Source organism: Aquarana catesbeiana, linkage group LG04 (assembly GCF_042186555.1).
Source record: "Aquarana catesbeiana isolate 2022-GZ linkage group LG04, ASM4218655v1, whole genome shotgun sequence".
In the NCBI taxonomy this organism is placed as follows: Eukaryota; Metazoa; Chordata; class Amphibia; order Anura; family Ranidae; genus Aquarana; species Aquarana catesbeiana.
Window position 1 is genome coordinate 273,733,667 of NC_133327.1, and position 288,358 is coordinate 274,022,024.

General features: G+C 44.0%; 4 protein-coding genes across 10 annotated transcripts; 2 read left to right on the forward strand and 2 right to left on the reverse strand.

Moving 5' to 3' along the window:
- Nucleotides 1-29,694: 29,694 nt before the first annotated feature.
- Nucleotides 29,695-153,490, forward strand: VWA5B2 (von Willebrand factor A domain containing 5B2). 7 transcript variants are annotated; one of them, XM_073626584.1, is made up of 23 exons: nucleotides 29,697-30,512; nucleotides 30,948-31,032; nucleotides 45,479-45,650; nucleotides 47,612-47,770; nucleotides 70,738-70,969; nucleotides 71,901-72,094; nucleotides 72,226-72,357; nucleotides 79,916-80,040; nucleotides 80,138-80,311; nucleotides 86,209-86,319; nucleotides 91,878-92,080; nucleotides 93,018-93,132; nucleotides 125,257-125,442; nucleotides 125,531-125,732; nucleotides 128,420-128,733; nucleotides 128,885-129,083; nucleotides 131,866-132,198; nucleotides 133,305-133,439; nucleotides 133,524-133,622; nucleotides 139,247-139,321; nucleotides 151,620-151,677; nucleotides 151,756-151,876; nucleotides 151,966-153,490. In XM_073626584.1, the coding sequence occupies exons 3-23, from the start codon at nucleotides 45,512-45,514 to the stop codon at nucleotides 152,572-152,574; spliced, it is 3,915 nt and encodes a 1,304-aa protein (XP_073482685.1). In that variant the 5' UTR covers nucleotides 29,697-30,512; nucleotides 30,948-31,032; nucleotides 45,479-45,511; the 3' UTR covers nucleotides 152,575-153,490. The 7 variants fall into 7 exon arrangements, with proteins under 7 accessions (XP_073482689.1, XP_073482685.1, XP_073482682.1 ...); XM_073626581.1 differs by having other exon boundaries at nucleotides 30,954-31,032; XM_073626586.1 differs by having other exon boundaries at nucleotides 29,698-30,512; nucleotides 30,954-31,032; nucleotides 70,738-70,957.
- ALG3 (ALG3 alpha-1,3- mannosyltransferase) lies at nucleotides 152,727-191,466 on the reverse strand. Its single transcript, XM_073626589.1, has 9 exons — nucleotides 191,089-191,466; nucleotides 190,919-191,018; nucleotides 172,759-172,906; nucleotides 170,669-170,829; nucleotides 169,288-169,408; nucleotides 157,159-157,364; nucleotides 156,997-157,073; nucleotides 153,142-153,286; nucleotides 152,727-153,058 (listed from the first exon to the last, which is right to left on the reverse strand). Exons 1-9 carry the CDS (start codon nucleotides 191,291-191,293, stop codon nucleotides 152,872-152,874), a joined length of 1,350 nt encoding a protein of 449 aa, XP_073482690.1. The 5' UTR covers nucleotides 191,294-191,466; the 3' UTR covers nucleotides 152,727-152,871.
- On the forward strand, nucleotides 191,338-211,185 carry EEF1AKMT4 (EEF1A lysine methyltransferase 4). The gene is made up of 3 exons (XM_073626590.1): nucleotides 191,338-191,657; nucleotides 197,069-197,352; nucleotides 210,291-211,185. Exons 1-3 carry the CDS (start codon nucleotides 191,507-191,509, stop codon nucleotides 210,576-210,578), a joined length of 723 nt encoding a protein of 240 aa, XP_073482691.1. The 5' UTR covers nucleotides 191,338-191,506; the 3' UTR covers nucleotides 210,579-211,185.
- Nucleotides 211,186-274,445: 63,260 nt separating this feature from the next.
- On the reverse strand, nucleotides 274,446-284,234 carry CAMK2N2 (calcium/calmodulin dependent protein kinase II inhibitor 2). Its single transcript, XM_073626591.1, has 2 exons — nucleotides 283,642-284,234; nucleotides 274,446-277,574 (listed from the first exon to the last, which is right to left on the reverse strand). The coding sequence occupies exons 1-2, from the start codon at nucleotides 283,808-283,810 to the stop codon at nucleotides 277,504-277,506; spliced, it is 240 nt and encodes a 79-aa protein (XP_073482692.1). The 5' UTR covers nucleotides 283,811-284,234; the 3' UTR covers nucleotides 274,446-277,503.
- Between the last annotated feature and the right edge of the window lie 4,124 nt (nucleotides 284,235-288,358).

Below are 288,358 nucleotides of genomic sequence, written 5' to 3' on the forward strand. Positions count from 1 at the left end.
CACGTAGGAAGAGTGTCTGGTTTTTGAACCCCTTCTCCTGCTGGAGGCGTTTTTGTTTTTTGTTTTCTAAATTTTAACGGGTTCCTTTTATCGACTGACACTTCTATAAAGATTAGGCAGCTTATTGCCTTAACGCTCACTGGTGCTATTCTTCCGAGCACAAAAGAACAGGGCTTTTTTATCGTACATCATGGGACACAGAGCCTTTAAGTAATAACTTAATGGGTTATAGGCCACCTTCAGGTGATGGACACTGGCACACCCTAAACAGGAAGTTGCCTCCCTATATAACCTCCTAACAGGAGTAACTCAGTTTTTTCGCCAGTGTCTAAGGTGTTGGTCACGAGTGATGATGTGCTCTGAAAGAGCTCCAAGCTGGAGGGATTTAAACAGCCTCAATAGACCGGATCCATCCAAAGTGCCATTAACGCCAAGCTGGATAGTATCCGGGCCTCGCTTAAGAATGAGGTTTTGCCTGTAACGCCTCTCCTTGAGGGCTGGACCCCAGAACCCAGGACTTTTTGGTCATGCTACATTACCTAAAGTTTACCTGAGGGGTGCTATACAGGTCCAAGGCCGTGGACCCCCTATATTAGGGACCCAGTCCTTGAAGGTTTGCTAATGCAGCCCGCCGTGATGGGTGACGTTTGGATCTGTCTGTTACAGCAGTATCCTGCAGGAAGGAAAAGGTAAGGGAAGAACCCTAGGAACTGTAAAAAGTCCACTTATGCTTTTTTCTTACATTACATAAAGTAATAATGTTGTCATGCCTAAAGTCTCCACTAGAGGGAGTAAATTCATACCTTAGTACGTTGCTTCTCAGTAGCTCAGAAATCCAGCCAAATAGCACGTGTGTGTGTCTCATAAGCCAAGGGGGCATCCTCATTCTGAACATTTCCCCCTAGGGGAGGGAGGTGCAACTGAAACTTGTACCCCCCCCCCCCCCCCCATCAGGGGGAGAGGTGGCGGCGGCAGCGGCTTTTTTATTAGAAATGTTTCTATTCCCCACAGAAGTTTTTTTGAACTTCCCGCCGCCCAGCCCTCCCTTGCCTCTCCTCTCACTCAAAGAGCGTATCAGCCGTCTGCGCGTGCGTGGACTAAGGGCTAATTAAAAAAAAAAAAAACAGGGAGGATGTTGATTGACGGAGGGGGTGTGGCTAGGGTGCGGTGCCGTGTGCAGGACGTGAGTTCACGAGGCACACGGCGCAAGCGCTGGGGACACAGACAGGTGCTCTCTCTCACAGCTCAACGGCTGCAGCGAACACACAGGACACAGAACGCTGGGGGCACGTAAGGGATGCATGGCATTTCCAGTACAGGAAACAACAAATTATAAGTGTGGTTAATCCTTACCTGGTTCTTTCTTATCAGGGAGCAGGATGAGTGTGTGATTACACCAATCTCTCCACTGCTCTGATAAACAACTAAAGCTGAACTTTATTGGCATTTTCTTTTGCTAAATTATTTTGCTCAGAGTGTGCAAGTAACTACATTGTCTTGTTTGCATTGTCTTGTTTAAAGTGCGACTGTTTTTTGTGCTTAGCCCTATGACTCCCAAAAAGACACCCTAAAGGTACCAAAAGTTTCAGTCGTGTGTCCACACTGTCATCCTCGCCTGAGTTACCAGATATGGCAAGCCAGGGTGAGTCATTGGGACCAATTGGTGGTGCAACTGCTTCTCACATTTCAGCCCCTGTATACGTGACTGAAAATGCATTTTCTTCCACCCTGCAGGGCTTAAAAGGAAGATTAGCGACTTTAATTGCATCCGCTATCCAAAAGGATAGGAAGCGTGTTAGATCCCCCTCCCCCATCTTAGACCCCTTATCAAGGGAACAGTGGGTAGAGGATGAGGTGTTACCCTCAGGAGATCAGGAAGAAAGGCAAACCTATTACTCCCATGCGGAGGATACAACGGTAGATTAACCTTTTCAGCCTCGCAATCTGAGAGATTGTTGGTATAATCTCTTACAGAGATGGTTCCTGCCTCTTTTCAAGCTACCTCTAGCAGAGTCAGCTGATAGTTTTGTTTCTTCTTAGGTTCCTTAAAACCTTCACAGCCTTTTTATGAGTTTCCTGTACACGCATTATTACTAAAGCTTATTTATACTGAATAGGATCACCCAGATAAACATCACTCTATCCCATGGAGGAGAAATTCACCAAAAGCTGGAAGCTACCAGCAGATGACGCTGTGATTTCCAGTGTGAATAATAGCCTAACTTGTCTAGTAGACAATGCACAAATACTTAAAGATCCAACTGATATAAGATTGGAATTTCTGTTAAAATCCTCTTTTTCTTTGGCAGGTGCGGTTACTCAGCCTGCAGTTGCAGCAATAGGCATCTGTCAGTCCCTAAGGGACCAGTTTAGACAGGCCCTTAAAGAAGTCCCTGCACACAGGCCCGAGATTTGGCTGAACTACCAAGGGCGCTATGTTTTGTCATAGACGCCATGAAAGACTCTATTCACCAGGCATCCCGCCTTGCGCCTGTGCGCATGCGTAGGACCCTGTGGAAAAAAAAGAGAAAAAAAAATATTTTTTTTGGTCAGCCGAAGCACCTTGCAAAAGCTTCTGATTAGTTTCCCTTTTCATAGGGGATCGTCTATTTGGGGAGGATTTGGTCAAATACATCCAAATGATTTCTAGTGGGAAAGGTACTCTTTTGCCCAAAAGAAAGTATAAACGTCCTTCGTTTAAATGGACTCTTTTCCCTGCGCCAGGGGCATCCGCCTCTAGGCAGTGGCGACGGCTTCCACCATCAGACTCTAGAGGAATGCCTCAGGATCAGGCCCAGGCACAGAAAATTCAGCCCCTGTATACATGACTGAAAATGCGTTTTCCTCCGCCCTGCAGGGCCTAGAAGGAAAATTAGCGACTTTAATCGCATCCGCTATCCAAAAGGATAGGAAGCGTGTTAGATCCCCCTCCCCCACCTTAGACCTCTTATCAAGGTAACAGTGGGTAGAGGATGAGGGGTTACCCTCAGGTGATCATGAAGAAAGGCAAACCGATTGCTCTGCGGAGGAAACAACGGTAGACTTTTTCAGCCTCGCAATCTGAGAGAGATGGTTCGGGCCTCTTCAAGCTACCTCTAGCAGAGTCAGCTGATAATTCTGTTTCCTCTTTAGGTTCCTTAAAACCTTCACAGCCTTTTCATGCTTTTCCTGTACATGCACAGATCCACACAGAAAAGCAAGGTTTGGGGTTTTACTCAACAGACCCATTCTAGAGCTAAAGAATCTAAATCAGTTCCTGAAGATCCGCTCCTTTCGATGGAGTCGATCAGGTCAGTAGTTTCTATCCTACAAAGAGGAGAACGTCTGGTGTCTATCGACATCAGGGATGCATATCTGCATGTCCATATATTTCCCGCTCACCAAAGATTTCTGCGGTTCGAAGTAGAACAACAGCATTCAGTTTGTAGCTTTACACTTCTGGCCAGCTACAGCACCCAGGCAGCGTCGAAATATTGCTAATAGGTGGCTTGTTTAGAGCAAAGTGTACGCATTACAACCAGTTACCTTGAAAGTCTGGGTTGGGTTCTCAACCTAGAGAAGTCTTCCTTAAAACCGCTAAAAAAGCTGGAGTATTTGGGTCTGATCATAGATACAGCCCAGAAAAAGGTGTCCTTGCCTCAGGCAGAAATCAACTCCATAAGAGAGTTGGTGCGGATGGTCAGGTCGAAAGGAGATCCCTCTATTCGCCTTTGCATGAGGTTGTTAGGAAAGATGGTGGCTTCATTCGAAGCAGTTCCCTATGTCCAGTTCCATTCAAAACTGTTGCAAAACAGTATTCTATCTGCTTGGAACAAAACGATCCAAGCTTTAGACTTGCCAATGCTGTCCCCAAGGGTGTCCCAAATCCTCAATTGGTGGTTACTAACCCAGAATCTGCTGAAGGGAAAATCCTTCAGATCAGTTATCTGGAAAGTGGTAACCACAGACGCCAGCCTTTCAGGCTGGGGAGCAGTACTAGAGAAGACAACTGTCCGGGGACAGTGATCAAGAACTGAAAGAGCCTTGCCCATCAATGTCCTAGAGATTTGGGCAGTGCATCTGGCTCTGAAGGCCTGGTCTTCCCGGTTACGGGATTGTCCTGTCAGGATCCAATCCGACAATGCCACAGCGGTGGCCTATATCAATCACCAAGGGGGCGCCAAGAGTCTTGCAGCGCAGAAAGAGGTAAACCATATTCTAACTTGGGCAGAAAATCTGTGCCTATCAGGATTCTTCATTCCAGGAAGAATTGACAGGCGGACTATTTGAGTCGCCAGCAGTTATTCCCAGGGGAATGGTTCTTCACCCCGACATTTTTCGGGCTATTTGTCAAAGATAGGAACTTCGAACGTAGATCTACTAGCATCAAGATTCAACATGAAGTTAGTCAACTTTGTGTCCAGGACAAGGGATGCATTTGCATGCGGAACATATGCGTTTGTGACCCCATGGGATCAGTTCTCACTGATCTATGCATTTCCCCCTATTCAGTTGCTGCCTCGTCAAGCTGGAAAGAAAGTCGGTAATTCTGGTAGCACCATCATGGCCCAGAAGGTCATGGTATGCAGAAATCCTAAAGATGGCAGTGGAGGATCCATGGTCCCTTCCACTTCAGCCAGACCTGCTTTCACATGGGCCGATATTCCATCCTACCTTACGAAAGCTAAATTTAACGGCTTGGCTATTGAAACCCACGTTCTGAAGAAACATGGGCTTTCTGGATCAGTTATCTCTACTTTAATTAATGTAAGGAAGCCAGCTTCCAGAACTATATATTGTAGAGTCTGGAGGGCTTATGTTTTCTGGTGTGAATCCTCGGAGATATATCATAGGCAGTCCGGGGTTTTATACAAGGGGTGATGCGGTTTAATCCGCCTGTTAGATCACCTTTGAACCTGAACTTAGTTTTGTCAGTGTTACAAAAACAGCCATTTGAACCGATACAGCATATTCCCTTAGTCCTTCTGAGTAGGAAGCTGGTGTTCTTGGTTGCTATATCCTCAGCAAGGAGGGTTTTGAAGTTTGCGGCTCTTTCTTGTAAAGAGCCATACTTGATTATTCATGAGGACAGAGTGGTGTTATGCCCTTGTCCAGATTTTTTGCCAAAAGTGGTCTCAGGTTTTCACCTGACCCAAGATATTGTCCTATCATCGTTTTTTCCAAAACCATGTTCCAGGAAAGAAAAGTCACTACATTGCCTTGATGTGGTGAGAGAAGTGAAAGTCTATCTAAAGACAACTGCTCAGATTCGGATGACTGATGTCCTTATTATTTTGCCAGAGGGTCCTAAGAAAGGACAGGCAGCGTCAAAATCCACTGTCGCTAAGTGGATTCGATAAGTTATAATTCAGACTTATGATTTAAGGGATAAGATTCCCCTTTTTCAAGTCAAAGCACACTCTACCAGGTCGGTTAGTGCTTCTTGAGCAGTGCGTCACAAGGCCTCTATGGCCAGATCTGCAAGGCCGCAACTTGGTCTGCAGTCCTTACATTCACCAGATTTTATCAAGTGGATGTAAAAAAGGGCACGAGGATATCGCCTTTGGGCGCAGTGTGCTGCAGGCAGCAGTATAGGTCCTTAAGTCTGTTGGCGCCCTACGGGTTGTGTCTCCCTCCCATCAAATAGCTGGGATGTCCCATTAAGTTATTACTTAAGGCTCTGTGTCCCATGATGTATGATAAAGAAAATAGGATTTTTATTACAGCTTATCTGTAAAATCCTTTTCTGGAGTACATCATGGGACACAGAGGTCTCACCCCTCTTTTCTGAGGTACATGTATACGTATATTGCTTTGCTACAAAAACTGAGTTACTCCTGCTGGGAGGAGGGGTTATATAGGGAGGCAACTTCCTGTTTAGGGTGTGCCAGTGTCCATCACCTGAAGGTGGCCATTAACCCATTAATTTATTACTTAAGGCTCTGTGTCCCATGATGTACTCCAAGAAAAGGATTTTACAGGTAAGCTGTAAAATCCTTTTCTTGGAGTACATCATGGGACGCAGAGCCTTAAGTAATAACTATTATTCATAGAAAATGTCTTTCCCTATTCTTGATCAAGCCTATTTGGGCCTTATATAATGATTGGCCCAATTCCCTCTTGAAATTGTTGATGCCTTGTACCTTGTGGAAGGGGATTTTATTTAGAAATGGACTGTTCCCGCTGTGGACCCAGCCATTCTTTCACTACATAATCAATCCACCGCTCTGTTAGGGCATTCCCTTTTTAAGGATTCAGTTGATAGGTGTTTGGAGACTCTTTTGAAGTCCTCCTTAGCTTCGACAGGTCCTGAACTACAACTGGCTATTGCTACACTCTCAGTTGCCCAGACTTGGGCAAACTGGACTGGAGAAATATTGCTGCAAGATTACAGCTCTTGCCCTCAGCACTGCTGTTGTGTGTAGATGCCATGCAGAATGTGATTCATCAGATCTTCAAAATGTCCTTAATTTCTGAATTCATTTCAGAATTTTATGGCTTAAAGCTTGGTCGGCAGACCACTCTCATGAAAGATTCCTTTTGTGCATGCCCTTTCGAAGGCAAAGGCCCCCTTTTGGATAATCCCTTGAGGAATACATTGAGGTAGCTACTGAGGGAAAGGGGGTTCCTACCTTTCTATCTACAATCGAGCTTCCCTATTGAATGGGATTCCTCTACCATAAGGATACAATCTGCTTGTACTCACTTATGGGACAGTCTTAGATGTTTTCATATGCCCAATGATTACACCTTTGTGGATCAATTCCCAGGTTCAGCAGGATTTTAAGTGTCTAAAGCCTACCATAGACGGTTTAAATCTCAGTCAGTTCAGCAGGAACCAGTCAAGATTGGAACCATGTATGGGCAGACTGAATGTACCCAAGTTGATCACGATCAACTTGGGTACAACCAGTCTTTCGGATTTTACATGTGCTTATTGCTAGGGGCTATTATAGTTGACAGCAGTAATCACTGTGTTCTCCCGGCAGGGACGGCTCCCCCACTGGGAGAACACAATGGCTCCATGGGGAGGATTCCCCCCTCAACACTGACAACCTGTGGCGGAAATCGCTCCATTTAATCAGCCAGGAATCCAAGAGCCACTTTTGTGCATCTTCTGCATACCTTTAGCTATCTGGCATTCTTCCCATGCAATGGAATACATGATGTATGGTCCGTGTTTCCAATTTTGGCTTGTTGCAGCATAGGGGGAGCATACATCCCACATCTTGGAAGTGTCCTGCTATGCTTCTTGTGGCCTTTTGTCACTTTGCTGTGCCTGTGTGTTCTTTATGGTTGCCCAAAAAGTGAATCTGTCCAGCAACAAAAACTCTTACAAGGCAGATCCAGATCTTTGTTTTAGGTGGCAAAGATCTTGTCGCCACCACAGCAACCTTATACTGCTGCCCCCAGGAAACATTATTCATTTTTGCCCACACTGTCTGTACTTCATGACTTGAATATTGAGAGGAGAAGATAAAAAAGAGGAGATTTAATCAGGTTGTCATTCTATTTTGTCCAGAAACCTTTTCATAAACCAGATGTACCAGATTCTGGTATATATTTATAGAATTTGCTGGTGGAGGCACAGCATACCATTGTGTTTTATACAAACTGGCTTGAAGTAAGACTTAAAGTGAACCTATTAGTATAGAAATATGAGAACTGCCATTATTGATTTGGTATTAAAAAGGTGAGGCTCCAGGTCATCCTGATGCAAAACCTAACTTTTTCTTTAGACAAATAAACAAACCATCATCTTTTGAAATACAACCTAAAGGGGCCCTGCCATGACAAAAATCTGCGGACAGCTATAGACGATGCTAATAATCTGGCTATCGTGCTGATTTAATGGTTTCACAGCTTTCTGAGTCACTGATCTAGAAGACATATACAGAAAGTGAAGTCAGAACTGATCTGCAGATTTATTTATCATCCCTGGTTTAGAAAATTTTGAAGACAGTGTTTCAACACGATAGCCAGGAAGCTAGCATTTTCAGGTCAGCAGTGGCTGCCCACCTATCCCATCATAAGTATTCAAAATACACAACTTGCTTTTACCGAAATTAATGTGTTTAAGACTTCACAGAAAGTTGCTTTTGCCTGTGTCAGCTTGCAATGTCTATGGACACTCATATGTAAACTATTTTTAAGAAATGAGCAATACGTAAGACAGTATGCAGAACACTTGCCAATTTGAAAAACTGCAGTATTAAAGTATGTGTAAACACGAGGAGTGAAGTCACTTATGCAGGGTGTATCCAGACAATTGAATCATTTCCTATAAGGAGGGTGGTGAAGAAAGAATTTGTACTAAAGCAGATAAAAAGTGCTTCAAGTGAGTTTGCCACTGTGTTAAATAGAATGATAGCCACCCTGTAAGGCCTCATTCACACAAGTGTACCAATCCGTACATTCATTAGAAGGGCCGTCTTCAACAACCCAGGATACACAGATGTTTCATACAGGGGCCTGTAGGCAGCCTGCTGCAATCAATGACAGGCTGCCAGAACATGCGCACATACAGTGTCCTGGAGTGCACATCTGCTCTGCTCCATGTATTGGACCTACATTGATTTGTGCTCTGGGATGCGTGTGAAGGTCCATGCAGCTGGTGGCCTGCACAGAACACCTTGTGCATCCCAGGCGGCTGAACACAACCCTTCTGCATGAGTGTACAGATCTGTGCGCCTATGTGAATGAGGCCTAACAGAAGAGGTTGTGTACTTCCCTGTCTGTGGGGTTGGTGAGTGAATTCCTTTTCCTGCAGAGCTTCAGGTACCGCCACTATCCGACACTTCTGATAGTGTTACTCCCGTCTCTCTGACAGCTATAGGTGCTGGCTGTCAGAATATAATAGCCGACAGGGGAGATTTGTCCATCTGCACTGTTTGGATGGAGGAATCTGCTAGCTTTCTTTTTCATTCAGCCTACAGGCTTAATGAAATAAATCCATGGCCAACTTTAGACCCAGCATTTAGTACAAAACATTGATCCTGGGTCCATACATACAGAATAAAAAAAGATCTGACTAACTGACACTGACATCACCAGTGACCATAAATACAGTGCTAATCCTATATATATATACTGTCACTGTACTAATGACACTGGCTGGGAAGGGGTTAAATGTGTGTTGCTTTTTACTAATAATTTCCTTGTTTCTTATCCCTGGTTTGCAGGGATAAGAAACAGGGAGATTGTTCCCGCTGTACAAAGCCCTGTGTTGATTGTCAGCACAGAGCTCCGGGCTGTGATTAGACGCAGCCGATCAGCATGTTGGCCATGTTGACACACTCCCACTGTGTATAATCACAGCGGTTATCATCAGCAAGGGGGCCCTAAACCTGAAACAGTCAGTGACATACCAGTAAGTCGCTTTGCCTGTACGGGCTGCTTGTCCGCAGTATATTTTGGGTGGGCGGTCCACAAGTGATTAAATAAAAAGGAAAAAAACAAAGAATTATGTAGCACCCTGCTCCTGATGGGCAGGTACTATCTATGTAAATTTAAGTTTGTCTGAAGCTGTAGTTTAGCTCAGACTAATTATTGTAAATTCGGTGGTTTCTGTACCAGTTCAGCTGGGTTGTGTCAGTTTCCACTTGGCCATGGGTGTCGCTGTAGCCACCGGTAAGTGTTGGAAATGCAACAGGCTGGATGCATTGGGTACCCCTTTTACTCAGAAACAATCTGGTGAGAGTGGTTCACTCGCCTTGCATTCTGGGTAAGGGTACTTAAGGTACAGGTGCCAATTTGTCAGGGTTCGTTGTTCCCAACCTGAAGGCTCTCCTGGCCCAAGGTGTGCCGTGGCAGCTCTGCTGTCTCGGGGCCGGCTGGCCCGAGGCTTTGCTATTGAAGAAGTAGGCCCAGGAGTTCTGGGGCCTATTGATCCAGAGGGTGGTCCTGTGCTGTCTTGCCTGCAGCGAGAAGCCGATCGATTGAAGGAAACCAGGGGCGGACTTCCAAGGAGGTGACCGAGCAAAGTATGCTGGTATCTCAGGAGGAGCCTGGAAACTCAATTGAAGGATGCAACCCGGGTCACCTACTTCACAGTATCGCCAGATCGGCTGAAAGAAACTGGTACTGTGCAGTTATGCTTTAATCTTGCAAAAGTTTGGTTACACCATCCTGTGGCAGAGGATTGTGTAATGACAGCAACATGATTTTTCAAGTCTGTGGCAGAGACTATGACCGAGCATCACATCGCCTGCTAGGTCAGTGAGAGAGGCCTATCCAGTGATTGCTATATCCAGTTGTGGAAACTGTTTGTCCTCTGGATTGAAGAAATACCCTGATGCGCAATACCAGGTACCTTAATCTCCCTATAACCCTCCATCCTTATATCTGACTTTGTTAAATAAAAGAATTGGAGAAAAAGAAACTGAGTGTTTGGTGTAGACATCATTGAACATTCTTCTAATGGCACCCCTGTGACGGTTGCGGTGGAACGGTGAGGTAACGGTAAGCCCAATTTAAACCAGCAGCTCATTCGGGGGTCAGTTCTACAATTATATCCAGCAAGTTTAACAAAAGATATATTACTGTGCCATAGGTGTGCACAGCCTATTGTATTAGGGTGTGCACCCAAAAGCTCAAACACATATGCGTGTGTGTGTGTGCGCATGTATATATATATATATATATATACTGATGGTGTTAGTAGTTTTTATTATTTTTTTACAATTTTATTTTTTTAAGAGCCCTATTAGAGGACTTTGGTGAAATATTAGGGATCTAAACAGGGGGAATCTGCACCACACAGGGTGATTAGGGTGTGCCCAAGCATGTACTCTGCAATGTCTATATGTAAATGGTGTAAAAACTCAAAACCACAAAGTACACTGTGGGGTTGATTTACTAAAGCTGGAAAGTGCCAAACCTGGTTCAGCTGTGCATGGTAGCCAATCGGCTTTTAACTCCAGCTTGTTCAGTTAAACGTTGACAAATAAAACCTGGTATCGCCAATACTAGTAAATCAACTCCTGTGTTGCAAAAAAGGAACAGCAGGCTATCTGTAGAAAAGAGGACTGGGTCAGGTCTCTGGTTGATAAGAGGAATCAAGGGAGATTCGTACGCAAGGAGATGGGGGGCAGGAGGAGAAAAGTGGGCGATTCCTGTGATTTCAGGGCACGTTGACAAGACTGTTTAATTTCGCAGAGAGAAAGGGTTTCAGTTTGGAGAAGTGTGTTCCTGGTGTCAGTAATGTCACCCTGGATTATGTAGGCCTCTCATTATTACATGCATCAGGACATTTAGTTCTGCTACTTCTGTACAAGGCCAGTCCAGTGTGCAAGGACCAGTGAAGAGAGCTGGTAAATAACAAAGTCCTTTCATCCATCCTGTAACCTGAGTCTGTCACTAGGCAGCAGGTGCCTCTGTCATAAACAGGAAACTTTCACAGTAATTAGAGCAGATGTAGCTGGGAGCGGAGGGGGACACTCACCTGTAACATGGAGACTAAATCACTTTTATCTCTTCTCTAATCTCTACCACACTGCCTTTATTTAGATTGCCGCAAAGCAAGCGAGTGCAATACAACTGACCAAAACAATTAGAAACCTTTGAGCTATTTTGCTTCTGATATTTAAGAAGAAAAGGTTACACCAGCCTTTTTCAACATTTTACCATAGAACATCATTTTTGGGTCTTAGTACATGTGCATAATCAGTAAAATTTAACTATAGTAAAAGAGTGTAGCGCTACCCCTGCAGGAGCCGCTCGGTAATTTGGGTTCTATCTTCTGCATCTCACCTCCTAGAACAGTTATGGCGAACCTTGGCACCCCAGATGTTTTGGAACTACATTTCCCATAATGCTCCACTACACTGCAGAGTGCTGGAGCATAATGGGAAATGTAGTTCCAAAACATCTGGGGTGCCAAGGTTTGCCATCACTGTCCTAGAACAATCTCAGCCCCTCTGACATACCTGGTTGAATGAAAGTAACTGCCAGCAGTTACAAGAACCCGGATATATACTCACCGGCCACTTTATTAGGTACAGCTGTTCAATTGCTTGGTAACACAAATTGCTAATCGGCCAATGACATGGCAGCAACTCATTGTATTTAGGCATCTAGACGTGGCGAAGACGACTTGCTGAAGTTCAAACCACAGTCACCAGATCTCAATTCAATAGAGCACCTTTGGGATGTGGTGGAACAGGAGATTTGCATCATGGATGTGCAGTTGACAAATCTGCAGCAACTGTGTGATGCTGTCATGTAAATATGGACCCAAATCTCTGAGGAATGTTTCCAACACCTGGTTGGATCTATGCCACCAAGAATTAAGGCAGTTCTGAAGGCAAAAGGGGTCCAACCCGGTACTAGCAAGGTGTACCTAATAAAGTGGCCGGTGAGTGTAGATACCTTTAATTTGGCTGTGAATTAGCAGGAAATAGACACAATGCTGTTTAATGATAAATAATCTCAATGTACTGGTATGGGTTAGAATAAATGGTGGTTTGAGCATAAATGAACACACAGAGGGTAGGGTTCTGACACATTCTGCTACACCGTATAATTATTATGCTATGGTAACTTAGAATACAATTGTGTACCATCAGACTGGATTGGATTCATGAATCAAAAATGAATCAAAATCAGCAATAAACAATGCATACAAGCATTAACTGCAATGTGAATAATAATACTATAGTTAGTCTAGAGTGCACTCTAGGAGAATGACTAGGATATGGTGCAGTATCCCCTGAGACGTACTTTTTATCCTTTATTTTTCTGTTTAATTTATTCAGTTAATTCAATACTTTTCTTTCTTTCCTCCCTTTTTTTTCTTCTTTTTTTTACACTTCACATTTGATTTCATACACTTGTTTCACACACATGCTTTCACAGCCAATGATACTCATAGAAACTTTTGTCCTGCTCATATCTCCCACCAAAAACTCAGAAATTTGTTTCAGCACTGTCAGGGATCACATTTGAATAAATTCTGGATAGCTGACCGAGGTTGCATAATACAGCACAATAATTGGATGAAATAGTATCTTAATTATCATTTCAGTATAGGTGATAAGAACATTTTAACAGACATTAATGGGTTTCTAATGATTTTTACATTGCCTTTATGGTAGTTTTAATCTTGTCTATAGTAGCCCTTTATAATAACTCAGGACAGGTGCCTTTGGTACAGATACATGCATACAATTGTATGAAAATATGGCAACTAGTATGCAGGATCTTGCTGGCAGAAAGATCAATGCATAAAGAAAAATGTTCTGGATACATATAACATTTGAACAAGATGCATAGAGCATAAGTGGGTCTGTCGCTAGGATGCAGGTTCTCAAGGAGGCCACCTAGTCCCCAGTTGCTAGGTTGCAGGCCCCTGTTACCACTTAGTGTGCTTCTGTTACTAGGATGCAGGTGGCTCTTATAATCTAATAGAGTAAATTTGTGCTGTACCCATGTAACCACTAGCACAAATATCTACATGTGTACAGCATAAAATATGGTCAATATTGAGATGCAGATTGTTCAGAAGTTTATGCAGGTGCAGATTTTTGGGCTTGTGTACACAGGTGCCCGAAGCCATATAATATAATGTAAATTGCAGTCATATTTCCCTGCTCAGGAGGCACAACTGCAGTGTACAGCCACCCATAGTTATGAATATGTCATGCTTGCATAAATACACGCACGTGCTAAAATTCCTGAACACTTGTGTGTCCTAGGAGTTATGCCTGTGTTTGTGCTAGCACAGCATATACCTGTGTCCTGCTAGTGTACAGTCACCCATTACTATAAGCAGCTGTACACTGCAGCTGTGTCCCCTGACCATAGAAATATGCCTGCAATTTACATTGTAAAGCCTCATGCCCATTTCTGTTTTTTTTTTTTAATGAATCTGAACACAGTGCAAGTTTACTGACCTTTATGCAGTTCAGTGCATGGGCCTATAGGGCACTAGGATCTGTACACCCGTGCAGAGGGCCATGTTTATCCATACTGAAGAGAAAGGTGGTCTATGCAGTCAGCTTGTTAAAATCAATGACAGGTTGACGCTGCACAGATCATCACACACATCCCCATGGGATTGATGCACAGTTTTAGAAAATATTCATACAGGTGTACTGCTCAGTACAGGCCATGTTTATGCACCTGAAAACAGGCCCAGACTGGGACAAAAAATAGGCCCGGGCATATTACACTGAGGAGCCTTTTTTTTTTTTTTTTGTTTATACCAAATTACAATTAATCGCAACTACCGGTTTACTGTGCACTTAAAGCTGTAATTCATAATTCCTCCTGCAAGGCAATGTTATAATGTGCTAGTATGCATTGCATACTAGCACATTATGTGAAACTTACTTCAAAATAAAGCCTTCCAGTGGTGCGCTGTCACCGCTGGCAGGGCTTCTTTCTGGGTGGGCGGGCCACAGTCCTTTGCTTGGACAAGCTGCAATTACATCACTCCCAAGCAGGTGCGCGGGAACTGCTATTCACAGCACAGTGACATCACCGGCAGCTTCACAAGTAAATATCTTCTAAACAGTGCATGTTTAGGAGATATTTACTGTACCTATATGTAAGCCATACTTAAATAATATAACATGGGACTAAGAAGAAAAAGTAAAGTAATTGGTTGCCAGAGGTTACAGCATATCATTACCGCTCACGAACTGGTTGCTAGAGATTATAGCACATCATTTCTGCTTGCTGCTTGGTTGCTAGAGTTTACTGCACATCATTACTGCTCACCGATTGGTTGCTAGAGGTTACTGCACATCCTTACTTCTCACTGATTGGTTGCTAGGGGTTATTGCACATGATTACTGCTCACTGATTGGTTGCTAAAGGTTACATAGTAGGTGAGGTTGAAAAAAAAGACACAAGTCCATCAAGTCCAACCTATGTGTGTGATTATTGGTCAGTATTACATTGTATATCCCTGTATGTTGCGGTCGTTCAGGTGCTTATCTAATAGATTTTTGAAACTATCGATGCCCCCCGCTGAAATCATCGCCTGTGGAAGGGAATTCCACATCCTTGCTGCTCTTACAGTAAAGAACCCTCTACGCAGTTTAAGGTTAAACCTCTTTTGTTCTAATTTCAGTGAGTGGCCATGTGTCTTATTAAACTCCCTTCCGCGAAAACGTTTTATCCCTATTGTGGGGTCACCAGTATGGTATTTGTAAATTTAAATCATATCCCCTCTCAAGCATCTCTTCTCCAGAGAGAATAAGTTCAGTGCTCGCAACCTTTCTTCATAACTAATATCCTCCAGACCCTTTATTAGTTTTGTTGCCCTTCTTTGTACTCGCTCCATTTCCAGTACATCCTTCCTGAGGACTGGTGCCCAGAACTGGACAGCATATTCTAGGTGCGGCTGGACCAGAGTGTTGTAGAGCGGGTGAATTATTGTTTTATCTCTGGAGTTGATCCCCTTTATAATGCATGCCAATATTGTTTGCTTTGTTAGCAGCAGCTTGGCATTGCATGCTATTGCTGAGCCTATCATCTACTAGTACCCCCAGGTCCTTTTCCATCCTAGATTCCCCCAGAGGTTCTCCCCCTAGTGAGTAGATTGCATTCACATTTTTGCCACACAAATGCATTATTTTACATTAAACCTCAATTGCCATGTAGTCGCCCGCCCCATTCATTTGTTCAGATCTTCTTGCAAGGTTTCCACATTCTGCTGAGAAGTTATTGCCCTGCTTAGCGTCGTCCGCAAATACAGAGATTGAGCTGTTTACCCCATCCTCCGGGTCGTTTATGCACAAATTAAACAGGATTGGTCCCAGCACAGAACCCTGGGGGACCCCACTACCCACCCCTGACCATTCCGAGTATTCCCCATTTATCACCACCCTCTGAACTCACCCTTGTAGCCAGTTTTCAATCCACGTACTCACCCTATGGTCCATGCCAATGGACCTTACTTTGTACAGGAAACGTTTATGGGGAACTGTGTCAAATGCCTTTGCAAAGTCCAGATACACCATGTCTACAGGCCTTAATTTATCTAGATGGCAGCTCACCTCCTCATAGAAGGCTAATAGATTGGTTTGGCAAGAAAGATTCTTCATGAATCCATGCTGATTACTGCTAATGATACCGTTTTCATTACTAAAATCTTGTATGTAGTCCCTTATCATCCCCTCCAAGAGCTTGCATACTATTGATATTAGGCTGGTCTGTAATTCCCAGGGATGTATTTTGGCCCCTGTTTTAAATATTGGTGCTACATCGGCTTTTCTCTAATCAGCTGATAATCATTCCGGTCAGTAGACTGTCAGTAAAAATTAGGAACAATGGTCTGACAATTACTTGACTTGGCTATGTGTCTTTTGTGTTCTGTCTTAGCCACCCTAATTGCACCCTTACATATCTTGTTGCATTCTTTGTAAAGTCTGAATGCTGATCCCTTAGCTTTGTATTTTTTGAAGGCCTTCTCCTTTGCTTTTATATGCATTTTTACATTAGAGTTAAGCCATCCAGGACTTTTGTTCGCTCTTTTAAATTTATTTCCCAATGGGATGTACGGACTAATGCCCTTATTTAACCGCTAGCCGTCCAGCCGCCACAGTTATACTGCGGCAGGTTGGCACAGCTGCGCAAATCGCCGTAGCTGTGTGTCGCTTCTTTTAGACGTCATAGCAGCCCGCCGCATGTCCCTGGAGCCAATGTGCGTTGCCGGCGGGCGCTATGACGGCCGGGCACCCGCGATCGCTCGTGACAGAGCAAGAACCGGGATCTGTGTGTGTAAACACAATTCTTGGTTCTCTCAGGGGAGAGGAGACATATTGTGTGTTCATACTATGTATGAACACTGATCTCTCTCCTCCCCTAGTCAGTCCCATCCCCCCTACAGTTAGAACACACCTAGGGAACACAGTTAACCCCTTTATCTCCCCCTAGTGTTAACCCCTTCCCTGCAAGTGACATTTATACAGTAATCAATTGCTATTTTTAGCTCTGATCGCTATATAAATGTCAATTGTCCCAAAATAGTGTCAAAAGTGTCCGATCTGTCCGCTGCAATGTCGCAGTCCTGAAAATAAATAAATAAATCGCAGATCGCTGCCATTACTAGTAAAAAAAAAAAAAAAAAAAAAAGTAATAATAAAAATTACAGAAATCTATCCCCTATTTTGTAGACTCTATAACTTTTTCGCAAACCAATCAATATACGCCTTTTTGTTTTTTTACCAAAAATATGTAGAACAATACATATCGTCCTAAACTGAGGAAAAAAAAAGTGTTTTTTTTTTACTAGGGATATTTATTATAGCAAAAACGACAAAATATTGTTTTTTTTTTTTTTTCAAAATTTTCGCTTTTTTTTTTTTGTTTATAGTGCAAAAAATGAAAAACCGCAGAGGTGATCAAATCCACCAAAAGAAAGCTCTATTTGTGGGTAAAAAAGGACATACATTTTGTTTGGGTACAATATCGCACGACCGCGCAATTGTCAGTTAAAGCAATGCAGTGCCGTATCGCAAAAAATTGTGATAGGGGGTCCATCTTCCCCTCCTCCCTCAGGCTAGGGGGCCTATAGAATACTCCCAGTATTTTCCCTTAGCTTCATCTGTGCTTCTGCACATTATTAGGTTACTACACATTATTATTGCTCACCCATCTTTTAGCTCCATAACCCCAACCAACTCTCCATTGCCCTGCCCATCACCCCCCTGTACTCTTCATAGCCCCACCTACAACCCCTCCTGTACTCTTCATAGCCCCACCCACAATGCCCTTCTCTACTCTCAATAGCCCTGCTCACAAATTTCTCTCTCCATAGCCCCACCCCCAAATGCTATTCACCTCTCCATAGCCCCTCCCACAAAGCCCCCTCTGCTCTCCATTACTCCATCCCCAAATGTCACTTTGCTCTCCATAGGGATACCACTCAAAGCCATCTAATTCCAATAGCCCTGCCTACAGCTCCCCCTCCGATCATCAGATTCTCTCTAGCCACTCTCTGTGCCCGGTGGAGCCCAATAGATGAGGCTTGCAATGCAGGCATTCCCCGCAACTCCCTCGCCCCATACAAGCCACTGTCACTGATAGGTCGCTGACAGGGTTAGGAACAGTCATAGGCAGTAGGGAGAAGGACCTACCTGGTCCTGGCCAGCCAAGCTCACTGTTAGCGGGCCCTCAGTGCTGCTGGCTGCCGCTCCCAAACCGATCTCAGCTCCTACCCCACAGCCTTATGAGTTTACAAGCTGCATGACATGGGGTGGGGTCAGAGCGTCAGTGTAGCCCCTGGCACCACCGGCTCCTTGCTCGCTGGGCAATAATACAGCACACAACGTTGCCTGTCTTCCGTGCACCCGGCCACTCTGCAGTGCCGGTGGGGCCCTGATTGTTAGCAGATGCGGCCCGGCAGCCCTGGCCCACCGGGCAAATGCCTGGTGTGCCCTATGGCCAGTCTGGGCCTGCCTGAAAAGCACAGGTGGTCCTTGCAGCCAGCCATGTTCAAATCAATGACAGGCAAAGGGACCTTCATTCATTTTCACCCTTATCCCTGGGTGTACATCCATGTGAGACCGATGCATGGCTAAGGTTGCAGGTTGCATGTGAAGAAGGCTGTACAGACTGCTGTCAAAGCAATCATGGATTTTAACAGGCTGGCTGCATGCATCTCTGCATAAATGTGGCCCTCTGCATGGATGAACGAGCCAATGGAAAACAGATCCATAAAAAAAAAGTTTACTGATCAAAATGCCACATTTTTGCACACAAAAGGACAAAATGCATATTTTCTGCACAGGCAGAGCTAGCAGAAGATCCTGCGTAAAATATGTGCCTAAAATACTCATGTTTAGACACATATACACATACAATTCTTCTAATGACTTTACATGTGTATGGTAGGTAGGTATACGTACATTTAGGCCTTATTCACACGGCTGTAAAAAAACCCATATACAAGTGAGTTTTAATTATGGATCTGAATGCAGTTGCATTGTTTTCAGTGGAGCCATTGACACAGGCGCATAAACATGAGCTGCTTTCAGATCCATAACACAGGATACAAAAATCAGCCTCTAATGCCCTGTGCACATGGTCAGACATTGATCGGACATTCCGACAACAAAATCCATGGATTTTTTCCGACAGATGTTGGCTCAAACTTGTCTTGCATACACACAAAGTTGTCGGAAAAAGCCGATCGTTCTAAACGCGGTGACGTAAAACACGTACGTCGGGACTATAAACGGGGCAGTAGCCAATAGCTTTCGTCTCTTAATTTATTCTGAGCATGCGTGGCACTTTGTGCGTCGGATTTGTGTACACACGATCGGAATTTCCGACAACGGATTTTGTTGTCAGAGAATTTTATAACAAGCTCTCAAACTTTGTGTGTTGGAAATTCCGATGGGAAATGTGTGATGGAGCCCACACACGGTCGGAATTTCCGACAACAAGGTCCTATCACGCATTTTCTGTTGGAAAATCCGACCGTGTGTACAGGGCATTAGAATGTGGGCTTTATGCACCTATAAGTATAATCGCATGTAAATGCATTTAAGTGTGTAAATTAAAGCTGAACTCCGGGCACATTTTTACCATGCAGTGGGCTGCGCCTGCACTGTGTGGGTTAAAGTGGAACTTTAGTCAGGAAATTAAGTCCTGCTAGATCACTTCAGGCTGGCCCCTTTTGCAGGTATAGCTACACTATATTGTCAGAAGTATTGGGACACCTACCTTTACACGTACATGAACTTTAATGGCACCCCAGTCTTAGTCCGTAGGGTTCAATATTGAGTTGCCCAAAAGTGAAAACAAATCAGCGCAATAAAATGTCACAAAAATTGAAAGCTGCTGAACACCAAGGGTCAAAATTTCAAATCCCGGAGGTAAAGTCATAGAACAGGTAGTGCAGCGCTAAAATAAGTCCAAAATAAAAACAAAAAATATATATATATAATGAAATAGTAATGAAAGAAACAATCCGTGCAGTCTTCCATGATGAACTACAAGTAAAAATATGCAGATGACTTTGTGGGAAAAACCTCCACCAGAGTAGAAGATGGCCGCTCACCTCACTAAATGGACCCTTTGATTATAGAGGGTCTCATACACCTTCCCACTTGGGGTATCAAAATGATGAAATCAGCACATATATCCTAGACAATCTCCTCTTGGATGGATGGAGTAGTCAGCACTGTCCACTCCAGAGTCACATATAGTAAGGAAATAAAAGGCAATACATAGTGCTCTCCGCATAGATAAAATTTAATGAAAATAAAAACTCACAAGAGTAGCACTTAGACCAAGTGCTGGGCGATACAGCATGTAAATATACAATCAGCGATAGCTGCGGGTGACGTCACATCCGTCTGTGCGCGTTACGTCCCATGTGGGCAGGACTTTGTCAGCAGATCCATTTTTATTTTGGACTTATTTTAGCGCTGCACTACCTGTTCTATGTTAGTATTGAGTTGGCCCACTCTTTGCAGCTATAACAGCTTCAACTCTTCTGGGAAGGCTGTCCACAATGTTTAGGACTGTGTCTATAGGAATATTTGACCATTCTTCTAGAAGCACATTTGTGAGGTCAGGCACTGATGTTGGACAAGAAGACCTGGCTCGCATTCTCCGCTCTAATTTATCCCAAAGGTGCTTTATGGTGTTGTCCACATCAGTGCCTGACCTCACAAATGCGCTTCTGGAAGAATGGTCAAACATTCCCATAGACACACTCCTAAACCTTTAAAATTCAGTAATACACCGTCTCACCCTGCTTTGCACATACTAATTTGCTCTCTATATTTAGACACTGCCGGATTTGTACAAGCCAATCTGCTGGCAGCCCTAAACAATTAAAGTAGAACTATAGGCAAAACTTTTTTTTTTCCATTTTGGATAGAATAAGGGAGGCCATCTGTGTCCCATAATGGAGATTTACCTTCACTTCCTGTCCCATAGCCAAACAGAAAGTGAGAGGAAATCCCTGAAAATTAAGGGAATCCCTTTGGAACCCCCAGGTCACCAGAACTAGAGTCCCCATTGGAAGATGTCCCCTCTATAACTTTTCTGGGGACAACCCAGACTTTAGGATTTTCTTTTACTCCCACTTTCAATGATAATAGTAAACAGGAAAAATAGAGAGGGTAAATCTCCTTAACAGGGACACAGACAGCAATAAAAACTGACAAGCCTTCTAATCCCTCTCCACTCTATCCAAAAATGTTTTGCCTTTAGTTATACTGTAAAGCTGTAGCAAACTCTTTGAGAATAAAAAAAAACTATCATAATGTGCCAGTATACAGACGGGAGGCTTGGCCGCTGCACAGAGCTCTGAAGGAATGGCATAGGTATGCCGTTCCTTCAGAGCACATTCATCAGTGACGTCACAGGCTGCTGCTCTCTAGAATATCTCTTAAACTGTGCATGTTTAGGAGATATTCATTTTACCTACAGGTAAGCTTTATTTTAAGCTTACCTGTAGGTAAAAGTAAATAACAAGAGTTTACTACCACTTTAAGCCCTCCTATCCTTTAAAGCCAAGGAAGAAGGTTCTGTTTGATCTGCAACTGCCATGGTGCTGCATATGTGATTAGTTATGACACCAGCCATATGATGGTTTGACAGTTTGGTTGAGGACATACGCAAATGTGACTTTAGGATTTACTGCACTTCAGGGGCCCTGGGCTTCAGCAAAATGGCAGCCTCCAGCAAGAAGGAACAGGAGCAATGCTGGGGTCAATTTACATCACACACTAATTTTGGTAGCATAATTATTAATGTGGAATGTATGTTCCTTGCTAAAGAATATTTTTTATCAAGTTGTTATGGATAAAGTTCTTCTTTAACTGCTTTGCTTTGGTCTGGGGATTTGGAGAGCCGAGATATATTCACCTAAGCCTCTGACCCTCCTAGCTCATAACTGGTCCCTGCGGCCACCACCAACCCCCCCCATGGCCTAGCGGTCTTGTGCAGTGGGCTGTTCCTGACATCCTCACACCCATAGACCAGACTCTGGATGTGAAGATGTCAGGAACATTCCACAGCTGGATGTGGGGGAGTGCCGTTATCCTGAGGAACGAAGGATCGGGTGAGTAGACTCTGTGTTCGCCCCTAGACAAAAGCAGTTAACCCATGCAATGCGACAGCCCCACTGCATGGGAAAAAATTAAATTTGCCTGGAGTTGGGCTATAAGTATTAGCAAAGGGAAAAGTATCCTAAAAACAAATGACGTATGCCTATGCGTCTTTACGTGTTTAAATGCATCTATATGCAAGACCTTTGGTCTCCGTGGCTGTACTCTTTGCTGGTTCTCATCCTACCTATCCCACCGCTCCTTCAGTATCGCAACTCAACTTCCTCCTCTCCTCTTCCTTTCTCCATCAGGGTCCCCCAAGATTCTGTTCTTGGACCTCTCCTTTTTTCAATGTACACCACCTCCCTGGGTCAGTTGATTGCCTCCCATGGCTTGCAATATCATCTCTACACTGATAACACCCAAATCTATCTCTCTACACCCTAGGTCTCTCCATCTGTCTCCTCACGCATCACAAACTTACTAGCAGACATACAGTATCAGTCTGGATGTCACATCACTTCCTCAACTCAACCTATCCAAAACCGAGCTCATGATACTTCCTCCCCCAGGTGCCACTTCCTCTGATTTCTCTGTCAATATCAACGGCTCAACTATCAACTTGTAATGTAATTTTACACATACAACTTGGTGTAATCCTGGACTCTGAACTAAACTTTTGGCCTCACATCCTATCGCTATCCAAAATTTGCCACCTCAACCTCCGTAACATCTCCAAGATATGCCCCTTCCTAACCAATGTCACCACAAAGCAAGACCACTCCCTAGTCATTTCCCGCCTTGACTACTGCAACTCCCTCCTCATTGGCTTACCTCTAAATAGGCTATCCCCACTTCATTACATCATGAATGCTGCTGCCAGGCTCATCCACCTCACAAACCGCTCAGCGTCTGCTATACCCCTCTGCCAATCCCTCCACTGGCTGCCACTCAACCAACAAACTAAATTCAAGATACCAACAATAACTTCCAAAGCCATCCACAACCTGGCCCCCAGCTACATCACTAACCTAGTCTTAAAATACCAACCTAATCGCTCTCTTCACTCTTTCCAAGACCTCCTGCTCTCTAACTCCCTTGTCACCTCATCCGATATTCGCCTTCAGGACTTCTCCAGAGCCTCTCCCATCCTCTGGATTGCTCTATCCCAATCTGTCTGACTTTCTCCTACTTTGTCCACTTTCAGACGATCCCTGAAAACTCATCTCTTCAGAGAAGCCTATCTGGCCCCCACCTAACAACTGTACATTTATTTTCTCCATTGGCACATCCCCCACAGTTATTACCTCTTGTATCTCTTGACCTTCCCTCGTAGCCTCCCTGACGGTAATCCCGAGTGTGGCTCGGGGTTAAATTTCAGTCCCATTAGCGGTAACCCCGAGCCACACTCGGGATTACATTGCAGGATCCTGGTGCGGCTTTACTTACCTTGTCCCCAGGATCCTGCGATGTCCCCCGCTGTGTCCGTGGGCAGTGTCTCCTCCGAAGCCTTTCTGTGCCAGGCTCCGTTCCCTGCGAGCGGCGCGACGCACGGGGGCGGAGCCTGGCGGAAAATTCAAAAAATTGTAAAAATCATAACACATACAGTACTGTAATATTACAGTACTGTATGAAATTATTTCACATCCCTTTTGTCCCCAGTGCTTTGGCCCATGCCCTGCATGCAGTTTTATATGATATATACTGTTCTTTCTGCCTGGAAACTGGAGATTGTCCATAGCAACCAAAAAGTGTCTTTTTATTTCAAAAGTGGCTTTAGATCAGCTAGAAAATAGCGATAGTAAATTAGAACACTTGCAGAATTGAGCGATAGTGAATCGTGGGGAAATTTATTTTATTATTATTATATATATATTTTTTTTAATTATTTATATTTATTTATTATATTATAATTTATGTTTTTGTGTTTCAAACTTCATCATACCCGGGATATCTACTAGACTCTTGTTTGGACAGATTTAAGTGTGTTATTGTTAAGAATTACAGGCCTACAATATAAAACGCCAAATTTCCATGCAAAATAATTGTACCGCTTTCAGCACCTAAAATCCGAAATAATCATACCGCCAGGGAGGTTAAATTGTAAGCTCTGATTCCTACTGTATTAAAGTGTATTGTATTTGTACTGTCTACCCTCATGTTGTAAAGCGCTACATAAACTGTTGGCACTATATAAATCCTGTAAAATAATAATAAATTACAATTTTACTGATCATTACGCAGGAACTTTTTTCCTAGAAAACACCATCAGAAACATTTTTATAGCCTTGTGAATGAAGCCTAATGCTGGCCATACACGGTTAGAAAATTGTTAAAAAAACGATCAGGTTTCTAAAGATTTGTCGAACACGCATGTGATAACCATATCACTGTATCTATATATGTCGCCTAATTATCGTCATCTTATTGATCGATAACAACATAAGCCAAGGTTCACACTGAGCTGCGGGAATGAAGCCATGCGAGTTCAGCTGATTTCACTCCCACGTCAGTCCCGATTTCTGCGGCGATTTCACAGACATCTGTGCGGGTTTCTGCACAGATGTCAATGGAAATCACAAAAAGTAGTACAGAAACGACTTTTTGAAATTGATGCAGCGTTGCACCAATTAGGATTATGCAATTGCCGCCGATTTGACATGTCAAATCGCACCAGTGTGAACCAAGGCTCAATGGCACATCTCTTGAAGATCGATTACACGATCCAGGGATACATTTTAACATGGGCATGCGCTGCAGTTTTTTTCAAACGTTTTTTGATCATTTCTACTACTGTTTAGAAAATTGATTGTTTAGGCTAAAAAAAAAAAAAAAAAAAAAAAAAAAAAACATGGTGGTTCGTTTTTTTGCCATAAAACTTTGCGTTTCGATAACTGAAATTAGCCCACTGACGTGTCGAACGATTGAGCGTACCAAACGCTTTTTCCAACAATTTTCTAACCGTGAATGGGCAGCTTTACACACATACATGAGTAAAATTTGCACATCTGCACCCGTTTCCTAACTTTTTGTATGCTGCTAAACGCAGCGCACATTTTCGTTTGTAGATGCAGCTGTGTGTATGGCCCCATTGATTCTCAAAGTGTTGCGTTTAGATGTGTACAAAAGTATACGCATCTAAACACAGCGTTTTAGATGTCGGTATGAAGGAGCCAATGTTTTACCTTTATGTTACACTAAGCAGGGGCGTATCTACAGCGAGACAAACAAACTGTTTGCCTTGGGTGGCATTTTTTCAGGGGGGCGACGCCTCCCCCAGGCAGAAGAACAGAGGCGGCTCTTTAACCGCTTCCCGTGCTTTTGGCGGTTTACTGAAATGATGCCTGCAGTAGCATCATCCCAGTACCATTTCTTAGAGCCAGTGGTTAGCACTCTTGAAAACCTATCGGAGCGGCTTGTTAGCCGCTTGTTTGCTATTACAAGCAACGGGAGGGGACGCCACCTCCCTGCAGCTCTCTCAAGCTCTCCCGTCCCACCAGGAGACCCAAACGACCAGCCAGCGCTTCCACCAGCTGTCTTGACAACCAAGCAAAGCCAGGATCACCTTTCATCGGCTTTTTGTAACAGTCAGCCCAGGTTCACACTGCTCCGACATGAAAGTTGTGCGACTTCTGATCTGACTTTGCCCTGCATCTTCAGTCCGACTTTCATCTATGGCAGTGAAGTTGTATCAAAGTCGGACCAAAGCGGTTCAAGAAACTTTTTCTAAAGTCGGAGTGACTTGTGTCAGATCAGCTAAGACAGCTCTCATAGGGAAACATTTAATTTGACATGCCAAGCGACTTGGAGTCTCACAAGCTGGATCCCATGTCGCACCAGTGTACACCGGGCCTAAACCAGAAGCGACGACATGACATCACTTCTAGTTTACTTGGAAATCATCGGTGCCAGTTTTTAAAAATTGAAAGCATTCAAAATCTTGGTCTTTTGAACGCTTTTAAGTGCAGAGGAGGGATTTGGGGTCTTAAGGACCCCAGATACCTCCATAAAGAGTACCTGTCACATGCCTATTGCTGTCACAAGCATGTTTACATTCCTTGTGATAGCAATAAAAGTGATCAGCAAAAAAAAAATTAAAGCAACAGTGCAAAAATAAAAAAATAAAATGAATAATAACAAAAAAAAAAAGATAAAAAAAATAAGTAAAAGTGCCTCCGTCCTCCAGTGCAAAAAACGCACATGCCAGTCCTGCAGGCACGCACGCAGACCACACATGTGAGGTATCACCGCGAACATCAGATCATGGGCAGTAATTGTATATATGGCACTTGGACGAATCATGTCGCACTGTGAACGACTGCATCTTCCCCGTGAGACCCTGAGACAAGAATGGTATCCTGCAGCTGGGGTGGGACAAATTTTAATGGGGGGGGTGGGATGTTAGGTGTTGATGTAGATGGGATGTTAGGTGTTGATGTAGACGGTATGTTGGGTGTTGCTGTAGATGGGATGTTAGGTGTTGCATAGTTGCCAACATTGTAAAAAAAATGTATAGGGATACTTTGTCTGTGGGCGGAGTCTTATTATAATTAGGGGTGGGGCATGCATTTTAAGGTGTGGTGTAGAGGGGGAAGAAAAATGCAGCGTGGTTTCAACTGAATAGTGGGCATGGCTTAAATGGGGTGTGGATCAAAGGGGGTGTGGTCCGAGTCTGAGATGAATGAGGGATGGAGAGAGATAGAAAGAAATAGGGAGGGAGGGAAGGAGAGAGAAGGAAGGAAAGAAAGAGGGATGGAGGGACAGCAGGCCCAGATCCTGCGCCACAATAGAAATATGTGTATTATATAAAGTTTAACAATCGGCAGATAAAGATACTTCAAACACCTTTTATTATGGCTTCAATTATCCCGGCATCATGGTTGTTATGGTGTGTGGATGATTTAAGCGCATTATTATTACATTGTAATATAAAATGAAATATTTTACATTATGGTGAGTTGAACTCAGTTGGAACCCTGAGTGTCCCCTGCTACCAGATGCCATCAGGTGTCCCCAGTGGAGTTCCTCCTTCCATCAGGCATTCCCAGCAGAGTTCCTCCTTACATCAGGTGTCCCCAGCGGAGTTCCTCCTTTCATCAGGCATTCCCAGCAGAGTCCCTCCTTACATCAGGTGTCCCCAGCGGAGTGCCTCCTTACATCAGGTGTCCCCAGTACAGTACCTCTTTTATATTAGGTGTCTCCAGCAGAGTGCCTCTTACATCAGGTGTCCCTAGCGGAGTGCCTCTTACATCAGGTGTCCCTAGCGGAGTGCCTCTTACATCAGGTGTCCCCAGCGGAGTGTCTCTTAAATCAGTGTCCCCAGCGGAGTGCCTCTTAAATCAGTGCCCCCAGCGGAGTGTTGGCTGCAGGCTAGCTACATCTCCTCTCGTTCCTCGTGTTCAGTGGAGAGGGGACGGGCCAATCCGTGCAGCTAACCCCGGCTGGAGAATTGTGAAGAGAGAAGCCGATTCATTTGCTGCACGGATCGGCTTCTCCCCTCTCCACCGAACACGAGGAATGAGAGGAGATGTAGCTGAACACAAGGGGAAGCTCTCACTGTGGCCATTTTGTTGGAGCCAGGAGCCAGAACTGCTGCAGATCCAAACATTACCGTTTTTCCATGGACAAAAGTCAAAATCCCGAATCGGGACAGCCTCCGATCAGGACGAGGGTCCCAAAATCGGGATTGTCCCGGGAAACTCGGGACTGTTGGCAACTATGTTGTTGCTATAGATGGGATGTTAGGTGTTGATGTGGATGGGATGTTAGGTGTTGATATGGATGGGATGGTAGGTGTTGATATGGATGGGATGGTAGGTGTTGATATGGATGGGATGGTAGGTGTTGATATGGATGGGATGGTAGGTGTTGCTGTAGATGGGATGGTAGGTGTTGATGTGGATGGGATGGTAGGTGTTGATGTGGATGGGATGGTAGGTGTTGCTGTAGATGGGATGTTAGGTATTGATGTGGATGGGATGTTAGGTATTGATGTGGATGGGATGTTAGGTGTTGATGTAGACGGGATGTTAGGTGTTGATGTAGACGGGATGTTAGGTGTTGCATAGTTGCCAATATTGTAAAAAAAAGTGCAGGGATACTTTTTTGTCTGTGGGCGGAGTCTTATAATTAGGGGCGGGGCATGCATTTTAAGGCGTAGCGTAGGGGGGGGGGAAGAAAAATGTGGCGTGGTTTCAACTGAATAGTGGGCGTGGCTTAAATGGGGTGTGGCTCAAAGAGGGTGTGGTCCGAGTTTGAGATGAATGTGGGATGGAGGGAGATAGAAAGAAATAGGGAGGGAGGGAAGGAGAGAGAAGGAAGGAAAGAAAGAGGGATGGAGGGACAGCAGGCCCAGATCCTACGCCACAATAGAAATATGTGTATTACATAAAGTTTAACAATCAGTAGATAAAGATACTCCAAACACCTTTTATTATGGCTTCAATTATCCCGGCACCATGGTTGTTATGGTGTGATTTAAGCGCATTATTATTACATTGTAATATAAAATGAAATATTTTACATTATGGTGAGTTGAACTCAGTTAGAGCCCTGAGCCCCTGCCACCAGATACCATCAGGTGTCCCCAGTGGAGTCCCTCTTTCCATCAGGCATTCCCAGCAGAGTTCCTCCTTACATCAGATGTCCCCAGCAGAGTTCCTCCTTTCATCAGGCATTCCCAGCAGAGTCCCTCCTTTCATCAGGCATTCCCAGCAGAGTCCCTCCTTACATCAGGTGTCCCCAGCAGAGTGCCTCCTTACATCAGGTGTCCCCAGTACAGTACCTCTTACATCAGGTGTCCCCAGCAGAGTACCTCTTATATTAGATGTCCCCAGCAGAGTGCCTCTTACATCAGGTGTCCCTAGCGGAGTGCCTCTTACATCAGGTGTCCCTAGCGGAGGGCCTCTTACATCAGGTGTCCCCAGCGGAGCGTCTCTTACATCAGGTGTCCCCAGCGGAGCGTCTCTTACATCAGGTGTCCCCAGCGGGGTGCCTCTTACATCAGGTGTCCCCAGCGGAGTGCCTCTTAAATCAGTGCCCCTAGCGGAGTGCCTCTTAAATCAGTGCCCCCAGCGGAGTGTTGGCTGCAGTCTAGCTACATCTCCTCTCGCTCCTTGTGTTCAGTGGAGAGGGGACGGGCCAATCCATGCAGCTAACCCCGGCTGGAGAATTGTGAAGAGAGAAGCCGATTCATTTGCTGCACGGATCGGCTCCTCCCCTCTGCACCGAACAAGAGGAACGAGAGGAGATGTAGCTAAACACAAGGGAAAGCTCTCACTGTGGCCATTTTGTTGGAGCCAGGAGCCAGACCTGCTGCAGATCCAAATATTACCGTTTTTCCATGGACAAAAGTCAAAATCCCGAATCGGGACGGCCTCCGATCAGGGAGAGGGTCCCAAAATCGGGATTGTCCCGGGAAACTCGGGACTGTTGGCAACTATGGTGTTGCTGTAGATGGGATGTTAGGTGTTGATATGGATGGGATGTTAGGTGTTGCTGTAGATGGGATGGTAGGCGTTGCTGTGGATGGGAATGGGATGGTAGGTGTTGCTGTGGATGGGAGGTTAGGTGTTGCTGTGGATGGGAGGTTAGGTGTTGCTGTGGATGGGAGGTTAGGTGTTGCTGTGGATGGGAGGTTAGGTGTTGCTGTGGATGGGATGGTAGGCGTTGATGTGGATGGGAATGGGATGGTAGGTGTTGCTGTAGATGGGATGTTAGGTGTTGCTGTGGATGGGAGGTTAGGTGTTGCTGTGGATGGGAGGTTAGGTGTTGCTGTGGATGGGAGGTTAGGTGTTGCTGTGGATGGGAGGTTAGGTGTTGCTGTGGATGGGAGGTTAGGTGTTGCTGTAGATGGGATGGTAGGCGTTGATGTGGATGGGAATGGGATTGTAGGTGTTGCTGTAGATGGGAGGTTAGGTGTTGCTGTGGATGGGAGGTTAGGTGTTGCTGTGGATGGGAGGTTAGGTGTTGCTGTGGATGGGAGGTTAGGTGTTGCTGTGGATGGGAGGTTAGGTGTTGCTGTGGATGGGATGGTAGGCGTTGATGTGGATGTGGATGGGAATGGGATGGTAGGTGTTGCTGTAGATGGGATGTTAGGTGTTGCTGTGGATGGGAGGTTAGGTGTTGCTGTGGATGGGAGGTTAGGTGTTGCTGTGGATGGGAGGTTAGGTGTTGCTGTGGATGGGAGGTTAGGTGTTGCTGTGGATGGGATGTAAGGTGTAGGATGCATGTACTGGGAGGCGCCTTGCTGCTCTGAGACTACAATGCAGATTTAAAGGGAAGCTGACACGAAGGCTGGACTGATCCATTCTCCATGCAGTCCAGAGCCAGGAAGGGAGGGGGGAGGAAGGAGGTGGTACCGGCACCCACAGCACCCCGAGGGCAGACAGAAGTAGACAGGCAGCAGAAGACAGAGACCTGCAGATCGGAGAACAGGGGCCGCACCCTTCCTTCCATCACACCGATTCTCTCTGCAGTCCTGGCACTGGCCCAGACCCGGCACCGCGGAGATCGGAGGTGTGTGCGCCTGTCTGCATCCCATAGACCCGTGCTGTGTGTCTTCTATCATCTGCAGGCTGATTGTACAGAGGGGGGGTCAGGGGTCACAGTCAGAGTCCATGTCAGGACAGGGAGGCCCCCCCCAGATCACATCTCCTGATTCTTGCACTCCACTACTGATCTGCTGCTTCTATTTCTCCTGTCTGGTCTGTAGAGTTGCCTGCTGATTGGGGCAGATTATAGTGCAGGTGGGAAGTGTCAGTGTATTGAGTCAGTGCAGATACAATGGGGAGATCAGTGTCATCTGATCATAGAGGAGGTACTGCTGTGCTACTTTGGGAATAACTTTGTTTTGTTTTTGTTTTTTTGCATTTTATTATATTTTTTGATCAGGTGCCATGTTTAGAAGTTGTACTACTGTTGATTGTAACAATCTCTTGTTTTGCTTCTGAGCATTAGAGAGGTTCATTGGCTCAGGATCCTGCACTGACATTGGAAGCGTTCCCTATACAGGCGGCCATCCCTGACTTCTGATTTGGTATGTAATATTTTTTATATAGGAAAGCATCCAGGTTTTTTATTTTATTTGTGTGTGTGTGTGTGTGTGTGTGTGTGTGTGATGGTGGCCATACACATGATGATTTGATCAAACAATTATTCTCAGTATTAGATAATATCAGATCTATGAATTATCACAAATCGTCAGTCGATTTAGATTAAAACCAGCTGATTTTATCAAAATTGTTCTGATGAGTCTGGATGGATCATAGTAATGTTGATAATTCGAAATGATCATTAAGGATATGGCACATTCAGTCATATTTCTGATCAGACAATAAATTGATCATATAGTCACATTATAAAATTGTTCTGTGTATAGCCACATGAGGGGAATTTACGAAGACTGGAGCAGCTGTCAATAGCAACCAATCCGCTTCTATCTTTAACTTTCAAAACCTAAAGCGGTAGTAAACCATAAAGAAAGAAAAAAAAAAAAAAAAATCTCCCTGCAAATGAAAGTGTTACTAAACCCACAACAGTAAAATCCGTGTGCATATGCAGTAAAGCATGCTTGTAATACTCACTGTGGAACCTAAGGGGTTAATCATTTGCATTGTATATAAAGGCTGTTTGATTCTTTGATCCTCCTCTTCTTCCACTGTCTCCAAAAAAATAACCTGATATTTACAGAGCCAGGGGGCAGGCTGCACATGCTCAGTTTAGTGTGTATTGCTAGAGTGTGTTTTTTTTTTTTTTTTTTTTTTCTTCTTGGGAGGGTGCATGTGATCAGCACAGGGCCAATCAGCACTGTCCAGACAGAGGGTCAGGGGAGAATGAAAACTCCTCCTACAAGCTTTACTAGGAACTGATAGAAGTCACAAGACTGCTATATACTGCTGATGAAAAGGTATTTAACAGTTTATATATACTAAAATAATTGCATATCCATGTCCTGTGCGAGATCAGATATAGTGAATGCAGGTGCTGGGTTTAGTAACACTTTAATGTCATAATGTGCTAGTATGCTTGCCATACTAGCACATTATGAAAGACTTACCTGAAAACTAAGCCCTCCAGCGGCGCACTGTCACCGATGACAGGCTTCCATGTTCACCTGGTCTTCCTTCTGGGTTTTTAGGGCAGCTGCTGTTTGGCTGAGCTGTGATTACATCACTCCAGCGGCACGACTCTTTTTGTGGACAGCACGCCGTCCATTAAGAGCGCAGTGCACATGTGCCGGTGACATTACCAGAGCCGCTAAAGTAAATATCTCCTAAACGGTGCATATTTAGGAGAGATTTACTGTACCCACAGGTTAGCCTTATTATAGACGTACCTGTGGGTATAAATTTAAAGCAAAAGCATTTACTACATTTTTAACTGAAGATAGAAGCTGATTGGTTGCCAGGGACAGTTGCTCCATATTCTGTCTGCTTGATTTATGGTAAATGTCTGTTCTATTGGTGTTCTCAGCTTACCCAACAAATGCTTCCTCCCAACACGTTAACCCATCAGAGTTGTGCGCAAGAGAGCTAATGCAATTTTAATGCTCCATAGATCTTTCTTGGCTGGATTCCCCTTGCTAATATCAAAGTTGTGTTTGTTCCCTGAAGCTGTGGATTGGCACATCTGGTTGTTGTTCTGCCGGTTACTGTCTTGTTAATCTGGCGCTCCCATTCATCACCACCTGATCGCATTTGTTAATTTTTCCTGAACAGTTTAAAGGAAACCTGCCAGCAGAGAACTATGGTGGGTGCCATTGCCAAGGTAATCTGGGGGTTAGAGATCATACAAAGTCTGACAATTACTAGCCTTTTACCTGGCTGACATCACATATTCCCTGCAATTCAGAGACACCCACTACAATTCTGTCTGCTGTTCATACAACACATAATACTTTGTGACAGATTCAAGTAACTGTTGGTAAGGTGTGTATGAATCTGTTGCACAATTGCTTCAAATAGAACTTTTTGACTCAGACACAATATACTCCAAAATGTAAAGGGTTCTTATTTATCTCCACTTTTCGTATCACCAGTATGTTTGTACCTCTTAACAGCTTTAAAGGGTAATCTCACCTTTACAGAAAAATCTGTAAGGTGAACTTGCACAGGACCCCCTCCTCACCCCCCCCCCCCCCCCCCCCCCCCAGTCTCGATGACCTGGAGTGTGGCGATCACCCACACTCGCACATCAGGTCACTGCCTCACTGGGCTTAGAAATCCCCTTGGCTTAATCTCCGAAACGTACCTCGTCAGGAGGTACGTTTAGGAGCATTCTAATTGGTCGGCGCGGTGACAGGACGACTACACGGGTTCTGATTGGTCGGCGCTGACCAATCAGAACCTGCATAGCCGTCCTGTCCCCACAGGCGAAGAGAAGAGAAAGCTGCTGGGATTTCAAATCCCCGGACCGGTATAGCGGCGGCACGAGCTGTCAGTGCGGAGGGATCGCCGGACTCCAGGTTAGCAGGGCGGGGGGCGATTGGGGAAGGGGGACCAGTGTAAGTTGACCTTACAGATTTTCTGTAAAGGTGAACTTGCACTTTAAAGTGGCTGTAAACCCAAAAATGACACAAATCCTCCATAAGTTGTGTCTGTCTGCAGTCTTCTTTCCTCTACATCTATTCAAAGGGCTGAATTTATAAAGCTTGTCTGAGCTGTCAGAAAAAAGAGGCAGAGAGCTGAAATTACACTCTGCAGAGATCTATGAGGAGAGTTCTGAAAGCTGATTGGAGGGAAAGGACACCCCCCCCTCACACAGCACATAGGAACAGAGCTGAGACTGTCAATCGGCTGGAGGTTTCTCCCCTATCAACTTTTTTCTCTTGGTATCAGAAGTGATTCTTGCTAATAGCAGAGCAACGAGGCAGCAGATAGAAATGACACTTAGTGCTTTTATTTAAGACAAGTACACACTATAGAGGGATATGCTTTGTTCACATTTCCTGTCTGAGGTTTACAACCCCTTTTTAAGCTTTTGCCTTGACCACTTATATGGTCATTGCCTGCAAAAGAAACCCAGTCTATTTTGTGTGTTTTCTTTTTTTTTTTTTTTTTTTCTAGAACAATTTAAAGCACATTTTCACATTGCTAAGTGGAAAGGAAGAAAGGGAGCATTATTATTAAGGATGAGCTCAGGCGTGTTCGCAACCCGCACGTGCAGAGCCCGCCAGGAAGTTGGCACTGCACAGTGCTAATCGCAGGCAGTGAGACATTTCTCGAACTCTGCAGCTGCGGATCAGGAAATGTCTCACTGCCTGTGATTAGCGCTGTGCAGTGCCGACTTCCTGGCGGGCTCTGTACGTGCTGGTTGCGAAAACGCCTGAGCTCATCCTTAATTATATGGGGTTGGCGCCTTACTTTTTTTTTTTTTTTTTTTATTGCTTGATCTAAAATAATTCTGTGACTTGCATGGAGGAAACAGTTGCCAGTAGAAAACATACAAATATTTCAAGAGTTAACATGGATGCTTACAAGAGACCTTTCCAGCTGCTTGGAGAAAGCCTCTCAATACTTATCCCTCACTCTGCATCTCTTCTGTTCCACCAAAGTAACATTCTTTCTGATGTTTGTTACTGAATGCCTATTAATGTTTAGAATGCTACAGTAGCCTAGGTGTTCTGTGTAGTATACTTTTCTTACACACATGTGAGTGTCCAGATGAATGATTAATCCTCTGGCAAACATAGACGCTTATCCTGGCAATCCTAAATGACCCAGCAGCTAGGTAACCAGAAAGTGGACCAGCTAACTGCAGCCTGGTAATAGACAGCTTAGGTTCTGGGTAAACACAGATGGCCTATGGAGTGCACTGTACATTTACTTTATAGTACCAACCTTCAACATCCATTTCTTATCTATGATGGAGTGCAAAAATGTGTAAGGTGTAAGAAGACCTCCTAACATGCGCACACAAAAAATCTTTAAGTAGTCATATGAGTTACTGGCCACTCTGCAGCCTTTACTTTGACCATGCTGTACAGGAGCTGAAGCTTTGCCTGAATTTTACATGTTCTCTCCCCCTGTTCTCCCTAGTTTACAAAGCATAGAAATCACTGTAGAAGCATACAAAGATGCTGCAGACATTCATACCTGTACTGACTCCCAGGGGCCTCCCTAGAGCATTTGGCACCCGGGGCGGATCGCACCCCCCCTCCCAGGCGGGCAGGCGGCGCACCACACGTCGACGTGTAGTGCCTCTGCGCACTACGGCCCACAACTTGGAAGAATCCTAATTTCTCTGCTCCCCCCAGGCAGCCAGGCCCCTCCTCATCCGCTGCAAAAATAGCGCCCACTGACCCGAGGATTGTTAACGGGCCACTGGCTCCAGATAGAAATGCATGTAACTGGCAGTGGCACACTTACTATGTGCTACTACCAACGGCGTCACTAGGGTTGGTGTCACCTGGTGCAGTAAAACACGGTGTCGCCCCCCCCCCCCCCCCAAAAAAAATAGGATTTTTATACAGCTTACCTGTAAAATCCTTTTCTTGGAGTACATCACGGGACACAGAGCCATATTAGTTACTATGTGGGTTATAGGCCACCTTCAGGTGATGAACACTGGCACACCCTAAGACAAGAAGTCCATTCCCTATATAACCTCTCCCACTACTGGGAGTACCTCAGTTTTTGTAGCAAAGCAATATATGTGTATTAGAAGAGGGGAGGGACCTCTCTGTCCCATGATGTACTCCAAGCACACTACGCTCAAAGGCAATATCCTCACGCCTTTTTACATCCACCTGATAGAATCTGGTAAATGTATGGACTGAAGACCAAGTTGCGGTCTTGCAGATTTGAGCCATGGAGGCTTGGTGATGCACTGCCCATGAAGCACTAACAGACCTATGGAGTGCGCTTTGATTTGAGCGGGTGGAATCTTCCACTTCAAACCATAAGCTTGAGCAATTACTTGCCGAATCCATTTAGAAATAGTAGATTTCGATGCTGCCTGTCCTCTTTTAGGACCTTCAGGCAACACTAACAAAACATCCGTTTTTCAAATCTGAGCAGTCGCCTTCAAGTAGACTTTGACTGCTCTCATCACATCCAAAGAATGTAGTGATTTCTCTTCCATAGAACAGGGTTCTGGAAAGAATGAAGGCAGAATAATATCCTGGTTTAAAGGAACACCTGACACTACCTTCGGTAGAAAATTAGGATGAGGACGCAATACTACCTTATCCTTGTGAATAATTAAATATGGCTCTTTACAAGAGCAGCCAACTCTGATACCCTTCTTGCAGAAGATATGGCTACTAGAAAAATTTGTTTCCTTGTCAAAAGGACCAAGGGAATATGCCGTATCGACTCAAAAGGCTGTTTCTGCAACGCCGACAGAACTAAATTCAAGTTCCACAGGTTCAGGGGTGACCTAACCGGAGGATTAAGCCGGGTTGCCCCCTGAATAAAACCACGAACCAAAAAATGCAAAGCAAGTGATTGTTGAAACAATATCGATAAGGCCGAGACCTGGCCTTTGATAGTACTCAAGGCCAGCTTCATCTCTAACCCCATATGCAGAAAGTCAAGGATTCTACCTATGACATACTTCCTGGGGTGCCAACCCCTGGATTCACACCAGGAGACATATGCCTTCCAGACTCTATAATATATGACTCTGGAGGCTGGTTTCCTTGCATTAATCAAGGTAGATACCACAGAACCTGATAGCCTACGCTTCTTCAGAATGTGGGTCTCCATACCCAAACCGTTAAATTTAGCATTTGTAAGGTAGGATGGAAAACCGGACCTTGCGAGAGAAGGTCTGGATGTGGTGGTAGGGTCCATGGTTCCCCTACCGCCATTCTTATGATCTCTGCATACCAGGATCTTCTGGGCCATGCTGGGGCCACATGAATCACCGACTTCCCTTCCTGCTTGACCCTGCGAAGAAATTGCGGAAGCAGCAGAATAGGAGGGAATGCATAAATCGGTGAGAACTAATTCCACGGGAACACCAAGGCATCTGTTCCGCATTCTAGTGGATCCCTTGTTCTTGTTGTCGATCTTTTTGTTGAACCTGGACGCAAACAGATCTACGTCTGGGATCCCACATCTCTGGCATATTGCCAGGAAGACATCGGTGAAGGGCCAATTCTCCTGGGAACAACTGTTGGCGACTCAAGTAGTCCGCCTACAAATTTTCTATTCCTGGAATGAAGACTGCCGATAGGCAAGGTACATTGTTTTCGCCCAAAGTAAGATATGATTCGCCTCTCTCTGGGCCGCACGACTTCTCGTGCCCCCTTGGTGATTGATATAGGCCACTGCTGTGGCATTGTTGGATTGGATCCTGACAGGCCAATTCCGTAACCTGATCATCCAGGCCCTCAGGGCCAAGGGTGCTGCCCAAATCTCTAGAATGTTGATGGTCAAGGTCATTTCTAATCTGGACCATTTCCCTTGCCTCTTCCAGGACTGCTCCCCAACCTGAAAGGCTGGCATCTGTTGTTACCACCTTCCAGGTAACTGGTAGGAAGGATTTTCCCTTCTGCTGATTATTGGTTATTAACCACCAACTGAGGCTATGGCGCACCCTTGGAGGCAGACGCATTGGGAAATCTAGCGCTTGGACCTTCTTGTTCCAAGCCGATAGGATACTGTTTTGCAGCAGCCTTGAATGAAACTCAGCATAAGGAACGGCCTTGAATGAAGCCACCATCTTTCCCAACAACCTCATGTAAAGTCCAATTGAAGGATTCTTCTTTGCCTTGATCACCTGAATCGGTTCCTTTTATGGTGCTGATCTTTGCCTGCGGCAAGAATACCTTTTTCTGACTGTATCTATGATCAGACCCAAGTATTCTAATCTACTTGATGGTTTTAAGGAGGATTTCTCTAGGTTGAGAATCCAACCTAGGCATTCCAGGTAGTTGACTGTGGTGATCATACTTTGGTCTAAGCAGGCTACCGACTGGTCTATCAAGAGTAGATAGTCTAGGTATGCTATAATCATTATACCTTGGGCCCCTAATCTGGCTAGAGAAGGGGCCAGGAGCTTTGTAAACACTTGAGGTGCAGTAGCTAGACCGAAAGGCAGCACTACAAACAGAAAATTAAGATTTTCTACCTTGAAGCGTAGATATTTCTGGTGAGCGGGGAAAATCTGCACATGGAGGTATGCATCCTTGGCGCCAGAAGTTCTCCCCCTTGTAGGATGGAGATTACTGATCGGATTGACTCCATGCGGAAAGAGCAGATATTCAGGAACTGGTTTAGATCTTTGAGATCCAGAATGGGTTTGACATCTCCATTTGGTTTTGGCACCGTGAAAAGGTTTGAATAAAACCCGAATCCCTGCTCTTGCATGGGGACCACCGATATCACTTTTTGAGACAAGATGGTCCAGTGCTTGAAAGAGAGACTTCTTTTTCTCTGGATCCTTGGGAACTTTGATCTGAGAAAACGAGGAGACGGGGACTCTCGGAACTCTAGCTTGTACCCTAGAGCTATTGAAGATGTCACCCATTTGTCTCGACACTCTTCCTACCAGATCCTTGAGAACTGCAGAAGTCTTCCCCCCCACTTGAGCGAGCGGGGGCGCCCCTTCATAAGGAGGCTTTAGTATTTTGTTTTGTGGGTTTCCTCCCCCAGGATCTCTTTTGTCCCTGGGGTTGACCCTGAGGTTTACCTCTTGAACCTGACGGCGGAGGCCGTCATGACTGCCTGAAGGCTGAAGCCCCTGGCACTGGAGAAGGAGCTTGTTTAAATGAAACATGTTTACTCCTCTTCCTAACTGGCAAAAGAGTACTTTTTTTCCACCAGAAATTCTTTGAATGTATTTATCCAAATCATCCCCAAACAGCCGTTCACCGTGAAAAGGAAAACCTAGCCAGGAGCTTTTTGCATGGCACCTCGGCTGACCAAAGTTTCAACCATAAGATTATACCCATATGTACCAGCCCAAGCGTAAGGCGCAAGGCATGAAGAATAGAATCTCTCATGGCGTCTATTGTAAAACAACTACCGCTGGTAGTTCCGCTAAATCCTGGGCCTGCTGATCAGGAATTACCTTGAGCACCTGTTTAAACTGGTCCCTCAAGGATTGACAAACAACAATTGCTGCCAGCGCAGGCTGAGTTACTGAACCTGCCAGAGAAAAAGTGTTTTTTAATAGGAATTCCAACTTTTTGTCCGTTGGATCCCTAAGCATTTGAGCATTGTCTACCAGACAAGTCAAACTTTTAGTTACAGAGGATATAGCAGTATCAATTGCTGGTATCCCCCACTTTTTAGTGAATTTCTCCTCCATAGGATAAAGTGTTTTAAAACTTTTTAGGAGGAAAAAAATGCTTATTTGGGTGATCCCACTCAGAATACATAAGCTTTTCCAGCAATGAATGGACAGGAAAGGCATGCACAGTTTGAGGAGGCTTTAGCGAACCCAAACAAGAAGTGAGCTTATCAACCGACTCAGTTAAGTGTAGCAAAAATGTGGAACAGACCATCTCGATAAGATTGTGAAGCTGATCCTTCCGCATTTAACTGCTCACAAGAGGAGTTATCAGCCTCTTCATGGTCCCCTGAGAGAAATTCATCTTCCCCCGCCCCGAGATCCTCAGTTTGAGGGTCCTGGGTAATGGAAGGGGACCTGTCGTGTTTTGTCCCACACTGGGATGCGATTAAAGCCGCTAACCTATCTTCCAAACCTGTCATGGCTGGAGGAAAAAACCTCTTCAGTAATATAGAAAGGGGATGCAGTGTTGGAAAAAGCAACATTAGATGGCCCTGATGGCTCACTCTGACCAGCCACCTCAGATCTCTCAGGGTAGGATGTCATTGTAGAGAGGAGTTTAGGCTTTTTAGAGCTTGAAGGAGTCCCTCTTGAGCCTTGAGCTTTTTTTGTGGCATTTCTACCTCCCCTTCTGACCATAGCCCGATGCACAAATGCAGAGGTACTACCAGAAGAAATCGCACCCACTGCTTGAGCAAATAGTCCAGCAACTGCCGCTGCTATTAGTTCTCAGGCTAGTGCTTTAGTAAATGTGCCAAGGGAATGCCTGTGTCACCACTTACATGCCCACTTTTTGCTCTTGTGTCCCTCCGATAGTTGCAGACAGCAAAATTGAGCTTTTTAAAAGTTATCCCGCGCTGGACGTTGCCGCACGCCAATGCCGCGCTAAGCCACGCCCCCTCCTTATGTGTGTGTGTGTGAGGGTGGCGGCAGCGAGGAGGCTGTGACAAACCGCCATGCAGGCGGTGGAAAATGGAGCGTCATCCTCCGATCGTTTGTGGCTTCCCCCTCTATCCAGAGAGAGGGGGAGAGCTTCTGTACAGGTGGGGGGTGTTTTTAGGAAAAAAATACCCCCCCCCCCCCAACACCTTGCCAGAGGGAAGACTACAGCTTCTGCTGATTACAGAATGATCTGAGGAAAGCATGAAAGGTACGTGCTCTATACACCTCCCAGTGGTGACTTTTAGGCATGACAACATTTACTTTTTAACCGATTCATATCCGCGCTATTGCCAAATGACGGCAACAGCGCAGATCTACATTGCCAGGACGACATCTATTGACGTCGTCCCGTGCACGAGCGGCCTGCGCGCCCCCCGCAGGGCGCGCGGCGCGCCCGGTGATCACCAAGTCTGAGACTCGCCTGATCACAGATCAGAGTAAGGGGTCGGTCCCGACCCCTTACCACATGATCAGCTGTCAGCCAATGACAGCTGATCATTTGATGTAAACAGAGCCGGTAATCGGCTATTTTTTCTCCTCGCGCTGGCAGCGTGAGGAGGAAAAAAAAGCCAATCACCGGCGGCCGTGAAAGGGACATCAGTCCTGATCATGGCGATCATCTGCCCCCTGCCAGTGACACCTAAGAAAAGGGAGCAGTGCCCACCAGCGTCACCCATCAGTGCCACCCATCAGTGCCACCCATCAGCATCCACAGTGCCACCCATCAGCGCCCACATCAGTGCCACCTATCAGTACCCATTAGTGTCACCTACCAGTGCCCATCAGTGCCCCCATCAGTGATCAGTGGTACCTATCGGTGCCACCCATCAGTGCCCATCAGTGCTGCCTTATCTGTGCCTATCAGTGCCGCCTTAACTGTACCTATCAGTGCCCACCAGTGCCGCCTCATCAGCGCATGTCAATGAAGGAGAAAAATTTTATAACAAACTATGAAACATGATTTTTTTTTTTCAAAATTTTCCATTTTTTTTGTTTGTTTAGCAAAAAATAAAAATCCCAGCTGTGATCAAATACCACCAAAAGAAAGCTCTATTTGTGGGAAAAAAATGATAAAAATTTCATTTGGGTACAGTTTTGTATGACCGCGCAATTGTCATTCAAAGTGCGACAGCGCTGAAAATTGGTCTGGGCAGGAGGGGGGTTTAAGTGCCCAGTAAGCAAGTGGTTAAAGGAGACAATTCATAAGAGAATTTAAAATTCCTTAGAAATTTCCACTTACCTTTTCCGCTGCAGGGATTCTGTGGTAAAACCAACAGACCCAATCTTCACCCCTCACGGTGGGCTCTGTTAAAAAAAACCTTCAGAAACCGGGGCCCCTTTTTATCAGGGAATCCACACTCCTGGACCCGTAAAGCACCCTGCCAGGAAAACTTTATGGCTGAAAAAAACAAAACACTGGATCCCGGGGTCCAGCTCTCTAAAAAGAGAAGCGTTATGGGCTAAACCTCGTTTCTTCTGCCACAAGGCCCGGGTACCATTCAATTCAGCCTGAAAAGACACTTTGAATGGATCCGGTTGCATAGCTAGCCCCAGTAAGGAATATTCCAGTGGAGCTCAGCACAGCACATCTTTACTCGTGACCAACACCTAAGACACTGGTGTAAAAAACTGAGGTACTCCCAGTAGTGGGAGGGGTTATAAAGGGAGTGGACTTCTTGTCTTAGGGTGTGACAGTGTCCATCACCTGAAGGTGGCCTATAACCCACATAGTAACTACTATGGCTCTGTGTCCCGTGATGTACGATAAAGAAAATTATTTTCCTGTTTTCTGAAAGTGCGCCAAAGATGCAGCATGCAGGACTTTCAGAAAATGCAGAAAAAAAACATGCAACCTAATAGAAATCTATAGGACTGCAGCTATAACTGTGGGAAGACCCCCTTTACATTACACAGCTCCACACCTCTGGACCCCTTTACATTACGCAGCCCCTGTACCTCTGGATCCCTTTACATTACACAGCTCCACACCTCTGGACCCCTTTACATTACACTGCACACACACACATGCGCACACACACACACACACACCTCTGAACCCCTTTACATTACACAGCCCCCGTACCTCTGGATCCCTTTTATATTACACAGCCCCCCTCCAAAACACACATCTCTGGGCCCCTTTGCATTACACAGCCCCTGCCCCTTCATACCTTATTTGGGTATGCAGAGCAGTAGACACAGAAGAGCGGAGCAGGAGACCAAACGGGAGAGCGAAACAGCAGCACTGAATAGACAGTGGGAGCTGGCGGAGTTAACTTTAAAACTTACCAGCAGTTGATTGGTTGCTAGGTGATCCTAGCAGACAAAGAAACAAAATATGTGTAGCGCTAAAAAAGGGGGGGGGGGGATAAAATTATGTATTGCTAGAGAACTGGCAGTTCAAAGTTTGAATGCTGACAAAAAAGTCTTTGAAGAAAATTAGAAGAATGGGATATAGAGTCCTCTGGAACAAATTTTTGACCGTGGTACAAATCCTCTATGGAGAAAGCCCACACACCACCAATGACAACGAAGAGGCTTACCAGACTTGGTGGACCCGACAAGGCATACGCCAGGTGGGGTCAAACAGGCTTGGGTGGTGCTGGGCTGGAACAGATGCTGAAGAGCAGGGATGGTGGAATGGCTTCCACGTGACTGTGTTCCTTGGACGTGGTCGGGCTCAGAGGTCGTGGTACTCAAATCCGTGTTGGAATGTATAAAGGAAGGAAAGGATGGGCCAAATAGTGTGAATCTGTATTGATTGAAATTTATTAAATTTTATTAAAATAATAGTAAACACTTACATAAAAAATGTCTAAAAACAGCGCTGTGAAGAAATGGCGACAGTGGGGTCCTACCCGACGCGTTTCGTCTGCATAGACGTCATCTGGCCTGTTTGACCCCACCTGGCGTATGCCTTGTCGGGTCCACCAAGTCTGGTAAGCCTCTTCATTGTCATTGGTGGTGTGTGGGCTTTCTCCATAGAGGATTTGTACCACGGTCAAAAATTTGTTCCAGAGGACTCTATATCCCATTCTTCTAATTTTCTTCAAATACTTTTTTGTCAGCATTCGAACTTTGAACTGCCAGTTCTCTAGCAATACATAATTTTATCCCCCCCCCCCTTTTTTAGCGCTACACATATTTTGTTTCTTTGTCTGTTCTTTACATTTGTTGGTTGTGTTAGCTGCTTTCCCCCTTTTTTGGTAGCGCAGAATTATTGTATATATATTAGGTGATCCTAGCAACCAATCACCTGCTGGTTAACTTAGGAAGTTAACTTCGGCAGCTCTCGCTATCTATTCAGTGCTGTTGTTTCTCTCTCCCTTTCTGCCTCCTGCTAGTGAATGGTGGTGGCAATCCTGCGGCACACGCTGGGTGTCATCTGGGTGCGACTCGCACCACCCTCATAGCAATGCCACTGCTGACACCCCCCCAATGTGTGGCATCCGGGGGGGACAGCCCCCCCCGTTGGTATGCCACTGCACCCCCATAGCGACACCACTGCTGACACCCCCACAATGTGTGGCACCTGGGGTGGACTAATGCCCCCCCCCCCATTTTGTGCTTTCTTCTTTCTTTTTTTTTTTTTTTTTTTTTTACACTGGTGTTTTCCTCTGAAGAGAAATCCATGGTGAATGCAGTGCAATTCCTGTCTGAATCACATAGGGTTTCCTGCACCACTTCTGCGTGAACCCGGGCTGAAGTCACTATGACAAGCCTGGGTTCACGCAGGAGCGGTGGGGGAAACCTTATGTGATTCGAACAGGAATTCCTGTTCAAATCACATTCTTTGCGGTGCAGTTTGAGCCCATTCATTTTGTATGATCTCAAATTGCACTGCAAAGGTATCAGTTTCACGTATCGGAGCATTTGCACAAGTACAAAAGTTTAGTATCAGCACTGATACCAGTATCGGTATTGGTGCGACCCTACAGTGCAGAGTCCCCAGTACATTAAAAAACACTGCTCAGAGTTTAAAAAATAAGCTTCTTTTTCATGCCATACCTGTTGGCCATCGGTGGTCCCTCCAAAGCCTGTCCAAAAAACTCAGATAAGTGACCCTCCCCATCCTGCCTGGATGTCAGGATGCGCCTGATGTTAGACACACCCCCAGCTTCACAGAAATAAGACCTCTGGCTGATTCAGTACCCGTGCCATGCACTCTCTCTCCCTCTGCTGCAGCGGTAGCTGAGCTCCGCATTGTGCATCAGAGGGAAAGAAAGTGCACTGTGCATGTGCAGGTTTTGAACACGCAAGAGCCCTTGTTCCTGTAAAACAGGAGGCGTGCAACCAATGCCCATCAAGTCCTGCTATCTAGTTAGGTCGGAGAGGGTTGCCTACCTGGGTGTTTTTTCAAGACAGGCCTGGGCCTACATGTACAGTATGGCATTGAAAAGAAGCTTATTTTGGGTAGAGTAAGGGAGGGTTGAAGCACTGTCAGTACCGTGTGTTTGTTTTTGTTTTGTTTTTTTTTTCATATCGGTGTCTTATTAAGGTTTCCCTTTACTTCCTGTCCTATAGTGTAAAGGGAAAGCGAGAGAATATCTTTTTTATTGTGAGAAGAATTCCCTCTTAAACAGTTGTCACAGGAACAGTTGTCCCCATTGGCAGGTTTCGCCCTCTATTCCACATACAGTAATAATCTTAAGGAGGTTCTAACTCCTCATCATGGAAAATAAAATGTTTAAATTCTAAACTTTCCCTGTATAAAAGTAAGAAAAAACATCCTTACTAATCCACAGAGTCTAGAGTTGTCTTGCCTGTCGGGAAAGTTCCCCTACACTGCTCCGCTCGGGCACTGACATCTTGAATTCATATCCAGTGCATGAGCAAACACGCCACAGGGATCTTTGCTGGGTCTGTGCATGCGTTTAACCCCCTGCTGCCTCCTTAGATGAGTGACATAGAAACCCCAGGAGGCCATTCACCGGACCATGGGCATGTGCAGAAGTGCTGCAATGGACCATGGCGTGACCTGCGGCATTGCAGCACATGCGTGGAGTCCAGGAACATCATCCTCATCTAGAAGAAAATAACAGACCTGAACTTTAGAAAGAAAAAAATACATTTAAAAAAAGAACAATTTTTTTTTGTTTTGGAGTTGTGTTTTAGGAAGGGAGAAGGCAGGGAGAGGAAGGTTGGGAAAAAAGGGTGAAGGTCCGCTTTAATAACTAGTACTTATTGTCATGTAATTTGTGTATAATGAAAACCTGCATCAAGCATTTACAGACCTGAGGACTGGTAAAAAAAAAAGTGCTGATTATTTCATTTTCTTTTTTTGTTTTTGTTTATTCTAGTCATTTAATAGTTAATAAAAAGCCAGGAACAGAATGCCAGGCCTATTTGATACATGCACCTGGGTGCAGCTCCCCCTAGAGGCTTCATGTGTAAATGCCTGTGCTAGTGGATACAGTCTGGGGCTTCGTGCTCACCTCACCTATCGCAACACTAGTAATGAAACCGTGCAAGGTAGGTTCATGGTAATGTGGATGCAATTGCTTTTTGGGGTCTCTCAGGATTTTTAATTTTTTTTTCCTTCCCTGTTCTAGTATCGCCCTTTTTTATACGTTTTTATGTCTGTAATTAGAGATTTGTATAGCACATTAGATATTCTACTGCATTGTACATGAAAGTAATTAAGAATGCGGCATGGAGGAGAACGTAAAATAGGAAGGTGAAATCTGGACCACCTGATACAAATGTAATCTCTGTCTTGCCCTGTTCTTAATCCTTTGCATTCTGGTGACCCAGCATAAAGCTGGCCATACACTGTCCTATATCCACTCAAACAAGATGGATAGAGGAACACCCCCTTCCTCCCCCCACACCGGGACTATGTTTTTTGACAGCGGCACCTCAGCGGCTGCAGCTGACTGAGGATATTTTTCTAAGATGTCCTTCTGACAGTCAATCAAACAATTGATTTTCTGTTGAGTAGGTACTGCTACATGCTGATCGAAATTAGACCGTTGCCTGCTGAACCAGCAGAATTTCGATCTGTCTATGGCCAGCTTAACATGCAAAAGGGTCTTGGCAATGAAGCCTTTCAAACCCAATTTTTAAACTTCTAATTGCTGGATTAAATGTTAAGCGTTCATTGATAGGTGTTACAGGATGCCTGTCAGGATTTACAATAGTTGTTGTTATATTTTAATTAGCTATTTGTCATTATACCAGAGATAGAAACAATTGTTTTAAATGGAATTTCCAAAAAATCTATCTTTTATTAAAAAAAATAGAATAGTGTTTTTTTTTTTTTTTTTGTTTTTTTTGTTTTTTTTAAATACATAGGGAGTATTCAACAGCAGTCTCTGCCTGTCAGGGCCGTAGATAAGGGGGTACCACCGGTCCTCCTGTACAGGGGCCCAGGCAGCAGGGTGAATCAGATGTGGGCCGGGAGGGTGATTGGCATGGCAGGGGGGCAATCCCTAGAACTGATCCCCTGTAGGGCTCTTGTCCACAGCTGAAAGTTGGCTTCTTCTCCTCTCACTCACACCGGCTTTCAGCTGCTGCAGAGAGCCATTCAAGGGATCGGTTCCAGTAATTGCTCCCACCCTGCCGCAACTATCAACCTCCCTATGAACCATACATTGCCCCTTTTGTGCTCCCCTAGCCCTGTGGCGCTACTGGCTTCCCTTCTCTCCTTCCTGCCAGTAGTTGCAAGCATACAATAGGATCCTTCAGGATGGAGAGTGGGGGAAGGGTCTGGTAAATATGTCATATTTACCAGCCCCTTTCCTGAATGAAGACAATGCGTGATCGGTACTGATTACTCATAACTGTCAGGTTGGATGTATTAGGGCCCAGTGGGTTCTAACAGCAGCCCTGCTCCCTGTAAATACAATCCTTAAAACTGAGTCCTGGAGTTCCCTCACTGGCAGCTGACATCTTTGGCCAGTCTTCTTCTGAGTTCTGATCTTTGGCTATTTTGATTGGCTGAGATGATGTCAAAGTTCCACTTTGACACACAACCACCATGTTACTACAAAGAATGTTTCAATGTTAAATCTTTGTTTATAATATAGGGGCAGTCGTCAACTTGCCGAAAGTGTCAAGAAATCTCCTCCAGGAAGTTAGAAGATTCTTATTATCAGTTCACAGCAAAGAGAAGAGACCGCTTGGTTTTATTGTCTATCTTTTTAACTTTAGGAATTTAAAAATATTGGATTTTTATATATTTTGTGCATTCCATGCACCATAAAAATCACTTTCAATACAATTTGATTTTTCTCAGGTAATTTGACTATTGGGATGTGGTTTGGGAGCTTATCCATCAATCTAATGAATAAATCACTAGGTTCTTCATCATTATTTCATTCATATTGATAGAACATAAATAATGTTACAGTATTTGTCATGAACAATTGGTCAAGTGAGTTGATAGAAAAGTGATCAGTAATTGATGTGGCCTGCCTTTTTGTGTCTTGTAGCCTTGTTTATATATCTTCTGGAGCAAGGGGAAGTGGTGACAAGCTTTGAGGCAGTGACTGGCAACAGGAAGGTTCAGACACAGGTTCAGAGTCGGAGTCGAGTAGAAGATTGCTGCTTTAGTTGTCAGTGGGAGGCCCTGCCAGGTTACTGCCCCAATGGTAAGTAGCCACTCAATCCATTTTAGCTTATTTATGATACATATATGATGGCCTCTTAGAGACGCACATCTACCTGCATCTTGGTTTAACTGATTAGCAAAGAGCATGGATCTTGCAGTAACCACTAACAGACCTATTGTAAGCCAAAAAAGTGGATTTTATTAAAGCAATATTGAAAATCGTAGGTTTTCTGTGATTCTGTTTTTTAAAAACTTAAAATGGCCAAGTGTGTAAACATGGAGATGCTTTTCAACATCTGTTGGTGCCATTTTTTTAATGGAACAGTTTTTGAAACTCAGCCCTGTGCTCATTTCTTTGGCGATCTGAACAAATTATCAACTATTGCACTATAAAATAAAAATATACAATAGTGGTGTATTTAAAATGAATAAATAAAGTGATGCCTTGTATTATCTCTATGTTATTATACTGCCTCTTGTGCCTGTCTTTTACTTCTAAAGTAAGTGAAACATTGTGTGAGACTTTTTGTTAAATAGTAACTTGTGTTTAGAGAATACACCTTAAAACTAAATTACATAGACACATATAAAGAGATATGTTCAGGAGATACTGTGTTGCGAGCCTTTTTGTGAAATTCCCCTATTACACACTCCCAAAACCTTCAGCCAGTGGTGCTAATAAAAATTTCTAATATATGAAGCATATAATTATGTGATCAAAGTCAAATCATAGTGATTAATCCACCAAATTGAATTGAAATGATACCTCCTCTTCTGTTAAGCCCAGGCTTAGTGAGTCTGTGTCAGCAGTGGAGCGGCTTGTCTGTAATCAGCCGCCGGCATAGAAGAGTTGTTTCTCAGCTTCTACTGGTCTTCCCCCATATAGAAGATAAAATTGTGAAGAAACACCATTGCACAGATATCAGCCAGATTTTAGATAACATAAAAAGCCACTTGTTACGACTCACATGCTCCCTTAGACATAGATTGCATTGATTCAGGATAATGGTCAGTCACATTCAGCTCCGTGCTGCTGCTCATACACTCACAGGCAGATCGCACTCCAAACATAGCGTCACAGGCTAATTCTCCCCATGCGTATCATCACTGACACATGACTTTTTCAAGGGTGCTAGTGTAGCCGCTCTCACCGGTATATATAGTTTGTATACCGGTTACTATAGCAACCTGAGGAGTAAATGTGTCATCATACCATACTGCGATTTTGGAAACATATGCTGTTTATTTGAAAGTGGAAACTCCTGCGCTGTCGGGGGGCAGCGTCCCAAGGTTATCCTCTGAAGAAGTCACGTGACGTGACGATATGCATTAGGATTGGAGCACGGGACGCTGCCACAGACAAACAACAGGAGACGAGCTCGGCGCTCGTAGTTACTACACACTGCAGCATTGTTTTAAATGTAAGTTGATTGGACTTGTTTTATTAAATAAATATACCTTTTATATGGGATCACGCTATGTGCGTCTCTTTCCCCCTCACACTGTACATCACTACTCTACCTGACGAACACTGAGGAGAGAGGCACTGGGACATATTCCAGTTTCCAGGCATGGGGACAGATTCCAGATTGGTGACACTCCTGGAGGCATACGAGCTTGGCGCTCGTGGATTGATGCCCACACTCACTTCATGAAAGTGAGTGCAACCTCCCCCTGTGTGTGTCTTGCCCCCCCTCCACTGTGGTCGTTGCAGAGTTATTTTACATGCTGTATACTTTTTATTTTTTATATTTCGCTTGGCATGTTCATCATTGTCACTGCCTGTATACACGGAACGTCTACACCTGCGGGTCATTTGCAACACAGGCTGTACACTTTACAGCTGTAAGGTAAGCGGCTTGCAAACACGGAGGTGTCCTCACTGAAGATCCCCCCCCTCCCTTCACGATTGGACTTGTTTTGTGTTTCTCATCACGTGTTTTTGTTTTTTGGACTGGATGATAGAACTAATATTCATGTTTGTCCTAGGGATTTGTCACTTGTAGTTCACCAGGATCTGGCACGTTTTTGCTAATGGAGCACTAGCCCACATATATTTTTCTTGCATTATATATATATATATATATATATATATATTTTTTTTTTTGTATTGTGTCATTATTCATCCTATTTGTGTTAGTATATGCATTTTTGTTTTGCTATATTCAAGCAGTCACTGTTTCACGATTACCTTTATATATTAGGCTTTATCTGCCCGCAACATGTCATGTTGATCAGCTACGTTGCACTGCACTGCATCCCCACCATGTTCTTTTAGCATGTAGGATCTATTCATGCATTGGCCCGTTTTCTGCTTTTTTAGTTCACTTTGCCACTTTAGTCATCTTTGTAGCTCCCCCTCCCCCCCCTTCATCACAGCGCAACTACCATCTTCCCCCACTATATGCTGTTTATTTAATACACAACTTGACATACCATTTATTTAAATAAAACCACTGTAAAAGTTTAACAACACATAATGCAAATAGTGTACCAGCAGGGATTTTTTAATTAATGTAGAGTGAAGGGGAAATAATGAATTTATTTATTTATGCAATAGTTAGGTATGTGGGTATTATCCGTGCATAATTAACCCATACTAGATACTATGTGTTAAAGAAAGCGAATGTGTTGTTAAACTTTTACAGTGGTTTTATTTAAATAAATGGTATGTCAAGTTGTGTATTAAATAAACAGCATATGTTTCCAAAATCGCAGTATGGTATGATGACACATTTACTCCTCAGGTTGCTATAGTAACTGGTATACAAACTATATATACCGGTGAGAGCGGCTACACTAGCACCCTTGAAAAAGTCACGTGTCAGTGATGATACGCGTGGGGAGAATTAGCCTGTGACGCTCTGTTTGGAGTGCGATCTGCCTGTGAGTGTATGAGCAGCAGCACGGAGCTGAATGTGACTGACCATTATCCTGAATCAATGCGATCTATGTCTAAGGGAGCATGTGAGTGGTAACAAGTGGTTTTTTATGTTATCTAAAATCTGGCTGATATCTGTGCAATGGTGTTTCTTCACAATTTTATCTTCTATATGGGGGAAGAGCAGTAGAAGCTGAGAAACAACTCTTCTATGCCGGCGGCTGATTACAGACAAGCCGCTCCACTGCTGACACAGACTCACTAAGCCTGGGCTTAACAGAAGAGGAGGTATCATTTCAATTCAATTTGGTGGATTAATCACTATGATTTGACTTTGATCACATAATTATATGCTTCATATATTAGAAATTTTTATTAGTACCACTGGCTGAAGGTTTTGGGAGCGTGTAATAGGGGAATTTCACAAAAAGGCTTGCAACACAGTATCTCCTGAACATATCTCTTTATATGTGTCTATGTAATTTAGTTGTTAAGGTGTATTTTCTAAACACAAGTTACTATTTAACAAAAAGTCTCACACAATGTTTCACTTACTTTAGAAATAAAAGACAGGCACAAGAGGCAGTATAATAACATAGAGATAATACAAGCGCATCACTTTATTTCTTTTATAACAAACTGTGGGGTGTCACTAATTGCAGCTGTATTACCTTTTAAAATTTGTTCACTATTGTATTTTTTCAACATTTTTACAAAATAATTTTTAGTCCACTTCAGCGCTTTAGGAATTTTTATAATTAATAGTGGTGTATTGATATGCCCAATAAAAAGCATATTGGGGTTTCCTTGTTGCCTTATGTGTGTACTGATAGAAGTGAATCTTTGTTCCAGTGGATCTACCATAAAGTGATTTTTTTTTTTTTTCCCTTGAAAGAAGCAGATCCGTGGTTGAAATATAGTATAGGGGACCCTTTTCTGGTCCTAGGCTGCTACCTCTCTGATAGCGACAAAGGAAGCACTTGACTGACAGTAAATTCTTGGGTGTTGTACTAAGGAGTGCCTGGTGCAAAAGTTCATCTCACTAACATCGACTCATCAAGCCCAGAAGAAGGGGGAGACTTTTTCCTCTCGAAATGTGATGGCTGTATTGGGACGTACTAAACTGCATATTGGGATGATTGGATTATTGGCTACAATACTGATAACCCTCACTAGATGTCAGTGTACTTTATATATATATATATATATATATATATATATATATATATATATAATGTGGTAATGACTGATGTTGTTTCTCAAAATATTTGATACAAAGTTGCAAGAAGCAGTTGCTAATGTTTAACTGTTCACTTGCTAATGGAAAAATTACATTTGACCTGTTTTTTGATGGGAATATGGGTAGAATTGTTATTTCTCATGGGGGTTATGGGAGGAATATCATGTTAACACCTGACAATGAACATATTTAACCCATTACTGATAATATGCATATAATTATTTTTCTACATGGGGATTATGGGTGGAATATTGTAGTTAAACATATATAACAACATATTCAACCCATTTCTGATAGGAATATGCTTATAATTATTTTTGTACATGGGGATTATGGGTGGAATATTACAGTTAACCATACATAGGAACATATTTAACCAATTTCTGATAAGAATATGCATATACATTTTTTTTCTACATGGGGATTATGGGTAGAATATTGTAGTTATACATAAATAGGAACATATTAAAACTATTTCTGATAAGAATATGCATATCATTTTTTTTCTACTTGGGGATTATGGGTGGAATATTGTACATACATAGAAACATATTTAACCCGTTTCTGATAAGAATATGCATATAATTATTTTTCTACATTGGGATTATGGGTGGAATTTTGTAGTTAATAATACATCGGAACATATTTAACTAGAGGTCGACCGATATATCAGCTGGCTGATTATATCAGCCATTTTTTGGCATTTTTTAATCGGCATCGGCCGATTGTGCTGATAAAAAAAGGCCAATTTAAAACTTCAGCGCGACTTGCAAATGACTTCTGTAATAGAAGTCTTCCCATGGAGCAACTTGTGTCTCTTATCTGGGCAGCCTGCCAAGTCTGAGAAAAGAACCAAAGAGATACAATGTTTATACTTATTAATGGACTGAACTCCCTGTGTAGGAGTTTTCAGTTTAACCATTTAAAGACTAAATCTTTTCTGACACTTGTTGCTTACAAGTTAAAATCCTGTATTTTCTGCTAGAAAATCACTTAGAACCCCCAAACATTTATATATTTTTTTTTTTAGCAGAGACCCTAGGGAATAAAATAGCAGTTGTTGCAATATTTTATGTCACACGGCATTTGCGCAGCGGTCTTTCAAACGCAATTTTTTTGGGAAAAAATACACTTTAATGAATTAAAAAAAAAAAACTGAACAGTAAAGTTAGCCCATTTTTCCCCTAATTGTCTTTCAGGACAGCCACCTGAGAGACCTTGGCGCCTCCCCTCTGTAGGAAACACCTGCGCCAGCCTTCTTATAAATTTCCTCCTCCCCTGCTGGCTCCTCAGTTATTTGTGTTTCCTCCAGAGGGGAGACACCAGTGGAACCAAGCCAGGAGGCTCAGGCAGTTGTCCTAAAAGGGAGCAGAGGCTCCTTGGGCAGTCCAGGGGAAGAAACTAACCTGGAGGAGGATTTGTCACCCCCGCATCCCTGAGTGCAGACGGAGGTCAGGGGGGCTCCTTTTCAGTGCCGAGTGCGGTAGCAGGCGGTGCAGGCCCAGCTGTCCCATACCCTCAGCAGCGTGTAGCACTGGCAGTATATTCACGCCGGGTATTGGGACCGCACGGCGCCTGTGGCGGGTGACGTCATGTCCGGCGAAAGGGGCGTGTACTTCGGGGTTCGCGGCCTCCAGTTCCGGTCGCGAATCATGAAAAGGAGCCAGTTATGGGCTGGAGAGGAGCCGCACATGCTGTAGAGACAGCAAAGGCTCCGGTGGTGACCCCATAATGTCGAATGCAGAAGGTAGAGACCAGACTGCAGCTCCAGCAGAGACCAGCTCCAGCCATGTTAAGGTAAGGGGGACCTAGGGTGGAACTTCCCTGGCCTGAACTCACCGCTCCCGCCCCCCCCAACAGCACAAATAGAGAGGGGGTAGGTAAAGTGCCCTCTGGTGTCAGAGGGTGGTTCATGGGGCCCCTGGTGAGGTAAGCCCACATGAAAAACACTACGCACCTGCAGTTTTGCAGGAGAAGATTATGGTAGTGTTAATACTGTGGGGTTTTTTCTTTTATATCATTTCAGAAAACAGACAAAGCCAGGCCCTCTCACAACTCAAAGAGGAGGTGCCATTCCTGTAAAAATACACTTAAAGATTCCTGGGGGAAAGCATTGTGTAAGGAATGTATTAACAAACTAGTACAGGAACATTCCACTGAGCAGGGCAGTGATTTAGCAGCTTCTGTCAAGGAACTATCAAATACCTTTTGAATCCTTTAAAACCTTCTTTGAAAGGTTTCAGATCCCACAGCTGCAGACTGCTCCTCCTGCAGTACAAACAACACTACCAAAAATACAAGCACTACCCTCTACTAGTGCAGGCCTTGCATCAGCCCCTAGGGAGGAGGCAGAAGAGGAGCCTGACAGCGCAGCGTCCGGCTCCCAAGAATCAGAGGGGGAGGCCCTGGAAGGGGATTCCAGAAAACCCTCCTGTTACAAGTTCTCATTGGAAGAGGTCGACCAGCTTCTGAGAGCCATTCATACCACATTAGGTATACAAACTGAGAAGAAACCTTTATCCCTGCATGATCAAATGTATGAGGGTTTAGGGGAACAGGAAAAGAAGAATTTTCCCGTTCATGAAGTATTAGTAGAGGCAATTAAGAAAGAGTGGCAGGAACCAGAAAGAAAGCCATTCTTTTCTAAAGCCTTAAAAAGACGGTTTCCATTTTCAGATGATAAATCATCAGTATGGAATAAAACCCCGAAGCTAGATGCGGCGTTCTCACAAGTATCGAGACATACGGATCTAGCTTTTGAGGATATGGGGGTCTTATCTGAAGCAATGGATAAGAGGATGGACTCTCTGTTAAGGAAGTCATGGGACTCCACAGTGGGAAGCCTAAAGCCAGCCATGGCAGTCACGGTAGTGGCCAGAAATGTAGAGTTCTGGTTAAACCAGATTCAGGCGCACATCGAGGAAGGAACTGCAAAAGAGCAGATTTTATCCTCTTTTCCCACTCTTCTGCGAGGCATCGCGTATATCGCGGATGCATCAGCAGAACTGGTACGCATGGCAGCCAGATCTTCGGCACTAGCCAACTCCACAAGGAGGGCCCTTTGTCTAAAAACATGGCAAGGTGATTGCGCATCTAAAGCCAAACTTTGCGGGATCCCTTTTTCAGGGGACCTGCTGTTCGGGCCAGGGTTAGAAGAAGTGCTGGACTGTACAGCGGACAAAAAGAAAGCGTTTCCACTGAAACGCAAAGCAACCTGGAGTCAGCCACACCAGAATAAAAGGAAGCAGAGGGGGGACACAAAATCCCGTTTCTAAGCACCCAAGGCAGAAAACCAAAAAAGACCTTGGGTCCAGAGAGGGAAGGGCAAGGGAGGAGCGATTTTTCGTCCTCCTGAACAAGCCAAAAATAAACAATGACAAAGTAGTCCCAGTGGGAGGAAGACTGGGGGCCTTTCTCCCGCAATGGGAAGGGATATCCTCCAGTCAGTTTATTCTGAGAACAATAAGAGAGGGGTATTACCTGGAATTCTCAAGTTCACCCCCAAACAGATTTTACACCACCAAGCTTCCAAAGAACAGGGAAAAAGCCAGAGGATTAATGAGTTGCATAACGGATCTCAGGAAACAAGGTGTAATCATCAAGGTACCAAGGGAAGAAAGAGGGCAGGGTTTCTACTCCCATATATTCGGAGTACAAAAACCCTTGGGAAAAGTCAGACCAATTCTCAACCTCAAACCCTTAAATCTATCCATAACTTACAAAAGATTCAGAATGGATTCCATATACTCAGTGAAGGCCCTGTTACTATCAAGCTGTTATATGGTCTCCCTGGATTTAAAAGATGCGTACCTACACATACCCATACACCAAAATTGTCAAAAGTTTCTAAGATTAGCAATAGAAACAGGGAAAGAAACCTTACACCTTCAATTCTGAGCTCTACCCTTCGGCCTGTCTTCCTCACCAAGAATTTTTACAAAAATTCTGGCAGAAGCTTTGGCACCATTACGACTAAAAGGCATATCCATCATTGCCTATTTAGACGACCTTCTCCTTTTTGCAGACTCCCCCGGGAGATTGCTAGAAAACCTAGAATACACACAGACTTTCCTGGAAAGTCTAGGTTGGTTGATAAGTGTAGAGAAATCCAATCTACAACCCACCCAACAAATAAAGTATTTGGGGTATATAATAGATTCAGTGCAACAAAGAATATTCCTACCCAAGGAGAAGATGGGAAAAAATCCAAAGAGAAATAAAAAGAATACAGACCAATTTACCATATTCAATAAGAAAAATCATGTCGACGTTGGGGTTGCTAACATCAGCAATTCCAGCGGTACAATGGACAAGTCTACATTTTTGGCCATTACAGATGTTCCTATTAAGGATATGGGGTCACAAGCAGGAATCATTTGGATACACAAGTGTTAATACCAGCAGGGGTAAAAAAGACCCTATGGTGGTGAAGAGCAGAAAATGTAAACAAAGGAAGGCTATGGATCCTACCCATTTCCCAAACTCTAACCACAGACGCAAGTGGCATAGGGTGGGGAGCACATTTAAACTCCCAAATCGCACAAGGGTCTTGGGGAAAGGAGGAGAGGATGAGGCCGTCCAATTGGAAAGAGTTGAAGGCAGTATGGTTTGCGCTTCAATCCTTCCAGAGAGAGTTGAAGGGACATCATGTACAGGTCAGGTCCGACAACTCATTGGTAATCGCCTACATAAACAGACAAGGGGGAACCAAAAGCGGAGCCCTGTGGTCTTTAGCAAAGGAAATCCTGAGCTGGGGAGAGGAAAACACACTCTCGTTATCAGCAGTCCACTTAAAAGGGGATTTAAACAAAGTGGCATATTTCCTCAACAGGAACAGAGTGAGAGAAGGTGATTGGGTGTTAAAACAAGAGGTATTCCAGCAGATTATAAAAAAATGGGGAACACCTCAGGTGGACTTATTTGCATCAATAGAAAGCAGGAAAGTTCAAGCATTCTTTTCCCTGAGAAGAGAAGATGGAGCTCTCGGGGTAGATGCATTAGCACAAAATTGGACGTTCAAGAGATGTTATGCCTTTCCCCCACCGGTACTAACACCAGCGGTGATAAGAAAATTGCGTACAGAGAACGCATCTCTGATTCTCATAGCACCTCACTGGCCCAGGAGATCGTGGTTCTCTATGCTCAAAGAACTCGCCATAGAGCCCCCCTAGTTGTTACCAGTCCAGGAAGACCTACTTTCACAGGGCCCAGTGTACTGTCCCCGGTTAGAAAGGTGGAATTTAGCCACCTGGTATCTGAGGAGCAGCTGTTAAAAGCAAAAGTGTTCTCAAGCTGTTTAATAGAGACACTGCTGAAAAGCAGAAAGGTTGAGACACGGATTATCTATCAAAGAGTATGGAAATGTTTTAGCAGATGGTGCACAGAAAACAACTTCAAAACACAAAGCTCAGTGGCAGTCTTATGCCCCGTACACACGGACGGATTTTCCGATGGAAAATGTCCGATCGGAGCGTGTTGTCGAAAATTCCGACCATGTGTGGGCTCCATCGGACATTTCCCATCGGATTTTCCGACACACAAAGTTGGAGCACAGGAGATAAAATTTTCCAACAACAAAATCCGTTGTCGGAAATTCCGATCGTGTGTACACAAATCCGACGGACAAAGTGCCAGGCATGCTCAGAATAAATAAAGAGATGAAAGCTATTGGCCACTGCCCCGTTTATAGTCCCGACGTACGTGTTTTACGTCACCGCGCTCAGAACGATCGGATTTTCCGACAACTTTGTGTGACTGTGTGTATGCAAGACAAGTTTGAGCCAACATCCATCGGAAAAAATCCTAGGATTTTGTTGTCGGAATGTCCGAACAAATTCCGACCGTGTGTACGGGGCATTAGAGTTTCTACAGAGTGGTGTAGATAAAGGCCTAAGTCTCAGTACGCTAAAGAGTCAGGTGTCAGCACTGTCAGTTTACCAGGAAAGAAGCTTAGCAGCAGATCCATGGATAATCAGACTCTTTAGATCCGTGAGCAGGCAGAGGCCGATACAGAGTTCAGCCTTTCCAAAATGGGACCTGTCATTAGTGCTGGAAACTATGACAGCAGAACCCTTTGAGCCCTTGAAAGATTGCAGCCTAAAGATGCTGACACTGAAAGCAATCTTTTTGGTGGAGATCACTACAGCCAAAAGGGTCTGTGAGATAGAAGCCCTATCGATTAGACCCCCTTTTTGTCAGATTTTCCTGGATCGCATAGTCTTTAAAATGGATCCGGGATTTCTGCCCAAAGTGGCCTCGAAGTTTCACCGAGACCAAGACATAGTGTTACCCTCATTTTGTTCAAATCCTTCAAAAGAACAAGAAATAAAGTTTCATAATTTAGACATCAGGAGATGCTTCTTACATTATTTAGAGGTAACAAAAACACTTAGAAAGACGGATTCTTTATTTTAATTTCTAGAGCTATGGCTTCAAGAAGCACTATAGACAGGTGGCTAAGAAACGCCATTGAATAGGCGTGCAAGCTAGGGGGCAAGCAGAACCCAGAGGGAATCAGGGCACACTTCACAAGGTCAATGGCAGCGTCAAAGGCAGAGAGAGCTGGAGCAACGCCAGAACAGATTTGTAAGGCTGCAACCTGGTCCAGCTTCGCCACTTTTGTAAAACATAGAGTGGATCTGTGGTCAGCCAAGGATCAGAGCTTTGGACACAAAGTCCTACAAGCTGTGGTCCCGCCCTAGGGGTAAGTGCTCGGTTATCCTCTCAGGTGGCTGTTCTGAAAGACGATTAGGGAAAAAACGAAGTTACTTACTGGTAACGTTCTTTCCCGGAGTCTTTTAGGACAGCTGGGTACCCACCCAAATGTATACTAAGGCATAAAGATTTCCTTGCAGGAAATGTGATATAGTTGATTATGTGTATCATATGTTCTTGTGTCTCCCCAGCAAACTGGAGGTGCTCTTCAAAGAACTGAGGAGCCAGCAGGGGAGGAGGAAATTTATAAGAAGGCTGGCGCAGGTGTTTCCTACAGAGGGGAGGAGCCAAGGTCTCAGGTGGCAGTCCTGAAAGACTCCGGGAAAGAACGTTACCAGTAAGTAACTTTGTTTTTTTTTCGTCCAAAAGTTATTACCTGTTTTTGTGTGTTTAATATTTAAGATACAGGTTTTTTTTAATCTAAATTATACATACAAGTGAACTGATTGGAGGTTTGTTTTGTTTAATAAATGTTTAAATGTAAGACATTTTCTGTATCACTTATTACTTACGGCTGCTTTCACACTGGAGTGGGCGGGCGTTGACGGTAAAGCGCTGCTAGTTTTAGCGGCGCTTTACCATCATTTTAGCGGCACTATTCGGCTGCCATCGGGGTGCTTATAACCCAGCTAGCGGCCAATGAAGGGATTAAATGCGCTGTGTAGTGCCACTGCCAAAGCACTTGGGCTTTCACACTGAGACTGTAGGGGAGCCGTTTTACAGGTGCTATTTTTAGCCCAAAAGTGCCTGAAAAACGCCCCAGTGTGAAAGGGGTCTAAACTGTTATATTTTATGAGATGAAGGAAAAAAAAAAAACATATCGGCCCAAAAAAATCGGCATCATATATCAGCCATCGGCCGCTGCAATTTCTAAATATCGGCATCGGCCAGAGAAAAACTCATATCGGTCGACCTCTATATTTAACCCATTTCTGATAAGAATATTCATATAATTATTTTTCTACATGGGGATTATAGGTGGAGTATTGTAGTTAAACATACATAGGAATATATTAAACCTAACTACGATCTTCCACCCCTAATCCCCAAGTAGAAAAATAATTATACGCATATTCATATCAGAAATAAGTTGAATATGTTCCTATGTATGTTTAACTACAATATTCCACCCATAATCCCCATGTCGAAAAATAATTATATGCATATTCTTATCAGAAATAGGTTTATGTTCCTATGTATGTTTAACTACAATATTCCACCCAAAATCCTAATGTACAAAAATAATTATATGCGTTTTGTTATCAGAAATGGGTTGAATATATTCCTATGCATGTTTAGCTACAATATTGCACCCATAATCCCCATATAGAAAAATAATGATATGCATATTCAGATCAGAAATAGGTTTAATATATTCCTATGTATGGTTAACTGTAATATTCCACCCAAAATCCCCATGTGCAAAAATAATTATATGCATTTTCTTATCAGAAATGGATTGAATATGTTCCTATGTATATTTAACTACAATATTCCACCCATCATCCCCATGTAGAAAAATAATTATATGCATATTCTTATCAGAAATGGGTTAAATATGTTCCCATGTATGGTTAACTGTAATATTCCACCCATAATACCCATGTAGAAAAAAAATGATGTGCATATTAGACATGTGCAATTCGTTTTGTTCCGAATTTGTTTTTTAACAAATTCGTTAATTCGGAAATATCCGAATTAACAAATTTTTCCGCGCATTTGTAAATTCGCATATTTGAAAATTTGTAAATTCAAACATTTGCACATTCGTAAATTCATACATTTGTACATCCCTAAATTAGTAAATTCGTAAATCTGAAATAATAATAACTTACTTATTACTAACTATTAAATTATAGGTATTGTAATTTCCTTTCAAATTTGGCTGTTAGTGAATGTAACAAATGCAAATTTATCCAAAGTTACGAATTATCCAAAATAACGAATGCCGTATCCAAACAAGAATGGAACGTAATGAATTAACAATAATAAATAACAATAATAAAAACTTTTCATTAATATTATTTATTCCATTCCATCTGTTTATATGTGGCATTCGTTATTTCGAATAATTCGTAATTTCGGATAAATTTTTAATCGTTACGTTCACTAACAGCCATATTTGGAAGGAAATTACATTACCTATAAATGTAATAGTTAGTTACTATTTCAGGTTTTCGGATTTTTGAATTTCCGAATTTTCTAACTTACGAATGTACGAATTTACTAATGTAGAAATGTAAGAATGTATTAATTGCGATCATAACGAATGACCCGAAAAACGAATGAAACGAAAACGAACAATTTTTTTGACAGTGTTTGTGTCTAATGCATATTTCCTATCAGAAATGGGGTTGAATATGTTGCTATGTATGTTTAACTGTAATATTGCACCCATAATCCCTGTGTAGAAAAATTACATGCATATTAATATCTGAAATAGGTTTTAATATATACCTATGTATGTTTAACAATATTCCACCCATAATCCCCATGTAGAAAAATAATTATATGCATATTATTATCAGTAATGAGTTAAATATGTTCATTGTCAGGTGTTAACATGATATTCCTCTCATAAACCCCATGAGAAATAATAATTCTACCCATATTCCCATCAAAAACAGGTCAAATGTAATTTTTCCATTAGCAAGTGAACAGTTAAACATTAGCAACTGCTTCTTGCAACATTGTATCAAGCACTGCAGGAAATAATAACATATTTTGAGAAACATCAGAGTCATTACCATAGAGATGTGTATAAATTACACTGACATCTAGTGAGGGTTCTCAGTATTACAGCCAATAATCCCATCATCCAATCATCTCAAAAAGCAGTTTTAGTACGTCCCACTGTATTTGATGCTTTTAACTTTTAGATGTTTAAAAAAGTCCTTCCAAGGATTAGATCTGAATTTTACAAGTGCATTGATTTGGCTTGATGTAGCTGTGCATTGACAGACACTTTGCTCTTAAGCACATTTTTTAATGTTTTATATCTATTTTTATTGTTATTTTTACACCTGTACACTTTCCTACTGGAAAGTATTGTTGTATCTTTCTCTTTTGGTGAAAAACCAATAAATTATTGAAATACAAAAAGACCTTCCAAGGTGATGAACATTTGAACCAGGTGTTCCTCAGAACACATCCAAGAGCTTTCTTGAGGCAGTATCTTAGACTGTCTTTACAATTTTGGGCTTAAATTTCTTTTTCTAAACCCAAGAACAAAACTTGAATATATTTCAGCTTACCAGTCCTTGGATGTGGTGACCGTTACCTTTTTATTTTATGTAGGTTTTTTCCTTTTTTTATTTCCAGCTGGTGATCTGACCAGTAACGCACATTCTGTCCTCCGGGCAGCAACACTCATTTACTGTACTGTATCTGTGGAGGGGCAGTGTTGTCACCATAAGTCAGTTAGTTTATAGGATTATAGAACATCTAACCCCACCCACCTCTTCTTCTCCATAAACGGGGGGGGTGGGCCCTCCTCCACCACAATTAGCTGTTCGCTCTATTTTGCTGTATAACTGCCATCTATTTATAGGTTTCTTCTTTGTGCCATTACTTTGATTGTTTCTTAAACCCACTGTTTCCAGTTTGTTGTTACAAACCAAGGTCACATTGTTTCAGGGATCTCCTCCATCACTTGTTGGTTGATGCATCCCCTGCTTTTATACTTCATTGATGACCTATTTTTTTTTTGTTGATGCTTATCCTATTCTCCATTTTGACGAGGGTAGAGACTTTGTATAAGCATTTCTATATGCACTTTACCATACTATGCATGTGTAATATCCTTTTGCTTTTTTTCAATAAAAACAAAGTGAAAAAAAAAAAGTTCAGAGACATCTGAAAAGAATGCTAATGATAGGCTAGCAGAGGCCACAGAAAGTAATTGAGATTTCTGGCAGAATCGAAAGGTATTTTCTTTCTCGAACATCACGGGACACAGAGCCACAGTAATTACTGATGGGTTATATAGGTATCACTGGTGATTGGACACTGGCACACCCTATCAGGAAGTTCAACCCCCTATATAATCCCTCCCCCTTGCAGGGATACCTCAGTTTTTACGCCAGTGTCTTAGGTGATGGACGTGTAAAGATGTCCTGTGCTGAGCTCCAAAGGGAATATCCTAAGATCCTATACTGGGGCAAGCCAGGCGAACCGGATCCATTCAAAGTGTCTTTTCATGGCCGAATTGAATGGTACCCGGGCCTCGTGTCCGAAGAAACGAGGTTTTACCCGTAATGCTTCTCTTTTTAGAGAGCTGGACCCCGCAGATCAGAAAATGGCTTTAAACTTCCTAATTTCTGGCGAGGTGCTTTACGGTCCCAGAACTGTTGGATCTCCCTACTGATGGGGGCCCCAGTCTCTGACAGTTTTTTCAAACGGAGCCCACCGTGAGAGGTGAAGATTGGGTCTGTGTAAACAGCACCCTGCGGCTGGATAAGGTAAGAGGAGATTCCACAGAATTTTTGAGTTCTAGTGGCTTTTCTCCTTTAAGGTAAATGCATGCTATGCCTATTGTGACCACCGGGGGCTGCCAAGAGCACAAACCTACACATGCTGACTGACTGTCTCAGGTGTTCATTGCTGATTATGTCCCAGCATCTCAAAGCAGGCTGCAAACAGGTAAGGTGGAAAGGGGGATTTCTCATGTTTGAATGTTCCCCCCCAGGCTAGAGAGGGGCCACAGGGGTCTAGAAAGTGGTTATACCACCCGGGCTCTGCGGCCTAATGGCCACCATCTCTGAAGATAGCCGTTCAGGCAGATCTTGTTACCAGTCTCCCTCCTTCCCCCCCCCCCATCCCCAGCCTTTTCTCCAGAAGCATGACAGGAGAGTCGGCAGTGCGGGAAGCGCTCGTTTTTTTCAAAACTCGAGGGGGGGGGGGCGGTAGAGGAGGGGGCGGGATGTCAGCACAGAGTGTTTAGACTCCCACTCAGGCCAGTTGCAGGCTATTAAAGGCACTCTGTACAGGTGCACTCAGCCTTCTGAGAGACACAGAGCTGACGGTCGCATGTAAGGTGGGACACAGGCATTCTCCTAGGCAGCATTTACTGAAGTAACACCAGACTGAGCATTGGGTAGCAAGGCTTTTAGCCAGACTACATCGCTCAGCGGGCAGTGTTCATTTGTATACCTCACACCTTGTTGCTTTGCACTATGGGTAGAAGAGGTTCAAGCACCCCAGGAACCAGAGACACTAGGGGATCTCATTCAGGTTCTGAGGGCCCCCTGTCGGCAGCATCCTCCCCCCCCTAAAGATGGGCCAGGGACGGCTAGCCAGGGAGAGCCATCGGGGTCAGGGGCTACACCTGCTTCTGGCACTTCAGCCCCTGTATATATTACACAAGAGGTTTTTTCCTCAATCATTAATGGTCTAGAGGAAAGATTAATGGCCGTGATTACGTCTTCACTCAGTGGAAGAAAACGCACTAGGCTTTCCTCTGTTCCCCAAGACCCTCAGACAGAGGAGCTCTGGGATAAAGGAGATGAATCCCTTTCAGAGGATCGGGATGGGATGGATGATTCCTCTTCGGAGGATTCAGGTGGAGAGGGACCCTCTGCGACTTCCCAAGAGGAGAAAGTCTTAGTGCAGATCCTCACTGGATTGGTCCGCTCCACATTTAAGTTGCCCATACCTGAAACTGCTAAAGAATCCTCTTCTGCTTTGGGGTCACTGAAACCTTTCCAAGCAGCACATGCTTTTCCTGTTCATACTTTACTTGAAAAGCTTATTTATTCTGAGTGGGATCACCCAGACAAACGTTTTTTTCCGCCGAGAAAGTTTTCAACACTTTATCCGATGGAAGAAAAGTTTATTAAAATGTGGGGAATACCGGCTATTGATGCCGCCATTTCCTCCGTAAATAATAGCCTGACTTGTCCTGTAGACAATGCTCAGATGCTCAGGGATCCTGTAGATAAAAGGATGGAATCCCTATTGAAGGATGTTTTCTCCTTAGCAGGATCAGTGGCCCAACCTGCAGTAGCAGCGATTGGAGTCTGTCAATACTTAAGAGACCATGTTAAGCAGGTCATCAAAGTATTACCTGAACAGCAGGCCCAGGGGTTTGCTAACCTTCCAGCGGCCTTATGCTTTGTGGTTGACGCCATTAGAGATTCTATCGTGCAAACCTCCCGTCTTTCACTGGGGTTGGTGCATATACGTAGAATCCTATGGTTGAAAAATTGGTCAGCCGAAGCACCATGTAAGAAGCTACTGGCTGGGTTTCCATTTCGTGGTGCAAGGTTGTTTGGAGAGGACTTGGATAACTATATCAAGAGAATCTCTTGTGGGAAAAGCACTCTCTTACCTGTCAAGAAGAAGAGTAAGCGTCCCTCTTTCAAACTGACTCTTTCCCCAGCGCCGGGGGCTTCAGCCTCCAGGCAGTCTCGACGGCCGCCTCCATCGGGGTCCAGAGACAAGAGTCAACCCCAGGGACAAAAGAAGTCCTGGGGAAAGAAGCCTACTAGGCAAAACACTAAGACCTCTGCATGAGGGGGCGCCCCCGCTCACTCGAGTGGGGGGAAGACTGCGACAGTTCTCAGAGCTCTGGCACGACGACTTCCAGGACAGATGGGTAGTCTCCACGGTAACCTTAGGGTACAAGCTGGAGTTTTAGGAATTCCCTTCTCCTCGGTTCCTCAGATCAAATGTTCCCAGAGACCCAGAGAAGAAGCAGTCGCTCCTTCTAGCGTTAGAGCGACTTTTGTCGCAGGAGGTCATTATGATAGTTCCCGCAAAGGACCAGGGAATGGGCTTCTATTCCAACCTTTTTACGGTCCAAAAGCCAAATGGGGATGTCAGGCCCATTTTGGACTTGAGGGATCTGAACCGATTCCTAAGGATTCAATCCTTCCGCATGGAATCAATTCGAACAGTAGTTCCCACCCTGCAGGGAGGAGAATTTCTGGCATCAATAGACATCAGAGATGCATATCTGCATGTGCCCATTTTTCCTGCTCATCAGAAGTTTCTGCGCTTCGAGGTAGGAGGGCGCCATTTCCAGTTTGTGGCTCTGCCTTTTGGGATAGCCACTGCACCTCGAGTGTTCACAAAGATCTTGGCTCCTCCTCTGGCCAGATTAAGGGCTCAGGGTATAGCTGTCATAGCATACCTAGACGACCTGCTCTTGATAGACCGGTCGGTAGCCTCTTTGAATGGAAACTTGAGGACCACGGTCAGGTATCTAGAACACCTGGGTTGGATCCTCAACTTAGAAAAGTCTTTCCTAAAACCAGTAAGAAGACTGGAGTATTTAGGTCTGATTATAGATACAAGCCAGGAGAAAATATTTCTACCCCAGGCAAAGATCACTGCTTTGAGAGAGCTGATTCTGACAGTAAGGACCAAGTAGGGGCCCTCAGTCCGCCTTTGTATGAGGCTACTAGGGAAGATGGTGTCTTCATTCGAAGCAGTTCCCTATGCTCAGTTTCACTCAAGAATGCTGCAACACAGTATTCTGTCGACCTGGAACAAGAAGGTTCAGGCATTAGACTTTCCGATGCACCTGTCGCATGCGGTGCGTCAGAGCCTCAATTGGTGGCTCATACCCGAAAACCTGCAGAAGGGGAAATCCTTTCTACCGGTTACCTGGACGGTGGTAACAACAGATGCCAGTCTGTCAGGTTGGGGAGCAGTTCTGGAACAGGCTGCGGTCCAAGGGGTATGGTCCAAGACAGAGAGGACCTTACCCATTAACATTCTAGAGATCCGGGCGATACATCTAGCTCTAAAAGCCTGGACTATCAGGCTACAGGGTTGTCCGGTCAGGATCCAGTCCGACAATGCCACAGCAGTGGCTTATGTCAATCATCAGGGAGGCACCTGGAGCCGAGCTGCTCAAAAAGAGGTGAACCAGATCTTAGTCTGGGCAGAGATGCATGTGCCATGCATATTGGCAGTTTTCATCCCGGGAATAGAGAATTGGCAGGCGGACTATCTAAGTCGCCAGCAGTTACTTCCAGGGGAATGGTCTCTGCATCCCGATGTCTTTTGGGCCATATGCCAAAGATGGGGGGTTCCAGATGTAGATCTCTTTGCATCCCGATTCAACAAAAAGATAGACAGATTTGTGGCAAGGACAAAAGATCCTCTTGCATGCGGGACGGATGCGTTGGTGATTCCGTGGCATCGGTTCTCACTGATTTACGCATTCCCGCCTATTCTGCTACTACCACGACTCCTTCGCAGGATCAGGCAGGAAAGGAAGTCGGTACTTCTGGTGGCCCCCGCTTGGCCCAGAAGGACTTGGTATGCAGAAATAGTAAGGATGACGGTGGGTTCCCCGTGGACCCTACCGGTACGCCCAGACCTGTTATCTCAGGGTCCAGTGTTCCATCCTGCCTTACAAACGCTAAATTTGACGGTTTGGCTATTGAGACCCACGTTCTGAAGAGTCGTGGGCTCTCAGGTCCTGTCATATCTACCTTGATTAATGCAAGGAAGCCAGCTTCCAGGATGATTTATCATAGAGTCTGGAAGGCTTATATAACCTGGTGTGAATCCAGAGGTTGGCATCCCAGGAAATATGTCATAGGTAGAATCCTTGATTTTCTACAGATGGGATTAAAGATGAAGCTGGCCTTGAGTACCATCAAGGGCCAGGTTTCTGCTTTATCAGTATTATTTCAGCGGCCACTTGCTTCGCATTCTTTGGTCCGAAACTTTATGCAGGGGGTGATGCGTCTTAATCCTCCGGTTAAAGCGCCCCTAAACCCCTGGGACTTGAATTTGGTCCTGGCTGTGTTACAGAAACAGCCTTTTGAACCAATAAGTCAGATTCCTTTGGTCTTGTTGACAAGAAAATTAATTTTTCTGGTGGCCATCTCTTCTGCTAGAAGAGTATCAGAATTAGCAGCTCTTTCCTGTAAGGAGCCTTATTTGATTATACACAAGGATAGAGTGGTACTACGCCCTCATCCTAGTTTTTTACCGAAGGTGGTTTCTGATTTTCATTTAAACCAAGACATTGTTCTACCTTCCTTTTTTCCAGATCCCTGTTCTCCGGAAGAGAGATCTCTACATTCGTTGGATGTAGTAAGAGCAGTTAAGGCCTATCTAGGGGCAACTACTCAGATCCGCAAGACGGATGTTTTGTTTGTGCTGCCAGAGGGTCCCAATAGAGGACAGGCAGCGTCAAAAGCTACCATTTCTAAATGGATTCGACAGTTGATCATTCAAGCTTACGGTTTGAAACAGAAGATTCCTCCGTTTCAGATCAGGGCACATTCCACAAGGGCTATTGGTGCTTCTTGGGCAGTGCATCACCGGGCCTCTATGGCTCAAATCTGCAAGGCCGCAACCTAGTCTTCAGTTCATACATTCACCAGATTCTATCAGGTGGATGTGAGAAGGCAGGCAGCGGTACAGGGTCCTCAGGTCTGATTGCACCCTACTTGGTCGTGGTTCCCCCCCTCAGGTAGCATTGCTCTGGGACATCCCATCAGTAATTACTGTGGCTCTGTGTCCCGTGATGTTCGAGAAAGAAAATAGGATTTTTTAAAACAGCTTACCTGTAAAATCCTTTTCTTTCGAAGGACATCACGGGACACAGAGGTCCCGCCCCTCTTCTAATACACTATATTGCTTGGCTACAAAACTGAGGTATCCCTGCAAGGGGGAGGGATTATATAGGGGGTTGAACTTCCTGATAGGGTGTGCCAGTGTCCAATCACCAGTGATACCTATATAACCCATCAGTAATTACTGTGGCTCTGTGTCCCGTGATGTCCTTCGAAAGAAAAGGATTTTACAGGTAAGCTGTTTTAAAAAAATCCTATTTTTTTGCCCTTATTAACCTGGTAAAACATGAGGCTTTTCTTGGTATATTTAGCAGACCAAGAGCGAGCAAATAAAGTTAATTATTGGGATTTACATACACTCGAAGAATGCATACCTTATGTATGTATTTTCTAGTGGGAAGGACCTTCTCTGTGTATGCACTACCATTTATTCATATTATCGATGCACTTTATGAAGACTGCAGGTAAACTGGAGCAAGCAGGATTTTTTTTTCATGTAACATACAACAATGTAGGGTGACATTGTGCCATGAAAAACAGTAGGACTATCCATGTGCTGTAGGTGCAATTTACCACAAAACTTCTTAAGTGCAGAGCTGCAAATGGACATCCCATAGATCTGGGCTGTGCATCATACAGCATACAGATTAGTGTTTTGCAGATCATTGAGTTGTAAAACAGGTGCTTCCTTAAAGTGGAACTGCACCCATTCTCTTGTCTGCCTCCCCCCCCCTCCCTTTCCTCTTTTAAGGTATGGTGTGGGTTTTTTTTTTTTTTTTCACTTCTGGCTTTTTGGACTGGTGGAGTGGGTACCTAGATTTGACAGGTACCCATTCCCACTGCTGTGGCAATAAGTTCACCCCCCCCCCTTCCCCTGCAGCCTTCTGGGACATGTCACAGGTCCTAGAAAGCTGTGGGATCATTCACAAGGCGCAGAGCATCACGTGCATGTGCAGTGGGAGGCTGTCTATGAAGCCACCAGCAGTCATTGCCTGCTTCACAAAGTAAATATGCTGGACCCCCAAGACGACTGGAGAGCCGGCTCGAGTGAGCACAGCACTGGATCCCTGGACGGGTAAGTGTCCAATTATTAAAAGTCAGCAGCTACAGTATTTGTAGCTGCAGTGCTGACTTTTAATTTATTGAAGAACTGCTTTAATTTAAAAGCTTCTACAACTTGTTTAATATTTATGGAAATGGGTTTGGATTGCATACATCACCATAATGGACGAAGGGACTGATTTCATGAAAACCGGAGAAGAGAAAAATTTTGCATTATCAATATTGACCAGCCAAAATTTTGTTTGTTTTTTCTGGAATATAAGGTGAAGCATGAGTGGTTGCTGTAGGCACAAATTCCCATTTTGAGCTCATTTTCTTTTCTCCACTTTTTCATAAACCAGTCCAATGCCCGTGTTTCGTCAGATTAGGCAACCAGATTTTGTAACGGAATTGAATTTCTAAAAGCAGCAGTGTTCTGTCAGATCAGCAAACCTGTGAGATCAGCAGGCTTGTCACTGCTTTGAAAATTCAACATCTAAACAGTCAGACCGATTTTTAAATACTGTGTTTCGCTATAAAAACTCAGTTCACTGATAAAAATAAGCGTGAAATGCATGACTCCGGTGGGTGTAACAAGATGTCCGCATGCCGCCTTCTCACTGTATCCTTACCGTGGACGAGTGCGGGGTGTACCAAGATGGCGGCGATGGAACGTCACTTCCGTTACAAAATCTGAGGGGTCGCCAAATCTGATGAAACACCGGCTATGTTGAATATGTAGCTAGAATTGTATAGCCTAATGAGTATATTTGTGCCATGAGTTATCCTTTTCAAAGGAAATAGTATAATTTTTTTTTTTTTTTTCCTCTTAGGAGCCTGTAGAGCATTGCATCCATGATTAGCAGATTGCAGGTGCAATGTCAGGTGCCTGTAGACTCTGCCTACAGCTTTCTGCCTGTAATTGTGTACAAGCTTCCTTTTTGAAAGCTGTAGGAAGTGTCAATGAACTACGGGAGCACTCACCAATGCCCTCGCAGTCCATTGAGTGCTACAAACCATCTGCAGCGGTGGCAGATGGGGCTTGTAGTTCTTTCATTCACAGATTGAATGAATGTGGGGAATGGAGCATGTTACAGACTGTACTAAATACAGGTGTAATATGTAACATATTCAAAAAGGTGGACTTTGCTTTTACAGAGGAACTAAATTCTGTAGGCTGTGCCCAAAAAAGGCAAGCAGAGGACAAGGGACGATTACTGACTTGGCATAAGTTGCTCTGCACTGTGTCTGTGTGTAAGCGGCTATCTTGGAAGGGTCAGGATTTTGCTTCCTCATATCGGAGCCTCCAGCAAGGAGGAAGTAGTAACATCACCAAACTCATTCCAAATCTCTTGATAGTAGCAGTCAGGTGGCCATGCCTATGATTTTGCACTGCAGATAGGCTAAGACAAAAAGTACATTGTTCATGGTGCTTAAGTACAGTTAACATTTCTAATTATTTCCTATAACATAGCATATTTTTCACTTTTTTTTTTTTTTTTTTTTGTCCGGTCTGTTTTTAGAATGTTATCCCTTATGTGCAGAAATCTCAATCTCTTCATTTCTCATTGTCTTCTTTTTCATGTTTTTAGGTCACCTTGTATTGGATGCAGACACGGCACACAATGTGTTTGTGCTCAGTGTGGGAGCTGTACATCCCTCTTCAGTAGTGAGTGTGACTCTGCAAAGTTGCAGAGAGCTGCAGACTCTTCCAGGAGGAACTGTGCGTGTGACCCTCAACTCCACCCTTACACCCTTGGCCCTGAGTCCAGGGGATCCTAGCGAGCATGGGGATGGTCTTTGTGACGACAGGTTGTGCTTATGGTGATTGTGTGTTATGTGTACTGGGCTTTCTGGTGTCCTCTTTTAATCCAAAAGCTGTCCTATCCCACCCTTCCTGTATTTGGAGTCTATTAACTCTTTCTGTACGATCTGTCCTTCTATCACTACCACCACCATGTAGTCATAACCTTTGGTTAGCTGTAGTGCTCAAAATGAAAACCAAGCACTAAACAGCCTGATTGGTCTTTGAGGTCTTTTTAAAATATTTTTCCAGAATTTTGTGCTGCAACAGAAAAATAAAGAGCTTAATATCATGTAGGACATTTAGTCTTGGGTTGCACAAGTGGAAGTAGTCTGATGTACAAAATTAGAAAAAAATGTTTTGTAAGGCTTAGGCAATTGAAACAACATTTTGGTTATATTTTCCGCTTTTAAAATGTATGTTTTAAAATATTTAGCTGTTGTGTAACAATCTTCATTGTACTTCTTATATTTTTATCAGTTTTAGAAACGCTAAGGCCCCTTTCACATGGGGTGGTTTCCTTTCCAATCGGCAGGGGATCAGCTCACAGATCCCCTGCTGATCAGGGCAGAGCGGGCAGATGATTCCATTTCCGCAGAGCGGATACACAGTCTCTATGGGCAGCCTGGAGTAGCACCCAGTTTACACCCACCTGTCCATAAGGATGCATGGACCTACTGATCAGGTCTGCCTGAAAAACTGACAGGCGGACCTTTAGATTGTGTGAAAGGGCCCACAAGCTAAAGACAACTTGGGCAAATTCTCAGTACTTTAGAAACCAGATAGACCATTCTAGAATAAAAGTGCTTGTTTTAATTTACTGATGCACGCATCCTCCAGAGCACTCTTCTTGTGTAATAAGTTAGGTGTGTATATCGTGACCTAATTACATCTGTGCGACTATAGGGATGTATGCACTTTGAAGACATTTCCATGTTCTTTGTCTTACAGTCCCGCCAGTTGTTTTGGTGGTGTGAGTGGAGCAGCGGTAAATTCTTGGCAGCTGATTCCAGATTCTCCTTCCCAGTTACTGCACTCTGCACATCCTCGATCTCTGTCTACTGCTCTCGCCAGCCTGGCTACTAACCCACAACGTTATCAGTTTACCTTCCACTTACAAGTTCAGGGACCTTGTCTTCTAGCAGGTGACTATTTTGCTTGTAAAATGTTATAAATAAAAGGAGAATTAACCCAAGTTTCAATTAACACATTTAATCATTTATCTCCCCCATTTTGGAGAAAATAGAAAATGTACTGTGCTTCTCTCCTTCTACAGGTATAGAGAGTCCATCCCATGCTCTTCGTGCTGATGCAAGCCCATTTGCTCTCTCGGCTTCCTCCATCTGGATTAGCTTGGCAGAAGAGTATAAATGTGACCGTGCTTTGGAAGTTATCTTGCACCCTAGTGGTAAGTAATGGGGAAAAATCATGATTTCAACATTGGCAAGCACAGAGAGCTTCATAAGTATGTTTGATCTCAGCTCTAAATTGGATTTTACCCAGGACCAGCCATAGATAGTTGAAATCTCAGCCGATTCAGCAGCAACCAGCTGAGATTCAAACCATGTATGGGCAGGCTGAATATACCCTAGTCGATCGATCAATCAACTTTGGTACAACCAGCCTGTCAGATTTTACATGCGATTATTACTAGAGGCTGTTGTAGCTGCTAGCATTAAACACTGTCTTCTCCCAGCAGGGGCGGCTTCCCCCTGGGGAAAAAGGCTTTCCTGATCCCCAAGGTAATTGGATATTCCCCGAATCAACAATTTTATGACCGGAAGTAATAATAATATCCAATTATATTCTGTGCATTTAGGTATGCATCCAGCTCCTTTTTTTTAAAGCAAGCAACTGAGCTAGTCATAACTAGTTTGTTTTCACAGCTCTTCCTGTGAACAAGCTTTTCCTTTTGTGGAGATTTACATCCTCCAGATGTAAAGCGTTCCTCCTTGTCCTTATGCCATGTATGTGTGTGTGTGTATATATATATATATATATATATATATATATATATATATATATATATATATATATATATATATATATATATATATATATATATATATATATATAATATATATGTATATGTGATTGTGTTCAAGTGGGCATTCCGGGGGCCATGGCTGCAGCTGTCAGCCATAACCTCGGCTGATTAGCTGCTGGATAGCTTTTAAAAGCAACTGGAGTAGTTGCTCCTCCTTTCGCTCTCTGGTGTGGCTTTCCTGTTTCCCAGGCTTACCCGTCTCACTGGGGATCCCATCCAGTGGTTTCAGCCCATTGCCATAGAGGTGATCAAGGAGTGGAACGTCTTTGATCATCTCTATGGTCTAGGACAGTGGTCATCAACCTTGTCCTCAGGGACCACTAACAGGCCAGATTTTATGTATTACCTTGGAAAGATGCAGACTGGAATACTGCAATCACTGAGTAGCAAATGATCTCACCTGTAATGTATTTCAATTATCTTGCAAACCTGGCCTGTTAGTGGGCCCTGAGGACAGGGTTGATGACCACTGGTATAGGAGAAGGGAAGCGACGAGAATTTCAACGCTTCTGGTTAAGTAAAATGTAAACCAAACCTGCAGGATATAATAGAAGTCTATCTGTCACGAATTCACACGCCCACGGCTACTAACCAACCGCGACGTGCGTTCCGTGACCGGGGTATATGAGGAACTAAGGGAATAAGGGGGAACTTATACTGCGCATGTAAGACTGGCTGTGGTACTTTCACAGCCTGCACTACCTTTGGCCACCACTAGAGGGAGACTCCACTCCAATCCAGCTAGCTGACCACACATAGGCAGATACAAATCTTACATACAATCTGGTGCACTCTAAGGGTTGGGGAGCAGTCTAGCAATTACTATACACTTCTAGGGTTCCTCCAGCTATCCTGCAAGCTTGAACCCCGGTGTTAATCACTCTTCCCACTGTCCCCACACCCACACACCAGACACACAATAAACGATAGCCTGCCACCACCCAACAATTTGTCCGCAGACTGGTCTGCTGAGCCACCACACACACAGATCTCCGTCTGGAAGATCTGTTAGCTTACAATCTGCATGCAATCTGCCAACACACAGTGCAATTGCATACCGATTGGTACGTAACTTAAACCGGGCACTAAAATACAACAACCTCTCCAGAGATATGAGTCCTAGCTTAGTACACAGAAGTCACTTATTAATTTTATCATTTAATATCCCGAAAGTGGGCAGTGCATATAAGATATACAAAGAAAAAGGATTTACCAAAAAAGATACAAAAAATGCAGAAAGACACACAACTGGCAATTTGCTATGAAAATAAAAAGGGATAAAAACAGAAATAAACTTTACCAAGAAAATCTATCCGTTAGTAGAAGCATACTGGAACATGTGGGAACTCCCCAGTTTCGAACTGGCTTCGTGGAAGAACAATGTCCATATCTCAGTCTACCCAATTTATTGAAATATGGATGCGGGCTGGACTTTAGCCCTTGGCCAATCAACCCTGGGGGGGTGTTCCTGTCTCAGCCCACAAATGTTTTGTGTTCTGAAATGACCAGAGTCAAATTGGCCCAGAACGGCGCTGATTGCTGGGTCATGGATAGGATTTCCGATACCAGCGCATTATGCCGATCGCAACAGTACCAATCACTGCCTGCCTGCCGCAATCAGGCGCCATATAGCGGTTTTGTGTGGTTCTCCAGGATTCCACACCTGCTAAACATACAGAGTCACATGTACACGTAACCCATCAGGTGTACGATCACAAGGAATTATTTTCATCTCTCTGCCGTTAATATTTTAGCTTTTATGAGAGATAAAAATGGTTCCTTAGATCTCTTGATATTAATCAAAGCTTACAGACTGTCCGGAGCCTTGTGAATGCCCCCTGCAGATCCGTGTGGCCAAGATGACTAGCAGATTTCTTTGAGCCTCAGGAAGCTGGCAATCTGTGTTTACTCTAATGGGAACTTTTATTGGCATCTAGGTGTCACATTGATCCTAGAAAAAATCTCTGTCCTTTTCAAATGCTAATGAAAGAACATATGTGCATGACTGACATAGAATACTATATTTCTAATAACCCAGAATTAAACTACATCTACAATTACACTACTACCGATCACACCACATCTAGTTAAGGCAAAACTATCCTACGCTTATATTTTCGTCACATCTCCCCCTTCCAGATGACGCACAGCTGAGCCTAAACGGGTCAGCTAACGCGTCTGCATGGAAGATTCCCTAAGATGGGGGTGAAGGTTCCCCCAACTGAAGCTTGGCACCACCGACATTTCAGCCTGTCCCTTTGCAGATAGGAGAGGGCGACCGCACCCCTCTCTGACTGATCCTAAGGGGTCTGGATCAGGATTGGCCAGCCGATTGCCCTGCGGATCCACTTCATCCACTGGCCACTGACTACCTACTGAAAGGGTACAGGCAAATTTGTCATTGTGTGTTGTCAGCATTCTCAGCCATTGGCCCTGGCCATCTGGTAGTACTCTATGAGCTACCACACCCAGATGTTTGAGCCTGGCATAAGGCCATCCCTGGGCTATTAATATTCCCCCCCGCCCGTGCCCCCCTCCATGACTTTTCCATCAAAATCAACAATGCAACCATCAGTCCCTCCCCTCACGCCAGGGTACTAGGTGTAATCCTAGACTCCGACTTGTCATTTCAGCCTCAAATCCAATCATTGTCAAAAGTTTGTAGAATCCACCTCCGTAACATCTCTAAAATTCGCCCTTTTTTAACAAATGAAACCACCAAGCTCCTCATTCACTCCCTTGTTATCTCTCGCCTTGACTATTGCAACTCCCTTCTCATTGGCCTACCGCTCCATAGGCTATCCCCTCTTCAGTCTATCATGAATGCTGCTGCCAGACTTATCCACCTTACCAACCGCTCAGTGTCTGCCAACCCTCTACTTCAATCCCTACACTGGCTCCCAATCACCCAGCGAATTAAATTCAAAATTCTAACCACAACATACAAAGCCATTCACAACTCTGCCCCAAGCTACATCACTAATCTTGTCTCCAAATATCACCCAAATCGTCCTCTCCGCTCTTCTCAAGACCTCCTGCTTTCAAGCTCTCTCATCTCCTCCTCCCATGCTCGTCTCCAGGATTTCTCCAGAGCCTCTCCCATCCTCTGGAACTCGCTACCTCCATCTATCCGGCTAGCCCCTACTCTTGCTACCTTCAGGCAATCCCTGAAAACTCATCTCTTCAGGAAAGCCTATCACGTCTCCAACTAATCTCCTACCACTTCCACCAGCTCATTCCCCACAGTTACAACCTTTTGTACCACCTGCCCCACGCTATTAGATTGTAAGCTCTTCTGAGCAGGGCCCTCTTAATCCTATTGTATTGTATTGTATTATATTATAACTGTATTGTCTCCCTTTTATATTGTAAAGCGCTGCGTAAACTGTTGGCGCTATATAAATCCTGAATAATAATAATAATATGGCTAACCCGCAGGAAAGATGCAGGTGGACTGCACCCACGGTACAGGTAAACCACAGCACATTAGTGTGAACATAGGCTTATACTATTGTGCCCAATGTATTGCTTCACACTTATATGAAGATCTCTTCTATCCTGCTGCTGGCACCACTCTGGAGACCACTAGCCGAGATAAGAGGGGGAGTGCAGCTGGTATTACTCCGCATGGGACAGGAGCCAGCACTACAGAGGAGGCATTGGTTTATGCGGCTCTTGCTCCCTACTACAGCTCCAACTTTACAAGTAGTCCCTCTGCATTGTACTCTGTTTTTCTCCCCTCTCTCAATTTTTAGATTTTATGTTGTGAGGGCTCTCGCATGGCTGTGTACCCAATTTAGTTCTCTAATTGGGTAACAGCCTTTCTTATCATGGACCTCCCTTTTCCCTGAAGCCATAGGCTGGGAGTGTTCAGCTTAAGCTTCCTGTTTTAGACCGGTTGGTCTTTTCTCTGCACATGCTATGTCTGTCCAAACTTTCTTTCCTTAAAGAAAAAAGAAAAAAAGAGGTTTACATGGCCTACCCTTTAGGCTCCATGCACACTGGACGTTAAAATAACTTTATAAAAACGGCAGTAGCTTTGCAGTGAGTCTTTTAACGTGTTTGCAATAGCGTTTATTAGCGGTTTTCCGTGTTAGCATTTTTTTAGCGTTTTTTTTCCAATAGATTAAACGCTGACGAGCCACGTTTATGAGCGTTTGGCATTTTTGTGGTCAGAAAAACGACTCCTGAATGCGATTTTATGGCGTTCAGAAAACGGCCCATAAACTCCACTGCTGATAAACATCCAAAAACTTCCATGTGTGCATGGACACATAGGATAACATAGAGGGGAGTTTATGGGCTGTTAAAAAAAAAAAAAAAAAACGCTCAAACTCCCAAAAACGTCCGTTTTATGAGCTTCAGTGTGCATGGAGCCTTATCTTTCTGCATCGTAAGGCATACAGGGGTTGATTTACTAAACCTAGAGAGTGCAACATCTGGTGTAGCTCTGCAGAGAAACCGGATTCCAGGGTTTTTTTTTTTTCTGTCAAAGCTTAATTGAACAAGCTGAAGTTAGTTGGCTACCATGCACAGCTGCTCCAGATTTAGCACTCTCCAGTTTTATTACATCAACCTCAACTTCCTGGTCATGTGACTACTGTGATTGACAATCACAGTGGTCATATGATTGGAAACTCCTGACCGTAAAGGATGACTGGGAGCTGTCCGTGACAGCTCGGTCACTGTGCATTCATGCAACAGCACTTTGAGATGCATTGCTGCACAGCACTATGATATAATATATGCTTGAATCATTTTATTGACCTCTATCTAGATTTTTTTTTTTTTTTCCGGTAGATGATTGTCAACTGTGCTGTTTTGAGGCCTATTACTCTTTCCGGGAGCAGTTTCCCCCTAACCGTGATTATCTGTCCTTGTCTGGAGCACCAGGTTGCTCCACAGTGCCCTCCTTTTTTGGAAATGGCAATTTCCTTATTTGTTTTGGCCCTTCTTCATATAAACCTTATTCTTGCCTTGATTTTTTTTTTTTTTTTTTTAGATATTCTCTTTTCTTTTTTGTCAATATATATATATATTTTTATTGTAGTATGATCCCCACATCTGTTGTGACTGTTTTTAAGTAGGGCTGTGGAAATTAACGATTAATTCCTCGATTAATCATTAATTTTTTTTGATCGGTACTCACCTCTCCGCCGGCTTCCGGGTTTTCAGGGAGTTCCATCGGAGATCCAGTGACGTCACGGACATCGACGTCACCGGACTCCTCCCCAGTCATTGCCGGTGCCCACGATGGTGAAGTAATGGAATACAGCCGGCGCCTGACCGATCCAATCATGGCCTGAAAGGCTTTGACCAAGTGGGCGTGTCCACGAATTACAGAGGTGTGGCTGCGAGCCGGTTTTGTGATTGGCCGGACACGCCCCATGCTGATGATGCGTGACCCTTGCTGGGAATAAACAAGCATTGGAAGACATTATGAAGGTGAGTGTGTTGTCTGTACTGGACAGGTCAATTGTGGAGGAGAAATCGTGGTGATTTAAAGTGTGTATATATACAGCTTGAATCTGTATTTTTAGTTTTAGATTAGGTCATGCAGAGAGAAAACACCTCTCAGTTTAGGCTTTGCCTTGTGCATCCCAGTGTGGAGCTTTCATTTCACTTCCTGTCCCAGAGACACAACGGGAAGTGAAATGGCATTCCCATTTTAGATGGTTGTCAACAGGACTGGTATACCCATTGGAGGCATTACCCAGATAGCAAGCAATTGAGCTGCAAGTTTGAAAATGTCTTGTTAAAGTGGAGGTCCACTCTAAAAACAAATTTAACATTAAAAGACTCCTTAAAATTTTTTTAAAGTTTTTTTTTTAAAAGTGATAAGTCATGGATTGTGGAAACTAACTAGTGTCGGGTGATTGTATATAGTGTATACCACATTTACCACTGACTAATGCAGAGTTGCAATGCAAGGAGATCAGCTAAAAGTAGTTGGATCTGTATGTGTGTTTATAATTAATCGAACACGAAAATTTTAATCAGTAACAGCCCTATTTTTAAGTATTCTTGTGTCCCTCAATGGATAGCAAAGAAAAAAATATTTTTATACTTGCCATAAAAGCCTACTGAGTGACACAGGTTACATGCTCTGTATTATTGGCTCTTCTACTGCCTGCCCACCATACTAAAGCATGACAGTTGGAGGTGGGGTTATATGAGGGCTGGCTTTTTTTTTTTGGCCCAGCCTCCTGTAGGTGGCCGTATAACCAAACTGTTCAGGAATTCTTGTTTCCCTCAATGAACTTAAAGGATAAGTTCACCTTTGGCAACATGTTACACCCATTTTTATGGTGGCATGTGTAACATGTTCCCAATGCTGCAGCCACCGCTCAATTTCTCTGCCCCCCTGCTTTCCCTGTGACAGCAGTTTGGGGAGAAGTTCCCCTTATCTGTGAGTTTTTGAACATGGCCACATCATTCATACGCAGAGCTCTGTGTATGAAAGAACTACAAGTCTGGACATCCTTTGCAGATTCTTCCTGTCAGTGTATCTGCTTGCCTGTACATGGTGTAGGAGCTCACAGATACACTGACAGGTCTGCAAAAGACCTGCATGGCACCTGCTGATCCCTGCTGCAAGGCCTTAAAGGCTCAAAAATAAATGCACCTTTTTTTTTTTTTTCCTGCAAAAAAATTAGCATTCAATATTATTTATATTTTTTTTAAAGTGAACTTATTCTTTTTAAAGAGAGATTTTTACAGTAAATACAAAAATCTTATTTTTACCTTCTAAGCAAAGCACAATAAGGCACTGTCAGAAGTGCTGTGATTTTTTTTTTTTTTTGAGATGTCATGAATTTAAGTGTAACACGTGATACTTATGCATGCACTAGGAAATGGCTTTAAAACAGGTATACAAAAGTGCTGAAAGACATTAAAAAAAATGAATTTCAATTTCCAGAACCCCATCTCCCCCACCTTTGTTTAGAGAGTGGCACCAAGACTTTTTCACAATATGAGGCGCATGTAAAAGAAAGGAAAGATTTCATCAAAGGCATGAAGAAATCCAGTGATCCCGAAAGACAGGTGGGTACATTTTGATTAACAGGCTGAGGTTGCCATATTGCATATAAGGTGCTAAATAATTGGTATGAATAAAGGAAAGCTGTCTTCTTTTCAATAGGTTAACTTTGTACGGAGGCGGTTTCACAAAGATCTTAAATTCAATCCAGTGCTGATGCTGAACTTTTGTCCTGACCTTACTGCCCTCAGTACTCTGAGCTCTGACCTTCCCACTGTTACTCGTGAAGTCATATTCATTGTCCATTTGATGGGAGAACCATCTCGCAATGTTCGGGTGAGAGCCAAGCTACACTATTAAAGTTGATTTAAATCTGCTTTCTGTAAGAGAGTCTCCACACCCTGGCAGGTTGGGGTGCATCTTTCTGGCCAGTAATCAAAAAATCTGTGTTGAAGCCTAACTCTGGTAAAAGTAAAAATACTCTGTTGTAGTGAGACTGCACTCACACTGCAAGGGTTAAGTACTAGTTTAGTCTAAGGGTTGGCAAAAACTTTCCAGGTCCTGCAGCTCCCCCATGATCTGTCAGCGGGCTATTTCTTGGCATCCTCACGTCTAGTGCTGCGCTACAGTCTCTGCATCAGTGTTGATAGTGTCAGAGGACCTTAGTGTAGCGAAGAAGAGGCTGCAGTGACCAGACTAGCAGTGTGGAGGAGCTTGCAGGAGCAGAGAATTGGGTAAGTAAAACTACTTTACCCAGTCCCCCTGGCATAAATGACCAGTTAACCCTTGCAGTAACATGACAGCTCTACTGTGAGGGAGGACTTTTACTTTTTCCAGAGATCCGCTTTAAATAATAAATAATTTTTACATGTTTTAACACATTTTCAGTGAATTTCTTCAGGTGAAAAGTCATTGTACCTCACGGATAAGTACAATTGAGTAGCTGGTAAATTCCATTTCAGCAGGTTAGCACCAGAGAACAAAGCCACCGAAATTGGTAAAATAGAGATTTTACAACCTCTAGAAAAAATGTCAATGTATTTTCTTTATCGTTCATTGAGGGACACAGGATATTAGTAATTCTTGAACGTGTGGGTTATACTGCTGCCTACAGGAGGTTTAAACACTGGCAAACAAAAAGCTTTAAAGTGGTTGTAGACCTCGGACATGAAATATGAACAAAGCATATTCCTCTATAGTGTGTACGAAGTGTCATTTCTGTCTGCTGCTTTGTTCTCTGCTATCGGCATGAATCACTTCTGACAGGTTTTCCTGACACCAAGATAAAAAAAGGTGTCGGGGAGGGAGATCCAGCTGATTGACAGTCTCAGCTCTGTACCTGTGTGCTGTGTAAGGGGGGGGTGTCCCTTCCCAGGGGGTTGTCCCTTTTTTCCAACCCTGCTCTTAGAGCTCTCCTCGCTGAGCTCTGCAGAGTGTAATTTAATCCCCCCCCCCCCTTTTTTGTTTTTTTTGGGGTTTTTTTTGTTTTTTTCCTGATGGCTCAGACAAGCTTTATAATTTCTGGACATTGAATGGATGCAGAGAAAAGAAGACTGCAGACAAACCGGTATAACATCTATAGAAAGATTTGTTTCATCTCCTGAGACCAAGTCTCTTCCTTGGGTATATGGAAGGGTTTACAGACACCTTATAGCAGTTCTTTGCAGTTATTTTGTCCATTTTGCATCCCAGATTATTTTTTGTAGTCATTTTGCTTGAATTCTTTTGTAATAAGTTCACCGTAAATGCCTAAAAATTATGTGATGGGGATGGTTTTGTATTCTGGTCTATTTTGGCCATAAAGTGTTCTAATTTCTACACATCAGATAAAATAAGTATTGAACACGTCACCATTTTTCTAGGTAAATATATTTTTAAAGGTGCTATTGACATGAAATTTTCACCACATGTCTAACAACCCATACAATCTGTACATACAAAGAAACCAAAACAAGTTCAGCAATTAAGTTGTGTGTAATAAAATAGACTAACACAGGGGAAAAGTATTGAACACGCTAACTGAAATTTATTTAAAGTGGTTGTAACCCTAAAACAAAACAAAAAAGAGACCATGTTACCTTATAGCAGGTTAAACAGCACAGTACTTGTGCTGTCTAACCTGTCCCTCTGCAAGCGGTAAAAAAACCTGGCTGATTCTGCCTTTTCCTGTGTCCCCCTCTGTGTGCTGACCATGGTAATCAGGGCTGCTGAGCCCTGATTACCATGGTCAGTTTGCGTGCCTTTATCATCCCACTGCTCTCCTCTCTCTCCCCCTCTTCCCCCCCCCCCCCCCCGCCTGTCAGCTTGTGTGTGTGCCGTCTCCACCCCCCAATCCTTCTGCCCAATCCTTACTTCTATTAGTAGTAAAGTAAACGTTTCACTGCCAGCCCCTCTCTTTTATGCAGTCACAACACACTGTGTAAGTGTTTGTTGAAAACCAAGCCTCTAAATACCGTTCTTTCAGATATCTTCAGGCTGGTCACGTGATTCCTGACCGCCCCCCCATCTAAGGGCTACAGCGGGAAGGGCTGAGCGCGGGCAGCACAGCGATCATGTGATGTCCCAGGCTGACATCAGAGGGGGATCTCGGCCTCTCCCGCTTTTGCACACAGATTGGAGGAATAGAGCTGCCGGGAGTCACGTGACTGGCCTGAAGATATCTGATAAAAGGTATTTAGAGGCTTCGTTGTCAACAATCACTTACACAGTGTGTTATGGCTGCATAAAAGAGAGCTGGCAGTGAAATGGCTTTGTAAGGTTACAACCACTTTACTACTTCGTACAAAATCCTTTGTTGATAATAACTGCTTCAAGACTCCTCCTGTATGGAGAAACTAGTGGCATGCATCCTCAGGTGTGATTATGGCCCATTCTTCCACACAAACACTCTTCAAATATTGAAGGTTCCGTGGGCCACTTCTATGAATTCTGAACTTTTAGCTCTTTCCATTGATTTTCTATTGGATTCAAGTCAGATGATTGGCTGGGCCATTCTAGCAGCTTTATTTTCTTTCTTTTGAAACCATTTGAGAGTGTTCCTAGGCTTTGTGTTTGGGATCATTGTCTTCCTGAAATGTCCACCCTCGTTTCATCTTCATCATCCTGGTAAATGGCAGCAGATTTTTATCAAGAACGTCTTAGTACATTGCTAAAAAACAGCCCCACACCATGATGTTCCCACCTCCAAACTTCACCATTTGACTTCCATACATGCTTTGTATTATGGCATCCAAAGAGTTCAATTTTGGTCTCATCTGACCAGACTATATTCTCCCGGTATTTCACAGGCTTGTCTAAATGTTGTGCAGCAAACTTTAAACAGGCTTCAACATGCTTTTTCCTCAGCAATGGAGCCTTGTGTGGTGAGCATGCATACAGACCATGGTGGTTGAGTGCATTACTTATTGTTTTCTTTCAAACAATTGTACCTGCTAATTCCAGGTCTTGCTGAAGCTCTCCACAATTGGTCCTTGGCTCTTTGACAACTCTTCTGATAATTTGTTTCACTCCTCTGTTGGAGATCTTGCGAGGAGCACCTGGTTGTGGCTGGTTTATGGTGAAATGATGATCTTTCCACTTCCAGATCATGGCTCCAACAGTGCTCACTGGAGCATTCAGAAGTTTAGAAATCCTTCTGTAACCAATGCCATCAGTATGTTTTGCAACAATAAGGTTGAAAAGGTATTGAGGGAGCTCTTTGCCTTTACCCATCATGAGATGTTTCTTGTGTGACACCTTGGTAATGAGACACCTTTTTTATAGACCATCAGTTGAGACTGAACCAGCTGATATTAATTTGCACTGACAAGGGGGCAGGATTGCTTTCTAATTACTTATAGATTTCAGCTGGTGTCTTCGCTTTCCCTTTCGTTGTGCACCTCCCTTACTTCATGTGTTCAGTACTTTTTTTCCCTGTGTCCTTTTATTTTATTACACAGAACTTCATTTCTGAACTCCTTTGTTTTGGTTTCTTTGTATGTATAGATTGCATGGGTTATTACCGACATGTGGTGAAAATCTCATGTCAATAGCACCTTTAGAAATCTATTTACCTAGAAAAATGGTGATGTTTTCAATACTTATTTTACCAGCTGTATATTATACATGGCAATGGCGTTTTTTTCTGTAAAAAATATATATTAACCTTAAAGATATAATGCATTCATTTTAAAATAAATGTTTTTGTTTGCAGTGTAACTTAACTTGTTAGACAGGTTTTTTTTTTAATTTAAATTAGATGGCATATTATATCCACAAATTGTTATACTTTCTTAGAACCATTGGTCGTTGCACCTTCTTTTAACTGTATTTGGTAAGATAGAGAGATATATATATATATATATATATATATATATATATATATATATATATATACACTACCGTTCAAAAGTTTGGGGTCACATTGAAATGTCCTTATTTTTGAAGGAAAAGCACTGTACTTTTAAATGAAGCTAACTTTAAACTAGTCCTAACTTTAAACAAATATACTCTATACATTGCTAATGTGGTAAATGACTATTCTAACTGCAAATGTCTAGTTTTTGGTGCAATATCTACATGGGTGTATAGAGGCCCATTTCCAGCAACTATCACTCCAGTGTTCTAATGGTACAATGTGTTTGCTCATTGGCTCAGAAGGCTAATTGATGATTAGCAAACCCTTGTGCAATCATGTTCACACATCTAAAAACAGTCTAGCTCCTTCCAGAAGCTACAAAACTGACCTTCCTGTGAGCAGATTGAGTTTCTGGAGCATCACATTTGTGGGGTCAATTAAACGCTCAAAATGGCCAGAAAAAGAGAACTTTCATCTGAAACTCGACAGTCTATTCTTGTTCTTAGAAATGAAGGCTATTCCATGCGAGAAATTGCAAAGAAATTGAAGATTTCCTACAACGGTGTGTACTACTCCCTTCAGAGGACAGCACAAACAGGCTCTAACCAGAGTAGAAAAAGAAGTGGGAGGCCGCGTTGCACAACTAAGCAAGAAGATAAGCACATTAGAGTCTCTAGTTTGAGAAACAGACGCCTCACAGGTCCCCAACTGGCATCTTCATTAAATAGTACCCGCAAAACACCAGTGTCAACATCTACAGTGAAGAGGCGGCTGCGGGATATTGGGCTTCAGGGCAGCGTGGCAAAGAAAAAGCCATATCTGAGACTGGCCAATAAAAGAAAAAGATTAAGATGGGCAAAAGAACACAGACATTGGACAGAGGAAGACTGGAAAAAAGTGTTGTGGACGGATGAATCCAAGTTTGAGGTGTTTGGATCACAAAGAAGAACGTTTGTGAGACGCAGAACAAATGAAAAGATGCTGGAAGAATGCCTGACGCCATCTGTTAAGCATGGTGGAGGTAATGTGATGGTCTGGGGTTGCTTTGGTGCTGGTAAGGTGGGAGCTTTGTACAGGGTAAAAGGGATTCTGAATAAGGAAGGCTATCACTCCATTTTGCAACGCCATGCCATACCCAGTGGACAGCGCTTGATTGGAGCCAATTTCATCCTACAACAGGACAATGACCCTAAACACACCTCCAAATTGTGCAAGAACTATTTACAGCAGAAGCAGGCAGCTGGTATTCTATCGGTAATGGAGTGGCCAGCACAGTCACCAGATCTGAACCCCATTGAGCTGTTGTGGGAGCAGCTTGACCATATGGTACGCCAGAAGTGCCCATCCAACCAATCCAACTTGTGGGAGCTGCTTCTAGAAGCGTGGGGTGCAATTTCTCCAGCTTACCTCAATAAATTAACAGCTAGAATGCCAAAGGTGTGCAATGCTGTAATTGCTGCAAAAGGAGGATTCTTTGATGAAAGCAAAGTTTGATGTAAAAACAATGTTATTTCAAATACAAATCATTATTTCTAACCTTGTCAATGTCTTGACTCTATTTTCTATTCATTTCACAACGTATGGTGGTGAATAAGTGTGACTTTTCATGGAAAACACAAAATTGTTTAGGTGACCCCAAACTTTTGAACGGTAGTGTGTATATATATATATATATATATATATATATATATATATATATATATATATATATATAGCAGTAGCTTATAGCCACCAAATATAATTTCCATAACAACCTTGCAGTTTTGGTTGGTTATATGCTGCTCCCCCAGCTTTCATGTTGCTGTACAGCATCATCTCCTTAGAATTGTGTTTGTGCCCAGGTATCTTCAGACACCTTTTCACTGTTTTCCTAAGCCACCTTATTCTTTTGTTGCAGGAATCGCTTCTATTGGCAGTGAGGAGTTTGCCAGCTCGTGTTTTGCTGAACATAGCATGTGGCACGGGTGACAGCAGGGCCCTATTTCCGGCAAGCAGGCAATGCAGTAATGTGAGTGAGGGAAGAAGTAAGACGTTCAGGGGATTTGGGGTACTGAGTGCTTACATTTAAATTTTAAATAAATAATTCTTGCTCTGACTTTCTAGTTTCCATAACTTGCACTTTTTTCTTTTTCCCCATTTATATCTAGATGTTCTAGTTTGAGTATGTCCTGGTGGCCCATTCTATTGCTCTGTAACATTTGGAGCAAAAAGGAAAATGCAGCCACTGGATGTACAGAGGATAGAATGTAGAATTTTATAAGTGTAAGTGGCATAATCCACTTCCTGTACCCAGCATCCCTGTATAATTTGCTGGGAGAAGATTGCTGTAAAACATCAAGTCTTTAAGCTCATGTCTGAATGATTTCCAACTGCCTGCCAACCATAATACACCTATAAAACAGTGTTGGGCAATGGGCATTTGATTGACATATAGCTTCATTCCAGCCTAACATTAAAGGGTAACTCTACTTTTATTGGAAAAAAAATAGCAAATAAAAATATATAGCATATACAATTGCGACACAAGTCATGTTATTTAATGTTATTAAAAATGACCTTTCCTTTTCAATCTGCAGCGCTATATTTTTCTGTAAAATGCAATATGGCAACATGGAGGCATTTTATTACATGGATGGTGCACAGCAGGGGTCCCCAACCCCCCCCTCACTGCGGACCGGTACCAGTCCATGCCCTGCTTGAGGCAGAACTGCACTGAAGGAGCTGAGCGGTGGCCAAGCAGAGACCAGGTTTGGTTGCATCACCACCCGCGGCACCGCCCCCATCACCGTTGTTTGGTCCGCCTTCATGAGATTCTCAATCTCTTCAGGGCAGAACCCTATGTAATCGACTGCATATGTGCCGGTTTTCCCCACTCCTGACTTGTAATGCCAGATTCCTTTCTGACGCCGTAGCACTAAGGGAGGCTGCAAGAGGCTTTGCTTGTAGTAAGTTCTTTCACTGAACAAAGAAACCTCTTACAAAGTGACATGCTGCAACTGGTGGCAGGCAACAGTGACACCGTGCATCTGGTGGCAGGCAACAGTGACACAGTGCAACTGGTGGCAGGCTACAGCGACATGCTGCATCCGGTGGCAGGCTGCGGCGACAAGCTGCATCCGGTGGCAGGCTATGATGATAGGCTGCATCTGGTGGCAGGCTACGGTGACAGGCTGCATCTGGTGGCAGGCTACAGTGACAGGCTGCATCTGGTGGCAGGCTACGGTGACGGGCTGCATCTGGTGGCAGGCTACGGTGACGGGCTGCATCTGGTGGCAGGCTACGGTGACGGGCTGCATCTGGTGGCAGGCTACGGTGACGGGCTGCATCTGGTGGCAGGCTACAGTGACAGGCTGCATCTGGTGGCAGGCTACGATGACGGGCTGCATCTGGTGGCAGGCTGCGGTGACGGGCTGCATCTGGTGGCAGGCTGTGGTGACGGGCTGCATCTGGTGGCAGGCTGCGGTGACGGGCTGCATCTGGTGGCAGGCTGTGGTGACGGGCTGCATCTGGTGGCAGGCTGCGGTGACGGGCTGCATCTGGTGGCAGGCTGCAGTGACGGGCTGCATCTGGTGGCAGGCTGCGGTGACGGGCTGCATCTGGTGGCAGGCTGCGGTGACGGGCTGCATCTGGTGGCAGGCTGCGGTGATGGGCTGCATCTGGTGGCAGGCTGCGGTGACACGGTGCATTTGGTGGCAGGCACCATATCACGGTTTAGTTGCAGGAAAGCAAGTTTAGGGCTCTTACTGATTCTTATAGGTGTGTGCTCAAACGCCTACAGTGGGGACGGAAAGTATTCAGACCCCCTTACATTTTTCACTCTTTGTTATATTGCAGCCATTTGCTAAAATCATTTAAGTTAATTTTTTTTCCTCATTAATGTACACACAGCACCCCATATTGACAGAAAAACACAGAATTGTTGACATTTTTGCAGATTTATTAAAAAAGAAAAACTGAAATATCACATGGTCCTAAGTATTCAGACCTTTTGCTGTGACACTCATATATTTAACTCAGGTGCTGTCCATTTCTTCTGATCATCCTTGAGATGGTTCTTCACCTTCATTTGAGTCCAGCTGTGTTTGATTATACTGATTGGACTTGATTAGGAAAGCCACACACCTGTCTATATAACACCTTACAGCTCACAGTGCATGTCAGAGCAAATGCGAATCATGAGGTCAAAGGAACTGCCTAAAGAGTTCAGAGACAGAATTGTGACAAGGCACAGATCTGGCCAAGGTTACAAAAAATTTTTTGCTGCACTTAAGGTTCCTAAGAGCACAGTGCCCTCCATAACCCTTAAATGGAAGACATTTGGGACAACCAGAACCCTTCCTAGAGCTGGCCGTCCGGCCAAACTGAGCTATCGGGGGAGAAGAGCCTTGGTGAGAGAGGTAAAGAAGAACCCAAAGATCACTGTGGCTGAGCTCCAGAGATGCATTCAGGAGATGAGAGAAAGTTGTAGAAAGTCAACCATCACTGCAGCCCTCCACCAGTCGGGGCTTTATGGCAAAGCGGCCCGACGGAAGCCTCTCCTCAGTGCAAGACACATGAAAGCCCGCATGGAGTTTGCTAAAAAACACCTGAAGGACTCCAAGATGGTGAGAAATAAATTTCTATGGTCTGATGAGACCAAGATAGAACTTTTTGGCCTTAATTCTAAGCAGTATGTGTGGAGAAAACCAGGCACTGCTCATCACCTGTCCAATACAGTCCCAACAGTGAAGCATGGTGGTGGCAGCATCATGCTGTGGGGGTGTTTTTCAGCTGCAGGCACAGGATGACTGCTTGCAATCGAGGGAAAGATGAATGTGGCCAAGTACAGGGATATCCTGGATGAAAACCTTCTCCAGAGTGCTCAGGACCTCAGACTGGGCCGAAGGTTTATCTTCCAACAAGACAATGACCCTAAGCACACAGCTAAAATAACGAAGGAGTGGCTTCACAACAACTCCGTGACTGTTCTTGAATGGCCCAGCCAGAGCCCTGACTTACACCCAATTGAGCATCTCTGGAGAGACCTAAAAATGGCTGTCCACCAATGTTTACCATCCAACCTGACAGAACTGGAGAGGATCTTCAAGGAGGAATGGCAGAGGATCCCCAAATCCAGGTGTGAAAAACTAGGTTGCATCTTTCCCAAAAAGACTCATGGCTGTATTAGATTAAAAGGGTGCTTCTACTAAATACTGAGCAAAGGGTCTGAATACTTAGGACCATGTGATATTTCAGTTTTTCTTTTTTAATAAATCTGCAAAAAATGTCAACACTTCTGTGTTTTTCTGTCAATGTGGGGTGCTGTGTGTACATTAATGAGGAAAAAAATGAACTTAAATGATTTTAGCAAATTGCTGCAATATAACAAAGAGTAAAAAATTTAAGGGGGTCTGAATACTTTCCGTCCCCACTGTATGTCTTTCTCTGCAGCCTCAGCTGCATGGGACAGTGAATGAATGGGAAGTGCTCTGTGCTGATCTGCTTCCTGTTCATTCACAAACTGAAGTATTGTAAACACTTACTTGGTAGAACACTGTACTATGCTCAGGGCTGAAACTAGGGGGGGCACGCGCCCCGGGCGCTACATCGAGGGGGCGCCATGACTGACAGTGTATGTCGGCACTCGGCAGATGCTCAGAGAGGGACCAGAGCGGTAGGATCATGAGGCCATTATAAAGCATGCAGGAGAGCGTGCGCTTCCCCTCTCCTCTCAGCTCCTGGTGCCGATACACAGCACCAGTCAGTGATTTATTTGGTGGAGCTCTGGAAAGGTAGAGGCGTGTGGGAGCCTACAACTTAGATGCCTGTCTGCCTCTTTTGTGCTCGGAGGGACGCGTGTGCCCCCTCCCCTCCTGTGTCAGCTCTGCAGGCTGGCAGCGTGAATGGTCTGCATGAAGTGACCGACTGTGAGGAATTACAAGATCCTCTGCGAGCAGGGTCAGGTGGAGGAATGTGGCTGGGAGACAGCAGATCCCCTGGGCTGAACGGGAACATTGTAAGTTTATGTCCACACATGACCCAGTCTTTGAGCTGCAGCAGCCAACAGTGACCAGACAGAGCAGTTGAAAGATCTGTTCTGTTACTACAACTGTACATGCTGGTAGGGAGGCACACTGTTGTAAGGAGGGCACATGGACTGGATGTGCAGGTATCTGTTTTTCAATGCCCCTTCTATGTGGTGCACGAAGTACTGTATAGGATGCTTAAATATGTTACCATTTCGTTATTTATCCCAATTTCACGTATGTGATATTAATGTTCATAATCTGTAAATGTGCATTCTTCTCAATAAAATAACCGTGTTATTTGTATAAAAAAAAAAAAATGAGGGCACATGGATGGGGGGTGGGCAAATTGATCTAAGAGGGGCACTCTGAGGTAAGGGGTAGGGGACACACTGATGGAAGTGGGCAAGTTGATGTAAGAGGGGGATACGCTGATGTAAGGGGGGCACTGAAGTAATGAGAAGCTCTAATGCAGGAAAGGCACTATTGTTAGGGGAACACTAAAATAAGGGGGGGAACGTTGTGGGGGGGGATCTAAAGCAAGAGGGGACACTGTAATGGGGACACTGGTGCAACAATTTTGTAAAAAAATAATTCAGTTGTAAAATAATTCTAAAATGGAAATTAAATAATAAAAATAAAGTACCGACACCGTCCTCTTCTTCCCTTTTTTTTTTTTTTTTTTTTTTTTTTTTGGGGGGGGGGGGGGGGGGGGGGGCACTGAACTGAGTCTTTGCCCCGGGTGACAGAATGTCTAGCTTTGCCATTGACTATGCTTCAGCTATGAAGGAACACAATGAGTGAGTATGTTCACTATGTTTATTTAGAAAAGGAAGGGGCCAGTAAATTACATATTTACAAGCCCTTTCTTCTGCTTTCCTTCCTGAAGCCAGCAGCACTCTGGGGGGTGCTATATACTATATATCACAAAGTAATAATAGAAATAATGTGCTACTGAAGCACTAATGGCTGTCCCCCAATCACCCCTAAGCCTGCACCCCCCCCAATCTTCTTCCACCAAACCAGTCTCTCATGACAAAAAGGTTGGGGACCGCTGGTGTACAGAATGCCCCCCAGAAATGTAATTTCCTGCTTGTGTGATTGGCTTACTGATTTTCCCAGAAGTCTGCACCAAGTCACAAGTCAGGTTTTTGGCATCCCCAGCAACAAATATGCAATTTTTGGTGAGATACTCCCAAAGAAGTCCTATTTAAAAGGATGCAGACCCTGCGATTTTCCTCATTGGAGCCTTGCAAGTGTAGCAGCTGATTGATAATTATGAAATCCCTCCCATGAACAATTTTGCAAATAGACACAGACAAATAAACAGTGATTTCTTCAGAATAACAGTGTGTAAAAATCCTTGCAATGTACATAGATCACCGAGAGTGGGAATGTTTTTTTTCTTTTTTTCTCAAAGTGGAGTTATTCTTTAATGTGAATTTAGCATAGACCTTCTTTGTTGACATTTAATTAAAAATGAGCTAAATAATTAGGTCTACTTACTACTGTTCTACAAAAATGGAATCGGCATTTAGAATTCTGAATATTTTGTTAATAGGACGCTTTGGAGCTGGCTTGTGATTTCATCCAAAGCAATAAATTGTGTGGGACAACCAGTAACCTGTTTTCTGTGCTGGGTCGGCTTATGGAAAATCCTGTGCATCGAGGTTATCCCCGACAACTATTTATCATCACGGATACTGATTTTAATAATATGAGCAGGATTCTTGAGCTGATTAGAAGACACACAAGAACTACACGGTGAGAAAATTCAATTTGACTATACATGTCATGCAAAAAATGTATGTTGCTCAAGACCTATTTGCACTAGTTGTGGGCCTTCTTGATATTGCCGTCAAAACGACAGGTGCGGAGGATGCAGTTTCCCATTTTTATGAGTGAATCTGAATGAATCTTGGTCATGACCAAACTGATAAATAAAAGCACTGTGCACTTCATTATGCATTGTTAACAAACACAATTTTCATTTCTTTGTTCAACTGCCCTTCTAGATAATAGAGAGATGTTGGGTTTCCTTTATTCAACCCAATTCCTTTTTATCAGGCATATTTTGTAATCAAAATTAAAGGAATGCCCCTTCCTAAAATTTATTCTGAAAAAAAAAAGGGAAGAAAAACTGCCAGCAGGGATGGAATACAGTATAATTTAATGTGGAGGTAATGTCATTGTTTCTCTCAAAAATAAATCTATGATAAATTGTTGCAAAAATCAATGGGTACTTGTGGTCTGGGAAACAAATGAAAAAGTGCTCTTAGCTGCTCAAGTTTATTAGATGTAAAACAGGGGTTTGTGGCTGTCATCCATTGTATTTCAACCAATATATCTTCTGCATGCATAGTTGTGGTTAAGAGGGAAAAACTACGTTATATAGACCAGTGGAATGGATTATACCTCTAAATATGTGCTTTGAACAGTTGCCAATTACAATAGTGTTCCTTGTTTCCTGCACTGAATAGCAACAACTAATAGCAACAGTAGGAACTACAGTGGCTCAGGGTAGTTAGGCAGCCCACATTACCAGCGTTTTTAAGGGGTTTGATTACAGGCAAAGCCTCATATATTGTTTATATGGCTATGGTATGATATTCACTGAAAGCAAGTTTTAATAGCCTATTGTGGCATCATAGTGTTTTTCTAGTACAATACTGCAATATACTAATATTTTGCATGTATGCAGGGTGTTTGGTCTTGGACTTGGTGCAAGCACATGCCACAGATTTCTTGAGAAAGTTTGCAGAATAACAAGGGGAACAGTGGAGCTGGTCAGCGAGGGTGAAAGACTCCAGCCAAAGGTAAGTCTAATAAAACGGATTCTTGAACATATTTACGATAGATAATTGGTACTGAAAGACAATAACACTAAAGTTGTCAATTTTATTGTCCGATTTTACTAGGTTAACTGGCATGCAGGTATACGTATCTGCTATGAAAACTTGGCCCGGCAAGATAATTTGCCTTTTCACCACTACTCGCTCATCTTACTTTTATTTTTATTTTTTTACCTAGCAGAGGTATAAATCTGCCTCATGATTATTTATTTATTTTTTTAAATTTTTTTACAGATGTATACTTTTTATTCGGAGTATGCAGAGATATAATGGCATATATATGGTAGTATAAGTACAGTCTTGTAATCAGAGTGACCTAGTGAAAGACATAAAGAACACCTCAATAGTCAGGAATATGCAGCAAAAAGTATGCACTATTGAAAGATATGGAACAATGCGACACAGACACAATCCTAATAAGTGGTCCCTTATAGCTAACACTCAAGAATTAAAGTCAGACCATAAAAAAAATCCGGCACCAATAGGAATGTGTGTGTCTAGTCCCCAAGGGTTATTGGAGCCCCTTGTCCATAGCTGCTAGAAAACAATCCTTGGGTGGAAGAAGCATCAATGAACATGTGAAAGTTCTCTGAAAGCGCGTAGGACTTGTAGCTATAGAATATAGACACGATGGAGTGTAAAACAACCAGCTTTCATTAAAAAAAATATAAAACCATTTATTAGAACCACAAAGTCAAAAAAAGGCAATAACACGGTTGAAATGTGGAGGACTTAATTTCCATTCAACAATGTGTGTATGTTTCTTTATTGTACATCATGGGACACAGAGCCTAAGTAATTACTTAATGGGTTATGGGCCACCTTCAGGTGTTGACACTGGTATACCCAATCAAGGAAGTTGACTCCCTATATAACCCCTCCTCCTTCCAGGAGCACATCAGTTTTTTTCGCCAGTGTCTAAGGTGTTGGTCACAAGTGAAGATGTGCTCTGAGGAGTTCCCGGAGGGATCCATGCTGGATTTAAAAAAAACCTCCACAACTGGATCCATCCACGTCACTGAGGCCACAGGATGGTACCCGGGCCTCGCATAGAAGAACAAGGTTTTGCCTGTAACGCTTCTCTTGGAGGGCTGGACCCTAGGAACCAGGACTCTTTTTGGTCTTGCTACATTACCTAAAGTTGCTCCTGAGGGGTGCTATGCAGGTCCAAAGGAGTGGAACCCCTATTAAAAGTGACCCGGTCTTTGAAGGTTTACTAACGCAGCCTGCCGTGATGGGTAAAGTTTGGATCTGTCTGTTTCAGCAGTATTCTGCAGCAAGGATACAGTAAGGGAAGAAGCTTAGGTACTGTAAAAAGTCCACCTATGCCTTTCTTCCATATGTTAAACACTGTAATGCCTTAAAATCTCCTCTAGAGGGAGTAAAGATACACATACCTTATTACGTTGTTTCTCAGCAGCTCTGTTCAGCTACAACAGCTTGTGTGGTCCCAGTTGCACGAGGGGGTTTGAATTGATCAAAATGTCCCCCCCCCCCCCCAAATTGGGGAAACTAAGGGGATGGGGGTACAGCAATGTGTCAGCGCTAAACTGATTTACACTTAATGAGAATATAAGTTTCAAGTGCTAATATATATATATATATATATATATATATATATATATATATATATATATATATATATATATATATATATATATATATATATATAAATTCTCCCCCCCACGAGGGGTGCGGGGTGGCGCTGCTTTTTTTATACATCAAGCTGAGCTTTTGTTCTGGTTTGGGAGGTTTAGCAGCAGCTAGCAGCAGTTTAATAAAATTTTATTATGATTTACTTACCTTGCTTGTTGCGCCCATACAGTGAAACTGCCAGGAGCGCCAGATGGCAGCGGCAGCCTCCTCCTTCGAGTCTGCATTACAGTCCTGAATGCATGTGATGAAGGGGGGGGCGAGGGAAGCTACAAAGATGACTAAAGTGGCAAAGTGAACTAAAAAAGCAGAAACGGGCCAATGCATGAATAGATCCTACATGCTAAAAGAACATGGTGGGGATGCAGTGCAGTGCAACGTAGCTGATCAACATGACATGTTGCGGGCAGACAAAGCCTAATATATAAAGGTAATCGTGAAACCGTGACTGCTTGAATATAGCAAAACAAAAATGCATATACCAACACAAATAGGGTGAATAATGACACAATGCAAAAAAAAAAATATATATATAATGCAAGAAAAATATATGTGGGCTAGTGCCCCATTAGCAAAAACGTGCCAGATCCTGGTGAACTACAAGTGACAAATCCCTAGGACAAACATGAATATTAGTTCTATCATCCAGTCCAAAAAGCAAAAACACGTGATGAGAAACGCAAAACAAGTCCAATCGTGAAGGGAGGGGGGATCTTCAGTGAGGACACCTCCGTGTTTGCAAGCCGCTTACCTTACAGCTGTAAGGTGTACAGCCTGTGTTGCAAATGACCCGCAGGTGTAGACGTTCCATGTATACAGGCAGTGACAATGATGAACATGCCAAGCGAAATATAAAAAATAAAAAGTATACAGCATGTAAAATAACTCTGCAACGACCACAGTGGAGGGGGGGGCAAGACACACACAGGGGGAGGTTGCACTCACTTTCATGAAGTGAGTGTGGGCATCAATCCACGAGCGCCGAGCTCGTATGCCTCCAGGAGTGTCACCAATCTGGAATCTGTCCCCGTGCCTGGAAACTGGAATATGTCCCCGTGCCTCTCTCCTCGGTGTTCGTCAGGTAGAGTAGTGATGTACAGTGTGAGGGGGAAAGAGACGCACATAGCGTGATCCCATATAAAAGGTATATTTATTTAATAAAACAAGTCCAATCAACTTACATTTAAAACAATGCTGCAGTGTGTAGTAACTACGAGCGCCGAGCTCGTCTCCTCTGAAGAAGTCACGTGACGTGACGATATGCATTAGGATTGGAGCACGGGACGCTGCCATAGACAAACAACAGGAGACGAGCTCGGCGCTCGTAGTTACTACACACTGCAGCATTGTTTTAAATGTAAGTCTCTATCAAGAGCAGCTGAAGTGAAGAGGCTATCACACAGGACACAGGTGTGTTCTTTACCCTGTATTGGTAAAGTCCATTCCAGGGCTGGTTTTATTGGGAGTCTGATAGAGATCTGGGTGGGACAGACTCCCAAGTCCATGGACCGCAGTTTAATGTTTTCTTTTCAGGTCTTGATTAAAGGGGTTGTAAAGGTATACATTTTTTCACCTTAATGCATTCTATGCATTAAGGTGAAAACACTTTTGAAAATACCGCCACCGCCGCCCCCAGCCCCCCCGTTTTACTTACCTGACACCTTGAAACTCGGCCGCTCGCTCCCGACCTCCATTCAGCCGATCAGCCTGGTCGCTGATTGGCTATAGTGGATGGATTGAAAGCAGTGCAGCCATTGGCTCGCGCTGCTGTCAATCACAGCCAATGACGCGGCGCGCCGGGGGCGGGGCCGAGTGATACAGCGAGCGGCTATAGCTGCCGGCTGTATCACGGGAGCGCGCCCGCAATAACTAACCACCATGTGAGAGAGCTCGCATTAAGGTGGTTAGTTATTGCGGGGAGGAGCTGAGACAGCCGCCGAGGGACCCCAGAAGAGCAGGTTCGGGGCCACTCTGTGCAGAACGAGCTGCACAGTGAAGGTAAGTATAACATGTTTGTTATTTAAAAAAAAAAAAAAAAAAAATTACCTTTACAACCCCTTTAAGGCAGCTGGTCCTAGCTCTCAGGGGGAGAGTGTGTGTCTCCATGTGAGGAGGCAATTAGGAGCATGGCTGCTTATTCCCTGACTTTGGATACAAAGTAGTAAGGACACTTACTACAAAACCAAGGACTGGTCAGACTACGAACACAGTAAGGCTCGGTAGAACAGAAGTTTGTTTTTGTTTGATTAATGGCAAGATGCCTTTTTCTTCTGTTTGGGAATATCCTGTGGATTAAACATGTTTTCCTAAAGACACAGTGAGTTTGTCCCTGCATTGAGTCTGATCCCCTACATTGGTGGAGAATGCGGGCACAAGACCCAGAGACTGTACCTCTTGCAGCAACATTTTTGAAAAAAAAAAGGAAGATTTTTTTTTTTTTGTGTTGAATTCACTGGTACTAGTATACTGTTAAGAGAATGGAGGAAATAATCAAACAGCTGGTACAAGCACACACAGACCAACAAGTAACCGCTTGTTGATAACTGCTACCCAAGCAGCCATGCAGGAGCAGAAGGAGTTCAATAAGCTCATACAGAGTCAGGTACAGTCCCTGACTGACAAAATTCTACATGTGGACAATATTGCAGTATTACGCAAGTGAGTGCAGGCTGCACTACAGAAAATGAAGTCCGAGGATGACGTGGAGGCTTTCCTCACAGTTTTTGAGAGGGTGGCAGAGCATGAAGGGCTACCCCAGGACCAATGGGCTGAGGCCCTTGCTCCCTTTTTGACTGGGGACCCACAGAAGGCCTTTTTTGATCTGAATGCTGCTGAGGCCCGGCAATATAAAACTCTGAAAAATGAGATTCTGGCCCGCTTTGGTGTAACAATGGTTGTGAGAGCTCAGCACGTCCATGCTTGGCAATATAAGGTGGACCAACCTGCAAGGTCCCAGATGTATGAACTCATTCACCTCACACGGATGTGCTTACAGCCAGAGGTTGCCACCCCAGCCCAAATCGTGGAGAGAGTCGTAGTGGACCGCTTTGTGAGAGCCCTTCCAACCCCTATACAGCGATTTGCCGTGAGAGCTGATCCTAAAGATACCAATGAGTTGGTGGCCCCCGTGAAGCGGTACTTGTGTACTGAGGATTTTCTTCAGGGGGTAGTACCCAAAGAATCCTTCTCCAAGAGACAGAAGCCCACCAACCTGGGAAAAGGTGATCCCGCCCTAAGGTGGGGGGAAAAAGGTGGTAAATGCGATTGAGGTTCCTGAGGCGCAAGGTGTGAAGAGGCTCAATCACCAAAGGGAGACCTGCCAGGACTGGGGTCCTATAGTGTGCTGGCATTGCCAAGAACCTGGCCGCCAGTTGTCCGCTGGTTGTATCGAAATACCTCACTAGGAGGCATTAGAAACCGGTCTTTAAAGTACCGCATAGTGTATATCTGATCTCCATTAAAGAAGTCGACGATTCTTAGTAACCCCTTATTAAGCCACCATTGGAACGGTCGTGGAGTCAAGCCATGTGGAAGATCTAAACTTGCTAGATCTAAACTTAATCTATGGGTGGGACCCCTTACGCTCACAACATTTGAATTGTCATGCCAAGCCAGAGGCATACAAGGGGAGCGGATATCTGCGATATACGCTTCTCTTACTGAGCCAGATTTGAAACTTGCTTATATGGACCAGTGGGAGAGGGACTTGAATCTTGCCTTTGATTTGACTGAGTGGCAAGATATCGCTTACAAGTTATCCAAAATTTCCATCAGTACCACCCTTATAGAGGTCAACTACAAAACGCTCTTGCGAAGGTACCTGCTACCAACTAGGGTAGCTAAAATGCATCCTTCTACCTCACCAAATTGTTTCAGACGATGCTGACAGCTGGGGACGATGCTCCATACTTGGTGGCAGTGTCCTCTCGTAACTGGATTCTGGATTAGGATTTTCAACTTTATTAAATTCAGTAACGGGTAAAAATCCGCAGATCTCCAGTAGTTGCTCTTTTCCACAAACTACCTGACGAAACACCCAAAAAACCTGTAAAGTTGATTACTTACATATTGCTGGCAGCGAGAATTACAATTGCTAGGCATTGGAGACCGTTGGTAATCCCCTCTTGACCAGGTTAAAAGTAAACTCAATTGGATCAAGATTAACAATAAACTCACCTATATACTTCGTTATAACACCAAGAAACTTAACACGGTGTGGGACCCGTAGATCGATTATATCTCGACTTTGTACGAAACTCCAGGTTGACCCTCTCCTCCTTTTTATCTCCCTTTTCTCTCTCTTCCCCCCCCCCCCTTTTTTTTTTTTTTCCCCCCTCTTCCCTTCTCTTTCCTACTTCCTTTTTTCTTCTGATACTTATATGTACAATGCAGATGATCGCCTATGGGGCCTCACACAGTAGTGAGCTCCGGGATAATCTCAGGGTTCGCTACCAGACTTCCTTGTGAGCCCAGGTCTCTGCCATTCACCATACGTGGTGGAGTTCCGGATCATGGGGGGAAAGTATTATTCAGTCCCATTGGTACTTGGATACATATCGCACATTTTGCGTTCTACTGCAAGGGTAGGGGACAGATATGTAAAATGACTATATTTTCTGTACTTCTGTATTATGTTAAAAATCTGAGAAATCGACTTTGTCTTATCGATGTGTCTGTTCATTTTGAAATTTGATTCTTTTTCAATAAAAATATTGATATATAAAACCTTATCGCATCCCCGAAGCTCAGCGCCAAGTAGTCTCAGAGGAAATAAGGAGGATGTTGCAGCTTGATGTAATAGAAGAATCCTATAGTGAGTAGTGTAGTCCAATCGTCCTTATTCCCAAGCCGGATGGAAGCATCCGATTTTGTAATGACTTCCTAAAGCTAAATGAGGTGTCAAAATTTGATGCTTATCCAACGCCCGGGGTGGATGAGCTAATTGAGCGTTTAGGACATGCTCGATATATCACCACCCTGGACCTTACGAAGAGGTATTGGCAAATACCACTTTCAGAATGTGCGAACGAGAAGACAGCCTTTTCCACTCCTGAAGGGCACTGGCAGTATAAGAGCATGCCATTTGGCCTACATGGGGCCCCAGCCACTTTTCAGTGGATGATTGATGGATCCTTAGACCCCACCAAGCCTATGCATCTGCATATTTAGATGACATGGTCGTTTTTAGTGCAGACTGGGAGAGCCACTTACCTGAAGTGCAGGTGGTTAACGCCCTCCGTTGTGAGGCTCTGACAGCCAATCCTAAGAAGTGTGCTGTAGGATTAGAGGAGGCCCGGTATTTAGGTTACATTATTGGCAGGGGGGTAGTAAAACCCCAAGTCCCAAAAGTCCAGGCAATCCAAAGTTGGCCAAGACCACTTAATAAAAAACAGGTCAGGGCTTTTTTGGGGTCAGTAGGCTACTACAGAAGGTTTGTCCCCGATTTTGCTACGTTGGGCACTCTCCTTACAGATCTTACCAGGGGGGGGGGGGAGTCCACAAGGGTAACTTGGTCCCCAGAAGCTGAGAAAGCTTTCCAGAACCTAAAGACAGCCCTGTGTAATAGCCCTGTCTTAACTACCCCAGATTTCACACAGGAATTTATAGTGCAGACGGATGCTTCAGAAGTGAGATTAGGTGCAGTATTGTCCCAAGTGGTGAATGGGGAGGAACACCCCATAGCATTCTTAAGCAGAAAATTGACCCCTGCTGAAAAAAGATACGCCATTGTAGAAAGGGAATGTCTAGCCATCAGATGGGCTCTTGAAAGTTTAAAATATTATCTGTTAGGGCTAGTTAGGGTTAGTTTAAGCTCCTAACTGACCATGCCCCTCTCAAATGGATGGCCCAAAATAAGGAGAAAAAATGCAAGAGTTACCAGATGGTTCTTGGCTCTACAGAATTTTAAATTTTTAGTAGAACATAGACCAAGTAGCCAACAAGCTAATGCGGATTCTCTTTCCAGAGTTTACAGTCTGTTTGCGCAAGTTGCTCAACCCCTCCGAGGGGGGGAGGGGTTGATATATTAACATAGGTTAAAATTTCAGGAAAAGTGATATGTGTTCCTCCACGGATTCTTAGATTTGCAATCTAAGATAATACCAGCAAAGACTTCAGGGTAAAGAAGGATAGTTCTTTACAATGTTATTGGTAAAGTCCGTTCCGGGGCTGGTTTTATTGGGAGTCTGATAGAGATCTGGGTGGGACAGACTCCCAAGTCCATGGACCGCAGTTTAATGTTTTCTTTTTTCAGGTCTTGATAAAAGTGGTGTTCCGGCCCAAATTATATTTTTAAAATAAAAATACCCCTATAATACACAAGCTTAATGTATTCTAGTAAAGTTAGTCTGTAAACTAAGGTCTGTTTTGTTAGTTTATAGCAGTAGTTTGTTATTTTATAAACTTCCAGCAGGCCGTGGCCATCTTAAGTGTGGGCATCTGAAGCCAGACTGCATTTCTTCCTGGATCTCATCCTTGCAGATCTCGCACATGCTCAGAGCAGCACAAGCAGTGTAATAGGGTTCAGGTCAGGTTTCCATAGCAACGGCAGTGTCAGAGGAAGTTGCCGCCCCTTCCCAGAAGGCATTGCAAACAGGAAATGATGCGATGGGCCATGGCCAGGGAGGAGGAAGTGAAAAATGAATACAGCAGATATACAGTAGGTGCTCAGAAAAAAATAAAAAAATATCCAATTCGTTTACAGTGCACAGTTTAGTGAGGGATGCTGAAGAATTGTAAAAGTGGGTGGAACTCCACTTTAAGGCAGCTGGTCCTAGCATTAAGGGGGAGAGTGTGTGTCTCCATGTGAGGAAGCAACTAGGAGCATGGCTGCTTATTCCCTGACTTTGGATACAAAGTATTTGCGAATGTAAGGACACTTGCTGCAAAACCAAGGACTTGTCAGACTACGGACACAGTAAGGCTCGGTAGAGCAGAAGTTTATTTTTGTTTGATTAATGGCAAGATGCCCTTTTTCTTCTGTTTGGGAATATCCTGTGGTTTAAACATGATATTTTCCTAAATACACTGTGAGTTTATCCCTGCATTGAGTCTGATCCCCTGCAAGGCATTTCCAGTACAGGAAATGCAATTGTTATTCAGCATCAGAAATTGATCTGTATATTTGTCTTAAAGTGCCTTTGCTTTTGTGCTTAGTATTGTGACTTCTAGAGCTACCACTAGGGTGCCAAAAATACCACCCTCAGGTGCTGGGAACTCCAGTCATGCCTCCACACTGTTATCCTCTCTGGAGATACCAGATATGGCAAGCCAGGGTGAGTCATTGGAACCTATTGGTTTTGCAAATGCTTCTCACGCTTCAGCCCCTGTATACGTGACTGAAGATGCATTTTCCTCTGCCCTACAGGGCTTAGAAGGAAGATTAGTGGCTTTAATCGCATCCTCCATCCAAGGGGATAGGAAGCGTGCTAGATTCCCCTTCCCCACCTCAAACCCTTTTACCAAGAGAACAGTGGGCACAGGATGAGGTATTACCCTCAGGCGATCACGTAGATGAACCTTATGCAACCTCGCAATCTGAGAGATTGAGGGTACAATCGCTTACGGAGATGGTTCATTCCACTTTCATGCTACCCCTAACAGAGTCAGCTGAAAGTTCGGTCCCTTCCTTGGGTTCTTCAAAACCTTTACAGCCTTTTCATGCATTACTAGAAAAGCTTATTTATGCTGAATGGGATCATCCAGATAAGCATTTTCTTCCTCCAAAGAGTTTCTCAGTTATCTATCCCATGGAGGAGAAATTCACAAAAGCCAACGTACCAGCAGTAGACGCTGCGATTTCCAGCATCAATAAAAATTTAACTTGTCCAGTAGACAATCACAAATGCTTAAGGATCCAACAGATAAGTTGGAATTTTTGGTAAAATCCTCTTTCTTTCCTGGCAGGTGCGGTTTCTCAGCCTGCAGTCGCTGCAATAGGCATCTGTCAGTCCCTAAAGGACCAGTTCAAAGAGGCCCTTAGGGAGGTCCCTGCACAACAAGCCCGTGTGTTAGTCGAACTACCAAATGCGCTATGTTTTGCCATAGACGCCATAAAAGACTCTATCCACCAAGCGTCCCGCCTTGCGCTTGTGCTAAAACACATGCGTAGGACCCTGTGGTTAAATAGTTGGTCAGCCAAAGCATCTTGCAAAAAAGCTTCTGACTAGTTTCTCTTTTCATGGGGAGCGACTATTTGGGGAGGATTTGGTCAAATACATCCAAATGATTTCTAGCATGCAAGGTACTCTTTTTGCCCAAAAGAAGTTATAAACGTCCTTTTATTTAAACGGACTCCTTCCCCTGCGCCAGGGGCAGCTGCCTCTAGGCAGTGGCGACGGCCTCCACCGTCAGACTCTAGAGGACAAAACATTCATCCCCTGTATACATGATTCAAAATGGGTTTTTCCTCCACCCTGCAGGGCCTAGACGGAAAATTAGCAACTTTAACCGCATCCGCTATCCAAAAGGATAGGAAGCGTGTTAGACCCCCCTCCCCCACCCTAGACCCCTTATCAAGGGAACAGTGGGTAGAGGATGAGGGCTTACCCTCAGGTGATCAGGAAGAAAAGCAAACTGATTACTCCTCTGCAGAGGCGACAGCTGGAACCTTTTTTCAGCCTCGCAATCTGAGAGATTGCTGGTACAAATCTCTTACAGAGATGGTTCGTGCCTCTTTCAAGCTACCTCTAGTAGAGTCAGCTGTTCTGTTTCTTCTTAGGTTCCTTAAAACCTTCACTGCCTTTTTCATGCGTTTCCTGTACATGTACAGATCCATGCAGAAATTCAACAGATCCATTCTAGATCTAAAAGAATCTAAATCAGTTCGTGAAGATCCGCTCCTTTCTATGGAGTTGACCAGGTTAGTAGTTTCTATCCTACAAGGAGGAAAACTTCTGGCGTCTATCGGCATCGGGGATGCATATCTGCATGTCCATATATTTTCCACTCACCAAAGGTTTCTGCGGTTCAAAGTAGAACAGCATTTCAGTTTGTAGCCTTGCCCTTTGGCCCAGCTACAGCACCCCGAGTGTTCACAAAAGTGCTAGCCCCACCTCTAGCCAGGTTAAGGGCACAGGGCATAAACAGTCTTGGCATACCTAGACGATCTATTGCTAATAGACCAATCGGTGTTCGGAGTAAGATGTATGCATTACAACCAGTTACCTGAAAAAGTCTGAGTTGCGTTCTCAACTTAGAGAAGTCTCCCTTAAAACCGCTAAAAAAGCTGGAGTATTTCGGTCTGATCATAGGAACAGCCCAAAAAAAGGTGTTCTTGCCCAGGCAAAAAAACAACTCCATAAGACAGTTGGTGCGGATGGTCAGGTCAAAAGGAGATCAATCCACTCACCTTTGCATGAAGTTGTTAGGAAAGATGGTGGCTTCATTCGAATCAGTTCCCTATGCCCAGTTCTATTCGAGACTGTTGCAAAACAGTATTCTATTTGCTTGGAACACAACGATTTTGGACTTTTGGACTTGCCAATGCGGCTGTCCCCAAGGGTGTCCCAAAGCCTTAATTGGTGATTACTAAAGAATCTGCTAAAAGGTAAATCCTTCAGACCAGTTATCTGGAAAGTGGTAACGACAGAGAAGAACTGTCCAAGGACAGTGTTCAAGAACTGAAAGAGCCTTGCCCATCAACATCCTAGAGATTCGGACAGTGCATCTGCCTATGAAAGCCTGGACTTCCAGGTTAAGGGATTGTCCTGTCAGGATCCAATCTGTCAATGCCATGGCTGTGGCCTATATCAATCACCAAAGGGGGCATCAAGAGCTCTCAGTGCAGAGAGAGGTGAATCATATTCTAACTTAGGCACGGAATATTTCTTTCTTTCTGCCCATCAGCAGTCTTCATTCCGGGAATAGAGAATTGGCAGGCGGACTACTTAAGTCGCCAGCAAATTATTCCCAGGGGAATGGTTTCTTCACCCTGACATATATTTTTGGGCTGTTTGTCAAAGATGGGGGACTCTGGATTTAGATCTTCTAGCGTCCAGTTCAACATAAAGTTAGTCAACTTTGTGTCTAGAACAAAGGATCCATTCGCATGCAGAACAGATATGTTGGTGATACCGTGGGATCAGTTCTCACTGATCTATGCATTTCCCCCTATTCAGTTGCTGCCTCAACTTCTTTGCAGGATCAAGCTAGAAAGAAAACCTGTAATTCTGGCAGCACCAGCATGGCCCAGAAGGTCATGGTAGGCAGAAATCGTAAAGATGGCAGTGGAGGGTCCGTGGTCCCTTCCACTAAGGCCAGACCTGTTCTCACAGGTGCCGATATTCCATCCTACTTTACGTATGCTAAATTTAACGGCTTGGCCATTGAAACCCACATTCTGAAGAAACGTGGGCTTTCAGGGTCAGTTATCTCTACTTGGTTTAATGCAAGGAAACCAGCTTCCAGAACTTCACATTAGAGAGTCTGGAAGACTTATGTTTCCTGGTGTGAATCCAAGGGTTGGCACCCTCGAAGATATATCATAGGCAGAAGTTTTGCCTTTCTACAATTAGGCATAGAGATGAAGTTGGCCTTGAGTACTATTAAGGGCCAAGTCTCAGCCTTATCGATTTTATTACAGAGACCGCTTGCTACGCATGCTTAGTCCGGGGTTTTATGCAAGGGGTGATGCGGATTAATCCGCCAGTTAATTCACCTTTTAAGTCCTTGGGACTTGAACTTAGTTTTGCCAGTGTTACAAAAACAGCCATTTGAACCGATACAGCATATTCCCTTAGTCCTTCTGACAAGGAAGCTGGTATTTTTGGTTGCTATATCCTTAGCAAGGAGGGTTTTGGAATTGGCTGCTCTTTCTTGTAAAGAGCCATATTTGATTATTCATAAGGACAGAGTGATGTTACGCCCTCGTCCAGGCTTTTTGCCAAAAGTGGTTTCAGGTTTTCACCTGAACCAAGATATTGTCCTGCCATTGTTTTTTCCAAAACCATGTTCCAGGGAAGAAAAGTCACTACATTGTCTCGATGTGGTGAGAGCAGTGAGAATCTATTTAAAGACAACTGCTCAGATTCTTAAGACTGTCTTATTTATTCTGCCAGAGGGTCCTAAGAAAGGACAGGCAGCGTCAAAATGCACTGTCGCTAAGTGGATTCGGCAAGTTATAATTCAAACTTATAATTAAGGGGTAAGATTCCCCCTTTTCAAGTTAAGGCGCACTCTACCAGGGCGGTTAGTGCTTCTTGGGCAGTGCGTCACCAGGCCTCCATGGCTCAGATCTGTAAGGCCGCAACTTGGTCTTCAGTGCATACATTCACAAAAGTTTTATCAGGTGGATGTAAGGAGGTATGAGGATATCGCCTTTGGGCGCAGTGTGCTGCAGGCAGCAGTATAAGTCCTCAAGTCTGGGAGTACCCTCCGGTTTGTCTCTCCCTCCCCTCAAGTAGCATTGCTATGGGATGTCCCATTAAGTAATTAGGTTCTGTGTCCCATGATGTACGATAAAGAAAATAGGATTTTTATTACAGCTTACCTGTAAAATCCTTTTCTTGGAGTACATCATGGGACACAGAGGTCCCTCCCCTTTTTTGGGATTTAAGTATATTGCTTTGCTACAAAAACTGATGTGCTCCTGGAAGGAGGAGGGGTTATATAGGGAGTGAACTTCCTTGATTGGGTATACCAGTGTCAACACCTGAAGGTGGCCCATAACCCATTAAGTAATTACTTAGGCTCTGTGTCCCATGATGTACTCCAAGAAAAGGATTTTACAGGTAAGCTGTAATAAAAATCCTATTATCTCTCTGTGAGATCCTCTCCCGAGAGAAAACCCATGGCTGTGGGAGCTTACTTGTCTATGGCTGGAGATGTACCAACGGTCATTTGGCTGGTAGGGCAGGATGTAAAAGCCAATGGCTGTGGGTCTGCTCTGGAGGCCAAGGAGGCGCCGTCCATACGGATAAATCAGTTCGGGGTCACTGGGGAGCTGGCTGAGGACTTCACGCCAGAACTGACAAAATGCATAAAAAGACCGCTAAGGAAAATCGCAATATGATTAGGCCCCCCCCCCCCATAGTCATAATGGTCATAAGAATAAAAAAGCTAAAAATATATAAATAAATATAAAAATAAGAACATTAATAATAAAAAAAATATGCCGCCACCGTTTGATATACAGAGACAAAATGGTCCTCAGACTGAGGGACCAGTTGACTATATAAAACTTGGCTCCCAATGGAATAATACTAATACTATGCCAACGCAAAGGGATAGCGTGCAGAGCAAGATTGATGTTGACCAGATTACCCCTCCCCCACAGCTCAGTCCTGAGATTTCAGTAACCAATAATTTAAGCCCAGAGCCCATTAATGAGTCTCCGCTCACGACCCCCTCCAGGGTCATTGGCAGGCAAGGTGGTTTGACCTTTACTGTTCCCTTAACCAATCGATACAGCCCAATAACACGGGACTTAGAGGACTTTTGTCTCTAACGGTATGGACAAACACTTTTAGGACATTGGGTAACATATCTCCAATAGAAGTAGCCCAGACCTTTTCCAAAAATGAAGATCATGTAGTCAATTCTTTTCTGTTACATTACCCAAAAAGTACAGTCAAAGAAAAAAGAAAACTACTAGAGGAAGAGGATGTGAAAGAATTATAAAGGCAAAACAAAAAAGAAAGGGAAAGAGAGCAATTAGAAGATTAAGAGAGCACCATCAAAATGTATAATTTATCAACTCATTCCCTTACTGGTGCAGGAATGGAATTACTCAAAAAAGGTCTAAGTTTTGCCCCTTCTAGAGGTCCTAATAAATTTTGGACTTTCTAAAGATCTACATAGTTTTTACTCGCTTATTAACCATTAAGCATTACTGTGCAAAGTCACAAGATGCTGTCAAAGTACTCGCGGTAGATCCATCTAACCCACAAAATGATTCAGTAGGGACAGACTCGACAGAAAATCATGTAAGCCAGGAGTTACACATCCCTGAAAAATTATGGGATGAAGGCCACACAGATACTTAACCAATTGATTGGTATTTAAAACCAAGGATGAGACATATGGGGTTTCGACCCAAATCATCTTCTTCTTTTTTTTTTTCTCAGGCAGTTTATAAGGATTTGTTATCCTTGTGTGATAATAAAAGTAGAACTAAACCTAAAAATCTAACTTCAATAGAATTTAAAAGCATTAAACAATATGGAAGGTACTTCTAATGTGGTTATAAAGCAAGCAGACAAAGGAGGAAGTATAGTATTTCAGAACACGGAGGATCACCATAGGGAAGCTTACCGTCTTTTGGATAATAATGCATACAAAAAACTGCCAAATGATCCTTTGCCTAAATTCCAAAAAGCTCTCAATACCTTGGTGGAAGATGTGTTTAGACATGGGTGTTGGGTAAAAAAAAAACAATTTTTATTACCAAAAATCAGCAGCGCCCTATACTTCTACCATGTCCCAAAGGTCCATAAATCCCAAACAAATCCTCCTTGTAGACCCATAGTGGCCAGTACTGATAGTTTTATTAGTGGTCTATCACGTTATATTTACTTCTTCCTCCAGCCTATTGTTTCCAAACATCCTGCTTTTGTCAGAGTTTCCAATCATCATGTTTTGGAATCTCTACAACATTATCAATGGAAAGATAGGTATTTATGGGTGCAGTAAGGTCTCCGGCCTCTTTCGGTCTATTAAGGACCTCCAGGGCCAAAGATAGCTGACATCCTTCTGTATGTGGTGGGTTTTGAGGCATAGTGGGTGCAAAGATGGTGAAAGTCATTGGGCACCAGACAATTGTTGGATGTAAAAGAGGTTTTATTTCTCTTAACAGTCCTTTTTTTATTTTTGGGAGGAGAGAGGGGGTTAGGGCCAGGACACCCTTAGATAGTTGCAAACTCAATTAGCAGAGACTTCAATAGGAGGGCAGCCATGTAAGGAAAGCCTCCAGCAAGAAGCCACATCTGCACATGCAGGAATGCTGTCTCTTATGAAAACAGTATTTTAAAAGTTCCTAACACAAAGCGTAACAGTTCTTTCAGCTTCACTACAACTTCTCCTTACACTGAGCTACCGGTCTCTCACTAGAACCTCTGATTCACTGCCACTGAATCCCTTGAGCTCCTCCAATCTTCACGGTGGGATCTTCCTTAAGCGTCACACCTACTTCTCTGCTGGGTCCCTAGCTTGGCACTCTAGATACCTCTGAAGCTTCACCCACACTGGCCCGCTCGGTCCCTAGCTTGACGCACAAGGCTGCTCTGCAGGTGTCGCCTCCACTGGCTGGGTCCCTGGCTTAATTCCCACTGAAGTTTCCTGATTTTTCACCGTCCCAATCTGGTGAGAATGCTGCTCCAGTACTTGCTTCAGTTACTCACTGTGGTCCCTGGTAAAAAGGCAGATCGTCCCTTACTGGCGACAGCTTCCCCTCTACCTCCGACCACGACAGGTTCTCCAGCCGGCAGAACCGTCACTTTTGGTTGGACTGCAAGCCGCAATCCCAATCCTGTGATGCTCTCTTACTTCTGGATAGGCCCTCAGACAGCCTAGCAGCCAGATGTGCCAGGGATAGGCCCCATCTCCGGCCTAGCAGCCCAGGCAATATGACACACGTCCACCCAGACAGCCATCCAGGTGGCACAGAACATAGATCTCCTGACTCCACCCAAATATATAGGTTCTCCCAGCAGGCCAAGGGATTCAATAAAACCCCTGCCCATTGGCTGAGATACCCCACATACCCATAACCTGACCTTGGGTAGCCCTTCTGATATCTAGTACCACCAAGTACCCGGCCACCTGGTGGTAGAAGAGAAAAGTGCAACAAGGCCAAACTTAGGGTGAAATCAATAGATCTCGATCAATCAACCAGGATAACTACTCCTGGCAAGTAAATTTGGGAGGAGCTGCCTGCCTAAAATACAGGGTGCTACATGGGCATCGTTAGATGTCTCTTCACTTTACACCTCAATTCCCCACACAGTGGGCCTAAGGGCTTTGCAATATTTCCTGTACAAAGATCTGTCAATGAATTTACGGCAGGCGCAATTTTTGATTGAAGGTACTCCATTTTGTTTACAACATAGTTTTCCCCTAATCGTCTTTCAGGACAGCCACCTGAGAGACCTTGGCTCCTCCCCTCTGTAGGAAACACCTGCGCCAGCTTTCTTATAAATTTCCTCCTCCCCTGCTGGCTCCTCAGTTATTTGTGTTTCCTCCAGAAGGGAGACACCACAGGAACCAAGCCAGGAGAGCCAGGAGAGTCAGGAGGCTCAGGCAGTTGTCCTAAAAAGGAGCAGAGGCTCCTTGGGCAGTCCAGGCAAATAACTAACCTGGAGGAGGATTGTCACCCCCACATCCCTGAGTGCAGATGGAGGTCGGGGGGGCTCCCTTTTCAATATCCGAGAGCGGTAGCAGGAGGTGCAGGCCGAGCCGTCCCATACCCTCAAGCAGCGTGTAAGCACTGGCAGTGTAATCACGCCGGGTATTGGGACCGCACAGCGCCTGTGACGAGTGACGTCATGTCCGGCGGAGGGGCGTGCACTTCCGGGTTCGCGGCTTCCGGTTCCGGCCGCGAATCATGAAAAGGAGCCAGGCAGAGGCTGGAGAGGAGCCGCACATGCTGTAGAGACAGCAAAGGCTCCGGTGGTGACACCAAAATGTCGGACGCAGAAGGTAGAGACCAGACTGCAGCTCCAGCAGAGACCAGCTCCAGCCATATTAAGGTAAGGGGGACCTAGTGTGGAACCTCCCTGGCCTGACCAACCGCCCCCCCACCGGGATTCATCCAAAATAGAGGGGGGGGGGTGGGTAAAGGGCCCTCGGGTGTCAGAGGGTGGTTCATGGGGCCCCTGGTGAGGTAAGCCCACATGAAAAACGCTGTGCACCTGCAAATTGCAGGAGAATATTATGGTAGTATTAACCTGTGGGGTTTTGTCTTTTATTTATTTCAGAAAACAGACAAAGCCAGGCCCTCTCACAACTCAAAAAGGAGGTGCCCTTCCTGTAAAAATACACTTAAAGATTCCTGGGGGAAAGCATTGTGTAAAGAATGTATTAGCAAGTTGGTGCAGGAACATTCCACTGAGCAGGGCAGTGATTTAGCAGCTTCTGTTAAAGAATTATCAAATACATTTGAATCCTTTAAAACCTTCTTTGAAGGGTTTCAGATCCCACAGCTGCAGACTGCCCCTGCTACAGTACAAACAAAACCAAAAGTACAAGCACTACCTTCCACTAGTGCAGGCACTGCATCAGCCCCTAGGGAGGAGGCAGACGAGGAGCCTGACAGCGCAGCGTCTGGCTCCCAAGAATCAGAAGGAGAGGCCCTGGAAGGGGATTCCAGAAAACCCTCCAGGTACAAACTCTCATTGGAAGAAGTTGACCATCTTCTGGGAGCCATTCATACCACATTAGGTATACAGACTGAGAAAAAACCTTTATCCCTACATGATCAAATGTATGTGGGTTTAGGGGAACAGGAAAAGAAAAATTTTCCCGTTCATGACGTCTTAGTGGAGGCAATTAAAAAAGAGTGGCAAGAACCAGAAAGAAAGCCATTCTTTTCGAAAGCTTTAAAGAGACGGTTTCCATTTTCAGATGACAGATCATCAATATGGAATAAAACCCCGAAGCTAGATGCGGCGTTCTCACAAGTATCGAGACATACGGATCTAGCTTTTGAGGACATGGGGGTCTTATCTGAAGCAATGGATAAGAGGATGGACTCCCTGTTAAGAAAGTCATGGGACTCCACAGTGGGAAGCCTAAAGCCGGCCATGGCAGTCACGGTAGTGGCCAGAAATGTTGAGTTCTGGTTGAACCAGATTCAGGCACACATTGAGGAAAGAACTGCAAAGGAGCAGATTTTATCCTCTTTTCCCACTCTTCTGCGAGGCATCGTGTATATCGCAGATGCATCAGCAGAACTGGTACGCATGGCAGCCAGATCTTCGGCACTAACTAACTCCACACGGAGGGCCCTTTGGCTAAAAACATGGCAAGGTGATTGCGCATCTAAAGCCAAGCTTTGCGGGATCCCCTTCACAGGGGACCTGCTGTTTGGGCCAGGTTTAGAAGAAGTGCTGGACCGTACAGCGGATAAAAAGAAAGCGTTTCCGCTGAAACGGAAAGCAACCTGGAGTCAGCCATACCAGAATAAGAGGAAGCAGAGAGGGGACACAAGATCCCGTTTCTCTACACCCAAGGCAGAAAACCAGAAAAGACCTTGGGTCCAGAGAGGGAAAGGCAAGGGAGGAACGATTTTTCGTCCTCCTGAACAAGCCAAAAATAAACAATGACAAAGTAGTCCCAGTAGGAGGAAGACTGGGGGCCTTCCTCCCGCAATGGGAAGAGATATCCTCCAGTCAGTTTATTTTAAGAACAATAAAAGAAGGGTATTACCTGGAATTTTCAAGTTCACCCCCAAACAGATTTTACACCACCAGGCTTCCAAAAAACAGAGGGAAAGCCAGAGGGTTAATGAGTGCCATAACGGATCTCAAAAAGCAAGGTGTAATAATCAAAGTCCCAAGAGAAGAAAAAGGGCAGGGTTTTTACTCCCATATATTCGGAGTACAAAAACCCTCGGGAAAGGTCAGACCAATCCTCAACCTCAAACCCTTAAATCTATCCATAACTTACAAGAGATTCAGAATGGATTCCATATACTCAGTGAAGGCCCTGTTACCACCAAGCTGTTATATGGTCTCCCTGGATTTAAAAGATGCGTATCTGCACATACCCATACACCAAAGTTGCCAGAAGTTTCTAAGATTAGCAATAGAAACAGGGAAAGAAATCCTACACCTTCAATTCAGAGCACTACCCTTCGGCCTCTCTTCCTCACCGAGAATTTTTACAAAAATTCTGGCAGAAGCTCTGGCACCATTGCGACTAAAAGGCATATCCATCATTGCCTATTTAGACGACCTTCTTCTTTTTGCAGACTCCCCCAGGAGATTGCTAGAAAACCTAGAATACACACGGAAATTCCTGGAAAGTCTAGGTTGGTTGATAAGTGTAGAAAAATCCAATCTACAACCCACTCAACAAATAAAATATTTGGGGTATATAATAGATTCAGTGCAACAAAGAATATTCCTACCCAAGGAGAAGATAGAGAAAATTCAGAGAGAAATAAAAAGAATACAGACCAATCTACCATGTTCAATAAGAAAAGTCATGTCAACGTTGGGATTACTAACATCAGCAATTCCAGCGGTACAGTGGGCAAGTCTACATTTTCGGCCATTTCAGATGTTCCTATTAAAGATATGGGATCACAAGCAGGAATCACTGGACACACAAGTGTTTATACCAGCAGGGGTAAAAAATACCCTATGGTGGTGGAGGAAAGCAGAAAATGTAAACAAGGGAAGGCTATGGATCCTACCTATTTCCCAAACTCTAACCACAGACGCAAGTGGTGTAGGGTGGGGAGCACATTTAAACTCCCAAATCTCACAAGGGACTTGGGGAAAGGAGGAGAGGACGAAGTCGTCCAATTGGAAGGAGTTGAAGGCAGTATGGTTTGCGCTTCAATCCTTCCGCAGAGAGTTGAAGGGACATCATGTGCAGGTCAGGTCCGACAACTCATCGGTAATCGCCTACATAAACAGACAAGGGGGAACCAGAAGCGGAGCCCTGTGGTCTTTAGCAAAGGAAATCCTGAGCTGGGGAGAGGAAAACATACTCTCGTTATCAGCAGTCCACTTAAAGGGGGATTTAAACAAAGTGGCAGATTTCCTCAGCAGAAAGCAAGTGAGAGAAGGCGATTGGGTGCTAAAACAGGAGGTATTCCAGCAGATTACAGAGAAATGGGGAACACCTCAGGTGGACTTATTTGCGTCAAGAGAAAACAGGAGAGTTCAAGCATTCTTTTCCCTGAGAAGAGAAGATGGAGCTCTCGGGGTAGATGCATTAGCACAAAATTGGATGTTCAAGAGATGTTATGCTTTTCCCCCCACCGGTGTTAATACCAGCGGTGATAAGAAAGTTGCGTACAGAGAACACATCTCTGATTCTCATAGCACCTCACTGACCCAGGAGACCGTGGTTCTCTATGCTGAAAGAACTCACCATAGAGCCCCCCTGGTTGTTACCAGTCCAAAAAGACCTACTTTCACAGGGCCCAGTGTACTGTCCCCAGGTAGGAAGGTGGAATTTAGCCGCCTGGTATCTGAGGAGCAGCTGCTAAAAGCAAAAGGGTTCTCAAGCCGCTTAATAGAGACACTGCTGAAAAGCAGGAAGGTTGAGACGCAGATTATATATCAAAAAGTATGGAAATGCTTTAGCAGATGGTGTGCAGAAAACAATTTCAAAACACAAAGCTCAATGGCAGTCTTAGAATTTCTACAGAGTGGTGTAGATAAAGGCCTAAGTCTCAGTACACTAAAGAGCCAGGTGTCCGCACTGTCAGTTTACCAAGAAAAACGCTTAGCAGCAAATCCATGGATAATCAGACTTTTTAGATCCGTGAGCAGGCAGAAACCGATACAGAGTTCAGCCTTTCCAAAATGGGACCTGTCATTAGTGCTGGAAACTATGACAGCAGAACCCTTTGAACCTTTAAAGGATTGCAGCCTAAAGATGCTGACACTGAAGGCAATCTTTTTGGTAGCGATCACTACAGCCAAAAGGGTCTGCGAGATAGGAGCCCTATCGATTAGACCTCCCTTTTGTCAGATTTTCCCGGATCGAATAGTCTTTAAGATGGATCCGGGATTTCTGCCCAAAGTGGCCTCGAAGTTTCACCGAGACCAAGACATAGTGTTACCCTCATTTTGTTCAAATCCTTCGAGAGAACAGGAAATAAAGTTTCATAATTTAGACGTCAGGAGATGCGTCTTACATTATTTAGAGGTAACAAAAACGCTTAGAAAAACTGATTCGTTATTTATTTTAATTTCTGGAGCTAGGCAAGGGCATAAGGCTTCAAGAAGCACTATAGCCAGGTGGCTTAGAAACGCCATTGAACAGGCGTACGAACTAAGGGGCATGCAGATCCCAGACGGAATCAGGGCACACTCCACAAGGTCAATGGCAGCACCACAGGCAGAGAGAGCTGGAGCAACGCCAGAACAAATTTGTAAGGCGGCAACCTGGTCCAGCTTCGCCACTTTTGTAAAACATTATAGAGTGGACCTGTGGTCAGCCAAGGATCAGACCTTTGGACGCAAAGTCCTACAAGCTGTGGTCCCGCCCTAAGGGTAAGTGCTCGGTTATCCTCTCAGGTGGCTGTCCTGAAAGACGATTAGGGGAAAAACGAAGTTACTTACTGGTAACGTTCTTTCCCGGAGTCTTTCAGGACAGCCGGGTACCCACCCAAATGTATACTGAGAAATAAAGATTTCCTTTCAGGAAATGTGATATAGTTGATTATGTGTATCATATGTTCTTGTGTCTCCCCAGCAAACTGGAGGTGCTCTTCAAAGAACTGAGGAGCCAGCAGGGGAGGAGGAAATTTATAAGAAAGCTGGCGCAGGTGTTTCCTACAGAGGGGAGGAGCCAAGGTCTCTCAGGTGGCTGTCCTGAAAGACTCCGGGAAAGAACGTTACCAGTAAGTAACTTCGTTTATTTTACTTTTCCTGACCAATTTTGCCTCCAACTGCAAAGCACCGCCAGGGGGTCATATTTCGCTCCTTGTTATGCGAATATCGCAATAGGTTACTGGGAGGAGCTATACATTTGGGACCACAACCCCTTTGCCAAGCACATTGTGTACTATGGTAGGTACATCGATGATGTCTTACTCATTTCAAAAGGTGATGTGGAACAGTTCCTTGCCTTTGTATCCCATTGTAATAACAATCAGTTATGTCTCCAATTCACACATGTTGTGAATTCCGATGCATTGGTCTTTCTGGATTTGGAACTTGCCCATGAGGGAAGTCGTATCATTTCCCGCAACCATGTGAAACCAACGAGTGGCAACTCCTATGTGCATTTCTCACGTTGCCACCATCCCTCCTGGTTGAACAACATTCCTGGGGAACAATTTCACAGGTTGAGACGGAATTGTATGAAAACGGAGGAGTATGAAAGACGAGGGCAGCGCCTTAAAAATAAATTTAATTGAGAAAGGGTATCCTGATACCTTATTAACAGAGGCTTTTCATAAGCACACCTCTTCCGGGTCATCCTTCCCAAACAAGAAAATTAAAGAGTTTGAGCCAAATTCATTTAGATTCGTTATGGGTTTCAATGATCAATATAGGAAGATCACTGGGATTATTCAGAAACATTGGAAAATACTACATTTGGCACCAACCTTGCCGTCTGTTCCCAAGTTACTTTTAGAAGAGCCAGGACCCTCAAAAATATAATAGCCCCAAGCAAATTGACTGTCAGAAACAAGGCATATTTTGACCATAGGACCGGTATATTCCAATGCAGAAAAAAGAGGTTGTTTGACTTGCCAATTCATTTCTCACGGCAAGTCTACTTTCTCTGACAGAAGTGGTAATATCCTTAAAATTAAACAATTTATTACGTGTTCATCTGAATTCATAGTGTACGTGTTTTGGTGTCCCTGTAATTTATTGTACATGGGCCAGACTACGAATACACTGCGAAAAAGAGTAGGTGATCATCAAACTTTTCCAGAAAGGGTCTGTGGAGCATGGTGTGCTCCCGACATTTATTGTCTCACCACAACAAAGACATTAAATGTCTGGAGGTTTTGGCTATATATATATATATATATATATATATATATATATATATATATATATATATATATATATATATATATATATATATATATATATATATATATATATAATTACTGCGATATGGCACTGTGTTACTTTAACTAACAATTGCGCGGTCGTGCGACCCAAATAAAATTGATGTCCTTTTTATTTTAATATGACTTTAAATGAAGCATGTACCTGGATTAGAGCTGCACAATTTAATCGTCAAGAATCGTTATCGCGATCTTGGCTAAAGTGTTTCACAATTCTTTCTATGCAAAGAATTCTCTCTGCTCTTCTGAAGCCACAGCCCTCAAAAGAAAGGAAGAGAAAAACTGGGAAGTCTGTTACATTCTTTATCAGTTGAACTTAAGTATAAACATTGTAACAATTTGTCAATGGAATAGACTTTGTGTGTAAGTAAAAAAAGTTTAAACACTAAACCTTTTTCTGATGTTTGGTTTCAGGTTACAATCTTTTTTTTTTTTTTTTATTTGCTAGAAAATTACTTAGAACCCCCACACATTATATATATTTTTTTAGTAGACATCCTAGAGCAGTGATGGTGAACCTTGGCACCCCAGATGTTTTGGAACTACATTTCCCATGATGCTCATGCACCCTGCAGTGTGGTTGAGCATCATGGGAAATGTAGTTCCAAAACATCTGGGGTGCCGAGGTTCGCCATCACTACCCTAGAGAATAAAATGGTGGTTGTTGCAATATTTTATGTCACACTGTATTTGCGCAGCAGTCTTTCAAATGCAATTTTTTTGGAAATAAATTACTTTAATGAATTAAAAAAAAACTAACCAGTAAAGTTAGCCCATTTGTTTTGTATAATGTGAAAGATTTTACATTGCGACAATTGTGATATTTTAATTCTAAGCAAAAAAATTGTGATTCTCATTTTGGCCAGAATCGTGCAGCTCTAACCTGGATGCAAAAAAAGCACTGTGAGTCTGTAAAGTGTTTTTATTACATATACCAATACAGATAAAGTAAAACCACAATGCACGTAAAAGGGGTATAAATGGATCATAAAATTCATATATATATATATATATATATATATATATATATATATATATATATATATATATATATAATAAATTATATAATATACATTTGGTAACATAACATGGAGGTACAAATGGCGTCATGCCCACTATTGACATCCATGTTCACATGATATAGCACAAAACATGGTTGGTAAAATTACAACATAATCAGACATAGTAGGTAAAGGAGTAAATGTGATTGCATGTGGCATCAAAGAAAGCTTGACGCATTTCGTGGATGTGTCCACTCATCAGGAGCGTATGCAACAGGAATATCTATGGAGTATTATATAGATATAATAAACATCAGTCTGGCTAGAATAAACAAGTATAAAGAGGGCAGATAAGGAGAGTAGACATTATCCACCCATACTTACAAAAATGGATAGTGGGTGTGGCATGTAGTGGCAGGCACCAGGTAGACTGGGAACATCATCCCTGATTTTGCGCCGTTTTTTTTTTTTTTTTTTTTTCTTTTTTTACGATTGTACTGTGCTTATAGTGTTTTTCATAGGTCACCACAATGGAAGCGCAAAAGACCAGTGTGCAGACATACATAGAATTTTTAAAGGGATACATTTAAACTGGAGCATTTCTTGCACTAAAGGTGCCAATAATGGCCGATGATAAATTCATATCCATTTAAATTGATGACATTAATTAAAAAGTTGAATGTAATACAACTGTATATAAAAATCTAATTTTTTTTTTTTAAAACTGTTGTTTTTTGGCCATATGCATCCTGCATTTCCGGTTTTGGCACCAAAATTTCCATTCGGTGCACCTCTAGACAGGGCACAAAGGCAGAGGTAAGGGGAGGGGGGATCTTGTTTAACCCTCCTCAACAACCCGCCAAGCCACAATGTCTCCTGCCACCCAGTGGGAGGAAGATTGAGGGCCTCCCTCCCACAGTGGGCAGCGGTCACCTCAAGCCCGTTCATCTTGGACTTGGTGACCAAGGGGCACAAGCTCAAGTTCGATTCCCAGCCACCAGAGAGATTGTTGGTCACCAACCCTCCCCACAATCGAGTAAAGGCGACGGCCCTGTGCCTCCAGATTGGCGACTTGGTAGATCAAAAAGTCCTGATCCCGGTCCCTCGGTCAGATCAGGGCAAAGGCTTTTATTCCCATATCTTTGTGATAAAGAAGCCTTCCGGGAAGTATCGCCTAATTTTGAACCTTCGATCTCTAAATCGTTCGATCAAATACAAACACTTTTTTGCATGGAGTCAGTGTTTTAGAGAATCTGCTTTTACCCAAGGTGCTTTATGGCAACACTATTTTAAAGAGATGCCTACTTGCACATTCCTATTCATCCAGCATGCCAAAAATTTTTGAGACAAGCAGTAAAAATGGGATCGGAGATCCGTCATTTTCAGTTTCAGGCGCTGCCCTTCGGGTTTGTCATCAGCTCCATGCATATATACAAAATCCTGGGGTAGGCGTTGGTGCTGTTAAGGCTAAAATCGATTACGATCATCCTTTACCTGGATGACCTCCTAGTAGTGGCAGAGTGGCACCAGAAACTAGCTGCACAGAGACTGTGCAGGCTTTTCTCCAGTCACAATCAACAAAGATAAATCTTCTCTGAATCCGGCCCAGAGAGTAGCATATCTCGTGTATGAGATTTGCTTGGTAGATCAAAAGATTTCCTTCCTTCCAAGAAAAGTTTTGAAAGTGAGTCAGATAATTGCATCCTTGAAAACAACCAGTGGATTTCACCTAGAAAAGTCTCAAATGCAGTAGGCCTGATGGCCTCTTGCTTTCCTGCAATACCATGGGTGAGGTTTCACCAACGGCCACTGCAACTGTTCCTGCTAAAAAAGCTGCGACAGATCCACAAGTTCTTTGGAGGTGAAGGTTTGGATACCCTCCAGGGAGAAGAGAGCCCTGTGGTGGTAGAGGTCGCCACTTCACCTGACCAGAGGATTGGAATGGTTCATTCCAGTATCATTCCAGTATCTCAAAGGATCACGACAGATGCAAATTCCTATAGATGGGGAGCCCATCTAAACAACGCAGTAGCACAGGGAAGATGGTCCCTGTCATGTCGTGGAGGCAAGGGCTTCATCAAATCAGAGGGAACTTCTGGCAGTACAGAGGGCCTTAGAAGCTCTTCAGGCGGAGGTCAGCGGTCACCAGATTCGATCTGACAGCATTTCTACTGTAACTTACCTCAACAAGCAAGGGGGTACGAGAAGTCGGACTCTTCAACTCACAGCCCAGAAAATCTTGTCATGGGCCAAGGCCCAGTCAGCCTCCCAAAGAGATAAGACTTATTGCCTCAGGGTTTGGTGTCGCACCCGCAGGTGGCATCCTTGAACCTAATGACTAGGCATCTGAAGAGAAGATATTAAGCTCCCAGGGATTCTCGGACAAAGTGGCCAGAACCCTGGTTACTTGCAGGAGGCCTGTCACAAGAGCTATATACTCCAAAGTTTGGAAAAAATGTAACTCTTGGTTGTGTGAAAATCAGATTTTTCTCAAGACGTTCCATCAATTCTGGAATTTTCTCAGGAGGGTGCCAACAATGGTCTATCCCTTTTAAAGGTTCAGGCTGTGGCTATTAGTGTTTTCCTCCAGTATTCTCTCTTGGAAAATCCTGTTTATAGTGAGATTTTTTTAAGTCATTCGCTAGGTCTAAACCTGTGGTTGTCAGAGCATGTCCTACTTGGGACCTGTCTCTAGTTCTACAGGCTCTAGTGGGTTTTTCCTTTTTTGAAGGATGTGTCAGTAAAATTACTCACGCTAAAGACAATTTTTCTAGTTGCAATTATCAGCTCGCAGGATCAGCGAATTGTGGGCTATTTCAGTCAGGGAACCTTTCCTCACAATTTTTGATGATAGGGTTGTGTTAAAAACGGATCCAGGGTTTTTGCCAAAGGTAGCCAGTACCTTCCATAGATCCTTAGATATTGTGCTGCCGACTTTTTGCAATGCGCCTAAAGGCAAGAATGAGAAGAACTTTAGTTTCCTATATGTCAGAAGAATTCTTCTCTTCTACCTAGAGGTCACCAAAAGCTTTACAAAATCAGATGCCTTGTTTGTCTGTTTTTCTGGGGCCCATAAGGGTAAGGGAGCCTCCAAGGCTACGTTGGCCAGGTGAATTAAGCAGGCAATTGCTGAATCCTATAGGGTTCTGAAAGTTTCCCCGCTATTTGTCAACACGCATTCAAAAAGAGCCTTGTCCACGTCTTGGGCCCAAAAAGGGCTGGAGCCCCACCGGAACAAATATGTAAAGCGGCCACTTGGTCCAGTTTTTCTACCTTTTGTTAAACATTATCGCCTGGACCTCCTGTCTTCTCAGGAGCAGGCATTTGGTCAAAAGGTCCTCCAGGCAGTGGTCCCTCCCTAAACTTGTAAGTTCTGGCTCATCGTCTCATGGGCTATGCTGGAAGATGACTTGAGAAAATCTGAGTTGGACTTACCGGTAACTCCTTTTCTGAGAGTCTTCCAGGACAGTCGGATTCCCTCCTGGTTATGTCTTGAATTATGTGTATTATGCATATGTTTTGCAGGGATGTCCTATGGTTCTCGAGAATACTGAAGAGGGAGGCCGGTAGGACCGCCTTTCATCTGAATGTGTTTCCTGTCCTGTTAGGAGGAGCCCTAGGTCTCTTGGGCTGTCCTAAAAGAATCTCAGAAAAGGAGTTATCAGTAAGTCCAACTCAGCATCCAATTCGCACTAGTGTGAACCCAACCTTACACTCCATCGTGCCTATATTCCACAAGTCCTAAGCGCTTTCAGAGAACTTTTACATGTTCAAGAACTAAATTGAGTAACTGGGGGAAAAAAGAAGAGATGACGAAAGGGGGGGGGGGATCAGGAAGGAGATCAGAGAAGAAAAACAGGAGCGCAATAGGGAGATGGTGGTGGATTTAGTGCTCAATATCCTTCTTTTTGTAACAGGAGGACATATCTCTAAGAGGTCCGTAGAAAGTAAACCATGGCAATCTGGAGTTAGGACTTTTGGCCCTGAGTATATTAAAGAATTGGGTCTATAACTTCCTCCCAAGCCAACCAGATTGTATCAAACTTCTTGGGACAGTTACGTCCCATATAGGTAAGCTTATAAAGGGGTAAAACTGCATTCACCATGGCTCTCCATACAGAAACAGTAAGAGGGTTCTGCCAATTCCCGCTTAGAATATTTTCTATGCTGTATTTTATGCACGGAAAGCTAAACAATCTTTTTATGATTTCATAGCTATCTTCTCTGTGATACCCAACAGTAGGAGTAAGGGATCAACAGCAATTGTCAAACCACTAATTGCAATAATATTCAAAAGCACTGCCGACAAACTGTTGGATAGAAGTACAGGGCCAGACCATGTGTATAAAATTACTGGCATCCTGATGACATTTAAGGCAATAGTCCACCGCGGTATGATTTATGACAAGGGTAAACATCGTAACTGGATGAAATCAAAAGGGGATAATCCCTCCGCCACACATGAAACAGCTGGGTAACCTTGGAGATGTGTTTCCTCTGTATGTTAGAATCATGAGTAAAGAGTTTTATATTACACAAGATTAGGAATCTCTCAACAGAGAGGGAACCCAGAGCAATAGGGCTAGGAAATTGAGCCTGTTGTAATTGAAGAAACCTGAAGTATCTATCGATAGGTAAGTGAAAGATGTGTCTAAATTCATCAAAGAGGAGATGTCCTTTGGGCATAACATGCTGCAAAGCCTTAACTCCAAACCCAGCCCAGACCTGTGGATCTGGGACAGATTTTAGATGAGGTTATCCCATAATGGAATATAGGGAGAGAGAATATGTTGTTCACCAAGGGCTGCACTCACCTGTTGCCATACTAGTACTGTGGTTCTCAGGAGTGGTAAAATTTGGATTGGAGTGTGTACCCCCAAGGAAAAGGTCTAAGGAAAAATAATAGCCAAAGCTTGAGAAATGAGGAAAATGAAATCTACTGCCATTTCACAGAGACCATGATTTAAGGACATAAGAAACTCCTTCCTCAAGGTAGAAACTAACTTGAGAATAGAATTCCTCATATCCCTAAAATATTGGTATCTATGGAATGACAGTAAATTTCATTGCTCTCTTGTCCAATGAGGAACACAAGAAGCCATTCGCTTGCAGGTTTTACTGCTGGCTACATGAGGATTGGGCGCTGACAAACAAATATAAAATTGTAGGCCAGACAAGGATAGCCCCTTCTACTGCCAGCATGCCTCCATTTTTGTTAGTATCCTTTTTTTAACTCTGTCAAAAGTCTTAGTTTTTTTGCTAGCATTTTTTCTCTTTAATCAAGAGTCTTTGCTACATTGTTGCTTTAGCTGGTCTCTACAATGGCAGTTATCCAAATCACCCTTTTTTTCAGCCTTTGCAGTAATGTACTGGACTGCACGTTGTGGGACTACACTGGAAGTGACCTTCGGGCATTGGGTTCTGAATTTGGTGTTTTCCCAGACACCCTTCTGGTAACAAGTTAGCTGCGCTGTGCTTGCCAGGCCAAAAGTTGTTGGCTTTACCTCCTGCGCTTTCCCTGTCTCTATACTTTGTGAGTAGGCCCATTGGGTATCGCACCTAGAGTTACTTTGTTGAGCACTGCTGGGTGCTTGAATTTCACAGTCTGCTGGTTTCACTGCGGAAAGTGTTACTGCTGAGAGATCGAGCATTGACACCACCTGTTTAGTGAAGTGTCACGGTTGTGTGTGTGTTCTCTTTTCTGCCTTTTTAGTATTGTATTGAAGAACCATCTTCCTGGTGCTGCTCTTGCTTTGCAGATGGCCACATAGATCTCAGATCATCAGTCAGTTCCTGCGGCCCACTTGACCCCATCAGAAATATTCCTGTCTCTATTCTTACCCATGTAATGTTTTTTGTAGGCTCACGGTGCAAGGCAAATGTCTGAGCTGGTGGGTTCATCCTGTAAACAACCCTTTCTGGACTTGTACAAGTCACAGTGGAAACCCATGACTTCCTACCTACATAAGGTAGTTTCAGCCTTTCACCTCAACCAGAACATAATTTTTCTGTCCCCCATAGTTTAGGCATCAGCCACTGCTTCCTTCAAACTTTCTGGTTCAATTTGTCTTTCCAGATGGTCCCCATAAAGGTAAACCGGCTTCACAGTTCACCATTTCTCAGTGGCTGAGACAGACCCTTATTCAAACTTCTGATATTACAGATCATGTTTCACCCTTACTTGTCCTTGCACACTCTACTAGATCTGTAAGTATCTTTTGCACTTTTTGGCATCAGGCTACTGTTTCCCAAATTTGCAAGGCTGCCATCTTGTCTTCTGTTTTACACTTACACTTTTTTCCACATTCTACCACATGGATATTCTGGCCATATATGATGCTGGCTTTGGGCGTAAGGTCCTTGAGCTCTTTAAGCTACAGGCAGTCCCCAGTTCTGTTTTTTAAGGGACCTGTTAGTGTTTTGTTTGCTGTGTTGTCCATTCCTTAGTTGGACATCTTGATAGTTAATGATTTTGTATATTATTCAATGGACGAGAGAGAAATTAGGATTTTTGTGTTCATCGTCAAGTCCTTTCCATTCAATCCATTAAGGGCACAGGTCCCACTCCACTGTATTTTATGATCATGGCCTTGGTTCTACTTTCCTACAAAACAGAGCCATGTCGGTAGTAGCAAGGGTTAGCCTGGTCTTGCCTACATTTTTTTTAGTATGCCAAGATCATGTAGGTGGCAATATAACCCAATGAAGAAAATGATTTTATGGCAAATTACAACATCCTATTTTTCCTCATTTGTGGAGCATTGACTTTTATCTATTTTGGACTTGCATAGTACCACCACAAGCCAAGAACCCATTGGATTTTCTGGACACAGTAAGAGTTAGTGTAGCATTGATTCATGACAGATTATTTTTCGCTCTGTGCCCTTTTGAAAAGATATCTCTTCACTTCTGGAAGTTTAGAAAGTGAGTTAGTTTCACTAGTGAGGGGAATTCCCCTCCTAAAGCTGGCTATACATGGATCGAAATTTGGCCAGTTCAGCAGAAACTGTCAGAATTTTGATCCATGTATGGCTGTTCCTGTTCATGAGAAGTTGCTCTATCGATCAATTTCTTATGAACCGTCTTGTTGATAAATTCTCGTTTGCTAAACACATGCAGTCAGTAGGCTGCAGCACTGATCAGTGTATTCTGTGGGGGGTGGGGACACAAAGACACATCACCGAGGATTCATGAATCCGCATTGAATGTGTGGATGGGGAAATCAGGGCCGTGTGTGGGTTTTTTTTTTTGTTTTTGTTTTTCAACCTGCTGGCTGAATAAAAAAACTGACCCATGTATAGCCAGCTTTAGACTATTGTCATTGGAACAGATGTCCGTACTGGAAGATTTCCTTTCGCCTCTTGTTCTGGTGACAGCTCTAAAATTTAGCAGTTCACTGCACTTACTGTCTTGGCAATAATAGTAACAAGGACAAATAGTGAAGTGAATCCTCCTAGTGGAACCACAGACCGCAATAAAAACTTGGTAGAGGTAATGGCATATCTACACTCTATCAAAAACTAAAAAAAAAGTTGCCCATGCATACATCATATAACTTTACATGTAAGTTGCCCTACAACTGTCCAATCAGAGGTAAATGTAATAGTTTTATTTGCAGCATATTTGAACTTGATCATGGCGCTCATCATTTTGAACCCCACTGTAGATTTCATATTGCATATGATTTGACATAATGTTTACCAGTTGATCATTTTCTTGCCCATCTAGCTGATTAATGCATTGAAGAAGGCACTGGAGCCAGCTCTGAGTGACATTACAATAGACTGGTATATGCCAGAGACTATGGAGGCTCTGCTCACACCAAATGAGATTGCTCCACTCTACCCTGGTGATTGCCTTATTAGCTACTGCACTTTATATAACATTGCCAGTTTCCGCAGCAAGAAAGGAATGGTGAGAATAATCGCAATTGAAATGAGCTACGTTTAATTGACTTCCTTGGTCATATGTGGAAATTTTGTGTTACCCTGTTGTCTTTCAGGCACGGGTAACTAGAGGAGGATCGCTTAGTTCTGTATTCCAGTCTCATGAAGATTCTCAGACTTCAGGGACAACAGATGCAAGTTGTCTGAACCAGTCTGCTGCTGTGGAGGATGTTGAGCGAGCTCTGCAGGAAATTTCACATGAAATTTCATTGGAATTCTCAGCATGGAGTGAAGATCCAGAGAGAAGTGAAAGCACCTGTATGTATATACAGTACATGCCAATGTCACTAGCATCATTGTCAGTAGTTTTTTTGTTTTCCTCCATTGAGGGACACAAAGTCTTAGCGTTTGGGTTATACTGTCACTTACAGGAGGATTGGATACTGGCAAACAAAAACTGTAGTCCGGCCCAGCATACAAGTCTTTTATTCTTCTATATGTTGCTGCCAGAGCTGGTCTCTATAATTGCAGCTACCCAGTAAGGCCTATCCTTAGCTTAACTTTTGGAGTGCTGCAACTGGACCCCACTGGACTGAATGTTGTGGGGCTAATTTGGAAGTGACTTTCATGTACTAGGTTTCGTGAAAGGTGCTCTTCAGACCCAGTTCTGGTAACAAGTTGGCCTCAGAGCACTTTCTAAGTCCAGAGCCATTGACCTTGCCTCAAAGCTTGCCCTATCTGATGAATCACTTGGCAGGAAGGCCAATTGGTCTGATATTCTGGAGCTACTTCATTTGTTTGGGTCATCAGACCCATGCCAATTATCAACTGTCTGGATTACCTGGGTAACTGAGGCCTTGCCTCATACCATGAGCCTAATTGCCTTACTGCTACACAACGTGTATGTTTCTAAGCAGTTTTGCTGTAAAGGGTGACCCAACTCACGCTCCCCTAACAGGAACATTTGTTCTGTGACTTCAGAAAGTATGGTACTAATGTCTGGAATCCTGTTACCCTATGATTATATGGTCTTTCTCATTGGGGTTCTCCTTGGCTCCACAAGATAAGGCCAAGTCCCCTGCCTTGTTGACTGGGGTCTCTGATACAGGCAAGCAAGGCTCTCTGTCCAAATTCATCCATGTTTTAGCTACTTCTGACTGCAGAGGCTCCAATTATGCCCCCATCTGAAGGATCATCCTGCTGTCTCTAGTCCAGGGTTTTTCAACCAGAGTTCCTCCAGAGGTTGCTAGGGGTTCCTTGAGCAATGTCTCTCAGATAATTCCTGACACCATTGATCTTTTTAGCTGTAAGGGAGTAATTCTTCCCAATGACCACAAGTGTAAGGTGCATTCTTCCCACTGACCATCACACTAATGTATCATGAGTTGTAGATATAGTAATTTTTAGCTCTGGTTAAAGTGCTGTTTGGAGCAGCCCTTGACATGATCAAGAGCACCCATTTGCCTCAGCATAAGAAGAATGGCTGTATCTCCTCTCTCTGCTTCCTCCCTTCCAGGAATAGGCATGCCTAGGCTTCTAAAACTTGGCTTGGTAGCCACCTGCAAGGTCAGGTGTAAGAAGCCTGCACAACCTTTATCAGCATGAAGCTGCTCCCCCACTTTTTCTCAGAGAGCAGTTTGGTTAATCATGTAGACTTAAGGGTAGCTTTCCCTTCAGACATTTAAGTGCAGAGAGTGATCATTTAGGATTACATTCTAAACCTTTGGCCCCAGTCCTTTCTTTAGCTCCTTGCCTTTTACTTCCCTGTGTCACTGTACAGATGGGACCCCTTAGAGACCTCTCTCTGTGACCCATGGCAATGTCAATTCGGACAGTGATGTAACTCAAAGGTAGTCGACCTTGGCATGCCAGCTGTGGTGAATCTATGCAAAGTCTCATAAATACTTGTCAAGCCTGCTAGTTAAGTCCACCTAATGGAGTTTCTTGTGATGTGTGGCAAAGATGCTGCACTGCTCCTGAATTTGGAGCAGTGTTGCCACTCTTCTGTAGGCTGTAGCTGCTTGTACTACAGTGGATGCACACATTTTGCAGAGGGTGACGCTATCAACGTTGGCACTGCAGAGTCACAGGCCTGTAGCTTATCTGTGAGCGTCTGGCCACATAAGTCATCCCAACTGCCTTAGACCCCTTTCACACTGGGGCGTTTTTCAGGTGCTTTTGGGCTAAAAATAGCACCTGAAAAACACCTCCCCTGCAGTCCCAGTGTGAAAGCCAGAGTGCTTTCACACTGGGACGCTGCACTGTCGGGACGTTAAAAAAAAAGGCATCTTTGGAGCCTGAAAAGTGCTTCAGCAGCGGCGCTACACGTTTAACCCTTTATTCGGCTTTAGCGGCTGAATAGCGCCGCTAAAATTACAGTAAAGCGCCGCTAGTTTACCTTCAACACCCGCCCGCTCCATTGTGAAAGCAGCCTTAGTTGCTAAAACCCTTTCACTTGGAGCAGCAGTGTCTGGGAAGGGAAGCATACAAGAGATTTTGTTCAATTAGGGAAGGTAAAAGCAGGTGGTGGTGTTTTTTTTTGTTTTTTTTTTTTTTAACTTTATGCATCATGTGGTAACTGGATTTGGTACTTGTTTAGACTGTCACACTTTTAACTGTGATTTATTAGAATGATTCAAAGAATGCACACAGACCAATCAGCTTCCATTCCCTTATACAAGCATTTATGATAGGTCATAATTCCACACATTAATAAATGCACAGACACAAGGCTACCATCCATAAATAGTGGCAGAACCATCATACTAGTGTTATCTAATGTCATAGCAGCCTACATGGTCAATGCCGATGGGATAAAGGACAGCTCAGTGTAGCAGCAGAGACAGGAAATGTCACTAAGATTGCATTGACTACCCATAATGTGTTTTTACTAGTGTGGAAGGCCCATGGGTGCTCCTGTCCTTTTTAACCTATTTCTAAATCTGTTACACAAACATGGATGACAGTCTTCTACTTTATATAATGTTACAAATTCTATCATTTAGGTGGAGATGGAGCTCAAGTAAGTGACATTAGAAGACGCATTGTACGCTCCTCCTATGTGCAGGATCAATACGTTCTCACTCATTGCTCCGTCAGCACTGATCCAACTCATGCATTGACCCAACCCTCCAGCAATGACCGCACCCGTGCCCCTAGCCATGGTTCCACCAGCAGTGAGTCTGTAGGTTCTAGGGATACTGTTGCTGGAGAATGTATGACCCCCTGTTATGGTAAGGTCTCCCAGCAAGGACAGAAGACTGTAACACAGAGTGAAGGTGTTTCTGCATCGAACAAAAACATAACTCCTTCAGGCAAGGTAAAAGATCACTACCATATTTTTGTATTCAATGTATTTAATTATAAAAATGTGTTCTTGGGTTATATATTAATTTTTGCTTGCTTAATATCAAAAGCCAACGTCTACCCTGAACTAAAGCTTTCCTTTTGTATACCATTATTTTTACCAGGCTTCAGTCACCCAGAGTTCAGAGGAGCTGGTCAGAAGGAAAGCCTTGATTCAGGCAACAATGTTTGGTCGCAGTTTTTCATCTCCACATGGGGAACTGGATATGCTTCGGTTACGCACAGTCTTGGATAAGGTTTCACAAAGCCGGGAGTCAGATGATGAAGGTCAAGCAAAACGCAGCGAAGGTCTCACTGATTCCTGTAAGTGAAAGTGCCGGTAAAGAATAGGACTCCATTGGAAGTTGTTGATGGTTATACACATGTTCAATAAAAATCTTTTTGATTAAAAAAAAAAAAAAAAAAAAGAATAGGACTCATTGAAAATGTGCTGGTGTAGTATATAGGGTTATTGCTGTAATTGTACAGTAATGATCCTGTACTTTCAAATAATATCTGTTATCAAACTTATTTTTTTAAAGACCATCGTACATTACATATTGTTTTCAGTGAATGATTTAGTATGCTTAGAGTCAAAGCTTTTTCTTTTTTTAGTTTTTAAAAAAGGCATTAAAGATTTAGAACCTTTAACTGGTTTTAATTGCTGCCCGAGTTCCTGTCAGGTCACTTTGAGAAGATGTAAGGGGACCCTTACCAGGATGCAGAGAAACATAAAACTCCTGGCAGGTTATAAACCTTCCTGACTTTACTTTAGTGTCTGCTGTAACTGTACCCTTTTTTAGTGATTTTGTTTTTTCTTGCTTTAGGCACAGAGGGTTAAAGTGGCTGTAAACCTACACGGTTTAGGAGATATCCCCTGTATTTGCATGTGCCGACGTCCTCGGCACATGTGCACTGAAGCAATGGCACGTACGTGCCGTTTGCTTCAGTGAGTGTGCCATTACCGGCGGCTCCCGCGCGCATGCGCAGCAGTGACATCATCGTGGCTCCGGCCAATCACAGCGCTGGAGCCACGATACTCGGAAGTAACCCCTGGGAGTGATGTCGCCGGCCGGTGCTGTGTATGGGCACCACAGTGGGGGCTTCAATCTCAGGTGAGTATTATATAATGAGCTGGTATGCTATGCATACCAGCTCATTATGCCTTTTTCTTGCAGGTGTAGAAATCTTGGGCTTTGATAAAGCACAATTCGTGTGCAAAACATGTAAGCCGTGCCTCCCTTGCTTGTACATGTAGTGCTCCTCATGTTCTTCATGTTTTTATTTGACTAAAGGCATTTGGATCTGTTTGCTGTGCAGCCATCTTTCCTTTCGTTATTTTTAAACATAGAAATCTGATGGCAGAAAAAAGGTAGGGGGGTGTGTGTGTGTGTGTGTGTGTGTGTGTGTGTGTGTGTGTGTGTGTGTGTATATACATGTACACACACACCTTTTTTCTGCCATCAGATTTCTAAAAATTTTGAGTGTAGATCTATGTTTGTCCCAAGCATATCTGAATGCCGTTGACTGACTCATTTACTGGAAGTCTTCTCCAAGCATCAACTATTTTTTCTTTAAAATAATACTTTCTAAGATTAGTTTTGAACTTTCCCGCTGCTAGTTTGAAGTCCATGTGCCCGTGTTCTTGATCTTGTCTTCATATTGAAAATACTGACTTCCTGAACCCCTTTAACCCCCTTGATGTATTTTAAAGATTTCAATCATATCTCCTTTTCCCCTTCTTTCCTATTTTATCCCCCAAACTTTTCACCATTTTTGTTACCTGTTACCTCTGGACTCGTTCTATCTTATCAGTATCTTTTTGCAAGGGAGGTCTCCAGAACAGGACACAGTATTTCAAATGAGGTCCAACTATATAGATCTATATAAGGGAATCAGGACTCCCTTACTCTTGGTGGTGATCCCTCTCGTGATGCATGCTAGAAGTCTATTTGCTTTTCCCACTGCCTGGCCACACTGTTTTCTCATCATTTGCATGTTTTGCAATCATCTGAAATAAATGCTCCCAAATCTTTTTCCTCTGGCCAACACTGTACCCCTAATGTTGTACTTTGTTTATATCCATTTTTTGCATCTGCCTGCTAGCATCCTAACAACAATGACTCAACCCCGCTGTCAGCCAGAAATCCCTATGGGAAAAAAACGGAGTGGGGGGTACCCTCCAATCCATACCAGGCTCTTCAGGTCTGGTATGGATTTTTAGAGGGACCCTATGCCAAAAAAATTGTGTGGGGTCCCCCCAAAATCCATAACTGGCCCTTAGGTCTGTTATTGATTTTACTGGGGTCCCACACCAAAATACTTTTTACAAAATGTCCCCCCCCCCCCCCCCCGCAATCCATACCAGATCTTATGCAAGCATGCAGCCTGGCAGGCCAAGAAAGCGGGAGGGCCATGTGCCCTCAATGTGGGGGGAGGGGGGACCCCTGGCACACCTTGTCCCTATGTTGATGAGGACAAAAGCCTCTTCCCACAACTCTGGCACCAGTAATTGTGGGGTTTGCGGGCAGGGGACTTATCAGAATCTGAAAGCCCCCTTTAACAATAAGGTGGCCCCCGAGTCCTGGTCCCCCCCCCCCCCCCATGTGAATGCGAAAGGAGTACATACAACCTCTACTCCATCAAAAAAAAGTAATCTGTTAATAAAAACACAACACTGTTTTTGACAAGTCTAAACTAAGGCTAAAGCCTGCAGTTGGCTGACGTGTCGGAATCCGCCTGGTTTCTTGACCGGCAGCTGCCCTCTGCTGGCTCTACACAGAGAACTGAGCTATCAACATCTGCTGATCGCTCAGCTTATGGGTCCACTCTGAACACAGTAGTGAATGTCCACCCCCGCCATAGTCCAGTGCTGCAGTGAGTGCTGGAGGGGCAGAGTAATTACTGACATTCACCGCTGTGTGCTCAGAGCGGACCCGAGAACTGAACGAACTGCGATCTTTGATCTCTCAGGTCTTGGTGTAGAGCCAGCGCGGGATAGCTGCAGCCATCTAAGTGAGTATGAATGTTTGTTATTTTTGAATCCCACGCTTCTTTTAAACAAAAATAAAGGTGAATCTAAAAATTTTTGTTATATATTTTACAGGTCAACTTCCATCTCCTGCACAGCTAGACTGGGACATGCTGGTTGATGCACAGTATCTTTTTTCTGCTTCGCCTGCAACCGAAGGGGCAAATGTGGTGTCTGCAGGGAGCAGTGATTCTGGCTGGCAGTGTCGAGCTGTGATCCATGGCTATATTGGTGGGAAAAGTCACTCTTGGGACACAACTGTAAACCTAGAGCCGCTACTGTGCACTGCTGAAAATGGAGGAAACCATGTAGAGTGTGAAAAGTGCTGCAACCTGCACCAGTTAGCTGCGCGTTCTGTGATTCAGGACAATGAGGACATGGCCTGGAGGGAGTCTGACATCGAACACAGTGAGTAATGCCTCATGTGATGTAATAGGTGGCTTAACCGCTTGCCGACCGCCTCACGCCAATATACGTTGGCAGAATGGCATGGCTGGGCAAAACAACGTATGGGTACGTTGTTCCCTTTAAGAGCTGCCGGGGGGCACGCGCGCGCCCGACGCAAGATCCAATGCGCATGGCTGGCGGGTGCAATCCCTGCCGGCCATACGCGATCGCGAGCACGAGAGACAGCACGGGAATTTGTGTATGTAAACACACAAATCCTTGTTCTGTCGGGAGAGGAGACATATCGTTTGTTCCTACTAAGTAAGAACAACGATATGTCTCCTCCCCCAGTCAGTCCTATCCCCATAAAGTTAGAACACATCCAGGAAACACACATTTAACCCCTTGATCGCCTCCTTGTGTTAACCCCTTCCCTGCCAGTGACATTAACACAGTAATCAGTACATTTTATAGCCATGATTGCTGTATAAATGTCAATGGTTCCAAAAATGTGTTAAAAGTGTTCGATCTGTCTGCTGCAATGTCGCAGTACTGCTAAAAATCGCAGATCACCGCCATTACTAGTAAAAGAAAAAACAAAATGCCATAAATCTCTCCCATAGTTTGTAGACGCTATAGCTTTTGCGCAAACCAATCAATATACGCTTATTGCGATTTTTTTTTTTTTTTTTTTTTTTTTTTTTAATTTATTTTTTTTTTTTACTAAAAATATATAGAAGAATATATATTGGCCTAAACTGATGAAAATTGTTTTTTAAAAACATTTTTGGGGATATTTATTATAGCAAAAACCAAAAAATATATATATTTTTTTTAAATTGTCGCTCTTTTTTTGTTTATAGTGCAAAAAATACAAACTGCAGAGATGATCCAATACCACCCATAGAAATCTCTATTTGAGAGAAAAAAAGGAAGCAAATTTCGTTTGGGTATAACATTACATGCCCGCACAATTGTCAGTTAAAGCGACGCAGTGCCAAATTGTAAAAAGTGCTCTGGTCAGGAAGGGGGTAAAATCTTCCGGGGCTGAAGTGGTTAATATAATCTGCAATCTAACATGGTTGTTGATAAACTCACAGTAAAACTCCTGACTTTTTATTTTTTAGGCTCTTCTCGACGATTTCGCCTAAAAGCCATGCAGTCCAGCAAATCCTGTTCGCAAGCCTCATCTTTTACCTGCCATGTCCCTGTAGACTCCACTACTCAAGAAGTACTCCCAGGACACAACATTGTTTGTAGAGGTGTGCAGTGATTTTCAACATGTGCATTTTATGAAGTAATTTTCCTTTATTTTTCTGAGGTTGATTTTACTGTTTTGTATATAGGGGGGCAAAGTAGAAGAAGTTGCAGCTCTAACTCTACAAGATGGAGTGCTGGAGACAACAGAGGCTCAGAAAATACGGACGATTTATTTGAAAATGGAGGTAACCCAATGTTGATCCTAGATTCCCTGGTTCACTTTTTTTGTATAAGGCATCCAGCTGGAAAGCTTGGACGCTTTGCTTTCTTGTAGCAATATAATCAAAAAATTAGGTTTTAGCCTGTGGTGCATTATTAGAGGAGAAATTCTAAAATGTCATCTCTGCAGATAATCTGGCCTTGTATAGGCACCCTAAAGACAATTTGTTGTGTTTCAGACAATTAATACTCATGCTAAAGAGCAGATGTCTGCTATTACATTTGTTAGCATAGAAACCTTCCTCTGTGTGCGCCTTTCTGAAAATAGTTGAACTTTGTTGCTTGGATCCTGGCTTCAGAGCTAAGTCTTGTCAGTTACTATCCACCGTTGAATAAGTGTATTATTACTAACACTGTGGCACTTTCATTGGAGGGATTTGGCAGTTATTGGGGCTTAGCCCCAAAGTCCATCTCCCAGAATGTAGGGGGGACGGGCATCTTGTAGTGTCTGATCTTAGATAGCACATTTTAAGTGGTGCTAAAGTCTGTTTTTTTCTTCTTACCTCACTACTCACCCCCCCCTCCCCCCGACCTGACTCCTCTCGCGATCCAGTGCTGTCCCCGGCAGCAGCCCCACTCTCCCCTCTTCCTGGTCTCACAGGAGGTTCTAAGAGCAATGGGAGCCATAGGCTCCTGCTGCTGTCAGTCAAAATCCAGTGAGGAGTGAGAGGAGATGGGACTTACTGGCACTGTGTGTGTGTCTACTGTATGGACACCCACAGCTTGGCTCAGGAGCCCCCTCAGCATTGCGTTTTGGGGGTCAAGAAAAGGATTTTATGGGGAGTTCAAAATCCTATTTTCTTTCTTGTCCATTGAGGGACACAGGAAGTCTTAAACCTCCAGGACATCCAAAATCTGCACAACTGAGAGGTGGGCAACACAGCAAACAACCACTAACAGACCCAATGTGAACAATATGAACTGGGGGTGTCCTGCTCAAAAAGCCACCTTAAGGGCCTTGCACTGAAAGTTGGCATCATATGAGGCAGGTAGAATTTGGAGAATGAGTAAACAGAAAAGACCAGGTGGCAGCTTTGCACATCAAGGAAAAATAAGCCAGATGCCTAAAATCCCAAGAAGTGCTCACCGCCCTAGAGGAGTGAGCCTTAAAAGTAATTGGGGGGGGGGGGGACCCAGTCCTTGAGCGTTTTGTAGCCAAGGATCTCTGAAACAAAGTGCAAGAGACTTGACTTTTAATGGTGCTGACAGCAAAATGTTTACCCAGACCCAGTTGTAGGAAGAAGAGATCCAACCCACGCAGAAGCTCCTAAGGTGGAAGCCCATAGACTCACACCAAGGAAAGTATGCCTTCCAAGTCTGATGGTTGACCTTGTGGGTTTTTCATATCCTAGTCTTTAGTACTATAGGAATCCCAGGTTCAGAGATGGCCACCTCCCTCGGGAACCTGGGCTTTAAAAGCTGTGATGTTAAAGCCAGTGAATCAGAAGCAGAACAGCACTTAAGCCCATGGGCAGTAGACCTGTAAGGTCTGGCAGGGCCCAAAGTACCTCTTCTAGAAGTCTTATACTAAATCAACATTCTGCATCCACCTCAGCCATTCTGGAGTAATAAGGAGCACCAAGTGCTTTGTATCTCAATTCTGGAGAGGAGACAAAAGTTTCAGCGAGGGAAAGGCATAGATCAACGTGCACTGATTCCATGGGGCCAACGGAGCATCCATTTTTCTGCCAGAGGATCCCTGCACCTGGATACAAACCTGTCCAATTTGTTGGTGAGCCGAGGAGTCAGGAGGTCCACATACAGTGTCCCTTACCTGTAACACAGGTTCTGTAGTAACCACTCTCCCGGGTCTAGGCGCTGCCAGCTGAGTAAAACTGCCTGTCAGTTGTTGTTTATGCCTGAAATAAAAGATGGACATGGCTGGAGAGTTGGGAACATAAGGTTCTGCCCAGGACAGAATCTGTTCTACCTCTTTTGCTGCAGCAAAACTTTCTGGTTCTTCCCCGATGATTGATGTACACTACCATGGTGGCATGGTCCGATTAAATCTGGATTGGATGGCCCTCTGACACTTTAGTAAAATGCCAATGGGACAGCCAAATCACCTGAAGCTTCAAGATGTTTCTTGGAAGACGATATTATTATTATACAGGATTTATATAGCACCAACAGTTTTGCGCAGCGCTTTACAACATGAGGTCAGACAGTATAGTTACAGTACGATATGCCTAATGACCAAGTATTCTGCACTGAAAAGGTACCAAAGACTCCACTAGTCTTCAGAACTTCAGTTTTGACAACCACAGCTGCTGCTGGGATAGAGCACAAATCTACACTGGCATTTTGACCACTAGGATTAGCCTGCCAGAGCAGCAGGTAGAGCGACAGCAGAGAAAAAAGGGACAGCATGTATAGTGTACTTTGTTGCAGTTTTTCATGGCGTACACTGTAAGCCCAAATTCCACAAACAGTTAAGACATGGGTGTCGTGAGGCCTGGGTTAATGCCCCTGGTCTCTTGTTTGGTGGTACCAGTCACCATGTTCCCTAATTTTTTTTACTTCTTTCTTCTTTAAATATGCATGCCTCTGAGTCCACTCCTCTCTAGCTAGTGTACCTTCTATGGCTGTGGTCTTCTGAGAGAAAGTCAGCTATGTGATCTGGGGGACCTAGCTTGCTGAACTCCTTGTACTGCGGTAGGCATGTTGCCATTGAAAAATGCCTTTCAATGAAAGCACATCAAAGATGCAACAGGACTTTTTTTATTTAATGTACTGCACCTAAAACACACAGGTGTGAATGGGGCCCCAAGGATGAACACACTGCTTCACTTCTGACAAGAGGGAAGCACATGTGTCTCTAACTGCAAACTTCATTACATACACTGTACATGCACACCAGTGGCAACTCAGATGGATTAAGATAAATAAAATCTTTTGTGTGCAGCAGCCCCCCCCAATACTTACCGAGCCTCTTCAATATACAGCGATGTCCACGATTCCCTCGGACGTCTGGGACTCTCCTCCTGATTGGCTGGGGCACAGCCAGGGCGTCATTGGCTCCCACGGCTGTCAGTCAGTTAACCAATCAGGGGAGAGAGGGGGCGGGTCAGGGCTCCGTGTTTTGAATGGATACATGGAGCTCTGACTCGGCTCTGGTGCCCCCATAGCAAGCTGCTGGTCTATGGGGCCATTCATCAGGAGGGAGGGGCCAGGAGCAGCGGAGAGGGACCCGAGAAGAGGATTCGGGCTGCTCTGTGCAAATCCACTACAACAGAGCAGGTAAGTATAACCTGTTTTTTTTTGTTTTGAGCGAGGCTTTACAATCACTTTAACTATTTCAGCCCCGGAAGATTTTACCCCCTTCCCGACCAGATCACTTTTTACAATTTGGCACCGCGTCACTTTAACTGACAATTGCGCAGTCATTTTTTTCCCCCACAAATAGAGCTTTCTTTTGGTGGTATTTGATCACCTCTGCGGTTTTTATTTTTTTGCGCTATAAACAAAAAAAGAGTGACAATTTTGAAAAAAAAAATTTTTTTACTTTTTTGCTATAATAAATATCCCCAAAAATGTTTAAAAAAAAAAAAACAAATGTCTTCATCAGTTTAGGCCAATATATATATGCTTCTATATATTTTTGGTAAAAAAAAAAAAATTGCAATAAACGTATATTGATTGGTTTGCGCAAAAGTTATAGCGTCTATGGAAAAGATTTATGGCTTTTTTTTTTGTTTTTACTAGTAAAAACGGTGATCTGCGATTTTTAGCGGTATTGTGACGGCACAGTGGTGTAGTGATTAGCACTCTCGCCTAGCAGTAAAAAGGGTCGCTGGTTCGAATCCCAACCACGACACTACCTGCCTGGAATTTGCATGTTCTCCCTGTGCCTGCGTGGGTTTCCTCCGGGTACTCTGGTTTCCTCCCACACTCCAAAAACATGCCAGTAGATTAATTGTCTTCTGTCCAAAATTGGCCCTAGTATATGAATGGGGACCTTGGATTGAGGGTAGGGAATGATGTGAGTGTGGGATGTACAGGGTTAGGGATAATTGTAGACACCCACACTCACTCAGGTTGAACTGGATGGACTGGTGTCTTTATTCAACCTTACTATGTAACTATGTGACATTGAGGTGGACAGATCGGACACTTTTGACAAATTTTAGGGACTATTGACATTTATACAGCGATCAGTACTATAAAAATGTACTGATTACTGTGTAAATGTCACTGGTAGGGAAGGAGTTAACAGTAGGGGTGTGATCAAGGGGTTAAATGTGTGTTCCCTAGATGTGTTCTAACTGTATGGGGATGTGACTGACTGGGGGAGGAGACATATCGTTTGTTCCTACTTAGTAGGAACAAACGATATGTCTCCTCTACCCTGACAGAACAGAGATTTGTGTGTTTACACAAATCCCTTTTTTTTTTTTTTTTTTTTTTTTTTTTTTGACAGCTCTGAGCGGCTCTTCACTTGTCACATAGAATCAAGGAACTGTCGGGTTAAGATTGTGAGGGGGGTTGAATCAAGATCACGATCTTTTAACTATTAATTTTGCAGGTCTAAAATATATCTATAGATATAGATATCTATATATAATTAGAAAAAATGTCAAAATTAAAACCTCAAAAGAGATAGAAATAGAAACATATAAGCGGCGAAGGGCTTCGAAAAAGTCGTAATGACGAAACGCAGCGCCAGGGCATGACCTTACGGCGACCGGATACTACGTCACCACGTTGTGCGCTCCAAAGCCCTAGCTTTACAACCAGGAAGGAAGAAGTGTTGGATGTAGAGTTTCACTGTCCTCACTGGAGTACACTCCTCTCCTCCCTAGGAAAATACAGGGCTAGTGGATGATTTTAGCTCTCTACCATAAGATCTTGAGCTACATAACCACAGTCGGATTGCCACTTCGTTGTGTTATTGGATTTTAACTGTGTGTGTGAATAAACTTTCAAAACAGAATTAGACTATGTGAAGTCTTTTCTTATACATGAGGATTCCGGAGATGAGGCTGAACTTCCCCATTAGGATATCCAGATTTATAATTCATGGGATGCTGGTCTGTGCCTATTAACCTCTGGGTTCTGGTGAGTTCAAACCCCTTGGGGGTGTGTGGAACATGCAGTGGTGAAGTGTTTGGTGAACGGCGCACCCATCATTATGCTACCTGTTATACCATCTATACTCATTAGAGACTCCTAATTCATTACAGTTTTGTAATTAATTTTTTTACAAACTAATCTATCAGATCTACAACTGCTGTCTAATAGAAGCGCTGCTTAGATGTTTCTATTTCTATCTCTTTTGAGGTTTTAATTTTGACATTTTTTCTACCATTTTCTATTGATTTTAGTGGCTGCTGAGGGAAACCTCCTCTTTAATGAATTCATTTATGTAATGGTGTTTACTGCACATATCACTTCACATTCTAGTGTATAACAACTAACATTGTCTTTAGTATTGTAAGAGATGTTTACACATAGCGCTGAGATTGGGGGAGTGTACTTGGGTTTTTAGGGTTGTTTCCCTCTTTTTATGTTTCTACATATATGTACACACACACACACACACACACACACACACAAACCCTTTAAATGTTGTCTACCCCTTTTGTCACAGGCAGGTCTGCAGTCTCTCCATCTCCATTCAGACTACCTTCTGAGAATAGCATGGAAAAGCTGGGAATCCAAGAAGGTATGTTCACTAGGGCTGTATTTTCCACAGTGTCACTTGTTGGCCAGTCTCCAGGGAAGCACTGAGCCATACGAAATGCACAAATTGTGATGGCTTTTTCTGTTGCTTTTGGACATTCATTTAACCACTTCACGCAAAACAACGTACCCGTACGTAGCTGCCATAACCCTGGTATTTCTTTATCGTACATCATGGGACACAGAGCCATAGTTATTAACTATATGGGTATATAGGCACCTTCAGGTGATGGACACTGGCATACCCAATACAGGAAGTTCACTCCCTATATAACCCCTCCTCCTACCAGGAGTACCTCAGTTTTTTCACCAGTGTCTAAGGTGTTGGTCATGAGTGAAGATATGCTCTGAAGAGCTCCGCTGCAGGGATCCTTGCTGGATTTAAACAGCTTCCACGGACCGGATCCATCCAAAGTGCAACTGAGGCCAAAGTGGATGGTACCCAGGCCTCGTATAGGAAGAACAAGGATTTGCCTGTAACGCCTCTCCTTGCAGGGCTGGACCCCAGGCTTTAGTCATGCTTACATTACCTAAAGTTTTTCCTGGCGGGGTGCTAATACAGGTCCAAGGGAGTGGAACCCCGATAAAAAGGGACCCGTTCCTTGAAGGTTTGCTAAATGCAGCCCGCCGTGATGGGTAAAGGTTGGATCTGTCTTTTATCAGCAGAATCCTGCGGCGAGGATAAGGTAAGGTAAGGGAAGAAGCCTAGGAACTGTAAAAGTTCACCTATGGTTTTTCTTCCTTAGGAAAAAATGTTGTCATGCCTTAAATCTCCCCTAGAGGGAGTATATGCACATACCTTAATTTGTTGTCTTCACTTCAGCTCAGTGTCAGTCTGTGTGTGGATCAGTAGCGGGGATTCCTCTTGTAGGTAAGAGATCTGCCATCCCGCATTTCTCCCCCCTGGAGGGACCAAGAGGGTTAGGGAAATCAACAGTTGTTGCTTCCCTTGCAATACCCCACCTCCGCGGGGGGGGGTGCGGAGGTCCCAGTTTTTGGCTCTAGAGGTTTCCCCCCACTCAGCGTCATTGTTAGGCTCTGCCTCTCCCCCCCCTCGTGATGGGTCTGCGGGACCCGAAGGCCTGCGTGCGGGAATGGTTTGAATTTTTAAACCAAGGGGGGGCGCGGGTGTACAGAGGGGGCGGGGCCTAGGTGCGGCGCCGTGTGTGGGATGCAGCGTCCACGAGGACGCACGGCACAAGCGCAGGGTGGAGACAATATACTGGAGCAGTCTCTCCTTGGCTGTATAGCGAGGAAAAGCAAGCTGGCTGATCACTCGGGACACAGGTGCGGTTGGGCACGTAAGGGCTGCAAATGGGCATTCCCAATATGGAAAGGACATTTTTTTGAACTTTTATTAGCGGCATTATACTGTCAGACTATTGTTCAACGATTAGTGCATTTAAATAGTGCCTCTGCCTTTGTGCTTAGGACTATGCCTGGCAAAAAGGACACCACAAAGACCTCAAAAAAGGTACCAAAAGATTCACCCCCTGGCGCTAGGAACTCCAGCCGTGCCTCCACACTGTCATCTTCTCCTGAAATACCAGATGTGGCAAGCCAGGGTGAGTCATTAGAACCAATTGGTGGTGCAGCTGCTTCTCACATCTCAGCCCCTGTGTACTTGACTGAAGATGCCTTTTCCTCCGCCCTGTTTGGGCCAGAGGGAAGATTAGCGGCCTTAATCACATCCTCCATCCAAACGGATAGGAAGTGTGGTAGATCCCCCTCCCCCACTTTAGAGCCTTTACCAAGGGAACAGTCAGTAGAGGATGAGGTGTTACCCTCAGACGATCAGGAGGAAAGACAAACCGATTGCTCCTCTGCAGAGGAAACAACGGTGGATGAACCATTTTCAGCCTTGCAATCTGAGAAATTTCTGGTACAATCTCTTATGGAGATGGTTCGTTCTACTTTTAAGCTGCCCCTAACTGAGTCAGCTGAAAGTTCTGTTTTCTTCTTTGGGTTCCTTAAAACCTTCTCAGCCTTTGCATGCGTTTCCTGTCCATGCATTACTAGAACAGCTTATTTATGCTGAATGAGATCACCCGGATAAGCATTTTCTTCCTCCAAAGAGATTCACAGTACTCCATACCATGAAATTCACCAAAAGATGGAATTTACCAGCAGTTGACGCTGCTATATTCAGTGTGAATAAAAGTCTAACGTGTCCAGTAGACAATGCACAAATGCTTAAGGCTCCAACAGATAAAAGGTTGGAATTCCTGTTAAAATCCTCTTTTTTTTTTTTCTTTGGCAGGTGCGGTTACTCAGCCTGCAGTCGCTGCAATAGGCATCTGTCAATCCCTAAAAGACCAGTTCAGACAGGCTGTTAGGGAGGTTCCTGTACAGCAAGTCCGGGATTTGGCTGAACTACCAAGAGCATTATGTTTTGCCATAGACGCCATTAAAGATTCTATTCACCAGGCATGCCGCAAAAGGCTCCTGACTGGTTTTCCTTTTCATGGGGATCGGCTATTTGTGGATGATTTGGACAAATACATACAAAAGATTTCCAGTGGGAAAAGTACTCTTTTGCCAGTTTAGAGAAGGAATAAACGCCCTTCATTTAAGCGGACTTTCTCCTGCGTCAGGGGCATCCGCCCCTAGGCAGTGGCGACGGCCTCCGCTGCCAGAGTCTATAGGAAAGCCTCACTGTCAGGCCCAGGCACAAAAGAAGTCCTGGGGCCAGAAACCTGCAAAACAGAATTCTAAAGCCTCATTATGAAGGGGCGCCCCCGCTTGCAAGAGTGGGGGGAAGACTTCTGCAGTTCTCAGAAGTCTGGCAAACGGAAATTCAGGACAGATGGGTCATCTCCATGGTAACTCTAGGGTACAAACTAGAATTTTGGGAGTTTCCACTGTCTCGTTTTCTGAGGTAAAACATTCCCAAAGATCCAGGGAAAAGGCAATCTCTGTTTTGGGTACTAGACCGATTACTGGCTCAGGGGCTGATCATACAAATCCCCACAGAAGAGCAAGGTTTGGGGTTTTATTCAAACCTCTTTACAGTACCAAAACCGAATGGAGGTGTCAGACCCATTATAGATCTAAAGAATCTAAATCCGTTCCTGAAAATCCACTCTTTTCGCATGGAGTCGATCAGGTCGGTGGTTTCTATCCTACAAGGAGGATAACTTCTGGCGTCTATCGACATCAGGGATGCATATCTGCATATCCCTATATTTCCCGCTCACCAAAGGTTTCTGCGGTTCGAGGTAGAACAGCATCATTTTCAGTTTGTAGCCTTGCCCTTCGGGCTAGCTATAGCACCCCGGTGTTTACAAAAGTTCTGGGAATAACAGTCTTGGTGTACCTAGATGATCTATTGCTAATAGACCAGTCGGTGGCTCGTTTGGAGCAAAGCGTGCGCATTACAACCAGTTACCTGGAAAGTCTAGGTTGAATTCTCAACCTAGAGAAGTCTTCCTTAAAACCGCTAAAAAGTCTGGAGTACTTGGGTCTGATCATAGATACAGCCCAGAAAAAGTTGTTCTTGCCTCGGGCAAAGATCAACGCCATAAGAAAGATGGTGCAGTTGGTCAGGTCGAAAAGAGATCCCTCTATTCGCTTTTGCATGAGGTTGTTAGGAAAGATGGTGGCTTCATTCGAATCGGTTCTCTATGCCCAGTTCCATTCAAGACTGTTGCAAAACAGTATCCTGTCTGCTTGGAACACAACGGTTCAAGCTTTAGACTTGCCAATGCGGCTATCCCCAAGCCTCAGTTGGTGGTTGGTAACCCAGAATCTGCTGAAAGGAAAATCCTTCAGACCAGTTATCTGGAAGGCGGTAACGACAGATGCTAGCCTTTTAGGTTGGGGAGCAGTGCTAGGAAAGACAACTGTCCAGGGACAGCGGTCAAGAACCAAAAGGTCCTTGCCCATCAACATCCTAGAGATTTGGGCAGTGGGTCTGGCTCTGAAGGCCTGGACAGGCCGGGGTCAGGTTACGGGGTTGTCCTGTCAGGATCCAATCTGACAATGCCACAGCTGTGGCTTACATCAATCACCAAGGGGGCATCAAGCGTCTCGCACCACAGAGGAAGGTGAACCATATCCTAACTTGGGCAGAAAGGAATGTTCCCTGCCTATCAGCAGTTTTTCATTCCGGGAGTAGAGAATTGGCAGGCGGACTTGAGCCACCAGCAGTTGCTCCCGGGGAATGGTCCCTTCACCCCGACATTTTTTGGGCTGTTTGCCAAAAATGGGGGACTCCGGATGTAGATCTTCTGGCGTCCAGATTAAACATGAAGTTGGTCAAAGGACACACAGAAACTCAGCGCTTAGGACTGGAGAAAAAAGGTAAAGGTGTGCAGCCTCCCCTAATAGACCCACGGGGGGGCTAGAGTGTATAAATAAAGAATGGGGTGAATGGCGCTCCCTTAAGGGGGTATGTAAACTGAATGTGCAACACCAATGCTAGCAAAACCACTGTGATGATATGCTCATAATGAAATAAAATAAATTAAATTAAGGCAACCCCCTGTAAACATATACCTGTGTAAACACTAATCAATCAGTGCAAAATTCTATTAAAACAAACAGTAAATAAAAATATAAGTGATACATCAAACCCTCAATATAGATAGAGCATAACATCCGCATGTATAATGAGGTAATCAATGGTGCTGAGCATATGTGCAAACGTGCCACAAAAAAAAAAAATATATATATATATACATATATATTTATACAATAAAAAAAATGAAAGAGCCCTCAGTGCTCAAAAAAATTGTTTTTGTAAAAATGGAAATGTTTTATATTGTGTATCAAAAAAGTTCCAAACAGTCTAGTGACTCTTGTGCTCAGAGAAAGATTGGTGACTTCTGTGCTCCCCCTATGGCTCCCCACTCACCGGCTCCTTATACCTCTGCAGGGGTGACAGGCAATATGGAATATCATAGGCAGTCTTCACAGATGGTATCCTGTAGTCACTGTAGCAATGGCTCTTGTTTCCCTTGTTTCCGCTACCCCAGGACATCCGGATCAGTCATCTGTGCACCACAGCCTCCGCCACCACATCCAAGAAGGGGATCACCAGAGATCAGTCAGATCTTCAGCCGTTTGCTGTGGAATGGGCTGAAGATCTGTCTGAGGGCTCTTTCAATTTTTTTTATTGCATCAATATATATATATTTTTTGTGGCACGTTTGCACATATGCTCAGCACCGTTGATTACCTCATTATAAATGCGGATGTTATGCTATATCTATATTGATGGTTTGATGTATCGGTTATATTTTTATTTACTGTTTTTTTTTTTTTTTTTTAATAGACTTTTGCACTGATTGATTAGTGTTTTACACAGGTATATGTTTACAGGGGGTTGCCTTAATTTAATTTATTTTATTTCATTATGAGCATATCATCACAGTGGTTTTGCTAGCACTGGTGTTGCACATACAGTTTACATACCCCCTTAAGGGAGCACCATTCACCCCATTCTTTATTTATTTATGAAGTTGGTTAACTTCATGTCCAGGACGAGGGATCCTACTAATCATGGGGTACTTTGTCACAGTAAGTGGGCTTAGCACCATATAGCAATATGGTGTGACCAAATCCCCATATTTTTTGCTAATATTTTTTAGATTGTCTAGGTGTTTTAAACTAGCCCTGCTGGAGGTAAATGTCTTTTTTGCATGTGTGCGCTGTAATATTTCGCTCAGGACGAGGGATCCACTCGCATGCGGAACAGATGCGTTGGTGACCCTGTGGAATCAGTTCTCACTGATTTATGCATTAACCCTTTCATGACTAAGCCTATTTTTGAAATTTGGTGTTTAGAAGTTAAAATCCATATTTTTTGCTAGAAAATTACTTAGAACCCCCAAATATTATATATATTTTTTTAGCAGAGAATCTAGAGAATAAAATGGAGATTGTTGCAATATTTTATATCACACGGTATTTGTGCAGCGGTGTTTTAAACGCAAATTTTTGGAAAAGGGACACTTCCACGAATTTTAAAAAATCCAAACAGTAAAGTTACCCCAATTGTTTTATATAATGTGAAAGATGATGTTACACCGAGTAAATAGATACCAAACATGTCAGGCTTTATAATTGCACGCACTCGTGGAATGGCGACAAACTATGGTAGCTATGAATTTCCATAGGCGACGCTTTAAATTTTTTTTTACGGTTACCAGGTTAGAGTTAAAGAGGAGGTCTAGGGTTAGAATTATTGCTCTCGCTCTGACGATCGCGGCGATACCTCACATGTGTTATTTGAACACCATTTACATATGCGTGCGCAACTTCCGTATGCGTTTTCTTCGCTGCGCGAGCTCGCGGGGACGGGGGCACTTTAAAAATTTTTTTTTTTTTTATTTATTTTATTTATTTTTATACTTAAAAATTGTGTTTAAAAAAAATGTTTTTTTTTTACTTTTATTGCTGTCACAAGGAATGTAAACATCCCTTGTGACAGTAATAGGTGGTGACAGGTACTCTTTATGGAGAGATTGGGGGTTTAAAAGACCCCCCATCCCTCCTTTACACTTCAAAGTATTCAGATCGCCGAAAACGGCGATTCTGAACACTGTATATTTTTTTAAATTCGGCGCCATTGGCAGCCGAGTAAACGATAAGTGACGTCGCTTCCGCGTTTACATTGAGAAGGCTGGAACGAAGCCGCCCACAGGTTCGTTCCAGCCCGCCCCCAGACGCGGCGGTAAGAGCGGCGGGAGGGATGTCCCCTCCCGCTCCTCCGGTATAACAGCCGAGCGGCTTTTAGCCGCATCGGTTGTTATATACGGGTAGCCGATCGCCCGCTCTGAACAACGGTACCGGGATGATGCCTGCAGCTGCGGGCATCATCCCGGTATAACCCCCGAAAGCCGAGTACGTAGATGTGCGTACAGTCGGCGGGAAGGGGTTAAACTAGCCCTGCTGGAGGTAAATGTCTTTTTTGCATGTGTGCGCTGTAATATTTTGCTCAAGACGAGGCATCCACTCGCATGCGGAACAGATTCGTTGGTGACCCTGTGGAATCAGTTCTCACTGATTTATGCATCCCCCCCCCCCCCCCCCATTCAGTTACTGCCACGACTTCTTTGCAGGATCAAGCTGGAAAGAAAGCTGGTAATTCTTGTAGCCCCAGCATGGCCCAGAAGGTCCTGGTATGCAGAAATCGTAAAGATGGTGGTGGGGGATCCATGGTCCCTTCCACTACGTCCAGACCTACTCTCACAGGGGCCGATATTCCATCCTACCTTACAAACTCTAAATTTAACGGCTTGGCTATTGAAACCCACATTCTGAAGAAACGTGGGCTTTCTGGGTCAGTTATCTCTACCTTGATTAATGCAAGGAAGCCAGATTACAGAACTATATATTATAGAGTCTGGAGAGCTTATGTTTCCTGGTGTGAGTCCAAAGGTTGGCACCCTCGGAAGTATAACATAGGCAGAATTCTTGCCTTTCTACAATTTAGGGGTAGAGATGAAGCTGGCCTTGAGTACTATTAAGTGCTAAGTCTCAGCTTTATCGGTCTTATTTCAAAGACCGCTTGCTTCACATTCTTTGGTCCGGGTTTTTATGCAAGGGGTGATGCGGCTTAATCCACCAGTCAGATCACCTTTGAACCTTTGGGACTTGAACTTACTTTTGTCAGCGTTACAAAAACAGCCATTTGAACCGATACAGCATACTCCCTTTGTGCTTCACGAGGATAGGGTCGTGTTGCATCCTCATCCAAGTTTTCTGCCTAAAGTGGTCTCAGGTTTTCACCTGAACCAAGATATTGTCCTGCCATCGTTTTTTCCAAAACCATGTTCTAGGGAAGAGAAGTCACTACATTGTCTTGATGTGGTGGAGCGGTCAAAGTCTATTTAAAGACGACTGCTCAGATCCAGAAGACTGATGTCTTATTTGTGCTGCCAGCAGGTCCTAGGAAAGGACAGCCAGCGTCGAAATCCACTGTCGCTAAGTGGATTCGGCAAGTTATAATTCAGGCTTATGGCTTAAAAGGTAAGATTTCACATTTTCATGTCAAAGCGCACTCAGCCAGAACAGTTGGTGCTTCTTGGGCAGTGCGTCACCAGGCCTCCATGGCTCAGATCTGTAAGGCCGCAACTTGGTCTTCAGTACATACATTCACCAGGTTTTATCAGGTGGATGTAAAAAGGCATGAGGATATCGCCTTTGGGCGCAGTGTGCTGCAGGCAGCAGTATAGGTCCTCAAGTCTGGGGGTGCCCTACGGGTTGTGTCTCCCTCTCCTCAAATATCATTGCTATGGGACATCCCATATAGTTAATAACTATGGCTCTGTGTCCCATGATGTACGATAAAGAAAATAGGATTTCTAGAACAGCTTACCTGTAAAATCCTTTTCTTGGAGTACATCAGGGGACACAGAGGTACTCCAGGTAAGAGGAGGGGTTATATAGGGAGTGAACTTCCTGTATTGGGTATGCCAGTGTCCATCACCTGAAGGTGCCTATATACCCATATAGTTAATAACTATGGCTCTGTGTCTCGTGATGTACTCCAAGAAAAGGATTTTACAGGTAAGCTGTTATAAAAATTCTAATTTTCAGGAATGCCGTTTGTTTCTCTTTAAGATAAAAGTGGTCTCCGCAGCTGATTCGCGGCGGGAGAGGTGACCACCCCCCTCCCGCCGTGCACCGGTCGTCCCCGCAGCTTGCTGGATCAGCCGGTAGCGGTAGAGATTATCGTGTCCTCTTCCGTGGATGCCTGGCTGCCGACTGAGGGGAAGATGCCTGCTTGGCTCCATGGGATGAGAGGCACCCATAGCTCTTAAAAGGAGAAATTTTTTTTATTGCATTTTTGTGTAAATATGAGATCTGAGGTCTTTCTATTACAAGGGATGTTTACATTCCTTCCAATAGGAATAAAAGTGACCCAATTTATTTATTTCTTTTTTTAAAGTGTCAAAATAAAAAATTTAAAAGTAAAATAAATAAAACACATTTTTTAAAGCGCCCTGTCCCGACAAGCTCACGCGCAGAAGCGAACGCATACGTGAGTAGCGCCCGCATATGAAAACGTTGTTCAAACCACACATGTGAGGTTTCGCCGTGATTGTTAGAGCAAGAGCAATAATTCTAGCCCTAGAACTCCTCTGTAACTCAAAACTGGAAACCTGTAGAAAATTTTAAACAGATTTTTAAGGGTAAAAGTTTGTTGCCATTCCACGAGCGGGCGCAATTTTGAAGCATGACATGTTGGGTATCAATTTACTCGGCGTAACATCTTTCACAATATAAAAAAAAAAATGGGCTAACTTTACTGTTTTATTTTTTAATTAAAAAAAGTGTATTCGTTCCAAAAAAAGTGCGCTTGTAAGACCGCTGTGTAAAAATGGTGTGACAGAAAGTATTGCAACGACTGCCATTTTATTCTCTAGGGCAGAGGTCTCCAAACTTTCTAAACAAGGGGCCAGTTTACTGTTCTTCAGTCTTTAGGGGGGCCGGAGGAAATAGAAAAGGTCCTGAAATCAGCAGGAAAAAACAATGTCCCATCTTTGGTGGGAGGAATTCTGCCCCATCGTTGGTGTCATTGTGAGGATTCATGCCCCATCATTGGTGTCATTGGGCCAAATTGTTGGTGTCATTGGGAGGAATTGTGTCCCATCGTTTGTGCCAGTAGGAGGAATTGTGCCCATCGTTGATGTCAGTGGAATTGTGCCCCATTATTGGCGTCATTGGGCCTATTTGTTGGTGTAATCGGGAGGAACTGTGTCCCTTTACTGGTGTTGGTGGGCTAAGTTGTTGGTGTCATTGGGAGGAATTGTGTCCCATTGTTTGTGCCAGTGGCAGGAATAGTGCCCCATCATTGGTGTAATTGGGAGGAATTGTGCCCCATCATTGGTGTAATTGGGAGGAATTGTGCCCCTTACTGGTGTTAGTAAACCCAGTTGTTGGTGTCATTGGGAGGAATTGGGTCCCATTGTTGGTATCAGTGGATGAAATAGTGCCCCAAGGGCCTAATAAAAGCAGGCAAAGGGCCGCAGTTTGGAGACCTCTGCTCTAGGGTGTTAGAACCCACAAACATTATATATATATATTTTTCTAAGTAATTTTCTAGCAAAAAAAAATGATTTCAACTTGTAAACAATAAGTATAAAATAAGAGGCTCGGGGCTGAAGTGGTTAACTTGCTGTCCTCATTTAGTTGTACCTAAATTGGTGTGATGTCCTAATACAGCCCTGCTATTACTCAGTTTATGCCTATGTCATGCTGTAAATGGTATGCAAATCTGTAGGTAAAGATAGGGCAGATTTTTTCATTAATTTTCATTTAAAAAGAGCGTAACTTTAGTTTACATTTCCCAAAGGATGTTTTACTACTTCTTACTTCTATGTGGCTGGCTCAAATTGGGTCTGTTTTTTAAAGGAGTTCTTTTCATTCTAACCTGTTCACATCAGTGTAGGATATATAATTTTTTTTTTTTTTAAAAGCATCGTACCTCAAACACACAGGTGTGAGCCTTATGTTTGTCTGTATTAATATCCCTGATCTTGACACAAATACAAGTTGCATTGAAGATTACATACAGTGGGGACAGAAAGTATTCAGACCCCCTTAAATTTTTCACTCTTTGTTATATTGCAGCCATTTGCTAAAATCATTCAGGTTCATTTTTTTTTCCTCATTAATATACACACAGCACCCCATATTGACAGAAAAACACAGAATTGTTGACATTAATGCAGATTTATTACAAAAGAAAAACTGAAATATCACATGGTAATAAGTATTCAGACACTTTGCTGTGACAATCATATATTTAACTCAGGTGCTGTCCATTTCTTCTGATCATCCTTGAGATGGTTCTACACCTTCATTTGAGTCCAGCTGTGTTTGATTATACTGATTGGACTTGATTAGGAAAGCCACACACCTGTCTATATAAGACCTTACAGCTCACAGTGCATGTCAGAGCAAATGAGAATCATGAGGTCAAAGGAACTGCCTGAAGAGCTCAGACAGAATTGTGGCAAGGCACAGATCTGGCCAAGGTTACAAAAAATTTTCTGCTGCACTTAAGGTTCCTAAAAACACAGTGGCCTCCATAATCCTTAAATGGAAGATGTTTGGGACGACCAGAACCCTTCCTAGAGCTGGCCAAACTGAGCTATCGGGGGAGAAGAGCCTTGGTGAGAGAGGTAAAGAAGAACCCAAAGATCACTGTGGCTGAGCTCCAGAGATGCAGTCGGGAGATGGGAGAAAGTTGTAGAAAGTCAACTATCACTGCAGCCCTCCACCAGTGGCCCAATGGAAGCCTATCCTCAGTGCAAGACACATGAAAGCCCGCATGGAGTTTGCTAAAAAAAAAAAAAAAAAAAAAAAACACCTGAAGGACTCCAAGGTGGTCAGAAATAAGATTCTTTGGTCTGATGAGACCAAGATGGAACTTTTTGCCCTTAATTCTAAGCGGTATGTGTGGAGAAAACCAGGCACTGCTCATCCACCTGTCCAATACAGTCCCAACAGTGAAGCATGGTGGTGGCAGCATCATGCTGTGGGAGTGTTTTTCAGATGCAGGGACAGGACGACTGGTTGCAAGCGAGGGAAAGATGAATGCAGCCAAGTACAGGGATATCCTGGAGGAAAACCTTCTCCAGAGTGCTCAGGACCTCAGACTGGGCTGTAGGTTTACCTTCCAACAAGACAATGACCCTAAGCACACAGCTAAAATAACAAAGGAGTGGCTTCACAACAACTCAGTGACTGTTCTTAAATGGCCCAGCCAGAGCCCTGACTTAAACCCAATTGAGCATCTCTGGAGAGACCTAAAAATGGCTGTCCACCAATGTTTAACATCCAACCTGACAGAACTGGAGAGGATCCCCAAATCCAGGTGTGAAAAACTTGTTGCATCTTTCCCAAAAAAACTCATGGCTGTATTAGATCAAAAGGGTGCTTCTACTAAATACTGAGCAAAGGGTCTGAATACTTAGGACTATGTGATATTTCAGTTTTTCTTCTTTAATAAATCTGCAAAAATGTCAACAATTCTGTGTTTTTCTGTCAATATGGGGTGGTGTGTGTATATTAATGAGGAAAAAATGAACTTAAAATGATTTTTAGCAAATGGCTGCAATATAACAAAGAGTGAAAAATTTAAGGGGGTCTGAACACTTTCCGTCCCCACTGCATATGCTATACATTATGCAATTGGTCTGATTAAATATCACACTGAAACAAATCAACTAGGTTTGGGTAAGAAATGTTTTTTCTCAAAAATATTATATACTTTTTTTAGAATTTATGATAAAATAGCCAGTCATTACCATAGCTCTATATTTCAGGACAAATCCCCAACTCTTTTGGCTCACAGAAGTCTTCAGATGTGTCCCTGACCTCTAGGTAACAAATGTTCTTATTCCTTAAGGTTATAGCAGCAATGCCTTATTGGTAATTTAAATGTATTCTATAAATGTGCAGGATAAGTGTGGGAAAGAAGAAAATTCGTAGCATGTCTGGGAAGCTGTCTCCACTCAAACCATGCTTAACTGGGGATAAAGAGCCAAACACTGATTTTGTAGTACAAGACTATTTACCACTGGTAAGCTATTTAGTGTTTTAAAAATAAATACATACACTGAATAGTATCCTCTCCCACTTACACAAATTGTTGTTTATTTTCTCATATAGATAAGCTTGCAGTCTGCAGAGGGTTTTTTCAGCTTGAACAGCTCTTTCTCCAATATGGTGCAGATCTCGCTTCAACGGCTGCTTCGTACTTCCCCATTTTCCAGTCATCGTGGAAGCCTGAGCCCTGTGTCTGAGCCTTTCCCTTCAGAAGCTGGGGACTGTCTTAAAGGAGAAGCACAAAACTGTAAAGGGGGGTCTCAGCCTGAAGTCCCAGCAACACAGGAGAACGCTTTTCTCCCTGTCTACCCCTCATCATGCCCTGAAGCGCTTTGTCATCAAGCAGACAGTGGACGGGGATCTGAAACTGACCCATGTGATACCTCGCCATGTCCTTCAGAGGCAGGAGCAGAACTGGACGCAGATCTTGAAGGCTGTTCCTGGGCTACAGCTGTGGCTCTTGCGTGGCTTGAGCATCGCTGTGCAGGTTTCTTCACAGAATGGGAACTGTTGGCAGCCAAAGCAGAGGGATGGCTACGGGCACAGACATTTCCTGATGGGTTACAGTTGCCAGCTTTAAAAGGGGCTGCCCGTCAACTTTTTCTCCTCCTTCGTCACTGGGATGAAAACCTTAATTTAAATATGCTCTGCTACAAGCCAGGTGATGTTTGAGTCAATTTTAATATTTCAAAAATAAATACAATTACCTGACACTGGCTGTTGGCCCATCAGACTGATGCTGGAACGCTTTTGGTAATGTGGGGGGGGGGGGGGGCTAGTCAGATTTTTTTTTTTTTTAAATCAAAACCATTGTGAGACAGCTGTTTAATAAGTGAAGAGGCAGTTTCCACGTTTATTAGCTTAAAAAAATATAAAGTCTATACTTCTCTTTTCCTTGAGACAATCACTCCTTAGCAGTGTTCTTTGTACCCTAAAGTTTTAGGAACCAGGACAAAGTGGATAAGGAAATCAGTCCTTCTTCTTACGAGGAGTTCGTGTGAGCGGTGTGGATTCCAAGGGACTTGTCTCATCTGGTGGAACTCCGAGCCACAAGTGCAGCAAAATAGCTCCATGACAAATATGAAGAGCACCTGAGCTCATAGAGGTAGAAGGAAATGTGTTCCAGGACAGCTCAATAAGGCCAAGGATAAGGATCCTGGAAATAATTGAAAAGAAAGCTATCAATATCAGTTAATTTAATTACAAAAAAAAAAACCCACTAGGTGTCAATATACATACTTGGCAAGTCCTGGCAAGGCGCTAGTGTTTGTGCACCATAAAAGATATGGCAGTGTGTGGAAATACCAGACATAAAACTGGTAGTGCAGAGAACGACTGAAGGTCACACCCAGGAAGTTACTGGAAAACAGGACAAAGATAATCTCTTAGAAAAAGTTAAGGAAAATAGGGCTTCAGGGGCTCATTTTCTACCACTTTCATGGAAATTGTTACAAACACTTGCTTAATTATCCACTTCTATTATTAATCCTCAAGTATTTAAAAATAAAATCCAATTGGCTGTTTTGGGAACAGTTTTAAAAAGTGTTTTTTTTTTTTTAATATATTCAAATAAAATTATTTCTATTAAACGGTTATGCTTTAATATTACTTTGAGCACTTAGTCTGTATGCTGTACCACAGAAGAACCTGTAGATCTACCTCTAAATGTTTCTCAGACCTTGTTCCGAGAATTCACATTTTTCCAAAAGGTTGTGTGAATCTTGTTTAAGAATATTTATAAAAAAGACCCCCTAACTTATATGGATGGCAGTTCAAATATCACTCATAGGGTAGATTTTGGAAAACTGTATTATTGTTTGCACTTTTAAATCGGTCGCTTTCTTAAAATGCAATTTAGGCAAAATTTTCAGAGTCCATTGAGGGGCACATCTTTTATTACCTGCTTTTGTCCCCAGGTTCTAGAGCATTTTTTTTTAGTGAGGTCTTAGTTCTGCACGTTTTAACTTTCAGGTTGTGTAGGCTTCTCTTTTAGGACAAAGAAAGCTTGGTAGCAAATTTGGATATATTTTATTTCCCTAATTTTTATTGAGAATAATGAAGCTAATCTTTTATGTAAATGCATTTTGCTCTATCGCATTGGCGCAAGGTTTATATTATGTAGCGGAGTGGTAAAGCTCAAGGAGAACATATGCATTTCATTTTAGTTGAGCCTTACTCCCTCTTCAAATGCTATGTTGTTTAGGAGGGGGAAAAAAAAAATGCATAAATTGTTAGCCTAATAAGATTAAGGCTCGGTTCACACATATGCGATGCGGGAACCAGCGCAGGTCTCTGGCAGTTCACACTGCCCTATGCGAACTGCTGTGGGTGTCAATGCAAAGTTAATGGTACCCCCAGATTGGATTGCAGTGCAAACTGCCAAATGGTGCAGGAATCTGATCGCATGGGTGTGAATACCCATGCGATCCGATTCCAGTGCGGACCAAAAAAAAGGGGTTCTGCACCATTTTGGTGCAAATTTAGCCATACACTCTGTATTTAGGGATTTTCTTTGGTAAGTTAAATGTCCTCTTTTATCTCTTGGCCATTCAGAAAATTGGCTTTATTATTGTCCATACTGAGAGGCAGCACAATGAAAAACACAGAGAACCAGCCCACCAAGAGAAAATAACAGCAAGCATCTGCAGAGGCGGAAAAAAAAATCTTAAAATGTTTGAACAGAAAACTAGGTCACAGCCTTACAACTTTGAGTCAGGATTCTGTCTACCTAAGCTGTGTCCAAGAGGTAAAACCCAACAGCCCTCACTACATCCATACAATGGAGGGAGATCTTCCGGGGGGGTGAACACCAATAGTATCACATTATCTTCATTAAAGAGGTTGTAAATCTCAGAAAAAAAACAAACAAAAAACCTGCAAGACAAAAAAGGCATAATGAGCTAGTATGCACCGCATACTATCTCATTGTGAAATACTTACCTTAGAACGATGCCCTGCAGTTACATAGTAGGTGAGGTTGAAAAAAGACACCTGTGTGTGATTATATGTCAGTATTACAATGTATATCCCTGTATGTTGCGGTCGTTCAGGTGCTTATCTAATAGTTTCTTGAAACTATCAATGCCCCCCCGCTGAGACCACTGCCTGTGGAAGGGAATTCCACATCCTTGCCGCTCTTACAGTAAAGAACCCTCTGCATAGTTTAAGGTTAAACCTCTTTTCTTCTAGTTTTAATGAGTGGCCACGAGTCTTGTTAAACTCCCTTCTGTGAAAAAGTTTTATCCCTATTGTGGGGTCACCAGTATGGTATTTGTATTTTGAAATCATATCCCCTCTCAAGCGTCTCTTCTCCAGAGAGAATAAGTTCAGTGCTCCTAACCTTTCCTCATAACTATTATCCTCCAGACCCTTTATTAACTTAGTTGCCCTTCTTTGTACTCACTCCATTTCCAATACATCCTTCCTGAGGACTGGTGCCCAGAACTGGACAGCATACTCTAGGTGCGGCCGGACCAGAGTCTTGTAGAGCAGGAGATTTATCTCTGGAGTTGATCCCCTTTTTAAAGCATGCCAATATTAATTTTGCTTTCTTAGCAGCAGCTTGGCATTGCATGCCATTGCTAAGCCTATCATCTACTAGGACCCCCATTATTTTACTACATTGAACCTCGTTTGCCATGTAGTTGCCCACCCCAGTAATTTGTTAAGATCTTTTTGCAAGGTTTTCCACATCCTGCAGAGAAGTTATTGCCCTGCTTAGCTTAGTATCGTCCACAAATAGAGAGTGTGCCGCCCACACTCCGCTCCCACGGCCAACCTTTACTGGAGTTACTTCCGGGTTCGCGGGCTGCGGCGCTGTTATTGGCCGGAGCCGCAATGACATCACCAGTCACGAGACGGGTACTGAAGAAACGGCACCAGCGGCCCATTTCTTCAGTGTGCATGCGCCAATGTCAGCAGCACCAGCGCATATAGTGACTATCTCCTAAACTATGCAAGTTTAGGGTATATTTACAGTACCTACAGGTAAGCCTTTTATTATAGGGCAGGGGTCTCAAACTGGCAGCCCTCCAACTGTTGTGAAACAAGTCCCATTGCAAGGCTGACAGTTACAAGCATGACTCCCAAAGGCAGAGGCATGATGGGGACTTGTGGTTCTGCAACAGCTGGAGGGGTGCAAGTTTGAGACCACTGCTAGGGAATCTGTCCTTCAGCTGTGCTTTTCTGTGTAAACAGAAGATAAGACTCAGGCCAGATCATTACGTGACCACAGCATGGCAAGTAAAAATTTTAGATAGGATTTTTGTTCTTTAACATAATGATTAGTTACGGGGGAAGATTTTATTCCAGTGTGGAGCTTTAAGGCTGCAAATAAAATACCTGGTGGTCAGGCCAGAAATACCATGTGCTTCTAGTAGTGAGCTGACACAGAAATCTCAGGTGGTGTTATTGGCCCTAACTAGTTCACCTCAGAACTACATAACATTTCTTACTTTAGGTTACAGAGATTAAATGTTTTGTAGTCCTAATGCACATTCTGTCCTGCAATAAACGCTGTTCCTTCATACGGTTAAACGAGTGGGCGCTGTAATCCCAGAACAGGAAGTATGTCTGGTAGGATGGCCAGGTGAGCAAAGCTTAAAGCCTAAACATTTTTAACCCTATTACATTCCTTGCATTAAGGTAAAAATTTTTTAGGCATCAGCATTCCCCCTAACCCCCCCCCCTCCCCCCTTTACTTACCTAAGCCCTCGTTTGACCCAGCTATGTGCACATCTGCAGATCCTCTCTTCCCTCACTTCCAGGTCTTGCTGGGGCACCAGGAGCCATTGGCTCCCAGTGCTGTCCATCAAAGCGAGTGATGAGGGAGCGGAGCCCTAGAGCGTGCACGCTCAAGTGCCCCCATGGGAAAAAGCCAGGATAGCTGGCGGGGGACCTGAGAAGAGGAGGTTCGTGGACACACTGTGCAATGGAATTGCGCAGAGCAGGTTTGTATAGAGATGGTTTTTTATTGTACCTGTACAGTTGCTTTAAGGCTTAAAAATAAAAAATGCAACCACCAGCTCGAAGAACTGGTAATCTGACATTGTTTGTTCTTCGGTTTAGATACAGTTTAACTTTTTGTAAGGATACTGTTTGCTGAAAGTTGGTGTGAACGTGGTTTCCTTTGTGCTGGATCCTTCAGAAGAGAAAGAAGGCTCTGCCCAGACCTGCAGGTAATAAAACAGTAAAATTATGCAAAAAAAAAAAACATTCTTAAAATCAAACCCACTAAGACCACTTTTTATTGTGTACCTGTGCCAGCGGTAAAAACAGAACAGTACAAGGCCAGCTAGATGAGCTGTAAGTAGTGCCAGGTGGAAAACCCTGTGCTGGAACACATGCTCTGGGAGGAACCGCCAGTTCACTGTCCATTGAAACAGAAACTGTCTGCCAAAGTCAAAGGATCGGATAAGATACCCAGCAGGATTTTCTAGCAGAAACGGGAGTGCCAAGATCACCTGTAGGATTACAGAACAGTGCAAAAAGAAGCATAGAAAAAGTTACAAAAATTGCTCTCTGGAATCTGAATTCAGCACAAGCCTGACTGTTTGATTGTTCCTAAAACATGTTGTGTGAATTGCAATTAGGAGACTGTAGATAGTTTATGGATAGCCAGTCACAAAATCCTTTCAGATTATATCCCCAGTTCTATGCTTAAGGCCGTTTATGGCCATAAATGAGGTTACAAACTAGCATTTCTTACACCTAAAGAAGTCATACTGACACATTTTTCATATTTGAAAAAGTAATTGATCAGTCCCTCCTTTTCCTGGAGAGAGACAGAAAGTAGTGAACCACACATGCATTGCTTCAATATTTCAGGCAAGTCATTTAGGCTCGGTTCACACTAGGACGACTTGTCAGGCGACCTAGTCGCCTGACAAGTAGCGTCCCGTTCTGTACAATGGAACCGTTCTAAGGGGAGCGACGCAGGTCGCTCCGACTTAGAAAAAGGTTCCTGTACTACTTTGGGGGCGACTTGCATAGACTTCTATACAGAAGTCGTTTTGCAAGTCGCCCAGGCAGTAGTGTGCAGGTCGCCTCGGTGAGGCGACCTGCAAGTCGTGCCGCCCCTAGTGTGAACCGAGCCTTAAGTGGCAGGAGCAGATTTCTCCTTTTATTTTCCAGGAAACACCGGTCTATGGTCATCCTTGGTCACCCTACTCTTGGCAGCCAATGAATACTTTCCTATTGCAAAAGAGCAGACATGTTAGAAAAGGTTTAGTAAAAATGTCATAGGTCACACAATGCAATTTAAAGCAAAGCATCAAGTTTGCTTTAATGGCACCTCCTACCTCTCCCCAGCAGCACATACTTATTTTTTTGCACTCCAATTGCAAAGTGTAAAGAAAGTACCCAATAATTTCAGGTATGTTTAAGAATGTAACACTGCTCTCCCCCTCTCCCCCTCCCCAACAACAAATCTTCACCTTTCCTCTGCTCCACTCTGCTTCCCATAGTGAAGAAAATATCCAGTACTTCCAGGTATGGCAGAGCATGCGACTCTCTGCTTCCTCCCACAGCATAGTGCTGCTGGTGCTCCAGCCTGACAAATCTGGGTGGGAAGAGAACCCCCCCATTCCTCTTTAAGCTTGGACTAGAGCAATTCAGAACTTACACAGGTTTCCCTTTCCTCACTGCTAGTGTAGAAGTGGGGAAACTTAACTTGAGAAGGCCGTATTGGCCGCAATAAAAAAACAAAACAAACAAAAAAACAATAATTCCCCATGGTAATAAATGTACATTGCAAAGATTTTGACAAACTTTGTTGCCTATTCTTACAAAAAAAAGTTGAACATTAATGTCAATGTGCAAAGTGACTCTAAATTGGAGTGACATTCTCATTATTAAGTCAGCTGATGCACTTGCAGTGTTCTAAACGAGGAAAACTGCAGTGTCAGCCTCTCATTAGAAGTTATTAACCCTTTGGGAGTCTCATCAAAAAAATAATTTTTGTTGCAGAGTATGCCTAAAATCTGACTTGTATCTTAGTGAAGACTTCTGGGGAAATCTGTGAGCCAATCACACACGCAGGAAATTACATTGCTGGGGAGGTACTGTACACCATCTGTGTGCAGAAGATCTCCAGGTTGCCATATTGCATTGAGTTTTACAGAAAATTACAGCGCGGCAGATTGAAAAAGAAAGGTAACTTTAATTTAACATTCAATTACAATATGGCTTGTATAGCAATTGTATTTGCTATTTTTTTTTTCAACAAAAGTAGAGTTACCCTCTCATGAACTAGGGCCCCCAAAGACTACACTAAAGATATTTAGTTTACGATGTAGAAATTGTCGCCCTGAATGGGGAGGAGCCTAAGAATGGTGCCAGCAAGAAGCTTGTGGTAGGAGCTCCAGGTGTACCGTTCCCTCTAATGCAGGGGTAGACTAACAGCCCTGCTTCAGCCAATTCCAGGCACACTCCCGACACCTCTGCTCTCTTACCTGCCAGTTTTACGGGACAGAGGAGCCAGAAACGGCAACAGACTGGCAGCTAGTGGGAGGGACGCATTCCTGACACAGCTGCTCTGTTGCCTGCCGCCTTTAAGGGACGGAGGAGCGAGCGAGAGAGAGAGATCGCAGCCCCCGGAGGACTCCCGGGAGATTCAACCGTGGACAGAGCTGGAGGGGGAGGTATGGAGGGAACTCTCGGAGATACCCGGTGGAGCAGGGGAAGTCCTAAAAGAAATTGAATGCCATTTGGGTAGTTTTTTTTTTTTTTTTTTTTTTTTTTTACAGGAGACACACATTGCCCAGGATTCAATTCTAAAACTATTCTAGACAGTATCCGACATGGTTCTATGGAGATTCCCCAACCAAGAAAGCTAAAAGGAGTAGCAACTGGGATAGCAAGAGAAATTAGTTTTGTAGCTGAAGATAGGAGGGTAGACCCTGAAGGGTGGTACATATTTATGAAACTAAAAGTTGCAAGGAATGGAATACACGCTGGTAAACGTCTACTGCCCAGGGAAAAAAAAAAAAAAAAATCAGAAAAAAGGTACTTTAAAGGAATACTGGAAAAATGAATAGAGTTTTAAAAAGGGATTGTAATTGTAGCTGGAGATCTGAATTTTTGTTTGGACCAACTAATGGATAGTACGTCCCTTGCACAAGGGACTGAGGAATATCAATTAGGGCAGGTACGGAAAATTTTTTTTCAATCTCAACTAGTAGATGTATGGAGAATTCTACATCCAAAAGGAAAGGGACTATTCTTTTCACTCCTCTGTACACAGGACATACTCCAGACTAGATTACATCATGGTAGACCATAGACTTCTAGAATCAGTAGAAAAAGTGACAATAGAAATAACTACAATCTCAAGCCACGCCCCTGTAATGATGAGAATGAAAGATATTAATACCCAGGAGAGCAAAAAAATGTGGAGACTAAATGAAGATCTGCTACAGGATGAGGAAGTAGAAGAAAAAAAAATAAAAGAATTAGAACAATTTTTTATACAGAACGAATCCCCGGAGGTGAAGATTTGGGAAGCCCATAAGGCCTACATAAGGAGGATATTAAGATCAATAGGCTCTAAGAAAAAGAAGGATAGAATTAAAAAAAAAAAAAAAAAAAAAAAATGTAAAAGTCAGCAGCTACTAACACTATTGGCTGACTTTAAATAAGTACTTACCTGTCCTGGGTGCCCGCGATGTCGGCCGCCCGAGGCTGACCCTTCCCTCGGCTCCCCGCACCACCATCCTAAGTAAGGGAAACAGGCAGTGGAGCCTTGTGGCTTCACTGCCAGTTTCCTACTGCGCACGCGCGAGTGGCGCGGCGCTCTGTTCTGTGAATGGCCCCGTGGTGTTCTGGGAACACACACAGTTCCCAGAAGACAATGGGGCCGCTCACCGAGGAGCGGAACACACCGCGGAAGAGGAAGATTAGGAAGACTGCCTAGCAACAAGGGTTTAGGTAAGTTTAAAACATTTTTTTTTACAAATTTTTTTTTTTTTTTTAGGATTTTGGGTCATTTTTTTTTTCAGGGTGGAACTCCGCTTTAACAGGCCCTGGTCATGAAAAGAGTTCAGTTAAAAGACTTAAAGAAGAAACAAGACATATCTTTCTTTAGCTACTCTATTAAATACATGAGTGAGGAAATAAATCTGGGAAATACTTAGCAAATTTATTAAAGAGAAAAAAAACAAAAAAACAAAAAAAAAAAAAAAAAAACACAACCACACACACATACACTACATGCCATGGGCATATGTGAAATTACACCCCAAAATACATTCTGCTGCTTCTCCTGAGTACGGGGTTACCGCATGTGTGAGACTTTTTGGGAGCCTAGCCACGTACGGGGCCCTGAAAAACAATCACCGCCTTCAGGCTTTCCAAGGGCATAAAATGGTGATTTAACTTCCTCACTACCTATCAGTTTCGGAGGCCCTGAAATGTCAAGACAGCACAAAACCCCCCAAATGACCCCATTTTGGAAAGTAGACACACCAAGCTGAGAGGCATGTTGAGTATTTTGCAAATCCCGCTTTTTGTCACAAAGTTTTGAAAATTGAAAAAATAAAAAAAAGTTTTTTCTTTCTTCATTTTCAAAAAAAAATGAGAGCTGCAAAATATTCACCATGCCTCTTAGCAAATACCTTTGGGTGTCTACTTTCCAAAATGGGGTCATTTGGGGGGTTTTGTGCCATCTTGACATTTCAGGGCCTCCGTAACTGATAGGTAGTGAGGCATAAAATCACCATTTTACGCCCTTAGAAAGCCTGAAGGCGGTGATTGGTTTTTGGGGTCCTTGACCATTACGTCTTCTTGATTACAGCCGATGTTGGCTCTTTATACATGAATATTAGCCACGCGGACGCTTTGTCCTCAGTTCATTGGGCTTTGGAATCATCTGGCTTATCCAGACGACATCGGAATTTTTTGATTGACTGTCTAACTTTGTCTGTCAAAAAACTATTTTGGTATGACAAGCAGTTCTTTCTCCAAACCAGAGGAGTAGCTATGGGGGCACGGTTTGCTCCCAGTGTTGCCAATTTGTTCATGGCACACTGGGAGGAGGCCGTGTTCAAAAACAAACCCCCGGAATTGATATGTTACCAGAGGTACATCAACAACCTCATTATGATCTGGGATGGAACTAGAGCTTAAATGCCTTTGTATCCAAACTAAATGCCAATAATAAAAATGAAGGTGATTTTGTCTCAATCACAGATCTTGGCCTCACGATTTATAGAAAAGGGTTATGATAGGAGTATTCTGGATAAGGATATGGAAAATATTCGGGTTCTAGATAGGAAAGCGTTGGTTTCTAATTCCCCTAAAGCCAATCAGAGCGGCCTTAAAAGGAACTAAAGACTATATGAAGATCCTGCAGGGAGAAATAGGGTGATTAGATCAATTGAGAATAAATGAAGGAGAGAAATGAGATGAGAGACAGAACGCAAAGAGATAGGGAGAGGATAGAGCTACACGATTCTGGCTAAAATGAGAATCACGATTCTCGCAGCGTAACATCTTTCACATTAAAACAAAAAAAATTTGGCTAACTTTTACGATTTTGGTTTTTTTTATTCATTGAAGTGTATTTTTTCCCAAAAAATTGCATTTGAAAGACCACTGGGCAAATAATACAGTGCGACATAAAATATTGCAGCAATTGCCATTTTATTCCCTAGGGTCTCTCCTAAAATATATATAATATAATGTTTGTGGGTTCCAAGTAATTTTCTAGCAAAAAATATTGATTTTAGCTTAAGAAGTGTCAGAAAGAGATTTAGACTTTAAGTGGTTAAACTTCCTGCATGTACAAGTTGTTGAAAACTTGGCAGACTGCCTAGATTATTTATTTACATTGAAGTTTTCTACCTTTGATCTAAGAAGGAAGCTTAGTTAAAATGTATCAAGTTAAAAGACTTGGCAGAATGCCCAGATGCTCTCTTTTGACAGCTGAGTGACCACATAGTCCATAGTCTCCACTTGTTTATATGAAAGAATCCTCAAACTTTGTAGGAGATCTTCAGAGGGGGTGAATCAAGATCACGATTTTTTAACGATTAATTGTGCAGCTCTAGGAGAGGAGTATATGGGGGGGTCAATAGTTCATATTCCAGTCTTCCCCGGTTATGTTTCTGTTGGACCTTAAAGCGGAGTTCCACCCATTTAAAAGTCAGACTTTTAATAAACACTCACCTGCCCCACAGTCTAGCAATGTGGGCGCCCAAATCCTCGCTCCTCTACCCCTCCTCCACACGGCATCTGCATTGTAACTGTAGGCACACGGCTGTGGCTTCACAGCCGGGCGCGCATTGTGCATGTGCGAGCCATGCTGAGCCTTGTGAATGGCTGGGCATTCTTCTGGGACCTGTAACGTGTTCCAGAAGGATTCGTTCTGGTGCCGTGGAGCTAGGAGAGGAAGTGGGAGCTGGGTGCCTGTCAAAACTGGATACCTGCTCTCCCCCCCCCCAAAAAAAATGACATGCCAAAATGTGGCATGTCAGGGGGTCACCAGTACTTAAAGTGGAAGTTCCATTTTTGGGTGGATCTCTGCTTTAAAGGGCCTTATAACGTGGGAAATTGAAATGTGATGCCTGCTCTGTTAGGAAACCTTGGAAAACAAAGTTCACCCGTGAGAGAATGGGGGCACAATTCCAATATCAATTTACCAATTGTCTACCTAGTTTGAGGTCAATGGTTTGTTGTAAACTTTTCATGTATGTAGATCACAGAAACTTCCTGCGATCCAAGTTCAGCTGGTGTGGCGCTCCCATGTTTTCAAAACTTCAAAGATGGATAATGAACTAGATTCAGCATTGTGTTTCTATAAAGTTTTGAAAACATCAGAGCGCCACACCAGCCTGTACAGATCTTTAAAAAAAAAAAAAAAAATGTAACAGCCAATGCATTTTAGAGGCTCAGCAGTCTTCCCTTTTGCAAAACCCCAAAGTTGTTGGTCAGCAGCCTCTTGGACTGTAAACTATTGATTGTATTGTCACGCATCTGCATAAGGTTCAATGGCTCCTACATCACAAAGATTGAATTATCAGTCTTTGGTATTGAAGCAATTACATTTGATATAGATATAGGGAGAAGATTGAGAAGACTGTGTGCAAGAAAGACCCACTGGATCTTTATGTTGAATACTTTATCCCCATATAGCCTAAACAGACATTGAAATGCATGCCTTTCTAGATTCATGTATTATTGTTGTTGTTTTTACATTATATAGCATCTTGTGTTCACCGGTTGATAGTTAAACTATATGCTCCCTCACCGTTTAAAGTGTTTTTTTTTTTTTTGTAACAAAGATCCTGTTCCCTTAACCGCTTAAGAACTGGAAGAATTTCCTCCTTAATGACCAGGCCATTTTCTGCGATACGGCACTTTAACAGACAATTGCGCAGTCATGCGACACTGTACCCAAAAAAAAATTTGACGTCTTTTTTCCCCACAAATAGCTTTTTTGGTGGTATTTGATCACCTCTGCGGTTTTTATTTTTTGCGCTATGAAAAAAAAAAAAAAAAAATGCACCAATTTTGAAAAAAAAAAAAAAAAAAAAAAAAAAAAAAAAAAGCAATAAGCGTATATTGATTGGTTTGCGCACAAGGTATAGCGTCTACAAAATAGGGAATAGATTTATGGCATTTTTATTATTTTGTTCTTTTTACTAGTAATGGCTGCGATCTGCGGTTTTTAGCGGGACTGCGACATTGCGGCAGACAGATCGGACACTTGACACATTTTTGGGACCATTGACATTTATACAATGATCAGTACTATAAAAATGCACTGATTACTGTGTAAATGTCACTGGTAGGGAAGGGGTTAAATGTGTTCCCTGCTAGGAGTTTCTAACAACTGTATGGGAAATGTCTTAAACGGCATGAATGGACCCGTGGCAAACTGCTGGGCTAGCTGTCATCTGCAGGTCAAATAGATTCCTCAAATAACGGAGGTCCCATCAGGTTTATGGTGTAATACTGGTATACTGCAGAGATGGCTGTCATATGCTGAATGCTCTCTCTCAATGCACAGCGGTATCCGTGAGAAAGGGGGATCCGTATTGAAAAGGCAGAGCAAAGAAGCAATGATCCCCAGAAAAAACAAAAGAAAACATCTAAGAGCGATCCATAGATGAAAGGTTTCCAAATTTATTCAAACAGTAAAAGGTAATAAGGGAGAGACGCTATATAAGCGCCAACACATGTAAAAATCTCCTCGCTGACGAAGTCTTTTTGACGTAACACCGCGTACGGGGCGGAACTGCATGACCGTCGTCACCCGCAGCCTTCTCTTGCTGACAGCTGTTCGGACGCGAACAGTCTGTCTCACTACCAAACACAGCCGCATAGATTTTTACATGTGTTGGCGCTTATATAGCGTCTCTCCCTTATTACCTTTTACTGTTTGAATAAATTTGGAAACCTTTCATCTATGGATCGCTCTTAGATGTTTTCTTTTGTTTTTTCTGGGGATCATTGCTTCTTTGCTCTGCCTTTTCAATACGGATCCCCCTTTCTCACGGATACCGCTGTGCATTGAGAGAGAGCATTCAGCATATGACAGCCATCTCTGCAGTATACCAGTATTACACCATAAACCTGATGGGACCTCCGTTATTCGAGGAATCTATTTGACCTGCAGATGACAGCTAGCCCAACAGTTTGCCACGGGTCCTTTCATGCCGTTTAAGACCCCCTATAATTAAGGGGTCAACTGGATCTGGTAAGCACAATCTCATTTCATATTATTACATCGCCTGGATAAGTGACTTATGCGGGTGTCCCCAGAAGAGGCTTATTTCATATTGGCATTTATGAACTTTTTGATTACCAATTTATGATTGGACTATTCATCATCCTTTTCTCATTTATAATTTTTGTTTTTGCGCTGCACTTATTTTGTTTATTGATTGTTACTGAGGTTGGTGTTATCCTCTTAGTGTTCAGCTTGCATTAGTTTTAATTTTAGTTTGCGCTGATTGTTTCTTTATTTTATTTTGTATGGGAAATGTGACTTACTAGAGAAGGAGCCAGATCGCTGTTCCTACTTAGTAGGAACACACGATCTGTCGCTCCTCTCCTGACAGAATGGTGATGTATGTGTTTACACATACATCCCCGTTCTGGCTCTTGTGCCCGCGACTGCACGTGGCCGGCAGACATCATGGCCACTGGCCATGCGCATAGTGTCCCCCGCCGTGCTAGAGCCGTTTAAAGGGCCGACTTACAGCTACGGAGAATCGCAGGAACGTGCCGACCCGCAGCCGTATAATGATGGCGGCTGGTCAGCAAGTGGTTAAAGCATGTTTTACAGCACAGTGCTGTGTAATTTGGCCCCCTGTATCACCTGGCTGATCCTGGCAGTTTCTACCCTCGCCCTCTGTAATTTGACCACAGTTCATCATGGCTGCTGAGCCCTGCCACCACCGTGGTCAGTTACGTGCCTCCGTCATCCGCAGCCTGCTTTCCTGTGTCCTCCTCTGCTCCCACCTTCAACTCTCACTAGCGCCACTCTGCACCTCTTCCCACTGCTACAAAACTATGTGTTCTTTGTATCATCCCCATTGTTGGATAACAACCTGTATCCTAGTGCCTGTGCTTTATTAACCTCCCTGGCAGTATGATTGTGTCATATTTTTGCGTCTCAAAGCGGTACAATTATTTGGCATAGAAATGTGTTGTTTTATATTTGTAGGCCTGTAATTCTTGGCAATAACACACTTAAATCTGTCCACGAAGAGTCTAGTAGATATCCCGGGTATGATGAAGTTTGAAACATAAAATCATAAATAATATAATAATTAATTATAAAAATAATATAATAATGATAAAATGAATTTCCCCACGATTCACTATAGCTCAATTCTGCAAGTGTTCTAATTTACTATCGCTGTTTTCTAGCTGTCTAAAACCACTTTTGACATAAAGGGACACTTTTTGGTTGCTATGGACAATCTCAAGTTTCCAGGCAGAAAGAACAGTTTATATAATATAAAACTGCTTGCAGGGCATTGGACAAAGCACTGGGGACAAAAGGGATGTGAAATAATTTCATACAGTAATGTAATCTGTAAGATTACAGTATACTGTATTATGATTTTTCACTTTTGAATTTGCCGCCGGCACAGAGAGGCATCGGGCGGAGGACAGAGCCCACGGACACAGCGGGGGAACATCGCAGGATCCTGGGGACAAGGTAAGTATACCGCACCAGGATCCTGCAATGGAGTGTGGCTCGGGGGTTACCGCTAATAAGTATAGGTCAATAAAAAAAAAAAAAAAAAAGCAGATTTCTACCTGCTTTAACAGCGTCTCCCAGCTCTCTCCTCCCTGGCCGACGTTAGCGGTGGGGTGGGGGGTGGGGGAGAATCTCGGCCCCGCCCGCTGGAGCTATCAGACGGGGAGAGGAGAGGGCCTGGAGTCACGTGATCGCCTTTATTTTTTAAAGGCACAGGCACTAGGATACAGCTTTTTATCTAACAATAGGGAGGATATAAAGATCACATAGTGGCTTAGCAACCACTTTAACATACCGTATTTATCGGCGTATAACACGCACCCCAAGTTTAGGAGGGAATTATAAGGAAAAAAAATGTTTTAAAGGAAAAAAAAAAAACTTACATTTAAATGCCCATCAATGCAGCCTTGCACAGCGTCCATCTGCATGCTTGTCCTTGCAGCCAGCAGCCTTGGTGTCATTTGCAGCCTTGCAGGTTTGTCAGTGCTGATCTGCAGCTTTCTTTGTCCATTTGCAGCCTTGCTCAGGCTGCAGTTAAAATGCAGTGACTTTTCATTGTCACTGCAGTTTGAAAATGGCTCTCCTGCGATCCCCTGCAATCCTGAGCTTCAAAATCGCTGATCGCGATTTGAAAATGGCGCCGCCAGCGCTGAAATACACAGAGCCGGTCCTCGGCTCTTCTCGGCGGCTCTCGTTCACTTTCGGTTCCACTCGTAGTTCCGCCCGGGATGGGCGCAACTGTGAGCGGAGCTATCCGAACCTAGCCGAGGTTCGGGCGGCGCTCGAATGAAGCCGAAAGTGTCCAAGAAGAGCCGAGGACCGGCTCTGTGTATTTCGGCGCCATTTTCAAATCGCGGTCAGCGATTTTGAAGCTCAGGATCGCAGGGGATCGGCGTATAACACGCACCCGCGATTTTCCCCTGATTTTAAGGGGAAAAAAAGTGCGTGTTATACACCGATAAATACGGTATTAGGTTTCCAGAACAGTGTTTTTTTTTTTAATGTAAATTGTAGACTTATTATTTTTAAACACTGAGCACTATTTGTACCATTGCTACCGTGTTTTATTACTTTCTCTGCATGATTTATCTTATTTCACTTTGTAGTTTGCAGACATTTTCTGCTTCAGTTATGCCGGTTGGATTTCAGCCCATCTTTGTGCAGGCTAAGCATGTGAGGCAATTATGTGAGCAAAGCTGAGAATCCCTTGTAAGCACTGGCTCACCTTTCTCTGTACTGTATATGACTGGATGGGCGGAGTCTATGATACAGCTGTGACGCCAATTTGCAACAGGTTTTGTTCTGTGTGTAGGTGGGGTTACTGCATAGTGTGGAGTTTAAACTTTGACAGGCTGCTGCCACTATGAGGAGCAGGCGGAGCCATGAAACATTTCACTGACAGCATCCTAGGTGTTAAGTTTACACAGGAGCCATTGTCTGTATTAGCTAGGACAGTGACTATTTCTATTGTTTTTGCTGGAGTACATAGACGTTGGGACCATTGGCATTTATACAGCGATCAGTGCTATAAAAATGCCCTGATTACTGTAAAAATGTCACTGGCAGGGAAGGGGTTAACTGTTCCCTGTGTGTGTTTCTAACTGTAGGGGGAGGGGACTGACCTAGAGGAAATTACAGATCATGGTTCCTATCAATTAGGAACTCACGATCTCTCTCCTCACACAACAGGGATTTGTGTGTTTACACACATGTCCCTGTTCTGCCTCTGGTGCCGCGATTGCTTGTGGCCGGCGGCCACGAGCATTGGCACCCCCGCTGTGCAGCAGGTGCGCCTGCTATCCCGAGAGCTGACTTATAGCTGTGACAGCTCGTGGGATTGTGCCGACCTGCCGCAGGATAACGATGGCGGCTGGTCAGCAAGCGGTTAAAGTATGGCATTATCATTAAACATACCCATTTGAACTAACATGAATTTTTTAAAATTTGCTTGGAGCTCTTATTTATAATTGGATTGTTTATATTAGGTTAAAGCAGGTTGGATTCAATATGCCCTCATCTAATTAAACACAAGACTTGCAAAATAGTTGTAAACATAGCAGAATTCTCTTAACCTGAAGACACACCAGTACAAGGTGAATTCTAACTACACTTTGCACTGTTTTATTGAAGGAGTCTGAAAATATTTTAGGGTTGCTGAATAAGAGGGCTCTCACCTGAAGAATAGCACAAATAAATAGTTTTGGAATTGTGCGCAGTAGTCCAAATCGGCAGAGGAGGAGATACAGCAGTCCTGGAGCTAACAGAAGTATGTTCATTTTGACAGAGACAGCTAGGCTGTAAGAAAATAGTGGGTACAACTGTAAGATATTAAACAAAACAATTCACTGAGTTAAAGGAGTTGTAAACCCTTGTGTTTTTCACCTGAATGCATCCTATGCATTCAGGTGAAAAAAAACTTTTGACACTGACCAGCCCCCCTAGCCCCCTCGTTTTACTCACCTGAGCCCGTTCGTACCCTCGGCGGAGACGTGCTGTACCTCTCTGCCCGGGGGTCTCCGTTCTTGATTGGATAGCTTGATAGTAGCGTAGCCATTGGCTCCCGCTGCTGTCAATAAAATGCAATGACGTGGTCACCGGGGCCCGAGTCCGGCATTCTGTGTCTATGCACGCAAATACTGGACTCTGGAGCGCACCTGCAAGGTAACCCACAGGGAGAAAGCTTCTTCCAGGGGGTTTTACCGATGCAAGGAGGAGCCGCAAGCGCCACTGGGGGACCTCAGAAGACGAGGTTTGGGGCCACACTGCTGAACGAACTGCACAGTGGAGGTAAGTATAATATGTTTGTTATTTAAAAAACAAAATAAGGGTTTACAATCCCTTTAAGATGACCACTAATCATTAGAAACACCCCAAAGGACAACAGCTAAACAAGTCTAAGCATCCATGCTTGGCATGATCAATAGTACAAAAGTGCAGCACATCAGATTGTTCACTCTTCACCACAAAAAGGAATGTGACCATAATGCAATAATGTATAAAAACCCTTTGACTTCAGAACCACTTTAAAGCAGCGCTAGACCCAAAAGGGGAAGCTCTGCTTGTCTGACTCTCCCCCCCCCCCCACATTTGGCACCTTTTTTTGGGGGGGGGGGCTACCTGGCTTTGACAGGTAGCAGCTCCAATCTCTGGCTCAGTTCACTGGAAGTTCCGCATACCCCATCCTTCCCCCTGCAGCCAGCCCATTCACAAAGGGCAGCGTGATTCACGCAAGCGCAGTAGGAAAGCGGCTGTGAAGCCTTTAGCCAAAATAGGGGTGCCAGCACCCGAGAGCCGATACAACACTTGGCTCGGGTGAGGACACCGCTGGATGCCTGTACAGTTACGTGCCCTAATAGTAAAAGTCAGCAGCTACAGTATTTGTAGTTGCAGACTTTGTACACATTGCTACCCATTGTGTTACAAAAATTCCAATAATAAACCAGTGGCATGCATTGATATAAAATCTCATTGCGTGTTTTGGGGGAGTGTTATTTTTAACAATGCAAACAAAACAAAGACTTTAGTTACTCTGCTGCCCAGCTGGCAGCTGCCTACCTGTAGAAAATGCAGCCCCAGCTCCAGTGGTCCTGTAATATCAAATTGATGGAAAGGAATAGGATGACCATTGCCACAGGGTCATTGAAAAGCCGAAGGAGGAAGATGGAGTGGACGCGATATGAAGCACAGCACATGAAGAAAAACACATAGGGTGGTACCTAGTATAACACAGTGACAAATGTATTATTATAATCAAAGAAATGTCAACATTGATACAAAGCTAAAACGAGATCAGAACTTTTTTTTTTTCCATTTATTACAAAATTAAAAACTATAAATAAATATGTAAAGACTGACCAGAGTGAGCCAAAAGGCTATAGTCTATCAGGCACTCCCACTATACAAACTAACCTATGAAGCACGAGGCTGTCCTCATAAATTTCAAAAGATATGGGACTTAACCTCTGATCGTACTATTCCAAATTTGTAGAATATTGAGTAATACCAGTTTTTGCTGAATCTTTTTATTATCTTTTCTGGAATGTTGTATTTTTATACATTGTTTTGAAGAGGTTACTTATTGTAAGTGTATATATGTACCATATACGGTTCTTTAACCCATGATCCACTTGAGGTGACTGGACACTATGCATACAATGTATAGCAATATGGAAAACGGTTTGACCCCCTTTTTTTGGTTGTGACAATTTTCTTTATTTTGTACTTGAAACCAACTGTTATGTAGAAAACCTTTGTATGCACTAGAGCTGCACAATTTTTTTTGCTTAGAATAAAGATCATGATTCTTGCGGTGTAACATCTTTCACATTATACAAAAAAAATTGGGCTAACTTTACTATTTCGTTTTTTTTTTAAATTGCGTTTGAAAGACTGCCGCGCAAATACAGTGAGACATAAAATATTGTAACAGCTACCATTTTATTCTCTAGGGCCTCTGCAAAAAAAAAAAAAAAAAATATATAATATATAATATATATATATATATATATATATATATATATATATATATATATATATATATATATATATATATATTTGGTGTTCAAGTAATTTTCTAGCAGAAAATAATGATTTTTACTTGTAAGCAACAAATATCAGAAAAGGTATGGTCTTTAAAGCGAAAGGTCCGCCAAAAAAAAAAAAAAAAATATTAAAAGCCAGCAGCTACAAATACTGCAGCTGCTGACTTTTAATATATGCACTCTTACCTGTCTAGTGAGCCCGCAATGTCGGCAGCCAAAGCCGATCCGTCCGTCGGCTCTTGGCTGCTGCCGCCATCCTCGGTAAGGGAATAAGGAAGTGAAGCCGTGCGGCTTCACTTCCTGGTTCAATACTGCGCATGCGCGAGTCATGCTGCACGTCCTCTCTGGTCCCTGCTGTGTTCTGTGTGTCCCAGAATACAGCGGGGGAGGACAGTGTAGATGCCGGAAGTGGCATAGGTCACCGCGACGCAGTGATCTATGCCAGGAAGTGGGAGCAAATACCTGTATTAGACAGGTATCTGCTCCCTCCTCCCCCCTAAAAGGTGCCAAATGTGACACCGGAGGGGGGGAGGAATCCAAAAAGTGGAAGTTCCATTTTTGGGTGGAACTCCACTTTGAATGGTTAAACCTCCCTCATTTACACTCAGAATTCTTTCCTTTGATGAAAGAACCAAAAGACACTTTGTTTCTACTTATTAGTTTTGTGATAAAACTTGGCAGGCTGCCTGGATTTTTTGTATTTTTTCTCCAGCTGTGAGAACTCCCTGCAAAGAATCACATGCTGATCAGGAAGGGAAATAGATTGTGATTTTGATTCTTAACGATTAATTGTGCAGCTCTAGTGTGTACAATAAAATTACCTTAAAAAAAAAAAATAAATAAATAATTATATATAATAATAATAATAATAATAATAATAATAATAATAATAATAATAATAATGAGGAGACATAAAATCATAACACCTCAAACCAAGTACCCCTTTGTTAAATTAGGGGCAGGTTTTGACCCATTTTCTCAGTTTAAAATAAAGGCACAGGCTTTATACATTGTTACATTATACACATCTAGCAGATATAATTGTACCCCCCCACCAAAAAAAAAAACAAACTAAAACACATTTACTGTGATACAGCTGCTTACCTTCTTGGTGACAATGTAGATACGAAACACAAGAAACAGTGTGAGCAGGTACAGCGCTGCAAAGATATATTGTGCCAGTCTGATGTTGCTCCCTTGCTCAGTTACATAATATAAAGCACTGAAAATGTATACAAATCCAGCTGGATACCTGTTCCAATACAATAACACAAAAAAGATCTTTCACTCAGACATTACAGTACACTGGCATTGCTTCTTTTATGATCCCTACATTGCAGTCAGTTTCAGCCTCTCACATGATTTCAAAATGTCTCACTCCAGCTACACCTCCTATCTTATTAATCAGTGTCATAGGGGCCATGTCTCTTCTCCAGAAGGAAGGAAGGAGACGGCCAGCCTAGTTCTACCCCCAATGTCCATTCACACCTTAAATCACAGAATTAAATAGTTTATTTTATTTCACGTACTTCTATAGCGCCATCAATTTAGGCAGAGCTTTACATATGTATTACACACTCACATCAGTCCCTGCTCTCAAGGAGCTTAAAATATAAAAAGGTCCCTAACTCACATTCATACATACACATACTAGGGCCAATTTAGAGAGGAGCCAATTAACCCACCAGCATATCTTTGGAGTGTGAAAGGAAACCAGAGCACCAGAGGAAACCCACACAAGGCACAGGGAGAACACGCAAAGTCTGTGCAGGTTGCGCTGTGGTTGGGATTCAAACCGACAACCCTAGTGCTGCTAGGCGGAAGTGCTAACTACTTGGCCACTGTGTTAAGCAATTCTGCAGAGCGCACCAACCAAAGAGATAGTGACAGGAGATTTTAGGCCATAAGAGACCATTTAAAGTGCTTGGGCATGTGACAAACCTGCACAACACTAAAAGGCATATCAGTTGTCAGCAGATGGAAAATTCAGTAAACAATGAATATAAATCCATTTTTTTCCCCTCTATCAACCAAAAGCATTATAGCCATCTTCATATAGCAAAAGACAGTAATGAAAGCAAATAGGTAATTAGTTGTTCACATCTATGCCCCTCAACTATCGGAGGTAAATTTGAATTGGCTGGTTAGAAAACCTATGCTCATCACTACTGTACTGCCCCTTCTGTTCCATGGTAGAAAACATTTAGGAGGTGTCTGCATGTGTTAAGTAGGTGATACTCTAGCCTCCTGACTATAGATGAGCTCAGGCTTGTTTGGCTTCTAGTCTGAATTCACCCGAGTGATCCTGCAAGGAAGTAGTCACTGTACTTGGCCAATCCTGAGCAATATAGGCCCCACAGCCGCATGTATACACTCCCTTTTGTCAACAGTAAAGTGACAGCTTCATGGCAGGATTGTTCAGGTAGCTTCAGCCTCGCATCCAAGCAAGCCTGAGCTTGTTGCTATTCAAGAGGCTGCAGTATCACCTACTTAACACCTCTGAAAAGTGATCTACCACAAACTTTTTAGAGGAGAGGTATGGACTAGCTGGCCATGTTAAAAACCCCTTAAAAGTCCTGGATTATTGCTCTCCTGGGAGAAAAAGCTAGCCACACACAGCTGGAATTTCATTTGAACAGAAATCTCAAAACATCGAACCTTAGAGCATGAATTATAGTACCCTCAGCTCCAGGACACATTTTGTTAGAAAGCCCTTAAAATGTAATTTGATTGCCACACCAATCGTTCAAATGTTAATGTTCGATTTCAAGATGCATGAAAGTGATAATGTTCTGCCTATGGCCCTACCACACACAAAAAATTTTTCGTGACAGTCAAAAATTTTACCTCAAGATCAAACTATGCCTAGCACATTACAAGTATGACTTTTATCCTTAAGTCTGGGTTCACACTATTGCGAATTATGTGGATTTCTCCGCATCCAATTCGCATGTCAGGAGACTGTGACCACCTCTCTATGGAGCCGTTCACACAGCTCTGGGACGGCTGCAGAGCAAATTGCACAGGAGTCCTCTGCATCTTCTGCTCCATTTCAGGTCCGAATTCAGCCAAAAATTCGGACCGAAATCGGACCTGAAACAATGAACAGGGACGCACCGGACCCCTGCTGTTAGCCGCTCTGCACGGAGGTTTGAACCCAGCATTAAGAATAAGTTAATCTTTTGAAATCTGTTATACTCATATTTATGGTGGAACATGTAACATGTTCCAGCTTCCGCTGCTAGTTTCCCTGATCCCCCCTCGGTGTGACAGAGGGCTGGGGATCTTTTCCCTGCACCTGCTGTCACAATTTAAAAATATCATGCCTGTGCCGGGCTCCGCCCCCACACAGCTGTGTCATTCATTTACAGTTTTCTATGAACTACAAGCACTGTCAGCCACCACGGCTGATGGCTTGTAGTTCTGAATGAACTGGGAAGCTTTCAAACAGACAGCCCCTATGATGGTATAGGCAGAAATCTGCAGGAGCCTGACATTGCACCCCTAATCCAGTGATCGTGGGTGCAACACTTTCCAGGCTCACACAGGAAAAATTAATAACTAAAATAAAAAAATAAATAAACTTTTTTCCCCCTGCAAAAATATGCACAATCATTTTTTTTTCTTGAACGATGAACTTATCCTTTAACTGAAACCAGAACAATTTTGTTTGTTCAGATAAGAAAATAGAAATATTTTCCATCCCTCCCCTTTTCTCATTGCTGCAGGTAAAAATGATCATTGCATTGTCCCACCATCATAAACTGAACGTACATAGAGACTTTTTTAAAATGATATTCTAAGGGTGTATGGCTAGCTAAAGTCAATCAGCTGGGTTGCATGCTCCCCCAAAATCCCCCCCCCCCCCTTTTTTTAACCACTTCCAGCCGAAGGACATCATATGACGTCCTTGACTTTCAGTGGGGATATCTGAATGATGCTTGCAGCTACAGGCATCAATCAGGTATCATCTTTTAGAGCCGGCGATTCTGTGCACCGTAAGAATGATCATAGTGGCAGTTCCACCGTTTGATCATTCTTACAGGCAACGGGAGGGGATATCCCTCCCGCCGCCCTCCGGTGCTTCTCTGGGCTCTCCTGTGCCATTGGGGACCTGGAGAAAGATTCTGCCACCACCAGATGACGAGCATAGAGATTTTCGGTGACCAGATGGTCACCAGTCATCTCTATGACTGTCGGAGGTCCGGGCGCGATGTTATGACATTACGTTTGGGCCACGGTTGTAAACAAAGCTGTAATCGCAGCTGGAAAGCATGGGATCGTTAATTTTTTTTTCTCATGCCTTCCAGCCTGCAGGAGAGATGTGGGGTCTTATAGACCCCATATCTTTCCATAAAGAGGACCTGTCACGCACTATTCCTATTACAAGGGATGTTTACATTCCTCATTATGGGAATAAAAGTGATCACAAAAATAAATAAAAATTTAAAGAGAAAGTGTAAAAAAAATAAAAAGTAAAATAAAAACAATTTAAAAAAATTTAAAGCACCCTTGTTGCCGTGTGCTCGCGAACAGAAGAGAACGCACACGTAAGTCACATATGTAAATGCCGTTCAAACCACACGTGAGGTATCGCCGTGTGTGTTAGAGCGAGAGCAACAATTCTAGCACCAGACCTCCTCTGTAACTCTTAACTGGTAACCTGTAAAAAAAAACAAAAAAAAAAAAACGTACGCGTCGCCTGTGGAGATTTTTAAGTATCGAAGTTTGGCGCCATTCCATGAGTGTTCGCAATTTTAAAGCGTGACATGTTGGGTATCCATTTACTCGGCGTAACATCTTTCACATTATACATAAAAATTGGGCTAACCTTTCTGTTTTTTTATTTTTTAATTCATGAAACTATTTATTTATTTTATTTTTTTTAAAACACGTTTGAAAAATTGTTGCACAAATACCGTGCGACATAAAAAGTTGCAATGACTGCCATTTTATTCCCTGGGGTGCCTGCTAAAAAGATATAGAATATAAATTATATATATATATATATATATATATATATATATATATATATATATATATATATATATATATATATATATATCTCTATATACACACACATACATATAATATGTTTGGGGGGGTCTGAATAATTTTCTAGTTTAAAAAAAATAAAAAAAAAATAAAAATGGATTTTTACATGTAGGAGAGGAGTGCCAAAATAGGCCCGGTATGGAAGTGGTTAACAAGGGGTTTTCAGCTTAGTTTCAAAATGGAATCCTAGACAGATCTCATGCTGAGCTGGATCACGATGGTACAGAGATCTGTACCTATTTATCCTCCATGGAAAAAAATATATCCATGTAATCCCTATGGATGGGATGCTGTAAGCAGACTTGCATCAACCTAGCTCCGCACCTCTGGTCAGTAAAAGCGGATCAGAATGCAAATATTTTCTGTTTAATCCGTCTGACCCAGAGGTGGGTAGATGCAATCCACCCTCCTGTAGGGATGTTTTGCTCTCTGTTTTGAGCCATGTTAATTATGACCACCTGTGTAAAAGGGGACAAAGGCTGACACTTGGGAAGTCAAAGTGCCTTGGCCCTCATGCATGCACACATTTATTAGCTCATAGGGTTAGTTCACCTTTATAGAAAAAAAAGTAAAGGTGGACAAATCTTCCCCACCCCCTGGTCCCTGCTTTTCTTACCTCCAGGGCTACTGATCTGTCAGCACTCACACAGCCGGTTTGAGGATCGAAATCCTCCCTCTCCCCCGTTCAGCAGCTTCTTGCATGGACCATAATGATTTGATGTGACAGCATCTGTCCTGGGAAGTAGCTGCACAGAGAAGAGCAGGGATTTCAAATCCCCAGACTGCTGGAGCTGCTGCATAGGTAGTGACTTCTCAACAGCCCCCAAGGTAGGTACAGGGTGGGGAGAGTGTCTAGTGTTACTCCACCTTTACATTTGTTCCAGAAAATGAACACACACTTTAAAATCTCCTCAAGAGTAAAATCCCTGGGAAGCCACGTAACCACATACAAAGACTATTGGAACGGAATAGTCATACAGTACAGTACGTAGTTGCAAGTGTGTAAATGCTTAAAAGAGAAGAGTATATGTATAAGAAAGATGAGTTTCCTTTTTTTTGCTTAATCCTAATCCTTATGAGCCGCTAGTATCTACAAATCTTTGCTCTCCTCTGAGAAGTGCCTAGTTTCTGTTAAAACAGAGTTAATTACCTGTGGGAAGGTCTACAGACTTTCATACAGCGTCATACCGACAATGGTCTGGCTCTGGAGTCTGGATCCACCCACTTTCCTGTCATCTTGATTGATTTGGTGTCAGCTCTCTGCTCGTTCCGAGACTTCACACAACACACACAGCTGCTCTCCCCCTCCCTTCTCCTTCCTCCCTGTTGCAGACAGAACAATCTAAAGACATATTCAGGAAAGCAGCAACTTCAGTGAATGTAGACACTGGCAGTGCTCTGTATATTATATTCTACTCTCCTGGTAAAATTATAATACAAAGAATACATTTTTAAAGTAAAATCCAGCACTGGCTTTTGTCAGCATTGCCTACATGGTGGGAATAGGGTCGACATTAGTCCACTGCCACTGATGTCATCCCTATTCTCACCACCACTGTACAATAAAAAGGAGATTCTGGGGACATATCCAGGGTCTAAACAGGGATATTTCACTTTAGACGACAGGGAGTTTTCAATTTCCATCTCCCCTGCAGACCTGCTATGTGCAGTACACAGGTATGCTCTATACACATACTACTGTGTTCATTTCAGAGAACGGACACAGGAAACAGGTTACTATGCTCCTTACCATGTCTCTCTTCTGAAATAACGCAGTGACTGTGTACAGAGCTTACCTGTGTTCATTGCTGGACATGAGCCCCCCCATCGGCTGCAGGAGAAACCAACAGACTTGGAAAGCCTCTGAGTGAGGGGGAGGAGGGGGGAATTTCGGAGGACACAGGAACATCAAACCCCAGGGGAGAGGTGTTGGAGTCCCACAGAGGAGAGCTTGCAGATAACCAGAGAAAGGTAAGGACTTCACTGCTTTTGTCACGCTGCTTCCAGGTTTTAGCTGGGGACACGCTGCCATGGAAATAGATGCATGTGAAGAGCGTGCACCTCTTCACCAAACATACCCACATGCCCTCCAGAGGGAAGAAGTGAAGGAGGGGCTGGATTGTGGAGCTGTTTCCACCCCCTGCAAACTTTTGAACTGAGAAAGAACCCTTAGAGGCTGATTCTGAAATCTTCAAAAGACTATTCTGCAAAAACAAAAGGACTGAGGAAAGTAAGAAATGCAATGCAGGTATGAGGGTAGCATGTACCACCTATTTTTGCATTCCTATACTTCTCCTTAAAAGCGGAGTTCTACCCAAAAATGGAACTTCCACTTTAAGGGAAGGTGACCCCCCTGACATGCTACATTTGGCATGTCATTTTCACCATGGTGCCGGATGTAAGTTCACCTCTTCCCCCTCCCTCTCGGCAATCATCTGGGACACGTCACAGATCCAGATGATTGCCCGGCCAGTCACAGCACGGCTCGGGCAGTGCGTGCACAGCTGGGTGCCCACAGTGACAATGCCGGTGCCACAGAGAGGAGAGGGAGATGAGCGGGGGCTTTGTTCCGCCACATTGCTGGACCCTGGGACAGGTAAGTGTCTGATTATTAAAAGTCAGCAGCTGCAGTATTTGTAGCTGCTGACTTTAAAAAAAAAATTTAGTCGGAGCTCCGCTTTAAGCACTGGTGTGTACCCAGGCATGTGCGTAAAGAGTATTATCCTAAGGGATTGTTTACAGTTGCTTTAAAATGTGGCATTGGACACTTTTTTTTTTAAAGTGCTCTGAATGCCAATCAAAGCAATTGAAACTAAATAAAATGGCAAGCTTACAGTCCTGTTTACACGCGGTGACTGCTTTGCTTCAAAACGTCTCCAAAGCCTCCATAGAAGTCTATGATAAAGCTTGCTAGCAGCACCTGCAGCTTGAGAGGCTTTTATTCAGCGTCAGCTTTGCATGGTCTTGGAGGTATTGCTGGATGAGATATCCCAGAATGCACTTAGAAACCAACTGGAGCTGGAGGTTACTCTACTGAGCGAGGGGGGGGGAGAATCAACAGAGCTGGAGGTTATTACTGAGTGAAGGGGAGGGGTCAACAGAGTTGGAGGTTACTACTGAGGGGGGGGGGGGGTCAATAGAGCTGGAGGTTACTACTGAGGGGGGGGGGGGGGTCAATAGAGCTGGAGTTTACTACTGAGCGAGGGGGATCAACAGAGCTGGAGGTTACTATTGAGAGGGAGGGGGGGGGAATCAGCAGAGCTGGAGGTTACTACTGAGGGGGGGAGATCAACAGAGCTGGAGGTTACTACTTGGGGGGGGGGGGGGGTCAATACTGCTGGAGGTTACTACTGGGGGGGGGGGGATCAACAGAGCTGGAGATTACTACTGGGGGGGGGGATCAACAGAGCTGGAGATTACTACTGGGGGGGGGGATCAACAGAGCTGGAGGTTACTACTGGGGGGGGGGGGGGATCAACAGAGCTGGAGGTTACTACTGGGGGGGGATCAACAGAGCTGGAGGTTACTACTGGGGGGGGGGATCAACAGAGCTGGAGGTTACTACTGGGGGGGGGGGGGGATCAACAGAGCTGGAGGTTACTACTGGGGGGGGGGGGGGGGGGATCAACAGAGCTGGAGGTTACTACTGGGGGGGGGGGGGAATCAACAGAGCTGGAGGTTACTACTGAGGGGGGGGGGGGAATAAACAGAGCTGGAGGTTACTACTGGGGGGGGGGATCAACAGAGCTGGAGGTTACTACTGGGGGGGATCAACAGAGCTGGAGGTTACTACTGGGGGGGGGGAAATCAACAGACCTGGGAGGTTACTACTGGGGGGGGGGGGGGATCAACAGTGCTGGAGGTTACTACTGAGCGGGGGGGGGGGGATCAACAGAGCTGGAGGTTACTACTGAGCGGGGGGGGGGGTCAAGACAGCTGGAGGTTACTACTCGGGGAGTGTCACAGGGTTTGAGGTTACTACTGAGGGGGGTCAATAGAGCTGGCAGATCACTAGGGGGATCACAGGGTTTGAGGTTACTACTGGGGGGGGGAATCAACAGAGCTAGAGGTTACTACTTGGGGAGGGGGGGGGTCAATAGAGCTGGAGGTTACTACTGAGCGGGGGGGGGGGGGGGTGGTCAAAACAGCTGGAGGTTACTACTCGGGGAGTGTCACAGGGTTTGAGGTTACTACTGAGGGGGGGTCAATAGAGCTGGAGGTTACTACTCTGGGGGGGGGGGGGGGGAGAATCACAGGGTTTGAGGTTACTACTGAGGGGGGTCAATAGAGCTGGCAGATCACTAGGGGGGATCACAGGGTTTGAGGTTACTACTGGGGGGGACTCAACAGAGCTAGAGGTTACTACTTGGGGGGGGTCAATAGAGCTGGAGGTTACTACTCGGGGGGGATCACAGGGTTTGAGATTACTGAGGGGGGGGGGGGTCAATAGAGCTGGAGGTTACTACTCGGGGGGGGGGGGGGGGGGGAATCACAGGGTTTGAGGTTACTACTGAGGGGGGGTCAATAGAGCTGGAGGTTACTACTCGGGGGGGGAAAATCACAGGGTTTGGAGGTTACTACTGAGGGGGGTCAATAGAGCTGGAGGTTACTACTCGGGGGGGACCACAGGGTTTGAGGTTACTGCTGGGGGGGGGAATCAACAGAGCTGGAGGTTACTACTGAGCGAGGGGGGGGGGGTCAACGGAGCTGGAGGTTACTACTGAGGGGGGGGGGGGGGAATCAACAGAGCTGATGGTTACTGCTGGAGGGGGGGGGGGAAATCAACAGAGCTGGAGGTTACTATTGAGGAGGGAATCAGCAGAGCTGGAGGTTACTACTGGGGGGGGGGGGGGAGGGAATCAACAGAGCTGGAGGTTACTACTGAGCGGTTGGGTGGGGGTTTCTCAACAGAGCTGGAGGTTACTGCTGAGCGAGGGGGGGGGGAATCAGCAGAGCTGGAGGTTACTATTGAGAGGGAGGGAAGGGGGGGGGGAAATCAGCAGAGCTGCAGGTTACTACTGGGGGGGGGGGGGGGATCAACAGAGCTGGAGGTTACTACTGGGGGGGATCAGTAGAGCTGGAGGTTACTACTGGGGGGGGGGGATCAACAGAGCTGGAGGTTACTACTGAGCGGGGGGGGGAGCAAGAGAGCTGGAGGTTACTACTCGGGGGGTATCACAGGGTTTGAGGTTACTACTGAGGGTGGGTCAATAGAGCTGGAGGTTACTACTCGGGAGGGATCACAGAGTTTGAGGTTACTACTGAGGGGGGTCAATAGAGCTGGCGGATCACTACTCGGGGGGATCACAGGGTTTGTGGTTACTACTGGGGGGGGGGGGGACTGGGGGAGTCAACAGAGCTGGAGGTTACTACTGGGGGGGAAAATCAGCAGAGCTGGAGGTTACTACTGGGGGGGGGGGAAATCAGCAGAGCTGGAGGTTACTACTGGGGGGGGGGGGGGAATCAGCAGAGCTGGAGGTTACTACTGGGGGGGGGGGGAAATCAGCAGAGCTGGAGGTTACTACTGGGGGGGGGGAATCAGCAGAGCTGGAGGTTACTACTCGGGGGGGGAAAATCAGCAGAGCTGGAGGTTACTACTCGGGGGGGGGAAAATCAGCAGAGCTGGAGGTTACTACTCGGGGGGGGGAAAAATCAGCAGAGCTGGAGGTTACTACTGGGGGGGAAAATCAGCAGAGCTGGAGGTTACTACTGGGGGGGAAAATCAGCAGAGCTGGGAGGTTACTACTGGGGGGGGGGAAATCAGCAGAGCTGGGAGGTTACTACTGGGGGGGAAATCAGCAGAGCTGGAGGTTACTACTGGGGGGGAAAAAAATCAGCAGAGCTGGAGGTTACTACTGGGGGGGGGGGGGGATCAGCAGAGCTGGAGGTTACTACTATTGGGTGGCAAATCAGCAGAGCTGGAGGTTACTACTGGGGGGGGGGGATCAGCAGAGCTGGAGGTTACTACTGGGGGGGAAAAAATCAGCAGAGCTGGAGGTTACTACTGGGGGGGGGGGGAATCAGCAGAGCTGGAGGTTACTACTATTGGGTGGCAAATCAGCAGAGCTGGAGGTTACTACTGGGGGGGGGGGGGGAATCAGCAGAGCTGGAGGTTACTACTGGGGGGGGGGGAATGAGCAGAGCTGGAGGTTACTACTGGGGGGGGGGGATGAGCAGAGCTGGAGGTTACTACTGGGGGGGGGGGAATGAGCAGAGCTGGAGGTTACTACTGGGGGGGGGGGGAATGAGCAGAGCTGGAGGTTACTACTGGGGGGGGAATGAGCAGAGCTGGAGGTTACTACTGGGGGGGAAATGAGCAGAGCTGGAGGTTACTACTGGGGGGGAAATGAGCAGAGCTGGAGGTTACTACTGGGGGGGAAATGAGCAGAGCTGGAGGTTACTACTGGGGGGGAAATGAGCAGAGCTGGAGGTTACTACTGGGGGGGAAATGAGCAGAGCTGGAGGTTACTACTGGGGGGGAAATGAGCAGAGCTGGAGGTTACTACTGGGGGGGAAATGAGCAGAGCTGGAGGTTACTACTGGGGGGGAAATGAGCAGAGCTGGAGGTTACTACTATTGGGTGGCAAATCAGCAGAGCTGGAGGTTACTACTGGGGGGGAAATCAGCAGAGCTGGAGGTTACTACTGGGGGGGAAATCAGCAGAGCTGGAGGTTACTACTGGGGGGGAAATCAGCAGAGCTGGAGGTTACTACTGGGGGGGAAATCAGCAGAGCTGGAGGTTACTACTGGGGGGGAAATCAGCAGAGCTGGAGGTTACTACTGGGGGGGAAAACAGCAGAGCTGGAGGTTACTACTGGGGGGGAAAACAGCAGAGCTGGAGGTTACTACTGGGGGGGAAATCAGCAGAGCTGGAGGTTACTACTGGGGGTTACTACTGGGGGGGGGGGGGGATCAGCAGAGCTGGAGGTTACTACTATTGGGTGGCAAATCAGCAGAGCTGGAGGTTACTACTGGGGGGGGGGGGGATCAGCAGAGCTGGAGGTTACTACTGGGGGGGAAAAAATCAGCAGAGCTGGAGGTTACTACTGGGGGGGGGGGGGAATCAGCAGAGCTGGAGGTTACTACTATTGGGTGGCAAATCAGCAGAGCTGGAGGTTACTACTGGGGGGGGGGGGAATCAGCAGAGCTGGAGGTTACTACTGGGGGGGGGAATCAGCAGAGCTGGAGGTTACTACTGGGGGGGGGGGGAATGAGCAGAGCTGGAGGTTACTACTGGGGGGGGGGAATGAGCAGAGCTGGAGGTTACTACTGGGGGGGGGAAATGAGCAGAGCTGGAGGTTACTACTGGGGGGGGGAAATGAGCAGAGCTGGAGGTTACTACTGGGGGGGAAATCAGCAGAGCTGGAGGTTACTACTGGGGGGGGGGGGGTTGGGAATCAGCAGAGCTGGAGGTTACTACTGGGGGGGGGAGAATCAGCAGAGCTGGAGGTTACTACTGGGGGGGGGAATCAGCAGAGCTGGAGGTTACTACTATTGGGTGGCAAATCAGCAGAGCTGGAGGTTACTACGGGGGGGGGGGGATCAGCAGAGCTGGAGGTTACTACGGGGGGGGGGGGATCAGCAGAGCTGGAGGTTACTACTGGGGGGGGAAAAATCAGCAGAGCTGGAGGTTACTACTGGGGGGGGGGGGGGAATCAGCAGAGCTGGAGGTTACTACTGGGGGGGAGGGGAAAATCAGCAGAGCTGGAGGTTACTACTGGGGGGGAAATGAGCAGAGCTGGAGGTTACTACTGGGGGGGAAATGAGCAGAGCTGGAGGTTACTACTGGGGGGGAAATGAGCAGAGCTGGAGGTTACTACTGGGGGGGGAAAAAATCAGCAGAGCTGGAGGTTACTACTGGGGGGGGGGGGGAATCAGCAGAGCTGGAGGTTACTACTGGGGGGAAATGAGCAGAGCTGGAGGTTACTACTGGGGGGGAAATGAGCAGAGCTGGAGGTTACTACTGGGGGGGAAATGAGCAGAGCTGGAGGTTACTACTGGGGGGGAAATGAGCAGAGCTGGAGGTTACTACTGGGGGGGAAATCAGCAGAGCTGGAGGTTACTACTGGGGGGGAAATCAGCAGAGCTGGAGGTTACTACTGGGGGGGAAATCAGCAGAGCTGGAGGTTACTACTGGGGGGGAAGGGGAATCAGCAGAGCTGGAGGTTACTACTGGGGGGGGGGGAAATCAGCAGAGCTGGAGGTTACTACTGGGGGGGGGGAAATCAGCAGAGCTGGAGGTTACTACTGGGGGGGAAGGGGAATCAGCAGAGCTGGAGGTTACTACTGGGGGGGGGGAAATCAGCAGAGCTGGAGGTTACTACTGGGGGGGGGGAAATCAGCAGAGCTGGAGGTTACTACTGGGGGGGGGGGAAATCAGCAGAGCTGGAGGTTACTACTGGGGGGGGGGGGGGAAATCAGCAGAGCTGGAGGTTACTACTGGGGGGGAAATCAGAAGAGCTGGAGGTTACTACTGGGGGGGAAATCAGCAGAGCTGGAGGTTACTACTGGGGGGGAAATCAGCAGAGCTGGAGGTTACTACTGGGGGGGAAATCAGCAGAGCTGGAGGTTACTACTGGGGGGGAAATCAGCAGAGCTGGAGGTTACTACTGGGGGGGAAATCAGCAGAGCTGGAGGTTACTACTGGGGGGGAAATCAGCAGAGCTGGAGGTTACTACTGGGGGGGAAGGGGAATCAGCAGAGCTGGAGGTTACTACTGGGGGGGGGGAAATCAGCAGAGCTGGAGGTTACTACTGGGGGGGGGGGGGAAATCAGCAGAGCTGGAGGTTACTACTGGGGGGGAAATCAGCAGAGCTGGAGGTTACTACTATTGGGTGGCAAATCAGCAGAGCTGGAGGTTACTACGGGGGGGGGGGATCAGCAGAGCTGGAGGTTACTACTGGGGGGGGAAAAATCAGCAGAGCTGGAGGTTACTACTGGGGGGGGGAAAAAAATCAGCAGAGCTGGAGGTTACTACTGGGGGGGAAATGAGCAGAGCTGGAGGTTACTACTGGGGGGGAAATGAGCAGAGCTGGAGGTTACTACTGGGGGGGAAATGAGCAGAGCTGGAGGTTACTACTGGGGGGGAAATGAGCAGAGCTGGAGGTTACTACTGGGGGGGAAATGAGCAGAGCTGGAGGTTACTACTGGGGGGGAAATGAGCAGAGCTGGAGGTTACTACTGGGGGGGAAATGAGCAGAGCTGGAGGTTACTACTGGGGGGGAAATGAGCAGAGCTGGAGGTTACTACTGGGGGGGAAATGAGCAGAGCTGGAGGTTACTACTGGGGGGGAAATGAGCAGAGCTGGAGGTTACTACTGGGGGGGAAATGAGCAGAGCTGGAGGTTACTACTGGGGGGGAAATGAGCAGAGCTGGAGGTTACTACTGGGGGGGAAATGAGCAGAGCTGGAGGTTACTACTGGGGGGGAAATGAGCAGAGCTGGAGGTTACTACTGGGGGGGAAATGAGCAGAGCTGGAGGTTACTACTGGGGGGGAAATGAGCAGAGCTGGAGGTTACTACTGGGGGGGGAAATGAGCAGAGCTGGAGGTTACTACTGGGGGGGGAAATGAGCAGAGCTGGAGGTTACTACTGGGGGGGAAATGAGCAGAGCTGGAGGTTACTACTGGGGGGGGGAAATCAGCAGAGCTGGAGGTTACTACGGGGGGGGAAATCAGCAGAGCTGGAGGTTACTACTGGGGGGGGAAATCAGCAGAGCTGGAGGTTACTACTGGGGGGGGAAATCAGCAGAGCTGGAGGTTACTACTGGGGGGGGGGGGGGGGAATCAGCAGAGCTGGAGGTTACTACTGGGGGGGAAATCAGCAGAGCTGGAGGTTACTACTGGGGGGGGAAATCAGCAGAGCTGGAGGTTACTACGGGGGGGGAAATCAGCAGAGCTGGAGGTTACTACTGGGGGGGGAAATCAGCAGAGCTGGAGGTTACTACTGGGGGGGGAAATCAGCAGAGCTGGAGGTTACTACTGGGGGGGGGAAATCAGCAGAGCTGGAGGTTACTACTGGGGGGGGGAAATCAGCAGAGCTGGAGGTTACTACTGGGGGGGAAATCAGCAGAGCTGGAGGTTACTACTGGGGGGGAAATCAGCAGAGCTGGAGGTTACTACTGGGGGGGAAATCAGAAGAGCTGGAGGTTACTACTGGGGGGGAAATCAGCAGAGCTGGAGGTTACTACTGGGGGGGAAATCAGCAGAGCTGGAGGTTACTACTGGGGGGGAAATCAGCAGAGCTGGAGGTTACTACTGGGGGGGAAATCAGCAGAGCTGGAGGTTACTACTGGGGGGGGAAGGGGAATCAGCAGAGCTGGAGGTTACTACTGGGGGGGGGGGAAATCAGCAGAGCTGGAGGTTACTACTGGGGGGGAAATCAGCAGAGCTGGAGGTTACTACTGGGGGGGGAAATCAGCAGAGCTGGAGGTTACTACTGGGGGGGGAAATCAGCAGAGCTGGAGGTTACTACTGGGGGGGGAAATCAGCAGAGCTGGAGGTTACTACTGGGGGGGGAAATCAGCAGAGCTGGAGGTTACTACTGGGGGGGAAATCAGCAGAGCTGGAGGTTACTACTGGGGGGGGAAATCAGCAGAGCTGGAGGTTACTACTGGGGGGGGAAATCAGCAGAGCTGGAGGTTACTACTGGGGGGGGGAAATCAGCAGAGCTGGAGGTTACTACTGGGGGGGGAAATCAGCAGAGCTGGAGGTTACTACTGGGGGGGGAAATCAGCAGAGCTGGAGGTTACTACTGGGGGGGAAATCAGCAGAGCTGGAGGTTACTACTGGGGGGGGAAATCAGCAGAGCTGGAGGTTACTACTGGGGGGGGGAAATCAGCAGAGCTGGAGGTTACTACTGGGGGGGGAAATCAGCAGAGCTGGAGGTTACTACTGGGGGGGGAAATCAGCAGAGCTGGAGGTTACTACTGGGGGGGAAATCAGCAGAGCTGGAGGTTACTACTGGGGGGGAAATCAGCAGAGCTGGAGGTTACTACTGGGGGGGAAATCAGCAGAGCTGGAGGTTACTACTGGGGGGGAAATCAGCAGAGCTGGAGGTTACTACTGGGGGGGAAATCAGCAGAGCTGGAGGTTACTACTGGGGGGGAAATCAGCAGAGCTGGAGGTTACTACTGGGGGGGAAATCAGCAGAGCTGGAGGTTACTACTGGGGGGGAAATCAGCAGAGCTGGAGGTTACTACTGGGGGGGAAATCAGCAGAGCTGGAGGTTACTACTGGGGGGGAAATCAGCAGAGCTGGAGGTTACTACTGGGGGGGAAATCAGCAGAGCTGGAGGATACTACTGGGGGGGAAATCAGCAGAGCTGGAGGTTACTACTGGGGGGGAAATCAGCAGAGCTGGAGGTTACTACTGGGGGGGAAATCAGCAGAGCTGGAGGTTACTACTGGGGGGGAAATCAGCAGAGCTGGAGGTTACTACTGGGGGGGGGGGGGAATCAGCAGAGCTGGAGGTTACTACTGGGGGGGGGAAATCAGCAGAGCTGGAGGTTACTACTGGGGGGGGGGGGGGGAATCACGGGGTTTGAGGTTACTACTGGGGGGGGGGTCAATAGAGCTGGAGGTTACTACTGGGGGGGGGGGGGGATCACAGGGTTTGAGGTTACTACTGAGGGGGGGGGGGGGAATCAAGAGAGCTGGAGGTTACTACTGAGCGGGGGGGTTCAACAGAGCTGGAGGTTACTACTGGGGGGGGGTTAAAACAGCTGGAGGTTTAACTACTTTGGGGGGGGGAATCACAGCGTTTGAGGTTACTACTGGGGGGGGGGGGGGGGTCAATTGAGCTGGAGGTTACTACTACTCGGGTGATTGGATCAGGACAGCTACGGGGTAACTACTGAGCGGCGGTGGGGGGAGGGGATCAGAACAGCTATGGGGTTACTACTGAGTGGGGGGGGGGACCAAAACAGCTATGGGGTTACTTCTGAGCTACTGAGCGAGGGGGAAATCAGCACAGCTATGGGGTTACTACTGAGCAGGAAGGGAGAATCAGCACAGCTATGGGGTTATTACTGAGCGGGGGGGGGCATCAGCACAGCTATGGGGTTACTGGTTACTACGGGGGGGGGGGGGGGGTTGGAATCAGCACAGCTATGGGGTTACTACTGAGCGGGTTGGGGGGGGGGGGGAATCAGCACAGCTATGGGGTTACTACTGAGCGGGGGAATCAGCACAGCTATGGGGTTACCACTGAGCGGGGGGGGGGGGGTGTGGGGGGAGAATCAGCACAGCTATGGGGTTACTACTGAGCGGGGGGGGATCAGCACAGCTATGGGGTTATTACTGAGCGGGGGGGGGCATCAGCACAGCTATGGGGTTACTGGTTACTACTGGGGGGGGGGGGGGGGGAATCAGCACAGCTATGGGGTTACTGGTTACTACTGAGCAGGAAGGGAGAATCAGCACAGCTATGGGGTTATTACTGAGCGGGGGGGGGGGCATCAGCACAGCTATGGGGTTACTGGTTACTACTGGGGGGGGGGGGGGGGGGAATCAGCACAGCTATGGGGTTACTACTGAGCGGGGGGGGGGGGGGGAATCAGCACAGCTATGGGGTTACTACTGAGCGGGGGAATCAGCACAGCTATGGGGTTACCACTGAGCGGGGGGGGGGGGGGGGAAGCAGCACAGCTATGGGGTTACTACTGAGCGGGGGGGGGGGATCAGCACAGCTATGGGGTTACTGGTTACTACTGAGCGGGGGGAGGGGGGGTGTCGGGATAATCAGCACAGCTATGGGGTTACTGGTTACTACTGGGGGGGGGGGGGGGAATCAGCACAGCTATGGGGTTACTGGTTACTACTGAGCAGGAAGGGAGAATCAGCACAGCTATGGGGTTATTACTGAGTGGGGGGGGGGCATCAGCACAGCTATGGGGTTACTGGTTACTACTGGGGGGGGGGGGGGGGAATCAGCACAGCTATGGGGTTACTACTGAGCGGGGGGGGGGGGGAATCAGCACAGCTATGGGGTTACTACTGAGCGGGGGAATCAGCACAGCTATGGGGTTACCACTGAGCGGGGGGGGGGGGGAAGCAGCACAGCTATGGGGTTACTACTGAGCGGGGGGGGGGATCAGCACAGCTATGGGGTTACTGGTTACTACTGAGCGGGGGGAGGGGGGGTGTCGGGATAATCAGCACAGCTATGGGGTTACTACTGAGCGGGGGGGGGGGGGGGAGAATCAGCACAGCTATGGGGTTACTACTGAGCGGGGGGGGATCAGCACAGCTATGGGGTTATTACTGAGCGGGGGGGGGCATCAGCACAGCTATGGGGTTACTGGTTACTACTGGGGGGGGGGGGGGGAATCAGCACAGCTATGGGGTTACTGGTTACTACTGAGCAGGAAGGGAGAATCAGCACAGCTATGGGGTTATTACTGAGCGGGGGGGGGGGCATCAGCACAGCTATGGGGTTACTGGTTACTACTGGGGGGGGGGGGGGGGGAATCAGCACAGCTATGGGGTTACTACTGAGCGGGGGGGGGGGGGGGGGAATCAGCACAGCTATGGGGTTACTACTGAGCGGGGGAATCAGCACAGCTATGGGGTTACCACTGAGCGGGGGGGGGGGGGGGAAGCAGCACAGCTATGGGGTTACTACTGAGCGGGGGGGGGGATCAGCACAGCTATGGGGTTACTGGTTACTACTGAGCGGGGGGAGGGGGGGTGTCGGGATAATCAGCACAGCTATGGGGTTACTACTGAGCGGGGGGGGGGGGGGGGAGAATCAGCACAGCTATGGGGTTACTACTGAGCGGGGGAGGGAAGAATCAGCACAGCTATGGGATTACTACTAAAGGGGGGGGGGGGGGAGAATCAGCACAGCTATGGGATTACTACTAAAGGGGGGGGGGGGGAGAATCAGCACAGCTATGGGGTTACTACTGAACAAGGGTGCTAGTAAGCTGGAGATCTGCTAAAGAAGGGTACCAATGAATGGGATCTGCTGAGTGCAGATTCTACTGAACCCCTTTAAAACCAATAGAAAATCAACACAGGTACAGCATTTTCCAAGCTTCATTAAAGCTTTAAACTAGCATTACTGAAGCATTAGAAAATCATGTTGAAGTGGTAGGCGCTGTAATGTGTGTTGAATGAGCCCTAAGGTGGACAGCGCTGTGTTTGGGTAGAGTGTGAACATTACACAAGTGATTGGAGAGTACAGATCCATGCAGGGTGTTCTACTCACACGAGGGGTCCGGTCTCCCCCTGCAGCTTGGTATAGTCGTAGGTCCCATTGAGCACCCCCTCCACCTCGTCCATGTAGGCTCTCCAGTCTATCTCTGTGTCTGTAGAGACAGAAGACATTAGTGCGGGGCTGAGCTCACAGTACATGTACATACAAGGAGTGTCACTCACAGGGGACCCTCTGGATGACCCAATGTGTCACCCCCAGCTCCAGCACACACAGGCACACTCCCAGCAGTGCCGTGTACTGGGGGTCAGTCAGGACCTGCCAACACTTCTCCCGTCCTCTCCGCACAGTCTCCGCCAGGCCGGAGCGGGTCCCGGCTGTACCCCCAGGGGGGCCCCCTCTCCTGCGGACTCCGACCGCCGGAGACATCTGCACTCAGCCTCGTCTCACACACACACCGGCCTGGCCGGAAACAGGAAGCTCAGGGGACAGAGGAGGCGGTCCCGGTATAATGACGTGTGCTGTGCCTTTAGGTGTTCCACGTGTATACACGGCACAGTCCGGTGTACAAACCCTGGCCCCGCCCTCTGCTCGCGTCATCGGCGAGGGCGTGTAGACCGGCGGAAGCTGCACGTGTCCGCCATGTACAAGGAGTCGGGGTACTGGGATACCCGCTATGAGCGGGAGAGGGCGCTGCCTGAGGCCGGAGGACACGAGTGGTTCGGTCCATATGAGGACTTCGCTCACCTAGTCAGGAGACAGCTGAGGAGCGGTCTGCGAGTACTGGTGTTGGGTATACATGTTCTGTACTACTGGGGGGGACTAAAGTCTATCCATAACACAAACTTCGGGGTGCCATAGGAAGCGCTTGTCATTGGCATGTTGGGGAGATTTCATTTCCTGGGCCAAAGATGCAATTAGAAGTGATAGAAATCTGTGTGGGAATGAAAAACAAGGAGGCTGCGTTCACACCTGGGCGTTTTAAATCACCACAATTGTGCCTGCGATTTCACAGCGCTCTGCTAAACGTACAAATCACACAATGCGAATTTCAGATGCCTTTCATATTAACCACTTCAGCTCCAGAAGATTTACCCCCCCTCCCCTTAATGACTAGCCCATTTTTTTTGCGATATAGCACTGCATTCGCATATGATTGTGGGCAGAATTGTTCATATTCCGCTCCATGATTTCAAATGGCTGCAAAACGCAGGATGCCGATCGCGTAGGGTTGCCACTTTTTCTTCAAGCCAAACCTGAACACTTTGGCAGCGCACAGTCCTCCTCTTTTTTTGAAAGTATACTCTATAGCAGAGGTCTCCAAACTTTCTAAACAAAAGGCCAGATTGCGGTCTTTCAGAGCTTTGGGGATGCCGGACTGTGGTCAAAGGCAGTAGAACATGTCCAGGGATCGGTGGGAGTAAACAATGCCCCATCGTTGGGAGGAATTGTGCTCCGTTGTGGGAGGAATTGTGCCCTATTGGTGTCGTTGGGAGGAATTGTGTTCCATTGTGGGAGGAATTGTGCCCCATCGGTGTCGTTGGGAGGAATTCTGTTCCGTTGTGGGAGGAATTGTGCCCCATCAGTGTTGTTGGGAGGAATTGTGCCCCATCGTTGGGAGGAATTGTGCCCCATCATTGGTGTCGTTGGGAGGAGTTGTGCCCTGTCTCGTTGGTGTCGTTGGGAGTAGTTGTGCCCTGTCTCGTTGGTGTCATGGGGAGGAATCGCGCCCCGTCGCGTTGGTGTCATGGGGAGGAATCGCGCCCCGTCGCGTTGGTGTCATGGGGAGGAATCGTGCCCCGTCGCGTTGGTGTCATGGGGAGGAATCGCGCCCCGTCGCGTTGGTGTCATGGGGAGGAATCGCGCCCCGTCGCGTTGGTGTCATGGGGAGGAATCGCGCCCCGTCGCGTTGGTGTCATGGGGAGGAATCGCGCCCCGTCGCGTTGGTGTCATGGGGAGGAATCGCGCCCCGTCGCGTTGGTGTCCTGGGGAGGAATCGCGCCCCGTCGCGTTGGTGTCCTGGGGAGGAATCGCGCCCCGTCGCGTTGGTGTCCTGGGGAGGAATCGCGCCCCGTCGCGTTGGTGTCCTGGGGAGGAATCGCTCCCCGTCGCGTTGGTGTCCTGGGGAGGAATCGCTCCCCGTCGCGTTGGTGTCCTGGGGAGGAATCGCGCCCCGTCGCGTTGGTGTCCTGGGGAGGAATCGCGCCCCGTCGCGTTGGTGTCCTGGGGAGGAATCGCGCCCCGTCGCGTTGGTGTCCTGGGGAGGAATCGCGCCCCGTCGCGTTGGTGTCCTGGGGAGGAATCGCGCCCCGTCGCGTTGGTGTCATGGGGAGGAATCGCGCCCCGTCGCGTTGGTGTCATGGGAGGAATCACGCCCCGTCGCGTTGGTGTCATGGGAGGAATCGCGCCCCGTCGCGTTGGTGTCCTGGGGAGGAATCGCGCCCCGTCGCGTTGGTGTCATGGGAGGAATCGCGCCCCGTCGCGTTGGTGTCCTGGGGAGGAATCGCGCCCCGTCGCGTTGGTGTCATGGGAGGAATTGCGCCCCGTCGCGTTGGTGTCATGGGAGGAATCGTGCCCCGTCGCGTTGGTGTCATGGGAGGAATCGTGCCCCGTCGCGTTGGTGTCAGTGGGTAAAATAGTGCCCAAAGGGCCGCAGTTTGGAGACAACTGCTCTATAGGATTGTAACGTACCCAGGACACTTGTGGGTACTCCAAAGAGAATAGTAATGCGGTGCACATATTGCCCCCTCACCCTCCTGTCAAGCCCTGTTCCAAGCCACATTCCTGTCTGAATAATGTGTCATTTTTAGGTGGACTGAAACCTGGACTGTCCAAGTGAATTTCAGACAGGTGGCAACCCTACAATCACAATGCTCGATGCTTTTCACTCAAAGAGGAACATGAGCTTCTTTTGGGTGTCTGCATTGTAATTTGCAATAATTGCAGCGCGGCGAGATTGGGGTTCCATTAGAATTGATGGCATCGCAAACGTGTTCCGTGTTTTGCAGCCATTTGAAATCATGGCGATTCCACCCGCGATCATGTGTGAATGCAGCCTAACTGACAATTGTGCAGTCGTGCGACGCTGTAAAGTTTATGTCCTTTTTATTTTTGCGCTATGAACAAAGACCGACAATTTTAAAGAAAAAAATATTTTTTTACTGCTATAAAACACATCCAATAAAAAATGGAAAAAAGCTAGTTTCTACAATTTAGGCCAATATGTATTCTGTTACATATTTTTGGTAAAAAAAAAAAAAAAAAAAAACTCAATAAGCGTAAATTGGTTTACACAAAAGTTATAGCGTCTACAAACTATAGTGACTACTACTAGTTACTAGTGATGGCAGCGATATTCCGGCGGACTTTTGGACACTGACACTTTTTTTTTTGGGAACCAGTGATGCCAATACAGTGATCAGGACTAAAAATATACACAGTCACTGTACTAATGACACTGGCTGGGAAGGGGTTAAACATCAGGGGCAACCAAAGGGTTAAATGTATGCCTAACCAGTGTTTTACTGTACTGTGGGAGGTGCTTTTACTAGGGGAAGGCATGGATCCATACTGACAGAACTCTGTGCTGGATGATCAGCGGGTGCCAGCGGACATCAAGTCTACGGTACCTGCAGATCAGCTCCCGCTGTATATAATCTCAGCGGAGTTGTTCCCCCTGGCAGCGCGCATTCGTGCCCCAAACCGGGAAGTGTCGGATCATGTACTAGGTACATGATCCAGCACAGCTGTGCCACTTTGCCACCGTATAAGTAAGTTATAGGGGCAGCAAGTGGTTAATGGCACCTAAAAGCACAGAACGGTTATGCCATTGTGTGAAGCTTGTCACCCAAAAAAGGATCAGGAGCTTTTTTCAGGCAACAAGCTTCGTGTGGTTTGCTGCAATTGCAGCGCGATTTATTGTGCCAGAACATCAGAGTTTTTAGGTGCCATTAAAATGAATGGCATCTGAAATTCGCATTGTGCGATTTTGTCATTTTGTGTGAACACGTGTGAGATACTTTGGTGCAGATGCAGTGCAATTTGAGCCATACAAAATTATTGGGCTCAAATTGCACTGCTGCAGGATTGCATGTGTTTTGAACAGGAATAGGGTGCGATTCCTGTCTGAATCACTTGCGGTTCCCACACCACACCAGTGTGAACCAGGCTTTTTAGAAGAGCGTTTTGAAATCAGAATTGCAGCGATTCTGCCCTCGAGCCCAGGTGTGAATGCAGCCTAACCTTGTAGAGGCTAAATGCTCATTGAGGCCGGTTCCCATTTGTTGAAGGAACACATAAAAGCGCACAACTGTGGCGGTGTCATTAATTCTGTACTGTGCGGTTTTTGTGTGGCGCAATTTTTTTTAAAAAGGGTCTTGCGCTCCTTTTGTGTGTAATTCACATACAGGGAATTCCACTGAAAAGCTGCCTTTACACCTGGGCATTTTAAATCACGGGCAGAATCGCAATAGTGATTTTAAAACACTCTGATGACAAATCGCACAATGCAAATTTCAGTTGCCATTCATTTTAATGGCACCTTAAAATTAGGTGTGGTATTATCGCGCTGCAATTGCCACAAACCACATCACGTGTAGCTTGTCAGCCACAATCACAAGCAGAAGACCGCATTTTTAGGTGCTATTAAAATGAATGGAATCTGAAATTTGTGTAGTGTGATATGTCAGCAGAGCATTTTGAAATTGTGGGCAGAATCACACATCAGCACACTGCCCCCTAGCGCAGATAGCAATGCAGAGGAGCCGGAGTGGTGAATCACTCCTGCTGCTCTGCGTTGCAGTGTTAACCACTTGTCGACCAGCTCATTTATATTTAATGCGGCAGGTTGGCTCTCCTGCGCGAACCGACGTACCTGTACGTTGGTCAGTGCAAGGAGGATAGTGAGCGCGCCGCCGGCGCTGCACACACGCTTTCAGTTACCGGGAGTTTTACTGATAATTTCAATATGAAAATTTCACTGAAGCTTTTAGGTTGGTATTGCCCACATTTCTGAAAGGTTTACTTTGATGTTGGTACTGGGAGCGCCTGGCTACTCTTCCATTCTTTGGACGTATTAATGTATGCTCAGCCAGAGGGTGCATCTTTATAGGTCAGTCAGCCAGCCAAGAGATCCTCTGTTGAATTGTCCCTGAAAATCCAGCTGCCTTTATAGGTCTATGGCCAGTTTAGGAGTAGGATTAAAAAAAAAAAAAAAAAAATTAAAAAGTAGATTTTCACTTGAATTAAACAATGTAATTTCTCACCTATATTTTTGATAATTTTCTAATACATATCCACTTGTCAACCACCCTATAGCAGATTTACTACTACAGGTTGGCCACGAGGTGCATATACATACACATGTGGCCAACATGTATATGTATGTATGTATGTGATTCTGGATAGGGGGATTTGTCACAGCAGAAGCCGATCAGCTGGTGCCGGCCAATGGATGTCCACCAGCACCCGCTGATCCTCAAGGAGAGAAGCTGGACAGAGCTCTGCCTATGTAAACAAGGCGGGGCTCCCTCCTGACCGGGGGAAGTGATAGATTTTCTTTCTCATCCCTGAGTAAAAGCACCACACACAGTACACATTTAACCTTTAGATCGCCCACTGACGTTTAACCCCTTCCTAGCCACTGTCAGTACAGTGACAGTGCATATTTTTAGCACATATATATATTAGATAGAGAGAGAGAGAATTTTTTCTTTAAAAATTGTCTGTCTTTTTTTTTATTTATAGCGCAAAAAATAAAAGCAGTGGTGATCAAATACCACCAAAAGAAAGCTCTATTTGTGGGTAAAAAAACGATATACATTCTATTAGGGTGCATGACTGCGCAGTTGTCAGTTAAGGTAATGCAGTGTCGTATTGCAAAACATGGCATGTCATTGAGGGGGGGGGGGGGTAAATCTTCAGGAGGTCAAGTGGATACATTGAACTAACTGCATGCTCTTTGTAGAATGCAGAATCAATTTGTCTGTCCATGGGCCCATGCTAGAGTACCAAAATAAATTTGAAAATGTGGTTCTACTTATTAGGGATCTAAGCTGCATGGATGATGAGTCTTACTAGGCCTACCAGCGCAGTACCTGACCTTTTTTATTTTCTAGGATGACTGTTACAGTAAAAAATATTGGGTCATTTGTTTACATTATATCTTGTTCCATGTATATTAAATGTTTAATTTCATTTTCACAGGATGTGGGACCAGTTCACTGAGCACTGATCTGTATGCAGAAGGTGTGAGCCCAATTATCAGCATTGATTACTCACCAATTTGCATAAAGGAAATGACAGAGAGAAACGCTGGCATTCCTGAAATAAGCTGGATGGTGATGGATGCTCGACAGCTTAAGTTTCCTGACAAAAGCTTTGACCTGGTTATTGAGAAAGGAACTTTGGATTCAATGATGGTGGATGAGAAAGACCCTTGGAACATTACCCCAGCAACTGTTAACTTGGTAGATGAAGTGCTGAGTGAAGTAAGAATGTCATATTTTCCTTAACCCCTTTACCTCTGGAGCAATTTTTTAATTTTTCACATATGATAAAATCAGCAATGTTGGCTATAAACTTAAACCCCCAGAACATTATCTTTTTTTCTGAACACAGAGGCCTTGTAAAATCAAAGGATGCCAAAAAACAAACAAAAAGGATGGCAGTTGCAATTCTTTGTCACACAGTATTTGCGCAACTGCTTATCCAATTTATATGTTCAGGAAATATAATTTTAGGAAATATAATTTCTTTATCGTACATCACAGATCAGGTTATAATCATTACTATCTGGGTTATGCGCCGCCTATAGGTGAATGGACACTGACAGATCAATCAAACCAGAAGTCCTCCCCTATATAACCCCTCCTATACAGGAAGTACCTCAGTTTTTTAATCAGTGTCTGTAAGGCGGTGGCCAATGGGGGCAGTGTGCTGTTTGGTCTGGCCAGGTCGTTTTGTGTGTGTGTGTGTGTGTGTCAGGAGTTTTGGGCTGCATCCAGGCACTAGAGCAGTGATGGCGAACCTTGGCACCCCCAAATGTTTTGGAACTACATTTCCCATGATGCTTATGTACTCTGCAGTATAGTTGAGCATCATGGGAAATGTAGTTCCAAAACATCTGGGGTGCCAAGGTCTGCCATCACTGCACTAGAGGGTACAGGATCACTCGTATAGCCTACCCTTGTGAAGTGTAGGCAGGAAGTAGAAGGGCGGACATTTTTTGTGTTTGAAGCAGCTTTATGGGTAGATAATGAGGTCAGAGTACTACCTATGGGAGAGCTGGGAGACCAGACAGTGCAATTGTATACTGCATTGGTGCATAATTTGCATATAGGTATATTTGCTGCCTAATCCGGGGGGGGCTTGTACAACTGTTTGTCGATACACCCCTGTACTGGTAGCAATGCACTTAAAGGAGTTGTGTCTCCAGGGTAGCGTGCATTTGATCTGCAGGATTAGGCTGCACTGAAGCAGCATAGAGGCTGCATTCAGGATGCGTTGCATGTGCTTGACTAGTCTTGAAAAACTAGTATGGGGCCAAGTGCAGGTGGGCAGGTGCAGCTTAAATATGACATTATGGCATGCATACCTATGTAATTGCATTGAAGTATGTACATGCGTATTTGCATAAGAACTGTGTACATGCGTGTTGCATGGAACTGCATACTGGTATAAACTGCATAAGGGCATGAATGGCAAAAATACATACTGGTATAACTGCATACTTGCATACCTACATGGACGCATAGTGGTAGACCAACATGGTTTTGGGCCTGCATCCTTAGTGATTTGTAAAGTCTGTTTTTTTTTTTTTTTCTTTCTCTCTAAAAATAAGAAACATGTTATGTGTACCTCCTCTGTGTAATGGACTTGCACAGAGCAGCCCTGATCCTCTTCTTCTTGGGTCCCTCTTCGGTGCTTCTGACCCCTCCCTCCTGGCGAGTGCACCCACAGCAAGCAGCTTGCTATGGGGGCACCTGAGCCAAGTCAGTTTCCTGTGTCCAGTCAGATATAGCTCCGCCCCCCATCTTTCCTCATTGGCTAACTGATTTTAATTGACAGCAGCGGGAGCCAGTGGCGCCGCTGCTGTGTCTTAGCACATCGGTAGGAGAGTACAAGGAACTTCTGGACAACGCTGGAGAGAGATGGGGCTCTGTTAAGTATTAGGGGGTGCTGGGGCAGCTGCTACACACAGGAGGCTTTTTATCTTAATGCATAAGAATAAAAAACCTTCTGACTTTACAACCCCTTTAAGTGACTGTGTACTGTTTTTTTTTTTGGCAAATATAGTTGCTACATTATTTACCTATTATACGAGTTAAATGGCTCCAGAAGGGAGAGGCGGCCTGGGGAAGTGTTCACATCTCCCGATGGACCAGTGGTACAGTGCCTTGAAAAAGTATTCATATCCCCTTGAAATTTTGCACGATTTGTCATGTTACAACCAAAAATGTAAATGTTTTTTATTGGGGGGGCGTGGCCTGGACGGCATGGTGTGAGGCGTGTGAAACGGGAGCTCTGCTTACAGTATATCCGAGATTGCATATCCTGGGGCTATCAGTAGAGTTTATTTATCCATTGCCGGTTCCCCGACTGCACTACACCTACGGAAAACATGTCGCCGCCAAAAAAAGCAACAGAATCGGCTGCCAAGCTAGCCAAATACCGGCACCTGGACAAGGAGGCCGGGGAAGAAAATGGCACCGGAACCTCTTCCCATATGGACTCAGCTGCAGAGGACACGGCTCGAGTACAGGAGGCGATTTCTGATTGTAAAAGTACCCTGACGGGTAAAATCGAGGAGGTTAAAATTGATGTCTCGCTGATCCGTCAAGACCTGCAGAGACTTAGGGATCGGGTGACAGAGACCCGCATCAGCCGCGTGGAGGACGAGGTGCCGCCGTTGCAAGTCACTACCGAACGGCTCCAGCATCAGCTTGCTATGGTCTTAGCCAAGCAGGATGACATGGAGAACCGCCTTAGGAGATGCAATTTACGCTTTGTTGGGCTGCCAGAGGGATCAGAGGGCTCTGACCCCCCTCCCCCCCCCCCCCCTCATTTCTTGAAAATCTCCTTGTCACTACCTTTGGAAGGGCTGAATTCTCTACAACGTTTGTAGTGGAAAGGGCGCATAGGTTGGCTGCTAAACCTCCTCCCCAAGGCGCACCACCTAGAACATTTATAGCCAAAATGCTCAATTTCCGGGATCGTGACACCGTCCTTCGTCTCAACAGGCTGAAGGGTAGTATACCATTCAAAAACAGCGAGATCAAGGTTTTCCCTGACTTTTCGGCCGAAGTCCAGAAAAAGAGAGCGCACTTCACCGAGGCCAAGCGACAGCTGCGGATCCTCCATTACTCCTACGCTATGTTATTTCCGGCAAGGCTTCAACTCGTCGGAGAGGATCGTGCGCACTTCTTTGATTCGCCGGAGGCCGTCCTTGCTTGGCTAGAAAGCAGGGCGGCGCCGGCAAGGGAGCCTGCTTGAAGCTTCCCCTGTTGCCCACAACAGAATACCTGGCTCCGGCTGCGTGCGAAGATCCTCGACATAAGTGTGATTTCCAGCAAGCCCGGAATTGCCTGCTCTAAAGGTACTGTGAATTTCCCATTCTGCCCAGAACTTCCTTTCATCCGGCTCTAACTAACCTCTGGATTTATCTTTGCATTATTTTTTTTTTTTTTGAAAGGACTGCACCGTCCCCCTCCGTGTGTTAACTTCTTCCCCCGCACTACAACTATGCTTTAAGCTGCTGGACTCGTACTATAGCCCCACATTTTTTTTTTTTCCCCCTTCTTTTTTTTTTTTTTTTTTTTTTTTTTTTTTAAGGCGGGCTGACAACCGTCATGACACCTGTGGTTTGGACTAAACCTTCCATCCTGCAGATGTCAGACCGGGAGTCTCACTCCTTACGCTGCTGTTTGTTCTACAGCAGATAATCGCTCCCCTAGGAGCGGGTGCCCCTCGGGACCCCGCTGTATTCAATATCGACTGTAATGTTTGTCGATTGTTACAAGTATGGTTTCCCTGGCCTGTCCGGTCTCTATTGGGTACATCCGCTATTTACTTGATGCGATATTTGGCCGGGCACGCCAGTGTGTTTTTGTTTTTTTTGTTTTTGTTTTTTTTTGTTCTTTTTCTTATTTTCGAATATTTATGTTGTTTTATAGTTCAGTATAACTGTTGTATACAGAGGAATATCAAAGATTGGTGTTTGACTGATAACCTGGTTTCTGCACACTGTATTCTCTTTTTGCTTGATGTCAAATTGCTAATAACCCGAGGGCTCTTGCCCTGGTTGCTGGGGGCCCCCTTGCCTGGTGCTGTGTGTCTCCCTGTATTCGGGGGGATGGACGGTGGGGTGCGCGGGCTCTGGTAGCCGGGGACCTAGATATCTGTAGTTTGCTGATATGCCCAGTATAAAATGTATGACATGGAATGTTCGAGGAATCAGGGCAAGACCTAAACGTAATGCAGTCCTATCTTATGGCACAACGAGCAGGGATTATAGTATTGGTTGAGACCCACCATACAGGTCAACTTTTGCTGGCACTCAAAAAACCATGGGTGGGGTGGCTCTGTCAGGCACCTTATACTACAAATTCCAGAGGGGTAGCTATCCTGGTGGCTAAAACAGTGCAATGTGTACTGCTGACACTTAGATCTGACCCCCAGGGTAGGTTTTTGTTCCTACATGCCAAGGTCATTGGTCTGGAACTCTTAATACTGGCAGTCTATATACCTCCCCTTTTCCAATTTAGTGTCTTGACCGAGGGTTTTGCATTTATGTCACGATTGCCCACTGTTCCTGCGCTGTGGCTAGGGGATTTCAATAACGTCATACACAAAGACCTAGACAGATTAACACTGATGCCATCTGGCAACAGTGGCCCTCCCTACACTAGATTCGGTAAACTCCTCCAGGATCTTGCCCTGGTGAATACATGGAGATACCGTTATCCAACGGATAATTCTATGTCACGTATTGACCTAATATTAATATCCCGTACTATTCTCCCCAGTTTGGGGTGAGGTAGGCTTTAATCCACGTGTCCTTTCTGACCATGCTTCATATTGGATTGAACTGCGGATAGACTCTCCTCCCACGATATACACCTGGAAGCTGAATCCCTTTTGGCTGACGATAGTTCTGGACTTGAAAGATTCTAGCACTGAGTGGGAATTTTTCTTTCAGATTAATAGACTCTGTACCATTTGATGTGGTCTGGGACTCTTTTAAATCACATGCCAGGATGATACTATCCCAACGCATAGCCAGATATTGCAAAAATTCCTCTCAGGTGGTTAAGCAGGCGGAACAATCCCTTACGGAAGCCGAAAAAAGCTTCTCTGCCAACCCTTCCCCTTCTACAGTGGACCAGCTAAAACTACAAACCAGGGTGGTAAATAGTCTCCACTTTGAGAAAGCCGAAAGGAAAATATTCTATAGCAAGCAGAGGTTGTAGGAGTGTGGGGAACGGGCGGGACGTCTCCTGGCATACTTAGCCCACTTGGATCATAGGCCTCCTACAGTAATCTCCCTTTGCACTGCTGATGGGGTTCTGTTAACTGATCCTGATATGGTGGCCGGAGAGAGTTCCGTTCTTTCTTTGCGTCAGTGTACTCCTCTACCACTAATAACCCCCGGGAAGAGATGGTGACACTTTTGGCTGACATAGAACTGCCCACTCTCTCACAAGACCATACTTGAGGCTCCCATTTCCACAGATGACATACTGGAAGCTATGTCCCTGCTTTACCCATCCAAAACACCTGGGTCAGATGGACTCCCCCTTGAATTTTACATGACTTATGCTGAATCCCTGGTCCCTAAACTACACAAATTATTCTCCCATATATTTGAATCTGGCTCTCTGCCCTCTTCTATGGGCGAGGCATATGTTGTACTTATACCAAAACCTGGTAAAAACCCAGAACTCCCTGAATCCTACCGCCCAATATCCCTACTCCAGTTAGACATCAAGATCCTGGCACTACGTTTAAATAAAGTGATTCTCACATTAATTCACCCGGACCAGACTGGGTTCATGCCTGCTAAAAACATGGTATATAATCTCCGTAGATTGCATATGAATATACAGGCTGAACATGATCAATAGGGCTCCAGAGTAGTTGTGTCTCTCGACGCTGCTAAAGCGTTTGATTCAGTCGAATGGTCGAACGCGTTTCGGTTTTGGACCCAACTACATTAAATGGATTCGACTCTATCAAAGTCCGCGTGCCAGGATCTTGGTCAATGGCAGAATCTCTGATCCCTTTCCCCTTTCGAGGGGTATGCGCCAGGGTTGCCCATTGTCCCCAATACTATACGCATTAGCAGTGGAACCCCTCGCTTACTCTCTTCGGACACATTCAGGTGTCCGGGTCTGAGTTGTGGAGATTTGGTGGAGAAGATCAGTTTATATGCAGATGATATGCTGCTATACTTAGCAGATGCTGGCCCATCCCTACAGTTGAAGCTCTACTAAACTCTTTTGTGTGGGGGACGACTCGACAAACTCTCATGGCAAACGCTGAAAAACCCCACAGAGCTAGGAGGTGCGGCACTACCCGATTTTAATCTCTATTACCTAGCGGCGCAACTATCCCATTATTTCTACTTAGACAAGCACGACAAAGACCGCTACTTGACCCTGATCTGTTCCCCCTATGCTCGTGGGCTGACCCACCCTTTTCAAATTCTTCTTAGAGAACCAGTAGGTGCTGGGACATTGGGGAACCGTTGGGGATTACTATATAACCACTGTAGAATATGGCAGGTGATGGGGCGCAAGTTGAAAACACCAACTACGCATTATCACACACCCCTATGGGATAACCCTGGTCTGGATGAATTGTTAACTGTACCAGATCCTGCCCTATGGATAAGCCAAGGGGTGAGATATTTGTCTGATGTTTATTGTGATACTGCCCTGAAATCATTCCAACAACTTAAGGAAGAATTTAACCTTCCCAATTCTATGCATTACAGATACCTCCAGCTCTGTCACGCCCTTCGGGTGCAATTTGGCGATTACCCCCCCCCCCCCCCCCCAACATGGCACTTGGATGTTTTAAGTGTTGTGTGTTGTAACGGGACAGGATTCTCGTAAACTTATTTCAGTGTTCTATAATTCCCTGCTCTGACCTGCAGCAGCAATTCTTGCCTACAATCTGAAGAATCGCTGGTCTGGGGACGTGGGGGAGCTGGAGGATGACGAGTGGGAGGATGCGTTAGATACATGCAAGAAAGTTTCCACTAAATTGTCGGATCGCCTTACGCAGCTTTATATTATTCATAGATCATATGTGACCCCTATCCGTCTGGTCAAATACAAACCTGACCATAATCCACTATGCCCCAGGTGCAGCAGTCCTTCTAGCACTTTCTTTCATTTAATCTGGTCATGTCCAGAAATACAGGACTATTGGTCCCACATAGTAAAATTTATTCACGATGTGATGGGCTCTCCCCTGACACTGTGCCCTAAACAATGTCTACTGGGGGTGTTCCCAGATCCTGATTCGGATAAATTTCACAAAATATTCCTTCAAGAGGTATTATTTGTTGCTAGATTACTTATAGCAAGAAAGTGGCTACAGGCTGTCACACCAACGCTCCAGGAATGGATATCAGCAGTTAATAGAGTCTTGCCATATAAAAAAGAAATATATGCCCACAGAGAATGCCCTGCCAAATATGGCAAAATTTGGGATACCTGGCTAGGGAATGCAACCACATGTGATGAGATTACAGACTGATACCATAGGGGTTAACTCTTTTTCTCGTGTTTTTCCTTTTTTCAATCAGTTTATTTAATTTGTCTTTGCTAATCTTTCATCTAGGCCACGAATATCAATTATAACTAATAAACAAGCATTTGTATCGCAACTTTGCATATTGGAGTTTTGTAAATCAGGTTGTCAACTCGGTTTATCCTGCAGATATTGTGTATTACGTGACTGTAACAATACTGTATATAACCTGTATACCTCCTATATTTTTTTTTTTCAAATAAAACACCATGTTATTTGTAAAAAAAAAAATGTATTTTATTGGGATTTAATGTGCTAGACCAACACGAAGTGGTCTGGCATTGCAGTGATTCTTGACGCATTAGAATGTCATTGAAGTTTATCAGAGATACGATGGACTGCAACGGCATCACCCTAAACGCGCTTAATCTTGGTTGATCTCGGAGCCTAAGCAGGATTGAGCCTGGTTAGTACTTCGATGGCAGACTGCCCGGGAATACCAGGTGCTGCAAGCTTTTCCCCTCCAGAGTGAAGGAGGCATCTGAGGCTGCTCTGTTTCGAGAGTATCTCAGGCCAGAGGATCTTGGGGCAGTCTCTGAGGTGGTTCACTCCGTCTTTAGCTGACGGAAACCCGGTAGGTTAAGTACGCTTCTTGGGGACCTTCAGAGTCCGCCACAGAGTCATCAGCCTTTTGCCTTGCATTGGCTCTTGGAGCAAAAGTTGTGGGCTCATTATTAAAAACACTCAACTAGTAGCGGCTCCAAAACCAAACTAGGGCATGAGGTCTATCTTAGATCTCAATGCATTAGACAAATTTTTAAACATCCTTCTATTCAGATGAGGTCAGTCCGATCAGTGATGGCCTCTCTGCAAGAGGTGGATTTTGGGTTTCCATAGTCATCAATGATGCATAGCTTCGTGTGTCAGTTTTTTCCAGGCTCATTAAATGTTTCTGCGATTTGCAGTAGAAAGTCACCATTTTTGTTTTGTGACATTGCCCTTGGGGCTGGCCACAGCCCCCCAGGGGTTCAAAAAGCTCCTAGCCCAGGTGCTGGACTTGCTGAAGATGCAGGGGGTGTCAATCTCAGGATACCTCAATAATCTTGCTCAGGGAGCAGTCAATTCCAGATTTAAAGCAAAATATAGGAAGCAAAGGGTATCTTTCGATACATCTCTGCAGGGGGAAATTATATCTATGATGAAGCAGTTCCCTACGTGCAGTTCTACTCCAGGTCTTTTGTAGAGGATCGTTCTCTGTCTGAAACATGAAGGTCCAAGCCTTGGATTGCCCGAGGGCTCTGTCCCCAGAGTATTGCAGAGGTCGAATTGATGGTTGGTTGATCGGAATCTGGAGAAGGGGAAATTTCTTCCTTCCAGTGATATGGAAGATAACCACTGATGCCAGTCTGTCCAGTTGGGCTGGTTTGGAGGTGGCTACAGTTCAGGGGACTTGGTCTCCACAGGAGAGAATACTGCCCCCATGCATTAAGGTAAAAACCCTTCTGCTAGCAGATGCCCCTCCCCAGCGCCCCCTTGCCCCCTTATACTTACCTGAGCTCAATCTTGTGATGTGCACAAGAGCAGCGTTCCTCTCCCTACTTCTCCCCCCTCATTGGACAAAGAGGCAGCAGCGTTAGCCATTGGCTACTGCTGCTGTCAATCACAGCAAGTTAGGGGGGCGGGGCTGGGGCTGGGGCTGATGCCGCTCGAGCGAGCATGCGCAAATGCCCCCACTTGGGGTAGGAGCCAGGAGTGTCAGCGGGGGACCCGAGAAGAGGAGGATCAGGGCAGCTCTGTGAAAAAACCTATGCATGCACAGAGCGGGTAAGTATAATCATGTTTGTTGGGGTGTGTGGTGATTTTTTTTTTGTTTTTTTTTATTTTACTTTTACTTTTTTTTTTTTTTTTTTTTTTTTTTTTTTTTGAATCACTTTTAACTGCTTTTACCATTATTTCCTTTTATCTGGTATATTCAATGTTATGCTTGTTAATATATGCAGAGTCCTAACATGGTTTTCAAGGTAAAATGATTCTTATCAAAATTGATCAGATAAGGAGCATCACCTAGTTGTTGTCATCACTCTGCTTATCCTCCAGATGCTTAGCTCCCAGTGTTAGACTAACAGTATTATTTTCTTTTAAATGAACGAATAACTGGATTACATTTTTGATTTTTTTTTTTCTTTCCTGTTTTGTGCACTAGGTGGTGCTGTTGGTTTGACAATACATGGAGCATCATCATTCCTTTTTTTTTTTTTTTTTTTTTTTTTTTTACAGAAAATACATTTTAAAGCTCATTCCTCAGTTTTCATACTCCTATTTGTGTTGTTGGCCAGTATGTTGTAAAGCTTTTGATTTTAACCACTTCAGCCCTGGAAGGATTTGCACCCTTCCTGACCAGGCCATTTTTTGCGATACAGCACTGTGTCGCTTTAACTAACAACTGCGCGGTCGTGCAACATTGTACCAAAACAAAAATTTGTCCTTTTTTCCCCACAAATTGAGCTTTCCTTTGGTGGTACTTGATCACCTCTGTGGTTTTTATTTTTTGCACTATAAACAAAAAAAATGCGACAATTTTGGGGAAAAAAAAAACTTTTTGCTATAATATCCCAAAAAAATTATTTCCTCATCAGTTAAGGCCGATATGTATTCTTCTTCATAATTTTGGCAAAAAAAATCGCAATAATCGTATATTGATTGGTTTGCGCAAAAGTTATAGCTACAAAATAGGGGATAGATTTATTATTATAATTATATATATATATATATATATATATATATATATATATATATATATATATATATATATTATATATAATATGGATTGCAACGGACACTTCTGACTTTTTTATGGGACCAGTGACCTTTATACAGCGATCAGAGCTAAAAATAGCCACTGATTACGGTATAAATGTCACTGGCAGAAAAGAGGTTAACACTAGGGGATGATCAAGGGGTTAACTGTGTTCCCTAGGTATGTTTCTAACTGTGGGGGTAATGTGGCTGACTAGAGGAAGAGAGAGATCATTGTTCCTACTTAGTAGGAACACACAATCTCTCTCCTCTCCCCTGACAGAACCGGGATTTGTGTGTTTACACGTCACGAGCGATCACGGGTGCTCGGCTGTGTGCGCACCTGCTACAGCGTCTTCAAGAGCCGACGTACAGCTATAACGGCTCGCGCAGCTGTGCCAATCTTCCGCAGTATAACTGCGGCGGCTGGTCGTGAAGTGGTTAAAATGCTTACATTATTCTTCATACATTCTGAAGTACAATTCATGGTAAGTATTGTAACAGGGCTGCTGTAACCTTTGCTAAAGACTATTTGTTGATTCTCCATATTATTATTTTAAAAAATTATATATATATATATATATATATATATATATATATATATATATATATATATATATATATATATATACATGTATATGTATGTATGTATATATATATATATATATATATATATATATATATATATATATATATATATATATATATATATATATATTTTTTTTTTTTTATAATATGGAGAATCAACAATTGCTTTATATTATAGTAAAAAAAAAAAAGAATTGTATTGTATTTGACATTTTAATTTAATATCAATTAATTTAATATCAATTGTTTAAATCAAAATAATTTATTGTTGGCCATTATCGGCATCTTTTAGCATTTGAGAAAAGTGCATCCCTTTTTTAAATTCTATTAAAAAAAACGCACTTCCCTGTTGAAATGCAGGAAGAACGCATCAATAACGCACCTGTGTTATGTCTTTGAGCCACATGACACCACATGAGTACAGTAAAATCATGGCAAAACCACATGCTTAATCTGCGCCATTATTAGCACCTTTTTCTCTATCAGCACAATGCCGAAAACGCCATTTTCGGCTGCTCTCTATCTCTCTCTTGTTTTAACACATGGGGTTTATTTACTAAAGCTGGAGAGTGCAAAATCAGGCTCACTTCTGCATAGAAATCAGCTTCCAGGTTTTATTGGCAACGCTTACCTGAACACGCTGAAGTTAGAAGTATGGCTACCATACACAGCTGCACCAGATTCCCAGTTTTAGTAAATCTCTCCCACAATGACATCTTTATTATACAAGTATGACACTTGCAATGAATCTCTCTTGTGCTGGTATAATAGAAGTTGTGTTTTGTGTAACTCTTGTACTATAAGTGTAAAACTAGAAGACCTTGGTTCCTCCTGTTGAGATATATATTCTTAGTATTAAACACGGTAGAGCTGCACGATTAATCGCCAAGAATCGTTATAGCGATTTTATTTATTTTTGTTTGTTTTTTTGTTTTTTTCCCTTGTGATCTTGACAAATGTTTCACTATTTTTGCTATGCAAATAATTCTCTCTGCTCTTCTGAAGCCACAGCCCTCAAAAGAAAGGAAGAAAAAAAAAACGGGCAGTCTGCCAAGAATCACAACATTCTTTAGCAGTGGAACTAAGTCTAACCATTGTAACAATTTGTCCTTTAGATCAAAGGAATAGACTTTGTGTGTAAGTGAGGAAAGTTTAACCACTTAAACACTAAACCTTTTTCTGACATTTGTTGGTTTCAAGTTAAAATCATTTTTTTGCTAGAAAATTACTTAGAACCCCCAAACATATATTTTTTTATAATATATATATATATATATATATATATATATATATATATATATATATATATTTAGTAGAGGCCCTAGAGAATAAAATGGTGGTTGTTGCAATATTTTATGTCACACTGTATTTGCGCAGCGGTCTTTCAAATGCATTTTTTTTTGGAAAAAATTACTTTAATGAATGTAAAAACAAAACAAAAAAACTAACCAGTAAAGTTAGCCCAACTTTTTTTTTGTATAATGTGAAAGATTCTACATTGCGAGAATCGTGATCTTTTTATTCTAAGCAAAAAAATTGTGATTCTTATTTTGGCCAGAATCGTGCAGCTCTAAAACATTGTACATTAAATTATTGAAAGAACAGTTGAGCTTCATTTGTGTACATTGTTTACATGCAGTGTGTGTGTCTAGAAAAGGAACATTTATTTTGCAGGTATCAGTGTTGCTCTATGAAGTACTGTTTGTGCTTTTAGGCCTGTGACTTGTTGCTGCTCTTATGTGTGCATTGACTATTTGCAATTTGAATGACAAATTTACAATAGAGGTGATGATGGCCATTGAGCCTGCCTAGCAGTTGGCATATGCAGGTATATAATTCTATTTACCATTGTAAAGTTTCTATACACTGGTTTTAGAAGGACACTTTAAAATCTTACAGCACTTAGTGTGTCGTTTTATATTTTCAACTTGTGGTAATGACCTGTGACCTTTTCACTAAGCGAGGGTGGGGCTTCTAGTACTCAGAAAACTGTGGCTGTATAAGTTTCCATGGAGACAAAGTCAGTGTTGTCTGCTTAGGTTGTCTTGGAAACTGCTGCCTGGAGGCATCTTTTTAGTTGGACAGACACAAATGCTTTTCCTTCTCCACTGCGTATCATACTGTTGTGACACCTGTATTGTTTCATGTTGGCAGTGTTTGTTATGATTTGGCTAGCTTTACATTAACATTTTGTCTCCATTAGTGATGTGGTTTTATTTCCTAATTTTTGATGTCTATTTGTATGGTTGTTCACCTAAATGTTCTGATTTTTTTTCTCTCTCAGGTTAGTCGGGTTCTCACCCCCAGTGGATGCTTCATCTCAGTTACATTCTCCCCTCCTCATTTTCGCACCCGACACTATGCACAACTAAAATATGGCTGGTCTGTGTCATGTGACACCTATGGAACGCACTTCCATTATTTTCTGTACACTATGCTGAAAGAAGGAAAGTTGACACCCTATGATATTGAAAGAGGACAAAGTCTTCATAAGCCACGTGTTATACCAGATACAGTGCCAACGATATCCACGTATGAAGATGAGGACTTCTTAAGAAACATCCAGATATGAATGTGTATATCAGTTTTTTAAATAACTGGCATTAAATGCAATAAATGTCCTTGTATTAGGTAATAAAAAGGAAACTGAACTGTTCACATTTAGGTAGATGAGAAAACAAAGTTACTCTGAATGCAAGATTCTACAACAATGTGCCTTTTAAATCTATTGTAGCAAAAATAGTTTACATACTATAAAACACAGTAGTTCAAATTATAATGTGTTATTAAACCTGGGGCAAGATGTCAGTCAATGAACTACTTGTTTTATCAAGAAAATGCTGTTACTATATTCAAAAAAAGAAATACTGCTTTTTTTATCTGACTGTTCTAGAGATTCATTACTGTAATGGATGTAATGATCGCCTTATGTAACCCAGTGTTAATTTTGGCAGCAAATTTCGATTTAGTCTTTTGACTAAAATGGCATTTTAGTTATTGGTCCCATTTTAGTCTTCTGCAATTGTTAGTCATATTTATTTGACTAAATCTCCAGTATATTTTAGTCGACTAAAATCAAATGTGTTTCGTTAAATTGTAATGCATTATTTAAGCATTTCTGTAGAATTTCAAAACTCATATACTCCTGGAGTAAAATTAAAAAAAACACTTTTTTATTATTTTTGTGTTTTCTATTTATGACAAGAACACAGATTTAGCCGTTATTTAACCACTTCCGGACCGCCGCACGCCGATATACGTGAGATCACTTTTATCGGCGGTGGGAGAGGGGCCCCCTCTTCGGTGCCCTCCGCCGCTACCGACAAGCGGCAAGACTATCGGATCCTTCTCTTTCCTGGGTATGAGGATGAGTGAGGGGAAGATGGCCCCCACCTGTCTCCATACCATTGTAGGGAGGAAGCAACGTCAAAATGTCACTTCTACCCATAGCTCTTAAAGGGCCATTTTATTTTATTTTATTTTTTTTCAAATGACAAAACTTTTTATTTATTTTTTATTGCATTTTGACCCCAGATCTCATTTTTTAAGAGGTCCTGTCATGCTTTTTTGCTATTACAAGGGATGTTTACATTCCTTGTAATAGGAATAAAAGTGACACTTGTTTTTTAAAAAAAAAAAAAAAGTGAAAAAATAAAAGGTAAAATAAAATTAAAAAAAAATTTTTTTTTAAATGCGCCCTGTCCCACCGAGCTCACGTACAGAAGCGAACGCATACGTGAGTAGCGCCCGCATATGAAAACGATGTTCAAACCACAAGCGAGAGCAATAATTCTAATTCTAATTCTAGAACTCCTCTACTCAAAGCACGCAACCTGTAGAATTTTTTTTTTAAATGTCGCCTATGGAGATTTTTAAGGGTAAAAGTTTGTTGCCACTCCATGAGCGGGCGCAATTTTGAAGCGTGACATGTTGGGTATCAATTTACTCAGCGTAACATTATCTTTCGCAATATAAAAACAAATTGGGCTAACTTTACTGTTGTCTTATATTGTAATGAAAGTGTATTTTTTTCCCAAAAAAGTGCACTTGTAAGACCGCTGCGCAAATACTGTGTGACAAAGTATTGCAAAGTATTCTAGGGTGTTAGAAAAAAATGTATAGTGTTTGGGGTTTCTAAGTAACTTTCTAGCAAAAAAAAAATGTTTTTAACTTGTAAACAACAAAGCTCAGAAAGAGGCTCGGTCCTTAAAGCGGAGTTCCACCCAAAAATGGAACTTCCGCTTTGCTGGTCCCCCCCCCCCCCCCCCCAATACCTGTCTAATACAACCCGGGCATAGATACCCGTGCCACCCACGCCACTTCCCGTCCTAACCCCCTGCGCTGTCTTCTGGGATACACACGGGTCCCAGAAAACAGCAGGGACCAGTGGGATAGCGCAGCGTGAGTTGCGCATGCGCAGCAGGGAACCAGGAAGTGAAGCCGCAAGGCTTCACTTCCTAATTCCCTTACCGAGGATGGCGGCGGCAGCACCTGACAGCCAAGGGACAGATCGGCTTCGTAAGGACAGGTAAGTGTCCATATTTTAAAAGTCAGCAGCTGCAGTATTTGTAGCTGCTGCCTTAAAAAAAAAAAAACGGCAGAACTCCGCTTTAAGTGGGTAACATCTCTAATCTGTAAAACCAAGTTTTGTTACAAAAATATTGTTTTTTTTTTTGAGTCACAGCTTCATTCCTTGTTATAAGTGCATGCTACTTTTCTGTTGTTGATTAAACAAAATAAACCTGAATTAATATATATATATATTTATAATATAATTTTTATATTGTTGGCTCTTGAACAAGTAGCCCAAAGCCCACCCACACACTGCACAGTTAATTAAATCACTGTGTGGACAAATGCTTGCACGAGTGGGACATACCAAAGAGGAAGATCCTAAGAGTTATAACAGACAGTAGGAGTAATATGGTGGCAGCATTTAAACAAACCGCAGCAGCAGAAGAACCACCCAGCTCTAGTGAGGACTCCCCCATGACAAAGTCCAAAATGAATGATCTGCAGTGAGCCATTTTTATTTTACATGATGACACTACAGTCAATTATCAAATGGATATGAGATGAATAATCTTGGGCCTGTCTCCTCTACTGGTGTATCTTTGTTATTTTTCCACTTTATTTGTATCTTGTGTAAAACTATTTCCATAAGATGTTGGACCGGACACAAGTAACTGATGATATGTTCAAGCCAATGATTACAGGGTTGACAAAACAAGCAGCTGCTGCACTTTGTGAAAACCCTTGTTGATGTGGCAGATGAGAATATTCATGAACTGCTTAAGAAGGTAGAGGAGTATGCCCGCGCCATATGAAAATCCACATTGCCCCACTTACAAGATAAGGATCTGTCTGACTCTGAAGATGATCTGTAAGAGGAGAATATTGAAAAATCACAGGAAGTGGAAGAAGCACCATCCCCATCAAAGCAGCCAGTCTTTTGGTTTCTTTCAAAATGCCGCAGAAGACCCAGGAAGAGCATCTCCCCAAACAGGCAGCATAGAGCAGCAGATCAATCTGATTAGTAATCCGGTGCACACAATCCATTTTGCTATGGCCTGCTTCCTGCCCTCAGTGGCCTGTTGTTCCTTAGAGTAAATTTTTTCTATATACCAGTATATCATTTTTGAAGCACTTAAAAGAGCAGTGCACATAGTTTGCTGTGGTGGTGCACTGGCTTCACTTGGCCCGTCATTGGAGGTTTTCTGTAACGGTGGCATTGAATTAGGGCAGGGGTAGGCAACCTGGGGTCCTCCAGCTGTTGTGGAACTACATTTCCCATGAGGCATTGCAAGGCTGGCAGTTACAATTACTTCCAGAGGCATGATGGGGACTTGTAACTCTGCAACGGCTGGAGGGGCCCTGGTTCCCTACCCCTGAATTAATAAATCAAGTTTATTATGATTTTACATTCTCTCTCACCCCACACAGTCAGCTCCAAGTTGTCTCACTATAATATACCACATGTATGGCCCTTCCCAGGGCCGGCTTTAGGCTCCCTGTGCCATGCAAACATTGACAGTGCCCCTCCCAGTGACCACGTCTATATTTCGCCTATCCCCTTCCAGGATGGCACACCTGAGAGATGAGGGCTCCTCCCTACAGGAAACACAATCAATTGACAGCTTGTTATAAGCCCCCACCCTATTTCCTTGGTCCCCAGTATTGATTGTGTTTCTCCCGAACACAGCAGCATGTTTTTGTTTTGTTTGAGACCAAATGACCGGGAAGGGTCCGATAGTCCCCTATTGAGACAGGTTCTAGGGAAGCCGGGGAGGGCTGAACTAACCTGCAGGCTTGTCCTTATTCTCACAGGTCGCCCTCAAGGTTGCACCAGCGCTATGGCCTCCATCGCTGTAACGCCGCCACCAGCTGCTCTCTTCCTCCTAAAGTTCATGGGAAAATCCATCTTGCATTGGAGAGGAAGTGCTGCGCTCCAGGCCTCACTCTGGATAAGTTCACCTCCTCACAGGAAGTGGGCAGCACCGAAAGAGCAGCACAACCTGGAAGTGCCTCTAAAATGCCGGAAGAACAGCGCAGAGAGCGGCGGGGGGAAGAGCAAGACGGAGCAAAGCGGCGGGCAGCAGTCAGTTCACTGTACTAAGCCCTCAGCAGTACCAGCAGCCCAGGACCGGGCCAACCTTCTCATGGAACAGGAGGAAGGAATGGCAACTACAACTGTGGGCAGGTCCAAGTCAGAACTCGGTGAGTAAACCCCCCCCCCTTGGAAGGGGGTGAGAGGCTCTGGTTACTAAGGGGTCTGAGAATCCCTGGGCCAGCCAGGACTGGCTGGGGTCCCACTAATCACCTTACCCTCCCCCTCCCAATACAACAGGGTATAGCTCCTCAAAAAAATGTGGGTACTATAAGGATAAGCTTCCAAAATCCCATCCCAAGTCCTGCTATAAATGTATTATTAAATTAGCAGGGAAAGAGGCTTCAAACTTAATGAAGAAGTTTTTCATCCATGCAGACAGAAATGCTGGCAACAGTCAAATCTTTCCTTGAAGCTGCCGGGCAATCAACAGTCCAGGGCCCTGACCCAGAGGAGCTTGCCCCTAGAGAAGACCCATCTTCCCAGGAAAGTCTCTCCGGAGGGGGACCTAGTGCTCTCCTCCCACCCTCACAGTCACTACCTCAAGCTCAGGTAGAGGAGGATGGGGGAGAAATGGAAAGCCAGGTCAAATCAGACCACAGCTCAGATGGGGAGGTGGATTCAGACCAGCTAAGTGAGACACAGGAGGATGTCAGGCTAAGGAGACACCTCTTCACCCTGAAGGATCTGGATGGGCTCCTACAGGCGATATATGAAACAGAGGAGATTCCAGAGACCCCCAGAGTGACCTCTGCACAGGACAAGGTATACAGGGGGCTGAGCAAGGCACAATCCAGGGTGTTCCCTCTCCATCAGTCCCTAAAGGATCTGATTCTACAAGAATAGAGGGAACCTGAAAGTTGAATTGTCAGGCAAAAAACCTGGAAAAGGAGATTTCCCTTTTAAAGAGGGTGATGCTAAGACATTTTTTAAGCTCCCAAAACTGGATGCAAATCTGTCTTAAGTCACCAAGCAGTCTGACCGCTCCTTTGAGGATGCAGGTAGTTTTAATGATCTGAAGGACCATAGATCAGAATCCCTCTTTAGAAAGGCTTGGGATGCAAATGTATCAGCCATGGGTCCAGGCTTAGCAGCAGCCTGTGTAGCCAGAAATGCAGACTTCTGGGTGGAGAAGCTGACCAAACACCTGTCACAGGAATCCTAATCAGATGACATCCTTGACTCCCTATCAGTGATTTGAAAAGCCATCGCACAGCTTGCAGATGCCGCAGTTGAGTCTGCAAGAGCCTCGGCTAAGATGGCCGCATTAATCCAACTCAGCTAGAAGAGCTGTCTGGATTAAGGCCTGGGAAGAGATGTCGCATCAAAGGGTAAACCTATGCGGCCTTCTCTTTCAGGGCTCATTGTTGTTTGGCCAGAGCCTAGATGAGGTCCTGTCTAGGTCCTCAGAAAAGGTTAAGAAGTTTCCAGTAAAGCCCAAGAAGGAAAAAAAATTTAAATGTTGTGGCTCCCCAGGGCAACAGCAGCATAGAGCCAAAAATGAGCCCAACAGGGGGTGGGGCAATGGTAGGGGGTAAGGCAAAAGAGCAATTTACTGTTTTCCTCCCCCAGAGTTGGCACCAAAGAAACTAAGTGATGCCAAGATCAGGGTGGGGGGGCCGGCTGTCTCACTTTGTCCCACAGTGGGAAAATATATCAGACAGCGCCTACATCTGCCAGATCCTGCGAGAAGGTTATCGACTGGAGTTTTTGGCAAAACCCCCCTTATGATCAACCTCACACATATTCCCCCCCCCCCCCCGGGATGCCCTGAAAAGATCAGCCCTTCTGGATGGTATCCAGGAATTGGTAGAACAGCAGGTGGTGGTACCCATACCAAAAGAACAACAATACCAAGGATTCTATTCCCATGTATTCGTTTTTCACAAGCCGTCAGGAAATTATCGGCTTATAGTAAACCTAATAAACCTGAACAAGTTCTTGGAATACAAAAAAATTATGATGGAGAGTATCTACTCTGTATGCAAAAACCTCATGAAGGAGTCCTTCACAACGACACTAGTCCTCAAGGATGCCTACCTGCATATTTCAATTCACTTGGATCATCAGGCATTCTTGAGGTTCGCAGTAGTCATCAGAGGGGGGATTTTTCGCTGGCAGTTCAGAGCCCTCCCATTCGGGTTACCAGCCAGCCCAAGGATTTTTACCAAAATCCTAGCAGAAGCAGTATCCTTTCTACATCTCCAGGATATAACTCTGATTCCCTACCTGGATAACCTACTGGTCTCTGGACCATCAGTTGCCCAAGTCAGATCAGACACCAACAAGGTAATGTCGGTCCTGGAAACCCTGGGCTGGATAAACAGCATGGAAAAATCCTCCCTCAAATCAGAACAGGTTAAGACCTTCCTAGGCTACCTAGTAGACGCCAAACTACAGAAGCTCTTCTTGCCAAAGGACAAGGTGGCAAAACTAGCGTCATCAGTGGGGGAACTGGTAAAAAAACAAGCCACGCTCCAGAAGGGAGGTGCTAAAAACCCTGAGCCTGATGTCGGCAAGTATACCGGCCATCGTTTGAGCACAGATTCACTCAAGAGTCCTTCACTTCTGCCTCCTGTCCTCCTAGGACAAGTAGAGGGAGTCCCTTGACCAGGAGATAGTGCTCACTGCTCAGGTCCTAGCCTCCCAAGAGCGATTACCATTGATGCCAGCACCTGGCGGTGAGGGCCCACCTAGGAAAGGAGAAAGCCAAGGTCAATGGAACAGCTCACTTGGTTGGATGTCATCTAACTCCTGGAAGCTCAAAGTGGTGGGAGAGGCCCTGAAAACCTTCCAAGAAAACATCATAAACAAGGAGGTTCAGGTCAGCTCTGACAACACCACTGTTGTAGCTTACCTGAATCACCAAGGAGGCACCAGGGCCAGACCCCTCCTGGAATTATCCAAGAAGATCTTGGACTGGGCCGAAGGGAAGGTTCTCTCCATATCAGCTGTCCACATAAAAGGGACAAGCAACACTGAGGCGGACTTCCTCAGCAGTCAGCCGATAAGGCAGGGGGAATGGGAACTGAACCCTGAGGTATTTCAAAACCTGGTGCAGCGCTTCGGAAATCTCTGGAAATAGATCTGTTCGCCAACCGACAGAACAGAAAGGTGAAGAGATATTTCTCGATTAGGAGTCAGAAGGCTTACACACCATGACTCAGACCTGGCAGTGGAGGCTGGCAGTCAGAAGCTCAACAAGTCCCCAGGCCAGCTCCTCCTGATAGCACCCTGGTGGCCAAGGAGAGCTTGGTTCGCAAGCTATAACGTACCTGGTGCTAGAGGGCTTCCCTTGCGGCTAAGTTACAGACCCTCCCTGAGGGTGGAAAGGAGAGGTCAGGCCCAAAGTAGCACGGGTCGCCTACTGGCCTGTATGCAGGAGGTTCCAAAGTACAGCTGGTGTGCTGGCGTAGAATCAGCAGACAGGTGGCACCTGTGAGGTGTTGTAGGATTCAGATTATGCTGAGACTGGAGTGCGGTCAGAAGGAAGCCTAGTCATGAGCCGGGTGGGTAGCAGAGCAGACATGGTCAGGTTGATAGCCGGGGCCGAACACAGGAAGCGAACGGAAGACGGGTCAAGGACAAGCTGGGTCGGTAACATGAGACACAGGAACAGGACTTTCACAGAGATAACGCAGACGAGGAGCTAAAGATTAACCAGCAACTGAAGCCACTAGCAGACTTCCTTATATAGGCCAATGTGGCCTGCTGGTAGAGATGCTGCGTCCTAAAGTCATTCTCCTGCCATAAGTGCTGGTAGAGATGCTGGGTCCTATAGCCCTTCTACTGCTGTTGTTTCCCTGACACAAGTATAAGATTCATGGCGGTGGAAAAGCCATGGAAGCTCCCAAACAGGCCGAGTCTTCTCAGGCAGGGGCCAGTACTACACCCAAGCCCAGGATTTTTCCAGCTGACGGCCTGGTTAGCAAGCACCAGATCTTAAAGCGCAAGGGCTGCTCAGAGAAAGTGATAGGTACTCTCCTTCTGAGCAGAAAACCGGTGACTAAAAAAAAATCTTAAAAATTTGGAAGACTTTCTGTTGCTGGGGTATAGAAAAACATGACCTTCACCACTGTCCCGGTTATTTTGGAGTTTCTCCAGGATGGAGTAGAGAAGAGCCTAGTGGTCAGCACCCTTCGAGTACAGAGCACAACACTCTCGGCCTACCTTGATACAAAACTAGCAAAGGAAGACCTCATAAAGCGATTCCTGGTGGCCAGGGAAAGGGTTTCCCGGTCTCCAAAGGCAGTTTTCCCACCATGGGACCTGACAAGGGTATTAGAGGCGTTTTATCTAAACACCCATTTGAACCTATAGAGGCGGTTCCTTTTAAGTTTTTAACCTTAAAATTATAATTTTTGCTAGCAATTACCACGGCCAGGAGGTTTGGTGATCTACAAGGGCTGTCCACGAAGGAACCCTTCCTATTGATACAGCCAGATAGTCACCCTCAGGCCAGACCCTTTGTGTCTACCAAAGGTAGCATCCTTATTTCATAGGACACAAGAAATAACACTGCCATCCTTCTGTGATATACCAAAAAACGAGAAAGAAAAGAAATTTAATTGCCTGGCAGTAAGAAGGTGTCTCCTTACCTATTTAAAGTGTTTAGGTGATCCAATCGCCTACCAGTTTTATATGCTGGGCCAAGGAAGGGACTTCAGGCTTCTAAAGCCTCAGTCGCGAGGTGGATCAGGGGAGCTATCTCCCTGGCTTATGAGAGTTCTGGGGTCCCAGCACCAGCAAAGGTTAAGGCCCACTCAACCAGGTCACTAGCAACTTCCTGGGCTGAGAAAACAGGGGCCACCTGAGAACAAATTCGCAGCATGGCCACTTAGTCCAGTCAGGATACCTTCCTGAAGCACTACCATGTGGAAGTGTTGTCACAGCAAGACTTGGCGTTCGGCCGGAAGGGCCTATAAGCTGTGGTCCCACCCTGAAGGTAGGCCTGTGTTTACTTGATTATCCTCTCAAGTGTGCCATCCTGGAAGGTGATCGGAGAAAACCTACGTTAGACTTCTCGGTAACGGTATTTCTACGAACCTTCCAGGACGGCAGGCCTACTTCCTGCCCTATGGTGGAGGGAAAATTAGTTGAACACTAGGTGGTGAGTACCTATGTGGTGTGATTCTCTTTGTGAACCGGTTCGGGGTTACCGGTAAGTCTAACGTAGGTTTTTGGTGAGATGCTTCAATTTTGGGAAAACAGCAGCTGATAGATATTATGAACTCACTACCATTAAGACTCAGTGACCAAGTGCACAACATGGACAGACAAACAAACAGCTATTACCTTGTTGCAGTTAGATTGCATACCTTTTTGTTATTCTGAAGTTCAGAATAACAAAAGGTATGCAATCTAACTGCAATAAAGCTTGTTAAAAAAAACCCTGCAATGTACAGTTAGGTCCATATATATTTGGACACAGGCACAATTTTCATACTTTTGGCTCTGCCACCAGAATAAAATTAAAATGAAACAATCCAAATAAATTTGAAGTGCAGACTTTCAGCTTTAATTCAAGGGATTGAACATAAATATCAAGTACACATTTTTAGGGCTGCAACTAACGATTATTTTCATAATCGATTAATTGGCCGATTTATTTTTTTGATTAATCGGATAAAATCATAAAAAAAATGTAATATGCCATTTTTCCATTTATTTAAAAGTAACAATGAAAAAACTGAGTGTTAACTGGAACCCCTTGTCAGACAACAACCTCTGTGTAACTTCCTTCATGTATATACACCTCCCAATGATTACTTCAGAATTAGGGCTTTCAGGCCTTTTAAATATGATTGGTAAAATCCCATCTTTGTTATAGTTCCAGTTCAGAGTTTGATCTGCTCCAGGTTTCTTAATTTATGTTTATTGAAGTCACGATCCTTATCAGGAATAGATACGCTTGGATTTCTCCAGCTAGCACCAGCTGCACGTTCCCTTTTTTCCTTTTTGTATGCCTTAGCCAAGTATGTTCTTCCTTATCCTCTTTAACAGGTCTTCAGGCAAAAATCATCTTGACCGATTCCAAATTGATAAGAGGCACAAAATGCTTGGAGGTGTAGGTGTCCTTCAGCTCTTGCTTCTCCTGGAATCCCACTGTCTCCCCTGCTCCTAGACTGAGTCGGCAATACAAAAGCTGTGTGCAGTGGAAGAGGAGAGGGATCTCTGCTTGTGTCAGCTGATCTTTATTACATGCGTGCAGCTTGCCTTAACAAGGGCGTCCCTTCCAAGCAATAAGCTTTATCCACCATCACCAACCAACCAAACCCCCCCCCCCACCACCTCTGGTGAAGTTTGATCTGTCGGGAATAGAAGGGACTGAGCGAAGGGATGACACTAGACTGCTAAGAGTGAAGCATCAGCTGGCTGCAGACCAAAGACTAGGTTTTCTCCTTTTTGATGCTTTGCCAGGCTCTAACTGCAGCTGTCTTCAGTTGTTCTTTGTTTTTGGGTCTTTCTGCCTTTAGTTTTGCCTTCAGCAAATTAAATGCATACTTGATTGAGTTGCGATCAGGTGATTGACTTTGCCATTGCCATTGCAGAATATTCCACTTCTTTTCCTACAAAACCCCCTCCTGGGTTGCTTTCGCACTGTGTGTTTTGGATCATTGTCCATCTGTGCTGTGAAGTGCCGTCCAATCAACTTTGCTGCATTTGGATGAATCTGGGCTGACAGTATATCTCTAAACACTGCAGAATTCACCCAGCTGCTTCTGTCTTCTGTCACTTCATCAAACACCAATGAACATGTATGGCCAGCCCAAAGCCTCATACACACGATCAGATTTTCCCCTGGGAATTGTGTGATGACAGACTGTTGGCCTAAAATCCGACCGTTTGTACGGTCCATCGGACAAATGTTGGATGGCAGGATTATACATTTTCCGCGGACAACAGTCTGTTGTCGGATTTTCCTATCGTGTGTACACAAGTCCGTCATACAAAAGTCCAAAGTACAAACACGCATGCTCGGAAGCAAGGACGAACCGGAATCGGTCGGTCTTGTAAACTAGTGTTCATGATACAGAATTAACAGTCGTGACGCAGCAACTTATGAAATCTCGAAATGCAGCGCACATTCTCCTTCTTTAATGGGATAATAATGAAGCAACTTTGCTGGTGATACTGACGGAGTTCTGCCAAATGTATTTAAAACGGCTTTTTTTTTTCTAGTGATATCAAGAATAATATCTTTTTTTTTTTGGTCAAGTTCTAACACCATTATCCCGTAGTTTTTTAGATCAAAGATATAACTATGTTGGTGTCCCTTGTTAATTTTACATTGTACTCTTTAAATGTAAATGCCTACTTCCAAACTGTTATTTGAAGTAAAACACATAGCCAAGTATTATTCTACACAATTGTTTTTAAAAAAAACAAAAACTTAAATATAATAAATTAGACATGCTATCTGCCATACAAATCTAAATAACCAAAAAGTGCATTCTATGCATACAAAAAGAAATAAAGTATAACAAAGAAAATCATAATAAAAAAGAAAATTAGAAATTGAAGGGTTGAAAATCCCCAACCCAGCGGCCTTGTTGGGGGTCTTGTGGCTGGACTTGCCACTGTCCGCCATGTTGCTGTGGTGAGTGGGGTTGCTGTGGTGGGTGGGTGGCTGTGGAGGTGGGGCATCAAAATCCGAAATGTGGGTTTTTTATGTAATTTGTCCCCCTCCCCCTTATTTTGTCAATATCAAAAGTTCATCTCAATACTTTGTTATATATCCTTTGTTGGCAATGACAGAGGTCAAACGTTTTCTGTAAGTCTTCACAAGGTTGTCACACACTGTTGCTGGTATGTTGGCCCATTCCTCCATGCAGATCTCCTCTAGAGCAGTGATGTTTTGGGGCTGTCGCTGGGCAACACGGACTTTCAACTCCCTCCAAAGGTTTTCTATGGGGTTGAGATCTGGAGACTGGCTAGGCCACTCCAGGACCTTGAAATGCTTCTTATGAAGCCACTCCTTTGTTGCCCAGGCAGTGTGTTTGGGATCATTGTCATGCTGAAAGACCCAGCCACATTTCATCTTCAATGCCCTTGCTGATGGGAGGAGGTTTGCACTCAAAATCTCCTGATAGATGGCCCCATTCATTCTTTCATGTACACGGATCAGCCGTCCTGTTCCCTTTGCAGATAAACAGCCCCAAAGCATGATGTTGCCACCCCCATGCTTCACAGTAGGTATGGTGTTCTTTGGTTGCAACTCAGCATTCTCTCTCCTCCAAACACGACGAGTTGTGTTTCTACCAAACAGTTCTACTTTGGTTTCATCTGACCATATGACATTCTCCCAATCCTCTTCTGGATCATCCAAATGCTCTCCAGTAAGCCTCAGACGGGCTCGGACATGTACTGGCTTAAACAGGGGGACATGTCTGGCACTGCAGGATCTGAGTCCCTGTCGGCGTAGTGTGTTACTGATGGTAGCCTTTGTTACGTTGGTCCCAGCTCTCTGCAGGTCATTCACTAGGTCCCCCCCGTGTGGTTCTGGGATTTTTGCTCACCGTTCTTGTGATCATTTTGACCCCACGGGGTGAGATCTTGCGTGGAGCCCCAGATCGAGGGAGATTATCAGTGGTCTTGTATGTCTTCCGTTTTCTAATTATTGCTCCCACAGTTGATTTCTTCACACCAAGCTGCTTGCCTATTGCAGATTCAGTCTTCCCAGCCTGGTGCAGTTCTACAATTTTGTTTCTGGTGTCCTTCGACAGCTCTTTGGTCTTCACCATAGTGGAGTTTGGAGTGTGACTGTTTGAGGTTGTGGGCAGGTGTCTTTTATACTGATAACAAGTTCAAACAGGTGGCATTAATACAGGTAATGAGTGGAGGACAGAGGAGCCTCTTAAAGAAGAAGATACAGGTCTGTGAGAGCCAGAAATCTTGCTTGTTTGTAGGTGACCAAATACTTATTTTCCACCATAATTTGCAAATAAATTCTTTCAAAAATCAAACAATGTGATTGTCTGGATTTGTTTCCACATTTTGTCTCTCATAGTTGAGGTATACCTATGATGACAATTACAGGCCTCTCTCATCTTTTTAAGTGGGAGAACTTGCACAATTGGTGGCTGACTAAATACTTTTTTGCCCCACTGTATATATACATATATATGGACCTAACTGTACATAGATAAGACTGTTCTCAACAAAACCGGAGTTAAGTGTACTGTGCTTACCTTTTGTATGAATTTCGGGATGAGTTGTCTAGAATATCCGCAAATGCGCTTCAAGTTTGTTGTATTTTTACCAGCGAGTGTCGCTCCACATGGATTGCAAAGGGTCTTGTTGTCCTTTTTAATATCACAGCTCTAGACGGTCTGAGAACAGTGAGGAGGCCTGTAATGCTGCAGAGTGCTCTGGACAGTGGTCTGAGGAGGCCTGTAATGCTGCACAGTGCTCTAGATGGTGGTCTGAGGAGGCCTGTAATGCTGCACAGTGCTCTGGACAGTGGTCTGAGGGATGGCTTGTAATGCACAGTGCTCTGGATGCTGGTGGTCAGTGGTCAGAGTCTGCCTAATGCTGCACAGTGCTGGATGGAGGTCTGACTGGGATGGCCTGTAATGCATGCACAGTGCTCTGGATGCCGGTGGTCAGAAGAGGTTTGTAACGCTGCACAGTGCCGGATGGTGGTCTCAGGCAGGTCTGAGAGATGGCCTGTAATGCACAGTGCCCTGGATGCCAGTTGTCAGAGGAGGCCTGTAATGCGCACACACAGTGCTCACTGCTCTGGACGGACAGTGGCCTGAGGGGAGGCCACAGGCCTGTAATTGTAATGTACACTCTCACAGTGGGTGCTCTTTGCTCTGGACGGTGGTCGTCAACGGGAGTGGGATTCTCATTTAGGAGGACTCTGGGGCCTGTTATGCTGGCTGCACACTCGCTTCCTTGCTGGGAGCGGAAGCAGGCGGAGCTCCATGGTAACCGGAATTTGGTTCACAAGAGTAAAAGTCCCTGCCTCACATTTTCGTTTAGTTTTCGTTCGTTAATGAAATTGGAATTGATTTTCGGCATAGTTATCGTCGGTGGATGAAAATGTGGTGTACTTTTTGTTTAGTTTTCTTCACTGCAAAAATGCAGCTGACAAAAATTTTGACAAACATTTTTGTTGATTAAATTAACACTGATGTAACCTTCTTCTAGTTCTTCAATGTGTGGATAATTCTGGAGGGATTGCCCAGGAGAGGGTGGCGCTGGAACCACACAACACACTTATCTGTTTTTGTTTTCTTTCAACTTAAGCCATTCAGATTACTACGGCAGCAACAGGGATGATTTGGCAAAGTGGATTGCTTCCTGTACAAGGTTAATGACATGAAATCTGTACCTAGAGCACATTTAGGCCAATATTGCTGACTTCTTCTGATCATGCTAGTTTACTGGCTGTCATGCTGTTAGTGTGGCTTTAGTACTTTTTGAGTAACTGACCCAGAACAGGTATGTAGTTTTGACTTCATTTACTAAAGGGCTAGTGCATTTGGGCTGGCAGTACCCCATCTCCTGAAAGCATAGTAACCATTTACCCACCGTGCTATTCGCAAGTGCCTGGTATTGAGGTGGTTAATTTTCTTTCTTTGCCCATTGAGGGGGACAGGAAGTCATTCACCGTCAGGTTATACTGCCTCTTACTGGAGCATTTAACATGGGCAAACAAAAAAATGACTACACATTGATGCTAGAGCTGGTCTCTCAACTGAAGCTACAGTATCTGTTGCAGTTATCATTAGCCTATCCTTTGGAGTGGAGTGCTATGCCCAGACCTCACTGGACTGGGCGTGCGGGGCTAGCTTGACATGACTGTTGGGCACTCAGTTCTGTGTAAGAGCCCATTCTGGTAAAAATTGGCTGCCGAGTGGTTTCCAGGTCCAGAACTGTTGGCATTGTTTTAGTGTTTGCCCTGTCTCTAAAGACTCCATTGGAAGGAGTTTATGCTGTGGGACTGTGCTATGATGTAATCTCCTGCTCATGCATCTGGAATGGGAAGCTTGAGTGAGAGGGGATTGAGCGGCTTTGAAATGCATACCTCCACCCCCTGATGTGCTGATGATGTCACTTCTGCTCCTCTCTGCATCCCACAGAAGCCCTCTGCCATCTGTTGGTTTCCACTTCATCTAAGCTGTTATCCAGCCTGGCATCCTGACTTTCCAGGCTGCAAGTTTTAGGAAGTGGCTTCCTATGCCAGATGCAAGAGCGTGGCCAATTTATTAGTATTTTCTTAGTACGTTTAATGCTGCACTTTGGTGCCCCCCCCTCCCCCCCGGTGAGTTCTCTTGGTCCTGCAGGTGTATCCATTCTATCCTGGTTTAAGGTTCCCTGTGACTATGAGACTGTCCATTGGAAGCCCTTACCATAATACGTTAATATACTGCACTCAGATTGCGCCCTACTACTCTTATATGTTAGCCTGGAGATTCTTTAGAGGCGCTGCTGCATCTGGTGCTTTGAGATCAGCAGGAAAATATTCTGAATGCTCCCAATAGGATTCTATGAACTTTTTATTGTTCTGCATAGACATTTATGTACACACGACAGTTGTTGCACCTCATACCCCTTTTTTTTAACAAAGGTCCTCATACCCCTTTACTAATGCAATATACTTGCCAGTGTGGATATGCTCCCTTCTGCTATGTGCAAAAGCCTCAGCATTGTTGCACTTGATTTCCCTCTGTCTCACCAAGCTCCTTTGAGCACAAAGAGATCTGCTAAATCTAATAAGACATTCCCAGTTCATGAACAAATAGAATGAGCAATCTATGATGTCTAATTCCAGCAAAGATTTTCACCTTTCTGAGAATTATTGCCAAGCTCCATCCAGTGGAAAGAGCCTTCACAAAAAAAGTGATCTGTTCCGGTAGTAGACGCATGTGTCTAAGTCTAAAGCATCTTACTGTGCCATCTGATGATGATCCTTTATCCAATGATTCTGCTGAAAGGAAGCTTGAGATGCTCTAAAACAGGGGTCCCCAACCACCGGGCCGCAGCCCACTACTGGGCCGTGGCCTCTCTGCAGCCGGGCCATGGATGTGACGGGGGGCATGAGAGAGTTGGGTGGGCAGATGAGAGAGCCGGGTGGATAATAACAGGGAGCGGATGAGAGAAGTGGGAGCATGGGCAACCAGAGATGAGATCATCTCTCTCTCCGCCCGCCCCGCATCACCGCTTTTCCACCCTCACAGCCGTGTCTTTCAATGTCGGAGGTGCGCTGGGAAGCAAATAAATTACATCTCTCACAGCTCACCCCACATCACCACTCTCCTGCACTCACTCAGAACAGACCACTGCACAGAGGCCTGCCTCTGTGGTAAATGGACCAGTGCTGCCACCAATGCAGTGACAATCTGCATCTGGTGGCACTGGCAGGCAATGTGGCAAGTGATAATCCACATCTGGTGGCAGGCAGTGTGGCAAGTGACAATCCGCATTTGCTGGCAGGCGACTTGGCAAGTGGCAGGCTGCATCTGGTGGCAGGCAGCATGGCAAGTGACAAGCTGCATCTGAATGCAGATGATGTGGCAAGTGACAATCCACATCTGGTGGCAGGCAGCGTGGCAGGTGACATTCCCCATCTGGTGGCAGGCAGCGTGGCAAGTGACAAGCTGCATCTGAACGCAGGTGACGTGGCAAGTGACAATCCACATCTGGTGGCATTCGACATGGCAAGTCACAAGCTGCATCTGGTGGCAGGCGACAGTGGCAACGGTCAGGGCTCCCACTGATTCTGCATTATGGTGAGTTGAACTATTTCATTTTATATTACAATGTTATAATAGAAATAATGCGCTTCAATCACCCTGACACCTTATCAAGCATGGTGCCAGGAACGCCAGCCATTGCCCCGATAAATTCCCAGCAAAAAATCACTTACGACACGATCACCGCCATTAAAAAAAATAGTATAATAATAAATATAGAAATTTCAATATACAGTATCTCATAAAAGTGAGTACACCCCTCACATTTTTGTAAATATTTTATTATATCTTTTCATGTGACAACACTGTTCCCTTAAAATAACTCAACACACAGCTATTGTCTAAACCGCTGGCAACAAAAGTGAGTACACCCCTAAAAGAAAATATCCAAATTGGGCCCAATTAGCCATTTTCCCTCCCTGGTGTCATGTGACTCGTTAGTGTTACAAGGTCTCAGGTGTGAATGGGGAGCAGGTATGTTAAATTTGGTGTTATTGCTCTCACTCTGATACTGGTCACTGGAAATTCAACATGGCACTTCATGGCAAAGAACTCTCTGAGGATCTGAAAAAAAAGAATTGTTGCTCTACATAAAGATGGCCTAGGCTGTAAGAATATTGGCAAGACCCTGAAACTGAGCTGCACACAGTAGGTTAACAGGACAGGTTCCATTCAGAACAGGCCGCACCATGGTCGACCAAAGAAGTTGCACGTGTTCAGCGTCATATCCAGAGGTTGTCTTTGGGAAACAGACGTATGAGTGCTGCCAGCATTGCTGCAGAGGTTGAAGGGGTGGGGGTAAGCCTATCATTGCTGTGATCATACACCTCACACTGCATCAAATTGGTCTGCATGGCTGTCGTCCCAGAAGGAAGGCTCTTTAAAAGATGATGCACAAGAATGCCCGCAAACAGTTTGCTGAAGACAAGCAGACTAAGGATATGGATTGCTGGAACCATGTCCTGTGGTCTGATGAGACCAAGATAAACTCATTTGGTTCAGATGGTGTCAAGCATGTATGGCGGCAACCAGGGGAGGAGTACAAAGACAAGTGTGTCTTGCCTACAGTCAAGCATGGTGGTGGGAGTGTCATGGTCTGGGGCTGTATGAGTGCTACCGACACTGGGGAGCTACAGTTCATTGAGGAAACCATGAATGCCAACATGTACTGTGACATACTGAAGCGGAGCATGATCTCCAAAATGACCACTGCCTTGCTAAAGAAGCTGAGGGTAAAGGTCATTGACTGGCCAAACATGTCTCCAGACCTAAACCCTATTGAGCATCTGTGGGGCATCCTCAAACGGAAGGTGAAGGAGTGCAAGGTCTCTAACATCCACCAGCTCTGTGATGTCATCATGGAGGAGTGGAAAAGGACTCCAGTGGCAACCTGTGAATCTCTAGTGAACTCCATGCCCAAGAGGGTTAAGGCTGGAAAATAATGATGGCCACACAATATGTTGACACTTTGGGCCCAATTTGGACATTTCCACTTAGGGGTGTACTCACTTTTGTTGCCAGCGGTTTAGACATTAATGGCTGTGTGTTGAGTTATTTTGAGGGGACAGAAAATTTACAATGTTAGGCTACTTTCACACTGAGGCACTACAGGGCTAAAAATAGTGCCTGCATAGCGCCTGTAAAGAGCCTCTCCTGTCTCACCAGTGTAAAAGCCCGGTCCTAAGGCTCCCCTGCCCATTGAAATCAATGGGGCAGCGCCGGCGGCGCTTTGCGGGCAGTTTTAACCCTTTTTTAGCTGCTAGCGGGGGTTGAAAATGCCCCGATATCAGCCGAATAGCAACGGTAACGCGCTGCTAAAAATGGCACTTTACCACCGAGGCCCGCCCCAGTATGAAAGTAGCCTAATACAAGCTGTACACTCACTACACTCACTACTTTACATTGTAGCAAAGTGTCATTTCTTCAGTGTTGTTACATGAAAAGATATAATAAAATATTTACAAAAATGTGTCCCATAGTTTGTAGATGCTATAACTTTCACACAAACCAATCAATATACACGTATTGGGAGTTTCTTTTTACCAAAGACATGTAGCAAGATTTTTTTTAGAGGATACGTTTTATAGCAGAAAGTAAAAAATATTAGGTTTTTTTTCGTTAAAAAACCCAGAGGTGATCAAATGCCAAAAGAAAGCTCTATTTGTATGAAAAAAAATGCTACAAATTTTATTTGGGTACAGCGTTGCATGATTTAGCAATTGTCAGTTAAAGTAGCGCAGTGCCACATAGCAAGAAATGGCCTGGTCATGAAAGGGGTAAAACCTTCCAGAGCTGAAGTGGTAAAATATCAGGATGGTTTTACAGTGTGTTTTCATGCACGTATGCTCATTCCTGTAACACGTGAAAAATTGGCTTCCTGCTTGCAGGGCCATTAAAGAGGAAGTAAAGCCTTCCTTTTTAATTGTACCTACAGGTAAGCCTTTAACCCTTTCACGCCTAAGCCTATTTCTGACATTTGGTGTTTACAAGTTAAAATCCATATTTTTTCTAGAAAATTACTTAGAACCCCCAAACATTATATATATTTTTTAGCAGAGACCCTAGAGAATAAAATGGCAATTGTTGCAATATTTTATGTCACACGGTATTTGTGCAGCGGTGTTTTAAACGCAACTTTTTGGGAAAAGGGACGCTTTAATGAATTTTAAAAAAATGAAACAGTAAAGTTAGTCCAATTTTTTTGTATAATGTGAAAGATGATTTTAGGCTTGGTAAATAGATACCAAACATGTCACGCTTTATAATTGCACGCACTCGTGGAATGGCGACGAACTACGGTACTTAAAAATCTCCATATTACATTTTTTTACGGTTACCAGGTTAGAGTTACAGAGGAGGTCTAGTGCTGGAATTATTGCTCTCGCTCTGACGATCGCGGCGATACCTCACGTGTGTGATTTGAACACCGTTTACATATGCGGGTGCGACTTCCTATGCGTTTTCTTTGCTGCGCGAGCTTACGGGGACACTTTAATTTTTTTTTTCTTATTTATTTTAATATTATTAAATTGCGTTTAAAAAAAAAAAAAAAGATCACTTTTATTCCTGTCACAAGGAATGTAAACATCCCTCGTGACAGTAATAGGTGGTTAAAGGTACTCTTTATGGAGGGATCGGGGGTCTAAAAGACCTCTAATCCCTCTTTTGCACATCAAAGTATTCAGATCGCCGAAAACGGCGATTCTGAATACTGTATATTTTTTTTAATCCGGCGCCATTGGCAGCCGAGTAAACAGGAAGTGACGTTGTGACGTCTCTTTTGTGTTTACATTCAGGAGACTGGAACAAAGGCGTTTCCGGGTTCGTGCCAGTCTGTCTCTAGCCCTTGGAAGTGGCGGATCGAGGATCGGGTCTCCCGGTGGGACGGGAGGCCCGGTCAGAGCGGCGGGAGGGGGGGATGTCCCCTCCCGCTCCTCTGGGATAACAATTGAGCATTTTTTAGCCACATTGGTTGTTATACCTGGATAGCCGATCGCCCGCTCTAAAAAACAGTACCGGGATGATGCCTGCAGCAGCGGGCATCATCCCGGTATAACCCCCGAAAGCCGAGGCCGCATATCTGCGTACGCTTGGCGGGAAGGGGATAATAAGGCTTACCTGTAGGTACTGTAGATATCTCCTAAACTTGCACCGTTTAGCAGATATTTACTATATACACCAAGGTCATTGGCGCATGCACTCAGAAGAAATGGCCGCCGGTGCCGTTTCTTCAGGACCCTGTGCCATGACCGGCAGCTCCCACACGGGAGTGGCGTCATCGCGGTTCTGGCCAATCACAGCGCTGGAACCCGCGAACCTGGAAGAAACTCCTGGGAAAATGTCAGCCGTCTCAGCGGTGTGCGGGTGCCAGCTGAGAGAGCTTTGTTCTAAGGTAAGTATTTCATAATGAGCTAGTATGTGATGCATACGAGCCCATTATGCTTTTTGTCTTACAGGTTTATTTTTTCTTAACCATTTTAACTGTTAATGTCATCCCATACATGGAAGCAAAAGCGCATTTGGTTGGTCGCAAAAATGCGTCAAATGCAGCAAAACCTGCAGTAAACATGCACACAACGCTCCAAAATGCTCCATGAGCTACTCTGGCACACTTGGCGCATGTAGAGTATCCCATTGAAATCAATCAAAAATTAATATATATATATATATATATATATATATATACTGGAGTTTTTATTTTTTTGATAATACGACCGACACTGACACTTTTGACACTTTGTGGGAACCAGTGACACTAATATCAGTGCTAAAAATATACACTGTCACTGTACTAATGACACTGGCTGAGAAGGGGTTAACATCTAGGGTAATCAGAAGGTTAAATGTGTGCCTAACAGTACTTGGTGCATTCACTGTGTGCTGATTTTACTAAGGGATGTGCTGGTTTTTATTCCCTGCTTTGCAGCTTTGCAGGAAAACAAAAACCGGCACATTCCCACTGACAGGACAGAGCTATGTATTGTTTGTATTCACAGAGCCCGTCCCCTACCCGAAAGTGCTGGATTATGTACTAGATGCGTGATTCAGCGCAGGAGAGACACTCTGCCACCGTACTCCTATGTGAGGCGGTTGGCAAGTGGTTAAAGGCCCTCCTTACACATACAGCCAGCTATTGCTTGAATTTCTGTCTGCAAAACTGCAGCTAAATGGACTAGGGCAATGAACAACCAACACAATTCTACATTTCAGGTATATTCTTTAACTGAGAAAGTACCCTCTACCTTGATATTTTGTGTTGATGCGCTAGAACAAGCTATGACACAGATCTCCAGAATGGCTTTGATTTCTATTTACATGCAGCCCCCCAATCCCCCTCACGGTTAGTTGGGTGGCAACCACACCCCCCCGATCTCCTTTTGGCTAATCGGTGACGGGTCTCAGGATGGACCAGAGGGACCCGCTTCCTGATTGGCCGGTAGGAAATTCAGTGTTACCATAACTTCAACCCTTTTTTGAAGCCCATTGGAGCGTCTGGCTCTAAAAAAAGCCACCCCCTGTTGGAATCCAGGCATCCGTCGCCCCTGCATGTAGGTCAGGGGGCCGGACGCATGGATGGGGGGGCGGCGCTCATGCGCCCCTAGTGGATGGGCCGCCACTGCTCATGTTCCTATTCAGCAAAGCAAACAATTCCATAGCTTGGTAGATTTCCAAACCAGTATTGACAATAGGGAAGTTTTTTACTGGCATATCACTGAAAGGTGATAACAACTGATGGTGGTCTAATTGGCTGGGGAGGGCAGTTCCAATCCCTCACATATCGGGGAACATGGTCACCAGAGGAAACTAACCTCCCTATCAACATCTTGGAGCTCAGAGTGATAAGGAGGGCCCTGCACAACTGCCACCCCCCTTCTTCAGGGACACCCAATCAGGGGGCTGCACATCAGATAATGCCACAGCTGTGGCTTAAGTCATTAACCAAGGAGACACCAGGAGTCATGCAACCTTAAAGGAAGCAAGCCAGATCATCCTATGGATGGAGAAACACTGTCTCTGCTGTCCACATCCCAGGTGTGGGCAGTTAGCAGGTGGAATACCTCAGTAATCACTGTCTGAACCAAGGGGATGTCACCCCGACATCTTCAACCTGATAGACAGGGAGGGACTCCAGATGTGGATATCCTGACCTCCAGACCACAGGTTACCTCTGTTACCAGGACCAAGATTCCTCTAGCACTGGCATTGGATGCTCCTGATAATTCCATGGCCTCAGTTTAAGCTAATCTATGCGTTTCAACTGCTTTGCAAAATAGAGCAAGAGAAGAAGCCAGTGGTTTTCATGGCACCAAATTGGCGCAGAAGAACCTGGTACATAGACATACTCAGAATATTAGGAGACAACCCCTGGCCCCTTCCAAATAAAACAGACCTGCTCTCTCACATCCCTCTGTTCTATCCCGCTTCACAGTCATTGGCCTGACTGTTGAAGCTCAGGTCTTGAGGGACAGAGGGGTCTCTGAGTCTGTAATTCTTACTTCACTAAAAGCACTAAACGCACTAAAAGCAAGAAAACCACTTCCAGAAATATCTATTTTCCTACTAGGAGATTCTTCTTTGCATGGTGTGAACACAGGCACTTCAATTTCAGATATTACTCTGCATCTTGCATTCTGGCCTTCCTTTGTGCACTGGTGCGCAGTTATGTTGGAACAGGAAGGGTCCATCCCCAAACTGTTCCCACAAAGTTGGGAGCAGGAAATTGTCTAAAATGTCTTGGTATGCTGACACCTTAAGAGTTGCCCAACCCCTGAAAAACAACCCCACACCATAACCCCCCCTTCGCCAAATTATTTGGACCAGTGCACAAAGCAAGTTCCATAAAGACATGGATGAGCGAGTTTGGGGTGGGGGAACTTGACTGGCCTGCATAGAGTCCTGACCTCAACCCGAACATCTTTCTGATAAATTAGAGCGGAGACTGGGAGCCAGGGCTTCTCGTCCAACATCTGTGCCTGACCTCACAAATGCGCTTCTGGAAGAATGGTCAAACATTCCCATGGACACACTCCTAAACCTTGTGGACAGCCTTCCCAGAAGAGTTGAAACTGTTATAGCTGCAAAGGGTGGGCCAACTAAATATTGAACCCTACGGACTAAGACTGGGATGCCATTAAAGTTCATGTGCGTGTAAAGGCAGTCGTCCCAATACTTTTGACAATAAAGTGTGTTTTGAAAATTGATTAATCCTGATGTTCTGATGGCCTATCATTTCTTGAGGCATGAACATGTCAGGACAAATACCCCTTTTTGGAAAGTAGACAGTCCAAGGTGTTTGATTTTTTTTTCTCACAATACTTTGGAAAATTAAGAAATTTACTTTTTTTTTAACATACTATCACCAGTGCAACTGTCAGAAACCATGAATCAGACTGAGACAGAAGTACAGTTAAATCACACTTGTTTAATAATAATAAAAAAGGTAAACAGAGTAAACGTAGTCAAAACATAGCCAGAGTTCAGGAACCTGGAATGGATAGCCAGACAAGCCAGAACATCAGGTAGCCAGAACACAGCTTAGTAGAACAGCAAGCAGTATCTGGAGCCAGAAGGAATGTCAGCCAAGCAAGTCTTTAACAGGGACACAGGAGAGCATCTCTAGAGATATGACCAAGGCGAAGGCAGAGGTCAATAATAGAGTGGCAGTGTGGCGCTAACTAGAAACTGTGTAAATGTGTACCCTAGATGTGGTACAACTATAGCAAAATAATGTGCAAATGCACCATAGCAAAACAAAAAAAACAAAAAAGTGAGCTGGACAATATGTTGAATGTGTGCAACATAAACAACGTCCACAAAAATGTGACAAGGTGAGTTCCTCCCGTGGGGATGTCTTTAGTCACATGGGCATGATGAATTGCTTGTCTGAAGTTACTTTTCAATAACAAATTGTGGAGAAAAATGGATACTCTTACCGACTGTGGTGGACCCTAGGTGTCATACGACAAATGGGTCAAACAGGCTCAAGATTACATGAGGTATGGATCAGGTGCGAAGGACAAACGGGTCCTGGTGTGGTGTCCCCAACTCTCGGTCCGTGGACTTCACATGAACTCTGCGGTCCGAGCGGTGGTCTCCGAACACACCTCCTCATAGGCTCCAAGGGACAAACATATGGGGAGAAAGAAGGGGAAGAAGGACTCCAAATAGGTCCAAACAGGTCCAAACAGGTCAAACCGGGTGGTTTATTGATAATAGGTCAGGTATCAAACGGCAATACAATAAAAGTGATCACAAAAGAAATATAAAAAAGAGATAAAAGCAATGTGGGGTTCAAGAAATGCTGGCCCTAACATTGTTCCAAGGGGCCTACGTTGGGAAGTATATCCCCAACAGGGTGAATTGGATGTAGATTCATGGTTCAAATACTTTAGTGAGGCTGGGATTAAACTAATTGGCTTCTTGGTTGAAAGAAAACAAGCTTGGCTTACTGTTATAGATAAAGAAATCCGGGATCTAAAAGACAAATTAACTCCTTCAATCGGAACACCCGAATATGTCTCTCTCTCTACTAATTTAAAAAACCATCTTGAAAAAGAGGAGAGGGACCAAAGGACTAAGAAACAGAAAAAATACAACCGAGATGTCAATGACTATAAGGCTAACCTAGTCTTCAATTGGCAAAAAACGCTTATTGCTGATCAGGGTGCACCCAACAGCAGTGTGCCAATGGAGCACTCAGAGCCTATAATTCAGAACCCAGACAGAAGGTTGACATACGACCTTCCCCCCCATCCCTCCATCCCCTGCCCACCCCGGAAATAGGGAAATGGCCTATGCCCCTGGTAACAAGACACGGACGACTCCCTATCCGGGAGATAAACCATGGGGTAGACAGGTGTCTTACAACAGAGGTAAAGGTAGCTCTAATCGAAGTAGGGGTAGCCACTATGGAAATAAGAACAGTCCCTATTATTCTGGCTATCATGATGGATCATCCAGAACTCAGCGAGATGACAGACCAGGATATAGTAGAGGTGGTTACCCACAGAATACCTCTTTACGTACTCATAATCGGTATGCTCCACTTCGGGATGAGGAACCCTATGAGATATACCATGATTTATATTCATATATGAGCCATAATGAAGAGGAATACTCTAGAACTCCTTACAACTATAACCATGACTATCCAGGACAATTACAACATCAGGATTTTCCCAGGCCCACCCCCAACCACTCAGGAAGCCAAAAACCAAACTAGGCACCAGAGGGGGGTGGCGCCTCCAACAGAAAAAGAAAGAGAACCCAATTGGTGCAGGGATTTTTAATTTAAAGTGGAATTCCACCCACTTTTACAACTCTTCAGCATCCCTCACTAAACTGTGCACTGTAAACGAATTGGATATTTAAAAAAAATTTTTCTCAGCACCTACTGTATATCTCCTGTATTCATTTTTCACTTCCTCCTCCCTGGCCATGGCCCATCGCATCATTTCCTGTTTGCAATGCCTTCTGGGAAGGGGCGGCAAATTCCTCTGACACTGCCGTTGCTATGGAAACCTGACCTGAAACCTATTACACTGCTTGTGCTGCACTGAACATGTGCGAGATCTGCAAGGATGAGATCCAGGAAGAAATACAGTCTGGCTTCAGATGCCCACACTTAAGATGGTCACAGCCTGCTGTAAGTTTATAAAATAACAAACTACTGCTATAAACTAACAAAACAGACCTTAGTTTACAGACTAACTTTACTAGAATACATTAAGCTTGTGTATTATAGGGGTATTTTTATTTAAAAAGTATAATTTCGGCCGGAACACCACTTTAAGTACAGTGGTACTTTCTTATGAAGAGAAACGCACTTTAGACAAAGGTCTAAAATTTGTTCCACCCAGAAAACTTAATAAGTTTAACACGTTTATTGACATGCAAAAATACATTCGGAAACTCAATATACGTCATTACTATTTGGAGTCCTCCTTCCCCTTCTTTCTCCCCATAAGTTTGTCCTGGGAGCCTATGAGGAGGTGTGTTCGGAGACCACGGAGTGCATGTGAAGTCCACGGACCGAGAGTTGGGGACACCACACCAGGACCCGTTTGACCTTCGCACCTGATCCATACCTCATATGATCTTGAGCCTGTTTGACCCATTTGTTGCATGACACCTAGGGTCCACCACAGTCAGAGTATCCATTTTTCTCCACAATTTGTTATTGAAAAGTAACTTCAGACAAGCAATTCCTTATCCCCATGTGACTGAAGACATCCTCACGGGAGGAACTCACCTTGTCACATTTTTGTGGACTTTGTTTATGTTGCACACATTCAACATATTGTCCAGCTCACTTTTTTTTTTTTTTTTGTTTTGCTATCGTGCATTTGCACATTATTTTGCTATAGTTGTACCACATCTAGGGTACACATTTACACAGTTTCTAGTTAGCGCCACAATGCCATTCTATTATTCATTTCGAAACTTGTATGTTTGAGTGTTGGCTGCTTCTTTTTTCACTTCACATATATTTGTTGTAGCGCAGTTTTTTTCCCCTACATTCGAAGGCAGAGGTCATCTGGACTGGACGGCTTAAGTAGGCAGGACTGAAGAGCAGGATATCAACAACAGGTGAGTCACTGTGGAGAGCTAGGAGCTGGCGATTAGACGACAGCTGAGCGGCCAGCTCAGAAAAGGAAGGGCTGAGCCCTGCCCTGACAGCAGTACAGCGTCATCATATGACTGGTGTGGTGGTGATCAAAGATGCTGACTGGTGACAGTACGTAAAATTTTGTATTTTTTCTTCCTTTTTTTTTTTTTACGTACTGTCAGAGTACTTCAGTGACACTGGGCGATCAGGGATTTTTTTTTTTCTGTACACGGTGATTGCTTGTTATCACTGTAACAGCAATCATTTGAACTGTCTTGAATGCTTTTATTTACAAGATCCCCCCCCCCACTACCCTCATAGCAAACACTCTCATTTCTTCACTCAACCTCTGATTTGGTTGCTATCGGTTACATGTATGTATATGTGTTCTAGAGAACATAGAGCCCTATACATGAGATGTCAGCTAAAAGGTAAACAACTTTGTTGTCATAGCAACCATTTTGTTTACAAACCTGAGCTGTAAAAAAAAAACCATCCTCCCGCTGTCTATTTTACAGCTAAGATGTGTAAACAAACCTTATGCTGTGGCAACAAGGTTGTTTAGATATAAAAAAAAATAAGGGTACATGAGAGATCAGCTAGAAAGGTAAACAACACTGTTGCCATAGCAACCAGTTTGTTTACTTGTTTACAAACCTAAAAAGGTTTGTCAGCTAAAAGGTAAACAAGCTTGTTGTCATAGCAACCATGTTTACTTGTTTACAAATCTGAGCTGTAAAAAAAGAACATCCTCCTGTTGTCTGTTTTACAGCTCAGATTTGTAAACAAGTAAACAAACCGGTTGCTATGACAACAACCTTGTTTACCTTTTAGCTGACAAACCTTTTTTTAGGTTTGTAAACAAACTGGTTGCTATGACAAAAAGGTTGTTTAGATTTAGAAGGAAATATAGGGGGCCTCTACATGAGATATCAGCTAGAAAGGTAAACAAAACTGTTGTCATAGCAACCGGTTTGTTTACAAACCTGAGCTGTAAAATAGATGGCATACATATATGAATAAAAAAGCAAAATAAAGTCGGCGCTGATCCTCCTCACTACTAACTGCTGTTACCAACAATATCTAGTTGTGTCATTTCCATATCATTCACCATCATACAATAAATCCTAAATATCCACATTTGTGAAAGTCATATGAAGATAAGACACGGGATACAACACCATGCATTACATCATGAAATTAATATCCAGATTTGTTATAAATGTAAAAAAACATAACCCCCTCCCAAAAACAGTCCTTGAAAATGTTCATCCACAAAATTCCATGTTATTGTATTTTGTTATTGTATTTATCAAACGTCATCCCATGCCCCCGTGCTTTTATAGAAGTGATCCTTAAAATTCAATACAAAAAGTGCTCCCCCGCCAATGATGGTGCTAATGCCCCTCCCCCCAGAACCCTGAGGACCTCTGGGCCAATCACATGTTATTCTATCACCAAAAACCACCAAATCAGCATTTCTTCATCCAATAGATATATTCTCCCCTCAATGGATTTCCACCAATCACCCAAAAAGGAAATGACAAGGTCATCGCACAACACGCTTTTATTAATAAATCCCCTTTAGAAGCTCCTCCCACAGTCTATATGCTTCCACATTCCAGTGCCCAGACCGGCACCAGCTCCATCAGCAGATTTCTATCCATTAATATCCTCCAAGTAGTTCCCCCAGCACCGCCGTTCCTCCCACCATCTTCCCTCTTTATACAAACTATTCTCTTTTCACTCTCATTTCTCTTTTTTGGCTTTTTAATAAAATTACATTTAAATATAAAATGGCCCAATGAGTAACTGCTTGTCTTTGGCAGACTAAGATGTTCCTACGAGTCCAGCTTAATCCACATGCAGTGCAGCATAGGAGCTGTTACATTGTACAGAAACATACAAGAAGAAGCTGCAGTCCCACCACAAGTTATAGGAATTAAGTGGTTAGCTCTTCTGCCTGGCAGCACCGGGGTTGTCGGTTCAATTCCCAACCACAGCGCCACCTGCCTGTAGTTTGCATGTTCTCCATGCGCCTGCATGGGTTTCTTCCGGGGACTCCGGTTTCCTCCCACACTACAAAGACATGCTGGGAGGTACATTGTCCCTAGTATGTGTATGAATGTGAGTTAGGGAGCTTAGATTGTAAGCTCCTTGGGAGCAGGGACTGGTGTGACTGTAATGTCTCCTGTATTGACTGATCATTATCACATGGCCTACCGGTTGGATTGGCTCTGCTGACTCCTCTTCTCCGTTGCCAATACCTGCAGGTTTCCTTCCAATCCCCTGGACAGGTTTTTTGGTAGCGGGGGTCCTCTGGGCTTGTACGGCCCTCTGTGGAGAGACCAATTACACAGCAAGACCCTTTATCTCCATAGCAACAGTGAGACCCCCCATAACCCAGAAATTGTGGGGAGCCCCCTCTAAGAAAATGTGCCCCTCCCCCCTCTCCCAATCTCAGCCATTTTTCTTCAGTCTACTGCAGCTTTGGGAAGGTTTGTGGTTTGCGGGGACTCATCTTAGGAAGTTCCAGTATTCATTGATCAGAGCCATAGACATTCCCTGTCTGCTCACATTCACAGCACATTTTGCAGCTATTCATACCCAGGAGCAGGGCCGCTGTTAGAAATTATGGGACCCCGTACAGCCTACCTGATGGGGCCCCCTTCGACCACGCCCTTGACCCCACCCCTGTCCCCACCCCTAACCCCAGCTCAAAACAATAGACAGGTTTGTTGCCGTTTACACATGCGTGCGGGGCCAACATGTGCGTTCACAATTGCGCATAAGCACGAAGAAACTGGAGCAGTTTACATATCTTTTTAATTTTATTTTGTTAAAAAATTACATTGTATCTTTCATTTTTTTTCTTGCTTTCACAAGGGATGAATAACATCCCTCGTGATAGCAGGGTCAGGACAGGTCCTCTTTATGGAGAGATCTGGGGTCTTTTAGACCACATATCTGTCCTCCAAAGCATGTGATCAAACCAATATTGATTTGATCAGATGCTTTTTCAATGGCTTGTTTCCTCCCACTGGTGTCACACAGTGGGAGGAACGACATCCATCCCTCACTGTGTCCCAGGAACCGAATGCTACTGGTTGCATCTTAAAGGTAGGATGGGGACCCCCTTCCACTGCCAGTAAAAGTAATCCAGGGGCTTCTTAGGCACTAGGATTGCTTTTACTTTGTGCAGAATCACTGGGGCTAAAAAAATTATTTCTGATCATTACTGCAGTGATGACAGCGATATCACCCTTCCAATCCAGCGACGCGCTGGTAGGTTGTTGGACAGAAAGTGTTTTTTTTTTTTTTTGAGGGGGGGGGGGTAAAATGCAGCTCCACTGCACATGTTTACTGCTCCCCCAACTGAAATGTAAAGTAGCAGCTCATCAGCATTACAATCATCATCACAGGCAGCACAGTAAGCAAGGTCTCTATCATGGCTGTATGTCACATGGCTGTTTGCTGACTTTGTTAACTTATGGCTGTACTGTATATAACAGACTGTAACACAGCACAGCTATAAAAAAGTCAGCAGCCATGAGACACAGAGCCATGATAGAGCCCCTACTTACTGTGCTGCCTGTGAAGACTATTGTAATGCTAATGATAACCTGCTGTGTTGTGAGTTCTATTCTAAGGACACAGTGAGGATTCAATGCTTTATTCTTCACTCACTGTGTCCCTTGCAGCCACGCTCTCCTTCCTGTTCCCTGTCAGCCTCCTTGCATCTCAGGACCTGGGAACAGTGGGCGCCGGGAGGAGAACCATAGTATAACTCCGCCGGCCGGGACTAATTGAGTAGCGGTCGGGCTGGATATACATCCGCTCCCGAAAATGAAGAAATAGTCCCTCCTCTGTGCGCACCTGGGCGGGGGAGAAGTTTACCAAGCTCGATTTTTTATTTAATGCAGCAAAGAGCTGTAATGCTGGCCGGGCCCCTCTATGCAGCTGATAGGGCCAGGCCCCGTACAACGGGGCCGGTTGTACTGCCCTATCAGCGGCCCTGCCCAGAAGTAAAGGAGAGAAAGAACTTTCCTCCAACACTTCCATCCAAAGAAAACATGCGCACTTTACACATGTCTGCCCGCTTCTAAAAAAATGTTTTGTATGGTGGTCACCGATAAAAAATGGAAATATGGTGGAACACGGCATGCCGCGGTGACAACTTTCCACCATATCAGTCTCCGGTCACATCTGTGCGTTCCGGTAATTCGCACAGAAATGCACGTTTCCACACAATCCCGAAAATATGTGCCTCACGCTTGTAGGGCCATTTATTGTAAATGTCCCCCCACACGTGAGACCCCAATACAACAAATGTGGCAAAATGTGTGGAAAATAAAACAAAAATAAAACAAAGCGGAACGCGTCATGAGCTACTTTGCCACGCTTGTAAGGCATAGGGCAACGCACTGAAATCAGTGGGGGGTGCTATGCTTTTTGGGTGTTTGCCATCCAGGTGTATGTCAGAGGTGTGACTGGGACCTTCATCATTCACAAACTATAGAATGCTAGGAGAGCAGAAATCAGCAAAAATCTCCAACACTGAAAGTGTTCAAATGACTATCTGAGCGCTCACCCCTCCCCCACCCCCATACCCCCATGTGCTGCAACCTCTTTTATACTGAGTCCCCACCATCCCCCGCATACCAGATAAAAGACAAAATAGAAATAAAGACAAACTTTTTTTTTCATTTACAATAGAGTAAGGGGGGACTATAACCCCTGTCTGGTTTTATTTGCCATCTGTGTCCATATTGGGGGGATTTCCCTTCACTTCCTCTCCCATAGACAAAAAAGAAGTGAGAGAAATCCTCCCAAAGTGACATAATCCCTGGGTGTCACCAGAACTAGTGTCCCCATTGGAAGATTTCCCTTCTAATTTCTGTTCTGGTGACAACCCAAAATCTGGGATTTTCTTTCACTTTTGTTGGTAATGGTAAATAGAGAGAATGAATCTCCCTAAATGGGGCGCAGGCAGCAATAAAAACCTTGACAGGGGTTCTAATCCCTCTCCACTCCATCCAACACCAATAATAAAAATATTTTCCTTTATTTATAATTTAACATATGAGGGAGAAACAGAAAAAAAAATGATTTGGCAGGGAAAGGATTAAAATGTGTGCGTGTAGGGGGAGGGGAGGGTTTACTTGGTTTGACAGTTAAAGGGTTGAAACAAATGAACAATATAGTTTGGTAGTGAAAGGGTTAAAAACTGAAAGAAAAAAAAAATTGGCAGTTGAAGAGAATGAATCTCCCTAATGGGGGAGCAGACAGCAATAAAAACCTGACAGGGGTTCTAATCCCTCTCCACTCATCCAACACTAACAATGAATAGGATTTCCTTTAGTTATATTTTAACATATGAGGGAGAAATGGGAAAAAAAGTATTGATTTGGTAGTGAAAGGGTTGAAAACGGGGAAGGTTAAAAAAAGAAAAGAATTTGGTTTGGTGCTAAAAGAGTTTAAAAAAACAAAAACTTAAAAAAATATTTGTTTTTCAAAGAAAGGTTAAAAATTTTTAAAAATATGGTTTGTGAATGAAATGGTTCATAAATGAAAGGAAAAACATTTTACTTGGCAGTTAAAGGGTTAAAAATGGGGGAAAATATGATTTGGCAGTATAATTTAACATATGGTGGAGAAGTGGGAAAAAATGATTTGGCGGTGAAAGGGTTAATATGTGTGTATGGGGAGGGGGGGTTTACTTGGTTTGGCAGTTAAAGGGTTGAAATAAATGAACAACATAGTTTGGTAGTGAAAGGGTTTAATCTCATTCACAATAACCTGTTTTTCCAGGAGCCGTATCCCTATTAGATCCGTATACTGATCCTACAGGCTGAATTCACAAAGTTCACAAATAAGGTTTTAAAAGTAAGTTTTAAAAGAAACAGGAGACAATGAATGTTGTCCACATTTCATAAAAACAATTCAGTACACATGTACAATATACACATAAAGTAGCTACTGTAATCAGTGTGATGCTTGTTGCTCGACATGTTTCACTTTTCAGATTCTTCAGGAACTTATAAAGCAATCTGTAGCTACAAAAAGACAAATACAATCAAAATAAAAAATAGACAACAACAATAATTCCACAAATTTGCATAAAGAACTATTAGTAAGTATGCATACATTATTATCAAAGTAAATGTGTATCAAAAAGATATAACAACATAAATAATATGTTCAATGAATATCCATGAGGGTCTGAGCACTATACAGAGGGGCACACAACATGAACATATAACTCGCCATGTATATAGAATGTAATCAAGCTAATGCACACTACTAAAGGGACCAAAACTGATGTAAGAAGTGGTGCCATCACCAGTGGCGGCAATTGATGGCAGGAGGAGCACAATGGGTGATTGCTTGTTACAGTGATCACTGTAACAGCAATCATTTGAACTGTCATGAATGCTTTTATTCATGACTCATTGCTTACTATTGTGATGCTGTGATTGGCCCAGATAATATGTGATCATTGGTGACCAATCACAGATCACACATAGTAGTAAACAACGGTGACATGAATGGATTACACTCCTGACTCCTGTTTTACTATGTGACATGTGATCGCACAGCAATCACCTGTTATCTGCTCCACTCAAAGTGGCCGATACCAAGCACCAAAATCCACTGTGTCCGGTGGATACAGCAGTTGCAAAGCCACAGGGGAGGCAATCTGAGCACCGTGATGTATGGGTATGTTGTGGTGCCCAGGGGGAGCCGCCTGCCAAAAGTAAATGTACTGCTGGTGGTTGGCAAGTGGTTAAAGTGATTGTAAAGTATTTTTTTTATTATAATAAACAGGTTTATACTTACCTGCTCTGTGAAATGTGCAATTGCACAGAGCGGCCCTGAACCTGCTCCTCTGGTCCCCTCTGCCAGCGCTCCCCACTCCCCCTCTTCTGTGTCTGCCCCCATAGCAGCCCCATGGTGCCAAAGTTGTAGAACCGCTCACATTGTGGCTCAGCATGAAGTTTTGAATCTGTCACTGTAGTTTGACAGGCTGAAGGAAGGCAAACAATTCAGCTCCACAAAACAGAGCTATTTTTAGCGCCGCTTTACCATCGTTTTAGCGGTTTTACCCCCCACTGGTGGCCGAAAAAGGGTTAAAACTGACGCAAAGCATGCCAGTGGTATAGTTGTGCTGCCCCATTGATTTCAATGGGCAGCCCATTCAAATGAATGGGCTGCCTTACGCATGGCAAATGTGCCAAAGAAGCTCTTGTAGCTTTTCAGGTGCAGTTTTTGACACGTTTGTCTCTGTTAGAAGTTTTCTTTAATCTAATATATAATATTTATAAATAACATTACTAACATGTGAATGAGCAGGTTAGATCTTTATAGAAATTCTTGAGGAAATACTGCAGCTCTCTGCCAGAAAGTTGTCAATGGGAAGAAGGTTTACCTTTCAACATGACAATGACCCAAAGCACACAGCAAAAATGAACGCACAGTGGTTGAAGGAGAAAAAGGTGAATGTCCTTGCATAGCCCAGTCAGAGCCCAGACTTAAACCCCCTTTTAAAATCTGTGGAATGATTTGAAGACTGCAGCCCACAAATGGCCACCATCAAATTTAACTGAACTTGAAGGGGGTGATGCTTTTTCCGACTTAGTGATTCTGTTTTTGAATTTATTTTTATTTTTTCTGACATGTTCTGACATGTTGGTATCTTTCACTTGGATGTTGCACTAGTAAAAACACACCTGGATAAAAAAAAAACGTGTCTGTCTTCATTTCAGGCTGCAACGCAACAAAATGTGATTATTTTAAAGGGGGGTGATTCTTTTCTATACCCACTGTATATTTTATTTTTAGGCCCAATTTACATCTGTATGTCTTTTTTGCACGAAACACAAAGGGCAGCCCATTCATTTGAATGGGCTGCCTTATGCATGGCAGATGTGCCAAAGAAGCTCTTGTAGCTTTTCAGGAGCAGTTTTTGGCACGTTTGTCTCTGTTAGAAGTTTTCTTTAATCTAATATCTAATATTTATCAATAATATTACTAACACATGAATGAACAGGTTAGATCTTTATAGAATGATTGAGTTGTATATATTTATGTCGTCTAGATATGGAAAAGTAAAATATATAGACTTTTATACTTATGTATAAATATACATATTGTTTTAGCTTCAGTCTGTGTTTCTCTTTGGAGAACTAACATATGGTAGTAATTAGCTCGCACTTTCCCCCATCACATATGGGAGAACAAAGGTTTCACATTTCTTAAGATGAAAAAGTCTGAGTATGTTTTAGTTAAGAATATTAGTTCTTTATACGGGAATATCTCTTGATTAAGATATTAATAAGAACAAGGGCCTTTCATTGAATATAATATACATACTGATTTATGTAACTTTATTTGATTTAGATTCTAGATGAAATTATAATGTATAGGTTAAATAGGTTTCACACATTGTTCTTGCCCACTCCTCAGGAATGCCAATATATAGAGACTAAGGAACCCAAACCATTGCGTGTGGGAAGGAGGTGGTTAAAGCATGCGTTTTTGGAGTTTGTTTTATACATTTTGTCACTAGAGTTTGTAGAACTGCAAGGCAAATAAGAACCTTAAACCAGCCTTTTTAGGAAGGAGGGGTCAGATTTTAGGAGTAAAAGCTAGGAACAGAAACATTTTGGGCAGACCGCTATAGACACACAAGGAAGCTGCTACAGTTTCAAACATACAAAGACACACATTTGAATGTATATACAAACTTAATTTCAAGAATATAACTATTGATGTTATTTTTACATTCTACTTTTTGATATTGTTCTTGTAATATTTTGCTATTTTATTATTAAATCAGTTTTTGAGTTTTTACACAAGAACTGAACAGACTCTCTACTTTGGAATTTTTCTCACCAATATCATTTTCAGAATATTGATAATAATACTATAAATAATGGTATTTAACAGTCTCACATGAAAATGTGCAACTGCTGGCTGTGTTTGGGTTGCCATTAACAATGAATGGCACTGCAAGCGCAACATGCATTTTGCTTGCGTTCCATGAGTGCATGAAAAAGCATGCTTTTGCAAAGCTGACCTGAACAAGCTGAAGATAGAATCTTATTGGTTGCCATGCAAAATTGCTCCAGAATCTGTCTGCTCCAGCTTTGAAAAAATCTCTCTTTATTGTACTTTGCTTTGTAATATACTTTTAAATTAGTAATTTCTATATTTAAATCATTCTCTGCATATACAACTGTTGAGATGTTATCAGCAATGTAGGCAGTGCTTTCCCTTTACCTTCAGTGTAGTCTGCAGCAAGAGTTCAAGACCCAGCTGTCTTTTCTGGCAGGGGTGTCTGAATCCACAATACTGGCTAAACATATTTTCAAATCCTTAGGCAAATAAAACCGTTCACTAACAGTATATGCATGTCAACTGTGTATTAGTTATTTGACTGGATTTCTTCTTTAACATTCACAACAGGACAAACAAGTCATGCCATCAATATGTTTTTTGTGGGATCTATGCACCTGGGAAACTGGGTGTAAATTGGGGATCACACCCCAGATCTCCAAACTGACAACATACTGTACATTTAAACTTTGGTGTGCTAGTGATATTTATATCTTACAGCTGAAATATTACATAACCACTCATCATGCATTGTGTGGGTGTGCTTCTGCAATGACTGTTACTCAGTTTGGTAGCTGGTTTCTGCACACAGTTAAAGGTATTAGAAACCTATTGCAAAGATATACACAGCTGCTTCACACTTGTTCAATAGGATCAATGCAGGTCAGCCCTAACTCATCAATGAGCATCTCTGTATTCCATCAAAATTGCAAACCCCTACTGTGTTCTACTGTATGTGGTGTCAAGGTGAGACAAATAGATCTCCACACACCTACATGAGTTAAACTACAATAATTTTATTGCCTATAAAAAAGCGATATACATAGAAAAAAGCACAAATACCTATATGTATATGTTAGGCCAGAGGGGGAGGCCCCAAGAAAAGAGGGGGTCTCCCCAGTGGTCTAACCTTGCCCAAAAGCTAAAACACAAACTGTGTAAGTGATGTATCGAAGAACCCCTCACAAATAGGAGGGCAGAGGCGGCTCTCTAATTAGGCGGTCGCCTAAGGCCTCCCACTCCCAGGGGCCTCTCAGCCGCCTAATTTGCACACCGTGTGTAAGTGAATGTCCCCTGGTCAGCGCCCTCAGAGCCTTTAATGCGGGGCAAAAGCCTGCGGTACGCACAACTAGGTTTTCCCCAGCCACTTGAGCACTGCTTGAGAGCCCAGGATCACGAGTGGCTGCATGTAGTCCCCTCCTGTGGCTCCTCCCCTTCTGCCACGCTCTGAGGGTCTCCTTCTCCTACCATGTGCACTTGCAGACAGAGCTCCGATAATGCCCGCAGCGGCTGAGCAGCTCCCTGATCAAATCCGTAATGGAGCTGGCGCCTGCCGATCATCCGGGTCTCAAGGTACTACACAACACTCCTGCCGGACACTAACAGCATTCCATGACCGACGCCCTGAAAATCACCGCTGCCAGCCACCTGTGACCTCACTCAGACACAGAGCAGTGCACTGATGATATGTTTGCCGTCCAGCATATGATGCCAGCTACTGACCCCTGTCATCATCATTATCCTGTTCCTGGCATCCTATCATCATACTTCTTATCATCCCACCTGCACCCCTCTGCCAGGTTCCTTCCACCCCTTCCCCTGTCATCTTCATCCCCTCTGCCAGCTTCCTACCCACATGTCATCTTCAATCCTTCTGCCAGCTTCCTACCTCCCCACCCCCTGTCATCTTCACCCCCATGTACCCCTCTGCCATCTTCCTACCAGCCCACCCCCTGTCATCTTCATCCCCCCTGCACCCCTCTGCCAGCTTCCTTCTACCCCACCTCCTGTCATCTTCATCCCCTCTGCCAGCTTCCTACCACCCCCATGTCATCTTTATTCCCTCTGCACCCCTCTGCCAGCTTCCTAACACCCCACCCCCTGTCATCTTCATCCCCCCTGCGACCCTCTGCCAGCTTCCTACCACCCCACCCCTGTCATCTTCATCCCCTCTGCACCCCTCTGCCAGCTTCCTACCACCCCACCCCCTGTCATCTTCATCCCCTCTGCCAGCTTCCTACATCCCCACCCCCTGTCATCTTCACCCCCCTGCACTCCTCTGCCAGCTTCCTACCACCCCACCCCCTCTCATCTTCATCCCCCTTGCACACCTCTGCCAGGTTCCTACCACCCCCTGTTATCTTCATACCCTCTGCACCCCTCCACCAGCTTCCTACCACTCCACCCCTGTCATCTTCACCCCCTCTGCCAGCTTCCTACCACCCCATTCCCTGTCATCTTCATCCCCTCTGCCAGCTTCCTACATCCCCACTCCCTGTCATCTTCACCTCCCTGCACCCCTCTGCCAACTTCCTACCACCCCACCCCCTGTCATCTTCATCCCCCTGCACCCCTCTGCCAGGTTCCTACCACCCCACCCTCTGTCATCTTCATCCCCTCTGCCAGCTTCCTACATCCCCAACCCCTGTCATCTTCATCCCCCCTGCACTACTTTGTCAGCTTCCTACCACCCCACCCCCTGTCATCTTCATCCCCCTTGCACCCCTCTGCCAGGTTCCTACCACCCCCTGTCATCTTCATCCCCTTTTCACCCCTCTGCCAGCTTCCTACCACTCCACCCCCTGTCATCTTCACCCCCCTGTACCCCTCTGCCAGCTTTCTACCACTCCACCCCCTGTCATCTTCACCCCCCTGTACCCCTCTGCCAGCTTCCTACCACTCCACCCCCTCTCATCTTCATCCCCCCGTACCCCATCTCTGACATCCTATCACCCCACCCCCTGTCATTTTCAACCTCCCCCAGTACCCCTCTGCTAGCTTCCTTCCACCTCACCCCCTGTCATCTTCATCCCCCTGTACCCCTCTTCCAGCTTCCTACCACCCCACCTACTATATTCATCATCATCTCCACACCCTACTTCTGACATCCTACCACCCTGCCCCCTGTCATCAACATCCCCATCACCTCCCTGTACCCCACCTCTAGCATCCAACCATCCTATCCCCATCATCATCCTCATCTTCATCCCCCCTGTTCCCCACTATCATCATCCTCCCCCTCTGCTGACATCCTACCACTCCACCCCCTGTCATCATCACCCTGTATCCCACCTCTGGCCTCTTACAACCCTGCCTCCTGTCATTATCATCCACATCCCTCCTGTACCCCACCTCTGGCATCCTATCACCCTACCCCCTATCATTATAGGGGAGGTATCTCAGCCTCTCATCCCAATGCTGCCACCATCACCCTAAACTGTATCCTGTCATCCAACCAACAGTACCCCAACAATTGCATCACACACCACAATACTGCTCTGCCACCCAGTGAGCGGTAATTATGTGCTGTAGCCCCTATCAAACAATCAGTGAGCATTAATAATGTGCAATAACCTCTAGCAACCAACCCAAGAGTGATAATGATAAGCAGTAACCTATAACAACCAATCAATGAGCAGTAATGATGTGCAGTAACCTAAAGCAACCAATGGGTAAGCGGTAATTATGTGCAGTGACCTCTAGCAACCAATCAGTGAGCGGTAATGATGTGCAGTAACCTCTAGTAACCAATCAGTGAGCCTGAAGCAATCAGTGAGTGTGAACCAGATATTTATGTTTACATTATTAACATGTTTTTTTTAGATAATTCTGTGTGTGTTTTTTGGGATGTTGGGATGGAGAGCGAAATTGCTGGGGTGGGGGCAGGAAAATGTTTGCCCAGGGTCCAATCAATAATAAAGATTGCCCTGGTGTCCCCAGGCTGGTGGGGTGAGCGGGCCGGCACACACTTGGGTAAAGTCATGGAGGTTACAACCAGCTGTAACACCCCCTCACACGAAGAACATCTCATCAGCTGCAGGCAATAGCAGGCTCTACCGCCATCCTAACCTTCACCCAAAGCCGGAACCACATTGCATGGCAGGAGTTGTAGTTCTCCACACCACACACTAGACTTGGTCCTCCAGTGCCTGCGCACTGCAGAGACTACACCTCCCAGGATGCACTACAGGGCGCCAAAAGTGAATATGTCAGCTTCTCCTGCTTTTAGTAGGGGACAGAGGGGTGTATAGAGGGAATATCTTTCTGCACTGTCTGTGGAGGGATTGTCTGTGGCCCTAGTGTTGGGTGGCTGCTGCAGTAATGTGGCGTTATCGTGTTGTATCATGTCTGCAGCCTCTGACCATCTCTTGTTTCATGTCTTCAGTCTCTGACCATCTCTTGTATCATGTCTGCAGTCTCTGACCATCTCTTGTATCATGTCTGCAGTCTCTGACCATCTCTTGTATCATGTCTGCAGCCTCTGACCATCTCTTGTATCATGTCTGCAGCCTCTGACCATCTCTTGTATCATGTCTGCAGCCTCTGACCATCTCTTGTATCATGTCTGCAGCCTCTGACCATCTCTTGTATCATGTCTGCAGTCTCTGACCATCTCTTGTATCATGTCTGTGGTCTTTTCTGCAGTAATTTCTATGGCTCAAATATTTTTTTCAGTTATGGGAGTGAGTGGGGCCTCATGTCTAAGGTTTGCCTAAGGCCTCACAAAGCCTAGAGCCGCCTCTGTAGGAGGGGACAAACAGATCACACGGTCTGCAGACCTAATCCCTACCTTAGTATAAGAGCACCCCCTAAATATACCTGATAAAAACAGGTAGATCACCCATAAGGCCAAAATCATGCAAACAACTCCTAATGTTGGGCAGTGTATTTAGGGTTGCCACCTCATCCCTTTAAACCTGAACACATATGAATTACACAGGTTCTGTGGCTGATTAAGGTGGTAATTAAACTCACTTAGTGCCTTACGTGCATTCAATTAGCCACAGAACCTGTGTAATTTATATGTGTTCGGGTTTAAAGGGATGAGGTGGCAACTCTAAGTGCATTCCTGAAAACAGGTTATATCTCACTGTCCCACAGTGGAATGGGGCACAGCCTAAGATGCAACCCACCCGAAGGGCTCCCAGTCGTCAGTCAACAAATAAGTATATAGTACATCCTACTTGTAAACTTATCCTGATAAATAGTATATGACTTGAGAAAAGGAAGGGTTTTCAGATACTCCAAGGACTGTATAGAGCACTCTGTATACAGTAGCAAGTTGTTCAATAGTCACCGGGTGTGAAACAATGGCAAACCACTGTGCTAACAGAAGGGAAAATAAGGAAGCAACTAACGGAAAAGGAACAGTGTGTTGGACATTTAAATCAACTGCATACACATATACAGATCGATCCCCATCAAATCTTTGAGTGATCTCTGTATAATCAACAGATCCGTGAGTAACCCACATTATAAATTGTATTATTTAATACCACCAACTGGAAATTACCTGCAGGTTGCAGGAACTCCTTTTGTGACTACATTAAGTGTATCTGTGATGACTGTTCCACATACCACATCACAACATCTGTGAATATTGTTCCATATCTCGTGTTACCTCGGAAAAGTCTGAGATGGTTGCACAGTGCCTTACCAAGCCCGTTTTGAATGTGAGGAGTGCGTGAACCAATATCATATAAACAGATATATATTGAAATATCAAGGACAATTATCACTCGGCTGGCAATTTCTGTTGATTGGACATACACTGATAGATTGATTTCGATTCAATCTTGTGGAAAACTTTGCATAAAGCAGCGATTGTAAAGCAACTATACAGCTATATGTGTGACTTATGACTAAATCATGATAATTACCTGCAGGCTGTGGGAATAACTTCATATTATTACAAATAAGGAATTAGTGCCATTGTTTCACACCCGGTGACTATTGAACAACTTGCTACTGTGTATACAGAGTGCTCTATACAGTCCTTGGAGTATCTGAAAACCCTTCCTTTTCTCAAGTCATATACAATTCATCAGGATAAGATTACAAGTAGGATGTACTATATACTTATTTGTTGACTGATGACTGGGAGCCCTTCGGGTGGGTTTCATCAAGTGCATCTAATGCTGGCCATACACTATACAGAAAATCGGCCGAACCCATTTTAGAAAAACGAACGTTCGACCGTGACCGCAAACGATCGTGCCATCATATAATGACCGATAAACTGTTCAGTGGACATGAATAAATAATTTTTTGTTCGTTTTTTTTACATATACCTAGTGCAGACAGTTTGGACGGGAAACACATTAACCTTGCAATTTATCGTACGTTCGGCAGAAATTTTCCAAACTTCCCGTTCGTTTTTTTCCCACAAAAACGTCACAAACGATTATCGATTTGTGCCCATTAACTTGCCGAAAAATTAAACTAAGTGTCTATACGAACGATTTTTCGGCCGATTTTTCGTATAGTGTATGGCCAGCATTAGGCTGTGCCCCATTCCACTGTGGGACAGTGAGATATAACCTGATTTTCAGGAATACACTGCCCCACATTAGGAATTGTTTGCATGATTTTGGCCTTATGGGTGATCTACGTGTTTTTCTCAGGTATATTTAGGGGGTGCTCTTATACTAAGGGAGGGATTAGGTCTGCAGACTGTGTGATCTGTTTGTCCTATTTGTGAGGGGTTCTTCGATACATCACTTACACAGTTTGTGTTTTAGCTTTTGGGCAAGGTTAGACCACTGGGGAGACCCCCCCTTTTTTGGGGGCCTTCCCCTGAGGCCTAAATAATAGGGGGGTATAGGTATTTGTGCTTTTTTCTATGTATATTGTTTTTTTATAGGCAATACAATTATTGTAGTTTAACTCATGTAGGTGTGTGGAGATCTATTTGTTTTTTATTTTTCTGTGTTGATTTAGTCTAATTTTTGATCACACCCTCCGAAATCCATTCAGTGAGTGCTACTATTTAAAATAGGTGGGATTCCCATTTTGCTCTCCCTGTATGTGTCAAGGTGAGAGCCAACAAACATTTAAAGAGGTATTAAACCCAAAAGCAAAAAAGTAATATATTGCAGCTTACCAATCCTTATATGTGGTGGCTGCATTAGTTTTCTCTTTGTAGGCATATTTTTTCTTTTTCTTTTTACTTGAAGATCTGCCCAGAACACACACTTCTTGTCTTAGCACTTCTTGTGTTAAGGTGGCTGTTCTATCTATGGAGGAGCAATAGAGGCACATTTGGACAGCAGCACTGTCTGGAGAGAATAGAGTTTGATGTACCAGAAGGGGGACTCAAAAAAACAGGGACTGTTGTGTTAGTGACAGACTACATCATATACGCTCACTGGCCACTTTATTAGGTAGACCTTGCTAGTACCCGGTTGGACCCCCTTTTGTCTTCAGAACTGCCTTAATTCTTCATGGCATTGATTCAACAAGGTGATGGAAACATTCCTCTGAGATTTTGGCCCATATTGACATGATGGCATCACGCAGTTGCTTCAGATTTGTCAGCTGCACATTCATGATGCAAATCTCCTATCCAAAGGTGCTCTATTGGATTGAGATCTGGTGACTGTGGAGGCCATTGGAGTACAGTGAACTCATTGTCACGTTCAACAAACCAGTGATGAGATGATTTGAACTTTGTGACATGGTGCATTATCCTGCTGGAAGTAGCCATCAGAAGATGGGTACACTGTAATCATAAAGGGATGGACATGGTCACCAACAACACTTAGGTGGGCCATGGCATTTAAATGATGCTCAATTGGTACTAAGGTGCCCAAAGTGTGCCAAGAAAATATCCCCATACCATTACACCACCATCACCAGCCTGAACCGTTGATATAAGGCAGGATGGATCTATGATTTCATGTTGTTTACGCCAAATTCTGACCCTACCATCTGAATGTCACAGCTGAAATCAAGACTCATCAGACCAGGCAACGTTTTTCCAGTCTTCTATTGTCCAGCTTTGGTCAGCCTGTGTGAATTGTAGCCTCAGCTTCCTGTTCTTAGCTGACAGGAGTGGCACCCAGAGTGGTCTTCTGATGCTGTAGCCCAGTGGTCATCAACCCTGTCCACAGGGCCCACTAACAGGCCATGTTTTATGTATTACCTTAGGGAGATGCAGTCTAGAATACTGCAATCACTGAGAAGCAAATGATATCACCTGTGATGTATTTCAGTTATTTTGCAAACATGGCCTGTTAGTGGGCCCTGAGGACAGGGTTGATGACCACTGCTGTAGCCCATCTACTTCAAGGTTCAATGTGTTCTGCCTTGAGTGATGATATTCTGCATACCTTGGCTGTATGAGTGGTTATTTGAGCTACTGTTGCCTTTCTACCATCTCGAGTCTGCCCATTCTCCTCTGACTTCGGACATCAACAAGGGATTTTTGCTCACATAACTGCCGCTCACTGGATATTTTGACTTTATCTAACAATTCTCTGTAAATCCTAGAGATGGTTGTGCGTAAAAAATACAGTAGATCCGCAGTTTTTGAAATACTCTGACCAGCCTGTTTGGCACCAACAATCATGCCACGTTCAAAGCCACTTAAAGTGATAGTAAACTTATTTTTTTTTACTTGTACCTACAGAAAAAGCCTCTAATAAGGCTTACCTTATCACACAGTGGTATAGCCTCATCCTGCCACAAAAAAAATAAAATTATATATATATAGATCTATATATATATATATATATAACCAGGGTCAACAGTTAGGGGGGTTAAAGGGTAGTCTTCCTGTACTGAGCCTAAGCCCCATTGGGTCAGCAGGGGGCATGGGTTACACTTGGAAATAGGAGGAATCATTGTGGCTCCTCCCCCCAGGGGAATGCCGCATATTCACCTAACTCACTGGCAATACATCCCCCTACAATAGCAGCCACTCTTGCTGGCTGCTTCAGCTAATCCTTGTTTTGTTATGCGGGAAGATGCCATGCTCTGATCAGGGACTCTATCCATAAGACCTGCATTGGCCCCACCCATAGCCTTTCACCCAGCAGTGAGTGGAATTGCCCTAGCCTGGGATGTAAGCTCTGGCCTTCAAGTGATATTTTTAGTTGCCAGTACTGTATAGTGCCCTGTGAATATAGTACAGTTGAGTTCTTTTCCCCCTCATCACTCACTAAAGGGGGCCCTCCAGAGAGAGCCTATAGGCAATGTATGGTGTCTGGGAGTCCTTTTCTGGTCATCGTTCCAGGTTGGGGGTTTCCATCACATATGAGGGCCAGTCACAGCAGCAGTGTCATTACACTCCACTTTTTGATGCTGTTGAGATATTGTAACTAGTGCTCCTCTGTCTGGCTTAGACTCTGGATATGTAATGGTGGTCACCTCCTTACCTGCCTCTAATTGGCTGATAAGGGTTTACCTTCTGTTCTTACTGAAGGGTGCCCTCCAGATGGAACCTATAGGGACTATGTCATGCCTGGAGTCCTTTAAGGTCATCTTCTTTGGGGGTTCCCATCTGATATGGGTAGCAGTCACAGCAGCAGCTTCATTACACTTTTTGATGACGTTCAGATATTGTAACTACTGCTCCTCTGTCTGGTTGACTTAGGCTCTGGATATGTAAGGTGGTTACCGCCTTTCCTCCTCCTGATTGGCTGACAAGGTATATGAATATTTGGGAGGAGCCCTGTCGGGTAAGCTTTAAGGGTCCCTATGATTTCTATTGGTGACAGGGGCTTCTGGGGGGAGTAGTGAAGTAAATGCATTTAAAGCACATGTACATTTTTTCAATTGTCAAGGTACTGGAATTTTATGTTAAACCAGATCTTAGTTGAACTGTTAACCACAACCTTCAATTTAAATAGGCTAAAAGGATCTCTGAAATGCTTACCTAAGGGCTTGTCAGAATTACCATTTACTTTTTCTCTAGTCCGTCTGCAAAATCCCACAAATACCTGTATAGCCTGCCAGTGAAGTCTATCTAATGCAGCTTCTTGTGATGGTATGGTAACAATGCTGCTTTGCTCTTGAATCTAGTGCAGCATCGCCAATCCTATGTAGACTGTGTCTGTTTGCATTACAGTGGGATAAAAAAAAATTGAGTTTTCCTGTTAAGCAGTCTGGGTGCCCTGAACATAGGTTGCTCTGGTATGCAGTGACTGGCTCAGCTTCATGGGTTAAGAATAGGGTTGCACCGATACTAGTATCGGTATCTGTGCCAATACCAAGCATTTGCACGAGTACTTGTACTCGTGCAAATGCTGCGATGCCTAATCCGATACCTGGGTAGTCAGTGATGATCGGTGCGGTGGGGGGGGAGTTACAAGCACCGATCTCCCAGTATAGATTTCAATAAAGCCTGACAGCCACTTTTCCTCCTCTCTCTCTCCCCCCCTCCTCCTCTCAGCTGCTTTATTGAAATCTATACAGGGAAACCGGTGCTTGTAACTCCCCCACAGCCACACCAATCATCCCTGACTGTCCCCTGTGTCCTTCTCCGTGCTCCTAAGGCCCCCCTCCATGTCCTCCAACAGTCCCCCTTTGTGCTCCTCCACCCTCTTTGTCCTCCGGTCTCCCTCTGCCCCCCTCCACGTCCTCCTGCGCTCCTCCTCCGTGTCCTAATCTGGTCCCCTTCGTGTCCTCCGCTGCTCCTGCGCTCCCCCTCCGTGTCCTCCTCCACTCCCCCTCTGCTCCCCCTCCATGTCCTCCTCCGCTCCACCTCCGGGTCCTCCTCTGCTCCCCCTCTTTCCTCCAGTTCCCCCCTCTGTCCTGGATCTACCAGGATGGAGAGCGGAGGAAGGAGCCAGTAAATCTGTCATTTACCTGCTCCTTCCTTTTCCGAATGCACAGAGTCGGTGATCTCTGACTCTGTCCAAAACTGAGCATCGTAAACTATGTTTACGATGCTTCCGTTTATGAATGGAGTGGAGACTCTCCTCTCCATTCATCTTTAGTGCAGCTGAGGCTGCAGAGAAAGGGACTGGGGAATCTGTGTCCTCAGTCCCTTTCCCTGTCTCAAATGGAGATGTCAGGGGTCTGTTTAGACCCCTGATATCTCACCAAAGCCCACCCCCCCACCAAACAGGGTTGATTAAAAAATAAGTATAATTGTAAAAATAACAAGAAATAAAATAAAAAAACTACTGACACTGTCCACTCCCCCCCCCCCCCCCCAAAAAAAAATGAAGCATTGTAAAACAAAAATAACAAAAATATCCAATGATATACATCCACTGGACCCAAGATAGTGTCTTACAAGTATCCTCACAAGTATGTCTTATTCATATATGTAAAAAGACAATGATTTTCCAACAGATCCACCTTTTCTCTGTATCCCCTCTTTATCCTAAGCCACTCCACCCCTAGTTTTACTTGGTGTGAAAAAATATTTACAGCAATAGCTCAAAATACAATGGTTAGTAACGTGCGATTTTCATTTCTCACAATTCTATAATGTGAGAAATCTATAACCCTCTGGTTTTGATGATTTGACAGAATGTCCTTCACAACAAAAATAGCCAGCTATTGTGTTTAATGTCAAGCTATATTTTTTTCATTTCAATCCTCTGTTGTACTTGCATTGAAAGTTGCATATAATTTCCCAGCTAATGCATTATTATTATTATATTCTCAACCAAGGTTCCATGGAGCTCTACTGTTTCTCAAGAGATGGCTAGGGGTTCCTTGATGATTGACCTCCCATCTGATGGTGCCTGTACATTTCCAGGTTTATACCCATGCTGCAGAGCCAGTAGCATGACAAGAATTATCTTTTTGGCGATCTGTAAGAGTGTCATTCTAAGCGTCACTGTAAGGGGGGAGGGAGAGGGGGCATCCATCACACTGACAACCAATGCAAGAGGCATTCTCCTAGTGGCCCCTGATGGACTGATCTTAGCAGCGGTTCCCCTAGACCTGGTAAACAATTTAAAGGGTTCATTTGGGTTAAAAAAATGAGAGGCTGGTATAGACATTTGCATTCAGAAACATGATGATGTAGGAATGCACTGATCAATCAAATTACACTGCATACAACAGCTTGCTTTTTTTTACAACAAACAAGTGTAACGCAGGGGTTGTGATCAGTTATCATGCTAACTAATGTGATGTTCCTTAGGTAAGGTGATGGCTCCCCCTAGTGTCCTTGTTTATGTTAAAACTGAGTCAAGACATTTTTTTTCTTCAAGGCTTGAGACACAGTGCTGCAATGCATTATGGACTGTGTAGTTTAAGGAGGGAGGGACTCATATGTTTAACTCAGTTTGGGAAATACCTACCCACAAGGCCAAGTCAGTGAACGACCTGCTGGTTAAGCAAATAAAAGGAACAGGCGTGACGCGTTTTTTCTCTCTCCGGATGCCATCTTACACACAGCAGGAAGGCTGTGTGTATACCCAGAGCTGGGAGAGCCCGAGGTCTACAGCAGAGAGCGGATCGCCTGCCCCAGAGGGATCCTTGTGAGCTTCCCTGCTGATCGAGCAGGAGGATTGGTCTGCATTATAGGACATTTGAGGTTTCCTGCATTACAGTCGCCAACTATCTGAAGCAGCACGGTGTGACGGCGCCAGTTTAGACTGGACTGAACTCCCAGGAGAAGGACGTTGCAAGCATCTGGACCTGGTGTGGTGAGCAGGGCACTTGCCCAAACTATAGAGTGTACTGTTGCTGTGTTGCAAAGTTACAGAGGGCTGGTGTGATTTGTAGTCCTACGGAAGTGTTCTCAACCAGCCAGAGCTCACACACAGTGGAACTGCAGGACGGCTGTCCATGTGCTATAAATTAATGTTACAGCACATCCACCGTTAACGGGGAGTTATACTAATTGCCCTTTTGCCACCAGTATACAAACTACAATTACTGGTTTCACCATCTGGATTATAAATACTGCAGTCTAATAAGCTAGCTGAAGAAAGAAGACGACAAGAGACTTTTACCTGTGGTTATATAGCATTATAACCCACTTTAGCAATATTGAGAGGTGCATTGCAACCTAGTGGGAGCCCTTGAGTAGGTGGGATAAATATCTGTATTGTATTATCCTATTGTATTACACGTGATGTTGCATTATTAATCTGGTGCGTGTATGCTCTGAGGCAGAGGTGGGAAGGTGCTCAGTGTTAAGGGTTTCCCATACTGCGCATAAGTCCCATTTGGCGCCTGTCTGCATATTCAAAGCAAGTGACCATCAAAGTTTTGGGTTCACACACGCACACCTTAATTGATGTTACTCTCACTCTGTATATCAGAATTATCACTATGTCTAATATGTGAACAAGTTTTCCAGTAAACTGTGTGATTAAGTTACAAGGCGTGTGAGACTCTAATACTCATTACAGCTGGTGGAGTGGCGAATATTCAGGTAATGGTAAATATACAGTATATTGTGTTATTTCTGTGTTGTTCTTACCCATTGGGTCTTACACACACACACACACACTACCACACAGTTGTGCCTAGGGGGTCGAGGCCAATTTTCTAGGGTTGAGAGGCAGAGTGCAGGCCCAATCAATTACCAGCAGCCCCTTAGGGGGTCAGTGCTACACAAGGGTTACATGGGGTGGCAAAGGGTTTTTTGTTTCTCCATGACCAAAAGGTTGGCAGGCAAGCAGGGCAAAAATGAGATGCAGCAATAAACATATATTTCATTTGTGTTTTGTTTAGAGATTCACAGGTAGCTGTTAATTTATGCATTGCTTTTGTATAATGTAAAGTATGCAACATTCTATTTAAAATGTGTTCCTATTAAATGTTTTATGCATTGATTATAAACCTCTTCTAAAGTTAACCTCCAATTAAACTCTCAGCTTAAATCAGCTTGGGTGATTGGTGAGGAGCGCCCAATGTCCAAAAAAAAGTCTCACTTGATAATTTTTATAGTTGTTTATTGAAGATAAATGTATACAGTAGAGTCAAAGCGTTTCAGGAGAATTGCCTCCCCTTTCTTCAGGGCTGTATTTCTGTATTTGATAAGTGGCTTTTCAGTATGCCGGCATTGTGGAGCAGAGACAGCAGAATACATTACAGATGCACTAAAACAAAGGTGTTCAAACAGGGCAGCCCGTCCATTAGGGGCGTAACCCTTCTAATCCATGCGCCTGGCCCCTAATCTCCATGCAGGGCGCCGGATGTATGGATTTCAATGGGGTTTTTTTTTTTTTTTTTTAAGCATATGATTAGAGGAGCCTGAGGCTCTAATTGGCTTAAAAAAAGGGTGGGCTCGGGCGCAGAGCACTGCGCCCTGAGCCCTGTGCCCTGAGCCCATCCAGTTGTGTGACAATAGCAAATTAATATTGTCTTCCTGATTCTCCTCCCAGCCAATCAGGAAGCAGCTCCTGAGACCCGATTGGCCGGGGAGTCCTAGGACTAAAAAATGAAACAAATAGTTTTACATAATGCTGCAAAATACACACATGTAGCATGGTTAGCCTTAGAGGTGATTTAAGCCATGGATTGAATTTTTGGTTTGGTTGGTTTAGCAGGGACCAGACGAATTTCGATCCATGTAAGGGCACTGTGGTTGTACAGAAGTTGATTTACCAATCAACTTCTGTATAACCTCCCTCCTTTTTCTCCACTTGATCAGCGCTGCAGGCAATGCTGATCAGTGAATTTTGACGAAAGGTAAGTCTCTCCGCTGTCAGAATTCAATGACACAGCAAGGAGGATTCCCCGCATCCACCCTAAATGTGTGGATGAGGGAATCAAGTCATTCTTTTTTTGTTCAACCCGCTGGTTGAATTAAAAAAACCTGACTCATTTATGGACTGCATTGGTCTTCCAAAGCAGATACACCTTTACACCCTTGTACTGATTGGTATTCTCTTCTCCCTGAGTTTCTCTCACTTGCTCAGCTAACATGACCCCAGTAGTGACGGAGACAGTCAGACAAGGATGCTGTGCAGATGCCCGACATCCTCCTTATAAACTGATGACGTCATTGGTTGTTAGGACCTCAATGGCTGGAAGGTTGTAAGGATGCACACTGAAGACCCGTGGCTTTGTGTAACTACAAGGCAGGCTTGATCCACCTGCTGGCTTGTTTACACTTTCTGAGCAATATTTATGCATTTTGTCAAGGCATCCTTGAAGAAACCTGAAGGCACCCTGGTTGAAAAAGGCTGCTCTGTGTTACTACTGTTCTGTAGTGACAAACGTGTCGGCAGGAGGAACCACAGCAGTCAGAGGAGAAATCATGATTCAGTACACCAGGAAGTATCAGATAGCTGCAGCATGCCAAAGCTGGAGTTGGGTTTAAAGCGAAGGACACATTCTAAGGCATTTAACATGCAAACAGCATCATGACAGACTACTGAGGACATAGTCTGAGTTATTATTTTAATGTTTGGAAAATGCTACAATCCTTGGGTGAGGTTACAGTTACTGACCTGAAAGAAGTATGCATTTGTGTAGAGGTAGAAATTTTTACCCACATACCTGTTCTGGGCCAGTGGCTCAGAATGTTTATATTTCTCCTCTCCCTACCTTCCTCTTTCCTATTTTCCCTTTATCGTAGTATGGGTAATGAAACCACATGCTGACATTTTTGTTTTGTCGTAATGTACATCCCCAGTTCAAATGAAGTTAGCACGCTGTGTAAAATCTACATAAAAACAAAATGTAATGACTGCCATATTTTATTCACAATAGAAAACAGAAAACCTCAAATATTTAAACTGAGAAAATGCACCATTTTAAGAAAAAAATTAGGGCAATTTTAAAATCGATGGCAGCAACTTGTCTCAAAAACGGGACAGGGCCATGTTTAACACAATGTAGCATCCACTATCCTTTAACCTCCCTGGCGGTTTTCCCGAGTGTGGCTCGGGGTTAAAATTCAGGACCATTAGCAGTAACCCCGAGCCACACTCGGGATTACATCGCAGGATCCTGGTGTGGCTTTACTTACCTTGTCCCCGGGATCCTGCGATGTCCCCTGCTGTGTCTGCGGGCTCCGTCCTCCTCCGAATCCTCTCTGTGCCAGGCTCCGTTCCCTGCGAGCGGCGCAACGCACGGGGGCGGAGCCTGGCGGCAAATTAAAAAAAGTGTAAAATCATAACACATACAGTACTGTAATCTTACAGATTGCAGTACTGTATGAAATTATTTCACATCCCTTTTGTCCCCAGTGCTTTGTCCTATGCCCTACATGCAGTTTTATGTTATATATACTGTTCTTTCTGCCTGGAAACTGGAGATTGTCCATAGCAACCAAAAAGTGTCCCTTTACATCAAAAGTGGCTTTAGACCAGCTAGAAAACAGCGATAGTAAATTAGAACACTTGCAGAATTGAGCGATAGTGAATCGTGGGGAAATTTATTTTATTATTAATTTTTTTTTTTAAATTATTTATTTTTATTTATTATATTATAATTTATGTTTTTGTGTTTCAAACTTTATCATACCCGGGATATCTACTAGACTCTGGTTTGGACAGATTTAAGTGTGTTATTGTTAAGAATTACAGACCTACAATATAAAATGCCAAATTTCCATGCAAAATAATTGTACCGCTTTCAGCACCTAAAATCCGAAATAATCATACCGCCAGGGAGGCCAAATGTCTTGGAACTGAGGAGACCAGTTGCTGGAGTTTTGGGAGAGGAATGCTGTCCCATTCTTGCCCGATAAATCAAATGTTTAAACTGAGAAAATTTAAATAAGGTCATTTTGAAATTGATGGCAGCACACATCTCAAAAAAGTTGGGACAGGGCAACAAAAAGCTGGCAAAGAGGTAATAACAAAGAAGATCTGAAAGAACATTTTGCAACTAATTATGTTAACTGGCAACAGGTCAGTAACATGATTGGGTATCGAAAGAGAGTCAGAGGGGGTTATTTACTAAAGGCAAATCCACTTTGCACTACAAGTGCACTTGGAAGTGCAGTCGCTGTAGATTTGAGGGGGACATGAAAGGAAAATAAAAAACAGCGTTTTTGCTTGCACATGATTAGATGATAAAATCAGCAGAGCTTCCCCTCATTTCAGATCTTCCCCTCAGATCTACAGCGACTGCACTTCCAAGTGCACTTGCAGTGCAAAGTAGATTTGCCTTTAGTAAATCAACCCAGAGTGTCTTAGAAGTTAAAGATGGGCAGAGGTTCACCAATCTGTGAAAAGCTGCGTCTAAAAATTTCAGAATAATGCTCTTCAACATAAAATTGCAAATCATCTAAGTAAATAATATCATCAAAAGATTCTGAGAATTGAAGGAAATCTCTGCACAAGGAACAAGGCCGAAAAGCAATATTGGATGCCTGTGATCTTCTGGCCTTCAGATGGCATTGCATTGAAACCAGGTATGATTCTGTAATGGATATCACTGCATGGGCTCAGGAATACTTCCAAAAATCACTGTCTGTGAACATAGCTCGACGTGCCATCCAAAAATGCAAGGTAAAGCTCTATCATGCAAAGAAGAGGCAAAATCTGAATATGATCCAGCCCGCTGGGTTGAATGAAAAAAGAAACTTAACATGTGTACCGGGCATTACTTGTGGAATTTGATGGAGGTTTAATGATTGTTGAAAGACTGATAGATTATTGAAAGTGCACAGTGGTTTCACATTTCACCTACATCCACGCTTTGAATTTGTGGTTCACATTATCTTTTTTTATGTTACACATTCCAGTATAAATAATTGATAGTGCTGCACTATTTGTTATATCACATATCATATCATTGTTATAACATTGCATTCTGTTTATATGTAAATTTACAGTGTCCCAGCTTTTTTGGAATTGGGGTTGTATGAATTCAACTGTACAAATGACCACAATAGGAGCCTTTTCTACTGTATATAAAATAATACCTCTGCGACACCAACGCTAACGTGAAACGCTGACATTTGTAGTCCACATTTCACAAGGACTTATTATTATTTCACTGTTGTGGTTGCAGCGGACGTTTTTGCATGTTTTGAGTTGGCATATTTATGTATTGTGTATCTTATAATTTACTATTTGTTCATATTTTTTAAGGAGACAGCACACCCTTTTTTATACACTGTATACTTTATAGTTATTGACATTTTAATTTATAATGTCCAATTTTATGCAACACACTTTTTGTAAGCCCAAGGGTTTAAGGGCACAACCCCTTGGGAAGCATCATCCTGTCGACCTGGGCTCACGGGAGAATGCTGCAGAGAATGGTACTTACTTCATTACATGATCTCTGTTCAGGACCACCCACCATTTGAGAAGAGAGGAAGAAGATCCTGACCTCACAGAAGACACCTGGAAAAAGTATCCTACTAAAAATGTTTCAAAAATAAATGCAGGAATGCCCAAACTATAGTTGGGTTTTAAGAAATGCATCACTTTTTCACTGCATGGTTTTTAATTAAGACATTTTTCAAAGAAAACCTGCTAACCCTGTCAACCTAAGGAATCATTCAGCTGCTTCCATTTTTATTTTATAAACTGCACTACCAGCAGAAAATTAGGATGCCATTGGTTAAAAGCTTGGGATCCCTCACGATTTTTCTTCTAGATGCTTTATAGATGAGGCCCATTCCCAATCATTTGTGAGTATTTAATATGAATGCCTTTGTGTTTGAGTTTTGCTGTCTTTATACTATTTATATATCAGGGATACAGAATCAACAATGTATAAGGCATTCTTAATGCTAAATTGATAGACTGATATAGGTATACACTGCATCAAATATTAATATCCATTAATACCCACAGTAAAGGCCCATACACATGGGCTGAATATTGAGCGGTACTTGCCAGTTCAATAGAAACCGTCCGACATTCGGCCTGTGTGTACGGCAGCCGGTCCAACAGAAGGCGGCTGAATGTCCGGTCTCTGTTGAAGAGGCATGATTGAAAAGGTCTGCTAATTGGCATACAATCAGCACTCTCAGCCAATGGCTGAAAGCGCTGACTTGTGTGTTCTGGCGGGGGGCCGCCCCCCTGTCATAACCCAATAGTTTAGTGGGGAGATCACTGTACTTACATCAGATTGTTAGTACAAGATCTCCTCCCAAGCTCTTCAGTTTTTTTTTTGTTCAGCCCACTGGGTTAAATGAAAAAAAAAACTGATAGTGTACACCAGGCTTAAAGTGGATATAAACCCGATTCATGAAATTTGACCTAAACGCATATTTCTGTAGTGTTTACTTATCTCTCTCCAAATTACTAAGTCCTATGATTAAAATCGTTCTTGCAGGCGGCGGGAGGGGGATGTCCCTTCGGTGCTTCTCCCGAGTCGCCCATACGATCGGCGAGCCGGAGAAGGAATCCGCATGCTGCCAGACATTGATCATAGAGATTTCCGGTGACCAGATGGTCCCCAGTCACCTCTATGATCTTTGGAGGCCTGGGCACGACATTATATTACGTCCGGCCGGCAGAAGTAAACAAAGCCGAGAACTTGGCTGGAAAGAAAGAGATCTTTCTTTTTTTTGTTTGGCACCATTCCACGAGTGTGCGCAATTTTAAAGAATGACATGCTAGGTATCTATCTACTTGGCGTAAAAACATCTTTCACATTAAAGGGAAAAAATTGGGCTAACCATTTTATTTTTTGTTTAATTCATGAATTCATTTTTCCCCCCAAAAAAACGCGTTTGAAAAATTCATGCGCAAATACCGTGCAACGTAAAAAGTTGCAACAAACGCCATTTTATTCCCTAGAGTGTCTGCTAAAAAAATATAATGTTTGGGGGTTCTGAGTAGTTTTCTAGCAAAAAATCATGATTTTTACATGTAGGAGAGGAGTGCCAGAATAGGCCCGGAAGTGGTTAAACACAGACAGTGAAATACAAGATTTTAAGGGGAAGATCTGTTTGGTCATTTATATAATGAAATATTTATTATTAAGACTTTTGCTTGTTTCAAAAGATACATTAATTGGAGGCAATAGGCATCTGCAGATAGGGAGTCTACCCTTAGTACAGTGAGGAAAAAAGTATTTGATCCCCTGCTGATTTTGGACGTTTGCCCACTGACAAAGAAATGATCAGTCTATAATTTTAATGGTAGGTCTATTTTAACCGTGAGAGACAAAATAACAACAAAAAAATCCAAAAAAATGCATCTAAAAAAAGTTATAAATTGATTTGCATTTTAATGAGTGAAATAAATATTTGACCCCTTTGCAAAACATGATTTAGTACTTGGTGGCAAAACCCTTGTTGGCAATCAGAGGTCAGACGTTTCTTGTAGTTGGTCACTAGGTTTACATCCCAGGAGGGATTTTGTCCCACTCCTCTTTGCAGATCCTCTCCAAGTCATTAAGGTTTTGAGGCTGACGTTTGGTAACTTGAACCTTCAGCTCCCTCCACATATTTTCTATGGGATTAAGGTCTGGAGACTGGCTAGGCCACTCCAGGACAATAAAAGAGAAGTATGCTTCTTTTTTTTTACCCACCATACTTTCCTAGGTGGATGCAGCATTGGATCGAGGCTGCATCTGTCCCCTGGCGCCTCTGCACTGAGAACGGAGCCATCGAATACCGCCAATGGCTCGGTTCTCTCAGCTACCCGAGTGGAGAGCTGTTGCCTGTCAGTCAGCAGCTCTCCTCTCTGCTCCTCCATGCTTACTGGAGCGCTAAGCTGTGGAGGGGCGGGGAGCGGCCGTCTCAGGCTCTCAGTGGCTCGCTGAGGGGCTGAGACAGGCATCAGTCCAGGCACCTGTCAGATACAGACTTTATTGTCATTATGACGCAGTGTCTGGACTGATTCTAGTGACGTTAGCCGAGAGCAGACTTCAGACCACCCTCTGCTGAAAACAGGTCACAGGAGTGCAAAACAAATTGCACTCCTGTGACCCTTAGGAGAAGCCCAGCTAAATGAGCTCAGGCTGAACTACTCCTTTAATGTGCTTCTTCTTGAGCCACTCCTTTGTTGCCTTGGCCATGTGTATTGGGTCATTGTCATGCTGGAATACCCATCCATGACCCATTTTCAATGCCCTGGCTTAGGGAAGGAGGTTCTCACCCAAGATTTGATGGTACATGGCCCTGTCCATCGTCCCTTTTGATGCAGTGAAGTTGTCCTGTCCCTTTAGCAGAAAAACACCCCCAAAGCATAATGTTTCCACCTCCATGTTTGATGGTGGTAATGATGTTCTTGGGGTCATAGGCAGCATTCCTCTTCCTCCAAACCCGGCGAGTTGAGTTGATGCCAAAGAGCTCGATTTTGGTCTCATCCGACCACAACACTTTCACCCAGTTCTCCTCTGAATCATTCAGATGTTCATTAGCAAACTTCAGATGGGCGATTTATCACTTTTTTTAAATGTGTTTTTCTGGATATTTTTGTTGGTATTCTGCCCCTCACTGTTAAAATAAACCTACCATTAAAATTATAGACTGATCATTTCTTTGTCAGTGGGCAAACGTGCAAAATCAGCAGGGGATCAAATACTTTTTTCCCTCACTGTATATCAGAATACTGTATGCATACACAAATGATTTATTATACTGTTTTCTTTTTTTGGGTTGAAAACATTGGTCAGCTCATATCTGTGCTATGTTTGAGCAACTGCATAATCATTAACCAATGTTTTCAAATGAGATGTTATTAAATTTTATAACTACCAGAGTCAACACTGATCTATGTCATCACAGATTTTTAACCATCAGCCAAAGAACAACCTGAAGAAGCCAGAGAGCACCTCATTCTGGTTTAGGTCTAATCCACTGAGCATAATGAAGAGCAAATTCACATTGTTGATTGGATCTACATGGTAAATACTGGGGGAGATTCACAAAAACTGGTGCATACAGATTCTGCTGCAGCTGCGCATAATAACCAAATAGCTTGTAACTTCAACTTGTTCAGTTAAGCTTTGACAATAAAACATAGAATCTGACTGGTTACTATGCACAGCTGCACCAGATTCTGTGTGCACCAGTTTTTAGTAAAACTTCCCCATTGTGTCTTTAGTTTTTCCAAATTAGATCTTCAAACATTTTACAGCAATAATAATAAATACAAAGTTTTACAGGTGAGAGTTTTTACATCGAGCTTGGCATTGAAAGTAATATTTTTTTGTTTTGTTAAAAGAACAGAAGCAAAATATATGCACTACCAATTTTTAAATGTATTTTTACATTGGTTGTAGTGATTTGCATCGTAGTAAACTCTTACATACTTCATTAAAAAAAACACCCATTATTTTAGTACAATTTTTATGCATGGTGCTGGTTGATGATGTAATGGTGAGCAATGCTGCCTTTTAGTACTTGGCTTCTGGGTTTGAGCCCCACCTTGATTCTAGCTGTATTTTATAATGGTGGTGGCACCAGTTTATGTTAACATCTGCCTAAATTGGCCTAGCAATTATGTGTGTCGGTGGAATAGACTTTAAAAGTACATCCTAATTAAAGCTGAAAATTAATTCTTGAGATGTGTAGGTAACATATCCTAACTGCTAATTAGTTTGTTTATTCGTTCATACATTGCTGTACTGCCTCCAGTCCTTTTGTTTATATTATGGTGATCCTGGAACATACCTGCTGGTGATGATGGGACCTGTATTAAGAAGGTTATATAACAGATTATCTCTGGTGGGCTTGGCTCCTAGCATACTGACACAGAGCACCTGAGCTAGCCCTCTAGGACAGCACAAGGCTGAAGATTGGCTGTGACATCAGCAGCCTCTGATTGTTTAAATGCCCGTAGCTTTGTACAGTGGGAGAGATCAGGCACTAGAATTAGGCACTTCCCCACTTGCCTAGGTCCAGGTTTCAACAGGAAGTGAAGATGGAATCTGCCTACCAGGTGAGAAGCTGAGACATTCAAAGCAGTATCCCAGGGCCTATCTTCAGGGCTGAAGCCCTTCCAATCAATCAGCTATTGGAGTTTATCACAGTTGGTTTTGAAGTCCAGGATTAGACGGACCTCATATTCCTGAGATGGGTTGTTAGAGGGAGTAGCTAAAAATGAAAAAATTGTCCAAAACTTGTGGCTTGGGTAGAGACACATGAAAGGAATTAAGAATTTTCAGGTGTGAAGGCAAACCAAGTGTGTAGCAAACTGGGTTGATTCATTCAGAGATGACACAAGCCCCAATGTAATGTAGGTCAAACTTCAAAGGGGACTTTGCGATGGATATTCTTTGTAGCTCGCTAAGCTCTGTCCCCAGATAGAATTAGCGCCGCCTGTTGCCAATGCCAGTCAGCAAGTTTCTTGTGTCTAGCTGCAGATTGCTTGAGCTGATTCTGAACCTAAAACCAGATATTGGTTAATGTTCTTCTGCATGGCATCTAATGCCAGAATCTCAGGAGTGCATGGCATGGGCAAGGGCTGTCGAGGGTGCTTGCCATAAACATAAAACAGAGATTCTTAGGTATTGACATCATGGTGATTATTACAATTGAACTCTTCCTAAAAGAGAAGGGCACCCCAGTTGTCCAAAGGAAATGTTCAAGAGACTGTTTAAGAGACTGTTTATTTCTCTGCTTGTTGGATTGTGGATGGTAGTCCAAAGAGAACTATAAATCTGTCCAAGGAATTATAGAGGCCCATGTACACTGGATCCTGCAGTAAAGCACCAGGGGTTGATTTACTAAAGGCGAATAGACTGTGCATTTTGGAAATGCAGTTGCACTAATTTTCCCAAGAGCTTAGTACATGTGGTTAAGCCCAGCTGATTTCCATCATACAATCATGTGAAAGCAAAAATACAATTTTTTTTAATTTCCCCTGCACTTGATTGGGTATTCTTTACAATTCACTCTGGGGAAAATGAGTGAAACTGTACTTGCGAAGTGCACAGTCTATTTGCCTTTAGTAAATCAACCCCTATGCTGGCTGGTATACCATGGAGTTGGAAGATCTCCCAAATAACGAACGGTACCAAGCCTGCTGCTGAAGGCACTGTAGGGAGAGGTATGAAATATGCCATTTAGAAAATGTGTCTACTGCTACCCAGACTACCGTAGACCCTTTGAAGGAGAGGGATTAGTGATAAAACCCATGGACATATGGCACCAGGGTTCTTTGGAAATAGGGGACAGAAAAGGCAGACTTTTTAATACTCCTCTACATCCCTGTGAACGCCCAGTCTCCAATTAAGGTGGGAAACAAACAAGTAGGTTTTGTGGACACATGGGTATCCAGAAACCTTGGAATTATGGGCCCAGCATAGCAGTTTATTTTTTGAGTACACAGGTATGAAAGTTCTACCCAGAAGGGGGAAGGACTCACAGATGTAAGCCAGAACCAGGATGGGAGGAATGATAAACTCCAGGCTCAGTGGGAGATTCTGAGTCTTGCTAATCAAATGAAGGGGGCAGATCATCTGCTTTTGAATTGGTTGTACTTTGAAGGTAATAACAAAATCCAATTTGTAAAAGAACAAAAACCATCAAGCTTCTCTGCGATTTCAAGCGATGCGCAGTTCTTATTGTCTGTAAAGATTGTAATCCATTGAGGTAACTTTTACAAGATATCACCACTCTTTCAAGGCTATTTTAACCACCTCAGCTTCAGAAGGTTTTACCCCCCTTCCTGACCAGGCCAGATCCCCTGATGAAATCACGTGTTGTGATGAAATGTGCGTAGGGATTGGCCGGAAGTCTGAGAGACAGGAAGTGATGCAAGGAGCGTGTTTGACACATGGATACAGACAGATGAGCCTTTTTTTTATCTTTTTAAATGTAAGAGGCAACTTGGCATTTCTAATAAACTGTATTATCTTTACATATTACACTATGGGAGGCCTGTTTTCTTTTAATGGCAAATTTTGAACGTCCATAACGGAACAACGAGATCCTGAGGCTAACCAAGCTGTCAGCAGGGAGAAGGTTTATTCAGCAGATCGCGAACCACTTCCATAACCATCCACACGGACATTGATTGGAAACACGGATGATATACAGGCGATCCCATCTCAGGATACCGATCTAAGGCTTATTGTTCTCCATCTGGAGGTAAGAGCTCTGGGAGCATTACGTTACTATTTAGTCACGAAGATTAACATCAATCTAACAACATAATTGTCTATTTAGAAGATTCACCAGGATTATGGACACTCATGATTATTGTCACTAATTTATCAGTTTGATTTGGACTTTTTTGATGTATACACACTCATTTTGGATTTCAATTACTGTGTTTACTTTTTTTACCAATGATTTAGTTTGTCAAGATAAATGACCACATGGACATAAAGAAGGCCATGGAAGATTTTCTGAACAAAATATTGAAAAATTGGTGGGGAAAAACAAAGGCCAATGGGTATCACTATTTATCCACCTTACAAACCGCTCAGTGTCTGCTACCCCTCTCTGCCAATCCCTCCATTAGCTACCACTCACCCAACCAATTAAATTCAAAATACTAACAATAAGTTACAAAGCCATCCACAACTCTGCCCCCAGCTACATCACTAACCTAGTCTCAAAATACCAACCTAATCGCCATCTCCGTTCCTCCCAAGACCTCCTGCTCTCTAGCTCCCTCATCACCTCCTCCCATATCCGCCTCCAGGACTTCTCCCGAGCCTCGCCCATCCTCTGGAATTCCCTACCCCAATCTGTCAGACTGTCTCCAAATTTATTCACTTTTAGGCGATCCCTGAAAGCTTTCCTCTTCAGAGAAGCCTATCCTGCCTCCATCTAACAACTGCACTATTTTCTCCATTATCTCATCCCCCACAGCTATTACCCTTTTGTATAACTTGACCCTCCCTCCTAGATTGTAAGCTCTAACGAGCAGGGCTCTCTGATTCCTCCTTTATTGAATTGTATTGTCCTTGTACTGTCTGCCCTAATGTTGTAAAGCGCTGCGTAAACTGTCGGCGCTATATAAATCCTGTATAATAATAATAATAATAATAATAATAATAATAATATTCATAGTGTCTGTCCCTGGTGTTGAATGCAGTTTTCCACTCATTTCTCTTTTTTTTTATCAAAATCAGATTGTAGGTACCACAATGGTTTGTGAAAATCTTCTCCCCTTGGAGATGATTAAATAGTGCAGTAATTACCAGCAGTGGGTATTGGTTTTTAACCATGATAGCATTCAGCCCGCAGTAATCCGCATGGACAGAGTGAACTGTCTTTTTTTTTTTCCAACAAACAAGAACCCCACTCCAGCAGGCAATGAGGACTTACGGATGAACCCCTTTAAAACATTTTCTGTAATGTGCTTCAACATCACCTGGGTTTCAGGAAGACTAAACTTGACCTTTAGGGATGCTGGATCTCAGGATCAAGTAAATTCTGCAATCATAAGGCCAAATGAGTGGAATATGGCCTGTCTTGCGTTTACAAAATATATACAAAAAGTTCACAAAATGGTGGGCTGGCACAAGGGAAGTTTCCTATATGCTGAAGTCAACGGCTTAAGCAGTTTGTGTGAATGCTGGAAAAATTATGCCTTTAAAACATCAAAGACATATATTCAGCAAAATCCAAGACGCCTAAACACTAGTGTTTAAACATTAATTAATTTCAATGGCCAGAATAAATTAACACCTAAGAGCTTGATGCCTGTAAAAGCTTTAGACACTTTTACAAGTGTCAGGCATTTTTTTCTGCAAAAATCCTGCAGGCTTCTAGGAGAGTTAAAAAGTGTCCTGTGTGCATGAGTAATAAATGTTTCTGGTGGATTACGTTTAAAATAGTATAAATCCTCAATTTAGTATTTTACCTGTACCACAGAATAAAATGCTAACGAGCCCTGTTAAAAAAGAAAAGGAAAATCAAAACAAAAACTAAAAAAAATTGGTGCATATCAAAAAAAAAAATCTGAAAATCCCAACAAAGATTTACAGTATCTCTATTTTTCATTTATTAAATTCCTTTGAAATGCCCATATGGAAAGCCATTGCTTCTGGCCCATAACTTTTTGGACCAGAGAAGAATTGCACCCTGTACACCCAGTAACTTACTAATTGAGTGTGTGAAGGTATTCCAGATTGTTATATTATTCATAAGTTATAGTATAAAATGGGAAATTACCATACTTTATCACTTCATTCTCCCTAATAGGGAGAGATAAACACAAATCTGAAAAAGTTCTAAAACTTTAACACTCTCCAAAATTTAAAAATTTTGGCTGGAGCTCAATGTAACAATAATAATAGAGAAAATAAGTGGAATTATTTTCTGCACACCCCTACTAGTAAAGACTTGACCTCTGTTAAGTTGTTGATGTTCGCAGTATAATGTGTTCCCGCATCAATATTAACTAAACAAAAAAATATAAATTGCTGCGCAACACCTTTGTGTCTCAATGTTATTACCCCTAATTGGCTATTGTGAGTGTTTCAATATTAAATTAAATAATAAGTATATAACACTACTATAAATCAACAAAAGTGCTCAAAACAAGCAATCTCACGGTTGCATTCATCAAATAATGATACGGGCACCCATTTATATTGATGAATGACGCTAACACTTATCCTTAAAGCGACAACAATTATACAAATTACATGGACATATCCAGAACAGGATTAATGAAGTATTTTTTTATCATTTTGGAGAATGCACAATTGAAGGGACTTATGTGATGGACATGCTTATGTGATTTGTATTATTTTTGTTACGCTAAAGATAATGTGTTATTATCAGTCATCAATGTAAATGGATGCATGTATCATTATTAGATGAATGCAACAGTGAGATTTGCTGTTGTGAGCATTTTTGTTGATTTATAGTAGTGCTTTTTACTTATTGTTTAATTCATTTTTGGAGCACTTACGATAGCCAAGTATGGGTAATAACTTTGAGACAGAAAGTGTTGCGCACCAATTTCTATTTTTTGTTTAACAACAATATTAATATATAGTCCAAACCTACTTTTGTAGCCATTTAACATATTTCTTTCCAACCTAGCCTCTACTATATCCTTAAATTTTCCCTTATGGTCATGTACATGAGCGTCATACATAGATCATGTATCATACCTACATATCATATATCAGGCACACAATGAAAACCCAATCTTTGTAGATAATGTTACAACAGTAACAAAGCTTATTAAAAACCCAGGGGCAGCCCTGCTACCTGCCCGCTGAACAACGTATTTTTGCTAGATGTATTTGCTAGATAATATTGATTGTGCTTCTTGGACTGTTCAAATATTATTTATATCAAACTATTGATTGACCAGAACTGCCAATTCAACATAAGACCCAGGAGAAACACACACAGCTGCACCCTGCTGGTGATCAGTTAGTTTGTTTATTTATTTTATTTATTCACCAAATACAATTGTAATGGTAGTAATGTACAATGAGTCATTCTCAGAATGGCACAGCATTGCCTTATTGGATTCAGAAAATGGTGTATTATTACTAAGTCTTAAAGTCCATGCAAAGGTTTTAAGAAGCTTTAATAAATAAATAAACAAAAAACAAGAGGAAAAAGAACAAAAGAAATAAAAAAAAGGTACAAAATTAAAAACACAACTATTACGTCCCTTAAAAGAGGCGGTTAACAGCTGTTATCTCACATTCAGAGACTACAAGGATTCCTGAAACCCTCCCTTGGTTGCAAATATCGGTAAAACATTCTTTAACCAAACAGTTTAGTTAGTTCTAAAAAGTTAACTTTCATGGTCACCAGCAGTTCTAGACAGAGAATGGAGGTGCCGCCACCACCAGAATATGTGACATATGCATACCTTTATCAAGTGACTACACTGACTTGGCTGAGTATCTTCTTAAGTTCTAAAAGCACCAGTATAGAGGCTATCACACTGTAAATATCGCAGTGTGTAAAATCTTGGAACGATTTTGTAACCATAATGTATTATACATTGGGGGGTATTTAGCAAAACTAGTGCAGACAAGACTTGGAGCAGCTGTGGATAGTAACCAATCAGCCTCTAGCTTCAGCTTGTTAAGTTGAGCTTTGAAAATGAAAGCTAGTTTCTGATTGGTTGTCATGCACTGCTGTTGCAGATTCTGTCTGCTCCAGTTTTAGTAAATTCACCCCACTGCATATATATATATATATATATATATATATATATATATATATAATCTTAACAACATTCAGTTTGGGGTATCTGCAGCAGTCAAATGTATTATGATTTCCTTTGATAACGCACCAGAGCTGTATTGAAAGATTTATCAATAGGATATCATTGCTTTATCTGGCATAGGTAAGTATGGTTATAATTAGGTAAACAGACAGCTAGCTGGTCTAAAGAACCTACATTTTTAGTTCAGCAAATATGAAAAATATGGTAACAGATACATGTTCCCAGTTAGGCATTGTCTCATTAAATTAACTTTTGTTAAAGAGGCAAAATTATTCACAGGTAACTGTTTTGCTGGTAAAATGCAATCAAGGTAAACAAAGTTATACATATAAAATAGTTATAAATAAGGTGCTAATGCAAATGGCCATATAGTCTTCAAAACACATTACTGCTGCAGATCTACTGTGAAAAAATGCCCTGTTCCACCAGTTTCTGGAGATTCCTGAAGCAGCTTTAGGAAATTTAAAGATTTAAATTCTATCAACTACTAGGTGATGTCAAGATCAAAATTCACAGAATGTTCCTAAAACATGGTGGAAAGCAGTGTTCAGCCCAACAACACTCAATGCAGTAGGCTCTGCCTATAAACTAACCCCGCCTGGAAGAAGAGTGGTGTAATAGACCTACAGAGGTGCCAGTTCAGACATTAGTCAGTAAAACAGGAGATATAGAGATTCAAACAAGGGTATATTATATATAAATTAAATATCTTGCGCAAGGTAGAAATATGTGCAAACATTCCATATCTCTGGCTTGACATTCTGAATGTAAAACTGAAAATCGTTACATGTGCAGAATGCAAATATTTACAGAAGGAACTACGAATGTAAACTTTTTATTATACATGAAATGTGCAGCATATTTCTACATGTGCACTAAAGTAAAGCTAGCACATATATAATATATATTTATATATCTATATATAACAATTTTAGCTGGATATAAAGCATTTTTGTATTTAAACATGTACTGTATAATACATTAGTTAGGGAGAAAGAGCTGACATGGAACAGGCATCTTGTAGCAAGCAGCGTATTGATGTGAATCTTGTCAGCACATACTGATTGTACGCATTTCACTGTCACCTGGGTCAGTTTTCACACATTCGTGGTGGTGGCAGCAGCAGTATGTTACATAAACACCTGATAAGGGCACCCCCCAGTGACTGCCCTAAACTGCCATCCAGCCGGCTGACAATCATTCTGCATCCAGAAGGTGGCTGTGTCTCTGATGTGACATTGCACAGTCACCAGCATATATCAGAATTCAGATTATTAACAAAGAGTTGTTTATAAAAATACAAATGTAAAGGGTTCCTCTTAAAAAGGAGCGTGCTTAGGAGGGGGTCCAGGATGAATTCGGAAGCTCATGCAAGAGATGGAGCAAATAAAGTCTTAGTCTTGCTTGGGTTTGGACAGCAAAAGGACAGCCTGTGCCTGCTCTGCGCCCTCCAGCTGCTCTGCTTCCGACCTGCTGGTATCTTGATCATGGAGGGGGGGGGGCAAAATGGGGAAGAATGGATGGTTGTCCAGTCTATTATTGTTCTGATGCTGGTTTATTGATGAACTGGAGGGGATATGGTATTAATAATCACAATTCTACCTATATATACCTATATATACATGACATACATGAATATATATATATAGATATATAAACACAGCTGCGCAGGTGGGTTCCCTGTGGGTCCACAAATACACACACAGCTAAAGATTATTACTTCACTAAAGACACATATTGTCAGAATAAAGTGCATTTCTAACAACCTACAGCCCCTGGGGTGTACACTGTGAGGCAGGAGGAGGAGGCAGCACCTGGCAAGGATTGGAGTTGATAGGCACAAACTCCATGGTGCTCCAGTCAACAAGCACCTTCTTGGCACACAGGCAGGTACTAAGGACAACAGCAGCCAGTGCACTATATGGTTGGCTTTAACATGAGTTGAGACTCATCACTGCCCCCAGAGCCCAGGGTGAGGGACAGTGACAAGGGAAATAGGAAGGTGCTGAAATGGATATCTCCACATTGGAGGTCATTGGCGAGGACTGAGTGGAGTGGGGAGCCAGATGGCACCATCAGGAGACCTGCAGAGGGTCTGGATCAAGGTGGAGGGTGGAGATTTGCCAGCAGCCTCAAAGCCTTTCCTTCTTCTCCATGTCCACAAACATGCACAGCCAAAAGTGCTTACAAATCAGGGAGGAGAGTGAGCGCTGGAGAGCAACCACTTCCACACCTTATACTCCGGAGGGAGACTTGTCCGACACCCCCTTCAGCACCTCGTCTATTCTGTCATCTTCAATAACAACTGAGGAGAGGGAGAGACATTGGGTTGGGGATCAGAAGACTAGAGCACCAAGAGAGGTGACAGTAGGAGGGAAGGAGGGACAACAAAATAACAGGAGACCAAAGTGAGAAATGAGATGCAAGGAGTTGCAAGATATGGAGGAGGTGAGGCCTAGGAAAGCAAGCAAAACAACATGTGCATTCACTCCCACACTGCAGCTGGCCGTAGTCTAGCGATGCACACACACATATGAACACAATGATGCATACACGTGTAAACAGACATATCTTCCTAACTACATCCACAAAGAACTCGATATATGAATACTGGAGCAAAGAAACATAAAGCCACTGTAGCAGAGAAATCACCGTTCTTCCTTTTTTAATGGTATTTTGGAACAACGTGATTACTTCTTATGGATAATAGTTCTAGTTGCTTTATGTTTCATAAATCTGGCCTAAAATGTATATTTAAATTTATATTTAAAATGTTCATATTTAGGATTTACAAACTGACAATTAAGTATAACGCTTTGAAAAGGATATATGCAACATGTTTAGTATGTCTTTTAAAGCCTTTTATACATTAAGAGTAGGTCTAAAAAAATAACATGGATAGGGTGAAAAGACACATGGCCACCAAGATCACCAATAAATTATTTGATTAAAGCTGTATCAAACCCAAAAACAAAAATGTAATATAATGCAGCTTACTAGTTCTTGGATGTGGTTGCTGCATTCTTTTTTTTCTTTCCCTTTATTTTCACATGGTGATCCAGACAGTAACACACTTAGAAGGTGATTTACCAAAACTATAGCATGCAGAATCTGGTGCATCTCTGCATAGTAACCAATCGGCCTCTAACTTCAGCTTGTTCAATTACGCTTTGATAATAAAACCTGGAAGCTGATTGGTTACTATGCACAACTGCACCAGATTCTGTGTGCACCATTTTTAGTAAATTGTCCCCTTTTTGTCTTAGGGCTAATACACATGGGCAGTCAGGGGGAGGACAGTGAAAACAAGCAGTTGAGCAGCAGGTTTTACCACCCCCAACCACCCACTAAACATAACAATGTAGCCACTTAGGGCTGTACCTATTCTACAGTCATGATGCTTTGCAGTTGTGGCATGTTGCACTTTGCAGGTGGTACCGCCACCAAATGTGGCCCATGCAAGGGAATGGGGTTGTGCAGCAACTGTGTGCAGTGCATATGGTTGTGGCATAGTTTTGCAGCATTTTGAGGGTAAAGAGGAAGCAACATATTGCATCTTTAATGCCTGACAAATGCTACGTTAGCTGCACATGTGAACAAGCGTCTCCATTCTGAATGGAGGAGCAATGGCGCCATGGCATATGTACACCTCTCTTTGCTGCCTTGGCAGCTTAAGAGAGAACGGTTGGGGTCCTTAGGGTGTGTCTACTCTGGATGGAGGAGCAATGGAGACACCCTTAGAAAGCAACATTGTCAGTCTGGGGAAAAGGTAGTGTTAGATGCACTAGTAGATTTAAATGGACTTGTCCAACACATTTCAGCCAAACTCCAGCTAACGCTTTTTAAGCAGTTACAGTGACAGTTTTTTTTCCTTTTTGGATAAAGGTTTTACTTATATGAATAGAAGCTAACCATTGTATGCACCTCTGTCAGTGCTAAATGGTTTGTCTCAACCTTCTAACTGCCACTTTAAAGTGGTTGTAAACCCTAAAATTTTTTTTAAAAAAACCCCCAAAAAACTGCAAGACAAAGGCATAATGAGCTAGTATGCATAGCATACTAGCTCATTATTATGAATTACTTACCTGTGATCGAAGCCCCCGCAGTGGTCCTCGTTCACTGCTCTGGTGGCCAAAATCTCTCCCGGGGGTTACTTCCCGGTATAGCGGCTCCGGCGCTGTGATTGGCCGGAGCCGTGATGACATCACTCCCGCGCTTGTACGAGAGAGCCGCTGGTAACGGCGCAGTCTAACTGAAGCATACGTGTCATTGCTTAGGTTTGCTTAACTGCACATGTGCTGATGACGTTGGCACATGCAAATACAGGGGATATCTCCTAAACTGTGCAGGTTTAGGAGATATCCAGTGTAGCTACAGGTAAGTCTAATTATAGGCTTCCCTGTAGTAAAAAGTAGTTGTAAAGGGTTTACGACCATTTTTACTGGTCAGCTTGTTCTGTTAAATGAAGTTGAAAAATACTCTCTTTCACTAGGTGAAAATAAAAGTTAAAAAAGCCCAGAAAAGAAAATGAATGCAGCCACCACATCTAAGAATTAGTAATCTGCGATATATTACATTTTTGTTTTGGGTTTAATACCACTTTAAAGCTACCATAAGATATTTTGAGCTGTGGGCAAAATAATTGTACAAAAATATTGTTAAAAATGGATATAGCTGGATTAAATGTGGTACATTGTTGTCATTTACCATAAAATAATGTCAGTGCTGAAACCTTCCACTCACTTTAATGCTCATGCTCTGGGAAAAGGCAGAAATTTCAACTTTTTTTTTGGTTCAGCTCCCTTTTATATATATTGTGTTTTTGTACAAAAAAAAAAAAAAAAAAAAACAGATCTTAATTTTGCTTTTAAACCTTTTATTCAAAATATGGCCTTAAGTAAATGGTCAACAAAACGTTGCCACAAAATTTGCAAGGCCTCACAACTGCTTTAAAAAAAAAACTGTAGCTTCACATGGTATTTTTAAATGTAACTGCTGTGTTATTCATTCTAATCACCTAAATAAATGTCCTAGATTTGCAATTAAGGGCAAATGAAGCAGTATTACCACATAATCCATACAATGTATTTATGATAAAAAAAAATGTTCCCCCAACGTTTTTAATATGTCTATGTTCTATTAAACTGCACAAAAGATAAGAAAAAAGCTTTACTAAATTGCATTTGAAAACAAAAAAAACATCTCCCAAGCTCCGTCAGTCCAAATAAACAGATCAATACAAGCGTTGACTCACACAGGATTTGGATAGAACACTACGCACATGTATGCTGCAGCAGTCAGATCAGCACCTTGGACAGCAGTGTGTCCAGCAGCCAAGATGTAACACAGTCTCAACATGTGAATATACCTGTATGCATCAGGCTGTAGAGCTGGGACTTAGAAAAGAATAGGTTGCTCTAGTATGTAGCTGACAGCAGAATGTTGTAATAACACAAGTCACACCATTCATAGTGCCTGATACTGATCAACCCTGTGTGACCTGCCAGAAATCATGCAGTCTGAGGATCTGGACTGAGAGACTGTAACAATTCTATGACGTCATGATGATTCAGAGATGGTGATTTTTAACAGAGGAATGTAATTAAATAAAATGGATCTGTCACTGATTTAACAAGATCTTTACAAATATATATAGTATATGCATTGATGTGTAAACTCAAAGTGCACATTCTAAATCCTGTATCTGCTAGTAATTTTATAATCTATTAATTTTAGAAGGCTTCCACATATAGAGGTTTGCAGTTTATGGAAATTCTTCTGAAGATAAATGGAAATCTACCTCCAGGTGGAAGCAATGGATGGCACCAGGCATCAGACATGTCCTGTATACTTTGGGTACATTTTCCTAAAAATACATCTGCTTACCTATCTCATTCATCTTATTATTTTGGAATAATCTCATTGCATGTACCTGGCTAGCCTGTCCCAATGTTCTGTGTTGCTATGTTTCCCTCCGATGAATGCAGTTTGCACCTACAGACCCATAAACTTGTATGGAGTCTACAGATACTAGCTAGGCACACATACTGAATTATGAACACTTTTCTCCTTTACACGTGTAAATGTGTGGAATTACCTCTCTAACAGGCAGGTTGCATCTAAATATAGATTTCCTTGGTAAATATATCTAATCTGTCCAGAGAAAAGTAGCAGAGCTTCTTTAATGAAGTCACACACTCTACATAATGAAATCACTTACACCCACAGACACAAGCGGACAGACCAGCCTGCTTCATGCAGCCAGGAAGATGGACAGAAAAATAACCACACATACAACTTGAAAATATGCAATGCTTCATTTTGGGGGATGGGAGGGTTTAAAAAAAAACAAGAGCAGGAACACCAAAAAACGAATTAAAGAACATATTGGGGAGAGAAGTGGACGGAGATCCAACGGGTGGTTTATGGAAAAATGGTGATTGAGGGGAGTAGACATGGGGATTGACATGGGGGCATAGTTGGAGGATGGGTGGCAGGAGGAAGCATGGATGAATCATTGAACATAAGAAGGGTGATTGAAGAACTGAAAGAATGGACAATGAGAAGAGTATAAATAAGGATGGGGATTGACAGGGAAAGATGAGGTATGGAAGATTTTGGGGAGCATAGATGGCAGATGGAAGACTACAGGCATTATTGGAGGATGTTGTGGGGTTTATAGAAAACTGAAAGGAGATTGAAGGAAGTACTGTATATATATAAATATATATATATATATATATATATATATATGTGTGATGGGAGGCAGGAGGGACTGATGGGGGATGGTAGGTTTTAGGATTCTATATGTAACAGAATATATATAGATAAAGCATAAAAACTTGTGGGGAGCATATACAGAGGATGGGAAGTTGGAGGTCCAGATAGAGAAAGGAAGGTTGTGAGATCATAGATGGAAAATAAAATTTTGATGGGAGCATATTTACAGGATGGAAGACTAAGGTGATTGATGGAGGATGGAAGGTTATGGGATCACAGATGGAACATGGAATAATCAGGGGAGCATATACAAAAGATGGTTGATTCTCGATTAAAGAAGGAAGAGGGAATATTGGGGGAAACACACATAGATGATCACAGGCTGGAGGGACCGATGGAAGATGGTAGATTGTTGGTATCATAGATGGAAAAATATTGAGGGAAGCCTATGTAGAGGATGGACGACTTGGGGAGGGGGGTGTATGAATAAAGGATAGTAGATTGTGGAGATCATAGATGGTTTGATGGGAGCATACATAGACAATGGGAGACTGGAGAGAATGATGGAGACTATAGATTATGGGTATCATAATTGGAAGAGAGAAGGTTCAGGGAAGCATATATATATATAGAGAGAAAGAGTCATAGATTGTGGGGATTATAGATGGATAACAAGGGTTTAAGGGGAGCATTTATAGTGGATGGAAGATTTATGAAGGATGTCAGGCTGTGGGGGTCACATATGGAAGAAAATGGATTAGAGGGTGCATATATAGAGCATAGGAGACTGATAGATAATGGTAGATTGTGGGAATCATAGATGAAAGAGAGCATATTGAAGGGGTCATATATAGAGGATGGGAGACTGATGCAGGATGGTAGATTGTAGGGATCATAAAAGGAAGATAAAGGATTGAAGGGAGCATACATAGAATATGCAAGACTAATTGAGGATGGTGAATTGTGGGGATCATAGATGGAAAAGAATGGATTAAAGGGAGCATATGTGGAGAATGGAAGACTGATGAAGGATGGTAGATTGTGGGGATCATAGATGGAAGTGAGAGTATTGAGTGGTGCATATATTGGGAATGAAAGACTGATTGAGGATGATAGATTATGGGGATCACAGAAGGACAAAAGAGCAAAGGAAGCATATATTGAGAATTAGAGACTGAGGATGGTAGATTGTGGGGATCATAGAAGGAGGAGAGATCATTAAAGGAAGCATATAATGAGAATGGGTGACTGATTGAGGGTAGAAGATTGTGGATGGCAGAGAGAATATTGAATGGTGCATAGATAGAGGATGGAAGACTGATGGAGATTGGCAGATGTGAAATTATAGATGGAAGAGAGATTATTGAAAGGAACATCCATGAAGGATGGATATCTAGAAGAAGCCATGAGAGATGCCAGATTTTGGGGGATACGGATGGCTGATAGGGGATTGAGGGGTCCTTCATGGAGAATGGAATACTGAGCTGAGCAGGGGGTTGAAAAAGGTTGAGATAGACCACACCAGGGAAGTGAGAGATGAGCGATGTATGAAAGGCTGGAATGAAGGGAAGTGTTGGGATGTAGATACAGGTTTACATCTAGTGGAGTAGATGTATGGGACTGAGAGAGCCCTGAACACCTCATCTGCTTACCCCTCTTTGCTCTTCCGATCTGTCCCAGTTTTGGGGGTCTTTTCTGCTGGTTGCCCCCAAAAAAGGCGCTGGTGTCCTGAAGACGGCAGCTGAAGGAGATCTGCCCCACCTCTGTGTCTGAGCCATAGTGCCCCATCTTATCCTCACTGTAGGGGAGAATCTCAGACATGTTGACAGCACCAGCTCCAAGTCTTGCAGCACGGAGATGTGGATGTAGAAGGTCTCAGTTGGGGGATCCTGGTGTAGACGGCTGCCTGGGATCCTGGAGAAGATGCACAGATGGATGATAGAAATGGAGAACGAAGAGACAGGTCTGGGTTCGGTGCGATCGGCGTTAGATGCGCTTCCCCAGCTCCTTCTGTAGACGTCTGAGGAGACTCTAAGAGATTCTACATCATAAAGGGAAGCAATGTCCAGGTGACGTCATGGGAGGGGGGTGTGTGACATCAGGAAGCGAGTGCGGAATAACAATGACACTGCAGCAAACAAGGAATCAACTTCACAGAAACAAACCCCAGAGAAGAGGACCGGGCGGGCGGAATCCTGGGGAGGAGTATATCCTAGGCTGGGGTCCGGGGACTTCCTACCTCGCTGGGCTCTGATGGACGGGCACCGAGTCCATTTGCATACATCGTCATAGAACACATGATCCGGACCTCGTATTTACATCGTTCATTTTTATTTCATTTCCATTTTATTACCTAGGTGCTGGCTGGATGCGGGTCACCTCTATCCGCTGACAATGACATGTCTAGTGCAGTGTATGGGCACACTGCAGGCCAACATAGCATTCATTATTATACTATATATTTATATGATATGAGCACAGGAACATACTGGAACCCTTATCAGTTATTAGCCAATCAGGAATCGTCTTTCCCTGTTTGTCTGCTGTAAATTAATTAAAGGTGACACTTGATTGGACGCAAGCCCTACGCTGTCTCTAGAAATCTCTAGGGCAGCCTTTCTCGACCTTTTAACCCCAGAGGAGCCCTTGAAACAATTTTCAGGTATAGGGAAACCCCTGTTAAAACTAGCGTTGCACCGATACTGAGCATTTGCACAAGTACTTGTACTCATGTAAATGATCAGACACTAAAACCGATACCTTCAGTTCAGGTGCGATTTCCATGGTCATACACTTTGACAATTCGCACCTGTCTGTCAAAATCAGACAGCATATACACTATATTACCAAAAGTATTGTGACACCTGCCTTTACACGCACATAAACTTTAATGGCATCCCAGTCTTAGTCTATAGGGTTCAATATTGATTTGGCCCACCCTTTGCAGCTATAACAGCTTAAACTCTTCTGGAAAGGCTGTCCACAAGGTTTAGGAGTGTGTCTATGGGAGTATTTGACCATTCTTCCAGAAGTACATTTGTGAGGTCAGGCATGATGTTGGACAAGAAGGCCTGGCTCGCAGTCTCTGCTCTAATTCATCCCAAAGGTGTCCTATTGGGTTAAGGTCAGGACTCTGTGCAGGCCAGTCAAGTTCCTCCACCCCAAACTCCCTCATCAATGTCTTTAAGGACCTTGATTTGTGCACTGGTCCAAACCATTTAGTGGAGGGGGGATTATGGTGTGGGGCTGTTTTTTAGGGGTTGGACTTGGCCCCTTAGTTCCAGCAAAGGGAACTCTTAAGGCATCAGCATACCAAGACATTTCATGCTCCCAACTTTGTGGGAACAATTTGGGGATGACCCCTTCCTGTTTCAACATGACCGCACACCAGTGCACAAAGCAAGAGCCATAAAGACATGGATGAGGGAGTTTGGGGTGGAGGAATTTGGCTGGCCTGCACAGAGTCCTGACCTCAACCCAACAGAGCACCTTTGGGATTAATTAGAGCGGAGACTGCAAGCCAGGCCTTCTTGTCCACATCAGTGCCTGACCTCACAAATGTGCTTCTGGAATAATGGTCAAACATTTCCATAGACACACTCCTAAACCTTGTGGATAGCCTTCCCAGAAGAGTTGAAGCTGTTATAGCTGCAAAGGGTGGGCCAACGCAATATTGAACCCTATGGACTAAGACTGGGATGCCATTAAATTTAAGGTACGTGTAAAAACAGGCTTCCCAATACTTCTGGTAATATAGTGTATGTAAACCCGGTCTTTTTCATAATTATAAAGAAACAGTAATCATTTTTCATTAGTCTATCTAGAAAAACCTGTCACATAACACTAAAACTAGGTATCAGTATCTGCGAATACTTGAGAAATAGTGTTGGCACTTGTACTCATTCTTAAAAAATTGGTATCGGTGTATCCCTACCTAAAACCAATTCATTGTTGGTCAGTGGGTAAAATGCTTTTAAATGTTAGATACACACGCCGAGAATCGTTCAAAAACGGTTAGTTCGGCAGTTACCGGACAACTTTCGGCCCATATGTACAGCCTGCAGGGTTGAATGTCAAAAAAACTGCCTTTGTGTACCAAGCTTTAGGCTCCTAGTTACAGAGGGGTGGATTTACTGAAACTGGAGAGTGCAAAATCTGGTGCAGCTCTGCATAGAAACCAATCAGCGTGCAGGTTTTATTATCAGAGTTTAATTTAACAATTGGAAGTTAGAAGCTGATGAACCTTGTAGTTGATCTGGTTGAAAAAAGACACAAGTCCATCCAGTTCAACCCACACAAAACAAAATAAAATAAAACAAAACACACACAAATAGAAAACATCCATATACACAATCATTTACCCACAGTTGATTCAGAGGATCGCAAAAAAACCAAAACAATAAAGCATGATTTAATTTGCTCCAGCAGGGGAAAAAAATTCCTTCCTGATCGCCCAAGAGGCAATCAGATATTCCCTGGATAAACTTATTCTATAAATCATAACCTATAAATAGTAGTATCCAGTTATCTTTTGTGCATTACTATAACGGAAAAAAATTACTGCGCTATCCCCATAAAACCTGTATACAACCAGTGTACAGAGTATACGAAATCAAATAACACAAAGCTGCAACTAGAAAATGTGAGACACCCACACTGTAATAAACAAAAATCTAAAGTAGCTGCGCTGAAAAACTTGAATAATGGATGAGAATGAAACAATTAAATCACCTCTCAATAGGAGGGTTATGCACCCGTAATGTAGTGACAAGTAGTGAGAAAACTTATTTAAACCACATCAAACAAAATAAGTATAACATGGAAAAATTAGTGAATTGAGTCCAATCCAAAAGTATGAAGGGAAGGGAAAAAGTTCACTGGCAAAACACTCCTTCAGAGATGGGTGAGACAAGCATCCATGTGATGTGAGTAATACGACTATAACACCCAGAAGAACGTGGTGACAGAAGGGTACTTCCACCAATATAAATGCTGCCCCTTACCAGCTCCTTTGATCTCTTGTTACGGAGATCATACAGGTATCTACCCCAGCCTCGGGTCTTGGTAAGGACGGGTCCCAATGTGTCTCTCCACCATGGGTCTTCTAAGCAGTAGTTGGACACTCATCCCCCATAAATGGATAGACAAAAAAGGCTCCTCTGCTGCCACCTTCAGCTATGTCTCCTCTCTACTTCCTCCCATCTTTTGTGCATTGTTTCTAAAATAATCTCCTGAGCTGGCCAGAATCAGTTTTAGAGGTAGTATATCAGTGGCAGCTGGTGCTCAATATTTTGGGGGTAGGGCGGCAAACCAACGCCACCTCCGCCCCACAGTGGGTGACGGACCAGAAGACGGCAACCCCCCCTGTGGGAGATGGATGGGAAGGTGCCGATCAGAGGCCTCCTTACCTTAGAGGGCAGATGAGGAGGATCCAGGGTAGGGCTAATGCTCCTCACTCTGGGGCTGTTGCTTCTACTCCCAGACGAACTGGAAGTGAGTCCTGAGACCCGATTGGTGGCCAATTGGGTCTCAGGATCCGCTTCCTAATTGGTTGGGAGGAGAATCAGGAAGACAATAGCGAAAACAATTCGCTATTGTCACACAAGTGGGTGGGCTCAGGGCGCAGTGCTCTTTTTTGAAGCCAATTAGAGTCTCAGGCTCTAATCACGTGCTTAAAAAAAAAAAAAAACCCACTGAAATCCATGTGTCCAGCGCCGTATGTAAATTAGTGGCCGGGCGCATGGATTAGGGGGTGGCGCCCCCACTGCAGTCTATTCCACATTTTCGCAGCTCTTACTGTGAAGAAGCCTTTTCATATTTAGAGATTAAATCTTTTTTCCTCCAGACGTAACAGTGTGCTCCCTTGTCCTCTGTGATGACCTTAAAGTATAACTAAAGGCAAAACTTTTTTTTTTTTCTTGGATAGAGTGGAGAGGGATTAAAACACCTGCTAGTTTTTATTGCTGTCTGTATCCCCATTAAGGAGATTCACCCTCTCTATTGGTCCTGTTTACCATTATCATTGAAACTGAAAGTAAAAGAAATTACTCTTTTTTTAATTTTGGGTTGTCCCCAGAAAAGTAATAGAGGTGAAATCTTCCAATCTTCCAATGGGTACACTAATTCTGGTGACCTGGGGGTCCCCAAGAGATTCCCCTGCTTTAAAGGGATTTCCTTTCACTTCCTGTTTGGCTATGGGTCAGGAAGTGAAGGAAAAACTCTGCAATGGGACACAGATGGCAAAATGACAGGGGTTATAACCCTCCCATGTTCTATCCAAAATAAAAAAAAAAGTTTTGCCTATAGTTCTTTAAGGTGAATAACTCAACACCAATTTCACTATATGGACTCCTTATATATTTGTACATG

Excerpts from the sequence above, each read along its gene's own strand:
- VWA5B2 (XM_073626584.1), top strand. The coding sequence starts at position 45,512 with ATGCCAGGCCTATTTGATACATGCACCTGGGTGCAGCTCCCCCTAGAG. Across the intron at positions 80,041-80,137 it reads CCAGTGATCCCGAAAGACAG|GTTAACTTTGTACGGAGGCG; the intron begins GTGGGTACATTT and ends TCTTTTCAATAG. Across the intron at positions 93,133-125,256 it reads GTGAAAGACTCCAGCCAAAG|CTGATTAATGCATTGAAGAA; the intron begins GTAAGTCTAATA and ends TTGCCCATCTAG.
- ALG3 (XM_073626589.1), bottom strand. The coding sequence starts at position 191,293 with ATGTCTCCGGCGGTCGGAGTCCGCAGGAGAGGGGGCCCCCCTGGGGGT. Across the intron at positions 172,907-190,918 it reads GGGGAGACCGGACCCCTCGT|GTATCCAGCTGGATTTGTAT; the intron begins GTGAGTAGAACA and ends GTATTGGAACAG. Across the intron at positions 157,365-169,287 it reads TTATTTGTGCTATTCTTCAG|GTGATCTTGGCACTCCCGTT; the intron begins GTGAGAGCCCTC and ends GTAATCCTACAG.
- EEF1AKMT4 (XM_073626590.1), top strand. The coding sequence starts at position 191,507 with ATGTACAAGGAGTCGGGGTACTGGGATACCCGCTATGAGCGGGAGAGG. Across the intron at positions 191,658-197,068 it reads TCTGCGAGTACTGGTGTTGG|GATGTGGGACCAGTTCACTG; the intron begins GTATACATGTTC and ends TCATTTTCACAG. Across the intron at positions 197,353-210,290 it reads TAGATGAAGTGCTGAGTGAA|GTTAGTCGGGTTCTCACCCC; the intron begins GTAAGAATGTCA and ends TTTCTCTCTCAG.
- CAMK2N2 (XM_073626591.1), bottom strand. The coding sequence starts at position 283,810 with ATGTCTGAGATTCTCCCCTACAGTGAGGATAAGATGGGGCACTATGGC. Across the intron at positions 277,575-283,641 it reads GATCGGAAGAGCAAAGAGGG|TTGTTATTGAAGATGACAGA; the intron begins GTAAGCAGATGA and ends CCCTCTCCTCAG.